The sequence below is a fragment of the Urocitellus parryii genome, chromosome 14 (genome assembly GCF_045843805.1).
Source record: "Urocitellus parryii isolate mUroPar1 chromosome 14, mUroPar1.hap1, whole genome shotgun sequence".
Taxonomy (NCBI): domain Eukaryota; kingdom Metazoa; phylum Chordata; class Mammalia; order Rodentia; family Sciuridae; genus Urocitellus; species Urocitellus parryii.
The window spans coordinates 37,168,741-37,457,098 of NC_135544.1; the positions used below are offsets into that span (position 1 = coordinate 37,168,741).

At 32.7% G+C, this 288,358-nt stretch overlaps 1 protein-coding gene across 2 annotated transcripts; it reads left to right on the forward strand.

Annotated features, from left to right (window-relative positions):
* The first annotated feature begins 19,907 nt into the window (after positions 1-19,907).
* Glra3 (glycine receptor alpha 3) lies at positions 19,908-189,628 on the forward strand. 2 transcript variants are annotated; one of them, XM_026389752.2, is made up of 10 exons: positions 19,908-19,978; positions 61,021-61,148; positions 84,016-84,083; positions 112,069-112,292; positions 127,577-127,659; positions 148,617-148,754; positions 151,642-151,856; positions 174,731-174,874; positions 177,267-177,311; positions 189,350-189,628. In XM_026389752.2, the coding sequence occupies exons 1-10, from the start codon at positions 19,908-19,910 to the stop codon at positions 189,626-189,628; spliced, it is 1,395 nt and encodes a 464-aa protein (XP_026245537.2). The 2 variants fall into 2 exon arrangements, with proteins under 2 accessions (XP_026245537.2, XP_077648751.1); XM_077792625.1 differs by lacking the exon at positions 177,267-177,311.
* Positions 189,629-288,358: the final 98,730 nt, after the last annotated feature.

A 288,358-nucleotide genomic window follows, 5' to 3' on the forward strand; every position in this document is an offset into this window, starting at 1 on the left:
TTAACATTAATGCAATTACAGATTCTTGAAAGGTATCTGAACTTTATTAAACCCATCTATGAACTTTGAACTCCAGAGGGCAAAAGAGGAGAAACATGGAAAATGGGTTTAATTTTTAAAATAATGGAATTTGCTTGCTATTTTTCTTTCTTCCATCTTTCCTTCCCTTATCCTTTTTATATTCACTTTTCAAATATTAATTAGCTAGATTCTAAATATACAGAGTAACCTGTAATAAGTGAAACAGTCATTAAGTGAATAATAAAACAGTCAAATATATATCTTTAAATTGTTCTAAATAATAGAAAAGAAAATATGAGCCCCAATGGAAATTTAAAAGGATAGAATCACTTTACAGTCGGTTTCGTGGCACTCTCGCCATCATGTGAGGACACAAAAGGAAGGTGGCCATTTGGCCATTTGCAAGCCAGGAAGAGAATCCTTACCAATACCTTACCATGCTGGCACCTTGATCTTGGACTTTGAGGCTTTAGAACCATGAGAAATTAATTTGTTTCTTTTCTTTTCCTCCCTCCCTCCCTCCCTCCTTCTCTTCCTTCCTTCCCTTCTTTCTTTCCTTCTCTTTCTCCCCCACCCCCCACATCTCTCTGTCTCCCCCTCTCGCTCCCTCTCTCAGCCTCCCCTTGCCTTTTTTTCTCCTTTTGTACCAGGGAATAATCCCAAGGGACCTTTACCAATGAGCCACATCCCCAACCCTATTTTATTTTGAAACAGGGTCTCAGTAAGTTTCTTAGGGCCTTACTACATTGCTGAGACTGGTATCAAACTTGCAATCCTCCTGCCTTAGCCTCCTAAACCACTGGGATTATGGGCTTGTGCCACCATACCCAGTGGGAAATATATTTCAGTTGTTATGCCATCTGATCTATGATGTTTTATTAGAGCAACATGTATTAGTCCATTTTCTGTTGCTAATAACAAAATTCCACAGACTGGGTATGTTATAAAGATAAGAGGTTTATTTTGGCCAGGCATGGTGGTGTACACCTGTAATCTCAGTTACTTGACAGGCTGAAACAGGAGTATTGAGAGTAATTGAGTGAGACCTGTCTCAAAACAAAAAATTAAAAATGCTGGGGATATGGTTCAGTGGTACAGTTGAGCTACAAGGCTGTGGATTCAATCCCCAGGGCTTGAACACAAAAGGGAGGTTTATTTTGAATCACAGTTCTGGTCCATCACCAGATCTCCCAAGGCAGCACATGACAAGAACCAAGAAATCTGTGTCTGTCTGGTCTCTCTCCCTCTTCTTAAAAATCCACTGGAATTCAATCATAGGGACTTCATCTTAATGACATAATACAGGTTGTATCTCTAAACACCATAGTTAGATTAAGTTCCCACCCTATTAATACCTCACAATAGGGATTAGCTTTCAACATATGAAACATTTGGGGATACACCTGAGTCATATCCAAATCACAACACACTATGAGCGAAGAGAATCACTTATTTCCAGGGACTATATTCAACAATGAAGAAACAAGAGTAAATAGAATTGATGAATGTCTCTCTTTGTGGAGTTAAAAATCCAGCATCAAACAAGAAGGAGTCTGAGTACAGCCCCCATGCTCCCACCTGTAGACCCAATGTTAAGATTTCCTCATGTATTCCTTCATTCATCAAGAATTTATTGGGCATTTACTTAAATTACACATGCACTAAAGGTCTGAAGCTAAATAGCACTTGGTTTCTGATCTCAATGAGTTCATTGTCTATTTGAAAAACGAACAAGCAGGCACACAGTGATGATGCAAAATTATAAACTAGTGGATAGAGTACGAGATATAAAAAAGCAAACCTCAACTTGGATGAGGAATTAACAATAAGTTCCCAGTGGAAGCCACACCTAACCTGTGATTTGAAAGATGAGGAGGCATTTTTCAGGTGTTCAAGGAAAAGAAGCAGGTAGAGTGAGGAAGGAAATTCCAAGAAAAGAGGACAACATCAAAGCACAAAAGTTGTAGAAATTATGATGAATACCAAAAAAAAAAAAAACCCAAAACCCTCTAGCATGCTAAAACATAAAGTTTAAGAAATATGTCCAAAAAATTATTCTAGAAAAGTAACTGAGGCCAATTGATCACAAAGAACATTAGTGCCTAGTGAAGTAGTTTAAATTTTATACCAAGCCCTACAGGGAGTCATGAAAGAATTCAGAGTAGTAGATTAATCTCAGTAATTAATCTAAATAGTCTCAGATTGACATTTTAGAACTGTTATGGGCTGATTTGAAAGTAAAGTCGGGCTGACTCCATTCTGCTCAGACATTCAGCCTGTGCAGCATTGGTCCCCTCTCTTTCCTCATGAGCCCACTCCCATAGAAGCTGACACCCTCAGCCACTTGCACCCTGACCACAATGTCTTTAAACTATAAAGCTATTCTGAGTAGATACAAGAAGTGTGAATGCTAAGAATGTTCTGTTAATTGGTACTTTCCACTTTTAAAATGACTTATGATTATACTTGCCTCACCTGCCTCCTTCTTTGTGGTTTTTCTCTTTAAATGGCCCCTCACCTGCATTCAGTGTCTTGGGCTACAGAACTGTCTGGTTTCTGCTCCCTTGGCCCTGGCCAAAATAAATCCATTGTCTTTTCTTCAAAAAGACCCAGAATTTATTTGAAATTTTAGAATCGTGCCTTAACAGAACAAGCATCTTGGGTGACAGAGCAAAGCAGGGTTAGAGAGGGGCAAGACCAGAAGTAAAGTCAATAAACTAATGGCAACAATAATAACAAGAATCAGGCTTCTTAAAGGAAGTAACATTAAGAACATGCTAAGAAATATTATAAAAATTTAGAGGAAACAACAGTGTAAACATTGAAATTAGGAGTTTCCACGGAAAACAAAGGAAACACATTTAAGAAGGACTTATGGTTACAAAGAGCTTGTCATATTGGAAGAATAGAAAGAAGGCAAAAATGATGAGTGAGCAATAATAGGTGACAAAGTTTGGGAAAGAGAGGTGAGCAAGAGACATATCACACATCTTAGTATCCATTAGGGAATGTGTTCTCAACTGGAGCAATAGCTCCCCCAAGGGGGGGAAATGGTTTGGGGTTGGGGCCAGGGAATCTTTGTCTTTGTAAAATACAGGCACACTCCTTATGGGGTTTGATTTCATACCACCACAATGAAGTGCATATTGCAATAAAGTAAATCACATGAATTTTTCCTAATGCATATAAAAAAGTCATGTTCACATTATCCTGTAGTCTATTAAGTGTGTAACTATGTTTATATATAATTGAAATACCTTAATAAAAATACTTTATTGCTAAAAATGATACTGATCTTCTGACACTTCATCAAGTCATAACCTTTTTTGCTATTGGGGGATCTTGCCTGGATATTGATGGCTGCTGATCCTCCAGGGAGATGATAGCTGAAGGTTTTGGTGGCTATAGCAATTTCTTAAAATAAAACAGTAAAGTTTGCCATCAATTGACTCTTTTAAAAATATTACTTTATTGGTTCTTCTTAGTTATACATAACAGTAGAATCCATTTTGATATTATAGAAGCATAGGATATATCATTCTAATTAGGACCCCATTTTTGTGGGTGGGCACACCTCGTACTAGAAATTGACTTTTGGTGAAGGATTTCTTGGTAGAATGCAAAGCTGTCTGACAGAGGTATACTTACAAAACTGTTTTTTTCCAAACTGGGAATCAATCCTCTTAAACCCTGCTGCTGCTTTATCAACTAAGATTATGTAATATTCTGAACTCTTCATTGTCATTTCAACAATATGCAAAGGCATCTTCACTAGGAGTAGTTTCTATCTCACAATCTCTTATTCATGCATGAGAAGCAACTACTCATCAATTAAAATTTTATCAGAAGCTTTCAGTAATTCCATCACATGTTAGTGTCCAAGCCAAAACCTAGTTCTCTATGTCCAGCACATCTGCAGTTACTTCCTACTCTGGATTCTTCAAACTCTTCAAATCATCCAGGAAGGTTAGAATCAACTTCTCCTGAACTCAGTGGAGTAGACAAGGGGGAATGAAAGAAAAGAAGGAGGGATGGGATAGAGAAAGACATTGGAATGAATCTTATCCAACATTCCTATGTACATATATGAATATACTACAGTGAACCTCACTATCATATACTTCCAAAAGACACTAATTTAAAAAAACTGTAAGAGCATAAAAATCAGTATAGTAGAGGGAACAGGGGGTGGGGAGGATGAGAGAGGAAGTACTAGGGACTTAATAAAAACAAATTATATTCCATGATTTTATAATTATGCACAAATAAATTTTATTGTAATGTATAATTAAAAAGAACCAATAATAAGTAAATAGGTGGGAATATATAAATTTTTAAATTCTCTCACAACAATAAGCTCTAAATGTTAAAAAATATTATTTTTTTCTGGATTTGGTTTTCCTCTCCTTTATTATTAACATGCAATTAAAGTATTACATTATAAATTGGTACTATAAAACATAAGATGTGAAATGTTAAAAATGAATCAACTTCTTCTAAATTCCTGTTAATGTTGATATTTTAACCTACTCCTATGAATCATAAATGTTTTTAACATCATGAAGAATGGTGAATCCTTCCCCAGATCCATCAAAGAAATCAGCAGCTATTGCCTTATTTAATGTATTTCTTCAATCTTAGAACTTGAAATTTTAAGTTGTTCCTTGATCCACAGCATGCAGAATGGATATATTAGCAGGCATAAAAACCTTATTCTCATTACACATATTTATCAGGGCTCTTATGTGACAAGATACACAGTAAATGAGTAGTAACAGTTCAAAATAAATCTTTTTTTTTTTTCTGAGAGGTAGTACTCAACAGTGGGCTTAAAATATTCAGTAAACCATGTTGTAAACAGATGTGCTGTCATCCAGATTCTGTTGATCTGAGTTGCCATTCCCATATGGAGCACCAAGAGTGCCAGATGATACCTGCACATTCAGTGGGGCCAGATGACATCTGCACATTCAGTGAGTTGTGTTCCACAGGAGAGAAGCTCTGAGCTTAGGATATGTGAATAATTAGTAAAGAACAGAAAACACGCCTGCTTTTTGCTCTGAGGGAGGCATTATCTGGGCAGTAAGCATGTAAACTCTTATCTCCAGATGAAAGCACTTTCTCTGTGCAAACATGCCTGAAAAGTGGTCCAAAACAATTATCAATCCATGTTTCTATTTATTATAAGATGGAAACATGAGAGATCCATAAAGGACTGTTACCCAAAATATCTATACCTCTCATCAACATCATCTTAGTTTCTGGTAAGCTTTTCCATTACAGAATGCCTTAATTAGTTATTCTGAATATTCTGACCATGAGGTTACTATCAATAGTATTTCAAACAGGTAGATGTGGTCAACCTGCAATATTAACCTCAACTATGTCCCTCAAGTGACCAGAAAAACAAATCCTATAAATCAATAAAGCCTACCTTAGAAGGCTAGGTGGATTTCACATTTCTGCACTGAAATTGGCCTATGGCATTAATTCACCAGGATATATTTCAGTTTTATAGACCTTTGGCCTATTTATGATAAAGTCTATGGCAAGTCTGACAGGTAAGTTGTATTTTATCTGAATGCCTTCCAAGTTCCATATGAACTCACTGATGACTTCAGCTAAACTTCAACACATGTTTTCTACCACCCTTTTTAATTGTATTACTCCCATGATAGGAAATGTGCCTGTAAAGTATACCTAAAGCAACTGCCCACAGAGTGTGTCATTTCCAGAAAGTCTCCCAAGGGGATACACACTTGAGAGAGATCTTTGTAGCTGCCTTATAGGTTATACAATTCACCAATAACTATGAAAAAAATACTATACCAAAATAATTAACATTAAAGTGCTAGTAAACATATGTTTGAGTGGGAGGTAAATTAATTGTTAATTTTCAGACAAGAAGTAGAGTCACAAGGCACAAATGGTGGTCCTAAAATGAATGATTTAAAACTGTTGGATGCCTTGTCCCAGGTGGAGCCTGTATCTTCCATGGGCCATGTCTTGACAACATGGCCCATGAATGATGGACTCCATTTGCTAATCAGTCTTAAGATTTCCTATTCATTTTGATTAATTAACTCTAATCACTATTTTTCCATGTTATTAATGATATGCAATTTTCTGTGTCATGGAATGACTGTGTTACAACAGGGCAATGGAAGTTGAAAAGATTTTTGGAGCTGATAGTAGGTATCTTGAATGAAATATGTAGGAGTTAGAGACACTCCTGCTGTTTCAATAGAACTATCCATAACATTAATGATCAAATTGTGTTTGCAACAATCTGGTTAGAAATTATAGACGACCAGTCAATAAACTCTAAGATATTGCCAACAGTTTGTGAAAGCATAGGAGGACATTTTTCTTCATGAGGAAACTGCTTGGGTAATCTGAAAGATGCCCCCACCTCCACAAATAAACCCTTTTGTCCTCTACCTTCTGTATTCTGACATGTTCCTTCCCATATGCTAAGGCTGTTCTCCTTCCACCACTTCCACATTAGGTTTCTGTGTCATGTAACACATTAGTAAGAACTTGGAAGTTTATGATAATGTCATTTATAGTTTCACCATTACTATGTCAGCAATCTGGGCATGGCTTAACTGGTTCCTTCTCTCATAAGTGTGAGACAATGGATTACAGACTTATATAAACCCTAGCAGTGTTTATCTAAAAGAGAAGACTGCAAGGACAATGCCAACATCTCACCCAACAGCCAAGGACAAATTTACATTGTTATAAATTTCACTTTATTCTGGGAAAAAATAAAATAAAACACACTAAAGTGGTTGCATGTGCTTTTTACTGGAGACCCAAAAAAAAAAAAAAAACAAAAACAAAACAAAACAAAAAAAACCCTTGCAGCATAATTAGACTGTTTTGAAAAGTGGGATAATGATATTTTCTATTATTTTTCCCAAGAATTAAGCCCCAGAGAACTTGGCTTTGAACTCAAGGAACTTGGGAAAAGAATTTAACTATCCTAAACATCTATATTCTTTTATATTCTTGGCTAAAGGAAAGAAACAATGGCTTGTGTTAGATTTTTGAAATTTCTTGTGTACAGAAAATATTTAGAGACCATTTTGTTTTTGATTAGTCTCATGATTTCATTCCCAAAAAAGCAAATAAACAAGGCCATTTGTAGAAAGAAGCACTTGTTTCTTAGGCCTCAAGAGCCTGGCAATAAGAGAAGATTAAAAACAATCCACAATGTAAAACTTTTCAGGGCACTGCATGTTCCTATTTACTCTTCTAGCTTCTCTCAATTTCTTAATAGATAATTTTGAGAGGTCCCTGGAACTGTCATACCTAATGACCCAAGAAGTTAGCTGTCTCCATGGCTACTGCATAATTTTTAGCACTTTCTCTTTCTTCATTTGCTTACTGAATATCCCAGTTATTGCTTCCTCAAAATGTCACCTATGCTAGGAACACCCACTAGAGACACAATTGCAACTGCAGCTGCAAGAGAATCAAATATATGTCCATGAGGCTGACCTTGGTGCTAATGTCTTAACCAACTATTTTTGACTACCAATGTTGAGGGCCCCACAGATGAGGCCAGAAATGCTGCCAAATTACAAGCCTTTTCTCCATCAGTTGGTATAAATGTTATACCTTGTCTGTGTTATCAATTTTTCAATATCCCACATTATAGAAAAACATCTTCCATCTCTCTTTCACTGTCACTTTCTATCTTAAATCCTAAGATACAGGAAATGAAAGTTAGTAAGAGAAGATAAGAATGTTCTAAATTATAAATACTACATTGCATCACAAAACTTTCCTCATCTCTGAAGCTCATTTGTAGTTTCTTTCAATGTTTGAATTCAAGTATTATTTGAGTGAATATCCCGTGCTAGGTAATATTCTAGGCGATGGAGATATATCAACAACAACAAAAAAGCAAAGGGTTGCTTATCTCATGAAGGGATACTTATTTCATGAAACTTAGGGAAAGGACAGAGATAATTCATTAAATAAACAGATTACAATTACCTGTGAGGTAAATGAACTGGATGATATTATAAAAAGTAACAGACACAGCTTCCATTTTACATAAAATGGCATTCTTGGAAGAACATTCAGAAGAAATAAGTGAAGGCAAAATAAAAACATATTTTTCTTATTATTAATTGATCTGATAGGTAACAAATTGTTTAAGAAATAACAATAATGTATCCCATTGTATGTGCTTATGCATATACATAGACTAATATATGTTTATGTATGAGTGAAATAAATGACAGAAATTATATTAGGAATAAGAGAAAGGAATTATGATTTTATTTTATTATTACATAATCATACCACCTATGAAAAGGTGGGAACAGCTATATTAAATTCAGACCTAGCAGACTTCAGACTAAGAAAATTCATCAGGGATAACAAATGATATTAAACAATGATAAAGAGGTTGGTTTTTCCAAAAATATATGTATGTATGTATGTATGAATATAATAAAAAGCATAAAAATACTTGAAATGAAAACTACTAGAAATGCAAGTAGAAATAAATTAACATTCTATTTATTATAGTTGGTGACTTTGACCCTCCTCTATCAGAAATGGAAAGATCTAGCCAGTAGAAAAATCAATAAGGACATAACTGAACTCAGCACCACCACTAATTAACTAGATACAATTGACATCTACATACTGCTTCACCCATTATCTGCACAATACACATTTTTTGAAAACTCATATGAGACTTTACAAATATAAACCATATTTGTGGGCAAAAAATATACCACCATAACAAAATTTAAGAGAAAATTCTGCTACCAGATCACAATGGAACTGAACAAGAAACAAACAACAGAAAGATAGCTGGAAAATACAGAAATACTTGATGATTAAACAACACATTTTGAAATAACACATGTATCAGATAAGGAATTTCAGGAGAAATTTTAAAAATATTTTGAAGTGAATGAAAATAAAAATATAATTTATTAAAATTTGTTAAATCTAAAAAAAAGTTGTCAGAGGGAAATTTATACCATTGAATGCACATATTATAAAAAGGAAAGATAAAAATACATAATCTCATGTCAATTTGCATGAAACTAGAATAAAGACAAATAAATCCAAAGTGAGCAAAAAATAAATAATAAAATTTAGAACAGAAATCAATGGGAAACAGAAAATAAATCAATAAAACTAAAGCCTGGTTCTTTGAAAAAAATCAATAAAATCCATAAGCATATAGACAAGCTATCTAAGAAAAGAAGAGAAATGACACAAAATACTAATACTAAAAATGAAACAGGAGTGCCACTGCAGATTCTATGGTCATTAAAATAATAATAAAAAATATTATTAACCATTATATGTCCATAAATTTGATGACCTAGATGTAATGAACCAATTTGTTAAAAGACACAATCTTCTAAAGTTTACAAAAGAAGAAACAGATAAATTGAATGAATTCTTAAATTGAACCAAATTATTAAAGAAATTGAATCAATAATGAACTGTCTAAAAGAGTAAGCACCAGACCCGGATAGGTAAGCTCTACCAAACAATTACAGGAGTAATTATACAAACTCCTCCAGAAAATAGAAGCAGAGGGTGTATTGCTTGATACACTGATAAAGTTAGCATTATCCTAATAACAATTCAGATAAAGAAGTGAGAAAATGAAACTACAAACTGGACCTGGTGGCACACCCCTGTCAATCTCACCTATCTGAGAGGCTAACCCAGGAGGACTGTGAATTCAAGGCCAGTTTGGGTAACATAGTGAGACCTGTGAAAAGTCAGAGAGAAAAAGGAAAGGAGACGGAAAGGGAGAAAGGAGAAAATGAAAGAAAAGCAAAGGAAGGAAGGAAGGAAGGAAGGAAGGAAGGAAGGAAGGAAGGGAGGGAGGGAGGGAGGGAGGGAGGGAGGGAGGGAGGAAGGAAGGAAGGAAGGAATATCCTAATATCTCTCATAAACCTAGATTCAAAAACCCTCAAGTATTAGCTAACTGAATAAAACACTATGAAAAGACTTATACACTACAACCCAGATAGATTTAACCCTTGCTATGCAAAGCTGATTCAACACTCAAAAACCAGTTAATATAATCCTCCACACCAACAAGTTAAAGACAAAATATCATGTGATCATATCAAAAGTTGCAGGAAAAGCACTGAGAAAATCTAGCATACACTCACAATAATAACTCAATGAACTAGCCTAATGTAGTGGCACATGCCTAAAATCCCAGAGTTGCCAGAGGATGAGGCGGGTGGATCACAAGTTCAAAGCCAATCTCAGAAAAAAAAAAAAAAAAAAAAAAGAGGTGTTAAGCAATTCAGTGAGTCCCTGTCTCTAAATAAAATACAAAATGGGGCTTAGGATATGGCCCAGTGGTTGAGTGCCCCTGAGATCAATCCCTGGTTCCAAAAACAAAACAAAACAAAACAAAACAAAACAAAACAAAACAAAAAAAAAAAAAAACCACTCAGAGGGGAAGGGAATTTCCTTTGCTAAAGAATCTCTATAAATAATCTACAGCTAACAACATAATTATCAATTTAAGAAACAAGCTTTCCCAGTAAAATTAGGAACAAGTCAAGGATGTCCCCTCTGATCACCATTTTTTTAAACATTATACTGAATATCCTAGCTGAATAATAGTTGAGAAGGAAGAAATAAAGCTGTCCTTGGATGTGAATGTCTATGTAGAAGATCTAAAAGAATTCACCAAAGAAGTTTTAGAACAAACAATTTAGCAAAATTTCAGGATATAAATATACAAAAGTCAATCATTTTCTTATATGCCAACAATGAAAAAGAAGAAAATAAAACTAAAAAGACAATATCATTTACTTTTCTACCACTCCAAAATTAAATACTTAGGAATAAATTTAACAAAATATGCATAAGGTCTATGTGAGGATAATCACAAAACTCTGATAAAGAAATGAAGAAACAAAATAAATGGAGAAATAGTCCAAGTTCATAAAAAAGAAGAATGAGTATTAGTATGATGTCAACTTGTCTCAACTGGATATGAAGATTCAGCATAATACCAATCAAAATCTCAGAAAGTTATTTTGAGTATATTTGTAAAATGATTCTAAAGTTTATATGGAAAAATATAAACCCAGAAAAGCTAATCCAAAATTGAAAGAGAAGAACAGAGTAAAAGTTCTGAAGCTACCCAAATTCAAACACTGCTATAAAGCTATAATAATCAATATAGTGTGGTACTGAAAAAATAATATATAAAGAAACAAAGAGAGAGCCCAGAAATAGGTCCACATTGCAATAAATCTTTGAAAAATGAGCAAAGACAATACAGTGGAGAAAATTTAGTCTTCAATGAATAATGCTTATGCTGATTAATTTTGGAGGACATCTTAACTGGAATAAATAATACCAAGATAATTGTTAAAACATTATTTTGGGATGTCTATGAGGATGGTTCAAAAGAAGACTAACGTGAGTCAATAGACGGGTAGATAAGATCCATCCTCAGTGTGGGCAGGCACCATTCAATTAGCTGGGTGCACAGATTGAGCAAACAATGTGATTTATTCTCTCTCAATCTGGGAGCCAGAATACATTCTTCTCCTGTCCTTGGACATGAGATCTCGATACTCTTCGGCCTTAAAAACAGTTGTTTTTCTCCTCTCTCATAGCCCTCATAGGTTCCCCCACCCACCTTTTAAAATTTGTATGTTCTTTAAAAATATATATGTTCTTTTAAAATATATATGACAGTACAGTATATTTTGACATATTATTCATACATGAAGTTTAAGTTATTCTATAGAAATTAACTGTATTACACAAGGGAATGAAGGGAAAGGGGGAGGAATGGGAATAGGAAAGACAGTAGAATGAATCACACATAACTTTCCTATATTCATATATTATAATACACCACCAGTGAAACTCCACATTATGGACAACCACAAGAATGGAAAGCTATATTCCAAGTAAGTATAATATGTCAAAATACACTCTACTATCATGTATATCAAAAAAGAACAAATTATAAAAATATAGCTCACATAAACTATAGAGTATACATATTTTCAATTAACATTTTAAATATAGATAGCATATTTTTTAATATTTATTTTTTAGCTTTTTAGGTGGACACAATATCTTTATTTTATTTTTATGTGGTGCTGAGAATCAAACCCAGTGCCTCACGCATGCCAGGCAAGTGCACTACCACTTGAGCTACATCCCCAGCCCCAAGATAGCATATTTTAAATAAAATAATCTCTTGGGCTGGGGATGTGGCTCAAGCGGTAGCGCGCTCGCCTGGCATGCCTGCGGCCCGGGTTCGATCCTTAGCACCACATACCAACAAAGATGTTGTGTCTGCCAAAAAAAACTAAAAAATAAATACTAAAAAATTCTCTCTCTCTCTCTCTCCTCTCTCTCTCTCTCTCTCTCTCTCTCTCTCTCTCTCTCTCTCTCTCTCTCTTAAAAAAATAATCTCTTAGTTATATACATTGTGTAGCTTATTCTACTGGTGAGAATGTTCCCGTATCAGTGAGTGGTCAACCCTTATCAGTAAGAGATATATTCCAAGACCCCCACTGGAAGACTGAAACTATGGGTAGTAAGTACTGTACCCACTATGTATTATACATTTTCCTAAAAATAAATATCTATGATGAAATTCAATGTATAAGTCAGATACAGTAACAGATTAACAATAACTGCAATAAAATAGGGGAATTATAACACTAAAAAGTAACTTATTCTAATTAGGATGCCATCCTTGTGATTGTACATGATGTGGAATTTCACTGTGGTATATTCATTTGTGAACATAGGAAAGTTATTTCCAAATAGTTCCACTGTTTTTCCTCACAGTTCTCAAGGCTTTGACCTCAGATTCAGAGTTAACAACATTGGCTTCTCTGGTTTTAAGGACTTCACGCTAGAACTTAGAACTAAGTCACACTATGGAATTCTCAGGGTCTGTTTTAGGACATTTTAGCCTGCATAACTGTATGAACCAAACCCCCTAACGAATCCCCCTCCTATCTATCCATCCATCTATCTATATATCCATCCAGCCAGCCATCTTGTATTTTTCGAAAACCTTGGCAAATACACTGGACACTACATGCAAAAAAAAAAAAAAAAAAATGAAACTAGACACAGACCTTACAAACTTCACAAAAATTAATTAAAAAAATAGATCATAAAAAGATCACAGACCTGGGATGGGGTTGTGGCTCAGTGGTAGAGCACTCACCTAGCACATACAAGGCACTGGGTTTAATCCTTAGCACCACATAAAAATAGATAAATAAAATAAAGGTATTTGAAAAAAAAGTAAAACAAAAGGTCATAGACCTAAGTGTAAAATGCAAAACTATAAAACTCCTAAAAAAAATAATACAGAAGAAAATCTAAATGATCTTAGTTCTGGTGGCAACTTTAGATAAAACAATAAATGCAAAACATGAAAGTATTAATAAGCTAACTTCATGAAAATAAAACAATTCTGCAATTGTTATATATCCAGACAATATAATATTATTTAGTTCTAAAAAGAAATTAGCTATCAATCTATGAAAACATGTGAAGATGTATAAAGTACTTAAATGCATATTAGTAAGTGAAAAAAGCCAATCTGACAAAAGGCTAAATATTGCATGATTCCAACTATATTCCAACATTCTTGTAAGGCAATACTATGGAGGCTGTGAAAAGATCAGTGGTTATCAGAAAAGCAAAATATGAAAAGGCAGAGCACAGAGGATTTTAGGGCAGTGAAACTACTCTGCATGATACTAAAATAGTAGATTCATACCACTATACATTTGTCTGCACCCAGAAATGTATAAAACCAAGAATAAATCCTAATGTAACCTATGGACTTTGGATGTTAATGTTTTAACATAGGTTCCTCTCTTGTAACAAATGTACTACTGTGTTAGGGGGTATTGATTGTGAGGAAGACTCTGAATTTTTGAGGATGGGAGCACTTGGAAAATCTCCATTCATTTTGCTGTGAACCTAAAACTGTTCTGAAAAACAGAAAGTTAAATTTTAAAAATAGAACCCGAGGAGTTATATTTAATAGGTATCAATTTTAAGAAATCAAGGTATTAAAGCAAATTTTAAAAACATTAAGTCACATGAAAGAAACCTGTAACAAAAGCCCACATTATTATGTGATTCTATTTATAGGAAATGTCTAGAGTTTGTAAATTAATGGAGACAAAAATTAGTTTAGTGCTTGCCAGGGGGAAGTTAGAAGTGATGTGTTAATGGGTGTAGAGATTATTTTTGGAGTGGTTAAATGTTGGTAAATCAGATAGTAGTAATGGTTGCAAAATTACAAGAATATATTTTAAAACTACTGAATTATATAATTTTAAAAGATAAATTTTATGGTACAAATGTAAATTATATCTCAATAAAACTATTAAAAGTTACATTAATAATAAAACATAAATATTACTTTAAGCCATTAAATTGTTGGGAGTGTTAGTGGATAAAGTCAAATGGTGATATAGTTTCAAACATTTCAGTATATTTACAACTGAAATGTGAAAAGTAATTGTTAAGAATTATACTTTTATGAAAGAATTGAAGAGCAAAGAAAGACATATCAAACATGAGTATCAAAAATGTATAGAAAAGTAAGCAAAGGTTAGAACAACAACTCTGTATGAGGTAAAAGGGTCCAATGCCGGAAGTTGAATACAGGCCAGTTAGAGCTGATGTTAAAAATCTTATTGTTCTTAAACTTTTCTTAAATATTCTGATGTCTCAGCAAATATCTTTCTCATACTATATCATATTTATAGGCTACAAATAGTCTACAAGGTGTTCAAAATATCTTCTCATAGTAAAAGATTTATGATTCTAATATTTTCTTTCAAGAGCAAAAGAAAATGCATATTAAATATCCTAGATAATTAAAACTTCAAACTCATCCAGAGAATACTTAATAAAAACAGCTTGAAAACAAATAAAATACTAACCTTCATGACCACAAAACTGAAACTGCCATTATGAATTACCAGTATTTTAATATCAGAGTTCTAATACATTCATTTTGGGCACCTAATTCAGAAACATCTATCTCAGTAGTATCTGTTTAATAAGAAAAATATCATTAGCTATGGAAACAGGCTGAATTCTTATATGGATCATTTATTAGTTCTGTCATTATTACATGAAGACAAATCAATCATTTTGGATACAAGTTACAATTTAGAAAAGCAATATCCATTATATATTTTTTCACTTGATTCATTTATCCTATATTCTTTATGAAGCACTCCAGTAAATTTTAAGATTGTGATATAGACCAAAACTAGATTTTTAAAAAATGAATTTCTAAAATATTTTTAAAATGTAATTCCAGGCTGGGTTTGTAGCACATGCCTGTAATCCCAGTGATTTGGGAATTTGAGGCGAAAGGATTGAAAGTTCTAAGCCAGCCACAGCAACTTAGTTGAGGTCCTCAGAAAATTAGTAAGACCCTGTTCTCAAAATAAAAAATAAAAACTGGACTTGGTATGTAGTCAGAGGTAAAGTACCCTTGGATTCAATTCTCAGTACAAAAAAAAAAGAAAAAAACAGGGCAAGGGATATAACCCAGTTGATCCTGAGTTCAATCCCCAGCATTACAAAAAACTACAAAAAAAAAAAAAAAGAAAGAAAGAAAAACACCTATTTCCAGTCTAGTTGAACAAACTCAGAATGTAACTTGAAATTTACAGTATTTCTGATAAATTCTGTAATTGGTATGATTGAAAAACAATGTTTCAATAACAAATTATATAGAAAAGGGCTACATATAACTGTTTGGTAAGTAGATGGGTAGGAGTGTTGAAATAAAGTTTCTCAATTTTAAGAAATTGTCCTAGTCTGCTTTCCATCAGTATTACAAAATACCTGAGAAAAACAACTAAAAGGAGGAAAGAGTTATTAGTTTGGCTCAGTTTCAAAGGTTTCAGTCCATGATCCATCCTCTGACCCTATTGTTTCTGGGTCTATCATGAGGTAGTACATCATGGTTTGAGGAAAGCTGCCAATTTTAAAGAAGCTAGGAAGCTGAAAGGGAGAGCAAAAAAGGGGCTGTGAATAAAATATACCATTCTAGGACAAGCCCTCCGTGACTCACTTTCTCCTACTAGGCCCTAACTCCTAAAGTTTTCACTACAATAAACTTACTATAGAAAATATTTTGCATTGAAAATGTATTAAGTATTTTATCTAAAAGCAAAAACATTAAAAATATGCAATCCCAAAGCAATTCATAGGAATTATATATCATAATTTTAAGATAAATTTTTAAAGCATCTTCAAATAATATTACCTGTACATTTACAATTATTAGTATAAGGGTAAAAAAGAACCATATCTTGAAGATAATTCTAATGTGGAAAGAGTATAAATTCTGTAGTATATTTTTCAACTTAAGGAATGCAAAAAAATACATTGAAGGAATTAGTAAGTTTTTTATTTGGGTTTGTTTTTTGGTACTGGAGATTGAACCCAGGGGCACTTAACCACTAAGCCACATCCCCAGCCCTTAACTTAACTATTCACAATCTGTTAGGTCATGATTTAATTTGTATTCTTTATTTGCAAATAATGTTGACCATTTTTAATTATACAAATAAATTATTTCATTTTGATTCATGTTCACAAAATGTTTCCATATTTGTCTTTTACCAGGTTCTCAGACTTTTTCTTCTTGATCTTTAAGGACATATCCTGATTACCTATAATTTGACAATAGTATTATTACTCATACTTCAGTACTAAATAGTCTTTATTTGTTGCTCTTCTTTTCTTGTTCATTTTTATGAGAAATTTATTAAATTTAAAATTTATTCAAAAGAACACTTACTGTAATAATGTTTATTTTATCTTTGTTTTCCTCCTTATTAATTATTTAAGCTATTTTGTTTATCTTCTTCCTCCTATATTTATGAGATTTATTCAGATGTTCATTCTAACATCTTAAGTTGTATATTGGTGTCATTAATCTTCAGCCTTTATTGTATGACCATTTAGGAATACTTTATTCTAATTAATCACAGTTGAAGCTGCATTTAGTTTGTACTCTTCTCATTATCCTTAAATTATAAATATTTTGTGATTTGCAATATAGAATTTCTTCATTTAACTTTATTCAATTTCAGTTACAAATGCATTCTCAAGATAGTACTTTTTAAAATTAGTTGAAACTTGTTTACAATCCTATAATGGGTTCAATTTTTACAGATGTCCAATGTGGTTTGTAACAAACCTTAGGCAATGTTTTATAGCTATTCACTCAAATTTGTTAATTATATATTTTTTGTCAAAATTTGTTTCCCAATTTTTTTGGAAATTGTATATGAAATTGTTTTGGAATTGTATATCAGTTTTGGAATTGTATATGAAAATGTCCCGCTATAGCACTGGATTTAATTTTTGTTTGTTTACATTTTTAATGTTATATTATTGAAGCCTGCAAATTTGGGAATTTCGTATCTTTTTCGTGAAATTTTATTCATTATATAAATACGTTTTTGTGTGTAAATTCATCATTACTATTATTTTTCCTAATATTAGTATGGCTATACTAAATTTTGTTGTTCTTATTAGCATTTAGCTGATATACTTTCTTTTCCTTTTTTCTTTCCAGATATTCATTAGTTTATGTATGTTATACACTGTTACTCTTTTTCTTTTAAAATAATGTCTCCGTTCATATCAGCATTTTACACCTTCTGTTTTTCCTTTATGCTGCAGTCTCAATGAGTGTTGAATAGAGTCTTTTTTACTGTCTTCAATAGGCAACTTGAATATTTCCTCCTTAACAGAAGTTAAAGTAAAAATCACACCATAGTAGATGATATTATTTTGTGCAAAAACTCAAAATGAACTTTTGTTAACTATTTATGACTCATTTTTTATTATGAGTTTAAAATAATTATTACTGCTATCCAAAGAATAACCAACTAAACATCACTGGGCCTACTAAGCGTTCAAAGGATTCACTGAAAAACTACGTTAGTTAAAATGGTATGAACCCTCTGAAGGTGTAAATATTTCTGGGTAGAATCAATGGTATTTCTGATGATACTTCTGGAAGTTTATGATTTAAGTCAGAAAACCAAATGTGAAAAGAATCAGATATATGAAGAACATAAATAAATCCAAAAAACTCTTTATATTCACTGACTATAAATAAGCTTATCTACCAAAGAGTAGAGAGAAAGAGTTTTTTTTTTTTTTTTTTTTCATTCTGACCTCTTATTTGAGAGGGTTCAAAGGTTGTGATTGATATTCTTACAGTTAAATACAGAATTTCAGGAATACTTAATATGTCAATCAGCCTTCAAATTTAAGAAAAAACGTTGTGGGAAAGATTAAGAAAATATTCTTGACATTTAACCTAATCACTGGAAAAGTTAAGAGATAAAAGCAGCACTTTCAGAATAAAATCTGAAGGAGTTTTTGGGAAAAGCTAAAGTTCAAGGAGTGATAATTTTCCTGGCCTACAGTAAATAAAAACCACTAGAAATACTTAAGAGCATATGGTTCAAATTCTTTAATTATATTACTTTGAAATATATGAAGTTCTCTCTCCTTTTCCGTCTTCCAGTACAGGAACTAGTGTAGATGGTCATTGGAGGGAGAGAGAGAGAGGAGAAAAGGGAGAGGAAAAGGGATAGAGACTACCCATCATCTGAAACGATAAAAGATGTAGCAATGATACCATATGACCTAGTTATCCTCCTCCCTTAAATTTATTAAGACAAGTAAAACGGGCAAAGAAAGCCAAATACTAAGTAGCTTTGTATCTCTAGCAGTTATCTCTTGAGATTTCGCACCTTCATCTTTGGGAAACCATCATTATTACTGAAAGAAACTAAACTTACACCAGTCAACAATGTTTACCATCCAGAAGCTGGCCAGGCTTGAGAGGATTCTAGAAGCAGCTGATTCTTCCGTTCTGCCTGCGCTCCTGCAGTTAGCTATTCCCTAGTTAGCTATTCCTTTTCCAGGGCCTGTCTTTACTATTGACTTGTATATTCTGGTGTAAGGTCTCAATGACAGTGACAACCAAAAAGACCTGTCTTTACTAAACTGTGCATTTTCCTGCAAAGAATATTAAGGATCCCTCCCGCGTGTTTATTCTACCCAACCCAGAAAAAAGCTGACTTCCACCCAGTTCGCAGCACTGAGGATTCTTCCTCCAACTCCCTCCATTCACTGCCTTTGGGTTTCGCACCAGTTCCTAGCATTTTTTTTTTTTTTTTTATCTTCTTTCCCTTTTTTTTTTTTTTTTTTAGGATTAAATGCCAGGCACCTCCTACTGTTTTAAGTAGCCTGTCACTCTGATCCGCTGTGCAGTTGTGATTGGCTGAAGAGAGGGCGTATAGCTCCGCCCCCACTTCCCTTTGCCGCGCTTGCTGGGGTTTTTCCCAAAGGTGGAGAACGTGATTCCGGAGGGCTGCAATAGGAGCAGGTGGAGAAGCATCCTTGTTTTGGCAGTTGCTGCAGTTCTTCCTCTTATCGTGGGTCTGATCCAAGAAAGGACAAGCTTTCTTCCGTTGCTGTTTGAGCTTCAGTGAACTGTTGCTCAGAATCTAGGCACTTCGGACACTTCGTCTCACTCCTTTCTCTGGTTTCACTGTATAAATCACTTATACATTTGTAACCCTGTGACTCTACTTTCTGCTCATTGCCCAGAGGAAGGGGTCAAACAGGAATTGCAAGTGTTTTGACGAGAGGGTCTGAGTACTGCAAGGAGCTGTCTAAGGTGCTGAAGCTTCCCTAGCGTTTGTCTCCACCAGCGCCACAAGGGCTTAGATTGCACGTTTTCAGTTCTCTTTCTGGTTCCCTATGCCTTGGATAAGTCTGTTATCAGGATCGTGAATATATCTCTCCGTATCATGGCACACGTGAGACACTTTCGGACATTAGTTTCTGGATTTTATTTCTGGGAAGCAGCACTATTACTCAGGTAAGTCTACTTGTATTTACACTCAGAGGAATCATTAAGTCTGTGCATTACCTTGCAACCACTTGTTATTGCTGAAGTTAAAAGAAATTTGCATTCTATAGTGACTTATTGCAATCATCCCTTAACTCGTATTGTTTTCTATGTAAAACTGCCTAGCAGTCATCTATTGGGACCTGTGAAAACAGGTGATGTTCCTTATTTTCACTGATTTGTGTATTTGTAAATAGCACCTTAAGTTATTTGCAGCTGAGATTACTTTAGAAAAAAAATTATTCCAAAAGCCTAGATTTTCCTTCTCACATATTGTTTTACAATTTCCTTTTTAAAGTGACATATATGTGAGTTTTTTCTTTTTAAAAGTTATGAAACATCTTGTAATTAGAAATGGGACATTACTAACTTTTTAAAAGGCAGAAATATAGAACACATGTATTTGCAGATCAAAGAAACTCTGAACATTGCTGATATATTCTAAGATTAAGTCAAATGAATGAAAACTAAGGATCTTGCAGGTACTATTTTCTAATGACCTAGTTCAGTTACTACATGAAGGCAAAATCATAAATAATTCATTAGATATGTTTGATATCAAGAATTATTTTGAAGAAAGTATTTAACCAACCTATTAAATTATAAAATTGTTCTATGACATATAATTTTTAAATTATGTTCCAATAATATTCAATAGGCTTTTTAAAAAATTAATTTAAAGAGGATATCAGAGTCTAGCCAAAAGATCAGCTAATTTAATCCCTATTCTTAATCAAATAATACATAAAGGCAAGATACTGCTCATACAGATTTCTGAACCATCAATACAAAATGTTATTTTACCATTACCATATAATTATCATAAGATTTCCATTTTTTATTGGTGGCAAGCTCTTCAAGAGGGTTGGAGTTAAATAATTTGAGTAAGTTATGCATATGCTGATTTCTATTTGAAGTATGGAAGTATTCTTTTCTGTGTTAGTATGTCAATTTTTTTTCAATCTTTGGGCTGCCTTAAAAAAATATCAAATGTATCTCATAAACTACCTTACAGAAATTCAGATTATTTTAATATCTATAAAATAGGAACTGTTTGAGAATGTTATTATATTTCCCAAGTTATTGATTTTTTTAAATTAAGGTTTTGAACTATTGTGAATTAATGTATTTTAAGTAAAAAAGTTTTGATATGCTAAATTCTGATAACTTTACAATTGCCAGAAATTTTATATGTATTGAGTAAAACAAAATGTGTGGAGCTTTTTAAATTTATGAAAATTTCATGTAAAAGAGTACTAAGTTCATGTTTTGAAAGAAATTATTCACTTTACTATAATTTCTTTTTAATGTTTAATAATGTGCTTTTTCCCAATGAAATCAGATTATTTTATTATGATAGATACTTAAGATCAGTAAGATATTTTGGTTAATGAGGTCAGATATGTACAGTGGCAATTCACCGTGACATTTGCTATCATTTGCTATTTTCTAAATACATAATACTCATCACTAGATCCTTTGATTTAATACTAGTTTAGTTGAAATTTACAAAAATATATTTCAAATTGATAATAATAATTTGTCTTTATTTATATTGAGTAATTTTAGTTAAAGTGCTTTTTATGAATAATCAAAAAATGTAATCTATGAAAAAAGATAATACAGAATTTTATGTAATAATTATATTCTTCATTAAATTTACTTTCTTCTCTAATAATTCGAATAAGGTTAAGGTTTATCTGTATACTGGGCTATTCTTAGGTGAGAGTAACTCATAATTCTATTAAGAATAATCATGTGTGAAAATTAAATGTTTTCACATTCATTGATGGTTCCTGAAAGAGGATTTCCTATAGTAAAGAAAGGGAAGCTCCCTCTACTGGAAATTATTTGTAAATTAATGTCTTTATGGAAACTAGTCTTTGTTGATTAAATCTGTTTGTGATGTATTAAGCAATAGGAAACAAAGGGTAAATTAAGATAAAGAAGTATTTCATATTAAATGCCCCTACTTATTTGTCTTTTATTTTATTTTTAAAGTTTTATTTAGCTCTTGGCATGCAAGAAGTATTCTTATTTATGGGGTACAGTGTGATATTTGAGAAAATGTATACACCGTGTAATGATCAAGTCATATTTAGAATAAGCATCACCTCAAACATTTATCATTTCCTTGTGTTTAGAATATTCAGAATCCTGTCTTCAAGTTACTTTTAAATATATTATATTGTTAACTGTGAGCACCCTACTGTGCTAAATAACATTAGGACTTACTCCTCCTAAGTATAATTTAAAAAAATTCTAGGTCAATTTGGAGGATTGAAAACCAATCAAAGCCATGAACATTTATAAGTAAATGATTTGCTGGTACAAAGTTTTTTCATAGGTTTTAAATTTTTTAATTTTTTAGGTGAGATATACATATAAAAAGCACACAAATAAAGTTTCCATCTAGAAAAAGTTTCACAGAGGAGACATGCCCAGGTAGAGAGATTTTGGATCAAAAAGTAGAAGTCTCGTTATCACCCCAACCTTTCTCACCATCATATCCTTTACCAGGAATTATCTTATCCAAAAGTAATCACTCTTTGGACTTACACAGTAAACTTATTTACTTCTTTTTAACTTTATATAAAATGTCATTTGAGTCTGCTTTATTTTTCTGAGCATTATGTTTATATAATGTATCCATGTTGTCACATGTAGCAGGAAGTTATTACTGCATGCTATTCCATTGTATGACTATACCACAATTAATTTCTCCATTACCCTGTTGAACATTTGGGTTTCTCAAATGTTTGAGGTTTTATATATACATACACACACACACACACACACACACACACACACACACACAATTTTGGTAATGTGTATGTTGCATCCAAGACTTTCTCTATGAGAGGGATTGCTGAGTCATAGAAGGAGCATGAATGTGTTTAGCTTTAGTAGATACTACCAGTTTTCCAAAGTAGTTGTACCTATTTGAATTCTTATCAGTAATGTTTGAGAGTTCTTTTTGATTAGTAGAATAAAACTTGATTAATGCAATGTTATTATATAACATTCTAGCATTTTCTTTGACTACTGTAGAAAGTCACAGATGATATATTTACCTCTCTTAGCTCTTTTAGCAAATGAGCTTTATAAAGGCAAAATCAGCAGAGCAATAATATTTATTATTAAAATACAAATGGAAGCATTCATTACCAGAATATGTCAGGAATGGGACATTTTTAGAGGAAAATTTTTATGAAGATAATTCTTTAAATTAAAAAAGTGAGAAAGCTGCATACACATAAGATATATGAATTTCAAAGTAGTAAAATTTTTAAATCATTCACATTTTTCTCAGACTTTGCTGTTTTATTAAGCAGTTCTGTGGTTTTTTGGTTTTAGTTCTCATATTAATAAAATAAGGAACAAAACATCAGTGTTCAGCTTTCTTTGAAATGGAGATAAGTGATGATTATGAAGAACATGCAGAATAAATTATAAAAGCAGAAAAACTGCCAGAAATATTTCACTTAAATTATCTTCATACTATAACATTTAATTTTTCTTCTTTACAATTTGATATAAAAATAGGCTTTCTCTTTGAATAAATTATGGCACATCATGTCAAAAACTGAATGTAAATTTCAGAAGTTATGATAATCAAAAATAAGAGACTTGATTTACTTCAAAGCCTATGAAACACTTTGGCACTGAATTTCTGGGTTTTGCTTTTGTTATTTTTTGAAGGATGAGAGAAATTCTTTTTAATGTTTATTGGTTCTGTTTTCTTATGTAACATGTTGAAGAAAAATGCACTTCAAGGAATAAATTTTTACTACTATAATGGTTTATGCATACAGGAATAAAAGCAAGAATCTATATAGGTTTTTTCAAATTATGCTACAAATAGCATATGATTCTGTTCTTTTTGTCTGAAAAATATCATAAATTGTCCCTTATATAGAAGAATCATAGCCCAGCTCCTTAGTCAATGCCTCAGGCAGTTTACCCTGAAGATTCAGAAAACAGCTGGTGAAATATCTTCTGTTCTATAATGTTCCTCTCCCTTAACCACATAACTGTGTATGAAAGTAAGTCAATCAACAATTATGTGTTTCATGTATAATGTTAAGCAATTCAAGAAGATTCATTGACCAAATTCTGTGCACAAATATTTCTGCTAAGCACATTTAGCTATGGATGACTGGGAAACTACCACATTTTCCCATCACAGAAATTAAGTCCAGAGGAAAAATAAAAAATATCACCAATTAAGAAAAACACTAATAACAATGTTTTAAGGAATGTGAAGTAGAAAAGCTGTCAAGAAGGCTTGATACACCGGGCCTTGTAAAGTACTTGTTCAATCATCAGAAATGAGATGTATGTAAAGTAAATCACACAATTATATAGTATGTGTATGGGAAGTGGTGATGGACTAAGTTAGTTGAAGAAATTTATTTTCAATTTAAAACTATATACTAATAACAACAACTACTGATCTAGCTGCAATAATAAACCTACAGCAATATGAAGGAGTTGTAGCATCTTTTTACCATGAAATATGGATAACAAATAATTTACAACTGGAGAGTCTTTATTATTGGAATAGTCTTGTAACTTGCTTAAAATACCTCTACAAATCCCTCTCCTTTAGAGATCATTTACTTCAAATTACAGTTAATAGCCTAGTGGTGTGTACTGGGCCTATAGTCCTAGCTACCCCAGTGGCTAAGGCAAGAGAATTGCTTTTGCCCTGGAGTTCATAAGATTGATAATAGTAACAGTAAGAACTATATTCAGAAGCAATGGCAAAACTACTAGGAAAAATGTTTATAATCTGTCTGTCTTTTTACTTTGAAGACTACTTTGGCATTTTCTTCAAAAGGTAGTCTCTTAAAAGAAATACTGGAATCAAATCCATTTTCCAATTGAATTGTTGAAAGAAAAGTAATTAGCCAAATCCAAAAAAAAAAAAAAAAACCCAACAAAGGCTGAATGTTTTCTGATAAACATATAGAAGCTAATTCATAATGGGGGGCAGGGTAGGAAAGAATGAAGGAATTTGCGATTGTGCAGAGGGGAGTGAGGGGAGGAGAGGGGTGTGGGAATGGGAAGGACAGTGGAATGAGACAGACATTATTACCCTATAAACATGTATGATTACACTACTGGTGTGATTCTGCACCCTATTCAGCCAGAGGAAAGAGAAGTTGTGCTCTATTTGTATATAATGTGTCAAAATTCATTCTACTGTCATGTAGAACTAATTAGAACTAATTTAAAAATTTAAATAAAAGAAAAGAGGACTTTGAACTTGGTTTAGGGTGTTTGAGATGCTAGTTTTGCATCCTGTCATCAGTTAGGAATGTAGATATATATATATATATACACACACACACACCACACATACAGATTTAATGTTAAGAACTGTAGATTTAATAAAGGGTTATAAGAAGAGAGAATACAAAGAAAAAAGAATGGAAAATACATTTACATGTAATAAGATTAGAATACTTAAAGTGGGGCATAGAGAAGAAATAGCTCTGAGCCAAGGGTGGAGGTAAAACTTGTCAAGTTATACGAAGTGACAAAATTACAGATTTGTCAGAATTTTATCTACCCATCCAAATGACCTTATTAAGTAACATATATCTTTCCATCAATTTTCTATAGTGTTTGTCATTACATGAACTTTAACTAAAGTAATAAACTAGTCCACAATGACAGAGGATGATACATTTTACTCAAGTTTTCTCAGAAAATTTTTAGGGAATTATTTTGAAGAAGATAGATCTTTTACTTTCCTCTATGTCATAAAATATACAGTGGATCATTCTTTGATTCTATCACCAAACCTGTCTCCTATACTTTTCCATATGATTATCTTTATACTTAATTACCAGTACTTATTGAAAATAAATTCATATATAGTTACATGTCTATTTGGAAATGTAGTTTTTATTTTCATTTTTTGTTTTTATTTGTTGTTGTTTCCCATTAGGACAACAGTATAGCTTGCAGTTTTGTCTTATAGGGTTAGTAGGCAGGAAAAGAGACATGAGAATCACCTCCAGATAACTAATTCTGGAGTGAAGGCAGGAATTCTAAGAAAGAACCAACTGACTACAAATTCAAACTTGTGTTTCAGATTTTCAGCAACAAATGGAAAGTATTTGAATAAAAAATTAGCTGTTAAGTCACAGAAAATGAATCTGTTCTACAACTGCATGGCGACAATAACACATTTTTAGAAAATAGAGTTTTAAGTCCTTCGATGTTGTCAGAAGAAAATACAGTGGTAAAAAGATGTATCTTCATGACAGTGCATTTCTGAAATTGTGTTAAACTCTCTGTATTAAGAGATTTTTTTCTAGGAGAAGATATTTCCATTACATCACAGGCAATTTCAGGTACAGAAACAGTAACTTTTGTGGTACAATTAGGAATGGCAAAAAATCTAAAAGTTATTAACAGTCTATAGAAATAGTTTAGGGGATGGAATATTCAAATGCAAGTGATGAGTAATTCTCTATGAGGGGACACAAACATTTGTATAAACACTAAAGATGTTTCTCATACTATTATAAAACCTTCGCAACACTGATTCATTGCATTTAAATTGGAGATAATTGGTCCAGCCAAGATCCTAATTAAATTTGAGAATCTCTGAAAAACATCTCCAACAGGTGGTTAACCTAAATTTTAAAATTCCAGCAATAAAACTTCTTTACTCAGAAAAAAATATTTATCAAATAATTTTAAGAATATAAACTAAAATGTTACTCTATTTTCTCATGGCCAAAATGAACTTATTTATCCTATACATGCCTCTGTAAGTATATGTCTCTGATTTGTTTGTTTGTTGGGTTTATTTTTATTTGTTTCTTTTTCCTCTGCTTAAGACAACCATCCTGCTCAGGGAAACTTTACCTATATTTGAGGCATGGTTTGAATTAGTAACATTTTCCATGCAGGAAGCTTGGATGTTCTAACTTTCTACCTAAATTTCTCTATGACTTCTAGAAAAAATGTATAAAGCAATGACTACATTTAATGGAGCATGCAAAATATTAGGCAAACAAAACCCTCACTTTTAATAACATACTGCCATAGAGATGAAAATTCAAACTTGTGTTTCAGATTTTCATTCAAATTTTCTCTTTCCTTCCAATTATAAGTCCCATGGAGATAGGATCATTTCTGATTTTTGTCTTACATGCACAGTATTAATTCACTATCATGCACAAAGCAGATACTCAACTATGAATCAACCTGACATGACATGTGCCCCTCTCACATATATATGACTTTAGATTTGAATTCCATTTAAATCTGTGTTATTACCTGGAGTAAAAAGAGAGTCTTATATTCAAGATCTCATAAAAGATATAGGATCAAACAAATCTAAGAAGATATTGCTTATTCTGAGAAAAGGCTGTGAAATAGAAATGGAAGCATCTAGTGGAATAATGAAAGATTTGTTTCTCCTTTGCCCCATAATTAATTAAAAATTTGTGTTGTGTATTGCAATATAAATTATTGTGTAATTATATAATAATTATGCAATTATTTCTCAGCATTTTTTAATTTTGAGTCTTAAGGAACTGTTTTAGACTTTTTTTTCAAACTACCTTCTATGAAACTATAATACCACAGATATACTCTATATTTGCTTATGTATTTTGTATGTCTGTGCTTTGTATATCCAAAGAATAATACTTTTCATCCCTGCCCCCCCAAAAAACACTTAGGCTCATCCCCTGTTGGGTAATAATACCCCATGGTTTAATGGTTACTACTCTATCATACTGCTTGTTAGACTAAAATTGTAGTTTTTACCACTAGGATGAAATAAAGCAAGTATTTATTTATTTCATATTTTACTAGGACTTTGAAGCTCTGGAAAATAAACAAATAGTTGTGATTATTAACCTAATGACATTCTTTAAGATAAGTTAGTCCTGAAAACCCTAGACAATATTATCTTTTTTTTCAAAATGCATATGGTTCCCAGAAACTACTAGGCTTTGTAAGAATATATTTCAAGCCACTATTGCCATACCATTGTCATTGCTGGATGCCTTTCATAATTTTTACCCTATCTTAAAATCCTAGAGATACTACAATTTACAGTAATTTTTCTATGATTTAGATTCTGTTGCCTTTCATTTTTTGTGTTAGACAAATATAAAAGCTTATATTTCTTTTGAAAGTTAAATTTATCATGTAACAAAGAGGGATCTCAACAGTTGGTGAGGATGTTAGCTTTGGATATTCTTAGATTCAAGAATTAAGAGATATGTGTAAAAAGCTGAGAGGTAGTGTTACTACAAAAAGAAAAAATAAACCCACAACTTACTAACAACAAGCAAAATGCTAGAAAAGTAGAAGTAATTATTAATGATCAGCAAGGGCAAAATTTTACCTTGTTATTGTTCATATTTGCCACACAGCACTTTAAATAAGAACCTGGGAGAAGAGAAATGATTTAATCTTCAATGAAATGACCACTCGAATGTCTTCCATCGGGTGACTGGGAAGAAAAATGTAAATTCCATCTCTTTGCCTGGCTAATCCCTACTCAATTCACTTATTCATTTACCTTCTCTAAGAAAACTTCTCTGATCTCCCTTCCAAGTGTATGTGAGGATGCCTCTTATGTGCCAGTGCCACACAGCTCAAGGGTGTGGTAATCCAGTGCTCCATATAGTTCAAATTGTGAAGTCCTTGAGGCATGGACAGTAATAACAGTTTTATCCTCAGGGTTTAACAGAATATCTTGAGCAATGATAGAACTATTGATTTTGGAGTGAAGCAACATTTTTTTCATTCAAAAGCAAATTAACAATTTCAAATAAATAATTATCTCCAGGCATAACCAAAATCACTGCTATCTTTCTCTGCTTCTTCCATTCAGGAGAACTGCTTGAGAAATTTGGTGCAGGTTTTTTTTTTTTATTCCTAATTTTATTTGTTTGTGGTAATATTTTCTACGACTTGCCTCTTATCTCTCTTTTGTAAGAAAAAGTGCCCTAATTTATCCACTTACTGACTGTTCACCTATACCACACTTGTTCATATATGGAATTCATCCCCATCCCTAATATATGAAGTAGAATTATGCTTTCATGTTGTGATGGTATCTTTTAAAGACTGACAAAACATAAATAACATTTCATATGAAAATGGTTGTAGCAACTGTTTCATACATAAAATGTTTCATATATAAAATGTATCTTTAAATCATCAAATGATTTTTATTATTTACTTTTATAATATATCTGGACTGGGAAGAGAAAGCATAAGTAAATGATCATCCTAAATATTAATCAAATAAATATGAATCAAATATTAATGTGCATTCTCAAGGTATAATATTTAAATTTGTATTATTACACCCATCACAGTTCTGAGATTATAATCAATGACAAGTTTTCGATTCCCTAGAAAGGTTGATAACCACTGATGTTAGAGAACATTTATGTCTTTTAATCCATTTATGTTCATTTAATGATTTAGTTCCAAGAGACTCTTTTGCTGAAACTTCCGAAAGTATAGTCTTTAATGAGAACCAAACACAGTAACAATTATAGATATTGAGGGAAAAAATCCCTTTTGGAATGGGAAGGAGCACAAACTCCTTATAACAAAGAAGACAATTTAAATAAAGTTTGAGTAGCCTGAAAAGATGGAAAGAGTATTTTAGGCACAAAAGGCATTGTTAGCAATGAAGAGTCTCCATAGGAAATGGAGGATATGGCTAATTTCATAGTGACATTGCTATCAGGGGGAGCCTCAAATTTTCTTTTCTAGTAAATCCATACCTTATGTTATTTCAGGATTAGCTTCCTAGGGAAAATTTATAGGATTATTCTAAGGTGTTAAAAAGTATCAACAAATGTTTAGTCAAAATAATACTTCTCTTTATCATAAGATTTCATTGTCATCACTTGATTGTAAAAGAACATTTTAGTAAGCTGATTTTATATTTACATTTTTGTTAATGTCCATCCCTTAAAGTATATTTTCCCTATGTATTAGAAGTCTAAGGACAAAAAAATTAATTATAGATAAATTAAACAAAACAAAAATCCAAGGAAATATGTATGGCTTTTCATAATCTTATTTTAAAAATTCTTATATTCCTGACAAAAGATAATAAAGGAATATATAATGAAATCCTTAACCCATTAATATAAAAACAATCTATCTCTATAAAATGCTTCCTTTTAAATAATAAATCACTCTAATGTACGTTTTAAAATATCACTCTAAATGACATTTCTACTAGTTATTAAATCATTCCCTTTTAAGAAGAGACTCATCTTTAACTTAATAAAATACTGAGAAACTTATCTTTGTATAATATATTCTCCTGTCTAGTACAAATAAATGGATGTCCTTGTGTCTTTAATTTGCCTCCTATTTTATTTATTGGGAAGAAAAGAAGCAGCAGAGGATTATACAGAATAAACTATTAAGAAATCTCCCTTCTGCTTCACGTTATTTCATTGTAAAGCCCATAAAATACTTGAAAAGGTAAAAGAATTATTTTCCTACCTTAAATCTCTGGAATTCAGGATATCTCTTTTTTCTGCAAAACTTAAAATGGAGTGAGATCATCAAAGATATTGCCTGCTGCAGATCTCTGTTGGTGTTTTCTGAGATGTTAGTAAGAGAATTATATCTTATGTGTAGCTTAAATATTTCCCCTAAGTAACAACATGTGACCTTAAAATGTTTGCTGTACTTGAAAAGGCCAAAGTACATATCATTCTCTGTATATTGGCAGTTATATAATATGTCAACTTAGAGCAGAGATTACACTGAAGAAGTTTGATATGAAAATTTTCAAATTTCTGAAGCAAACTAAAATTCATGCTCATGAACATAGTAGTATAAAGATGGAATATATGCATTTACAAGTTTATTTTGGATATTTTGTAACTTAACCAGTATTGCATTCTATCTTTTCTCCTCTTGCATTTGAATACATATTTGAACACCAGATTTAGAGATAAGAATCAGGGTCAAGTCTTGGTTCTTGCCTTGGAGGACTGAGTGACCTTTCTACAGACTGAGTGATTGTATTGAATATGCTATTTTTAATTATAACATGTAGAGCTGTATGCACCTAGAGAGTAAAATTTAAAAAAAATAGCATGGTCAAAATGTGATCATCTCTCTTTAGCAAAAAATATGTACTTAGTATCACTGTTATAATTTCTTACTTCACTTAGTATCAGTAGCCTTTATTCCAAAAATCTATGTAATTTATAAAATTTATTATTATGATAGACATGAGAGGTATTTAATTGTAGGAAAATACATAAGGGATAGACAGACCAGTGTTTCATTGTTGTGTTAGTTCAGAGTAGGTTCCCTTGTGAGTGACAGGAAGAGCACAATAATACAGGTTTTAGAAAAATTATTTTCCTTCTGAAAAGAAAAAAATAGCTAAGGAAATGAGAAGACTAAGAGTGAAATGGGGGTTAACAATTCTTCCCTCTTCTTGTTTTGCCACCCTGGGATTTCTTCTTTTAAGATCCAAATAGATGCTTTGATTCCAGTCATCAGAGCTGCTTTCCAGTCATCAGAAGGGAGGAGGAAGCCTTTCTTTAAAGGCACTTTCAAGACATTAAAGAGTTCTGAGCTTCCCTTTTGCATGTCCATGGGGCCAAGTTTTGGTGTAAATAGAAATGGCAAGTTTAAATTCTTGGAATTCCCTTAGAGGGAGGGCCAAAGGCTCCCATCTTGTTTTGCAATCTGCCCTGTAGAACTCAGTCGTTAATGAAGAAAAAGGGACTTGTTTCTTTTTATTTAATGAAGGAAAGACAATAGGAAAGTAGCAAATCAGATTTTGTTTCAAATATACAATTCAAGAAGTAATTTGAGAAGAAAATATGTGGATCATGAGGAGTAGAAAAATTAATGTCTGAGAAGGTAGAACAGAATCAATGGCAATAGGACATTCCAAAAATGAAAAGGGGCATACGTAAGAAATAACAAGAAAAAAAAAAAAACAGAAAAATGCTTGTCCACTAATTGGATGTAGGGAGAAAGTATGAAAGTATGATAGGATTATTATCATATTTGCACTTTTAGTAACTGGTTAAATTATAGAAACATACATATCCACATGCATATAAGCATGTAAAACATTATTTATAAATATGTACATGTATTTATATGTATATATGTGTCAATATATCACACATACATATATATATACAGATGTATATAGATGGAACCATATATATGGATGTTCATATGTATATGGACTGTGTATGTACCACATATATGGTTTTACATATTTATGTATAGTGCATGTGTGTACATGTACATGTGTGTTTATATGTGTAATACATAAAATACGTATGTATATATAATGTGATATGTATGTATATATAATATGCATGTGCATATATTATGTTTATATGTGTAATGCAATATATATGTGTGTGTATGTGTGTGTGTGTGTGTGTGTGTAATGCGATGCCCTATGAGATACTCAGTTAATGTAAAACTTCACCTAGAGATGAGAGTATAGATCTGGAAATAGGCAAGATCAGATGTCTAGAATTCTGGGGCAGATCTTTTCAAAATTTTTTCATACTTGAGTAGCATATAATGTTCCACTCAATTGCAATAAATAAGCAAAATTCCTGGCCTGTAGGCTCCAACTTCCCCCAAACCCCACACCACATACTAGAAGCTGAGCTATGAATAACATGGCACACCTGTAAATTCACTGGGGAATGAATATGAGCAAAAATTCTTTTCTGGCCAGAACACTGCTATTCAAATTATGGCCCTTTAACCAGTAGAAAAATCAATAATCTGTACTTCTTATAACTACAAATTTTGAATTCCATGATAATTTCCTAAATCAGAATTTACATTTTATCATGCTCCTCAAGTGATTCAAAAGGACATTGAGGTTTAAAAAGTCCTCTTCTAAAAACATCAACTTCTAAGGCATGAAAAGAAGAGAAAATATAGGGGGGGGGAGAAAAACAGAGTAGTTAAGAGAAAAATGAGAATTACAAGACAGTATATCACAAAAACTGAAGGAAGTATTTTAGAAATTTTAAAAATTATCAATATAATGTCATGAAGTAGAAAAACGAAAAGAATATAGAATATAGAAAAAAATATGGAGGCAGGACACACACGGGAAATCTCTATTCTTCTGTGAACCTAAAACTATTCTAAAAAATGAAGTCTATGAAAATTTTAAAATCAAGGATTTGAGCTTGTGTACAATCAAGAGAAAAGAAGTCAATGAATTGAGAAACACTTAGAATACAGAAAAGATAGGGTAAAATAGAGGATAAAAGATGAAAAAGAAGAATTAAAAGGGTAATATTTAAAGGGCAGATTTTGAAATAGATTAGAGTTAAGCCTGAAACTAAATGGAAGAATGTTAGGATAGATACAGAACATATGCTGTATATTTTGGTGCTCTGATTTCATAATTCAGTAGCTAACTGCTTGGTTTTCTCTATGAAGTAGGAGGCAAGGTCATCACCTGAGATAAAGATGAACAATGAAGCAGACTAGTGAAGGTGACTAGTTACAAAGCAGGGCTATACAGTAGCTCTCCAAGAGCATTCAGGCCAGCCTCATTGCAGAAGATGCACCTATCACACTGAAGGAGATGAAGCCTTCAAGCATAATCTTTATGAATCTTTGTGGAGGCTGCACTAATTCTGGTGGCAAAACAATAAGTAGAGCACATATCACCTAATTCAAATCAACTGCATATTTTTCCTAATGAGCACTGTACAAGGCTATTCTACAAAATAAAAAAAAAGGAAAAACCCTCATCATTTTTCAAAAGGTGAAATGTGATTCACTCAATTAGAATCACAATTGATTAATCTTTTCACTGAAAAATATAAGAATAAGACCCGATTTCAATTTTTTTTTTTTTACTCTGTTTCCATTATTCTATACTTAGGCACCATGGTTGGCAATGTTTTTTGGCATAGATTTTTCACTCATGTTTCTGAAGTACTTTCTTTTTCATTTTGAAGTGGTTGGCCTTTTCCTACAAAGCATTGTCTCCAGGGATTCTGTTATATTTTATTAAAGGATAACATAGTTTTTTACTGTCACAGAAAATAACTTCTATACTATATAGATTGTCGAACTTCTTTTGCTTCACTGGTAATTAAATTTTTACCAAAAATAGTTTAGGCCTATAGGTGGAAGGTAAAAAAAAAAAGATGAGGATGGGTTGGGTAATAAGGGTGAGAGAGGAGGAACTGGGGATAAGAGGGAAGAAGGATGAGCAAGAAACTAACCCGGAATATTAGTGTTAAGGGTAAGCTGAATATTAGTGTTAAGAATGATGTGACAGAGAGTCATGGGGGAAAGGGTGGGTGATGGGAGTGGAAAAGACAGCAGAATGAATCAGACGTAACTTTCTTATGTTCATATATGAATACACAACCAGTGTAGCTCCACATCATGTGCAACCACAAGAATGGGAAATCATGTTCAATGTATGAATGATATGTCAAAATATATTCTACTGTCATATATAACTAAAAAGAACAAATTTAAAAAAAAATAATGACGTGAATCACTGATTGTATCTTTCTTATCTCTCCTTGTACTTTTTATAAAGAAGATAGTGCAATATCTGAAAAAAATCTCAAGGTATAGTATAATTTTCACTAGGCAAGAACTGAGTGACATCTTACCCATTGTTATATTCACCTTTCTTTACCACTTCAAGTTATAACCTCTATTTTTGCTTCTCTGTTCCATCTCTCTCTCCTTAAAAGAATACAATGGCCAGGCAAAGATGTGGCTTCTACAATGAGCCACATTCAATTGAAAGATGACATTAACATAAGCATTTGTAGTCACAAAAAAGGGGATATCTACCATAATCTGAATGTGAATGCTCTGCTGATGCAATACATTTTATGAAGAAAAAAGAAACTTAGTGTGACTCTACATTAATATTCAATGTACATCTCTTTTCTGGTCCAAAGACTCTAGAGATTGCAGCTGCAAAATATCATGCTTTTAATACCTGAATCTTATTGATTTTGGAGTTTATTAAAATGCATTTCATTAATAGGCATTGGTATAAGAAAAATTAGTTGAAAATATAGAGTTCAAGATAAAGTGGTACTACTTCTGCTGTATTGTTTCCTTTGTAGATAATTCATAATAATTAAAACCTCAAGTAAAAAGATAATGTCAGCTTATATTGCTCATCTCTAGCTGGTGATATGAAAGTGTTTTGTCCTTATTTTTACTGTATTTTTCTGAAGATTTTTTTTTGTACACTGCACATACAACATCAAACTAAAATAAAATCTATAGTATTTTTTTTAATCAAGCTTTGTGTAAATTTTACAAGTTAGGGAAGTATTTTGCCACATAAGATTCAGAAGACAAACGTAATTCATCATCAGCTTTCCCCACACTGGTTTAATATAATTATTTAAAAATTATTACTGAAAACCATTTCAGAAACAATCTTCAATGATCTTTTGATAAGTTTAACTGGTCAAGGTATATTTAGAATATAATGAACAAAATACTCTCGAGTAGAACTTCAAATGATCACCCTTATTAAACTGAATTCTAGAAGGGCTCTAGAACTACAGCAAAGTAGCATATTAGTGTTATTTGTTTATGTACTTCCCCATGAACTAAGTTTTATGATATAGTTTCTGCCCTCAACCCCAAAGTTTTTGGTCTAGTAGAAGAAATTATGGTTGAGAAGTTATCACAGATCAACAATTAAAATCAGTAATTGACAAAATCATATACTTGATAAACGGTGGCCTACAAAAATTCAGAAGAAGGGATCATTTCAGGTTCAGCTAAGCACAGAAAAGCAATGTGGATGGTGTGGCTTTCAAGCAGAAGGATAAAATTCCTTAAGAAAAAAATACACAATTCACGGTGATCAGGCCCTGTTCTGGATCCTGAATAATTGGTATTTCAACTCCGGTAGTGTGGGGCTCCATTTTTTGGCTGAAAAAAAGTGACATATTCTATTCCAAAAACATTTTACCTTCCAAATTTTGATTTGGTTGTTAAACTATTGTTTTTATTAAGCTTATCATCCAAGAGCATACCACATTCCAGTCTAATAATATTTTAATTGAAAAAAGCGGAAGTGGTGAAGGACTTTGTGCATGGTGTTCATACGAGTGTTTGCACGTGCCTGTGCTGTATAATGAATGAACAGAAGTAGTATCGGAGGGATTCAAATAACAACCTATAGAGATGAATCATCTAGAATCTGGTTAAGGGAAGAAGTCTTTTTTAAATCTGTAAGAAATAAAAAGAAAAATATACCTTTCCAAACGAAGAGAGGCACAACAATATTTAAGATGAATCACATGTTATAAAATGTTCCTCATAAGAAATCAACTGCTATTTCACTGATTTGAGAAATTAAAGGTAATATTGACCACATATTTCCCTGAAATGCTGCTCTCCTGAGGATTCAGAATGTAACTGGTCCTTTTTTAAAGCTTTGTGCGCAGTATAACAAACAGAAATATGCATTTATAACTTTGAATGTAGTCATATAGATCTTAAAATCTATTTTAAAGTATTATGTAAATTTAATTTTACTTATTTATAATTACTTAGGTAATACATGATTAGTTTTTCAATATAGAAATCCAAATGCTTCACATATATCAAAACTAATTTACTTACCAATACAGTTTTAGTTTTCTCATTTAATGTGTTTTTTCCATATGATAATTCATAATTAGATAAATATATACCTGCATAAAGAAATAAAGGTCTTTTATGTATTAAAGAAAAATATTTTCATTAGGGAAGTAACTCTACTTACCCATTCTGTGGGCTTGCTTTCAATGGATGAAAGTTCCAAAATGAGAATCTGTTCTAGCATCTCTCCCCATCCCCTAACCCTCTATCAGAAAAGAGATAAGTGGAGAATTTTGGAAGGTATAGCCCAGATTCTTTTACTTTTTCTTTTACTTTCCCTTTCTTTTCACTTTACACTTTGAGTAAAATTGGGTATGTGTGCATCGTTATCAGTATAGGATTATGAATTCAATGTACTTGAAGATGTGAGCTTTATCAGTTGTAAGGTCATCTTATACCAAATCACATCATCTTATGATTCCAAATTCTTTTACCTTTTGAAAACTTTTCTCCAGTTGTTCCCTATTTTGTGAGTGAGTGGGAGAAGATGTTAATTTGAAATCCCTTGTATCCTAAGAATACATTAAAAATTCTGTTTTTGCACATTTTACTTTCAATGGTATGACTTTAAGTACTTTCTATTTCAGGAAATATGAAATAACCTTATTTTGTTTACTGATGTTTAAATCAAAAGTAAGAGTATAATATAGATTTTAAAAATCATATTAATAATTATTTAGGTAATTTTTAATTTTTAATACAGCCAATGTTACATTGAAGAATTCTGAGTCATAAGGAAGATATACAAATAATTTAAATATCAACCATGAAATTCCCCCTTAAATAGCTATATTTTAATATAATACACTAATAAATTATAATATAATGTAATGTATTACATTATATTATAATTACTGTGCATTTCAGTATATAAATTTCATATAAAGGTGAATTTTATTCTCATACTCATCAGTTCTTGGTATTCCTAAACTTTTGAAAATTTTGCCAATTTTAGTGGTAGCTACTCTCAGTTTAAATGGGAATTAAATGGTTAGTGCTGACTTTTGGGGGCATCCTGTTTTATACTAAATATGCATTTCTATTCCTTTTTCTATAAATTGCTTATTCATATCTTTTACCCATTCTTCTTCTGGATTATCTTTTATTAAATGATTTTATGTCCTTTTTATAATACATATATTATTGCTAAACTGTCATAAACAATTTTTTATTGGTTCATTTTAGTTACACATGAAAGTAGAATCCATTTTGATATACAAGCAGGGAATATATCATATTCTAATTAGGACCCCATTCTTGTGGATGTACACAATAGTGAAATTCACTGTGGTGTATTCATATATGTGCATAGGAAAATTATGGCAGATACATTCTTCTATATTTCCTTTTACCATCCCCCCGACCTTCCTTCATTCCCCTTAATTTAATTTATTTAACTTCTATTCTTACCTCCACCCCACTTTATTATGGGTTAGCTTCTACATATCATAGAAAACAGTCAACCTTTGTTTTTGATGGATTAGCTTATTTCACTTACCATGACAGTGTCCAGATCTATCCATTTTCTGGCAAATGTCATAAATCCATTCTTCTTAATGGCTAATACTTCATTGTGTTTATATACCACAATTTCTTCATCCATTCTTCTGTTTAAGGGCACCTAGGTTGTCTCCATAGTTTAGATATTATGAATTGTGCTTCTATAAACACTGATGTAGCAGCATCATGGTAGTATGCTGATTTTTTGGGTATATACTGAGGAGTGGGATAGCTGAGTCAAATGGTGATTCCATTCCTAATTTCTGAGGCATCTCCATATTGCTTTCCAGGGTAGTTGCACCAATTTGCAATCCCAGCAACAGTGTATCATGAATACATTTTTAATATTAATGAATTACTTCAGTGATCTTCGTATTTGAGCCATACTCACTGCCACATTTTCTAATTTCTCTTTGAACCATTCCAATTTGACTTTTGCTGCCACCAATTTCCTAACACTATATTTGTCCAGTCACTATTGTAATATACCTTGAAAAATAAAATGATTAATTTTCAGTCCTCATTCTCAGCTTTAAATGACAGATAACTCTGTTTTCTTTAATATATTTATTCTAACTGCCTTCTTGGACACAGCACTCTACTTGTTTTCTTCTTACCTTACTTGTACCCATTTTCTCCTCTGTTCTATTTTCTACTTGCACTTAATCTTTTTGTGACCTGACTCATCTCAAGTTTTACAAATTTATGCCTTAATACTACAAAGATGCCCTTCCTCAGATTCTAGACCTATATAAGTTAGTGTATGCTCAGCTCACTATCAGGGAGGCAGCTCAAATTACATATGCTAAAAATTGAACTCTAGATCCTGGTCCCAAACCTACTCCATTATCAGTGTTTTGTATTTCAATTATAAGGAAATATGTCCTTACAGTTACATAGACTAATACACATGAACTTGTTCTTGACCATTACCTATTTTATTCTACTCTATCAGAAATATCATCTTGTCACAGCCTTCAAAATACATCTATATCTACTTCCTTCTTATTACCTGCAGCGCAACAGATTGGCCAACATCATCTGGACTACTACAATAGCCTCCTAACTGGTCTCTGCTAACGTTCCTAGTAGAGTCACATGACACATGATGATGTTTTGATCAATACAGTCTGTACACTATGGTGGCCCTATAATATTATAATGGAGCTAAAACATTTCTATCACCTGGCAATGTCATAGATATTGTAATGTCACAGTGCAATGCATTACACATTTTTGGTGATTCTGGTGTTAACAAACTTTCCACATTGCTAATCACATAAAAGTATAGCATATACATTTGTTTAATACATAACATTTTGTAGTGATAATAAATTACTGTTACTAGTTTATGTATTTACTGTACTATATTTTATCATTATTTGAGTGTATACTCCTATTAAAAAAATTGAAACTACATTGCCTCAGGCAGTTCCTTCAGGAGGTATTCCAGAAGAAGGCATTGTTATCATAGTAAATGACAGTTCCATGTGTTATTGAAGCCCTACCAGTGGGACATGATGAAGAGGTAGAAAATAGTAAAATTGGTGATCCTGATCCTGTGGAGCCCTAGACATGTGTTTGTGTGTGTGTGTGTGTGTGTGTGTGTGTTTAATAAAAAGGTTAAAAACTTTAAAAATTAAAAACAAAAGCTTATAGAAAGAAAATTTTTTTAACAATTTTTTCCACAAATAATGTTTTTGTTTGTTTGCTTTTTGTGATGCTGGGAATTGAACCCAGGGCCTTGTGCATGCGAGGCAAGCACTCTACCAATGGAGCTATATACTCAGAAGAAGAAAATAATTTATACTGCCTTGAATTGTGTTTTAAGCTAAGCATTATCACAAAAGTCAAAAAATTAAAAGCTTATAAAATTAAATATTCCAATAAGTTAATTATTGAAGAAATCTTTTTAAAAATTTAGGATAGCCTAAATATACAGTGTTTATAATGTTTATTGTTGTGTGTGGAATGTCCTAAGACTTCAAAATCATGCACCACTCAGTCACTGACTCACCCAGAGCAACTTCTAGTCCTGCAAATTCTATTCATGGTAAGTGAGCTATATGGTATCCCCATTTTTTATCTTTTATACCATATTTAAATTATCTTTTCCATGCTTACATATGTTTAGATACACAAATACTTACCAGTGCATTACAACTGCCTACAATATTCAGAACAATAACTACCATACAGCTTTGTAGCGTAAGAGCAATAGAATATATTACACAGCCCAGCAATGTAATAGGCTTTACCATTTATGTTTGTGTAAGTACACGCTGATGTTCATACAATGATGAAATTGCATAATGACATATTTTCTGACTATCTCCCTGTTGTTAAACAATAACTAACTGTACATATTTAATAGAGCAGCCAAGGTGATCTTTTGTAGATAAATGATACACTATGCCTCGTGTCTTCTCAATATCTTAAAATCTTCCATTTCGCTCAGAGTAAAATAGCAATTTGTTATGAAGTCTTTTATGCTGCTACATGATTAGGCACTGCGTTTAATCCTTGATCTACTTTCTTGCTACCTTCATATTTTCTAACGCTATCGGATTCCCCATCAGCTCTCTTTCTGTTCTGGGACTACATCAGACATGTTCCTTATTTACGACCTTTGCACTATTTCCAAAACCTGGAATAAGTATTCTCTCTCTAAGATATTCATGTGTTCAACTCCTCAACCTCCTTCAATGCCTTGATAAAACATCATGTTCCTTTTGAGGTTTACCCTAACCATTCTATTTTAAAACTTAAGTAGATCACCCATACATGTCACTCTTGATTGTCCTTTCCTGTTTTTCTCTAATTTTCCCTTCTTGCAACATAGTGTGCATATAATTCATTAATTTGTCATGTTCTGGTTCATTATGTTCCATTCTACTACAATATAAATTCTACGAGTTCATGGATTTAGGCCCATTTTTTTCCATGTCCTTTTTTATTTGTTCTAATTAATTATACATGATAGAATACATTTTTTTGCATCATACATAATTGGAGTATAATTTCTCATTCTTTTGATGAATATAATGCAGAATCACACTAGTCGTGTAATCCTACATGTACATAGGGTAACAATGTAAGATTCATTCAACTGTCCCCATACCACTCCCCTCCCATCACTCCCCTCTGTCAAAGTAACTCTATTCTTCCTTAGCCCCTCCCCATTATTGTAAATTAGCATCAGCATATCAGAAAACATTTGGCCTTTCGTTTTTTAGGACTGGTTTTGTTTTGCTTAGCATAATGTTCTCCAGCTCTATCCATTTACCAGCAAATGCCATAATTTCATTTTTCTTTAAGGCTTAGTAATATTCCATTGTGTATATACACATCTTTCTTTATCCATTCATCTGTTGAAGGACATCTAGGTGGGTTCCATAGCTATGTGAATTGAGCTGCTATAAACATTGATGTGGCTGTGTCACTGTAGTATGATGATTTTAAGTCCTCTGGGTATAAACTGAGGAGTAGGATAGCTGGGTCAAATAGTAGTTCCATTCCATGTTTTCTGAGGAATCTCCATTCCACTATCGATAATGGTTGCACCAATTTGTAATCCCACCATCAATGTATGAGTGTACCTTTTTCTCCACATCCTGGCCAACATATATTGTACCTTGTATTCTTGGTGATTGCCACTCTGACTGGAATAAGATAAAATTTTAGTGTAGTTTTGATTTGCATTTCTCTAATTGCTAGAAATTGTAAATGTTTTTTCATATATTTGTATTTTTTCTTCTGTGAATTGTCTGTTCAGTTCCTTAGCCCATTTACTCATTGGATCATTTGGGTTTTTGGTGTTAAGTTTTTGAGTTCTTTATATATCCTGAAGATTAATGCTCTCTCTGAGGAGTGTGTGGTAAAGATTTTCTCCCATTCTGTAGGCTCTCTCTTCACATTATTGATTGATTCCTTTGTGAAAAGAAGCCTTTTAGTTTTAATCCATTCCATTTATTGATTCTTGATTTTACTTCTTGCACTTTAGAAATTAAAGTGATATGAATAGAAAAAGAAGAACTCAAAGTATCACTATTTGCTGATGTCATATTTCTGTATCTAGAAGATCAAAAAAATCTACCATAAAACTTCTAAAACTAATGAATTCAGCAAATAGCAGAATATAAAATCGACACCCATAAATCAAACACAATCCTACACATCAGCCATGAATCCACTGGAAGAGAAATTAGGAAAACTACCCCATTCACAATGACCTCAAAAAAAAAAAAGATAAAACTTGGAATTCATTCTAACAAAGAGGTAAAAAACTCCAATGAAATCAACAGAATACTACAGAAAGAAATTGAAGAAGACTTTAGAAGATGGAAAGACCTCCCATGTTCCTGGATAGGAAGAATTAATATTGTCAAAATGGCCATACTACCAAAACTGTTATACAGATTTAATGCAATTCCTATGGAAATCTCAATAACATCCTTCACAGGACTAAAAAAAGCAATTGTGAAATTCAATTGAACAAATAAGAGACCCAGAATAGTCAAAGCAATTCTTAGCAAGAAAAGTGAAGCAGGAGGCAACACAATACCAGACCTTAAAAACTATACTACAGAGCTATAGTAACAATAACAGCCTGCATTGGCACCAAAATAGACATATAGCCCAGTGGTACAGAATAGAAGATACAGAAACAACCCCATTCAAATACAGTTATCTCATACTAGACAAGTTGCCAAAAACATTCACTGGAGAAAATAGCCTATTCAACAAATGGTGCTAGGAAAACTGGAAATCCATATGCAGCAAAATGAAATTAAACCCCCATTTCTTCCCTGCATGAAATTCAACTAAAAGTGGATCAAAGACTTAGGCACTAGAACAGAGACCCTGTGCCTAACAGAAGAAAAACTATGCTCCAATCTTCAACAAATTGGCCTAGGATCTGACTTCCCTAACAAGATTCCTAAAGTGCAAGAGTCCTAAAGTACAAGAAGTAAAATCAAGAATCCAAAAATGGTCCTATTTTTACTGCAGAATCCAGACCCTAGCAATATTTGACATATTGAACGTTTTCAAAAAATCATCAAAAAAATGAGTAAGTGTAGGTTTTAAATAAGGTAGCCTTTCCTATAAGACTTCATTAGTTTTGTTTATAAAGGTCTCTTGTACAACGAGTCTTTACAAATTCTTCTATATTTCTAACCTTTACTTTAAAGTTCTTTTCAAAGCAAAGCTTACATATATTTTAAAAACTGAAGAAATTTTTAGTGCTGTTTATAGCACTCTTTTGTCCTACCTCCCTTATATTTAGTTATGCTTCTTCAAATAAAACCATTTTTAAGTGCTTGTTTCTTACCCTGATGATTTTTTCCAGACATCTAAATATAATACCGTTTATATTATTATTAGTTAACATTTTGCTTTCCTTTAATTTTATAATTTTTTTTCTTCTGCATTATGTTGTTTCTTCAACTTTTATTTTTTATAATACTCTCAATTCTATGATTATGTCTTTATAATATATTCCAAACTTCACTGCACTACATAGCTATATGTCTTTCCTAGGATTTTCTAAGGCTTTTTATGTAGATTTCATCTGAGGAAATCACATTGTTACTTTTCTAAGTTGCATCAGCTCTTTCCCTGATTCTTTTTCTTTATTTATTTCCTCATTTCGCTGTTCCCATTCATGTTCCCAATAAATTTCCAAAGAAAGCATTTGTACAAGTTAACCATTCAATTACCTTATTTTATAACTGCTTAATTACTTCTCACTTGATTTACAACTTGGTTGGAAAACTGGGTGGAAAACACTAAGTGCCAGGAATAGAGATAAAGGGAGAATACTGGGGAATGATAATAACCATTTGTATCATTGATATCATATGTGTATTAATATGTAACAACAAATTCCACTATTATGTATAATTATGATGTAATAAAAAATATGGAGGAAAAGACTAAAAGGTACTAGTACCAAAGACCCAAAATTTTAAGGTTTTTATTATATTGCAGTATTCACAAAAGGATGCTAATTAAAAAGTTTAAAGTTATTTTGGTCTCACTTTTTTTCTTCAAAATCTTTCTCTTCATTGTTAATGTTTTGCATTTAAAAAAGACATGGTTCTGTATTTAAACTTCTCTATTCAAATGTCTTTGAATTTAATTCATTTTACTTTGAAATCATATTTTTATCATTTTCTTAAAATGAGAAACAGTTACTAAAGACTATGGATGCAATATAGGAAAAGACCAATAAAGTATCTGTGCCCAAGAAATGTACATTATGATAGAAACAAATAATAAACAAATGTAAAATTAATTGTATGTTCACATTATGGATGAATACATATATACAAACATACATAGAGATTATTTACTTCTTCTATCACCAGAAAATTGTAGGAATGTCTTAATTATTATATCCTTCCTGTTGTCTTCTAATTAGTTTATATGTTTTTAGTCCTTTATTATCATTTTTTGGGGGGTACTGGTGTTGAACTCCAGGGCACTGGACTTCCAAGCCATCTCCCCATCCCTATTTTGTATTTTTCATTTAGAGACAGGGTCCTACTGAGTTGCTTAGCACCTCGCTTTTCCTGAGGCTGGCTTTGAACTCGTGATCCACTTGCCTCAGCCTCCAGATTTTAATAGATATTGCAAGAGAGATAAAATAAACATGCTTACACCTGAACTACTGTAAAATATTTAATTATTTACATACTCATATCTAGAGCTTTAAATATTTAGAGTTTATTAATATCTATGTTGTGCAATAAGAGAAAGTTTATGCTAGCATTTTCCAATAGATTACTGACTGTTTACAACACTATTAGTTTGAAGTAGCTGTTGCCTTTACCTGGAATATTGTTCCCTGTAATCCATATTCAGCTAACATTTTAATTCCTTAAAAAGTGTTTACTGACTATCCTATCCAATGCTGATTAAAAAGTTTAAAGTTATTTTGGTCTCACATTTTATTTTTTAACCATACTATTTTCTTATGATAAACAGAACAATCTTTTAATTCAATTAGTTGTATGTTTGTTTATTATCTGTTTTTTCTATCATAATGTAAATTTCTTGGCCACAGAGATTTTTATTGGTCATTTGCTATACTGCATCCAGGATCTTTAGTAACCATTTTTATTTTACCACATATATACAACTAAATGGATACAGTAATATGTATTTTTAATATATACAGATACACATATACATATGTTCAAACACATACATCGATTATTTATAAAAATGTAAAATCTTGGGAAAAAATACCTTTCTTTCTCATATCTTGGTAATCTATACATTTTACTCTTCATAAGATTTTTGAATTTTTTTATTTAGTCTAAGATTTTAAAAACTTGTTTTTTTTGTTTTGGGGAATTGAACAGTTTTTCTGGATGGATCATGCATGCAGCTATTAGTATAATGATATATGTGTATAAAGTGATGGATGTAAGTTTATAATTTTATTTTTATTTTTTCATTCTAGGGATTGAACCCAGAGTCTGTCACATACTAAGAATGTGCTCTACCACTGAATGACACCCCAGTCCTTAAATTTATAATTACTATTAATGCCTAATTAAAAACCGTGAACTTTCCAGATTAAGGGGAAAGATGACTTACCAAATATATTTAAATGAAATAGGAACAGGAATTATAAGCTTCAGAAATTTTGGCATGATTTTATGCCTGATATATTTAAGAAACACATCTTTTCTCTAGAAGGACACAACATCCAAAGATTCTCTGTCCTGTTATACAGTGATGTTCAAAAGCAAATCAAGGACGATTTTATTACTTTCTGAAATGACACTAAAATTTGAAAACTTGGTGGATCACTTATGTAGTCAAAAAGCATCATCAGGGTAACATATTCTCACTTGAAAAGTTACTGTCTTGAAAACCTAACTTCTATGACAATATTAATAGTTAATAATAAATTATTTGATTAATTAAAATTATTGAGTTCTATATCAACCTATTTTATTATTGAACAGAAACATCTTAATAAAAATTGCAATTTTTCACTACCCTGAAACACATGTGACTTGAAACGATAATAAATGCTTATTAGCCACAGTCATAATTTCTAGTTCAAGATCTCTCAAAATCTTACTGTCAAGATATTAGCCATCACTGCAGTCACATGAAGTCTTGACTATGCTAGAGACTGATTCCAAGAGGTCTCAGTCAAATGGCCAGCCAAGTCCATTGGTATAAATGCTCAGATTTGCACTCTTGAGTGTCTTTATAACACTATGACTAGCTTTTGTGAGTGATCCAAAAAAGTAAGACGGAAGTAACAATACATTTTTATGACATATTTTACACACCATCATTAAGGCAGTTAGTTGAGCCAATGTTCAGAAGAAGGGAAATTTGACCCCACTCTTTGAAAAGAGAAGAATCAAAGAAATTAAAGATTTTAAAAACTACCACAGTCATCTTTGAGAATTTCCTTCACACCCAGACCAAACTATCACTAAACTCTGTAGATTTTATCACCTCAGATTATTCTCCTCTTCTTTATTCCCACTATTTAAAAATTATCCATACTACTATCTACAGTTCTTGTTATACTTTAGATATGAGGTGTCCCCCAAAAGCTTGTGTGGGAGACAATGCAAGAAAGTTTAAAAGTGAAATGATTGTGTTATGAGAACCTTAACCTAATCAGTGCATTGTTCTCTGACAGGGATTAACTGAGTGGTAAATCTAAGCATGTAGGATATGGCTAGATGAGGTGGGTCCCAGGAGTCTACCTTTAGGTTATATATTTTGTCCTACTTTAGCTGAGTTCCCTCTCTCTGCTTCCTAGTACCACATTCCCAGCTGCTTTCCCTTGCCACACCCTTCTGCCATGATGTTCTGCCTCCCCTTGGTCCCTGAGGAATGGAGTCAGCCATATATGGACTGAGTCCTCTGAAACTGTGAACCCCAAAATAAACATTTCTCCTCTAAACTTGTTTTTGTGAGGTCTTTTGGTCTTAGCAAAAGCTGTTTTAGCTGACTAAAACAGCTCTCATTTTGACAACTGAAATTGTCTCCAAATGGGGCTATGAAGACCAAAGTTTATGATATATAAAACACCTTGTAATCTGGTAGTAATTTCACTGACCAGCCTCATCTGTCATTTGTGTTGATGCTCTCTCTATTCCAACCACACTGATATTCTTTTAGTCTCTGGTATTTCTCATGCTATTCCCATCACAGGCTCTCGTTATCTGTTCATTCATTAGTTCCTGTCTGAAATTCTGGACTACTGTTTCAGCAGTTTCCTTTCCTACAAATTCTCACTGAGTTCAACACAAACATTACTTCTTTTTAGTTAAATTCTTACTAGAATACCAACACTATTAAAATCAAATTACAGAATAAAAGACAATTTATACCTAAAATTTCCATAAATATCCATTCAATACTTGATTTAAGAAACACCAAATGTCATTAATGAGAAGTTATTTAAGGAGGAGTAAACAAGCTTATAAGTTAAGGCCCCTACCAGTATATATTTGCAATGTGACTCTAAACCTCATTTGATAAAGCAGTTTCAATCAGGAGTTGAATTAATGTACTGGGATAAATAAAAAAAATGTTTATGTTGCTGTCTTTTCCAAGGGTTCTTTGTATTTTCTACACATGAATTTCAAGAGGTAATTATAACCATCTAGGGTCCTTTTACATGAATTAGGTTGGATGAATTTTTCTTTATTTTGATTAAAAATATGCCTGACCCAAAAGAGTCATGATATCAAATGCAAAAGGAAACTTAGGCATAACATTTTGGCATTTTTCTAAACATATGTATATATTGTGACATGTATTTTATTACTAAATTCATCTATGAAAAATGTGTGTCACTTTTAATTCTCTGTTTTAATACTGGTAAAAGAATGTCTGGCTTGCCCAAGGCCAAACAACTAGTTAGTGACAGAAAAGGAACATAACATAAGCCTCCTGGCTGTCCATCTGGAGCCTCAACCATTGTACCACGTTGCATTCTGTTTAATTACTGTGTGCACTCAATGCATAATAGGAACTATTAAGTCTATTCTAAGTAATTTCAATGTATTCTGAAACATTTAATTAGTTTTCTTTAAAATAAATAAATCATTAAGAAGCTACAAATCAGTGAGTTAATTAGCTGTGTTATGGCCTTTTAGTTCTTTCAGCTGAAATAAGCTGATGCCCAAACTACAAAGAAGTAAACTATTACCCATGAGGACAGTTTCTATGAAGCTATAACAATTACCATGAATTAAAATTTAGTAAAATTGAGTGATTTTATAACAAAAATTAGTTTTGTATCTAAAATAAATTGTATAAAGGTTAGAATGAAAAATCTTAAATGATTATTCTTATCCCTTAACACACATCTTACTGTTCATTGGAAACCTCCTTCCCTACCCCACATCCACCTATAACCATATATTAACCCTTCACATATACACAACCAATATGCAATTTATCACTGGCAACTAGCAAGCACTGAATATAGATAACCATAATTAGTATTAATTTATGTAAGCATCGAATGTAGACAACATTATAGTATCAAGCCTAGTTAAAATGGCAGCTGTAGCACTCCAATTTATCTCTCTCCATTTCCACCATTAAATGACAATTTCAAGCATGTAACTTGTATGATTTAAAAATCCCTCTTCCAGATTTCTCTATCTTGATTTTTCTCTATTTCTATTTATTCTTTGTTCCTTGCTGATTATTCATTAGCAGCACTCCTAACTTGGGCAGAAGGAGAGAAAGGTTGTACCTTCTCTAGGGTTAAACACATACTCACAATATAATTACTGGGTTGTACACTGATTTTTGACCTCTCACTCTTTTAGATAATTATCTTTTAGATAATTCATTTCAAAACTATTTACTTACCATGGATACTCTGAATTGCTTCTGGACTCAGAAATAAATGGAACAATCATGATTTTTGCTTAAATATTAAACCCTTTTATACAGGAGACAGAAATTTATTAGTACTATAAAAATGACAATTATAGCTGGGCACAGTGGTGCATACCTGAAATCCCAGCATCTTGGGGAGCTGAGGCAGGAGGATCGCAAGTTCAAAGCCTCAGCAACAGCAAGGCACTAAGCTATTCATTGAGACCCTATGTCTAAATAAAATAAGGCTGAGTGCCCCTGAGTTCAATCCCCATACTCTCCCAACCAAAAATAAATAAATACATAAGTAAATGACAACAAGTGCTATTAATGAAAGACACAAATTTGAAATATATTTTAGCAGGATTTTTGCAAAATAAGAGATTAATATATCTAAGGCTTCCTGAAGAAATGATTCTTAAGCCTAGATCATAAGGACAAATAAGACTTAACAAATAGAGGACCAATAGGCATTCCATACAAAGTTCATGGCAAGTGTAAGATTGGATGAGACTAGTGAGAGAGAATAGTGATGTATGGTTGGATCATAGATAAAATTAGAAAGAAGACACAACAGGATAATTTAATATGTGAAATAAAAAGCTTCATCAAGAGTTATCAAAGGTTTTCATCCTGAAAACTGAAGAATGGAGTTACCATTCATCAAATTTTAAAAGAATGGGAAAAGAGCAGGTTCGTGTAGAAAGAGGAGGAGTTTAATTTGAATATGTTCAGTTGTGTATATTCAAATGGAGCATGTCAAGTAGATACACCTAATAGTCTATACTGCAGGGAGAATTCATGACTTGGATAAAATTTAAGTGCTCAATCTACTCTGTATTATATTCAGTCACGAGACTGAATGGCTTGCCACAAAAGAAGGTATAATTAAAGAAAATAGTCAATAATTAAGAAAAATCATTTCAAATTTCAGAGGTCAAGATAATAAAGAAGCAGCAGCAATTAAAAACAAAGAAGTAATATATAGTAGGAGAAACACTGAGAAAAACTGGCAACAATAAAATTGCAAAAGGGAGAGGTCATCAAATGCTTTTTATGCTACTCATGAGTAATGTGAATTGACCACTAAATTTAGTGGAGGATATTAGGAGCTTGACAAAAGCATTTTATTAATGGAAATATTCTCTCCATATATTTTGGAGAGCAAAATATAAAGAAATGAATTAGGATAATGAGTGTAGGTAATTCAGTTTTGCTTTTAAGTGAAAGAGTAAGCAGCTGAAATGAGAAGTGAACTCAAGGAAGTTTTTGTTCCATTATGTTTTAAAAAGAGAAATAACAAGTTTGTATTGCACTTTAGAAATGATTCTGTAGAGGTATTGATGGAAGAGACAGAACTATATATATTTGAGTAGGTAAGAATAAAGAAATCTTGTGTATATTAGGAAAGTATGGCTTATGCTAGTGGGAGACAGTCCACACATACCAGTAGGAGCAAAGGGAGGATTACCATGGCTGCAAATACTGATATTGGAGGAGAAAAAAATATAAAATACATGAAAATACTTTAATATCAATTATATTCTTCTTCTTGTTTATTTTTGGCACATTTACTATAATGTATGAAGATCGTTTTTTAAAATTTTCTTCAAATTTTTAGTATATATGGATTCTGCAGCTAAATATTAGTTTGGGAACATACTCAGAAATTAAGTCATCATTTATTGCTTTTATATTGATTTCTATATCTTCATAGTCCGAACTTCCAGTATTATAGATATTAGACATTTTCACCTCTTTTTTCCACTATCTAGTGTTTTTTCATTTTCTTTCCATACTGCCTTCTCTACATTTTTTATCTTGCAAATGACTCATACTTTTATTAGCTATGCCTAATTTACTAAGACAATTGAGTTCTTAATTTTATTTTATGTTTAAATTAAAGAATTTTCATTTGATTTGTAATTAGACTTCATTGCTGGAGTTCTTATTTTTATCAAAATATATAAAGTATAATTATGTAAATTCGGTTTGACAAATTTGTCATCTGAATCTTTGATGTATATATTCCATTCCACATTTATCCTGACTTTTAGGTCTTAGGTGCCTCTCTTTTTTGCTTACATTTTTATTGTATTTAAGATACTATATATAGAAAATTAGATATAACTTGAGGTTTAGAGTGATATTTCATTCTTTCTCAGAAGAGGATTTATTTTTTCTTTTACTTAGAAAGGTAGGTAGTTAACAATCTGAAATTATTTTATTCTGGTTTCACAAACTGAGATTATTCCAAGTAATAATTAGCTTCCTACTAAGCTTTCTATACTTCTGGTTTATGCTTAGTCAAAAGTTGTAATTCTCTCAGATCTTTAACTCATGAATTCAGCCCACTGGTGAGTCCTTGAATACAATTTCTGTCACCTTGAACCCACAAAACTTTCAAAGCTTGTTCCCCAGTTATTAACCTCTTAACTACTTTGCCTGAAGTTTTCTGCTACCCTCTTACAGTTTAGATGTGATGTGAGGTAAAAATGACTAGATTCTGAGAGCTTTAATCTACTTGGTAGATTAACCCACTAACTTGGATTAATTGGATGATAACTGTAGACAGGTGGAGGTGACTGAGGGAAATAGGTCACTGGGGTAGTGTATTTGGAGTTCATATTTTGTCCCTGGTGAGGAGCTCTTTCTGCTTCTTGGTTGCCATGTTCTGAGCTGCTTCACTCCAACATGTCCTTCCAACATGATATTCTGCCTCACTATGGAGTTGGCCAACCATGAACTGAACCTCTGAATCTGTGAGCCAAAATAAACTTTTCCCCCACTGCATTGTTCTTGTCAGGTATTTTGGTCACAGTAACAAGAAGTTAAATAAAATATGTCCCTGGAGGAAATGCAGCTCCAAATACTGTGCTTACCTCTACAAGTTTCTTTTTTCTTAAGTCTTGGATATATCATTTTTCTCTGTGTTTATTAGCTCTCCAAATAGATTTTTTAAACCTTTTCTACTTGCTTTAGGTGAAATATTTGTTTTGATTTAAAATTAGACTTGGTCCTTATAAATCTGCATGACTTTCAAAAAATTACAAATTTCTCTAAATACCTATTCTCTTCATTTGTATTCTATAGATAATAATACCCAACTACCAAGGTAAATAGCATTATGAATGTAAATCCTGTGCATAAGAGATCAAGAAGCAGTGATCATTTCTGTTTTTACATAAATTGAAATTTCTCAAGCTTCATTAAAGTGAGATCTCTTATAATAAACATATTTCACTGGTGTATTACCTAGTAACTAGAAACAAGATCCCAGTAGACCATCATTTTTTTTAATCTCCAAAGGTGTTTAGAAAAGTCCTTTTATATTCTCCCACTTTGGTCTCCTTTTTAATAATTAATGTCAAGCAATCAACTTAAGATCTGCTTCACTGCTAATGTCTCCACTGCAATGATTCCTTTTCTAAGACAGTATACTTTAGTTTGAAATACTTAAAATGACACATATTCCCAGATGGCCCCATTTCCCCTTAGTTCTCCTTACAATGAAGCATAAAGAAATGGATAGAATGGTCATATTTTCTATTCTGCATCTTATTTTTCAAATGAGGGCTTATTATAATTCAGAAAGTCCAAAGTACTAATAACTGTATTTTTTTTACAAGGAATTATAAATCCACAGGAGTGTGGTTCATAGAGCCATAGATTTTGCAGTAAACTCTCTCATTCTAAACATTCTCTGCTTCAGGAATCTGGACAGTGGTTTGTTCCTCACCAGTGACCCTCCCTCTGTGCAAATCAATTCATGAAAATGGATGCACACAGGTTTGTGACCACATGTGCATGATCTATCTCAAACCTACATTGTTCTCAGCTACAGCCTCCATATTTTTAAGGTTGAGATAGAAAAGAAGAATGGGTATTGATGGTTATATTAAAAGTCTTTTTAAAAGCATCTATATTTAGTGGTTATTTCTATCTATCTATCTATCTATCTATCTATCTATATCTTATTGAATATTCTTGATAAATTTGGATATTCTATTCCCACACTTAAGTGAATAGATTTTGCCCGTGTTTAAGAATTTAAAGTCTCTGAACTTTCAAACAACACATCTTTAAATAAACAATATGTAAAATACTTATGTGAAAAAAAATCATTGACTGGAATGTGTTCAAGCCCACACAAATTTCTACGAAAAGTTAATAGTTACTGAAATTTTTGTTAAAGCATAGAAAAGTAGAGCCAAGTGTGGGAGGGAAGCTAATTAACACAGATTTTGAGAAGATTTAAAAATAAAAGACTGTTCTAAAAGACTCAAAGCTGTTTCTTTCAAAAGTCGTGATCATGGGTAATTTGCCAACATCATAGTAACTTTCTATAAATATGCTAGTTTTGTTTAAACTCAGTGATTTAGCAAAAAAGAAAAAAGAGGTCTTGATGATAGTTTTTCATTCAGAATCCATTATAAATTAGTCTTAAACTTCTTCCCACTGCCTCCCCCTACCCTGAGTTAAAAAACTGAAAAAAAACCCTATATGCATGTAAGATATTGTTGTCTATTTAAAAGTTTGTATAAGAGTCAAGATTGGTTATAAGAAGCCTTATACCATGTATTTATGACAAGGAAGAAATTCTCTTAAATGACTTCTATTCTCTTAGGGCCGTCTACTAATATTCACATGGTGCAAGGCATTTTTCTCTGTGTTTATTAGCTCTCCAAATAGATTTTTTAAACCTTTTCTACTTGCTTTAGGTGAAAGATTTGTTTTGATTTAAAATTAGACTTGGTCCTTATAAATCTGCATGACTTTCAAAAAATTACAAAAATTTTAAAAAATTTTTAAAAATTAAGAGGAAGTAAAGTTTTAAGAAAAATTTATCAGAACAAAAATTATTGTTGTCAGGAAATCTTACTATATATTCAAAACCTCTACCCCTTTCAGAAAAGGAAGGGATAGACTATGTACAAATGCTTTCTATACAATGGTTCAATGTAATTTTGCTGACAAAAATTCCTTCTGAGTTGAAATTGAGAATATTTAAAAATAAAATCAATCACCTATAAGTAACTGGATGGCTTCATGTAATTAGTAACTTTAGGCAGCAACAAAAAAATATCAAAAGTGTGTGGCTTAAAAATTACAGATTTTTTTTTTCTCACAGTTCTGAAAACTGAGAAATCCAACACCAAAGCAAAAAAAAATTAGGTGTGGTAAAGTCTTGCTTTCTGGTTCACTGACTACTGTCTTTTCACTGTTACCTTATACAGTGGGAGGGACCAGACAGATTGCCTGGATCTCTTTTATAAGGACACTTATCCCATTCATGAGTACTATGCCCTGTGACCTAATCACCTCCCACAGGCCCACTTATTGCCAATACCTTGAAGGCTAGTAGCATATGAAATTTAGGGAGACACATTAAGACCATAATAACTAATAAAGAAAACTGGAATATTTCTCTGCTCAGAAGTTTCTCATATTTTATGTGTATCAATATGCAGGTCCTGGTTTGAATTGTTATTATAAAACATGAGGATTTTGTTCACATTATAGGAAAAAACAATAACCTGATAATTTTTTCGACTGTCATCTATTTTTTCAGTGCCTGCTAATTTCCCAAAGAGACCAACTGGAGCAGTCTACTGAACTGTGAACACTTTAAAGCTTTACATTTAAGTTATTTACACTTTACTGAGAAGTACAGTGATATATATTTAATAAATTTTACAAAAATGGAAATTTTATTGTTTCAATATTTACCAAATATTTCAAGTGCATTATGGCATAATGTACTTTATATAAAGCACATAAGTATGCTTTTATGAATACAGAACTTTTCTCCATTTATAAAAGGCTTAGAAAAGCTCATGTGTTGTATTTTAAATTGATCATAATTTCTTCTAATATCCTAGCCCAAAGTGTATTTCATATACTCATCTTAAATCATTAATTATATTAGATTAGTAATTTTATTAATTTATTTTCCATGTCAGAAGAACCATAACTTGTTGTTTAACTTACACGTATAACAAAAATATTTTTAAAATATTCACTTCACATAAAAATAAGATGATTTTGACTATAAAATATATAACAACTCTTAGAAAGAGTAGATCATCTTAATAGGTTTCCTGGTTTGCAATAATATAGCTTCCCCTCTAAGATTATTTACCAAAGATATATCTTCCATACTAGCCCATAGTAGACTGAGACAATGATTTCTCATTTCTTAAAGTTACTTTAATTAATAATTGCATAACCAATAAGAATTTATATTACAGTGGAAACTATTTCAACAGTGTATTAGTCATTAAAAAGGTTAAACACTGAGAATATGTGTGTATGTGTATCTTTTACGCTTATTTATTCATAATTTCTTTCTCTTTGAAACTCTTCCAAGCACGATGAAGACTCTTTTGCAGACATTGGTAATGGTTGCCAAATAAATAAATGAGCTTCTACTATGTGCTCTATCAAATAGATTTTCATATATTCCCATTATTGATGAATCAATGTCATAAATAAAAATCCAAATAATGTATTTGGATGTTAATGAATTTTGGAGATAAGAATATATTTCAAGTGAAATTTTAACAGGACTATATTAGTTCAAATTTCAGGAAAGCACAGTTATTTAACTAGCCCAATTATTATTTTTGAAAATATCAACAGAAATGAAATATTATTAAAATATTAATACAAATATTAAATTGTGGATATATTATTTTTTTTCATATTTGAACAACAATATTTATCATTTAATCACTCAAATAGAATACCTGTGTTGAGAGTAGATAATGTTTGATAATAGTCTTCAAAATATTCTACCAGGAGTTTGGGACAAGTTTAGTATGCTTGTGAACTTTGTGTTGAAAGCTTACTAATGATCTAGAGTAGTGATTTATCTTGTTTCCATTCAAATCTTTGGCATGCACAAAAAAAAAAAACCAGCAGTATAACACAACACATAATTGGTACTTCCTAAAATCATAAAGTCAAAAAATATCCATAAGTAGAACAATATCACATTACCCACATTACATCTTTTCATACCTTGACTGTTTGACTCTTTTATCTTAGTGTGGATATCCAGAATTCCAGGGTTTTTTAAGCAACATGATCATTCACTGCAAAAAGTAAAAGCATCACATGTCATTAGCTCCCTATCATTACTTGAGTTGGGAGCAATAATTACAGAAAAAAATTAAAAAAATAATTATAGGTAGTTAGGATAAAATATCCTTTTACTTATGAAAAGGATATTTTTAAGTTCTACAGAAAAAATATACTCTGATATAATCTCTATAGGCACTATTGAAATTTTTCAATACATTACTCATATGGATTAAAATATCAAATTATTAAAATATCTCTTTGTAAAATATGTATAATTTCTTAGTATGAGAATGAAAGAAGTGATTTAGGTTGGCTTACATTATCCATTTTAAGATTGATGTTAGAATGCAATATTCGAAAAATTATTATAGAAGTGATTCAATAAAAACTATTAGTAAAAGACAAGACTTTTTGGAAGGTAAGCACTGTATGAGTGCATGGGATTTTATTGAAAATTAAAATTTAGCATTTATTTACCTAAAGAAATAAAATTTCATTTTGTCAGCATTGTTGGAGATACCGTGAATCTTAATTCCATTTACTTCTTCATCATTTGTTTCTTTATCATGCTTTACACTATTTAATATATCTTTAAAAAAAAGTGAAGCTAAATTTAGCAACACTTGCTGTATTGATATAAATATTCTCTATTTATCCTTCTCACTTTCTCTTTCTCAAAATAAATAGCTGGAATTATTGCTTTATTACTGCCAGCAGAGTAACAATCGCACAAAATATTTACTGATATTCATTCTAATTTTTGAATATTCATTATTGTGAAACCCGCAAAGAAATCTCTGTATCCTTGCTTTTAAAATCAAATCTTAACATTACTTATGAAAAAGGATATTTTTAAGTTCTACAAAACAGTATTATTGGAAGTAGTTGATACTATAGGAATAAATAGTATTATCCAGACAGGAAAGGAACTCCATGGCTGAGCAGTGAGGCGCATAATTCTTTAACACAAAATATAATAAATCAAATATGAAAAGAATTCTAGGATGATGTTTGGGGGTTGATACCAGTAAAAAAAAAAAAAAAAAAACAGTGAAGTAAGGACATTTGTAAATTCTCTCCTTCATAAATGCAGTGAGAAAACTGATAAAAATCAACTTTTTCAGAACTCTAGCAATTAACTATCGGGATGAAATAATCCATGAAGAAGTTTAATCGTAAAAACATCTAACTCTTGGTAAGAACCATGGGATTTGTAGCCTTATAACTTGCTCAATTCTTATTCTCCACCCTCTGCAGCTGCATGATTACAATGTAAACCAACAGCACTCAATCACAAAACATAACAGCAACTTGGAAGCCACAACAAGTGGCAGAGAAGAGCTAAGAAGTTTGAAATTTCTCTCTTTCTCTCACCCCCACAACCGCATGCCCCAGCACCCCCACCCCACACTCCCCCCCCACACACACCCTCTGCACTATAATTGTCATTATTAGTCCTTTCTGGAGGTTTTCTAGAAAAACTCACTTGCAAGGCTATTTTTATTCAACTTAATTTAGAACTCAACAACTGCAAAAGGACTTTTTTTCAGGATCCATTTATCAAAAACATTTAAAGACAATGTTTTAATTTCACAGGTGCCTAAGTCAATTGTGTAAAAAGAAGGACAAACAACAAACTAACCAAAATCTTAAAAGGAAAAACAATGGAATAATATATAAGCTCCATATATTTCTTGGCATCTAGAAGGCCACATATATGTATAGGGTTTTGAACATGCCCAGGGTTATTATGCCCCTGAAATTCACATGCAAATGTGACTTTATTTGGAAATTGGGCAGTTAGGATAAAATGAGATCATGTTGGTGGTCCCTAATGCAATGCGACTATTATTCTTACAAGAAGAGGAAATGAGGATAGACACACAGAGGAAGTCTATTTGAAGAAACAAACAATGTGGCTTTCTATAAACCAAGGACGGAGACCCTTAAAAGAAACAGATCATACGGACACCTCCATCTTGGACTTCTAGTCTCCAGAATCATGAGTTTAAGCCACTTTGTGGGTGATACTTTGTTATGGCTTCCCTAACAAACTGATATACAAGAATTAAATGCATGCTGAGGAAAGAGCAAGAACACCCTTTCAACTCTGGTTGTTTGTTAGGCCCTGTGCAAGTGGAAGTAAAGGTTAAAGCAAATTAGTCAACTGCTCATGAACACAGAAGCCCAGCAATATTGGAAGACAGTGGTCTAAGAATTTAAGAAAATCCCTTTCTAATTATTAGCTGATCTTTTTAAAAAAATTTAATTTGTTTTAATTAGTTACAAATGATAGTACAATAATCTTGTTAAGCTAAGCAAGAAGATATCCCTACAATTGCATATAATAAAAACCTATTTTAAAAAAAGCAACAACAACAATCTCAGGAAGAAGGGGAGTATGATCTCCAGAATTTCCACAAAATGGCCTGTTTTCAATAAAGAGTTATAAGATATGTAAAGAAACAATACTCAGGAAGAAAAGCAACCGATACTTACCGGAGGCAGCAAAGGCACTGGAATTACTATACAAACACTTAAATTAGCTATTTATAATGCATTTAAAGAATTAAAAGAAACCATGTCCAAAGAACTAAAAAGAAAATACAGTAAAATCTCAGTAAATATTTATATACCATATTTTCTTTATCCATAATTCATCTGTTGCTGGACATCTAAAAAAAATCTCACCAAATAAAAAAGATTAATTAAGAGACAGGACTTATAGAAAAAAAATAAAAATAATAATTCTGGGGTGGTGGAAAGTAGAGTAACTGAAATGAAAAATTTACTAGAAGGCTGGTATTTGCCTCTTATGAATGCTACAACAAATTATCAACATAAATTTATCCTTTCATTCTTTCAAAAATCTGAATTCAGTTTACTGGGCTCAAAAACAAGGTAAGTAGGCCCTCCCTCTCTCTGGAGGCTCTAAGGAGAATCCATTCCTCATCTCTTCTAGTTTCTGAGGGTTGCTGGCATTCCTTGGCTGTAGTACGTCACTACAATTTCTGCCTCCGTTGTCACATTATCTTTCCTTTTCTACCTCATGTCAAGCATATCTCTGCTTCCCCCTTATGGAAGATTGAACTGCATAACTCATCTCTCCAGGACACAATGTGAGGGATTTCAGCTTAACATACATAGTCATCTATTATTTTGAATGGGAGAGGCACAGCATTATTGACTCTGATTCAGGAAAACAGGGTATTTTCAATGATTGGAGAATGTAGAAGTTAATCATCTGGTTACTGAAAGGAGGAATTCTAAAAGAAAATAGAGGATACCATTTAGATGCAGCAATATGTAGCTATAAGAGCTCTAACAATGCTTTTCTACAGTATATTCTTGAGCCATTGAATATGAACAATTATTATGTTTAATAGGCTAGGAAGAAGTTACTTAAAACCAGAGAGTACAGAAAAGTTCTAGAGTCAGTGAGAAGGTAATAGGCTTTTTCTTTTATTTTTATGATTTTTTTTTTTTTTTTTTGCGTTAGAAAAAGAGCTTACAAGTGAGCACAATGACAAGGAATTGGACAATCGGTAATATGGAACCAACACAAAAAGAAGTGAAGCTTCTGTATGGGAAGAAAGCTAGGATGACAGAATGAGAATCACTGAGGAGAGGACTGATTTAGAGTGCCCAGAACTAGGTATAACCACCAGATAATGCAATAGCTAATAAATACTGTTTTTATAATACTGTTTTCACTGAAAATGAATTTTAGAGTTCCCTATAAATAACTGCATATACCTGTGAAATGAAAAATTTACTAGAAGGCTGGTATTTGAAGTAGACGATTAATGGAGATGCTCTAAAGCCCATTTTCCTACTCACTAAAATTCTTGCAGGAGAAATATAAGAAATTTAATAATTAGTGCTATGACAATATGTGAACAAAGTGGTACAATGCTCTGAGTTGAGTAACCGCAGATGGTTGTGATGATTGATGATCTCTAGGAAGCAACATCAACTTGAATACATGATTTCCAAACTCCATTCTTGGATTCAGAAAGTCAGGTTTACTTTTCTGAGCAAAGTCTGTGGATAAAACAATCATTTGATCTTAGTCAGTAGGCCCAGGCCTTCTTTGGACCACCCTATATGTATGAGGAGCTGGACAGTGGTGCAATTACACTAAGGGTTTCTAAGAAGAACAAATGCATACAAAGGAAAATGTCTAAATTTTTAAAAATAGAGGAAAACTAGGAGTTTAAAAACTCCTAGTCAAAGTTTCTAATCTTATAATATCCAAGGGCTCAAATCACATTTAATGCAATTTTCCAATCTTAACACAACACTAATTCTAAATCTGAAGAAAATGTACTACAGATTAATGGCACACAGTGAAAGTAGAATGAATTTAATTGGGTGTACTACTAACATAGGAAGCATTTAATTGAAGAAAAGAATATTACTGTTTCATATGTTGTACAAAAGTTTTACTACTGCCGGGAAAAATTCACCAAACCTAAAATGTGATTTTTTTACCCTCAATAAAGCAAGAATTATTATTCATAGCTGAATTTTTATATTTTCTTTCACCTGAAATACTAACTCAAGTTTGAGAAAGTACAGATTTTGAAAGATTAACAATTTATTATTGAAAGTTGACTTTGTTTTCATATTTAACACAAAACAGTGCCACTTCTGATGGTTTAACTGAATATATATGAAACTTTCTAAGCACTGATTGTAAATCCAAATATAAATGTTTCATTATAGTAATATCCACTATATGGTATTTAAAGTTCTTTTTTATTGTCAAAGTATTTTTTGCTTAACATTTTAAAAAATTTATAGGTTGCAGCTGTTAGAAAGACTTCATTTTGTAAAGTCTATCATTTTGTTCTCACTTGCAGTTTGGTTGCTACAAAGGAAACAAATAGTGCAAGATCTCGAAGTACTCCAATGTCACCATCTGACTTTCTGGATAAATTAATGGGGAGGACATCAGGGTATGATGCAAGAATCAGACCTAATTTTAAAGGTAAATATTCTGTTTACTACTTCAGTTATATTTTTCTAAAATATGTTTAAATAAATTTGAAAATTTATTTCACCAGAAATTTAATGCTTATTTCCAATAATCATTCAAATACAGGTGTCCTGAAAGAAGAAATCTAATTTCATGTACAAAGCTATCATCATGTGCTTTCTATGAACCACCAGTGTTGTTTTCCCCCTAATAGTTATAATATTTATTGTGTTGACCATTTATTTTAGGAGCATATATGTATGTGCATATTTGTTATTTATCTATTTTATCAGTAACTGGCATAAAAGTATCTTTTAAGACCCAGTAATAAACTTCCCTCCCACCCTCTTTTTTTTCTGTGTTGGTGTTCCAATGCAGGGCCTCACACATGCTCAGACAGGGCCCTATCTCCCGTCACTTCTCACCTTTTTAATTCCCCATAATACAGAACTCTATATTGTAGAGAATCAGTTGTTTTTTGTTTTTGTTTTTTTAATTTACTTACTGGAGAAGGGACTAGATAATTAAAAGCCCCAGATATTATTTAAAACATAAGGCTACCTACTAAATATTTCACCTGAATTTCTAGGAAGAAAAGTAAAAGTCAACTTAAGGAATACCACTTTTTATTTATTTTTTTCTTTAATATAATGATGAACATATTTATACTAGTTGTATGTGACCTATCTAGATCTATAATATATCCTAGAATTTAATTTTAGGATAAAGATAAGAAAACTGCCTCCATGCCACAATTAATCTATTTTCAATGTTACTCTAATAAACAGAGAAAATAAGTTATACAAATACATACATGGAATTCAGGTAAGATTTTTCATTCCTGAAGGTTAAAAAAAATGTTGTCTACAATTACTATACTTTGTCCTTATAAAAGAAAAATATAAATATAAAAGAATTTCTTAGTAGTGTTATAAGATTAATTAGCAAGGAATAATAAATATTAAGAATGGGTAGCAAAAGAAAAGAGGAGCAAAATTTGTTAATTTATGAGTCAACAATGCGATGGATTGCTTTGAATTTCAAAATAAGTTTCACATTTAAATTGTAGATTGTATCTTTTGGTTTTTAAGCTTTCACCCATAAATCATGGAAGGAAAACACTGAACCTGTGAGAAAATAGTATAACTTATGGGGATATAACATACAAATGAAAACAAAAAAATTCAGAATTACAATGTTTTTCAAATTGAGAGAAATTTGAAATTTTAGTCATTAGGTTCTGAATTTTGAACAGATCTTGAGAACACAGATAGCTGTCATATGAGTAAACCACAAGAAACATAATTAGTAATTAGTGGATTCATTATGGTGACTCTACATTAAATGATTCAGAAATACTGCTTTCTTTTTCCTGAACATTAAAGAGGAAAATTCGTTGTTTTTAAATTTCTGTGAATATTTAAAAATCTTATAAATACCCACAACAGATACTTGAACAAAAATGAAGATAAGTTATTAAACACACAATAGTGGCCCTGTGACTTTGCCTTTCTCTTATGAAATTTAGTTCTATTTTATTATTTCAATAACTTAATACGTAAAAGAAAATTTGAGTCATTTTAAAATGTGATTCATTATTACTATTTATTCATGAGACTAGTAATGGAATATATACAAAGATTTGATCTTTCCTTAAATAAGTATTAATTCCTTTTTTAGTAAAAGTATATTCCTGGGGCTGAGGATGTGGCTCAAGCAGTAGTGTGCTTGCCTGGCATGCGTGCGGCCCAGGTTCGATCCTCAGCACCACATACAAACAAAGATGCTGTGTCTGCCGAAAACTAAAAAAAAAAAAAAAATGAGTAAATATTAAAAAATTCTGTCTCTCTCTCTCTCTCCCTCTCTCTTAAAAAAAAGTATATTCCTAAAAACAAGCTGATGGCTATGCCAGTTCAAAAGTGGTTTTTTCTTATTATTAAGTTTCTATTCTTTAGGATCCTTAAAAAAAGAAGATGTTTTCTTTACTAATAGACAGCCTCTTCAATAAATGATGCTAGGAAAAAAATGTTTTCTGTCACATTTTTAAGGTACTCTTGATATTAAGAAAACAAATATATGTTACCTTTGATTAACAAAATATTAACATCAAATATAGAAATAATTTAGTGCATTAGTTTATGTTTATATTGCCTTTTAATCTTTTGCCAAGAATCGGATATTACTGACTTTAAAACACTCATAACTCCACTTCCAAATTAAGTATACTCAACACTTTTATTGAAAAAATCATATTCTTTTGACCATAATTTCACTGTTCACTATTAAAATATAAATGAAATATTCTGTATATATTTTCTCCTTATGCCTAATAAAAATATTTAAATATTAACAAACTATATCAAATACTGCACCCAAGATGATTAGATGAAAAAAGGCAAGAAAGATCAGTTTTTCTTGTGATGCATCTTATCTCACTGAACAAAAAGATCATCAAACATACAAACATGAACTGTAAAACCCATTCTCCTGATAATATTTAAACCATTATCTGTGTTCCCAAGACTAAAACTATAATGTCCTGTGTCATATGGATTGACTTTCCCTATATCAACTTTTTGAAGGAACTTAGCTAATTAAATTAATTGAAAATGAGTATTATACATTATTTCCCTTCCAATTAGTTAATACAGTGAATTAAAATTATGAGACTAGGAGTATGTAAACCACCATATGATCCAACTATCCTATCCTATTCCTTGGTTTTTATCCAAAAGAACTAAAATCAGCATATTTTGGTGATACAGACACATCATTTTTATAATAGCACATTTCACAATAGCCAATTTATGGAACCAGGCCAGATACCAATTTAGCCATAAATTAGAATGAAATTACAGCATTTACTGGTAAATGGATGGAACTGGAGAGCAACACGCTAAGTGAAATAAACCAGACTCAGAAAGTCAATGGTTGATTGTTTTCTCTTATTTGCATAGGCTACAACAATAGAAGGGGTTAAAAATGGTGAGTTCCATGAAAATGGAAGGGAGATCCCTGGAGTACAGGAAGAGGATACAGGGGAAGGGAGGAAGAATGAGAAAAGGGAGAAACTGCAGAATGAAACTCATTAAACCATGATAAGTACATATATGAAAATACCACAGTTAATTTCACTTTTTTATATATCTACAAAACACCAGCTTTAAAAAACAATAAAGAGAAGGAAGACCAGTAGAGTAGAGGAAGGGAAATACAATCCCTTAAATATGTTTATATAAGTTTAAATATATGTAGGATTATGTCAAAGTGAAGACCACTGTTATGTATAACTATAACGAGCTAATAAAAACATTTAAAAATAGTTTAATGGCATGTATGTCATTACACTATTATATTGTACTATGATATTATATTAGTGTGAACGTTTTTTTAAGTGTCTCCATTCCACTTAAAGTGACAGTCTCTTCAATAAATGATGCTAGGAAAAATGGATATCCACATGTAGAAAAATTAAACTAGATCCCTTTCTCTCACCATAAACAAAAATCAATTAAAATGGATTAAAGACTTCATGCAAGCCAGAGATTATGAAACTACTAGTAGAAAATAGGAGAAATATATTAGGACACAGAAATTGGCAAGAATAATTCAGATAAGATCCTAAAAATACAGGGGTAGAGGGAGCAAGCAGACACAAGGTAACAAACTAAACATCTTTTTAGCAAAGGAAACAATCAACTAAGGTAAAGAAGCAACCTACACAATGTGAGAAAATATATGCAAACTAAACATCTAATATGGGATTCATATATATAACATATAAGGAATTCAACAATGGGAGAATAAAAACAATTGAAAATTAGTAATAGGCCTAAATGGTCATTTCTTCAAAGAATATACACAAATGGCCAACATTTATATGAAAAAGTACTCAACATCACTAATTATTAGGAAAATGCATATCAAAATCATAAGGTATTACCACTCTAATTAAAATGCTGTTATCAAAAATACAAATGGTAACAAATTGTAAAAAAGATGTAAACATACTCTATATTCTGTTGGTGGAATGTGAAGTTAATATAGCCATTACAGAAAACAGTATGGAGTTTCCTCAAAAAATTAAAAACAGAACCACCTTATAATACAGTAAGCTCACTACACAGTATATATCAATCCAAAGAAAATGAATGCAGTATGTTGAAGAGACACTTGTATTCCCATTTTTACTGCAGCACTGTTCACAGCAGCACTATTCGTAAGGAATGGAATCAACCAAAGTGTCCATCAGCTGATAAATGGATATAGAAAATGTAGTACATACACACCATGGAATACATCCAGTCATGAAATGCAAATGAACTAAAGAATGTTATGTTAGCTAAATAAGTCAGATACAGAAAGACAAATAATGCATTATCTCACTTCTATGTGTAAATGTAAAAAGTTGATTTCATAAATGTTGATGGTAGAATAGTGATGACCAGCGGCTAGTAAGGGTAGGGGTAGAGTGGGGAAAGACTGGTCAGTGAGTACTAAGTTAGATAGAAAAATAAATTCTGGTGACTATAGATGATAACATACTGTATATTTAAAATAAACTAGAAAAATAATTTTGAATGTTTTTACTACAAATCAATGATAAATGTTTGAGGAGATAGATATACCTACTGGGATTGACCATTACACAATGTATAAATAGTTGAAATATCATATGATAGCCATAAATATGTACAGTTTTGTGTCAATTAAAAAACAAATAATAAATAAATGGGTAATGTTAGCTAAATAATTTTTAAAAGAATAATAGGGAATAGTGCATAGAATATATATATGTATATATTAAAATAAATTAAATGATTTGGTCCTCACTTCTTCATGGAGTAAAGATGTTGATGACAAAAAAAGAGAAACCTAGCAAATAATTTACCTAGATAATTAATTAGTCCATAGGAAAGTGCTTATCAAATATAAAAGCACTGGAGGGAAAACTGCATGTTGGACCTCCCTGAAATTTATGAATTTTGTAGAAGACAAACATAAAATCTTAGTATTGACATTATCAGACAGTTAATGAAAATAAAAAGGAATTTACAACCTTATTAGCAGTTAGTAAACTGCAAATTATAACAATAATGATATAACATTTTTGCCTTTCAAATTATCAGCATTGAAATATAATAATTATTCTACCTTGTATACATTATGATGAGGTTTATTTCTGGAATACTAGTTACAAATGTGTGACTGTTTTCATAAATATCTTTATATTGAAAGGGAATTTATCTTATAGGCCTTTTATTTAAAACATAATATGATGCTATTCAAATGTAACTTTGATTTTATTCTTTTCTTAAGTTTTGAATGTAGCCTTTTTTCTTTTTTTTCTATTTTTTTAATTTTTTTTTTTTAACTTTTGGTACCAGGGGTGCTTACCCAGTGACCCACATCTCCAGCCCTTTTTTATATTTTATTTTGAGACAGGGTATTGCTAAGTTACTAAGGTTGGCCTTGTGGTTGCAATCCTCCTTCCTCAGCCTCCCAAGCCACTGGGATTACAGATAGGTACCACCACATCCATTAGACATTTCTTTTCTTTAACCAGAATTATATTTGTGTTGCTTTGTGTCAATTCTCTAAGAAATGTATACCTTTTAAAAATCTTACCTCTGCTTAAGATTAAATTTTTTTAATATTATTAAAATGTTCCATAAAATGTAGGAATAAACATTTCTTAAAGTATCTTAAATTGGTACTTAGCACAAATAGAATGGCCTCTTCTATGAAAAAACATTAGTTTATTAAATAATTAAATATAAATATGAGCTTTTTTTAGAAAAAATTACTAAAGGAAATCAAAATAATAGGGTGGCTAACTCACTAACACCATCTTTCTTTTCCATTGGTTAATCTGTTCTCTTCCATTTTAGAATAGTCTCAATTCATCTTAAAAATTTCTGAAAGTCTGTTTTCTCCAATAAAGATACAGTGCTTTAAAGATAATCTGACAAGAATACAAAAAGCACTTCCAGCTTCTGTTATATCTTAAGTCCTATCAAGCATAATGATTTTTAAAACTATTATAACAAAGGTGTTTAATAATGATAAATTGTTTTAGAAATGATCTGGGAATTAATAAAAAGAATTATCAAGGTTCCATATTCCATTAAACTAGCTAATCAGTCAAGAGAAATTAAAGTTTTACAAAAAAATATTATTTCAACAATTGAGGCTTGAGGAGAAATGGTATACATAAAAACAGTCATTTCTTTTTTAAAATATGAAAATAATAGCTAAATGTCACCATTTCTTTCTTGTAATTGAAAAAATCTTTTTGAAACTCTTGTTTAGGAAAGAACAAAAATGGAAGAGGCACAGTGAGAGATGAGAAGGCACCACATCATTAGGCAGAAACCACAGTCTGTACAGCCCATGGGTCAGCACAATCCAATGGTGCCAGTGGTGTTACCAACTTGGAGAGCCAGAGGAGTTAAAGGGTAGACACACACACACACACACACACACACACACACACACACACACAGACACACACACACACACACAGCCTATATTAAAGTGTTTATGTTTTATTTCTACCTGGTCTCCCCCACATTATCATCAACAATGACAATAAGAAAAACCAATGAAATAAAATACTTTTTTATTTTCAGGACAGGAGAATGATTTATATATTTTCTGAGCTTTGGTTTGATAATCTTTTTGTTTAATAGACACTTAGAGTAGCTTTAATTTTACAGAATAAATGATTACAAAGTGCACATATCACTACCCCCAAAGTTTGCCCTATTATCTTCTGTTAATGTGATTCATTAATTAAAATTGATGAACAAATATTGGTTCATTATTATTAACTAGAGTCCCTGATTTACATTAGGACACATACTTTGTATTGTACAGTTTTACAAGTTTTGACAAAAGAAGAACAACATGTGTCCACCATATTTATATCATACAATATAGTTTCTTTCACTGCCCTAAAAATCTGAGCTTGAGCTTTAAATATTGCTCTCTTCCTCCTTGCTTCATTTGCCCCAACCTCTAGCAACCACTGATCTTTTTATCACCTATAGAATTTTGCCTTTTCCAGAATGTCAAATAATTAGAATCATACAATGTGTAGGCTTTTCAAATTGGTTTGTTTCACTTAGCAATGTTTTTAAGAGTCCTCCAAGTTTTTTTCATGGCTTAATAGTTCATTCCTTTCTATCACTGAATAATATTCCAGGATAACTTCTTTTTAAATGCATTTGACATTGAAGACATTTTACACAATTATCAAGTTATACAATTCTAGCTCAGAGGTTTGCAGATATTGTTCCTCTGCCTACTGATATTTAGCACTGTAAATCAAATTCCATTTTGATTTCTGCTCTTTTATATACATCCATTTTTTTCTAAATTTAGACAGTTTTCTTTAGGAAATTATTGCTTATCCTGGCATTCTTTTTGTGTTATTTCTCCAAAGTAACTCTTCATTTGTTGAAAATAAACTTGATCTCTTCGTCTATCATTGTTTCTAACACATTCCCCTTAAACCTTTCAACTCTTTGTCCTTTCCCTCTGCAGTTAAGCAGATGTATCCTCTACATCCTGACTTGCTAATACATATTGTAATTTCTAGACTTTTGGAATGCCTGCAGACATTCTAACTCTGCAATTGCATTTTGGTCTCTTCACAATCCTCTTTATACAAAACCATTTCATGAAATGTGTAGTCATGGTGGTTGTGTTACAGGTGTCTACACAGGTGCTATTTTATGTTTTGTAAAAACTAAAATTGTCCAAAAATGTCAATGATGAAAAGCAGTAGCTCCTTGTTTTAACACTCCTTTATGCACTGTTCCATTTCTTTGAGTCAAATATCAAAAATGAAATTGGTTGCTCCTGATAGTACTTATTCTAATCTGTTTGATGGTTCTTAGCCTTTCACAACACATGTATCATGATATTCTTTGCTGAAACTGGACTGCTAGTTCAATACTTCTCTTTCATTTCATCCTAACACTTCTGTTTTTCTTCTCTACAATTTTTTCTTTCTTTTTGCAGGAACAACTATATTTATTTATATTCTTCACTTTCCTTAAACCACTGTTTTTCTTATATGTAACAGAGAGCTCTGAAGTTCAGAAAGGTTTAGGTTGTTTTGTATGGGTGCTAATAGAGATTTTGTTTGTTCTCTGTATGTGTGTATATGTGTGCAAGGGAAAGTGTGTGTGTATGTGTGGTTGGGTGTGCATGGAGCAGGGCAATTTTTCTGTTCTTTCTCTTGAAAGAGAAAAACTAACTAAAACCGTATTGCCCTGACCAGAGCTTTAATTGAGTGTTGAGTTTTGACTAGGTTTGTCAAATTAGAGAAGACTTTAGCTTTGATTTTAAACAATCTCACACAAACATGATTTTTGTTACTGACAAATATCATTTTGTCCTAATCATCAATGAAATTATTTCCTTTCCTTAAAAAATTTTTTTAAAAATCCCATAGAAAGCCAGAAATAGTGGCACATACCTGCACTCCTAGCTATTCAAGAGGCTGATGTAAAAGGATCACTTGAGTTCACAAGTTTGAAATCTGCCTGAAAAACATAGACTTATTCTCAAAACAAACAAACAAACAAACAAAAAATCCTAGTGCTAAAATAGCAGGCCACCCTTGGTCAATAGGAATACAGATGAAAATTAAAAACAGGAGGGAAATTCTGAGACAGATGGCCATTTCCTTTTCGTGGGCCCCTTCTTACTCTTTACTTCTTTCCTTCTCCCTGTAGTCTTTGACTGCATCTATATTATGTTTTGCTCCATTTCATCTGTCAACCATGTTTATCTGCCTTCTAAATTTTATATCTTTAAACTAATTATGAGTGTCTTCCCATTCTCCTTGATATGATACTTTATTCTTATTTTTATTCAATAATGTCATTTTCATATCTCCAGGGAGAAAGAAAACTGTTCAAGTCCATCTTAGAAATAAAAGTTTCTAGGTGTCATTGAAAATGGAAGCAGTTTTAACAAACCAAAACCAAGTAAGATAATAAAATATTGTTTTACTAGAATACCAGTCATTCCTGTATTTTACTTCTTTTCTTTGACCTTAATCTTTGGCCTTTAAGTTATTCTTTGATGTTCAACTTGGACTCTAACTTGACTTTTAGCAGTCACCTGATTATCGATTCCTCTCACACCATGTTTATTGAAATTTTAAATTAAATTTTCTTATTATGTCTCTTTTTATCTAGAATTAATTTTTGTTTGTCCTCACAATGTTATTTGTCTTTCCACCTGTAATGTTTCTCTTTATTAATCCCTTTCTCCCTACATAACAAATCTAGTCTGTCCAGTAGTCTCTTTTACTATAGCCCATTCTATACACAAGATGGCATATATACTTAAAGTCATTTCCTACCCATATTTTTTTCAGGGCAAACAAAAGCATTTTAAAATTATCCTTTTAACTGTTCTTATATATCAAGACACTATTACTCTTTAATAAAATAATTCACAATTTTTTTACTGTATGTTTTTATTTGAATGTTTATATAACACCAGGTCATTTTGACAAGAAGCAGCTCTTGAAAAATAAACACTTCTAAAACAATAAATGTTCACTTCATATGTTGAAAGTCAGATTCTGAACTATATATTTTTAGTTTTTGTATGATTATTTCTAAATCATTCCTTCTGTACTAATTTTTTTAAAAAAATAACCTACACAAACAGAAGAATTACAGGAAGAATATAAAAAATTATATTTTTCCCCTGAGCTACTCTGGGTTGTTGATATGAGGTCCTAACACTGAAATATTTATTAGTATAAATGAGTATGTTCTCCTAAAAAACCTTTAAAACAAGCAAATTAGCATGGATCCTATTTCAGCTTTCATAACAAAAGAATCATTGTCTCTCTGAATTGAACCATCACTTCATGTTTTTCTGTGACTTACATGATTTTGGCATTTTAAAAATATTACCTAGCTATTTATCAGAATGCATTTGTCTAATGTTTTCTCATGATTTGATCTAGAAACTACATGAAATCACATCTTGGCAAAAATATCACAGATTGCATCTCGTCATATGGTGGAGTATGTTGATTTTTACCATTACTGGTTAGATTCACTTTGATTACTTACCTTGGTTTCTTCCAGGATATATCTATAGATAGCATACATATATAAGCATATATTCACACACAAAAGCACACAGATACACACACACACACATATACATATATGTACACAAACAAATTTACATCTATATTTACTTTTCTATTACCTATGAGAACCATGAATCCACACCAATATCTTCAATACCATAGATGTATTCTAGTTTCTAATTTCCACATTTTAATTCCCTAATCTGACAGAAGGAACCTGTCTCCCATCTACTTCAATATAATTACTTATTTGATCAATATGTAATGGATCTCCCTTGTCTACTGTTATTCCCTCTCCTGCACAAATGCCCTTTTTGCTCTAGTGGGACTTTGAAACCCTGCTCAGTTTTATCTCTCTATATAGAGACTTATTGAGATTCTGACTCTTTATGCCAGGATGTTCCAACAGGAACGTACCCATAACCTTATGGCTGCCCCATTATGGGAACATACTCCTCACTCACTCTGTCTCCAACACTCTTGTACTTTATAACTCTTCTCTAGAGATGCGCTTCCCCTGTTCTAGGTTACTGAGCTCACCTCCTTGCTGTTAACAGTACAGAAAACTATCTTAAATTAGCTACCTGGATGGCTTAAGGACTGCATGTCTAGGAAGAATAGAGAAAGGAAGGAAAAGAGAAAGGGAAAAATATAAACTGAATTCTACTCTTATGCCACTGTTTATAAACCTTTAAAGATATCTAACAAATCATTCTAAATCTAGAATATATATATATATATATATATATATATATATATATATACACACACACACACACACGCGCGCATATATATTTGCCAATTAAAAAAATATACACCAATTAAAATATATATATATATGCCAATTAAAAACAAAATGCTATCTCTCCTTATAATATGCATGCACATTTTTCTAAAACCAAATCTCTAGATTGAATTTTTTAATTTAATCTTCAATTGTATTCTCTGATTTTTAAATGGTGAGGTTTTAATATAACTTTATGTTTAAAATTCCTTAGAACTATTCTTACTGAACATTTGAGTTGTTTGTTAGCTTGCTTGCTTTATATCTTCCTGAGAAACAATTTCCCCCAGTGTTAATAACAATTACATCATTGCCAAGGCTTTGTGTAGTACTTTGATATTTTACATTCTCTTCATGTCTAAACTTAAAAGTCATGTTCTATTTTTTAAGGAACATTTAAAAGAAAACCTGCTGTTGAAAACATCTGAAATTACTGTCATTTGTTTTTCAGGCCAACATTGGCTAATGTAATGAACAATTTAAAAGCACAATTTGCCATATGGATGCTATAGCAGTTATTTGCTCTGTTGCTAAACATAGTAGTGTATTGAATGGATATAACAGCTTTCACATTGGCACCAACAAGTAACAGATTGGCAAAGAACTGCTGAACAGGTGGTCTCTGTAATGGCAATACAAGATTTATAATCTTCTCTAAGTTTTATCTCTACAAATGTACTCCTGAATATACATATCAGTAGCTGGGATAAAAAGACTGTTCCAAAATTGCTGTCCTGATCTGACATAGACCAGAAATCAAAGGGTAGAGCAGATTATCTTTTTTTTTTTTTTTTTTTTTTTTTTTTTGGTACAGGGGATTGAACTCAGAGGCATTCAATCACTGAGCCACATACCCTGCCATTTTTTGTATTATATTTACAGACAGTCTCACTGAGTTGCTTAGCACCTTGCTTTTGCTGAGGCTGGCTTTGAACTCTTGATCCTCCTGCCTCAGCCTCCCAAGCCGCTGGGATTATAGGCATATGTGCCACCTCGCCTAGCAAAACACAGCTCTTTTTAAGCATATGGTGATTATCTATTTCATTCTTTTTATATATCTCCACCCACAGTGCTTGGCTACATTCATTCTATCTCCTGCTTGTACTATTACAATAAATTTCTATTTTTCTGTCTTCAAGCTATTGTCTGTCAATGAAGTAATGTTAGTTCCTACATTCCCATAATAAAGAATCTGTAAGGATTCCAATCGGTTTATAAAGGAAATTTCAAATATCTTGGTATCACTTGAAGAGACTCAATGATCTAAAACAACAATGACTCTTATTTCCAAATTGCTTTATACTTCAATATTTTTAAAAACATTTAAATGATTCTTTTTACACGTGCATATTTTTTAAGTAAGTTTCTTAAAAATTCAGAATTATGATTTTGTGCATGAATTCATTCACCCTTCCTATTTCTGATGGAGAGAATACACAAATCAAACAATAATCAAATGGCACTTTTCTGTGTTTTAATATGTGGGCAAGAAATATATTTAATAAACAGAGAATAAAGTTTAGACCTGAGACTACTGTAAGCTATTTTACTTCGATATGAAATTTATATTCTGAATCTGTACTGTTTACTCTTTAATTTTTTTGGTGCATATTATTACACGGGATGATGAGTTTAAAAGGGGCATATTTGTGCATACATGAAAATATAAATTGATCAGTTTAACTACCCCAATATGGCCCAATCAAAAAACAAACTTTTTCTTCTTTCTTCTTCTTCATCCCCTGCCTTTACCCTAGTGGTATCCCTTTAATTTCATGGATTTCCTTTTATTCTCTTCTAGCTTCCACATATGAGAGATACATTCTGAGTCTGAATTTGCTCAAAATTATGTTCTCTGGTTCTCTAATTTTCCTGAAAATGCAAAATTTGGTTTTCCTTTGTGTATGAATAAACCCACACACACACACACACATTTTTTCTTGGTCCATATTTGTTGATGAACACCTAGACTGATATTATAACTTGGCTATTGTGAATCAAGCTGCAGTAAATAAGGATATGCATGTACCTTTAAAATATTCTGACATCAGATCTTTTGGATAAATACTAAGGAGTCGTGTAACTGGATCATATGGTTGGTCTATTTATTTATTGAGAATCCTCCATACTGGTTTCCATATTGAACATTTTTTCCATATAATTGTTGGCCATTTGTACTTCTTTTAAGAAATGTCTTGATTCAGTTCATTTGAACATTTATTGATTGGGTTATCTGATATTTAATGTTGAGTTATTTGAGTTCTTTATGTATTCAGAATACTAGTCCTCTGTCAGAAGAGTAGCTAGCAAAGATTTTCTCACAATCTGTAAGTTGTCTCTCCACTGTGTTAATGGTTTCCCTTGCTTTGTAGAAGCTTTTTAATTTGATGCCATCCCATGTACTAATTACTTTTATTTTTTCTGTACCAGGGATTGAACCCAGGGGCACTTAACCACTGAGCAACATCCTCAGCCTTTCTTTTTTTATTTCGTGACAGGGTCTTGCTATGTTGCTTAGGGCCTCACTAAATTGCTGAGGCTGGCTTTGAACTTGCAATCCTCCTAACTTAGCTTCCCAAGATCTTGGGATTATAGCTGTGTGCCCTTGTGCCCAACCCATGTACTAATTCTTATTTCCTGAACTACACAGGTCTTATTCAGGAAGTCTTTACCTGAGCCTATTGAAGTTTCTCTTAATTTTCCTTCACCAGTTGCAAAGTTTCTGGTTTCATACTTAGGTCTTTGATCCATTTTGAGTTGACTTTTGTGTAGCATGAAAGAAACCAATTGTCATTCTTTTATTTATGGACATCCAGTTTCCAAATATATGTTCTTGGCACCTTTGTTAAAAATCAGATGACTAAGTATATAGGTTTGTGTTTGTGTCTCCTATTATGCTCCTTTGGTCTAAGGGTCTATTTTTATGCCAGTCCCATGGTGTTTTAGTTATTATAACTCTGTAGTATAATTTTAAAATCCTGTAATAAAATACGTCCAGGATTGGTCCTTTGACTATTCTGGGTCTTTTTTGCTTCTACATGAACTTTAAAATTGTTTTTTCTAGTTATGTGAAGAATGTTATTGGTATTTTGATGGGGAGTGTATAATTTTAACAAATAAATTCTGTTGATCCATGAACATTGGAAATCTTATTTTTAAGGTCTATTTCAACTTCTTCTTCAGAGTTTTATAACTTTCTTTTTTATATTTATTTATTTATTTATTTTTATTTATAAATAACAGTGGAATGCATTACAATTCTTATTACATATATAGAGCTCAGTTTTTCATGTCTCTAGTTGTATACATAGTATATACTCACACCATTTGTGTCTTCCTACATGTACTTTGAATTATAATTATCATCACATTCAACCATCATTAATTACCCCATGCCCCTCCCTTCCCCTCTCACCCCTCTGCCCTATCCAGAATTCATCTAGTCCTTCCATGCTCCCTCTCCCTATCCCACTATGAATCACCTTCCTTATATCAAAGAAAACTTTCAGCATTTGGTTTCTTGGGTTGGCTGAATTCACTTAGCATTATCTTCTCAAACTCCATCCATTTACCTGCAAATGCCATGATTTTATTATCTTTTATTGCTGAGTAATATACTATTGTGTATATGTGCCATTTTTATCCATTCATCTATTGAAGGGCATCTAGGTTGTTTCCACAATTTAGCTATTATGAATTGTGCTACTACAAAGATTGATGTAGCTGTGTCCCTGTAGTATGCTGTTTTTAAGTCCTTTGGGTATAGACCAAAGAGAGGAATAGCTGGGTCAAATGGCAGTTCCATTCCCAATTTTCCAATAAATCTCCATACTGCTTTCCATATTTGGCTGCACCAATTTGCAGTCCCACCAGCAATGTATGAGTGTACCTTTTTCCCCACATCCTTGTCAACACTTATTATTGTCTTTATGTAGCTGCCATTCTGACTGCAGTGAGATGAAATCTTAGAGTGGTTTTGATTTGCATTTCTCTAATGGCTAGTGATGATGAACTTTTTTTTATGCATTTGTTGATTGATTATATGTCATCTTCTGAGAAGTGTCTCTTCAGGTCCTTGGCCCATTTATTGGTTGGGTTATCTGTTTCTTTGGTGTCTAGCTTTTTGAGTTCTTTATATACCCTAGTGATTAGTAGTGCCCTATCAGATGTGTGAGAGGTAAAGATTTACTCCCAAGATGTAGGATCTCTATTCACCTCACAAATTGTTTCTTTTGCTGAGAAGAAAATTTTTAGTTTGAATCCATCCCATTTATTGATTCTTGGTTTTAATTCTTGTGCCATAGGAGTCTTATTAACGAAGTTGGGGCCTAATCCCACATGATGGAAATTAGGGCCTACTTTTTCTTCTATTAGAAGCAGGGTCTCTGGTTTTATTCCTAAGTCCTTGATTCATTTTGAGTTGAGTTTTGTGAATGGTGAGAGATAGGGGTTTAATTTCATTTTGTTGCATATGGATTTCCAGTTTTCCCAGCACCATTTGTTGAAGAGGCTGTCTTTTCTCTAATACATGTTCTAAGCACCTTGTCTAATATAATTGTTGTTTTATGGGTTAGTCTCTGTGTCCTCTATTCTGTACCATTGGTCTACCAGTCTGTTTTGGTTGCCAATACCAGGCTGTTTTTGTTACTATTGCTCAGTAGTATATTTTAAGTTCTGGTATAGCAATGCCATCTGCTTTACTCTTCCTGCTAAGGATTGCTTTAGCTATTCTGGATCTCTTATTTTTCCAGATAAATTTCATGACTGCTTTTTCTATTTCTACAAGGAATTTCATTTGATTTTTTTTATCAGAATTGCATTAAATCTGTATATTGCTTTTGAAAGTATGGTCATTTTGATAATATTAATTCTGCCTATCCAAGAGCAAGGTAGATCTTTCCATCTTCTAAGGTCTTCTTTGACTTCTTTCTTTGGAATTCTATAATTTTCATTATATAGATCTTTCACCTATTTCATTGATTCCCAAGTAATTTATTTAATTTTTTGAGGTTATTGAGAATAGGGTAATTTTCCTCATTTCCCTTTCTGAGGATCTGTCACTGATATACAGAAATGCCTTTGATTTATGGTTGATTTTATATCCTGCTACTTTGTTGAATTCATTTACTAGTTCTAGAAGTTCTCTGGTGGAACATTTAGGGTCTTTCAGGTATAGAATCATATAATCAGCAAATAGTGCCAATTTGAGTTCTTCTTTTCCTATATGTATCCCTTTAATTTCTTTCGTCTAATTGCTCTGGCCAGTGTTTCAAGAACTATGTTAAAAAGAAGTGTTGAAAGAGGGCATCCCTGTCTTGGTCCAGTTATTAGAGGGAATGCTTCCATTTTTCTCCATTTAGATTGATGTTAGCCTGGGGCTTAGCATAGATAGCCTTTATGATGTTGAAATATGTTCCTGTTATCCCTAGTTTTTCTAGTGTTTTGAACATAAAGGATGCTGTATTTTGTCAAATGCTTTTTCTGCGTCTATTGAGATGATCATATGATTCTTATCTTTAAGTCTACTGATGTGACGAATTACATTTATTGATATCTGTATGTTGAACCAACCTTGCATCCCTGGGATGAAACCTCCTTGATCATGGTGCATAATCTTTTTGATATGTTTTGTATTCGATTTGCCATAATTTTATTAAGATTTTTGCATCTATGTCCATTAGAGATATTGGTCTGAAGTTTTATTTTTCATTTTCTCTTGAAATTGACCTATTTAAATTGTGTATATCATCTTGCTGAGAGTTGCTTTGTGAAATAGTATATGGTCTTCTCCCTCCTTCCTTCCTTCCTTCCTTCCTTCCTTCCTTCCTTCCTTCCTTCCTTTTCTTCCTTCCTCCCTTCCCTTCCTTCCTTCCTTCCTTCCTTCCTTTCTTTCTTTCTTTCTTGTGTCTTTTCCTGGTTTTGGAATCAGAATGATATTGGCCTCATAAAATGAGTTTAGAAGTGCTTCCTCTTTTTTATTTCCTGAAATAAACTGGAGAGTATTGGTATTAGTTCTTCTTTAAAGGTCTTGTAGAACTCGACTGTGTATCCATCCAGTCCTGGGCTTTTCTTGGTTGGTAAACTTTTGATGGCTAAATTTTTCTCTCTTGAAATTGACCTGTTTAAATTGTGTTTATCATCCTGATTCAATTTGGGCAAATTATATGACTCTAGAAATTTGTTGATGCCTTCAATATTTTCTATTTTATTGGAATACAGGTTTTCAAAATAATTTCTAACTATCTTCTGTATTTCTATAGTGTCTGTTGTGATATTTTCTTTTTCATCACATATGTTAGTGATTTGAGTTTTCTCTCTCCTTCTCTTCTTCAGCATGGCTAAGTATCTGTCAATTTTGTTTATTTTTTCAACAAACCAACTTCTGTAAATTTTTTAAATTGTTTCTTTCATTTCAATTTCATTGATTTTTCAGCTCTGATTTTAATTATTTCCTGTCTTCTCCTGCTTTTGGTGTTGATTTGTTCTTTTTCTAGGACTTTGAGATGTAGTGTTGAATCATTTATTTGTTGATTTTTTCTTCTTTTAGGGAAGGGACTCCATGCAATGAACTTTCCTCTTAGAACTGCTTTCATAGATACTGTCCCAGATTTCAGTATGTTGTATCTGTGTTCTCATTCACCTCTAAAGACTGTTAAAATCTCCTCCTTGTCTTCTGTAACCCACTGTACATTCAGTAGCATATTTTTTAGTCTCTAGGTATTGGAGTAGATTTTATTTCTTTTTTTTATCATTGATTTCTAATTTCATTTCATTATGGTCTGATAGAATGCAGGGTATAATCTCTACTTTTCTTATATTTGCTAAGAGTTGCTTTGTGAAATAGTATATGGTCTATTTTAGAGAAGGATCCATGTACTGCTGAGAAGTATATTCTCTCATTGAAGACTGGAATATTCTATATATGTCAGTTAAGTCTAACTTGATTGTATTATTTGAGTTCTATAGTTTCTTTGTTCAGCTTTTGTTTGGAATGTCTATCTAGTAATGAAAGAGGTGCGTTAAAGTCACCCAAAATGTTGTGTTGTGGTCTATTTGACTCTTTTTTTTTTTTTAATTTTAAGCAATTTTTTTTTTGTTTTAAAGAGAGAGTGAGAGAGGAGAGAGAGAGAGAGAGAATTTTTATTATTTATTTTTTAGTTCTCGGCGGACACAACATCTTTGTTGGTATGTGGTGCTGAGGATCGAACCCGGGCCGCACGCATGCCAGGCGAGCGCGCTACCGCTTGAGCCACATCCCCAGCCCCCTATTTGACTCTTGAACTTGAGAAGGGTTTGTTTGATGAACGTAGCTGCTCCATTGTTTAGGGCATATATATTTATAATTGTTAAGTCTTGTTAGTGTATGGTTCCCTTGAGCAGTATGTAGTATCCTTCTTTATCCTTTTTGATAGACTTTAGTTTGAAGTCTACTTTATTTAATATGAGGATAGAAACCCCTGCTTGCTTCTGCAGTCTGTGTGAGTTGTATGATTTTTCCAAACCCTTCAACTTCAGTCTGTGTATGTCTTTTTCTATGAGTTTCTTAGAGGCAGCATATTGTTGGGTCTTTTTTTAATCCAACCTTCTAGTCTGTGTCTTTTGATTGGTGAGTTTAGGCCATTAACATTCAGGGTTATTATTGAGACATGATTTGTATTCCCAGCCATTTTTGTTTATTTTTGGTATTTAACATGACTTGGATTTCTGTTCTAATTAGATTAGATATTCCTTTAGTGTAATCATTCCCTGTGATTTTCATCATTGTTTTTCATTTCTTCTTCTTGGAATACTTTGCTGAGGATGTTCTGTAGTGCAGGCTTTCTAGTTGTAAATTCTTTAAACTTTTCTTTATCATGGAAGGTTTTTGTTTCATCATCAAATCTAAAACTTAGTTTTGCTGGATAGAAGATTCTTGTTTGGCATCTATTTTCTTCAGAGCTTAGTATATGTTGTTCTATGATCTCAGTGGCTTTGAGGGTCTGGGTTAGAAAATCTGCTGAGATAAGAATTGGTCTCTCCTTATATGTGATCTGAATCCTCTCTCTTGCAGCTTTTAAGATTCTGTCCTTATTCTGTATGCTAGGCATTTTCATTATAATGTGTCTTGGTACAGATCTGTTGTAATTTTGTACATTTGGTGTTCTGTAAGCCTCTTGTATTTGGTTTTCCAATCCGTTCTTCATGCTTGGGAAATTTTCTGATATTATCTCATTGAAGAGGTTGTGCATTCCTTTGGTATGAAACTCTGTGCCTTCCTCTATCCCAATAACTCTTAGATTTGGTCTTTTGATGCTGTCTCATAATTCTTGGATGTTCTGTTCATGGTTTTTAACTTTATTCACTGTGTGGTCAACTTTATATTCCAGATTGTAAACTTTGTCTTCATTATCTAACATTCTTTCTTCCAAGTGATCTAGTCTGTTGGTTATGCTTTCTATTGGGTTTTTAATTTGATTTATTGCATCCTTCATTTCAATAATTTATATTTTTTTCTGGGTCTCTCTCTCTCTCTCTCTCTCTCTCTCTTGAATCTTTTGTTACCTGTATTTGCTCTCTTATCTCATGTTGGAGTGATCATTTTTTGCTTGTTTTTGCTCATTTAGGTCATTCTTTAATTCACAGATAATTTTATTTTTGTTTTTATTTATTTATTTATTTATTTTATTATAGGGTCCTGGTTTGTTTGGGGCATTTTCCTCCCTTATTTTTTCATGTTGTCTATGTGTCTTCCTTTCTTGCAGTGTGGACCTGAGATATTACAGTTTCTTCTCTATATTCTTGTAGTATTCGTACAGATTTTCTGTACCTCACCTTGATGTTGGGCTTCCAGACTCTGCTGGTGTCCCTCAGTGGATGCTACTACATCCTGGATCTGGGACCTGCTGTAAGTTGCAGAGGGTAGTTAGGGGACATTGGGCTTGACCTTCCACAGTAGTCTGCTGGTCAAAAGGGGCAGTTCTGCATCAAAAGCTAGGCTCTGGCAGTGTCTGCCCCACTGGGGAAGGGATGAACCTTGCCTACTGAGATCCTGGATTCCGAGTGGGCTGATGTGGGCTGGCTGGGCTGGATCTCGGCTCCTGCTCCATGGTAGTCTGCTGGTCAGAGGAGGCAGCACTGCACCAGAGGCTAGACTCTGGTGGTCTCTGCCCCATGGGGGAAGAGTGGACCAGGCATGCTGTGTACCTGGGCCACCGGGCTTGACCTCCCATGGTAGTCTGCTGGTCAGAATGGGCCGTCTTGCAGCAAAGGCTAGGTTCTGGCAGTCTCTGCCCTGCCAGGGGAGGGATGGACCAGGCATGCTGTGTGTGCCTGGGCCTTACAGAGGTGGGTCAGAGTTCTATAACTTTCCTTACAGTGATCTTTAACTTCTTCAGTTAGGTTTATTTCTAGGTATTTTTTTAAGGTACTGTGAATGGAATTGTTTTCCTGATTTCTCTCTCAGATTCATTACTGGGGTAAAGGAAAGTTATTGATATTTATTTTGTACCCTGCAACATTTTTTAATATGCTGAGCTGGTATCCTGCTATTTTGTTGAATTGCTTATCATCTGTAAAGTCTTCTGGCAGAACTTTTAAGGTTTTTCTAAGTATACGATCATATCCCACAGTGGAAATATTGTGAATTCTTCCTTTCTTATTTGTATCCCTGTTCTCTTTTCTAATTACTCTGTCTCAACTTTCAAAAACTATATTGAATAAAAGTGTTGAGAATGGACACCCTTGTCTTTGCCTAATATTAGTTTAAATGCTTTCAGTTTTTCCCCATTTACTATGATGTTGGCTTTGAGCTTGTCATATATAGTCTTTATTATGTTGAAGGAAGTTCCTAATATATGCAATTTTTCAGTGCTTTTATTATAAATGCATAATGAATTTTGTCAAAGGCTTCTGCTGCATGCATTGAGATAACCATATGATTTTTGTCCTTCATTCTATTTATATGGTGAATTACATGTATTGTTTGCATATATTGGACAATCCTTGCATGCATGAGATGAAACCAACTTGATCACAGTGTATAATACTTTGAATGTATATCCGATGTTGATTTGCTAATATTTTATTGAGAGTTTTGCACCTATGTTCATAAATGGTATTGCTCTGTGTTTTCTTTCTTGAAAGTGTCTTCACCCAATTTTGGTATCAGAGTGATACAACTTCACAAAGTTTAAAAGTGTTCAACTTCATGGAATAATTTTAGGAGAATTGTCATCAGTTCTTCTTTAAAGATCTTGTAAAATTCAGTTGTAAATCCATCAGTTCCTGGACTTTTCTTTATTAGAAAGCTTTATATTAATGCTTAAATCTCATTGCTTGTAATTTGTCTATTCAGGTTTTCTACCTCCTCATCATTCTGATTTGCTAGGTTGTATGTGTCTAGAAATTTGTCCATTTCTTCTAGATTTTCCAATTTACTGAAATATAAGTCTGCAAAATATTCTCTAATGATCTTCTAAATTTCAACTATGTCTATTTTAATATCCCCATTTGCATCCCTAATATTATTACTTTGGGTCTTTTCACTTTTTTATTAGTTTGGCTAGAGATTTATTTTATGATTATTTTATTTAAAGAAACAATTTTTTATTTCATTGACCCTTTGTATTTTTCTTAGTTTCCATTTCATTAACTTGAGCTCTGGTCTTTATTACTTCTTTCCTTCTACTAACAATCAGATATAGTTACTGTCATATCAGACAAAGCAGACATGCAATTATTATTAGAAAAGACAAAGAAGGATATTATATATCCATAAAGGGAACAATCCAACAAGAACATGGAGTTATAAATATTTGTGCTACAAATGTGAGGGCAGCACCCATTTTGACAAAATAAACATTACTAGACATATAGTGACTGATGGACTCCAATACAATAATAGGGAGATTTCAATACACTTCTCTCACTAATAGGTCATCCAGAGAGAAAATCAACAAGGATACATCCTATTTAAACCTTATTATTGATCAATTAAACATAACAGATATCTATTGAATATTTTATTCAGCAATACTAAATACACTTTCTCATCAGCCACGCACAGGAACTTTCTCCAAAGCTGATCATTTAGTAGGCCATAGAGCCAATCTTATCAAATACAAAAACAGTGAAATAATCTTGCATTTTTTCAGCTCATAATGAAATGAAATTAGAAATCAATAAGAAAAATTACAGAAACTACACAAATATGTGTAGCTTGAATGAGATGCTTTTGAATGATGAATGGATCACTGAAGAAATTAAGGGGAAAATTTTTAAATACCTATAATCAAAGAAAGATAGAAGTATATCATACCAGAATCTCAGATACAGTAAAAGCGACGCTTAATAGGGAAGTTTATAGATACAATTGTCTATGTTAAATAAAACAGATCTCAAATTACATAGTGATGCACCTTGAGGTCTTAAAAAAACAAGAACAAGTCAATCCTAAAACAGTTTACTTTCACAAAGAAGTTACTGCTATCTTATTGGAGGCATGATGTGGAGGTAGGAGCTGGGGTGTATTTCCTATAAAATGAGGCATCCTGATCCCAACTATTAGTAAAATTCTGAATGTATCATTTTTCTACTGAACATTGCTCTTCCATAGAAATACATTGTTTTCCTTATATTCTTCATTAACCTTTCCACTCAAACCTCTGGCCAACCAGAAATGCCAGTTCCATACTTTAGGAAGAATACAAAATATTAGAGATTTCTCTCATAACATTTTATCTCCTAATATTTAGGGAAATTGAAATCAAAAGCCTTATATAATGGTCAGCATCACTATTCAAAAATCTTGAAGCTTGGGATTCTCAATCCAGATTGCTTCATGGAATGGTTACCTTCAATTATGAGCATCTGTTTGTAGACAAACAAATGATTTTCTCTCCCACTAATAACAAGAAACAAGGAATATTTGAAAATATTTTTAGATGGGTATCTTAACAGCTCTTATATTTCAATCTCTTTTTCAGGCCCTCCAGTTAATGTCACATGCAACATATTCATAAACAGCTTTGGCTCTATTGCAGAGACAACTATGGTAAGCACATTTTCTTTGTAACCAAATTTCACACTGGATTAATTTATCACATTAAGAGAAACATTTATGCTGTTATGTAAATTAAAACTTAATGTAATAAGATTTTAAAAGAGAAAATTAGAATAACTATAATCAACTACACATATAATGTTTCATTTACAAATGGTAATATTAGAGAATAAATGTAAATAATGTTTAATTTTCTCCATTCAACAATAAAATGTTAAACATTAAAGTAAAACTAAAATTTTACCATGTAAATTATTTCTTTTAAATGATCTTTAATAGTCAGACATAAACATGATACTAAATACTCTGGTTCTTATTATGAACACTTACAAATTTCTTTATGCTATTATATTAAGTATTCTATTGGATTACTTTTTCAAATAAATATAGTATCTGGGGGCTGGGGTTGTGGGTCAGCAGTAGAGCACTTGCGTAGTACATGTGAGGTGCTGGATTTAATTCTCAGCACCACATGAAAATAAATAAATAAGATACAGGTATTGTGTCCAACTACAACTAAAAAAAAATTTAAACATAGTATCTGCCTAAACATCATAAAGACATAAAAAATCTACTTGTAAATTTATAAAAATTGTATTTATTTCTTCATTTAACATTGCTATGTAATTGAGCACACTGTATATAATCATATTACTAAAGTAAAAAAAATTACTGGCCAAATTTATTTTGTTGTAATTTTTTTAACATTGATTTAGACTAGCCAGGTTTCTTTTTCTTTTTTAGTTGCCAATGGACCTTTATTTTATTTATTGATACATGGTGCTGAGAATCGAACCCAGTGCCTCACACATGCTAGGCAAGCACTCTGCCACTGAGCCACAACCCCAGCCCTATTTTGTTGTAATTTTATAGATTATAGATTCTATAATTTACTCTAAACATTCATATTATTTATCCTTTTCCCTGCAGCTTTTATTGTGCAATTTAACTAAAATAAAAGGCTGAAATAGATACATGAACCACTGAATATCTGTAAAATTATCTAGCTGCTAACTTTTTTTGAAATTATGCATGATGGCTCTTAAAATACTTACAATTATACTCTATTCATAAATTTATCAAGAATAATTTACATTAATTCTTAAAGTTGATTTTAACCAAAATATGATATGTAATTCTTACAGGTTTATTAGTTTCCAAAACCATTACTGGAGAATTATGACTCCTTTATGTATTTCAGAATAAATTGATAATGAGTTTTCTGAAGAAAAATAATCTAATGTAAAAACTATTGTATTTTGAGGATGAGTACATTTGCGTATGGAGGGGAAGTTTATCCATCTCAACAGGAAGAGACTTTTTACGTACCATTTTCCCCCAAATGCTTTTTTTCTTTATTTATGCAGTATTTTCTTATTTAGCAGCATCTCTGTTTTATTTAAATTTTGTAATAAAAGTATTAGAGGAGAAGAACCAAACTTACATTTCTGGGCACTTAATAAAATTAAATTAGATACAGTAGATAAGTCAACATAAACATATGTGTATTAGTATAAACACGGGAAATACAAATAATTCACTTTTATACACACATTGTGGTTCTGTTACAATTCTATCATTAAAGTTGCATAATCCTCTTTCAGTCTTTGATGTATTCTGAAGGCTAGTTGAATATCTGGTTTATGTCCTGCATTTATACATATTTAGTCTAAAGTATCCAACGATGAAGGAACCACTTCTACCTAAATTCTACTTAGATTCACAAATTGAATTTCTATCTCTGTCAACTTTCTCATTTTAACTGCTTTTATACATGCTGTATAATACTAAACACTTGCAAATATGCTTCTCTATATTTCTCTTTTTCAACATTGCTTCTACAAAATACTTTCAGCAGCAATAGTTTGAAAGTTTTATAGCCTTGCACATCTTTAAAAAGTAAAGGGAAGGGATTTGGGAGGAAAAAAAGAGGACTCATGATAGGTTACTGAACGTTTCTGCATTTTATGAGATAATTCATCAGTCGACAACTAAAATGTTTATAACACTCCATAATACAACTGCACCGGCTAAAATTCTTAACTTTAATAATTTTATAAGACTTCCTTTATAGTATAATATTCTGGAGAAAGCTTGCAGAATTTTGTAAACATAAGCCACGGTAACTCTTGGGTGGTTTTATTTCCCTTCTCCAACATAGTAACCCTTTACATTCCCACATATTCCATCATCATGTGTGATCTCTGAAATTGCTTATCATACATCAATCTCCTCTTCACAATCCTCAGAATCAATGAATATTGACAAAGTACTCCAGAGGTTAAGTACACTAAATTAAGTATGCCCTCCTTGGTTCTTTTTTATTCTTCCATATTCCTAAATATGTGATTAATACTATTTCCGCCAAAGTTTATAAATCTTTCACGTTATCAGCTAGAATAACTACAATATGGTATTCATCTACATTGGAATGTGAGAAAACTAGAACTTGTTAATATATTTCTATCAAAAGAATGGTATGGTATTTTTCTCCCATTTGGTTGATTTGATGTATTTTCTTCATAAAATCTGCCATCACAACACTACAACTGAATTGTATCCCACTGTTTCATTGCTATATTTGTTTAAGTTCATTTTTAAAGTTATTCAATGTTTTTATTTAAGAGAGAGAGAATTTTTTAATATTTTTAGTCTTTTAGTTTACGGTGGACACAACATCTTTTATTTTATTTTAATGTGGTGCTGAGGATCGAACCCAGCACCCAGCGCATGCCAGGCGAGCATGCTACCGTTTGACCCACATCCCCAGCCCCAATGTTATTTTATTTGTTCTAATTAGTTACACATGACAGTAGAATGCATTTTTGACACACAGTACACAAATGGAGCATACCTTCTCATTACTCTGGCTGTACATAGGGCTGAGTCACACCAGTAGTATACTTATATATTACCTTATATACATATATGTATATAAGGTAATAATGTCACATTGATTCTACTGTCCTTCCCATCCTCACAGCCCCACCCCTCCCCTCACTCTCCTCTGCACAATACAAAGTTCCTTCATTCTTCCTTACCTGTATGCCCCCACAATGGATCAGCATCTACTATCAGAGAAAACATTAGGCCTTTGTTTTTGGAGGACTGCCTTATTTCACTTGGCATGTTGTTCTCTAGTTCTATCCATTTACCCGCAAATGTTATAATTTCTTTTTTCTTTAAGGCTAATATTCCATTGTGTATATATACCACATTTTCTGTATTTATTCATCTGTTGAAGGGTATCTAGGTTGGATCCATAGTTTAGCTACTGTAAATTGAGCTGCTATAAACATTGATGTGGCTGCATCACTGTAGCATGATGATATAAGTCCTCTGGGTACAGACCAAGGAGTGGAATAGCTGAGTCAAGTGGTGGTTCCATTCCAAGTTATCTGAGGAAACTCCATACTGTTTTCCATGGGGGTTGCACCAATTTTTAATCCCACCAGCAATGTATGAGTGTATCATTTTATCCACATCCTCACCAACACTTATCATTGTTAGCTGCCATTCTGACTGGAGTGAGATGAAATCTTAGAGTACTGATTTGCATTTCTCTAATTGCTAGAGATGATGAACATTTTTCCTTATGTGTCTTGAATACGACATTTTTTTTATCCATTCATCTATTGAAGGGCATCTAGGTTGGTTCCACAGTCTAGCTATTGTGAATTGTGCTGCTATGAACATCGATGTGGCAGTATCCCTATAGTATGCTCTTTTAAGGTCTTCAGGGAATAGTCCGAGAAGGGCAATAGCTGGATCAAATGGTAGTTCCATTCCCAGCTTTCCCAGGAATCTCCATACTGATTTCCAAATTGGCCGCACCAATTTGCAGTCCCACCAGCAATGTACAAGTGTACCCTTTTCCCCACATCCTCGCCAGCACTTGTTGTTTGACTTCATAATGGCTCTAATCTTACTGGAGTGAGATGGTATCTTAGGGTGGTTTTGATTTGCATTTCTCTGACTGCTAGAGATGGTGAGCTATATTTCTTCTTCTGTGAAGTGTCTGCTCAGTTCATTAACCCATTTATTGATGTGTTATTTGAAGTTCATTTTTAGGTTAATATGTGGTAATAATATGTTTTTAAATGTGTGCACATTTCTCATGCTGAATATAGTTTATTTTTCTTCTTAGAATTCAAATACCCTAACTCAACTAGGGCAGTCCATTCAAATTGAGAGGATAGAATCTCAAATTGTCTATAACTTTATTCATGAATATCTTTGTGTCTAAGAATTCATATTTAAAATAAAACTAAATAATTATCCTAAAGTATGTCTTTGCTTAACAACACTATTAATCGCCTTCAAGGTCTTTTCTCATCAAATATTTTGAGTTTCTTCTGCTGACCTCTCTCCCAGTTTTTAAGTACAATTCTTATCTCATTTGAAATTATGATTTTAATATTTCTCTTCTGATTTTGTATTTCTTAAGCCATTTTTTAAAATTAATTAAATATTAACATATTTTGCATACTCTTATTGGACAATTTTTAAATTTTTGCATGCATATTTATTGTATAAGTTCAACTTTCTTTTTGTTAAACAATTCTGTCCTAATTTATATGTTAATTATTTAATGTGTAAAACATTCCAAAGTTAGATTTATAATTCTTAAATTATTTTTATCAAAAATTTTACTACAAATATTATGGGAATTTTAAATCTCTGTTTTCCTCATATTTGAGACTTATGTCATTAGATAGAAACTCTCCAAATTGATTCCTGCAAATCTAGGTTGTGTTGTAGATAAAGATTTTATGTCAGGATGAAAATATTTATAAATTGGATTCTTTTATATTTTAACATATATATGCATGCAGTAATCTCACTGTGTATAGGTTGCAGTATTTCAAAATGGATATATTGGTCTAACTATTTTCAGAAAAAAAACTGACTCCATCTCATGACACATTAGAAAGAGAACTACTCCTTTATGTGATTTAATCAATATTTACCTATTGGGCAGTTACTTTTCACCAGAGTCCAGAGAATAACTCAATAATTACAAAAAAAAAAACCAGACACAATAAAATAAGTAAAATTTAAAATTCCAGATGTTTTGGTGTAATAGTTTTTCAGGTGGTTGTACACACAAATCCAAGGTAGAATTTAAGGACAGTATCTGAGGGTCCATTGTGATGTCAAAGTGTTGCTGATTTGTACAAGTTTTCAATTTTACACACAGATGATAGGTTCACATTGTAGTTGCTACAATGGACATGCACAAGTATATGCTACTTTGAATCAGTGAGTCATTAGATTCTCCAAAGATATCTAAGCCAACATGGCATAAAAATTTGACAATGTATGTATACTTATGTTAATGGATATTTCAAACTACTCAAGATTCTCTTAAAATGTATTTTTTATCAAACAAGTTTTAGGCATACAAAGATGTATACATACTAATATAAATAACACGAAAGCATCTATCACAATCATAAAAGCTTAAATATTACAAATAAACTGAAACTGTTGATTTCAGTCCAAAGTGTGATTTCCTGACTTTCTCAAAAGAAGATTTTGAAAACAAGACATAAATTTCATTCTAAATGTATTAAAATATAAATTAAATAGCCATGCTGAATTATCCACATGTAATCTAGTTGTTTCTTTGGGGGAGGTGTTAAAATATGTTTTTTGAGATAACTCATGCTTATATACATAGACTAATTCATTTTCATTTCAGTTAAATATTCTGTAATATAATTATACATTTTATTTTGGCTGCACACTTAGTTGTTTCCAATGTTTTTGTTACCACAAGAAAACTCTACATTGAAAATCACTACATGTAATAATACACACACACACACAAACACACACACACACACACACACACACACACACACACACACGGATTACTCGGTTATTACTAAGTTTCTCTCCAAAGTGGTCATTGTATTTTAAACATCTATTAGTAATTTTAGAGGTTTCCCTGTTCTTCAACATTTAGAACTTATCCAACTTTAAATATTAACTTAATATAATTGTTATAAAATTTGGCTTTAATTCCTGATTATCATGTATTTCTTGCATATATTTTACATTTTTTCATCTTCTTATATACATTTAAATAAAATTGCAACATATTAGCTATATTTTCTTCAATACTGATAAAAAAGAACATGATCATTTTCACATTGCTTTAATATGCTCTCATTTTATGCCTAAGGCTTTTCCTTCATTTAGTAATACCACTGAGCAAAAATAACACGTTAAGTTCTACCTTTCAGTATTTATATGCCTTATGTCTTTTTCTTATCTTGCTGTTTTAACCAAAACAATGTTAAATGAAATTTGTTTCTGGCTGTACAAAGTTTTTTTTTTAATATTTCCAAAACAAATAAGACGTTGGCTTGAGTTTGGAGTATAAATTCTTTATCTAGTTAAAAGTCTTCACTAACAAACCATCTTTCATCACATAACCATTAGAGATTTTATATTAATTTTTTTCAAAAATGTGGGCACAAACCTTATGTAAATATTTTTTTAAAAATGTGCCACTATTACTTAAAAATCACTTATTACTAAACTGTGATTTTTGCAAGATTAGAATTCATGGAATACTCATGAATATACATTAATGCCATAGCAAAAATTATGTGGTGAAATACAAGACACTTTCTGAATAATATTGAAAACATTTAACACAAAAGAAACAAAAGGCATTGTGTTTTTATCCATGAACATAGTATATCAATTTATTCTGTTATGTTCATCTATATTTTTAAAGGTTGCCATGTATTGTGTTAAGTTTATTCCTTTTTTTCTTTTTTATTGATTTTATTTTGTAAATACACTACAGCAGAATTCATTACAATTCATATTACACATACAGAGCACAATTTTTCATATCTCTGTAAATAAAGTATGTTCACACCAATTCATGTCTTCATACATGTACTTTGGATAGTGATGTCTATCACATTCCACCATCCTTGCTAATCCCCTGCCCCCTCCCTTCCCCTCCCACCCCTCTGCCCTATCTAGAGTTCATCTATTCCTCCCATGCTCCCCTTCCCTACCCCATTATGGATCAGTCACCTTAGATCACAGGAAACAATTGGCGTTTGGTTTTTGGGTATTGGCTAACTTCACTTAGCATTATCTTCTCCAACTCCATCCATTTACCTGCAAATGCCATGATTTTACTCTCTTTTATTGCTGAGTAATATTCTATTGTGATATATGCCACATTTTTTAAATCTATTCATCTACTGAGGGTCATCTAGGTTGGTAAGTTTATTCCTATTTATGAATGTTTGTAAAGCTTGTTTTAAAATCTTTACAATATATTTTCCTTTTTAGGACAGTTTAGATCTACAGAACATTTGCAAAGGTACTACAGAAAATCACACATCACCCCATACTCTGTTCTATACATTAGTACAATACATTTGTTAACACTAATGAAAAAATATTGATATATTATAATTAATTGAAAGTCCATATATATTTAGGATCTCCTTTGTTTTACTTATGTCATTTTTCATCCCAGGAGCCTATTCAGGTTAAGTTGTCATATCTCCTTAGGATTCTTTAGTTAGTAAAAGATTTTTACATAATCCGGTTTTTTGGTTTTATTTTTGTTTTTGATGACTTTGTTTTGGCCAATGACCAAATATTTTCTATACTGTCTCTCAGTCAGGTTTATCTGATGTTTTTTCTAGGACTAGAATGAGATTATGAAATTTTGAAAGAAAGATCATACAAGTAAAGTGCTACTTCATTATTTCACATTAAGAATTATGATTGCTATATGTATATAGGTGACTCTATGACCAGTGTGATTCTGCAATCTGTACAATCAGAAAAATGAGAAATTATACCCCAATTGTTTCAAATGTATGAATTGCCAAGATCATTGTATTGTTATGTGTAGCTAATAAAAATAAAATAAAATAAAATATTTTTTTTAAAAAGAAGAAATCATAACTTAATTGCTCCATGGACGGGACCATTCTCCACAAAATATCCTGGTGGGAGACTAGAACCATCCAGAGTAAACAGAGAAAGAAAATTATGATCATCTTAACATACTAAGTAAAAAAAAGCCTCATGTACAACTTTATCATGTATAACATCAATATGAGCTTAAATTTGCAAAACAACAAAATTCTCCCCTGTCCCATAAGCAAACCCAACTAAAGGAGGGCTTTCAACAACATAGAACTGTGACAGGAAGAAGAAATTGCAGGACCAGAGAGTAGCTTGATTCAGAACCATCACACTTCCCACATAGCTCATCCTTTAAGAATGACACCTCTTGCTTTTGGATTTTGTAAACCCTTGGGATTTCATTTTTCTTAAAATTTAAATATATATTCAAAGAATGGGGAAGGAATTCCAACAAAAAGACACACATAAGCAAAAGTAAAAAAAACTAGAAATGCTATTGTATCTGTAAGAAGAAGCAATAAAGGGCTGCATTTTCTTTCAATGTGTATATTTACAGTTTGTCTCTGCTGTAAGTTTAAAAATTGTGTATTACTCTTCACATCAGAGTGTATCTAAAAAAGAGGCATAAACTGCATTTCCCCACTGGATTTGTCAACACCAAAATCATTTTTTTCCTTCCTTCCTTTGTTTTATTCAAGATGTTTGATCCTCGCACTTGAATCCCAAATGGTAGAAAATAATAATCAACAATTGATTTATTTGTGTGGACAAAATGATTTGATGGTGCTTCTTGTCATTGACAGAATGATCTGAGTGGAATTGCATTCCACTGATAAAAACTGTTATGAAATGTTATTTGTTGGATGAATAAAGTTAGAAGTCAAGAGAAAAAAAAGATTATGTCCTATTAACATAACTTATTGAAAATGATAAGCATGATCACATGACTGAGGTAGTGTATGTCAGATTTCTTCACCATGGAGTAACTCTTTCTCAATATCTATATACTGTACTATTTGGAAAGAATTCAATCTACAAAGTTCACACTTAAGTGAAGAGTGATGTGATGATCCTTGTCTTTGAGAGGACTGTACCTAGCTACTGATGTGGATTCTTCTATTAAAGAGACTTATTTATTCTTTCCCATTTGCTTATTATTATTTCCTAAATACTTATGAGTGTCTTGGATACTTAATATATACTTTGGACTATTATTCATAACTACATTATTTTTGTTGCTCAAGTCTGGCCACTGGGAGGTTGTTTAGTTGGCTCCTGATTCTTTGACATACTCCCATCACTTTGTATTTTGAGCATTTTTTGTGTTCTGGAACTATAAGATCTTTCAGACTCATCTTGCATATTCTCTATGTCAGCACTAGATAAGGGTTTTCTTCAAGACTCCCCAATTTACTACTACTGAGATATCATTGCTTCTAAGCCGTCCTAGCAGTCAGACTTTGGGGGAGGTGATGGGGGTGTGCACACGTTTGTGTGCTGTATTTTAAATTTTATTTTACAATACTTTCTTATTAATATATGAACAAACATATAAATTTCAATGGAATCCTATTTTGTCTATTTTAAATTCTGATTTTTTTCATTTCTAATATTTTGTTTAAAGTTATAAGTATTAATTTAAAATTTAGTGATTACATGCTCCATAAGGTACTATTCTCTGGTATGTTCATTACTGTGTGATTCACAATTTGCATAATGTCCATCAGGGAGTAACTCTTAACTATATGTTGTTGAATATCTTTATATATTCCAGCTAACAAAAATTTTTTTCCAAAAATAAAATAGCTTTATTATTATGTTCTTAGCACAAATGAGTGGCAGGTTTATTAATTTTTACTGCATTTAATTTGATCTGTTTCTGCTGTTCTTGACTCCTCAAGTGTCTCTTAAATCAATTCTAAAATTTCTAAAATATTGGTTAAGTAGTTATTTGTAAAATCAAGTTAATATTGGCAAATATTATCCAAAGAATTTGGGTTTTTATTCAAATATTTCCATGTAATCTTATAATATTCATTCAAAAAGGGTTTGCTTTTCTACCTGGGTTGGTAGGTAATTTCAAAAACAAAGCTAAAATTTTCCATGGAGCATTTGCTATAATAAATTAGAGCTCCTATTTAGATAGTATTTATGGTGATCCAAGAATAATTTTTAAAAATATAAAATATTAAGGTGCGATGATTTCAGGAATTAGCTAGTTTTTACAGTAATTTTTATAACAATTGGAAGGAAATATGTATAATTCAAAGGAAAGTCTATTTTTTTCTGTCATTTTCTAATTGTTCCTAAAATTGAGTCCTTAGCACTTTGTATCTATTGCTAATGAGTCAAGTTCTTATAAAGGTACATTTACTTTTCATGAATGCCCTAATAGTATTCAGTGACTCTGCCTCTGTCATTCATATTTATAGATTTAAATTTATTCTGCTTCTTTTTGGAATAACTTGAAGGCATCCTGATAGCCTTTTAATATTAACATTATATTTGTTAACATCTCATCCTGTCTTATTTTTCTTTTAAAAATAGATAAAGCCAAACCAACTATAGCAATAGCTTTGGTCTGGAAGATTTTTTAATTCCATGCATGAGTAACCAGTGACTGACATCAGGAATGTGCTCTGAACCATCATTTAAAAGCATCAATCAGAAATGGGATTATTTCTGTGGGTAGTTGCAGGAAAATAGGTATGCATGAATGTTACACACCTCAGTGACCCCATCAGAATGTGAATAAATCTCTGCTTTCTGTATTCATCCACAAGACCATTCTTATAACCACCTTGTTTCAAAAAGGGAATATCTGAAGATCCTATTCTCAAAGGAAAAATTTCTTGTAAAGACTATAACAGAGAAAACAATTGTTTAGTTATGCTACAATAGTGTTAAACAAACACAATATTAAAAGGCATATTCCCAATTCTATGGGGGAATATGGGGGAAATGCCAAAGAGAAACACATGCAAATGACAACAGAACAAAAATGTATGCATAGGATGGAGTTTTTAGACATATATCTCTGTGGAGCCTCTTATTGAACCACATATCCTTGTAGTTTCCTTTAGATAAGTAGATTAAAAGTTAACTGCATTGTGTTTATGCATTTGAAATATTTGGCCTGAAGTAACAATGATTAAGATTTTAGAATTAAATGTGATGGCAAAGATACATGTCACTTTATTTAATTCTTCTCTCTGTTCTTAATTTATAAAGGAAAGTTAGTGTTATCCAGATGTGGACTCTAGAGGAAGACTATGTGTATGTTTTGTTATAAGATCAATTAAGCATCTTGTGTTGACCACCTAATATAACGGAATTGATCATATTCTTTTTTTTAATTTTCCAAAATATTTTTTCTTTTTTATTGGTATATAGTAGTTATATAAAATAAAGGTTTCATTGTAGCATATTCATATATGCACACAACACACTTTGATCAATTTCACTAATCAGAACCTCCCCCAAATGATCAGATTTTGTTTTTGAACAGTTCATAGCAGTGATGCTTACCTTCATGGTTATTTATCATCATGCACCTTTTTCTAAGTATTTGATTTCCTTGAAGAATATACTGCAAAATGTCAATTTGACCTCTAAAGATAAAATAGGCAGGAAGATTGAGAATTGTATTCTCTAAAATGACTGGCAGTGGTCATAATTTGTTACTTTGTCATGGATTTAGCATGTCAATTAATGTTAAGTACTTGGCAAGTAATTTAAATTGCAAATTGCTCTTCAGCTACTATGCTGAATCTATGACAGATGAATATATTAAAGTTAATACTGAAGCTCTCTAGCCCAGTTTGATGGCACTTTTCAGTTGCTATGATGAAACTACCTGTCCACTATCTACAAACCAACAATCCAACTAACTTTGCTTCAGAAGGGCTCAAATAAGGCTAAATGACAAAGGTCTGGGAACATGAAAATTGTGCCCTATCAAAGAGAACAAATGTAGGCAAAAGAGTTAAACAGTCCTTGTTACTTAGGAAGCCAATATAAAATAAAAAATTTCTACTGGACAATTACACATGCATGCACACATACCCCTCTCAAAAATGAATATAGTACTTGGAAATGTGGTTTCAAAACAAATGGAAATTCATTTTTTTTCTCAATTCTATCAAGGGAGCTTAGAAACATAAACTATTTTTTCTATGGAGAACATGAAGAAACATTAATTTACTAGCACCAGTGTATTAATATAATCTTCACCATTTTCTAAGTAGTTTCCTGGAATATTGCCAACAATCCAGAAACTAGCTAAAGTATAAGACAAATAACCCTGCTACAAAGTTTTATTAAGAAGTTTAGTTAACAAAAGCAGGCTTATACTGTAGCTCAACAATAAACAGATAAACTACAAATATTCACAGTTAAGTACTGACAAACCTTCATCTGCAAAACCCATACACTTTATCTGTAAAGGTTAATAAATTATTATTTTTCCTCTTAAATTAAGGAAGATATTTAAAAAGGTTTGTTTCTCCATTAAGTTTTCCAGGCCTTTAGGACATTCTTTCTTTCTCCCCTCCACCGCCCCCTCTCAACACACACACACACACACACACACACACACACACACACACACACACACATCAATTCCCTCTCTCTTTCTCTCTCTCACACACACACCAATTCCCACCCCCACTCTAGCCTGATAGTAAAGTGTCTACCAGAGGTAATTAATAGACAGACAGCTTCCTCTCTGGACTGATTATGTGTATTGAACCCCTTTTTGGCATAATTAATTTTGTTTGCTTTGCTTTAGATTGTGCTTTCTCTTTTCTCTCTTGTATCTGATTATTTCTTATACATATCAGGTCCTCTTGTTTCTGTTCACAGATTCTTGCAATGATCTAATATATCTTTCGTATATGCTTTAAATTCATGTCCTAAGAAGCATCTACTAAAAAAAGGCCAAAAGATTAATTCTAAATACATTTTACACCCTATCATACTGAAGCCAGCTCTAAAGATAATTGCTAGTTATCATCAATGCACTTTAAGATTAAGATGACCAATCAAAAGTTGACACCAAGCATAAAAAGAAATGAATATGCTCTTACATCCCTTTCTCTCTAAGTTTCCCCTAAGGCAGTGTTTCTCAACCACTTTTTGTTTTCATTATACCTCCCTAAGGAGGCTTTTTATACATCTTTTTCCTTAATTGCCCTCTCAATGAAATCTTAACACTTCAGATAAACTGTTTATTCACATACTTTATATATTTTTGAATTATACATAAAAGAGCAAGATTGTTTTCATCCTCAAAAAATCTATTTTTTGCTCCCTTGGGAACAATACTGTCCTCCTTGAGGTTGCTTGCTCTCAAGTATGTGTTTCAGGGTTACTCATGAGTACACTTGCCCAAAGCTAATATTTCTGTGCTCACTGCTAGGTTGCATATGATGTAGTAATACTGTTACATAATGGAGCAGAAGCACCAAGTATTCTGAGTAAAGGAAAACACTTTTATGCCTCTGGCTATTTGCAAAATTATTAATACAGATGGGCTTAAGCACAAACTATATTCTTGTACTACTGCATGAATTTATTCTTTCAGACATTATTTTTCAAGCATTTTATGTGTGCCTTCATACACACCTATATTCAGATTTGTTTCAGATTTATTTTTTATTCTGACACAAGGTGTAGATTTGTTTCTTTTCTATTTCTGTGATGATGTTTGTTTTTATTGTATTCATAACCATTACTGAAACCTATCTTTCACTATTTAGTAAAACTGTTCTCAAAATATTTCTCATTGAATTCAGTCTTCAAGTCTGCTCCAGTAGCAACAAATCTTTGTGAAATATACATCATGCGTATAACATTACTATCATGGCTGAGCCACAGGAATGTTATATAAAGGTAAATTTACGAAAAGAAAGAAAGAGGGATAATGAAGTTCTCTTTTTTTCTGGGAAAACTAGTAGAAGGTAAATGTTGCTAAGAAACTGTGTCCTACATGAATTGCTGGGGGCGGAGATTTTTCATGGGACACTGTTCTATCTGAAAACATTCCCAAGATTAGAGTATCAATCTAACTACTGATAAAAATCCCAGCCCAGAGATGCCCATGGGTCTTTTATTTGCCAGCCCTAGTTTTAATAGATTACTGAGAACAGATAGGATCTTTCTTAATGTGCTGCCCATATATTTCAAGTCTATTAAATCCATGATCAACCATCGTCCATTAAAGATCACCATGATCCACATGTTTTGAATATCATTTCAATTCAGTTCTAATTATGATAACTATGACTATTTTTCCTTATGCTTAAGTGCTGCTAAATTTTATCATTACCTGGCAACTATGACTGCCATTGAAATTTGGGAGCTAGTTTCAGTGGTATTATCTCCAGCTTACACTGTGATAAAAATCAAGTGTTTTTTAAAAAGACACAACAACTAGAGATATGAAAAATTGTGCCCTATATGTGTATTAAAATTAAAATGCATTCTGCTGTCATATATAAATTTTAAAAAGTTAATTTAAAAAAAAAAAAAGACACAACACTATCTCACCCATAAAGATGTAGGAGGCAAGAACAGTTGCAGGAGAGTCATGCAAAATCTCTAGTTTTCTGAAAATGCTTAATTTAAAAACTCAAATTTCTGCTCAGATTTTTTTTCTTTAAGTTCACTAGTACAATCAGAAGAAAGAAGCCTGTCAGTCTTTGAATCACTCATGCCTATGACATTATTATTTGCTAGGGCTTTCAGCTCTGGTTTGCAAAATCGTACACTTTATTTCAGATAACCATGGGTAAAAATTCAATTAATTCTATCTCTAATTTCTGTGCATTACCAATATCCTATCTTTCATGGATTTAGATATTCATGACCTTCAAACAGGCCAACAGAATAGTCCTAAATTCCTATTCCCCCAACTACGTCCAGTGACATATAGTGCTTCAATTAGTGCTCAGTGATTATAAAAAGAAACCATCTCATGGAAAGGGATTTGCTTCTAGGAATGAATTGTTTATAAAACTAATGGAAAGCTAGAAGAGGATTATATGAACCATTTGACTTGTAAGCAAAACTGAAAACTCCTGCCTGTTTCAGGAACATGAAAAATCAGGAAGCTGCTACTGGAATAGTTGGCTTTAGGAACATACTATCTGTCGAAATCCAGGAATTAGGAGATTATCACAGCAACTGAGCCACAAATCCAACTAAGTAATCTAGTTATTCATTCCACAAGCAAGAATATAATAACTGGTAATGGAAACTCCATTTAACACTACTACAGAAAAACACAATGCTACCATAACCTTCTGACTCCACTTAAAATAAAAAACTCAGAATTAGCATATATGGGCTTTGCCACAAGCCCTCAGAAGTGCATCTGACTAGTAAAACAGAAAAATATCAAGACCCCTAATTTTATTATTTTTCTTTCTTTCTAGTCTCTCCAGTACAAGTAGACACAAGATAGATCATATGAAGCTTGAGTGCCAATTTTTATTGAAGACCACAACTATCATAAAACTTCCAAACATTTCCTCTTATTTTTCTGTCTTTAAAGAAAAAATAGATACCAGCATACAGGAACACCTCTAGCTGCCCATCACCAAACATCTAACTAACCTGTATCTACAACATTTCTGCAAATATATTAAGGTATTCCTCCCTCCTTTTATATACAATTAGTTCCCATTTTTTTCTAGATCAACCCTTGAAGTCCTTTATACTCTAGGACCACTTCAATATATTCTCAAGTCTCCTTTTTTTTGTGTATCCTTTCCCTTAAACATTTCACCTTTCTAATTGTCATCCTAAAACTAAAGCTTTCCCTAAACAACAAGGCCACTTCTAGTTGTCCTCATATTTCTCTACTACCTTTCATAACCAAAATACTTCAAATGGTTGTGCATTATCCTGTTCTCCAGTTCCTTATGTAATACTCTTTTCAACTGGCTTCTTAGTGATTACTTCACTAAAGCTGCTATTCCCAAAGTATGCAATAACCACAATGAACTGCTTAGTCATTAACTTTATTGAACTCTTTGAAGCATTTGTCACTATTGCTTTTCTTGAAAATTCTCTTGCTTTGGCTTCTCTGGTCCAACTCTTTCCTTCTTTTCTAACTCTATGACCACAATTTCCTAAATGTATTTGTAATCTTCTATTTCTTGAATGCTGGTAATTTTTGGTTCAATCAGAGGCACCATCTCAGTATTTGCTTTCTGAGTAAGTTTATTTTCTCTATTGGTTTTAAGGCATCTGTATACACTAGTAATCTTTTAGTCAATAATTCTGGTGCCTCCAAATGAAAAGAATGGGGAAGTAAAGAACAAACATAAATAATCTTGGATAAAAGTATTTATGATGGCATATGTGCATGCTATGATGTTGAAAATAACTGTACCCTGACACCATATTACATTTAATAAGTTTGTTTTTTTAAATATTTGAACTGCTAATCTTCTTCAATTACACAAATTCCTAAAGCTTACTATATTGAAATCCACTTATGTAGCCATTTTCTATCTCACTGAGTCATCCAGAAAACTAAAGACCTTTTTCTTCCTGTCCCATAACTAATATGTAACGAATCACAAAACTGCTCCAAATTCCCAATACTTCTCATATCTGTGACTTTTTAACTACTCTGCAAACCACCTCTCACTGTAATCTAACTCAGCTACTGGTCCACTGAATCCACAAGGATCTAATAGTAAAATAAGAGTGCATAATTTTTGGCTCTCTTATCAGTTCTCAATTATTTACTCTTGAAGCAAAATTCATATTCCTGTGGCTTACAAGAGCCTACCATAATTCATCTCAGTTTAAGAGTGAAGACTGGGGGCTGGAGTTGTAGTTCAGTGGTAAAGTGCTTGCCTTGCATGTATGAGGTACTGGGTTCAATCTTCAGCACCACATAAACAAAAATAAACAAAATAAAGGTATTATGTTTTATTAAAAAAAAACAGTAAATATTGTTTTTTTTTTCTCCCATCTCATCTCCTAACCCATTCAGCATTCTAGACATACCCTATGAACTTTTACTTTTTCAAGAATGTCATGTTTAATCTTGCTTCTGTTCCTTTTCTACCTTGCTCCTTGGGAAAAGATTCCATTTATCAAGAACTAGGGTACACTATACACATATATAAATATACCACAGTGAATCTCAACATCATGTACATCCACAAGACTGGGATCCTAATAAGAATAAGATATATTTCATGCTTGTATAAATATATCAAAATAGATTCTGCTGTCATGTGTAATAAAAAGAACAAATGAAAATGAAGATAAAAAAGTATAAAATATACACACACACACACACACACACACACACACACACAACCAGGGTTATCTCAAGAAAAGCTAGGCATAGTGGAACACACCTGTAATCCCAGCAGCTCAGGAAGCTGAGGCAGGAGGATCACAAGTTCAAAGCCAGCCTCAGCAACTTAGTGAGGCTCCGAGCACTTCAGGAAGACACTGTCTCTAAATAAAATGTAAAAAAGGACTAGGGAAGTACATCAGTGGTTAAGTGCTCTGGGTTCAATCCCCAGTACCAAAAAATAAAAAAAGAGAGAGATATATTCACAGCAATTTATTTATTTTGAGTAATACATGTCTTTCTTGGAAAGGAGATGAAACGCCATGAGACATGCTTCAAGAGCTGTAATTAATTTGCTGGAATTATGATACTTTAAAACTTACAAATGATTCACATTGCAAGTATGAATTTCCATCTGCCTTCCTTTTACTCTCAATACAAAAAGAAAAAAGCAAACATCTGAAACAAAGGAGATATATATATTTTTCTTTCTTAAGTTTCTTCATGAATTTAGATGTGTCTGGACCTATAAAAGTCTAGTTGCTATTTGATTCAAATTGCAATATGCTTTTGTAATCTTCTTTCCTTTCCAGAGCTTCTGTTTCTTATTACTTATTAGAGCTAAATTGTTTGCCCTTGACAATCTTTAGTACTTCTCTTACTGTGGAATGTTATAAAACTTAATTCATTTTGAAAAATTCAATACTTAAAACCAGCTTTAATGTTTTTACCCTTCAAATCAGATTTCCTGAAATAGCTTATTAAAACAGTGAACAATCATTCTTTTAGCATCAAATGAATTAGGTAAGCACCTAGTCAATATGCATGAATATAATAAACCATTTATTCAAGTTTAGCTTGTCAGCTTCCCAAAAAAAAAATCTTAAAATTTTTAAATACTATTTTCTTTCAATTTTTTCTTTAAAGAACAAAATTGTTGAGATATATTATATTTTATCATACTTTGTTTGAAGCGATTCATTATTGTTTGTTTTCTTGCATTGCTCTATCAAAAACTATTCTAGGGAATTTCCAGCTGATGCCAATCATTCTGTATATATCTAAGAAGAAGAAACTTATGTTTTTAGATTCAAAGTTGAACAAAATGCAGATATGAACAAATAATCTTTTACTTCATGCAGTTTTAGATCCATTCATCTTAGAACCCATAAGAACACCATAATAAAATATAATTCTAAACTCTTCAATAACTATTGTTGGAATAGTTTTTCATACATACAAAAGAAATTATAAATAAATAAATCTTAATACATACATTCATGTTAGGTATCTAACATCTTACATGACAATCAGCTTGTTTCAAAGTGTTTCAAACAAAAGTGAGCTCATAATGAACCACAAACCTAAATATGAAACCTAAAATTTTGAAGACATTAGAGGACAACAAAAATATAGAAGAAAAATATTTGAGCTTGTGTTAAGCAAAGAATTTTCAACACCAAAAACATGATATAAAAAATAAATAGAGAATAAAGTAAACTGTCATAATTAAAAATGTTTATTCTGTGAAAGACAAGATATATGGGTGAAAAAAAATTTAACAACCTCATATCTGGCAAAAGATATGTTTCCAGAATGTATTCAGAACTCTGAGCATATAACAGTTTAAAACAAATCTGTTTTTAATGAGTGAATGAGTCAAACATTTCATTAAGAAGATATCCAAGTCACAAATAAACACAAAAGCTGTTCAACATCATTCACCATTAGCAAATTACTAACCAAAACCACTACACACATATTAATAAAGCTTAAATTTAAATTTTAAAAAGGCTGACAATACCAAATATTGGTAAGAAAATAGGGAAATTTTTCTTTTCTATATTGTGGGTGGGAGTGCAAATTATTTAGTCATTCTAGTTAACAGCCTCACATTTTCTTCTAAATGTAAATATAAATTTAATATGACCTGTTCATCCCAGTCCTAGGTATTACTTAAGAAAAATAAAAGCTTATGTTCACATAAATATTTGAACACAAATATGTACAGTGGCATAATCTATAATCACAAAATACTAGACAAATGCCAGAAGTTCACCAATGGGTTAATAAACACTGTGGCATGCCTATACACTGCAATACTACTTAGCAATTAAGAGGAATAAGCTGATATACATAATAATTTAAAGCTAAGTAAGAAAAGTCAAAGTCAAAAAATTAACTACTATGATTCTATTTATACAACATTAGCAAATTATTAACCAAAACCACAATGAGTTTGAATAAAGACATTTGAGATGGACATGAAGAATAGATCACTGGCTTTGAGGGGATAAGTGTAAAGATGATTTCATTACAAAGGAAAACACAGGGGATATTTGTGGGTGAGAACTCTGTATGTATAATTTGCATGGAAGCGGTTGTATACCCTATGTATTTGGTATAACTGTATATATGAATGCTAACTGAATTTGAAAACAAATCCAAATACATTAGTATAATGGCTTTAAAGAACTATCATTTTTTAGGTCTGATATGTACATGGATCAGGAACTCAGAAATTGGTTAGGGGACTTTTTTGCTCTACTAGTTATTGACATAAATTATCCAGTTTTATTCAGCTGAAGAATTTGCTTGTCCAAAATGTTCAAAGTCGTTTCACTCAAATATGTGGTACTGTGAGGAGGATGACTGGAAATGAACCCAGAAGAGACTCTTTCCTAGAGCTCTTATACATGACTCTTCCAGTATAACTACTAATAGAGGTATCTAACATCTTAAATAACAATCAGCTTGTCTCCAAGTATTTCAAGAAACAGAATGAAACTTTTCAAAATTCTTATGATCCAGAGGCCCATCATGTCCAACATGACAATTTATTCAGAGCTAACCAACTCTGTCGATGAGGGGATGAAGAAAAATCAGACAAACACACATAGAATAAAATCTGGAACTGGGTGAGTAATTAAGCCCTGATGAGGTTTGACTAACCCAGAGCTAGCACAGCAAGTTTATTATAAGGTTTTATCATCATAAGTTTATTTGTGAGAAAGTGTTAGCAAAGCAGGAAGTCTGAAGGATGCAACCAAACTTCTGAGACATGAAGTCATCTTGTTATGCCTAGAATTTTCTACTCCCCCCAATCCCTCCTTTTAAAGCTGAGGTCTAAATCCAAGGTTCTGACTACTAGAGCCAGGGGCCTTCTCATGTAGCCACTCATCAACATCATTACCATGGCAACTAGAGTATCATGACCTGCACTTTGTACAGGCAGCTCCCAGAGTAAAGACAACTATAATGGAATCAGAGACCAGGATTCCAGCCACTGCACTCCACAGAGGCCATCTTTAATCTTGACATAATCTTCCCTCTAAGTGAAATATTATTTATATTCTTCCAACATGCAAAATATACTCACCTTTTCATGGATACTACAATTTTCTTGTCTAATTATGGAGTTGTCTCAAAGTCTAGACATATCTTATCAACTAAATCAGGTCCAAGTACAAACGACATCCCCAAGGGACAGATCTTGACTATGCTTCCTCTTGGTCAAAGACCTTGTATCCAATAGCAAACTTTCTATCCCAGTCACACACAATCAATATTCAAATGTACAACAGAATAGTAATCACTGCAATGGATGTTCCCATTGAAAATAGGGGAATAATTTGAAAGACATTTTTATACATTTTTTTAAAAAGAACTTATTTGAGAAATATAAAAAAATAAAATATTTTATAGGTAACTTTATACAATAAAAAGGCAGTATGTAATGAATGTATTTTTGCATGCATATACACTTAGGTACACTAACAATCACATAGACACAACAGTTATGAGCAGATGAACTGTACTCATAAAGAAATAGATCAAAGTCAGGCACAGTGATGTACACCTGTAATCTCAAGGATTTGGAAGTCTGAGGCAGGAGGACTTCAAATTCTAGGCCAGCCTCAGGAACTTACTGAGACTCTTAGCAACTCAGCAAGATCCTGTCTCAAAAGAAAAAAATTAAAAGGACAGGGAATGTAACTTGGTGGTAGAGTGTCCCTGGGAGAAAAAAAAAAGAGAAAGAGAGAGAGAGAGAGAGGTGGGGGGGGGGAGAGATAGAGAAAATTAGGTAGGTCCAAATCAAAAAGTGAATGTATAAATGCACATCACTACAATTGGCAATTTTGCATCCATCTTTATAACAGCACCCACCTGAGATAATGTGACAAACAACCTAAGTTTGATGGTCACTACTGCATATGTAGTTACTCAAGGATCCAATATCTTAATAAATTTTCTCTGACATGTAGATGTTAAAAAAAGAATGTCTCAATTTACTGACAATATATCAACATTTTCAACAGAGTCAATATCATGTTGATGCACTTTTGCAGAGTTGAATTTTTTTAAATGCATAAAATGAATTTGAACTCTCTAAAATCTGTACATAATTTATATCTCCATTATGGGAAATGATACACAGATGAAATACATGGCACAGTCGAATTATAAAAAATAATGCTGAGAATTTATAATAGTGGAAAAATTTTTAAAAAATAAAATTCAACATATATATTTCATTACAGGAAAAAACTATGGTCAATCACACTAAGATACTTCAAAAGAGCTACCTGATCTTTAAGATCATTAATTATTATTCTGAAGTCTTACACTGAAATGAAGAACTGTTGTTTTTTTTTTCTTTTAGAGCATGATTCCCCTTAGAGAATACATTCATTTTCATTTTCATTTTCTTTTTTTTTTTATCTTTTGGTGCTGGAGATGAAACCCTGAGCATGCTAAGTATATGCCCTACCACTGAGCTTTACTCTAAACCCCCATATTCATTGTCTACATGCTTTGCTCTTTCCCTTCATAGTCTACTAGGCTTTATACAGTGATCTCTGGAAACACCCTCAGAGACCCTCCCAAATAATACTTTATCAGGTTTCATAGTATTTGTTCCACCTAACATGATGCAATTATTATACCTACAAACTAAAATGACTTCCCTGCAGAAGTCAGTTTTCCTCCTTTCTTATAAAGCCATTTCCCTTGCCAATGAGAATTCCAGCTTGTAGTATTTCAATACATGGGATTTTAATCTTTCAAGGTTGTGATTTCCACATTTTAGAATTCAGGTATTTTTAGAGTTCCCAGATTTTGACATTGCTTATAGCAATACAATTCACAACAGGCAAGCTATGGAGACAAAAGTTGGTGCCTGTCAACAGATAAATGGATAAATAAAATATGGTACATATACACAATGGAATTTACTCAGTCATAAAGAAGAATGAACTTATGGCATTTGCCAACAAATGGATATAACTGGAGAACATCATGCTAAGTGAAATAAGCCAGACCCAAAGGGCCAAGGGTTAAATGTTTTCCTTAATATGCAGAAGTTAGCCCAAAATAAGGGAGGACAGAAAGACAGTAGAACGAAAGGAGAGAAGGAAGGGAGATAAGTGGCATAGAGGAAAGGGATTAAGTGAGAGGGAGGTAGGATGAGAAAAGTAAGAAACTGTGGAAAGAATCTGATCAAACTTTCCTATGTACATAAATGAATATATCAGTGAATTTCACCTTTATGTACATACATAATGAACTAATTAAAAAAACATTTTAAAAGATTCTTAGAAATATTTAAATGTAGTTGAGAACATTAATGATGCATCTTTTTGATCTTTCTGAAATATAAACAAGGGAGTCAGAGCCGTACCCTTGAGATTATAACATAGAACCTATAAAAAATTGAAGTGGAGTTTTCAAGATTTTACCTGGAAATCTCCTTACTCAAATGCAGCAATTATTAGTGTCATCTTTCCATTCTCCACATTACTAAAATGACAGCATTGGCAATGTGTTTGCTCTCACAACACAAGAGTGAAATATTTTCCCATCTAATGAGAATTTTCTCCTTTATCCCTTTAGCCTTCGTAACAATTTCCTCAAAGCTTTGCAAGCTGCTACCTCGTGCCTGGTTCCAAGGTCAATGGCACATTTTTCTTATAGAAGTGCCAAATGCCAAGTGCCAATGTCTCGGCTTGGCACAGAATCACGAGCCACCACACAGCTTTGTAGGTTCAACCAGCAATTCTTTATTCCGGATCTCACACCAGCCTCCACACACGTTCAGGGGCAGTCTCGTTCTGCCCTCACAATTCACCTACTCCACAAGGCTTTATCCAAATCCCGTTTTAATCTCACGAGAACTCAACGGGAACAAGCAGCAGGAACACCCTAATCCCAGCAGCAATAATCTTCAACCTCAATTTCCCTAAAACCCATATTCTTAAACCGGGAAACGCCTTAAACCGGGAACACCCTAAACCCAAGGACCGGGATACTTCCTCAAACCTGTAGGATACTTCCTCAAACCTGGATCCACCCTCGATCACCTTGAGCAGGGTCATCTTACTAAAGCATACATGCAATGTCCCATCGAATGTCCTCTAAGCAGCATGGGGTACGCTGGCAAGGAGATTTTGATGGTCATACCTACTTGGTAATGGCCCTCAGCATAGAAGCACCCATCTCCAGTTACCTAATTCTATTTCAGTTACTGCTACATAACCAACCATCCCCAAACTCTAATGACTAAAAATACATTATATTAAATTTCATATGTTCTATGTTAATATATTTTGGCAGGGTTCTATTAGGCTCTTTCTACATGATGTCAAAGAAGTAACTCAGTGGTATTTAGCTGGGGGAAAGCTGGAAGAAAATAATCTGCCACCATAAAAGAAATCTTGCTTTTGTGATGATAATAGCACTTGCAGTAAGCAGTAAATTTTGTACATCATGCTGAGTTACTTTGAGAGCTCTGGTCCTGAATGAAAATTAGGGTGATCTCAGTTTTTATTTTTCTTGCCCTTGTATGACAGCATTGAGAAAACCACTTAATTTACTCTCTGTGTTCTCATAAGTTAAAAAAAAAATTTCCTGTCATGGAAGTATTCAAGCACAAATAGCAAGCTAATTTTACAAAGAAAAAACTATATCAGATTCAGAAATAGGCCAAAACAAAACTATAATGTAGAAATATAATGATTATAAGTATTTCTGAAAGTTTTAGCATAAACATTGTGCTAAATGTGCTCTAGAATTTACATTCAATAAAATATTAAAATCTTCAAGTTTTACAGACTCAAAGAGAAGATAAAACTTTCAGGTTTCCAAGTATTTGGATGAAAATAAAAATGAAAATTTAAAAATTTATATATTACCTATGATGGTACCATACATTTAAATGCCTTTAAATACCTATGCACAATCTCATGTAAATATATTACCATTAAAATAAATAGTACTATATGTCCAAGAAGTTAGAAACTTATTACATTTTCCTTTTAATTACAGTTTTAGTAGACTATTTCAGGGTAATTAACAGTGAACTGGGTTTTTTAAAGTGGTCACTATAATTTGTTCAGAAGCAGCACACCTTTTATCTGTTATTCTCAAGCATGTTCCTAAATGAGGTTGAAACATTCAATAATAATTTCCAAAAAAAAGTTAGTTCCTCTACAGCTTTACATTGCAGCCTCCATACAGCTTCCTGGCTAATCTCCAAAATCAATAAACAGCTAGTTAAAAAATTATCTGAATTGCTCAAGAAGAAAAAACATCATTCCCAAATCAATTTTGTCATGGACAAAACTTTTCCAAAATGAAATATTTTTCTTTTTAATTTTCAACTTTTAAAATTTCTTAATAAATGATATATGTATCACATAAACACTCATGAATTAAAATTTCCAAAGGAAAATGGTGATTCAAATTTCTGAAAATTTCAATACTAGTTAATATTAAAAATCAATAGCAAGCTGCAGTGTTGAGAACAACATGGAAATACTCAAAATAAATATTAGAATAATTTTATTTCCATATTAAATTTTACTACTGAGGACAAATAGAAAAACAAACCAATAAAAATCCCTTGCCAACAGATCTATTCCTTTGTTCATATTCACTAAACCTTTTCTTTACACCTAATAAAAAGCTGATGCATCAACAGAACACTAAAGGTGTAGAGAGAAATGTGAACATTACACCAATATTTTAATAATATGCATGTATATAGCTAGAAATCTAGGTATCTTTAGATTGAAAACACTTGAAAAACAAGAAACTTGGTTTGCATAATGTGTTTGTATTGGCAAAAATCTGATGTTAAAAATCTTATGTTACATATATTCAAAATAAATTCTTTTTAGTTAGTGCTATTATCCATCCTTTAAAGTTCTGGAAAATATGCCCATGGACTACATTTACACTTTTACAAGTTCTTAACACTGGAATGTAAGGATTGGGCTATGTTCTTCACTCTTTACTACTTTTATTTTTCAATTTTAAATTTATGCAGAGGTTACTGAATGAAAATGTAAAGAGTATTATTTCATTGATTCAACATGCTTTATGCTCTAACCAATACTTTCTACTTTTATGTTTCCGGGATTTTTATATAATTAGATTTTTTATTTTTATTTTATTTAATTTTAAAAATCATTCTGCCCTTTCAAAAGAGAATAAACATATAAATAATGAAGAAATCAGAGGGAAATCTAGAATAACCTTTATGTGCCTACAAATAGTTCTTATAAAATAACATTCTTCCCTGTTGACTTAGAAACTGAGAATTGAAAGGCATTTTCCCAATGGGCCATTATTTCAAAATCAGTGGCCCCAGACGACCACCCTCCCTGTGGCAGTTATCTAGAGCAGATGGTACAGCAACATGGGGGATATTATAGAGATAATGTTTGAAGCAATTATCTCACCATTGAGTATTACTGTTCTGTTCTTTGTGATACAGAGGGGCCCATGTTGTGCAGTGCTACAGAATTGGAAAATCTTATAAAACTAAAGCAGTAAGATATTAGGGAGTCAGAACTTTGTTCTTATTTCTTTGGCAAAGATAAGTTATTTTCTTATCATTTTTGAATTAGCAAGAATCTTTGATTAGGACTCCTTAAAAGAGGAAGAAATCGGAGTTATTTTTCCAGTTGACTATGAATTGTGATTTTTTTCTTAAATGTTCTACCCTCTCCAATTACTCTTTTAAAAATCTACTGTTAGAAACATATTCAAAAATTGACAATGATAATATATCCAAATCAACTCAAAAAGACATGTCTTAGTTTCCTATTGATGCTGCTACAAATTGCCAAAAATTTAGTGGTGTTTATATTCCTTCTTGAAATGGTCAATCAGGCAGAGCCACAAGACAAGACAAAACTCTGCTCCATAATTACTTTGGAAAATACATCGGGCACTTAGTAAGCACAGGAAAATCTTTTCAAGTATGTAGACTTAGTGGCAGTTATTGTATAGTGGTCTCAGTGCACAAACAGTGATCAAGGGAATATAGAGACTTGCAACATTTAGTATAGACTGAATTTGAGTAAACTATAAGATAATCAATCTGCTTGGTCTGATATTGTGGAAGAATCCTTTGTGATTGTTTGGTTACTATGGTTTTGATAACCTATAATTTGGTGTTTAAGAAATAAGAAAATAAATAAAAATAATTGTTTTTCAGGTTTCTTTATATATATCCAGCCTCAGTATTTTTCAAGAAAACAAAGCTTTCTTAAATATTTGCTTTAATCACAATTATAATGAAGTCTCTTATTTACTTGCTTATTTCAAAAATCTAAGGACAAAATTACATTTATAAAACTATATTGATATTTATTTTCATATACTGCATATGCACAAATACTACATATATGCCCAGCTGTCACTTTCTCATTTTATACATTAGTCCAGAAGTTATAACCAGGAATTTGACTGAAATCATTGACTCTTTTCCTTTAAAAGTTTTCTGTGTGGGCTGGGGATGTGGCTCAAGCGGTAGCACGCTCGCCTTGCATGCGTGTGGCCCTGGTTCGATCCTCAGCACCACATACAAAGATGTTGTATCCGCCGAAAGCTTAAAAAAATAAATAAAAAATTCTCTCTCTCTCTCTCTCTCTCTCTCTTTTTAAAAAAAAAGTTTTCTGTGAAAGGTATAATTGGAAAATCTCATTAGCCAAATTATCTTAAAGGATCATTGGCAATTAACCTTTGTTATTCTTTTATTATTCAAAAGTGTCTTCATTGTAAAGAAGTATGTATGGTCATTTTTGTAAACCAGATAGCTTTCAAGCAAATATCATTAAATGTACCATATTCTGGATGCTGTTGGATACCTACTAAAAGAAATGACTCAAAAAAATAAATGCATTTGTGAAAATATTTTATCCAAGTGTCTAAGAGCAATCCAATATTTCATTCTTATAAACCAGGAGAGTAAAATATGAATGGAACAGCAAAAGATAAACATGATGAACTATAGTGTTCTGTCATCCTTCCTTACAGGTACACAGGTCACCAAAGAAATGGGCAAAAGGTCAGAAGCAGGATTACTCTTTTAGTTGTAAAAAATGAGTACTGTAGCACATGGAAAGCCCCAAAGAATGTCAGTGGCTTCTGTTATAATTTAGAGAAACCCAAAGAACAGCACATACAATTCAATTCTAAACTTTAAAAAAAAAAAAAAAGACTTTATTTTTTAGAGAAGTTTTAGGTTCCAGTAAAAATCAGAGAAAAATACAGACATTTCCATAAACTCTCTGACTCCACAAATGCACAGCCTCTTCCAATATCTACATGCTCCACCTGAGTGGTAAATTTGTTAGCACTGATGAACCCACACTGATGCAATGGATTTTTCTAAACTTTTTAAAGAAGGGTGTCTTTCTCTTTCTCTCTCCCCCACCACACATCCCTCAGGATTACAGAGTGAATATCTTTCTTCGTCAAAAATGGAATGATCCTCGTCTTGCATACAGTGAATATCCTGATGATTCTTTAGACCTTGACCCATCCATGTTGGACTCCATTTGGAAGCCTGATTTGTTCTTTGCCAATGAAAAGGGTGCCAATTTTCATGAAGTCACAACAGACAACAAATTGCTAAGAATTTTCAAAAATGGAAATGTTCTTTACTCGATAAGGTGAGTCATAGACTTAAATTCCTACTTTCAGTAAAATGGAGTACTGTGAGGTTTTTCTTAATTTCTAGTGACAATATTTAAAGTTTTGAGTAGCTCACCACTGTTCCACTTGAGTTCTTCTAATATAACTTTTTTCCAAAGTGTTTGATGAACAACAACAAATCCATGTCAAAGATCCAGTAATTATATGAGTACTTCTTGGAAATTCATTTTTTTAAGAACTGACATTTGTAATTCTTAACATCAATGAGTTTTCCAGGATTCTTACAGGTGAACTGAAAGGTAGCTGAGTCATACAATGTGATTAAATATATTCCACCTCCATTAAATATTTACACGCAAAGAAATGTTTAGGCTGGATTCTCTGGGATTTTTTTTTTTTAGGTGTGTGCATTTTTCGATACCCTGGAATTTCTCTGGTCATTCTTTTGCATATTAACCCTCATTGTCCAATTTTCATCCTAACATGTTGCAAAGTGGTAATCTGTTGACAAAATTTAAAGAAATCAGGAAAGAAAAAAATTACTATAGTACGTAAAAATGAATAATGAACAAAATGTTTATCATCATCCCTAGAAAAAATCTTATTTATATTTTAGGTATTAGTTATACATTGCTAGAGAGCCATATAACAGTTAGAAAGCCATACCAAAATATAATGATAATTAGTCATAAAATTTCTTGAAAGTTGGATTCTAGAACTCATTCAACTTTGGCAGTTCATAGAATACCAAATAGGTACGAATTCAGTAAATAACTAAAATAGCTGCTTATAGTACTTGATGATTTGCACTATATTTAAAATATTTTCTAAAAATCATTATTGTGGAAATCTACAGCTATTTGTTTACTTAATTCAATTATAAAACGCAAGCCAGGAACAGAGTTGATGTCATCTTTCTTAAGAGAGAGAATATGATCTATTTTAGCAATAGGCAACTGTTTCAATATTTATGCCACCAATAACATTTTTTAAAAGTTATCAAGATAGGTTTAATATTTAGAATCTAGGCTTAAAATTAACTCCTTATATTTTACCTCTCTTATTTACACTTTTGTTAGATTAGCTTTTCATCAGGAATGGGAATATGTGATTAGGACTTTATTTACCCAATATCAAGGATGTTCCTATTTTTGCCAAGTAAAAGTATAAGATAAAGTAATAAGAATGCAAATTTAATCTTAGTGGCTTAGTGATTGTGAAAGCCTTTCTTGACGCAAGGTGGTGTTATTGATAATGTTTTATTCTCTCTGCTTTTCATCTCTTCATCTCATTATGGCTACTTTTCCAATTTTCCTATTTCATATGAACATATTTCCTTTTAATACATATATTGTTTCGAAAGAGTGACAGGGTGACATCACTCTACAGCAAACTGACACTTTTCATCAGACTGATGAAAACCAACCAATATGTGTTAATATAATTTTGGATGATAATTGCTACACATGACACAAAGAGATTCAGGTACCATCACTAATTAAGACACATACTCACATATGAATGAATAACTTAATAGTGAATACCATATCTAGGCAAGAGAATCATGAATCTTTTTGGAAAACTACCAAAAAATGTAAATGTTAAAAGATAGCAAGACTTTGGTTTCTGGGAAAGTGGAACAGATATACTTTTTCATATTTTACCTATGTTCAACTAAAATCTTGGGCACAGTACATACAACAAACTTAAGAAATTTCTCAATGGTGGGCCAAGAACTGGCAGACATTGGAACCTGAGGAACCATGCAGAGGTGAATTCCTTCAATTTTCTTTTTACCTCATAAAGATGAAGAATCTGATGATCTGGAAACATTAGCAGGTACAGACAAAATAAGTTCCAGCAATAGCTAAGTTATGGAACCAACCTAGGTGCCCTTCAATAGATGAATGGATAAAGAAAATGTGGTACATATACACTATGGAATATTACTCAGCCATAAATAAGAATGGAATGATGGCATTTGCTGGTAAATGGATGGAATTGGAGACTAAGTGAAATAAGCCAATTTCAAATAAACCAAAGGCCAAATGTTTTCTCTGATATGCAGATGCTGACTCACAATAGGCAGCAGGGGAGGGAGGAGTGGAGGTTCATCAGATTGGACAAGGGGGGAATGGGGAAAAGGAATGGAATGGGAAAGACAGTAGAATGAATCAGATATAACTTCCCTATGTTCATATATGAATACAACCAGTGTAATTCCATATCATGTACAACCACAAGAATGGAAATCATACTCCATGTATGTATGATATGACAAAATACATTTTACTGTCATGTATAACTAAAAAGAACAAATCTAAAAATAGGGGGAAAAATAGGTCCCAGCAAGAACCTAATTTCTCTAGTCAATCTAACACTAGATGCTACGAAAGGGGGATCCTAGCCTACCTTTACAAAACTGTTCTACTCTAGCCAGATATAGCAGAAAAACATGTGAGCTTGTCTCAAACTCACACCTAAGCCAGCAAAGTTTATTTCAGTCTTTCTAGGATGTAAAGAGGTACCCCAATGTCTGCGCTGAGGTGGTATCAGGGAAGGGCAAATAGCTGGACTTTCATGCCCCATCAACCTGTACTGACCCTCCACTCTGTGTCAGTAGAGACCACATTGAGAACTACTGTCTCCCTACAGAAATAAGACCCCCTCTACCTCCATTCCTGCCTGGGAAGTTTCAGAGAAATCTAATAGAAAGTCAGGACTTTCAAACCACACAGCAGTAATACTGCCACTCCCACTACAGTGTCAATGAAGGTCATGTGGGCAACTGGTACATCCAGAAGTGATCCAGGATCTTCTCCACTCACATGACAATACAGAAGCTGATTAGAAAACCTTGACCTCTGTTTCTCCCTGGAAATATTAGCGTAGCAGTACCTCCCCTTGCCCTGATCCAGAAGTGTCAGAGAAAGCCAGTTCAAAGAGAAAATTTAAATAAGATCCAGAGTTTAACAAAGTAGCACAAAAATGTCTAGGCTGCAATAAAAAAAATAATCATACAAAGAAACAAAAACGTCTCAAGCTAAATGAAAAAAAAAACATAAATTGATGCCAACATCAAAATGACAGTGATGTCAAATATCTGAAAAAGACTTCAAAGTAGTCCTGATAAAAATATTTTAATGAGCAATTATAAATATGCTTGATACAAATGAAAAAAATAGAAAGCCTTAGCAAAAAAAACATAAGCTATAAATTAGAACCAAATGAAAATCTGGAACCTAAAAATAATTTATCAAAATAAACTCAGTATATGTGCTCAATAGAAAAACAGATAAGAGAGAGGGAAGAATCAGTGAACCAAAAGATAAATAAAAAATATTCAATTTGAACAACAGAAATAATAGACCAGACAAGGGGGCAGAGAGTAACAAAAGATCTAACATTAATATCATCAAAATCTCAGGTTGACAGGGCAAACGACATGGAACTAAAAAAAAATTAGGGGAAATAATGACTGAATTTTTTATAAATAATGCAAATTGCATAAAACCTACAGATTGAAGAATCTGAGTCCCCAAAGAGGATAAACCCAAAGATATCCATACAAAGATACATAGTATACAATTTCTGAAAACATTCAGAGCATAATGATGCCTTACCCATACAGGAAAAACAGAATGATAGCAGATTTTTCATCAAAAATCCTGGGGACAAAAAGAAATGATACATATTTTTCAGGTGCTGAGAGAAAGGAATTCTTATTCCATAATCTTGTGCTCAATGAAAATATCCTTCAGGAATGAAGGTGAAATCAAGACCTTGTTGGAAAAAAAAAAAGCAAGAGAATTTATCATAAGTAAAGCTACTCTAAGAGTAATGTATGGCTAAGAAAGTTTTCTTTTTTTTTTTTTCTTTTTTTTTTTTTTAGTGTTTGGGTATATATTTTCTTTTTTTTTTTTTTATTGTTGGTCGTTCAAAACATTACATAGTTCCTCATACATCATATTTCACAGTTTGATTCAAATGAGTTATGAACTCCCAATTTTATCCCGTATACAGATTGCTGTATCACATCAGTTACCCTTCCATTGATTGACATATTGCCTTTCTAGTGTCTGATGTATTCTGCTGTCTGTATTATTCTCTACTATCCCCCCTCCCCTCCCCTCCCCTCCCCTTTTCTCTCTCTACCCCTTCTACTGTAAATCACTTCTTCCATTTGAATTATCTTGTCTTACCCCTCCTTTCCTCTTATATGTCATTTTGTATAACCCTGAGGATCGCCTTCCATTTCCATGCGATTCCCCTTCTCGTTTCCTTTCCCTCCCACCTCTCAACCCTGTTAATGAAAATCTTCGTCTCAAGCTCTTCGTCCCTACCCTGTCCTTGTTTCCTCCCCTTATATCAGAGGAGTCATTTGGTATTTGTTTTTTAAAGATTGACTAGCTTCACTTAGCATAATCTGCTCTAATGCCATCCATTTCCCTCCAAATTCTATGATTTTGTCATTTTTAAATGCAGAGTAATACTCCATTGTGTATAAATGCCACATTTTTTTTATCCATTCATCTATTGAAGGGCATCTAGGCTGGTTCCACAGTCTTGCTATCGTGAATTGTGCTGCTATGAACATCGATTTAGCAGTGTCCCTGTAGCATGCTCTTATTAGGTCTTTAGGGAATAGACCGAGAAGGGGAATAGCTGGGTCAAATGGTGGTTCCATTCCCAGCTTTCCAAGAAATCTCCATACTGCTTTCCAAATTGGCTGCACCAATTTGCAGTCCCACCAGCAATGAACAAGAGTGCCCTTTTCCCCACATCCTCTCCAGCACTTATTGTTGTTTGACTTCCTAATGGCTGCCAATCTTACTGGAGTGAGATGGTATCTTAGGGTAGTTTTGATTTGCATTTCTCTGACTGCTAGCGATGGTGAGCATTTTTTCATGTACTTATTGATTGATTGTATGTCCTCCTCTGAGAAGTGTCTGTTCAGGTCCTTTGCCCATTTATTGATTGGGTTACTTGTTGTCTTATTGTCTAATTTTTTGAGTTCTTTATATATTCTGGTTATTAGGGCTCTATCTGAAGTGTGTGGAGTAAAGATTTGTTCCCAGGATGTAGGCTCCCTGTTTATCTCTCTTCACAAAACTACAACTATCTTATATTTGATAAAGGGGCTAAAAGCATGCAATGGAGGAAGGATAGCATCTTCAACAAATGGTGCTGGGAAAACTGGAAATCCATTTGCATCAAAATGAATCTGAATCCCTATCTCTCGCCTTGCACAAAAGTTAACTCAAAATGGATCAAGGAGCTTGATATTAAATCAGAGACACGGCATCTGATAGAAGAAAAAGTTGGTTATGATCTACATACTGTGGGAGCAGGCTCCAAATTCCTCAATAGGACACCCATAGCGCAAGAGTTAACAACTAGAATCAACAAATGGGACTTACTCAAACTAAAAAGTTTTTTCTCAGCGAAAGTTTTCTTAATAGAAAAAAAATGAATGAAAGAACATAGCAATACCAAGAAGGAAGAAAAAATACTGTAAACAAAATGTGGGTAAACACAATAAATTTTCTTCTCATATTGATTTTTCTAAATTATGTTTGACAGTTGAAACAAAAATTGTAACACTAATATAGGGGAGAAATCAAAGTAAAAATGAGAAAATATTTATATAAAAATATTGGTAGAAATTAATTCTGGTTATATTTGTCTTCTATACTTTCTGTGGGCATATGACTTGATATTAACTGGGAAATGATGTATTTATATAGAAATCAAATTCATCTATCTTTTGACAATTCTATTTCTAGTAATCCAAATTGGATGTTCATTCCTATAAGATACACTTACAAAGATGCCCACTGAAGCACTAAAACAGCAACAACAAACGAAGAGCCTATTTAGTCATTAATAAGAACATGGCTGGCCAGGTGCAGTGGCGCAAGACTTTAATCCTAGCTGCTCAGGAGTCTGAGGCAGGAAGAGTTCAAGAGTTCAAGAGTTCAAAGCCAGCCTCAGCAAAAACAAGGTGCTAAGCATCTCAGTGAGACCCTATCTCTAAATAAAATATAAAATAGGGCTCGCAGTTGGGACTGGGGCTCAGTGGTAGAGCACTTGTCTTGCACATATGAGGCCCGGGGTTCCATCCTCAGCACCACATAAGAATAAGTAAACAAAATAAAGATATTGTGTCCATGTATAACTAAAAATATTTAAAAATAGTGGTCAAGTTCCTCTGAGTTCAATTCCCAGTATCCAAAAAATAAATAAATAAAAATATGGCTGAACACAATGATAGACCTAGATCAAGAAATACTCTACATGAGACTGCTATACAAATATTCCTAAGAAATTGCCTAAAGTGTAAATAAATAGAAAGGTCCATAGAGCAGAGGAAAGGGTATAGGAGGAGGAGGGGGATTAGGGGACTTAATTGAAGCAAATTTTATACCATGCATTTATAATTATGTCAAAATGAATCCTATTAGTATGTATAACTGTTATAAACCAATAAAAATGAATAAAATAGAAATTGCTTACAAGACATACATACACACACACGTATGTTTCAAAGAAATGTTTTATGCTCATTTTTATCTATATTCTCTATTTATAAAAATATACCTATGTATGTAAAATTACACTGTATAATGACTTTGGTCAATTACAGGCCACATATATGATCCCATAATATAATGAAGCTGAAAATGTTTATTGCCTAGTAACATCATAGCCATTATTAAGTCATTAATGCAGAACATTACTCATGTGTTTGTGGTGATGTTCATGTAAACAAATTTATCACACTGACTACTGTATAAAATTATAACACATGTAATTATGAACACTAGTTACACAGTAGGCTACACTATCTAGGTTTATGTGAGTAAACCACACAACAACAAACGCACTTAATGCAGCATTTCCTAGTTTTATCCCGTTGTTAAGCAACACATGATTGTATGTGTGGATCTGTATAAAATGTTTAGATGGATGCCCTCCATTTTATTGAGAATACCCAACTATGGAAAAGAGTAGTGAGATTTGGGCAGTAATGAAAGGGAACTATAAATTTTACTATACTTAAGTTATATTGTTTGAATGTTTGAGTGAGCTATATATTACTTATGAATTGTAGGTGATAATCTCTTAACATGAGGCCATGGTCTTTGACATCTCTGTACTGTGGATTCATGATGGTTTTCAAGGGATCCATGACAGAATGTATGTAAAATAAGCTAAATTTCTTCCTTATTAATTTCAAAATTACCTTGTGAAAGGTAACATTTTATTTTTAATTATTTTATAAAGTAATGATTTACTTCAGATAGGTTTGTGGGAGTACAGGTTACAAAAATATTCACCAGGTAGTATGGAATAATCATTTTGCAAAGTAAGACGGTCTAGACTAGATTGTGTGTGTGTGAGCACAGCGTGTGCACACGTGCTCCTGTGTGTATAGATACAGATCCAATTATGGATACAGTCATACTGAACTTGGAAAATGTCAACATAAAAAATGTACCATTAAGCAGGCTGCAGTTGTGGCTCAGTGATAGAGTGCTTGCCTAGCACGTGCAAAGCACTGGGTTTGATCCTCAGCATCATATAAAAATAAATAAATAAATAAATAAATAAATAAATAAATGTATTGTGTTCAACTACTTCTAAGAAAAAAAATTTTTTAAATATACCATTAGGCTTTTATACTCTGTTATATTCACCTTATCAGTGAATATAATAGAGTATAAAAGCTAGAGGACTCTTTCATGTGGGGAGATTTTGTTAGCAAAACTTCAAAACTTAAAGCTATTAACTCGGTCCATCCTTAAAATTTTTCAAATAAAATGGATCTTTTTATTAAGAAGTTTGTGTAATTTCAAGACTAAAATGGTACTAAAACACTTAATTGCTCCAATTCAAATGCATTATATTAAAGAATACTAAAGGTTATGATATTTAAAAGTTAAATAATTTCACAATTGGTGTATTTTGTTACTATGTCCTTGGAAATTTTGCGTCATGAAGTAGAGAAATAAAATTGAATTTATGTATTTTATAAGTGGTGTCATCAATTATGAATAGTTCATATTTCTTCTAATATCTGGAGGAAAGCTATGGAATAATTCAGAAATGAATCTTTTGTCTTTCGGTATGAATTCAGATGAAACAGATGGTCTCTCTGTTCCTAATCTTTGTTTGCTAAATCCTTACTCACATGATCAAAGAAAAATTTCATTTGTTGTGTGTTGTTTCTGGAAATCTCACAGTCCTTTGAAATCTTCTAATTCTTCACATCTTCAGTTCTTCAGTTTCATCGCTAACAAAAATTGCACTAGGAAAAAAATCTTATTCAATTTACAAATGGAGCATCTGTGGTATTTCATGCTAGATCTGACTTTCCTGCTTGTTTAAAGAAAGCAGCAGATTGGCCTGGAGAGTGCAATTGGTTGAATTCTAGCATTTATCTGTATTTCCTCCTTAAAACCCACTACAATAATGAAGTAAAGTTAAAAAGGGATAAAAATGGCATTCATACACAGGAGAATGAAAACAATGGAGAAATCCACCACAGACAAGTGATGACAACCTAATTTACAGAGCTTGAAAATGAATATATGTGACTTAACAGACAGATATAGCAGAAGCAGAAGCCAAAATGTGGGAACCCAAAAGGGAAAAGAGTAATATCTTCAAACTTGCAGAACTTTTTGGCAGCTATGTCTTCAGAAAGTGGGGGCCAGAAAAGAGCTTAATTTTTTTTTTTTTTATTTAAACTTCATAGGAACAACAGTGCTGTTCCCGATTCCCTCACCCATGCCTTTCAGACCAAGGACTTCTTTTTTTCCCTTTTGACCTGAGCTGAAAACAGGAAAACAGAAAATGTGAGATGTCCTTTTCAAAGCTTCAGAAGCAGGGCCTCTAGGCACAACTGGTGCTTTTCATAAAGTATCACACCAAGAAAATAAGGATGATTATAATGATAATCTGATGTCTATACTTGACATAGTGATACACCTTGCTAACCCTAAAATGGTGAAATCCATACCTAAACCTCCACTGAGAGGCAGACAGAAAAAGAATCTATCACTATGTAAACTAACTTGCCCAAGAGAAAAAGACCTACAGATGCTCACAACTAAGGAAGCTTTGAGCAGTGCATTACCATCTCATCCTTTATTTAAGATGGTTACTCAGTAAGAATCTACTACTAACTGACACAAAATGATTTTTGGTGTTTACTTCTTAAAAATAGATACTTATCGAATTTATTATATATATATATATATATATATATATATATATATATATATTTATATACACACACACACACATACACACACACACATATATATATATATTTTTTTTTTTTTTTTTTTAAGCAGAGACCAGGGAGGGGAACAAAAAGATAATAAATGACTCAAAAGAAAATACAAGAAGCAGAAAATACTATAAGAAAATTTTCTGGACAAATAAGACAACTGTATGCATAAAATGGGTACTTCTAGGAAAGAAAAATTGGGACATTCACTGCATATTAAAAGCAAATGGGGTAAGGGGAAATCAGCAGCATGTTTGGAAGGTGAAGTGAAGAAATCTCCAAGAAAGTAGAATCAAAATACAGAGAAATAGACAATAGAGAAAGGATATAAAACCCAAACTTTAATACAGAAGTCTGGTATATGACTGGAAAGAAATAAAAAGAAACAGAGATTTCCACAAAAAAAAAAAAAAAAAGACTAATTCTCTCCAGTTTTTAACCACTGGAAAGGATTTGCAGTTTTGGTGGGGAGTCACATTTGAAGAAGTCAGAATAGAGAAACTGATGTGATTCTTAAAATGAGACACATTAATACTAAGGAAAACAAAATCTTGTACAAGAGCTATAATTATAGCAAACTACCAGGCTTAAACATTAACAAAAATTACATATTCATAACAAGTAAACACTCAATATTTATTTAACAATAAATGTTTATATAACTAAATTTGGAGGATTGGTGCAAAACTAAGCAAACTTGGAATATGGCATAAGGGAAATAAATTCTTACATCTCCCCTGTAGGAAATTAACAGATGGTTTCAGATATTTTTAAAGCCAAGCATACTATTACAGAAACTTACATATATGAAAGTGAATGGTAGAAAAATAGCTAAAGAAAGGCTACCTCTGAGGAACTAGAACTGAGGGTAGGGATGGGTAGACCAAAAGTACAACACTTTTATACATCCTACTCTGAAATTTTAAATAATTTACACTGATAATTTTATAATTTTTAAATAAAAATTATTTTCAAGTTAGATCTTTGTAGCCAGACACATGACTCCAGATTGTCCAGTTTGGGATTTTAAAGTCAGCTTATGACTATTAAATGGATACTGACTGAAGAAACGAGGCTACCAAGTCAGAGACAAAGGAATTTATTATTCACTGTGAGCTAGGAGTATGGATATCAAAATATTTGCCTCATTTTCCTTTGTCTTCAAGTGTCTCTGGAACAATACAATAGGTTTTAATGGATATAACACATACAATGGGTTTATGTCAAAATGATGGACATAGTTGTGAATTTGGAGAACCCACTACTTTTAGAACAAGCTGCAAATAAGCCTTCTCTTGGTCCAAGTGAACAATGTTATCTCATCTCTGGAATTAAGCATCTGAATAAGCAAACCTGAGACTTCTCAGGTAAAAATGTAAAAAAAATAAAATAAAAAAATAAAATAAATGAAATGGTTAAGACCTTGAAGTCTTAGCATGCCTAGCAATATATAGGCATACAAGAAGTCTTAGGAAGACTTTAACTCCCAGTCCACATGCAGGCTCTATGAGATATTAGCTGTGATTTGGGGCAAATCAAAATTACTTTTGAAAGCTTCATATTTTTCTTATATGTATTACAGTGATTATACTAATTACTTTGAATCTGAAAGAATAAATGGTAAAACACTAGCATGGTGCCAGACACATAATAGATGCTAAAGTTAATAAATTTTATCTTTCTAAAAAATAAAAGGAAACAAAAAATAAATTCTGATTTTTCTGGGGAGCAAAAAATCAGCACTGAATTGTCTCTACCTCAGTTTTATCACTTACAAAATGAGGATGGCAGCATGCTTATCACAAGATAAATGGAAGCACACCATAGGCATCATATATACTGCTTGTTAACTTTACTAATATAACCAACAGTTACAACTTCATTACTTATACTACAGAAGCACTAGTGCTTTGAAAATGAAATAAGAAGACAGTTTATGTCAAAGATGCTATGTAGAGCAACTTATCAAAATAATTTTGACCTTTATTTAACAATATTTAAACTAAGTATTTGATTATGGTAACCATTTCTTTGAAATTTGTGCAAAGAATTAAAGTCTACTTGTATAAAGTATATTTATTTTTTGAACACTGATAGACACTGATTTTTAAATGGAAAAGCAAACTTATTTCAACAGATGTTTTTAAAAATGCTGTTTATTTAAGGAAAATGAACTCATAATGTAACAAAGTAGATATAAGGAAAATTTGGCATGTATGTAATTATCTATTTTTCTGAAGAGTTCCATAACTTGCTTACATCAGCCTCCTGAAGGGACCATCATCAATGCTGAGATTACTTTGGTAATGGGTTGAAAAGATTTATGCTTGTCTTTAAGATCAGATGACAACAAAACTCCAGAACTGTTCATAGAAACTAATTCTAATATCCTTTTTTAGTGTTCCAACTATCTAATCTCTTCTAAGAGTTATTTATAAAATAACTAAGAGATATTTATAAAAGCATTCATAATCAAATACTATATCATTCAAATATATAAAATCCCTGGAGAAATGCCTTATATTTTCTATGGTCTATTACATTTGTCTAAATGTATGTTGGAAAAATTATTTGTGTACACCTTACTTCAAATTTAATAACTAATAGTGTATACATTATATCATTTTGTGTTATAAAAGTATATAAAATTTAAAACATCATGTTAATTTCAGAATCTATTTTTATGTAAAACATTCCATTGCTTTTGATAGGCAGTATACTTAACAGTTAAGAGCATGGAATCTAGAACTAAACCGACAGAGCTGCAAATTCTACTTTGCCAATTTCTGCTGTGTAATGAAGTGAGTTACTTAACCTCTAAGATTCCTCATCTACAAAAAAAAAGTTATATCATTTACCTATCTTGTAAGTTTGTAGGATAGAATAAATGAGTGATCATATATAAAGTATTTGAACAGTGTCTATCACAAAGTAAGCCCTACAAATTTATCAATTTACTATAACACTACAGATAATTCTTCAAAAGTTATTTAATTGCTAGTTAAGAGGCCATTGTATTTCTGATACCAAATTCAGAAATACCAGAAAACTATTTGTTATGGTGTAGATGTGGTATCCCCCCAAATGTTCACAAGTGAGACAATGGAAGAAAATTTGGAGGATAAATGAATGAGTTACATTAATCAGTAATCTAATCAGTGAATTAATCCCTGATAGTAGGGTATGGCTTGAAAAGGTCGGGCATCATGGCTTTGCAGGTATATATTTCCTATCTTGAGAGTGGAGTCTTTCTCTTTGCTTCCTTATCATGATATGAAGCGCTTCCCTCTGCTACACTCTTCAGCCATAATGTTCTGCCTTACCTGGAGCCCTTAGGAATGGAGCTGGCCTTCAATGACTAAGGCCTCTAAAAGCATGGGCCCCCAAATAAACTTTTCTTCCTAAAATTGTTCTGGTTAGATCTTTCAGTCACAGCATAAAAAAAAAAAAAAAAGCGAACTAAAACACTATTAAAATATTTATTTTTATTAAAAGTTTATAAAGAAATCAAAAACATTTTTAAAATTCAACTAGTGGTTTAGATAGACAACATACTATAGGCATGCTTTTTCAAAAATAGAGAATAATCAAATTTTAATGACGTCAGTTGTTTGTCACAGATGACAGTCATCTTTCTTAATATTACTACTTCTCGCAGCCAAGACTTTTTAAGGGGAAATAAGAAACACTATATCCTGTTTATCTGTCTTGTCTCAGAAAGAGAACTTGGTGTCCTCCTTACACAAGAAGGCATTCATTTCCAAAACAGTAGAATATGAATAATTGCCTCTTTACTCAGTTTTCTTTTGATGTGGTCAGAACATATCTTTATTTACATGTAATGTTTTGATAAAGAAATTAAGTATTACACCCACCAAGTGGACACATTTCATCATTAGAGAAGCAACTGTATTATACCTTAAACAAAAAGAAAAGTCAATAAATAGATTTTTTTTCAGGATATGATTTATGATAGGAGTTCTACAAACTGTTTTGCTTTGCCAAGCAATTCTTTTCAAGTGTTATTTTTTTATTTAGAATTACATAACGTCTCTCATTTTATGCCAAAAAAATAGCCAGGATATGAATTTGACATCACATGCATGATGAGAGAATGGAAAGGGTTCTGAGAAGGCCATTTATTTCCATAAAAAAGGTCAGAGAATTCTGCAAGTTGATGTTTGAAATTGGCTGGCCAAGAGCCTTGAATATTTGGGAAATTAATCTGTGCACATTTCAAAATGTTCATGTGCATATTCCTCTAATAAACTCTTTCACTAGGCAGAGAACACTGTGTCCACTTCAGATTACAATATTCTCTTTTAACCAAAAATTTTGTAAAAATACTCAGTTACTTACAAATTCCCTTAACCAAGCTGCAGCAGGAGAAACACTGATTTTGAATATAGAACTCTGTGAATTATTTTACTGTGTTAGGAACTGTGACTCAAATTACCAAATGATCCTCCTGGGACTCTTAAAAATTCACCAACTCCATATGTCTGTCCATTTGTGTCACCCAAATTATGCTAATTGGGCCTAACTCACCAAGATATTCATTATACAAAATACATCATTATTACTTTATGCCTGTGATCTCCATAAAAATGCCATTTTAGAGAGTTAAGTTATATATAGTAGATTTACTAGTTATTTTTATTTAAAGCCTAAAAAGTACTTACATGTAATTTAATTTATTTATCTTTGTGCCCACAATTTAGAATTTGCAGGAGGAGCAACTGGAGGTGTCTAGGAGTAATGGAATATACTAATAACTGTTAATAACAGATATTTTACTAAATATCTTCTATATGTCAAGCACTTACCTAAGCACATTTCAAGTATCAATGCAGGTATTGCTCACAGTAACTCGCAGGTATTGCTCACAGTAACTCTTTGTAGTAGGTACCATTATTATTATTTTCATTTTAGAGACGAAAAAACTGCAATGTGAAGAAGTTGAATAACTATGTCTGTGAGCACAAAGTTTAAGTAAATTAAACCACCTAGGGTGCTCACTAATACCTGAATTTCAGTGAGAATATTTTTCAAAAAAGAGACTTCTTAGAGAGTTCTCAGAAAAGAACTTCATTTGTAGAATGCTGAGTTTGAATCTTGAACTCTCCCCACCCTCTCTCTCAAATCCAGGAAATATAAATTCTTAGTAAACCCAGAATATATTTCAGTAATACACTTTCCTAACCAAATGTATTCAAAATTCATTAATTACCTGGAATACCAACATACTAGTACTCTCTAAAAGGGCCAAGAGCTTTTATATTGGCAGAATGCTTACATATTTTAGGTTATCCTTTGTGTAAAGTACAATCAAAAGTTTGTTTGGTGAACTTAGAATAATATAACAGACACTAGCGGGCTATTTCCTAACCCTGTTAAAATCTAGTGAAATGCTCTAGTGCCATAGCAGAGAACCTGATCTACTAACTAAATTTTCAAGTTCTCCAGATTCACTCTACTAAATACTTTTGGATATTCTCTGACAACTTCCATGATGTGTTTATAAAGATGACTGACAACTACCATATAGGGTTGCTTCTCTGAGTACCCCTTTTCCACACTTACAACTCCAATTCTCCTATTTCCCTCTTAAATATTCTGTTAATGTGATTTTGGGGGAAAGGTACCTTTCAGCATTGGGTATTAATTTTACAGTGCCCATCCTCAAATTATTCCTTTTGGGGATCTCTCTGGAAGTCTAGACCTCTTCTATACATCTACACTCATTTCTAAACAAATTTAAAAATGAATAAATGTGATAGAGTTTTATAGCTACAACTATCATCCACTTCACTTGACCCCATCAAAAATCCAGATTTATGTACAGTGACATATTTTTTATAGCAAATAATATACCTAAACTGGAGAAAATTTCATCTGAATAGATGTTAGTAACTACCAAAGCAATATGTGTTTTCTGAATAACAGAATCTTAATATAAAGTCATAAATTTTCTTTAAAAATAATTACTCTGAATTCTTTCAGATTAACATTAACACTTTCCTGTCCAATGGATCTCAAAAATTTTCCAATGGATGTACAAACGTGTATAATGCAACTGGAGAGTTGTAAGTATGAAATATTCACTTATTCTGAATTTTTTTAAACAGATATAAGCTTTTAGTGGATTATACAAATGATTATTTTATAATTTTCTGATCACACATTTACTAAATAGGTATGTAATTTTCCACTAGGTATTGAAATTAATGATAAACATCAATGCTTGCACTCTTTACTACAAAAGAAACAAATTGAGATTCTACAAATAACATTTTCAACATTAAAAGAAAATGTGTCTCTATACACATCATCAAAAGTAAAACTAACAACAATCATTAAATACAAACTACCATTTATTTATTAAATGCCTACTATAGGCCAAACATTCTGTATATACACTCCTTATATTCATAACAAAGATGTTGTTATCACCATGTTTTCAAATGTGAAAATGGACATTTTGAGTGAATATGTATTGTGCTTCAAGTCACAGTGTTGCTAACAGTAAACCATCTGGCTCAGAAGCTATGCTTCTTCCATCAACTAGTACTTACTATTGTTAGGATGCTGAATACATTTAGTGTGTTATCTCAAGAAAAAAACATTTCTAACACTTTATGTGAAATTTACCCAAGTTTTCAGGCACTTCTTTAAATTTCTTCTTTGAAAATGGATTCATATGCATCACTGATTAATGTTAATACAAGTGAAAATTGCAGGTGCATCCATTTCTCTAAACATATCTATATAATCAACCATGAATTAATTAATTTACAGTGTTTAATCCCACACACACAAAAATAAGTATGCAATATTTTTGTTAAGGCACTATCTTATTGGGGGGTAGGTCTGTTATGACATCATTTTTTGGTTGTTGTTCTAATTAGTTATTCATGACAGTAGAATGTGCTTTGACACATCATACACAAATGGAGTATAACTTCTACTTCTTCTGATTGTACATGATGTAGAATCACACCAGTAGTATAGTCATATATGCACAGAGAGTAATAATGTCTGATTCATTCTACTATCCTTCCTACTCGAATATGACATCTTTCTTGAGGACAATGTGAAGATTAATATAGACTTCAGATCTGAGGCAAGTCTTGTAGTGTGGTGGAGTTGTCACTAGATGGCGTCACCACCTTGTGGGGTGAACATGACCTCAACTTCTCTCACCCCAATGTTTTTTGTTTGTTTAGGTTTTTTGTTTGTTTGTTTGTTTGTTTAGGAAGCAGAAATACCTATTTCTTTAATAATAACTACTACTTTGAAATTTAAATAGCTTATTTGTGTAAGCACCTCTTAAATACTAAGCATTGATGGATAAAATACTAAATGAGTTAAATAAAATTATCTAAAATTGGGAGAGCTACTCGGTAATATAAAGAAGAAGAGCAATGAACAATTCCTAATAGTGCAGACTTTGAACTGAACCATAGGGAATGGCAATATGAGGGATGGCTGTTTGTGTAGCTTGGTTGCAACTGTAGGGTATAGAAGAAGAACACAAAACAAAACATGTACTGGCTCCCTGATACTAAACCAAGGATGTTGGGTGCTAGTCAATAGGCAGTGAGGAACTATTCAAGAGTTAAGGAGCAACAAAATTAATTGGTTAATGCTATACCTCTTAAAGACTATTTTGCCAAAAACAAGAAGATTATTTAGAAAGTTTTTATATTATTCCAGCAAAAATAATAAAAGGAGAGACAGAAGGGAATGATATGGGAAGTTAAAACCAATTAATAGAGGTTGATACAAAGCACATGTAAAGATGCTGGTGCCTAAGTCAAAACTAAAGAGGTTAAACAAGTGGGATCAAATTAGAAACATTAACAAAGAACAGGAATATAGGATGAAAAGTAAATGTTCATGAAAATATTAACAAATTTAATCTTAATGTATTCAAAGTTTGGGAAGTTTAGGTCTACCAAAAGCAGGAGGAGTTAGAACTGAATAGAAACTATTAAAAGCCATATAAATAGTGTTTCAAAGAATCAGATAAAATTTATGAAGAAGGAAATGTAGTGTGGAAAGTAAAAACAGAAATGACTAGACCCTTAAAAGAAAAAGGATGTTTGGAAGAAATTCCAGAAGATGTCATAGATGATAAATTAAACACAATATTACTCAATCTTAAGAGAGGAAAAAAATGTGGAGATCAATTAAGAGTATCAAATGCTGCAAAAACTTATTGTTAAGAGTATCAAATGCTGCAAAAAGAACCAGTGTTCCTGTTGAGAAAGACAAATGTGATAAGAATAATGAGGGTCAAAGTCAGATTCTAAATGGTTTTAAAAAAAGTGGGTTATGAGAAGTGAGCAGTGATTAAAATCTGTTATTCTATGAATGTTAATTATTAAAGAAAGATGAAAAGAGTACAATGCCTGAGGGCTAGGTAGGTCACTGTGCTTCTTTTTTAAAATAAGGAAAGCTTATTGGGGTTATTCTGCAGGACACAGTGCTGACATAAGAAGATCTTTCCTACATCTACCTTTCTTCGAACACTTCCAAGCAATATAAAGCTCAATATGAGAAAATTGAGCCTCCTTCCTACTTATTTCTTGTTTCTTGATTCTTGATCAAAAATGAGTGGATATTCTCAAGTGGCTCTTTAATATTTCAGTCATTAAACACTTCCTGCCCTCTTAGTAGAAATTAATTTAGCTCACAACAGAGACATCACTTTTAAACTCCTTTAGTAGATGCCAAGAAAATGCTGTACGTCAAAGTAGAAGCCACTGAAGTCAAATTTTTCAAGGTTTTTTTTTTTTAATCCTTTAGGGTGATTACAGAGGTCTTTTTCTTTTTTAACAGAGACTTAAAACAACAAGTTAAAAGATTTTAAACAAGTTTTACATAGCAGAAAGTAGGTAAATGAGCTCAAACTACTGGAAAACAAGATTTGTAAGAAACTCAGTGCCCACTTTTCAGTGAAGTATGACTGCAAAAGAAAAGAAAAAAAAAACATATGAATGCATGAAAAATAAGGAAAAAAGAAATACAATATAAAGGCAAAGGCCTGAATGGCCTACAATCATCCAACTTCCTTAAAGTCAATAAATGTATGTTAATGGTCAGGACTGTTCTAAGTGGCCTAGGTAATGTTCCTTCATTTAAGCCTCAATTAAAATATATTTATTGAATATATAGTATATTCCCCATATATATATTGGGTAGAGTTAACAGGAGAAAAAAGTATTGCATTAGAAATTGATGAAAAAACAAAAACAAGTATAAGTTAAGAATACCATGAAAATTTTTGAGCCAGAACTAAATATATTAATTTATCAAAAGGAATGTGGGAAAGAAGAAAAACAAAACAAATAAAAACATAACATTTATAACATTTATAAACATTACAAAAACAAAAGTATCCCTCAACATTACAAAAACTACAATAAGTATAAAAGTGTTAAAATTCATCTAGAAAAAAACCAGATTCTTAAAATTCATGTTAATAAATATGAAGAGCAAACAATATGTTGTCAAATAAACAATTTTTTAAACTAACATGCAAAAATTTTGAAAAGCATGAATAAAAATGCATATATGATAAATGCATTTAAAAGAAATTCAGATAAGAATTTTAATATCAGAAAAAAATAAATTATAGGAAAAAAATGAGACAAATATTTGGGTAACATGCTGGAGAAGAAATAAATCAAAAGCTATAATAATTCTACAAATATGTGTATTTAACCACATTACTTCAAAATACAAAAAACTAAAGTAGTCAGAATTAAACTAAAAAAGATACATCAACAAAATACTTGAATGCATAAGTACAGAATATTTAAACCAAACAATTAAAATACTATACAAATATAGAAAGGAAGAACTCATTGTTTTGTTTTTAGCACACTGGAACAAAAAATGATTATTTTGAAGTCTGAAAAAACATTTCAAGAAATACCTATAAATTGATGAAGTCTTTTTATCACTAAATATTTTAAATTTGAACCTTGTTTTTATGTGTGTGTGTACAATCATTGCTTGTGATAAGTGAAACTGAGAAAAACCTTAGAGAAGACATATTAGTTATTACTGGATCACTAACTTCCCTTTTTAAGATTAGGATGGATTAGTTTACTGAAATTCAGATTCTACTGCATGATCCTTTCTGGGTTTTTTGTTTATTTGTTTTTTAACTTTATGAGTTAGAATATAAGGCTATCTTTTCAAAATAACATATTTTCACTGATATCACAATTTTACTAATGAATACATTTTATTTATAAATGCATTTATAAGTTATTTTATGTTGACACAAAAGAAAGGACTAATCTATGAGTGAAGGAAACACAGCTTTATTGTGATTCCCACACGTGTCCCTAAGGAATTTACAGTGAAAATTGATATAAACAATAGGGCTAAGGAAAAAACTGAAGCTCAGCTTTATATTTATATCATAAGGAAAATCTCTAAGTGGGAAATTTTTTCTTAGTTGAATAAAATAAAAAGGACTTTTTTTTTTCTTTTTAGTTACCAGGAATTGAATCCAGGCATACTTAACCACTGAGCAACATCCCCTCAGTCCCTTTTTTGTGTGTGCTTCTTTGTTTTATTATGAGACAGGGACTTACTAAGTTGCTTAGGGCCTCACTAAGTTGCTGAAGCTAGCTTTGAACATTCCATCTTCCTGCTTCAGCCTCCCAAACTGCTGGGATTGTAGGCATGTGCCACCATGCCCAGCTAGGATTTTTTAATCATGGAATAATTGTATGTAATATAGTTATGCTGTTAATTGAATCATTGAAGACAAAGGATACAAACTGTCATCATATACACAAAGGATCTAATTCCATAGTTCATTTCAAAAGAGGAATAGAGATAGCTTATGAGGAAAATATCACCAATGTATAAAAAAGTTAAAATTTTTTTAATTACTTGGGTTGGGAAAGAAAAAAAAATTAAGAAGCATAATTCAGTACAAAAATACCACTTTCTACTAACGGCTTAAATTCCTGAAATTGCCAAAAAAAAAAAAAAAAGATTTTTAAAGGTCACCTTAAAAAATAGAAAACTTCTGAAATGTACTTTAATGGGGTTTGGATAGAAACATCTAAAGATAGATATGTTCTTGTGGCATTTTTGGATAGAAATTTCTAGAGATGGATGGTTTTTACTATTTCTTTTTTTTTTTCAGATTTATTTCAAAACCAGGCCTGTTATCACACAGATTGTTTACTCTGGAATTTGTATTAAGCTTAGGTAAGGCAAAAGATAGGGTTGGTGTCAATTTTGCACAAATATTTCCTAATAATACTGCTATTATCCAAACTCATTTTCATAACTCAAAAGTTAGGACATTTTTCAAAATAATATGGTGCTTTTTGTTTGCTAGTCAAAAGATACAGATGGTACTTGTCTTCTGAGTATTTGTTACTCAAGCCTAAGTAGATATAATATTGTTTAGAAAGCAAAAGCCCTCTCAAAATAAAAATATTCACTGATGAACTAACTAGCTACTTATAAAATAAATTCCCATTTAAACATTAAATATTCTATCCTACTTTATATTAATTACCATTATATCTTAATATGTCAACATTTTGGAGGTTAATTTTTTTATTATCAGATATTCTAAACATGACAAATTTAAAATTAAAAATTATGTGTTACCAGTCTTATAATGATGTCATAGTAGTTTTATATCCATTACATATATATTTGATTTATCCCAAATGCAACTTAATAGGTTTTAATTGCATTTCAAAGATTCACAAATAAGGTTTAGAGAGGTTAAGTTACTTTCCCAAGTCCTACAACTATGAAATGAACAGGGCAAACTCTTTGATTTAAAAGTTCATAATATACAACCATAAGTCATCTTTAAGTGTATCTGATAAATTCCAAATATTTATAAATTTTAACCATGATATTCTTATCTCTGCAAGTTAAACATATCTAGTACTTTCACTTGTTTTCCACATATGAAAAGACCAGAGTTTCCTCCTTTGCCTCCTTCCTTTCCTCTGGTTGTCAAATGTATTAAAACTGTCCTAAATCAAGACCTGCAAAGTAGGGGTCTTCCTCATGATGGCAGTCACAATCCTACTGTGACTATGCAGTCATACATTATAGGTTGCCACAAAACACTTGACTCAGATTACATGAACAGTCTGCCAAGTACTACAGCTAAACACTATGTCCTCCACTCCATGTTTGTTCAATTATTTCACTTAAATAAATGCCAAGAATTTTACCTTTCCCCTGGTTAAATATCATCGTGTTAGGTTTAGTCCATAATTCAACTTTGATGACCCCTGTTTGGGGTCAGAGAATTGGACAACATAACATTACACAGTCCCAACTGGGGAAGCCTTAGAAAACTGCAAAAATGCCCTAGAGGTATTCTTCTTATTTTATTACAACTAAAAAAATAATAATAATTCCTATTTCATTCAGCATCAAATCACTTTAGCAGTCATCAATGACTGTTGATCATCAGGTAATTTTGAAATCCTTGTTCATACATGTAGTATCAAAACTCACCAAATGTTTTACTGAAAACACCTCATATAGCAGCATACTTGGTAATAAAATCATGACATAATATTAACATCGCATGGCTTTTTCTTTATGACCTTAATGGTGGTTCCTACTGATCACAACTTTACTTGCTCACAGATGAAATTTATTCTAGAATTGTGTGCATTTGGTGTTAAGCTCTTCTAATTCCAGTTTAATAGAATCTAGCTATGAATTATGCTTTAATATATTCTGTTTGAATTTCTTAAGAGCTTTGCAATGCTTTATCACCCAACTGAGAGTCTATATTTCTTCAATAATCTAATTTACAAAATATCTCTATGTCCTGGAAATTTATTTTTCTTCAGAGAATATAGAGACAAACAGTTATTTTTTCTTTTGTCCTCTCCAAATGGTATTCTATCCCTTTGTTATTCTTGTAGAACTGAATTATCGCTTTTTTTGTTGTTTGTATTTTCAATTTCAAAGTGGAAAAAAATAAATGTATGTCCTCAATGCATTAAGAGAATAATCTTTTGTTCTTGATATTCTGTTTATCCTGTTTAATATCAAATGATATTTGTTTATTTCAACAATGTGATTTATTGCTACTAATGAAGCTCATATAATCCTAAAATGAGATAAAATTGTGCTCTTCCTTCTGCCTAAAATGTGTTTCCTGCAGATTTAACATACCTTGACCCTTAGCATCCTTCCACTAGGCCATTTCTGGCTGTCTTTTTACAATTAGCTCTCTGCACCCCTGCCCCTACATCACTTCCTGTCTCATTATCCTTCATATCACTATATGAAACCATTTTTTAAATTTTTCTGTTCACATTTTATTGCCTTCCCACTCCCATCCACTACATGCAAAGCAGTGAAACTGGCTTTCTTGATTATCACTACACATCCTGAAGAAAACTAAGGTAACAATCTATCTTAACTACAATCAATAATATGGGTTTTTATTATATAGGGAAGTTAATTTGGTCTGATTGTGATCATATTTAACCAAAGATTCATTAAAGGGAACATCAAGTTGGCTGCCTAGAATAGTTCCCTCTTCACTCACAGGAACTGGGAAGAATCCTTGAGGCAAATTCAACATATTTTCCCAGTCTCTACTTTCAACTCATGTCATGATTTCACAATCTTCTGAACACTGTGGCTTGCTCATTTATCTCCTCCTTCAGAATTTTAGAATTTTTCTTTTTATTAATTTTATTATGAATTGTGGTAAATACATGTCAATCTATTCTGTGTTGCTACAAGAGAATAACACAGACTGGGTAATTTCAAATGAACTAAAATGTATTGGCTCACAGTCCAAGGTCAAAGTGCTAGTATCTGTTAAGGGCCTTCTGGCTACAGCAACCCATGGCACAGGCCAGATGGGCAGACACACAAAACAGGTCTGAAATCACCCTTTCTAATGGCAGTAATATGACCTATGAGGGTGGAGTTCCCATGGCCTGACCACCTCTTAAAATTTCCACCTCTGTAACACTATTACATGACAACTAAATTCAGCATGAGTTTTAGAAGGGACACCATTCAAACTAAAGTAATACATAAAATTATCATTTTTACTACTTTAAAGTGTACAGCTCAGCAGTGTCAATTATATTCACAATATTGATTGCAACCAGTCTCCCAAGATTTTTCCTCTTGCAAAACTGAAACTATATACCCAATATATATATTTCCCCATTTCTCTCTTCCTCCAGCCCCTACAACCACCCTTATACTTTTTGTTTCTATGAACTTAACTATTCTAGATTCATAAAAGTAGAATCATACAATATTTGTCCTTTTTGACACACATGATGTCCTCAAAGTCTTTTTATGACTGAGCATGCTGTCTTCAAAGTTTATCCATGTTGTAGTATGTGTCTGAATTTTCTTTCTTTAATATTCCATTGTATGTACGTATTATGATTTGTTTCTCCATTCATCATCCACAGACCCCTGGGTTGCTTCCACACTTTGGCTATTGTGAATAATACTGCTATAAACATGTACATAAAACACCTTTTCAAAACCATGTTCTCAATCCTTTTTAACATATAAAAATGCCTGTATAATAATTTGTTCTTTGTTATTTTTTGAGGAATTCCTATATTCTTTTTCATAGCATGAAGATACATGGAATAAGAGGGGGATACTTATCACACAACCAATAAGAACTTTATAATACATGAAAATACCAATTTATCTACAGGTTTGTCAAAGTTACTTAAACTATGGTTTGGGAATAGGAGAAAGTTATTTTTTTCCCCTCACAGCCCCTCACCTTAAAAAGCACTTCTTTATGAGTAAGGGATAAAGGTTTAGGGCAGTCCCTTCCTATTTGCAAATTTCAAGATTGAGTATATTGTGAGATTTAATATAAGTAAAAGAAAAGGGAAAACGTGAAAAGTTTCTTTTTGTTTTGTCTCAGAAATTGATCATGTTATTTTTTTCTCTGCAAAACTTTTAAATTTTATGTAGTTTCATGTATCTTTCCCTTTTGACTAATTATACAGATGGCAACCATCTTAATGTGTGTGAGGTTCAGTAGACATATTATAAGATTCAAAATCATCTGTAATTTAAACTATTACAATAATTTTTCCTATGATTCATCCATTTGCCTTTTTTTCTTATTTTTCTTTCTTTTTTCCTTTTTTTTTTTTTTTTGGTACTGAGGATTGAACTTTGGGGTGCTTTACCACTGAGCCACATCCTCTGTTTTCATTTTGAGACAGGGTCTCACAAAATTGCTTAGGTCCTCCAAAAATTGCTGAGCCTGGTCTCAAACTGGCAATCCTACTGCCTCAGCCTCCTGGGTCACTGGGATTACAAGCATGCACCACTGCACCCAGCTCCATTTGCTATTCTCTACTGCTTGGAACTGTTACCATTTTCTTTCTTCCTTAATAATGCTCAAAATAACCCCGGTTCTCTCAGTCCTCATACTTTCTACCTACACCAAACAGCCTTTCCAGAGCATGTTTTCAAAATTTGAATAGTACTATCCCTAGAAATGACCCCAGTATATAATCACAATTATCTCTTAAACTATGAAGTGTACTGACAGTTATTATACAAGAGAAAGCATTCGGGAAAATGTCTTAAGCCCTTAAATCTTTCATTAAGAAACTATATAAACTATGTAAATCCATTAATTTTCCAGAGACCTGGTTGTCTCTAAGACAACTGAACTGCATTGAATAACAGCAAAAGTTTAGGATTTCATAAAATATTTAAATATACAAGAAAATCTGATATGTGAAATTAAGAACATAGCATCAAGAGGCCATGGAATATCATAAAAAGGATCAAGAGGGGAAAAAAACTCCAACCAGTAAAGAAAAACAATATGAATTATCTGCAGTTATAATCAAGAGAGAAACAAGCCTAGCTAGAAAATGAGAAAATAAAAATCTGGGGGGAAAAAGGAATAAAAATTTAGAGATAGTAATCTATTTTTTAACCACAAAGTATGGTTAATAGTTACATTAATAAATTAGTGAAATGAAACTTGGAAGTGTTTTAACACCATACTGAGGTCAAAATGCAGAAATTTTAAATTGTGATAGCACTAACTTTGGCTGCTTACTTTATGCCTGACCTGCTCTGGTGCAGCCATGTTCATAGATCCCTACCAATGGATTCTTATTGGTTGTGTGATAAGTATCCCCTTCATATTCCAGGGAATTTGTAAGTATCTATAGTGTTTAGTAAATGTTTCACCAAATTTATGAGCTCTCAAGACTTCCAAGTGGCCTGTTTCTTCACCACATACCCTACCTGTAGTCAAATTTGTTGATTTTTCTGAGGTCTGGGTGAGGGTAGAAAGAAAAATCCAGAAGAAGATGTGGATGAAGAAAGGGAGGATGGGAGGCAGGGAAAGAGACAGAAAAAGAGAGAAAGGGAGGGAATACAAGAGAAAGGAACAGGAGGGAAGGAAAGAGGAGGGAAGGAGAAGGGAGAGGAGGGAAAAAGGTTAAAGGAAGGAAGAAAGGAAGGAAGGGAGGAAGGAAAAATGCAGGCAGGCTGGCTGGCTTGCTTTACAAATTGTTAACACTTGGCAAGAACAAAGGAGATTCATACTATTTATAGTCGCCATGTCTGCTACAAAACTGTAGATTTAAAATAACAATTAAAATGTATGAGTCCATAAATATGAGGGTTTTCTGGAATAGGTCTTTATATATAAATATGATACAAATACACTATCAGTAGAAATTAGAGTATTTTCTAGAAATGTTGATTTTTTTCCTCCTCTGTCAAACAATAATCCCACAAAATTTCCCAGCATAGCTACTTTGAAACTGATTGAATACATCTGTATGCAATCCTTGTTATATAGAGAGCATGGGCCTTCTGTGAAACTGAGGCAGCACAGAGGCCCCCTTCAAACCTTAATTCTTGCAATCATGCTAGAAACATTTGAGACATATCACTCAGAGTAAAAGGCATGAGTTTATTAGAGGGATAGGAAAGGAAAAAAGGAACAATCAAGGGAGAGAGTGAGTCCTCTCAGAGAGGACAATATAGCACTCCTCTCCTATTCTCTAGGGTTTTGTTTTTTTGTTTTTTTTTTTTGTTGTTGTTGTTGTTGTTTGTTCCTTTGTTTGTTTGTTGGGTGGGTGGGAGGTGTTTCTATGGAAGTTTTGAAAGAGTCTCACCAAGGTACACCTCTTGACTTGTAGCAGCAGGATGACATCAGACTTTCAAGTCCCCACTGTCCATCTCCAGGTCACTATGGCACATGCTCCAGTTCTTATTGGAATCTGTTCTTACAGATTTCTGGTTAGGGTGAATTATCCTTATCTTCCTGTATTCTTCTTGTCTGAAAAAGGGTCACAAAATTTCCCCCCTTCAGGGTAACTTGTGTTTTCTTGTTGGCATTTCAGGCCTGCACATCTCCTGAGATAACAGGTAGTTTGCTGAGGAACATAACATATCCTGTCAACTTAACCCAGGCAGGGCTGCAGGTATTTTGTTTTTTTATTTTTTAAAAAGAGAAAGCATGTGAGAGAAAGTAGTGGGCCCATTTTATAGAATTATTCCTTTAACCTCACATTCCCATCACTAAATCTGTTCCCTGTCAGGACAGAGAAAATGTTAAAATCTCCCCTGCTTGTCATCAACTTGCTTTTTTGTGATTAAATCTCCCCCTCAATCTAATTACAATCACTGCTTCTATCATCTCATAAGAAATGAGCCATATGTTATACTGTGGTTGCAAAAAGTCTCCATGCCCATAATTAGGTTGTCATGTTTACTTGAAATCAGCATATAATTATAACTTTATGAATTAGAACACCCAGGCAAAATTATCCTAAGAATGTAGGTTATAATATAATTGAATCATTTAACAAGTAATCTGTTAACTATTTAACAAATTTATTCTTTAATGTCAGCATAATTTGAGTACAGTTTTGAACTTCAGGTTAACTTGTGATGAGCAATTTAAGATTGGCATACTTCAAATAGTAAGGCTTTTGAATATATTTCCAAAAGGAGATAACATTTAAAAACAAACTGACAGGAAGCATTTTGTTTTAAAGTAATTCTCACAATAATATATTAAGGTTCTTACAAACTTCTTTCTTCAGAGTCATCACAGATTTTGCTGTGTAACTTTTTTTTTTTGTACCAGGATTGAACCCAGCACTAACCACTGAGCCACATCTCCAGCCCTTTTTTATTTTTTGAGACAGAGTCTCACTAAATTGCTGAGAGTGGCTCTCAACTTGCAATACTCATGCCTCAGCAGCATCCAGGGCCACTGGGATTACGGATGTGCACCACTGTGCCCAGCTGTAACTTGATAATTTGAGGTGAAACCGAATTATATAGAGCTGCTTACTTCTAATTATTCAGATATTTTTGTGTACAAATACATTTTTCATTTTAGTTATCAATGATATTACAGGATTTTGTTGCAAGTAAATCACCAGTTATCTTTTGCCTTGTTGGAAATATTATTTTTAAAGTTTGTTATGATAAATTTATAAAAAAATAAACACAGCTATTACATCTGAGAGAAGCAATATGATTTTTTTATACAGCAAATTATAATGATAATTCCTTTTTTTAAAGAGGAAGAGAAGAGAGAGAGAGAATTTTTAATATTTATTTTCCAGTTTTCAGTGGACACAACATCTTTATTTTATTTTATGTGGTGCTGAGGATCGAACCCAGCACCGTGCATGCCAGGCAAGGGCGTTACCACTTGAGCCACATCCCCAGCCCCGATATAATAATAATTCTTAATACCATATAAATTTCTACCAAGGTTAAACAGTATCAGCTTTTATTACACTGTGTAGTAAATGTGAAAATCAATATTTGAAATATTAAATATAAATATTTGAAATCTGTCCATTACCATACTGATTTCCTTCTCTTGAACCACTAATGAACTTACTTCATTGATAAAAATTTTGTGATGTTTCACCTTAAAAAGTAATTGTACTAAATTTTTATAATTTCATTATCTGATTTTTAAGTAAGTCAATCATATTAAAATTTGAATTCCACAGCATAATTGGGGTAAAAGTTTAAGGATATCAAGATGGTGGAGGCAGGTTACAAAAAAAAAAAAAAAAAACAATGCCAGCTGAAATACAAGACAGAGAGTTGAGTCACCACAGCCCTGTTTGGGATGAATGATATTACCATGAGCACTCCTATCACTGCCACTGGGATTATTGCCATGGCACCCCCATCATAGGTTTTGTATTCTAATCAGGCAAAAACCAAGTAACTAATGTAAAATCTATTCTAATTAGGTGAAAATAAAGTAACCAGTGGGAACAAACGGTCAAGGTATTTAATTAGATCTGTGAAAAGAGGACAGAGGCACAACTCAGGGTACAAAAGACAAAACTCACTCAGACATGGGGTTTGCTCAGCTTACTCCACTCTACAGTGTTACTTTTGTTTTCAGTAATCTATTACTCTGTATGTCTTGTTCAATTCTTTGTGAGGCCAACCGGGACCCCCCAACTGGATACTCCACTGTTATCATTATGAATACTATTTCATGACATTGTCAAATGCACTCAGAAATGACAATCTGAAGTGGATCTTCTTGCTAGTACTATGTAGGACTTCCTTCTCTATGATTATTCTGGTTCTGCATTCTTACTAATGAGTAGTGATACTGAAACATAAGACATTAAAACCCCAAGAGAATTACAGTGACTTTTTATTCTCTACTCACAACATTATAAACTTATAGATATTGATGAACTGCCTTGGCTAACCGAATCTCTTTGTTATGATTTGGGACCTATGAAATGGATTATTTCATAAACTGGAGTAGATCTAAACCTTCAAACTTCTGGGAGGCAGACATGAAATGATTTCTCACAATCTGAATTAACTCCAAAGAGGTGTTCCGGCAGAGTCCTCTCATAGTCTTTCCTACTGTGGATATGCAAAAAACCATAACATCTTTTCCACATTAAAATGAGATCATAGTCAGGTCCTTTGATAATTTTAATTGAGATTTCTCACAGAAAATTAAATATTGTATTTTCTATTTGTATCAATCTTCGGAGAAATGTGCAAAGTTATTGGTATGATTGTCACTTAAAGAGAGTATTAAGGAGTCACGAGTTATATTATCACCATTATCCCAAGGGAAGGCTTAAATCTGATATATACTCAAGTATCTGCAGTCTTTAAAGGGAAATTTAATGCAAGTACTTGTAAGATAACAGTTATAGGTTAGTTATACCAGCATGTTTTAAAGAAAGTGTAATTACTAAAAAGATACTTAAATTAGCAGACCTATAATTTAAATGAAACCACATGTAACAGCCTGAGTTATGGTAAAAAAGCAAATTAAATGCATAAATTATAAATAAAAAGGTTTTAATTAAATACATTCTGACATAACAGTTGTTCCTTGTCAGGTCAATAAGAGTTACTTGAGCAATATTTCTCCTAGCAATACTCAGCATGTCAGCAATACTCAGCCAAGAGTGAGCATTTCTTTCCTTTTGTTTTTTAAATTCCAGCTGTTGATTAAGAACATAAGCATCTGCAAACTGGGTCAAACTAGAAATGAATCTTGCCCTCTCTCAACTCTCCTTCTCTTATTCCTAATAATATTTAAGACAGCAGGCCAAAAATTATTCCTATCTACTTTAGTCTAAATATGAACTTATAATTGATTTTAAATCTCTAAGTTCATTCTGAACTTGAAATTGCCAAACCATTTTCCAAAATGAGTATGTCATTTTTGCATTCCCACCAGCAATGAATGAGAGTTCTGTTTTTCTACATCCTCACTTGCATTTGTTGTCAATGTTTTGAATTTTGATTCTAACAGGTATATAGTAGCATCTCATTGTTGTCTTAATTTTTAGTTAGTTAACATCAGATGGTAAGATTTTTTTTAATGATCATACACTTAGATCTCCTGAGTTCTACAGATGAATCCCACTACTAATATCTTATGTTTAATTAAAGAATGGATGTGGTAGCGCATGACTATAATCTCAGCTACTCAGGAGGCAGTCTGAAGCAGTAGGATTGCAAATTAGAGGTTAGCCCCGTCAATATACAGAGATTTGTCTTAAAAAAAAAAAAAAAGTACTGGGGAGGTAGTTCAGTGGTAAGTGCACTTCCCTGGCATGCACAAGGCCCTGGGTACAATCCTTAGTCCTGAAACAAACAAACTCAAAAAAAATTTTTTTAAAGAAACTATTTTGTTATCTAATGACATGGAGGAGGGTAAAAAATTGGAAATTTGCATCCTCTTTCTACAGGGTTGTAAAGAACCCCTCCCTTGCAAACTTATACTTCATTCTTAACTATTATAAACTTCTATTGCATATTAATTGCTTATTTTTAAAAATTGTGCTTCAAATTTGAGTAATTACTTAAATATATATCATGACTATATGTTTCTAAAATAACTACATGAAAAAAAATTGTACATAATTCTAAAAATTAAAATTAAAACCACTTTCACTGCCCCAGTCATTAAGCCTGTTGCGTATAACATAGATTGTGTGGTGTCTTTAACCAAAGACTATCAGGCTGTAGTTGCTAGATTTTTCTTTTTTCCTATATTCATATCATGCCACTAGCAGAACCTGAACACTGGCTCATTCTTCCACTTCCCTGTCTAGATTAGCAACAGAGGCATCCTGCAAGAAGAAAAGGGTCCAAAGTCCTTTTCTTTATCTCTCAAGATTATATTTACATCTTTTATTCCAGCCTCACAAATCAAACTGCTAAGTTCCATCTGATCTTCTACCACCTGTACTGTGCAATATGCAATTAACACTATTATTAAATGTTTACCCCTATATACATCTCTAAGTTTTATCTTTGATTTCTTTGACCAGTTTTTCTGTTTATATAACAGTACTGAATGTTTCTTGTTTTGTTTTATAGTACATTTTAATTAGATTTATAAGGCTATCTTTAATTATATCATAATTTGAATTCATTTATTTTAATTAACCCAATGATTGAGTGTCTCTTTTGCTATTTCTTGCAAATGATCTCCCAGATCCTGCTTGAGAGGATATGATTCTCAAACCTATATCTCCAATCCTGACCTCACTTTCAGTATACAGGCTCATGGTTTCAATTATTTTCAACATATAGTCAATGTTAAATTTGTTAGCATCAATACCCACATCTCCTGCTAGCATTTTAAATTTAGTATAACCCAAAATCATCTCTCTCTCTCTCTCTCTCTCTCTCTCTCTCTCTCTCTCTCTCTCTCTCTCACACACACACACACACACACACACACACATACACACACACACACACACTTGCTCTTGCAACATCATTACATCATTAGAGGCTGCCAGGTAAGCTCAAGGGTCAATTTACTTACTCCTTCTCTTTCTCCCCTTCTGTATTCTAATTCAAATATTAAAGTACCTGCTACATGCCATGTATTACTTTAGGTATGGGAAAACATACCAAGGATTAAAACTGAATAAGAGAATATATTTCTTTTGCAAAGTTTAAATTCTAGGAGGAAAGGTAGAAAAACAGTATAAAAACCTGGTGAATATATACATTGTCAGTGAAGGATAAAGTACAATAGAAAAAATAAAGAAGCAAAGGGTATTGTAGACTAATGGAAGAAAAGGTATTTTATTAGAGGATCAGAGAAAGATACCCTAAAGGTATAAGAAATGAGATATAAGCAGAGTGTGCCACAGTTATTGTAGGTAGTGTAGATTAAAAATTGAAATTTTCTTTTTCTTCTCTGTAAATATGTATCTAATTAAATGACAAATTAATAAAATGATCTACTAAAATTTTAGCTCTGATTTATATTCCTGGTGGACTACCACAGAAGAATGAGAGGATTTTTGGTTTGTTGTACCTTCTTAATAGGTAATTAAAACTTTAGTCTCCAAAGGTTGTAGTTTCTTAAAGGTTAGCAGCAATGTGACATTGGAAACCATATCAATGAACTCTTTGTATTCTTTTAAATTAAAATCCATTTATCTGTTTTGCACTAAGAACAGATCTTTTTATCTATGCATGACTTTTTAACATAATGTTTTAACTATTTGGAAACTATTAGTTTAATATATTACTCTAATCTTCCAAACAATTGACACATTTTACTGCACAATTTCAAAAGATCACATCCATGAATGTCACTATAGAGCTTACCAAAACATCTCTTAAGTACTGAGAAGCTATTAAACTTATACTGTGAAAACAATTTAACCAAAATTCTAATTTGGCTTGAAAAGCTAAAAATCTAATATTAACAGCAAATACAGCCAGTTTTTGTTCCCTTTAAAATGGTAGGCTTAGTTTCTTCACATTCAAGAAATTTTCTGCCAACTACCTAGGCATAATAAACACAGTGTTCCAGTTTTTCAAATGAAAATGTTGTTTTATTAAAAAACAAACAAAAGTAGTTCACCTTGTAACAATCACAATTCACATTTTTACATAAAGATCAAACTTAATAAAACTTGTTATTACTTAATCATGTTAGAAATAATGAGGTGCCTCAAGAAATTAAATATATGGGTTGGCAAGGCAAAATTGTGCTTTTGCCAAAGGGTATGCTCCCAAACAGTACCTGGTGAGCAAGCACAACTGGGAAGGCAATTTGCCAATATTTATCCTTAACAAGATAGAGCCCCTTGCTCCTGATAGGAAGAACTCAGAGGTAAAATCTATGCAATGAGCTAATTTTAAATTGGGGATGGGCATGGACAGCTACAGTTGTGATTGGATACTTGTCAGAAAATTAAAAATGGCACCACTTTGGTCATATGATTCCTAAATTTAAAATGACTCCATTCCAATTACATGATTACCTAGTTTTAAGATGGCTCCATTTTGACCACATAATTCACTAGCATAAGATGGCTCCATTATACTCATGAAACTTAAATTATAGTAATCATGCCTATGTTGCATTACAGGATTAACTTTGATAGAAAATGTAAATCTTACACAATAATAAAGGACATTCTGAGAGAAAAGTAACATGATTTTACTATAAGATATTCACTGCTTCTTCAAGGATCAAGGGCATTCTTAAATGAAAGTGGCATTGTTTTACCTGAAGATAGGCCAGTAAAGAATAACTGCCAGCATAGTCTGAGGCCACTGCCTTTATTTGTGATAAGCACTAGAACTTTTACCCACCATTGTTTTTCAATGTCAGGATAAATATCAAAGCAATAAAAGGCAAATAATATCATACTATAACTATGATAGTGCTTTTGATCCTGTGGATTCCATGGAAGGATTATGCTAGAGTAATATTTCTAAAGCATAGTTTTTGTGATGTCCCCCTTACTCAGAAGATCCCACTTTCCCATTACTGTCCACAGGGAATTTTAAAAATCAAATTTTCCAATCCAGATTTTAAATTTCACAACCCTACATTTATTTATTTCTTCATTTAATATGCTCTTGTGTGCAAACTGGTTCTAGATGAATGAAGCTAATACTATTTTCTTTTGTTAACCTTGGGAATTTTTCAATTTCTTTCAAATCAATTTTCTTTTTCTTTTGCTTGAAGTGTTCCACATTCTCACTTTCTTTATATACAGATATTGCCTTGTTTTCAAGGTACAACTCAAATGAAGCATGCCTTACATAACAGTAGGTACTCAATAAATGCTTTTTGGAGAAACAAGTAGAGTCATTCGTTTATATGTTTCATCACAGCTAAAATATGAAATTGTTGGGTCAAGTTATAGAGTTAATGTCTTTTTTCACTAATAAATTGTTTTTCATTTTGAATTTTAGTATAGTACAAGGCAATTCAATTCATGACCCCAACTCATGATCTCATTAGCCAATCTCCTCCTCTTAAGATTCTTAGACTTTCATAAAGATCTGCCAAAGAAAAGTATAAGGACACTAAAACACTTTGAAATTCATAGAAAAAAATTATTATTTAAAGTTTTGTTTCAAGGTTTATTGAGACAATAATGCCATTTATTTAGTTTGCCTTTAACACCCAGTAAGCAAACTCAGAATAAGAACTTCCCATAAACTTGGCAAACTCATTATTTTTTCTTCTGGTTTCAAAGTTAAATATTTTATGGATTATAATAAAGTATAACAGTATGATTATAAAATTCATATTCCTAAATTGTTTAGTGTGGTTGATGATTGAAGATAAAAGAAAGTTATATATGCTATCTAAAAACTGTATTATAGACTACTTAGAGCTTCTTCTTTGAGGGAAATTCAGAGAGCTAGTTTCTTTTACAGAAGACCTTGATACAAATTTAGAATGTCAAAACAAAATGAAGTTTCAGCTCTCTTTTTTTAATCCATCTGTATAAAATTGTCACAAAATCTCACATATTTTGTCTGTAGTGGCTAAATGTGTGACAGAATACCATGCAAGTCTTAATCTGGCAGCAGAGAAGAACTGATGCCTATTTATCTCTAGATCATAGAGAAGTGTGCATCTCTATTTTCTTTCTAGGTCAAATGGTATCTATAATGAACATATTAATTAAAGAACTTATGAATAAAAGCAAAAGCCTTCTTTTTTATACCAAAGCAGTAACTGCAGGGTTCAATAATTTTTTTTTTTTTTGGTGTGTGTGTGTGTGTGTGTAAGCAAGTCAGGTAATAAGTTCTTGTTGTGCTAAGTACAACAATCAAGGAAATAGTTCTGCTCTGGAACAAAAATTCATACATGTCCCCTGTAGTCTGGATGACTTTACAAACTGTACCAAGTAGTGCTTGTTCCATAATAAGCCATCACACTGATAGTACTATTACTCAAAAAAAAAAAAAAAAAAAAACCTTCAGTAGCAGAATCCCAGACATTCTGAAGGGATGCTCTTGCAACATCATTAGAGGCTGCCAGGTAAGCTCAAGGGTCAAGTGGGAATGGCAGAATTATTACCACCACAGATAGAACAGATTCAGCTGTCTGAAACGCTTCTGCCCAGGTATTGGGGAGAATGGAGAGTGATCACTTCTCTTCCCTGCTCATTACTCTTTTCTGCCTAACCTACTCCACACCAGTTGTTTCTAATTACTCGCACAGCCTCTTTCCTATAATACAAGGTTCCTTCCAATAAAATTTTGTTTGGCATAAGTTCCTCTGTATGTAGCTTCTTAGAGCTAGAGGTTTCACTTCCTTTGTCTGACCACCTCATTTAGTTCAGAGACCACACATGCTTCCTCTCTCTCCTCCATGGCGGTTATGCTTCAAGGAACTCACTTACTAGATTAAACAATCCTACCTCACAGATCACAGTCACTTTTGGGTCCTTATTCCAGTAACCTTCAAGCATAAATTTCCATAATTTCACACTCATGGGGAAGAAAAAAAATGAAATTCTGCTTTTCTTAGATGCTCTCATTTAGAGATATGAATTTTTAGTTTACTAAAAGTTGTTGACTTATTACAAAATCCATTACTTAATTCTATCCTGAACTGACAGCATGTACAAGAAATTCCTCCTCCACAAACTACTCCATGTGAAATTTTTAGTACTATTATCTTCCCCTAAACAGAAGACATCTCTATTTAAATTAATATTTTGTCCATGTTATGACTTGGAATATAGAAACAGATACTGTATGCTAAAATAGCTAATGATTAAATTAAGAGAGCCATCAGGAAGTAGTACTTTCCCCACAGATGTTTCAGTTGGTCACATTCTAGCCAGTGACAATTTCAGTTTTTGTTGAAAAAAATAGGGTTTTTTTCAACAAAAACTGAAATAATGTGAAAGAAGTTAAGTGGAAAACTAATGAAATTGAACCAAATGAAAATTATTCAATTTAGCAGCTGCCCATCTCAAGGAAAGCATCTGTCCCTTAAATATTCTACCTGTTATGTACTATTTTTTATTAGTCTACTTCATTTTTTTACATTATTTGGTTGAGTGTTTCATAAGAATACTCTTGTTAAATGGAACCAGGTAGTACATAGTTCAATTGATAAGATGAAAGTGATCTTTCATCCTATGTGACTACACAAGTAGTTATTAATTTCTCTTCTTTGAAAATCCTTTTTTGGCTCTTAATATTTTTATTATGTTTTGACTAGTTGGGTATACAATGAATGATCTTATTTTTGAATGGCAAGATGAAGCACCTGTACAAGTGGCCGAAGGACTAACTTTGCCCCAGTTTCTGTTGAAAGAAGAAAAAGATTTACGATACTGCACTAAACATTACAATACAGGTAGGGATTGAGTGCTCTTTATATTTATTATTTGTGATTTTATTATATTCAGATGTTTCTTAATTTTAATGCTAGTTTATTTCCTGTTTATAGCTCAATGTTTTAATAGTCATAAGCAGAATATAGAACATTTGAAATTTATTGATGCTTTGACTCATTACATATGGTTATATAATTGGTTTATATGCGTCCAAAAACCTGCTTGGTATCTAATTATATTTAAATATTTATTTATGAAAAGTTCATACTTACATAGTAATATTCTTAAAATATTCCCTGAATTTCTGTGTGAAGAAAAAAAACTGTTTTTTTTTAAACTCTTTTGGGGTAGTAAACACTGTCTCTGCTAACAAAATAAAAGCACTTTCTTTCTTTAAAAAGTTTATTTGTCTACACTTCCCCACTGGTCACATTTTAATGCATTTCAAGTCATTTTTATCTATGTACCTACTACTCACACTGACAGGAATCTTCTGCCTCTGAGGGTAGACAGAAAATATAGATACCAACAGCAAGGACAAAGAGCCTCATTGTGTAATATGTAATTTTATGAAATCTGTTCACTTAACTAGTATGGGCTATCCATGAAATACCTATTCTAACCGTATAACCTCCATCTAAAAATGTATCTAATGGCTGACAACTGAAGAATCTCTCCAATGTGGTGCATGCATGGCCTCCCACTAGCATCAGCTGCTGCTCTTAACATTTCATTACAGTGAAATATGATTCATCTTGGCATCAGCATTTCCCAAAACCATTATCTGATCTTTTACTATACAAAGTCCCTAGTCTCTCTTATCTCAACAAATTCATAGTATCTGATCAAAGTCACTGCTGTTTTTTTTTTTTTTAACTCAGATATCTAAATTTTTAGGGAGCTCCAAGATAACAACCCAACACAAAGATAAAAGGTAAGAAAGTCAATAGCAATGTCCTTACTCAGCTTTCTAGGGACAGTTGTAAACTTCTTTAGGAAAATGCCAAGAAATCTGTAAAGTAGAGGTAGGGTGCTGTTTGGGTTTCTTAGGAGGGCCCAAATAAGCTGTTACAAATATGGGAGCTTACCATAACAGAAATATATTCTCTCATAGTTTTGGAGGCCTGAAGTCTAAAATCAAGATATCAGCAGGGTCATGCTTTCTCTGGGAGCTCTAGGGAAGAATCCTTTCCTCCCCTCTCCTAGATTCTTATTCCTGACAATCCTGGGTAATCCTTGGATTGTTGATGAATCACTTTAATCTCTACCTCCATAGTCACATGGCATTATCCATGTATCTTTGTGTCCCAAATTCCCTCTTTTTATAAGGATATCAGAAATTTTGCATTAGAAATTAGAGATCAACCTAATCCAGATAAACCTCCTTTTTCTTTTGGTCATCAGGTATTAAACCCAGGGACACTGAACCACTGAGAAACATCCCTAGCCCATTTATTTATTTATTTATTTATTTATTTATTTATTTATTTATTTATTTATTTTTAAGTTTTGAGACAGGGTCTTGCTTAAGTGCTGAGGCTGGCTTTGAATTTGAGATTCTCCTGTCTCAGCCTCCTGAGACACTGGGATTAGAGCTGTTTACTACCATGTCCAGCCAGGAAAAAAAAATTTTAAACTTGATTATATCTGCAAATACTTTATTTCCAAATAAAGCCACTGTCACAGGTTCCAGGTAGACATGAATTTTCGGAAGATAAATTCAACCCAGAACAAGAAATTAAGTTGTAAACAAACTCAGGATGATTTTTAATGATACAGGGTCTCAAGACCCTTTCTTAGCAAAAAGTAAATTTACATACTTTATACAGTTACTTACCAAGCTAATAGAGATTAGAAGAAAAAACTTATATTTATGAATATCTACTATAAGCGCATAATTGGATAGGTGTTTCCTCAAATGATATAGAAGTCTCACAGTTTTATATTCAGGAGATTAAAGCACAATAACCTGTTCAAAATGATATAGAAAATTAAAGCATCTGGTAGTGTCCTCAATTAAGTGTGTGATTAATTTGCCTTAGATGCTAACTAAACTCTATATTATTCCTACAATGAACAGGATTCATCTATTAATTATTTTCAAAGAGTAGGCTCAGATACCACATATTTCCTTTATATTCCTTAAGTAAATGCCAAAGAAAGACAGACACTAGGTTGTATAAGAGCCATATTTATAAATACCCTATCTTCTAAAAACTGAAACACTGAATTTAAAAATTATTTCACATACAAATGAATTGCACAAACCCTGAAGTTTTGCTCAGTTTTGTTTTCATTATCCAAAAGTTTATATTTGTATAAATTTATACATATACACATATTTATAAACAATGGTCAATATATTTATTTTTCTTCCCAGCAATGCTGATAAAATGCTTTTTTAATAAAAGCATATTAAGGTTTTTTTCCTTGACTATCATATGACATTTAGAGAAACTCTACAAAGTATCAAAATGGTAATCATTAATTATTCCATGAGATTACTTAGTGGATTATGTAACAGTGATATCATGAAACAAACAGTGAGAAAATATCTTTATATGGTAAATGTACATTTCTCTGTCTACTTAAAAATAAATTACTAGAATCAGGTCAAAAAATAGATATTTGACTACTCTGGCAAGTATGAAGTGCTATTCAAATGTGAAGCAATAAGTTTACATACACTTTCTTGAAAGACTATATGTACACTCTTGTTACACTGCTTCTAGATGCTAACAGAAAATTTTCAGAAACCAATTTAAATATGTGATATCAGGTCTCTCTTCACTGTAGCAGAAAAATTTAGGACAAAATATAAAGAAAATAAAATAGTGATATTTGATGATATAACAAAGACCTATTTTTTTTTTTACTAATTGCTGCATTTATTTTATAACCAATTAGGAAAGTTTACATGTATAGAAGTACGATTCCATCTGGAACGACAAATGGGATACTATCTCATTCAGATGTACATTCCCAGTCTCCTGATTGTTATTCTATCCTGGGTTTCATTCTGGATCAATATGGATGCAGCTCCAGCCAGGGTAGCTCTGGGAATAACAACTGTACTTACTATGACTACGCAGAGTTCTGGATCACGAGCTTCCTTACCAAAGGTAAGTGCACTGAAGGTACATTCACATATTCCACATATGGTTATAAGGATATCATTGTCATATTTGTGAGATATTTTTCAAAGGCCATTTATCATTCATTACTGATTTCTCAAGTAATATTACCAAAGCATAAAACTTGTAAGACACAGAAATAGATAAAAGAAAATATTCTATAAACTAGTGATTTCTGCTACTTACAATTTGTATTATGATCGCTATTTAAACATCAACAGTAATATTACAAACTATGAAATTCTTTGTGTAGATTTTTAAATACTTAGAAATACATAAACATTTATTTAAGTTGAATAATACTGTAATTTTAAAAGGTGACATAGTACTCCATTGTATAGATGTATCATCATTTACTTACTCCTAGGACTAACACAATGATTATTATTCATATAATAAATATTATATACATGACTATACATATATATGTATGTGTGTATAAACAGACACAACACATGGATACATAGCTTTAAGTGTACTTCATGTTACTTTTTAAATACATAATTAGAATGGGAATTGTTGCACTTATAGCTGAATGCAATAATTTGTGTTGCCAAATTTAGCTTCAGAGAAGCATTATAGCAGTTATACTTCTATAAACATTATATCAGAGTGCCCATAGTGGGGCCAAGTATGGTATTATTTTTGTGGCTCGTAGGTAGCCATTGGTAAACAAACAGGAGATCTTATCCATTCCATGATTTTAGTCCATGCTAAAGAGTCACAATTAAAATGAAGCTATTTCCTCAGTGAGGTACACAAAAGACTCAATACTTCTCTTGTTAAAATGTACTAAAACACAGTATAGGAAACTGTTTACAACCATTTATCTTCATAGAAATATAAATATTTTCCTCTAAAAACACATCAAAGAAATATCTATTATCTAAATTAAGGAATCTCACAAAGCTTCTAAGAAGCTTCATTATTTATTTTCATTAAAATACTGTACTTCAATATAAGAAAATAATATTCACTTTTCTTATGCAGTTGATGCTATCTGCTTGCTACACCAAGTAAATTATAAATGTACTGTCATGTTCCCTTAGTCTTTACTATGAATTGTATTCCATGATTAGATTTATTATAGTAAGACACCTAAATAAATAATGTTGGCCACAAGCTACTTTATTATTAAAAATGTTAGAAAACTTGATATTTGACAAGGCTTACATAACCTATGACTTAATGATTGTCTTTCAAAATAGCATCTACTTTTATTAATACTTAATTGTATTTTTAAAATGGCCATGTCAACTTGTTTAAAATATTTTCCAGGTGAAAATTATAAATCTGTTCCTAGGAATAAATTAAAACTCAATGTTTATTTACATATGTAACTGTTAAAATTGCATACTCTATTTTTAAAGGAAATTTACTCATTGATCTTCATGAGCCAAACAGAAATGTAAACTCATTTGTTTTGTAAGTTGTCAACTAAAAGAAGAGAGGAAAATGCTCCATTTCAGGAATCTACAGCTGTTAGCACAGCATAAAGGCATTCACACAAAGAGTAAGGTAGGACTAGACACATATAGCTCTGAGTAGCAAAAGCAAAAGGAAGAAAGCAGCAAATAAAAAAGGCACAACAGGCACACAAGTTTTAGAAAAAAAAGGAAATGAAATGTCTGAGACAACTTCACACTTTTCTCAAGAAAGAGAATTTTTAAAAAGGCATTAATTTTATCAAGATCTCAGGGAAGGAATCAATTTTCAACCATGAATTCAATTAAATACACACACATACATAAATAACCTTTTCACCTTTTGGAGCATAGAGATAATGACCACTACAAATGTGATGACAGACTTAACTCTCACCTACAAAAAGAACTGATTGGAAAGTGCTATTTTAACAAAAGGTGACCGCACTATCTTCAACTTTGTGACAGTTAAGACATGACTGGTTGAGCATATTTAATTACGCACATTAGAATTCAGGAAGACAAATTCTGAAGACCCGGGATAAACAAAATGTATGAATGTATTGGTTGAGACTGTTCAAAAGAGCAGAAAAATCTCTTTAAAAAATCCACTCCTGATTCTTTGATCTATCTTTCTCTCTCTCTCTCTCTCTCTCTCTCTCTCTCTCTCTCTCTCTCTCTCTCTCTCTCTCTCTTCTTTTCAGGGCTCAACTCTTTAGGTACAAAAGTATCTAAAATAATGTACCTTAACATCAACTGCTCTCGATATCACAAAAGAACATGCAAACATCTGAAACTCTTGTTACAGAAACATTCATCATTTGCTTACTGACGAATTCTAGCAAGTAGGTAAACAAAATTAAGTTTAGGAAAAAGAACATTTTCAAACATAGGATGAAAAAATAAATAAAGCTTTAGTTTATGATAACTGCTTAATGTTTCTTCTCATCCAACAGAAGATCTACAGACCTGTACATCTCCTTTAGAATAGGAGAAGCGTAGAAATCAGCCAAATAAGACTCAGGAGAAAATCTCTAAGAATACTTTAACCAGCTCAAGAACTACAGAGCTGAGATTCTCTCTGATATATTCTATTGCATTGATCTCTAAAGTGTCATGATAAATCAAGCATGTATGTCACAGTACAAAGCAAGAAGAGTACTGTGATAACATTCATTTTTAGAACTTACAGTTATTTTGCATTTCTGCAGTTCCTGCATCAAGTGTTCAGAAGAGGGTAACATGCATCCTATTGCTAGTTAGGAGCACTTTCTTATACTATGTGCTTGAATCAAGTCAGAAAAAGTGGCAGTAGTTATAGAACCATATTACAGAAAGCTTTATTCCTTGATAATGACTGTTTATTTTGGGTGCAGTGGTAGGCTACTGAAGTATTTTAAAAGAAGCAATCGCTCTGACTTCTGTATGAAAAATCAGATAGAAGAGGCAGAATTAATGATAATTCCTGTTTGAGACCTACCCTCATCCCTTGTCTCCATCCCATTTCAGGACCAGCTTTGGTACATGTTTGCTGTTTTGCATCACTTGCAGAAGTACATAAGTATCTCCAAGTACTCACAAATTTAGTCTTTTGAAAATAAATTTCATATCTATTATAACAACAAAGACACACATTTGATAGATGTGTATGCATATACATACATATATATACATTGTATACATCACACACATTCACATACCCAGATATGAACTGGGCAGAGGTGGAAAATCTCTGAATTCAATGTTTATCCAAATCCTAGCCTTTCACACAGTATATCAAAAGATTCTTGACATTGGAGGCTGTTTCAGCTCAGTTTCAATGCAATTATTCAGCATAAAAAAATAGTCCCCAATAGTCCTCAATGACTTAAATTATTCTTGCTCAAAGGCCTATGAGTTGCCTGTGTCTTTTCTGAGTTGCCTCATGCAGGATGAATTAAGAGTGCGTGTGGATCTAGAGTGGGGAGTGATTCAGGTCTGTGGAGTTTCTCCTATTTGGAACCTATAGGTATTAGTAATATGTTCTTTCCTTGGAGGAGCGCTGACCCCTTTTATTGAGGAGAAGCTATTCAAATGAAGCAAAGGGTCAGGTTTCAGGGGGCTGAGTCTATCTTCATGATGTCCACTGTCAGCAGGTTGACTGACACCTGGGTAGGACACACCCAAGGGCACAGTAAGAGAAGGGGGCACACACAAGGCACTTCCATGGAAGATTCTATCCTTAACAGGGCAAGGGGTTATATTACAAAGGAACAGATGAGCGTAACTCCACCCATGGGGCTGTAGCAAGACACACCCAAGCAGGAGACACTGACCCTGGAACCCAAGAATGGTGGGGAAAGCTCTGCCACTTGTCTGCAACTGAGCACCTCAGCACCCAGCCGGGGAGTGTGACTCAGTCACATGTAAGGTTGGTCTCCCAAAGAGGAGTGCAGGAAAGCAAGAAAGAAATGTAAACAAATAATCTTATCTTCTATTATAAGGCAATGATTTGTTAAACCTTTCTGTCTCCTTTCTTAGGCCACTCTCTGGCTTATTAGTAAGAACTCAAGAAAACAAGAGGGATGAAAGTATGAAGATGAAAAGAGGGAGAAACCCCCGGGGAGATTGTATTTGGATTTTTCTCACTCTGCCTCTAACACTATGCCCATCTTCTTCAGAATATAACTTTAACCACTGAACAATCAGGAGAACTTGAAATTTCAAACAAGACTAATTAATTAGTTCACAGACTGTTAGAAACCTGAAGCCTATGCAAATTGCAAATTCTGCACTTAAAGATGTTTATCCTCAACAATAAACAGAACCTTATATCACAATTTCTCTCAATTTTCCCCATTCAATTTACCTGTGAAACCCACCAGAGTAGCTTTCTGAGGGGGGAAAACTGCTCTTTACATATTTCTTTCTTCAGAGCCCAACTCAGTACATAATATGTGCCTACTCAGTGAGCATTATGGTGACATATAAAGACAATGTGAGCTTTTAAAATATTTACTTAGTGCTTAGCCTTAACTTGAAAAGCAAGCAACTGAATTATTCTTTAATTGTGCTAAACCATATTTTTTGCTAGAGTACCACCAAATTAATGAACAAAGAATTTAAAGTTTGCATTTATCTACCTTACAGTACAATAAAAACAATGGATCTTAGAAAATATAATAAAGATAGCTCTCATCACCAATTAAGGAAGTGATTACAACTACCAAAAAGTGAAAAGTAAAAAGTTAATATGTTTTCATATCATGATTATGTTGGTACAAAGATCTATAATTGGGATTATATGGAAAAGATAGGGGATGGGAAGAAAATTGAAGCACATTGCACTACTGTGCTTTATCTAATTAATAAATATAACATTCTCTTTTTCTCAAAAAATATACCCTGTAGTTTTAAAAAGAGGAAGTTGCATAGGTTTGAAATTATGCAACTAAATAGGGTTAGAAGAACTGCATAGTAATTGGGCTTTCCCAATAATATGGCAATGAATTGCCATTACTGTCAGTAATACCTTTGTGCTCACCATTTAAATACAACTTCTAATATCTACTCCAAATATGTTTTTTTTTTAATTGGTCGTTCATAACATTACATAGTTCTTAATACATCATATTACACGGTTTGGTTCAAGTGGGTTATGAACTCCCAATTTTACCCCGTATACAGATTGCTGAATCACATCAGTTACCCTTCCATTGATTGACATATTGCCTTTCTAGTGTCTGATGTATTCTGCTGTCTGTCCTATTCTCTACTATCCCCCCTCCCCTCCCCTCCCCTCCCCTCCCCTTTTCTCTCTCTACCCCTTCTACTGTAAATCATTTCTTCCATTTGTATTATCTTGTCTTACCCCTCCTTTCCTCTTATATGTCATTTTGTATAACCCTGAGGATCGCCTTCCATTTCCATGCGATTCCCCTTCTCACTCCCTTTCCCTCCCACCTCTCATCCCTGTTTAATGTAAATCTTCTTCTCAAGCTCTCCGTCCCTACCCTGACCTTGTTGACTCCCCTTATATCAAAGGAGTCATTTGGTATTTGCTTTTTAAAGATTGACTAGCTTCACTTAGCATAATCTGCTCTAATGCCATCCATTTCCCTCCAAATTCTATGATTTTGTCATTTTTTAATGCAGAGTAATACTCCATAGTGTATAAATGCCACATTTTTTTTATCCATTCATCTATTGAAGGGCATCTAGGCTGGTTCCACAGTCTTGTTATCGTGAATTGAGCTGCTATGAACATCGATGTAGCAGTGTCCCTGTAGCATGCTCTTATTAGGTCTTTAGGGAATAGACCGAGAAGGGGAATAGCTGGGTCAAATGGTGGTTCCATTCCCAGCTTTCCAAGAAATCTCCATACTGCTTTCCAAATTGGCTGCAACCAGTTTGCAGTCCCACCAGCAATGAACAAGAGTGCCCTTTTCCCCGCATCCTCTCCAGCATTTATTGTTGTTTGACTTCCTAATGGCTGCCAATCTTACCGGAGTGAGATGGTATCTTAGGGTGGTTTTGATTTGCATTTCTCTGACTGCTAGCGATGGTGAGCATTTTTTCATGTATTTATTGATAGATTGTATGTCCTCCTCTGAGAAGTGTCTGTTCAGGTCCTTTTTTCATGTATTTTTTTCATGTATTTATTGATAGATTGTATGTCCTCCTCTGAGAAGTGTCTGTTCAGGTCCTTGGCCCATTTATTGATTGGGTTATTTGTTATCTTATTGTCTAATTTTTTGAGTTCTTTGTATATTCTGGTTATTAGGGCTCTATCTGAAGTGTGTGGAGTAAGATTTGTTCCCAGGATGTAGGCTCCCTGTTTATCTCTCTTATTGTATCTTTTGCTGAGAAAAAACTTTTTAGTTTGAGTAAGTCCCATTTGTTGATTCTAGTTGTTAACTCTTGCGCTATGGGTGTCCTATTGAGGAATTTGGAGCCCGATCCCACAGCATGTAGATCATAACCAACTTTTTCTTCTATCAGATACCGTGTCTCTGATTTAATATCAAGCTCCTTGATCCATTTTGAGTTAACTTTTGTGCATGGCGAGAGGTAGGGATTCAGATTCATTTTGATGCAAATGGATTTCCAGTTTTCCCAGCACCATTTGTTGAAGATGCTATCCTTCCTCCATTGCATGCTTTTAGCCCCTTTATCAAATATAAGATAGTTGTAGTTTTGTGGATTGGTTACTGTGTCCTCTATTCTGTACCATTGGTCCCCCCGCCTGTTTTGGTACCAGTACCATGCTGTTTTTGTTACTATTGCTCTGTAGTATAGTTTGAAGTCTGGTATTGCTATACCGCCTGATTCACACTTTCTGCTTAGCATTGTTTTTGCTATTCTGGGTCTTTTATTATTCCATATGAATTTCATGATTCTTTTATCAATTTCTACAAGATATGCTGTTGGGATTTTGATTGGCATTGCATTGAACTTATAGAGAACTTTTGGTAATATCGCCATTTTGATGATGTTAGTTCTGCCTATCCATGAACAGGGTATATTTTTCCATCTTCTCAGGTCTTCTTCTATATCTTTCTTTAGGGTTCTGTAATTTTCATTGTATAAATCTTTCACCTCTTTTGTTAGGTTGATTCCCAAGTATTTTATTTTTGGGGGGGATATTGTGAATGGAGTAGTTGTCCTCATTTCCTTTTCAGAGGATTTGTCGCTGATATACAGGAATGCCTTTGATTTATGCGTGTTGATCTTATATCCTGCCACTTTGCTGAATTCATTTATTAGCTCTAATAGCTTCTTTGTAGACCCTTTTGGGTCTGCTAGGTATAGAATCATATCATCTGCAAATAGTGATAATTTAAGTTCTTCTTTTCCTATTTTTATGCCTTTAATTTCTTTCGTTTGTCTAATTGCTCTGGCCAGTGTTTCGAGGACTATGTTGAACAGAAGTGGTGAGAGAGGGCATCCCTGTCTTGTACCAGATCTTAGAGGGAATGCCTTCAATTTTTCTCCATTTAGAATGATGCTGGCCTGTGGCTTATCATAGATTGCTTTTACAATGTTGAGGTATGATCCAGTTATCCCTAATTTTTCTAGAGTTTTGAACATAAAGGGATGCTGTACTTTGTTGAATGCTTTTTCTGCATCAATCGAGATGATCATATGGTTCTTATTTTTAAGTCTATTGATGTGGTGAATAACATTTATTGATTTCCGTATATTGAACCAGCCTTGCATCCCAGGGATGAATCCTACTTGATCATGGTGTATAATTTTTTTGATATGTATTTGAATCCGATTCGCCAGAATTTTATTGAGGATTTTTGCGTCAAGGTTCATTAGAGATATTGGTCTGTAGTTTTCTTTCTTTGAAGTGTCTTTGTCTGGTTTCGGAATCAGGGTGATGTTGGCCTCGTAGAATGAATTTGGAAGTTCTCCTTCTTTTTCTATTTCCTGAAATAGCTTGAAAAGTATTGGTGTTAGTTCCTCTTTAAAGGTTTTGTAAAACTCTGCTGTATACCCATCCGGTCCTGGGCTTTTCTTAGTTGGTAATCTTTTGATGGTTTCTTCTATTTCCTCTATTGTTATTGGTCTGTTTAGATTGTCTATATCCTCCTGCCTCAATCTGGGCAGATTATATGACTTAAGAAAATTATCTATGCCTTCACTATCTTCTATTTTATTGGAGTATAATGATTCAAAATAATTTCTGATTATCTTCTGTATTTCTGAAGTGTCTGTTGTGATATTGCCTTTTTCATCCCGTATGCTAGTAATTTGGGTTCTCTCTCTTCTTCTCTTTGTTAGCATGGCTAAGGGTCTGTCAATTTTATTTATTTTTTCAAAGAACCAACTTTTAGTTTTGTCAATTTTTTCAATTGTTTCTTTTGTTTCAATTTCATTAATTTCAGCTCTGATTTTAATTATTTCTTGCCTTCTACTTCTTTTGCTGTTGTCTTGCTCTTCTTTTTCTAGGATTTTGAGATGAAGTATGAGATCATTTATTTGTTGGTTTTTTCTTTTTTTGAGGAATGAACTCCAAGCAATGAATTTTCCTCTTAGAACTGCTTTCAATGTGTCCCATAGATTCCGATATGTTGTGTCTGTGTTTTCATTTAACTCTAGGAAGTTTTTAATTTCCTCCTTGATGTCTTCTAAAACCCATTGATCATTCAGCAACCTATTGTTCATTCTCCAAGTGATGCTTGATTTTTCCTTCCTTCCTTTATCATTGATTTTCAGTTTCATTCCATTGTGGTCAGATAAGATGCATGGTATTATCTCTACCCCTTTATATTGTCTAAGAGTTGCCCTGTGACATAATATATGGTCTATTTTTGAGAAGGTTCCATGAGCTGCTGAGAAAAAAGTGTAACTACTTGATGTTGGGTGGTATAGTCTATATATGTCAATTAGGTCTAGGTTGTTAATTGTGTTATTGAGTTCTATAGTTTCCTTATTTAACTTTTGTTTGGAAGATCTGTCCAGTGGTGAGAGAGGTGTGTTGAAGTCTCCCATGATTATTGTATGGTGGTCTATTAGACTCTTGAACTTGAGAAGAGTTTGCTTGATGAACAAAGCTGCACCATTATTTGGGGCATAAATATTTATGATTGTTATGTCTTGTTGGTGTATGGTTCCCTTGAGCAGTATGAAGTGTCCTTCTTTATCCCTTTTGATTAACTTTGTCTTGAAATCTATTTTATTAGATATGAGTATGGCCACTCCTGCTTGTTTCTGCAGTCCATGAGTGGTATGATTTTTCCCAACCTTTCACCTTCAGTCTATGAATATCTTTTCCTATCAGATGCGTCTCCTGTAGGCAGCATATTGTTGGGTCTTGTTTTGTGATCCATTCTACTAGCCTGTGTCTCTTGATTGGTGAATTTAAGCCATTAACATTTAGGGTAATTATTGAGATCTGGTTTGTTCTTCTAGCCATATTTGTTTATTGATGTTACTAAACCTGATTTATTATCCACTTTGACTACTTTCCCCCCTTTACTGTCCTACCTCCCATTGTTGGTTTTCAATGTTATTTTCCATTTCCTCTTCCTGTAATGTTTTGCCAAGGATTTTTTGAAGAGATGGTTTTCTAGCTGTGAATTCTTTTAACTTTTGTTTATCGTGGAAGGTTTTAATTTCATCTTCTATCCTGAAGCTTAATTTCGCCGGATACACGATTCTTGGTTGGAACCCATTTTCTTTCAGAGTTTGAAATATGTTATTCCAGGATCTTCTAGCTTTCAGAGTCTGTGTTGAGAGATCAGCTGTTATCCTGATTGGTTTACCCCTAAATGTAATCTGCTTTCTTTCTCTTGCAGCTTTTAAAATTCTCTCCTTATTCTGTATGTTGGACATCTTCATTATAATGTGTCTAGGTGTGGATCTCTTATGATTTTGCACATTTGGCGTCCTGTAGGCTTCTAGGATTTGGGATTCTGTCTCATTCTTCAAGTCTGGGAAGTTTTCTCGTATTATTTCACTGAATAGACTGTTTATTCCTTTGGTATGGAGTTCTGTGCCTTCCTGTATCCCAATGACTCTTAAATTTGGTCTTTTGATATTGTCCCATAATTCTTGGATGTTCTGCTCATGGTTTCTTAGCATTCTTGCTGAGCTGTCTATGTTCTTTTCCAGTTGAAATAGTTTGTCTTCATTGTCTGATGTTCTCTCTTCTAAGTGATCTACTCTGCTGGTAGTATTCTCAACTGAGTTTTTAAGTTGGTTTACTGTTTCCTGCATTTCTAGGATTTCTATTTGTTTGTTTTTTATTACCTCTATCTCCCTGTGAAATTGATCTTTTACTTCCTGGATTTGTTTGTCGATGTGATCTTTCATTGTCTGATTTTGCTGTCTCATGTCTTCCTTGAGACTCCAGATCATCTGAAGCATATATATCCTCAACTCTTTATCTGACATTCCATCTGTTGCAGCTATTACCTCTTCTAATGTTGAGTTGACCTGCATTGCTTGTGGTCCTTTCTTTCCTTGTCTTTTCATACTGCTCGCGTTTCTTTCTGCTTGGTGCAACTGTTGTGTTTTTGATTTTTACCCCCTATTTATTTATATTGCTCTTGTATAGTTGGGAAGTCTCCCTTGCAGGGCGGGTAGTGGCTCTGCTCCTCCTCTAATTAGGGTGATCTCTCTACCCCGCTAATCGGTCGCAGGTCCGCCCCCCTGCGGGCACGGGTGGCGACTCTGCTCTGCCCCCACTTCAATTGTGGTGACGTAACTACCACGCCCTGGGGTCGTTGGTCCTGGTCTGGATGTGGGTGGCGGTTCTGCTGGGTCCCCACTCCAATTGGTGTGACGTGTCTACCGCGCTGGCAGGCCTCTAGGCCGGTAGGTCGCAGTTCTGCACAGCCCCCACTCCCAATGGGGGTACCTGACTACCTCTCCAATGGGTCGCTGAGCCCCCTCCGGACCCGGGCGGCGACCCTGCTCCACCCCCACTCCAACCAGTGTGACGCGACTGCCTCGGTGTTGCGTGTCCACCACGATGGCAAGCTACCTGGCCTGTCTTTCCAGTGGGCCGCACGTCTGCCTGCCCTGCTTGCTCCGATGGCAGCTCTGCACAGCCCCTACTCCAAATGAGGTTGTGCCTCCCAGGGGAGCCCTGATGGCGGAGGCTGACTACCGGTTCGGGTGGGGCGGGCCGAACCCCTAGGGTGTCAGCTGCTTGCAAAAGTGGCCGCTGGCCTCAGGACTGGACTTCTGCACCCTCCGTGGGGCCACCTGTGGAGCCAGGTAGCTGTGGCCACGTGGTTAGGACCCGGGCAGGTGAAGTGGCTGCTCCCAGAGCGAGCTCTATGCCTCCTAGGGGAGCCCTGATGGCGGAGGTTGACTGCCGGTTCGGGCGGGGCGGGCTAAACCGCTTGGGTGTCAGCCGCTTGCAAAAGAGGCCGCTGGTTTCAGGACTCGAATTCTGCACCCGCCGCGGGGCCACCCGTGGAGCCAGGTGGCTGTGGTCGCGTGATTAGGAACGGGCCGCGTGGTTAGGGACCGGGCGTGTGAGGCTGCTGCTCCCAGAGCGAGCTCTATGCCTCCCAGGGGAGCCCTGATGGCGGCGGCGGCTGACTGCCGTTTCTGGCGGGGCGGGCCAAACCCCTCGGGTGTCAGCCGTTTGCAAAAGTGACCGCTGGCCTCCGGGCTCGACTACCGCACCCGCCGCTGGGCCACCTGTGGAGCCGGTTAACTGTGGCCGCGTGATTAGGAACCGGGCAGGTGAAGTGGCTGTTCCCAGAGCGAGCTCTAGGCCTCCCGGGGGAGCTGCTTGCAGAGCGGCTGATGGCTGGGGGACTATACCTCTGTGCCCGAGAGGCTGTCCAAGATCCACTTCTCTGGGACGAACTGTCACTTCCAATAAACCTACCAGTTCACAGCTGCTCTCCTCTTAAGGGAATTATGCTAGAAGTTCCTCCATAGGTAGGCTGCATCTGTTCAGGTGGGTCTTTCTTATCCCGTTAAAGTGGAGACGTTGGAATCGCTGCTTCCTTGCCGGCCGCCATGTTGGATCCTCCCCAAATATGTTTAACTGAGATCCCTTCAATCAAGATCAGTACAGATATAATGGTTTCATTTCTACTTTATTATTGTGACAATATATTTAATAAGTAAATTCATCATTATGACTATTGGATTATATTTGAATGTAAGTAATATACTTTATTAAATTTTTTAAATTTTATGGATCATAAAAATAGTGTCATTTTATATACTTATTTAGGAAAAAGGCACAGAAAATAAAAGGATTCTTTATTCATAATTTTTACTAAAACCACAATATACAATGCATATAAAACCATCTAATTTTATGATTAATACAAAATCTAATTATTATGTAAGCAGATAATTCTTAAACATGTGTCAGCCCTATGCTAAGAAGAATAGAAATGATGAATATCTCTGGTTCCACATTTCATCTTCCTACATTTACTAGGCTTACTAACTGTCATTAAGCTGAAAAATTAACAATTATCAAGTATCTTCTTTGTACTTGACATAAGACACACAGCTGGTACATAAATTCTTAAAGTTTAAAGAAAAATCACAAGGTTTAAAATTGTAAAAGACAGCATTATACAACAGCTTTGGCATCAAACTGAACTTAAAAGCAAAAGCTGTATGCAATTTTGAGACTATTTTATCTAAACAATGTCTTTAACTCCCTTTACTGCTATTTAACTCCATTTACTGTATCCTATAATCATACTATGAACTCCCTAAAAGATTTTTTTTAAAGATGTAAAACTATCCCTTTGGGCTAGAGCTGTGGCTCAGTGGTAGAGAGCTGATCTTGCATGTGTGACACACTGGGTTTAATACTCAACACGACATAAAAATAAATAAAATAAAGATATTGTATTCATCTACAACTAAAAAACAATATTAAAAAACTATCTCTTTGCCAGTGGAAGATAAAGACTTGGTCCCAATAAGAGTGTTTTAAAAAAACCTCACAGGCTTTATCTATCTTCATGATTCCAGTTGGGAATTTATTTATAAATAAAGCTCTTAGGCTCATATACCTCTCCCTATAAAGAAATAGGGAGATATTTTGATTAAAATAAAGATGATATTACAGAAATACAAAATCTCCATTTTGAAAATGCAAAGGAGAAGTCACAAATACAATTTAAGTAGTTCAAAAAAGATAATGTATTAAGAAATGCCAGTTAAGTTTAACAAAATGAACCTAAGAAGCATTTCTAGTGACATCTAGATTTATTTTACAGTTTCACATGTTAAACATAAGAATCATATCCTATAGAAGAGATAATAGTAAAACTCCAATAACTGAAATGGGAGTCAGAGATTATTGTGTGACAAAATCCTTCAAAATTCTTTAGCTGTTTGGTTGTATTTTTCCTGTCTAGTGAATGGAAGGATTAATCAACCTCATCTTGTTAGAAATAATGGAGCTGTTATGTGATATGATTCTCTGTTGCATTTTCTCTTAATGTAAGATTCTTTGTGTGGAAAATATTGTGGTAGACGCATCATTCATTAACTATAGCTTATGAGTATCACAATCAGTATGAATGTGACACCAAGGGGACTGTTGTGAGTCACCCTCCAGGGTGATAAATGTCAGAATGTCAAAGCTCACAATATTCCATGATGTGTGATTCATTACTTAATGCCTGGTTTTTCCTCCTTTTGCCTTTTCAATATCATTATACTCTAATGTCTGTTTTTTTTTAAGCATTGTTTATTTTTTTCCTTTGTTCTAATTTCTTTCTCTCTGGGTTTATGTCAAATAATATTCATGCTCCTTTTGAGATGAATATTTTTCTCTATAAACATTATAGAATGTAAACTTCTTACATATGAATTTGCACCAGAGAAAAATGTAGGATGATACTCCGATTTGGATGTAAGTAATAAAAAATTAAATAAAAAAGGCATAGAGATAAGAAAAAAACTCAGAAAATAAGTCATGACACAAGCATAGAGATTTCATTTAGTTCAGAGGAAAAACATTTATCTGTATGCTTGAATCATCTGCCATTCCGCAGACAAAATTATTCACCATTTACTTGACATTTCTGAGGAACTGGGGGAATTCACCACAACTGATTACCCAAAGGAAGAACAAATTATTCTATTCAAAGGGTTATTTTAGCTAATCAAAAGCACATACTGGGCTGGGATTGTGGATCAGTAGTAGACCACTCACCTAGCTATGTGAGGCACTGGGTTTGATTTTCAGCACCACATAAAAAAATAAACAAACAAACAAAATAAAGGTATTATGTCCATCTACAACTAAAAAAATTAAATTAAAAAAAGCATATACTGTGATGTTCTTAATACATCTTTTTCAAATAAAAAGCAAATTTGGATTGAGAAAAAAAAATGACAAAATAATTACTCTTAAAAAGTGCTTGTAATAATGAATCCCACTATTACTTATAATTATAATACACCAACAAAGAATTTGAGGGCAGGGAATCCCTTGAAATTTACCTTATAAAGTTTCTACACATAAGTTTATATGAGGTTTTACTGATTCAAACACCCAAGTTCCAGTTTAATCAATTTCTTAAGTTTAAGCTGCACTCTTTATAAATACATTTAAGTATCTATTTCTAGAAACCTCTGATTAATGTAGCATGGATTATAATTTAGTAAGCTACATCTAATACACTGTTATCCATGAGCTGTAGCATAGGAATTTACTTTCCTGAAACAATCATTTTAACTACCTATTGTGTGAGCCAAGGTAAAGGCGTGCATCTTGGCAGGCTTCTCAACCACAATTTAGAGTGCCATACCTAAGATATAGCTCACCCAATTTTATTGCTGAGGAATATAATTTAAAATTGTTGCTATAAAATAATCATATTGAAATATTTCTGGGGGGGGGGTGGGCAGAGGTTGAACCCAGGGGCACTCAACCACTAAATCACATCCCCAGCCCTTTTTATTTTTTGTGACAGTATCTCACTAAGTTGCTTAGAGCCTTTGAACTTTTGAACCTCAGTCTCCTGAGCTTCTGGGACTACCTGCATGGGCCACTGAACCTGGCTCATACTGAAATCTTACATAAGTATAAATTTATTTATGAAGGACACATGAGATATAAGCAACCTAGCAATTCCTCTGGATCAGAAAGCACAAAAACCAAATAACTTCAGGAGATTGATGCAAAAATAAATGAACAAAGTAGTTTGATGTGATCAATGAAAGAGTCATAGGATTGGAGCCTTCTGGGAAACTGAGGCAACACAAAGCACCCCCCAGCCTTACTCTTTCAAATCCCAATTCTTATGATCAAGTGAGAAAGACATCAGATATGTCGCTCAGAGTAACAGGCAATGAATTTATTACAAAGGATGGGAAATAGTAAAAGGAAACACTCTCAAGAAACAGTGTAGGTCCTCTCGGAGAGGAGAGAGATAGTACTCCTTTCCTTTCCTCCATTTTTGGGGGTGGCAGGGGAGGTTCCCTGGAAAGTTTTCAAAGAGTCCCAACCAGATCCATTTCTTGACTTCTGACTAACAACAAAATGACATAAGACTATCAAGTCCCTGTTGTGTATGACAACTCTAGGAATCCAACTGGATTCTTAACCATAAATTCCTACAGATTTTTCCTCATTTCCTTGAGTTTCCTGATCTGGTCTGTGAAAAAGGTCATGAAAGTCCATCCCTTCAGGGTAACTTGGGTTCCTCTTTTGGACATTATTTTAGGTTTGCATTTTTCATGCAGATAACAGGTAGTTTGCCAAAGAATGTGACATATCCTGTCCACTTAAGCTAGATAGGGCTGCATGCAAATCAATTCTTGGAAAGAAATCATGTTCAGGTCAGCACAGTGAGCCCATTATATAGAATTATTCCCTTCACCTCATCACCACTGGCATCTGTGTCTGTCGCCTATCAAAAGGAGAGATAGGCAGTGTAGCTAACTAGTTACATGCATTCCATGCTCTTTTCATTCTTTTTAATTTTCTTTTCTTTTTTCTTTTTACTATGTGGTTTAAACAAACTCATTTCTATGCCTAAATCTGGCTTGCAGCCTGCCTACCTTTACTTTCTGTACCTAGATAATTCATTGTCTTAGATTAAGTTAGTGCTTCACAGGCCTACCTGGATTTTAGTTTTTGTAATCCCTTACAAGTGAATTTACAAAATCTGGTACTGTCACTACATTTTTAGGACATTCTGGGCTGAAGATAAGAGCTGTTTCATTTTCTTTTTTCCACTATAATTGACAACTTCTTAACACAAAGCAGTGTATTTGGTCTTTAATGAAGATACTGTTATTTTCTATTTAAGGTATCATGAATAGTAATCAAATCATAACTCATTTTTCCTCAGTCCTAAACTTAAGGGGGTCCTTGAGATGGTTCCAAAATAGAAATAGAAATCTCACTTCCCAATTCCCTCTGGAGTCCTCATAGTGCTGTGCAGCACTGTCTGGTTTTGTTTCCTATTCCAAGCACCTGCTAAGGTTACATCCCTTAGAGTCAGGTTCAGGGTAGACTATTAGTTTTGGCTGATGAATCTTGAGCAGACCTGTGCCACTTCTAGTCTAGAAAAATTTATTGCCAAACATGAGACCCACCAGTTCCCTGCTTTCCTCTGCTGTTGTGTCATGAATGAGCACTACAATGACAACACAACTCCATAGTCACGATGTGACCCAAAGCTGACTAGGAACATGAGAGAAAAATAACCCTATGTTGTTTCAAGATAGGAAGATGTTGGTGTTGTTCGTTGAATGTATCGTATCATAGCTTGAATTCTCCTAAGATCACCAGATTGTGTCATTTGGTGGGGGGTAGATGAAGGTTTTACCTCCAGATTCTTGTATTGAAGGAGAATACTAAGGTGAGACTATTCCCTAAATTAGAATTAGTATCCCAACCACAGAGTGGATAATGGGACTGTTGACAAGAGGATCCAGAAAGATGCACAAATTGGATTAATACTGTCTCAAAGGAAACTGGGCAATAAGGAGTAAGAAAAGTTAGAAATCATGAATCACAGGAGGACTACACTGTGTAGTTAAGAGTAAGAAATTCTGTCTTTATTTTAAAGTTACCTGCCCTAAGGTACCAAACATAGAAGCTGCCAGGTTCTATGTTTACTTGGAAGGGCAGCTAGGACAGTAAAGAAAAGTGAAATTTAGGGAAGAGGCTCAAATGATGAGAAAAGCAAGACTTTAAAACTCAAGAGCTGTCCACAATTAAAATTCTGGAAGACACAAGTGTTTTCATGTGTTGTATTGCCACTAAAAAGAGTCACTGAATGAATTTGGAAATTATTTATCTCATTTATTCTCTGGTACATGTCATTATCAATTTAGGTTGTTAAAGAACATGCACATACTTTATGAGTTATATTCTTCCAGGAATGGCAGTGTCTTTAAAGGCTGCATTACATCTTCTTATAAAGCATATATTTGGAGGCTGCTGGAAATTTCCAGCAAAATTGCAAAATTTATGAGATCTAAATCTACACTTTGCAAACAGATGAACACAACACAACATTGGAATAAAACAGGGATTCACTGCTCAGTAGAGACCACTATGAACAACAGAAGTGACACTTCTGAAACAGCAGGAAATGCTTCTTATGTAAGTTGACACCATTGTCAAAAAAATGAACTCTTTGTAAAAAAGAAAAAATTAATCCAAACCAAAGTATTAACAAAATTGCTCCAAAAACTAAATTTCCTTATGACTCATTTCTGAATCACTCTTCCCCCTACATTTTAAAATTTGATACCTTCATTCATGCCCACTTACTCAGCAAATATATATACACATGTGAAACACTGCTGTATTGGTGAACAAAACAAAATGCCATCTGTCATCAAGGAAAACAAGAAATAAGGAGTAACCATGCAATGTGTTAAGGTAACACATTAATTAAGTGAAAGTATATGGAATTCTAAATCAGATGTGGGCAAAGTCTATCCTGAGACCTGAAGGGCCAGCTGGGAAAAGGGGGAAAGTTTTTCCCTAATTTATTTATTACTCCCTAAACCATAACTTTCTCCCAAATGTTCACCTATTTATCCTTTAACAACACTACCTAAATTTGACTCTCATTAAAAAAATAACTACATTAAATATTAAAGATAAATAGGAATAAAAAACACATCATACAAACAGCATAAAAACAGGGAAGTTTCCAAAAAGCAGGGTTCAGATCCTTAAGACAACTAGATGCTTGGTCCAAGAAAGTAGAATATCTTTCCTAGCCTCATGTTTTGTTCATGTAGATATAAATGTTCTTGGGAAAGAAATATTATTCTTATTATAGTGAAGCAGGTTTCTGGGTTAAAAGAAAACAAAACAAAAAATAACTCCATACAAATACATATATGTGTGTGTGTATTTTTTTAATATAATGTTTTTTCTTCCTATTTATCTTTAATATTTAATTTATATATGTGTGTGTATACACACATATATAAATTAAATTAATTTATTTATATTATTTCAAATTCTTGAAAAATGACAGAAGTTTCTACATCTACTGGCTATATTAAAGTATTCAACAAAATGAATTATCTCATGCTTACTCACTTGCTCAACAATGTAATGTTTTTGGTGACACTGCTTGCACAGTATAGCATCTTAATTTTGGAATGTACACACACACACATTCATACACAAGATAAAAGAGAAAACTAATATTCAAAGAAAAATTTCAACCTTGAACCAATAGCATATTCAGAGATATTTGTTCAAACTAAAATCTCAAATCACTCTTCCATTAACCTCAGAAGAGTATTAAAATAGTTTCATGAAACTTACTGAATTCCCCCTTCCAAAGGATTTAGATATATGTAAATATGTAGAAATTATGAGCTTCTTATTTTTACTCTTCTCCTTTCTTCCTACCTTTTCCCTGTGTGTTTCAGAAATTAAGAAAAATAAATAGATAAATACAGATCAATCGATCGATCTGGTATTGTGATACCTCCTGCTTCACTTTTCTTGCTAAGGACTGCCTTGGCTATTCCAGATCTCTTATTTTTCCAAATAAATTTCATAATTGCTTTTTCTAGTTCTATAAAGAATGTCACTGGGATTTTAATAGAAATTGCATTAAATCTACATCACAATACTAGACCTTAAGTTATACTACAGAGCTACAGTAACAATAAACAGCATGGCATTGGCACCAAAGTAGACGAGTAGACAATATTATAGAATAGAAGACACAGAGACAAATACACATAAATACAGTTATCTCATACTAGACAAAGGTGCCAAAACATTCACTGGAGAAAAGATAGCCTCTTCAACAATAGTACTGGGAAAACTGGAAATCTATATGCAGCAAAATGAAATCAAAACCATATCTCTCACCATGCACAAAACTCAACTCAAAGTGGTTAAGGACCTAGGAATTAGACCAGAAACCCTGCACCTAATAGAAGAAAAGGTAGTTCCAAATCTTCATCATGTCCTATAGGTTCCAACTTCCTTAACAAGACTCCTAAAGTGCAAGAAGTAAAATTAAGAATCAATAAATGGGACGATTTCAAACTAAAAAGCTTCTTCTCAGAAAAGGAAACAATCAATAATATGAAGAGAGAGTCTACAGAGTGGGAGAAAATCTTTACCACATGCACATCAGATAGAACACTAATCTCTAGGATATATAAAGATCTCAAAAAACTTAACACCAAAAAAAAATAACTAAATCAATAAATGAGCTAAGGAACTAAACAGACACTTCTCAGATGATATAAAATTGATCAACCAATATATGAAAAACATTTCAATGACTCTAGTAATTAGAAAAATGCAAATCAACACTACTCTAAGATTTCATCTCATGCTAGTCAGAATGGCAATTATCAAGAACACAAACAATAAGTGTTCGAGAGGATGTGGGGGAAAATGTACACTCATACATTACTGTTGGAACTGCAAATTGGTACAACCACTCTGAAAAGTGGTATGAAGATTCCTCAGAAAACTTGGAATGAAAACACCATTTGACCCAGCTATTCCACTCCTCTGTCTATACCCAAAGGACTTAAAATCAGCATATTATAGTGATGCAATCACATCAATGTTTATAGCGCCTCAATTCACAATAGCTAAACTGTGGAACCAACCTAGATGCCCTTCAATAGATGAATGGATAAAGAAACTGTGGTATATATTTACAGTGGAATATTACTCAGCATTAAAAGAGAATAAAATTATGGCATTTGCAGGAAAATGGATAGAGATGGAGGATATCTTGCTAAGTGAAATAAGCCAATTCCAAAAAACGAAAAGCCACATGTTTTCTCTAATGTGTGGATGCTAATCCAATATTAGGGGTGGGCAGGGGAAGAATGGAAGAAATTTGCATTGGGCAGAGGGGAGTGAGAAGAGGGGTAAGGGCATGGGGGTAAGAAAGATGGTGGAATGAGAAGGTCATCATTATGCTAAGTACATGTATGATTGCACAAATGGTGTGACTCTACATCATGTATAACCACAAAAATGAAAAGTTATACTCCGTTTGTGTACAATGAATCAAAATGCATTCTGCTGTCATGTATAACTAATTGGAACAAGTTTTAAAGAAAAAAAAAAAGCAGGGTAAAAGGTACAGCCGAACTGCCAGGAATGATGCACAGGGTAAAGCAGTAATTAGGAAAAAGACAAGGAAACTTTAGGGATGGAACTTAGATGAAAGAAGCAACTCTGGTCAAGATGGAGCAGGCTGAGATTATGGTCAGAAAAACTGAGATATTACACACAGTATGAACGAACAAGTATATAATGAGGGTAACAAATGCCAAGTTTCTCTTTTTAAAGTGTTACATAAGAAAAGGTAAAGGATAAAAGAACCTGGTGGAATTGACTTAGAATAAGACACTAGTATGAGTTCATGTTTGATGACAAATGGATAATACATAGGTAGATAGATAGGAAGCGAGATAGATATAGATATGCTATGGTGTGTGTGTGTTGTGTGTGTGTGTAAGGGAGAGAGAGAGATTGGTATAGATGCTATGGTGTGTGTGTGTATGTGTGTCTGTCTCATACTTCTGTTCACTAAGAGAAGCAATGTCATCCAAGAAACAATGAACAAACCCACACATAGTTCTTAAATTGATTTCCAGTAAAGAAGGGTTCCTCAAAAAAAGGGTTGATTCAAAGACTGAGATTAAAAAACAACTAATATCTTTTGTGGGAAAGCAAGAAAATGCTAAAATAATGAAGGAAATTTGTCAAATAGATATGTCTTAACATTTAGGGATTCCAATCTGGGATGTGAGCATCAAAATAAATAATGATGAATAAAATGGGTATCCAAACGTTTATACTAATGTAAATAAATAAAATAGTAAATGGATACATGTAAGAGACAGTAACTTTTCTTACAGTATAAATAAATGTAGATGAATGATGAAATTAGAAAACCACCATTTGGTATCAATGTAATAATTCAAACAAAAATCATCAATGAATGTGAAATCTGGTATGAGAAAGTTAATAATGGCTTCTCTTTTCTTTTTGGTGCTGGGGACTGAATCAAGGGCTGCCCAGATGCTAAGTATGTACTTTACAACTGAGCTCTACCCATGGCCCAAAATTTGCATAATTTCAAAGCAATCCTTACACATGGGAAAATTAGTAATTTTATTATACAGAAACCTGGCAGATATCACCTTAACCAACTGATCAATATTTTGTGCCTCCTGATATGATACACAATGAAGAATAGGGCATCACTAGTGAGAGAGTCCGACTTTAAAAAAAAAAAAAAGGCAAACCTAAAATAAAAACACTACAATTTGGCTTCACCCTAACTGGCCTTTATTCATCAAAAATTCCAATGTTACAAAAAGCAAGGAAAGACTGAGCAAATAAATATTCCATATTGAAGGCTAAAATAAACTTTTTAAAATAAAAAATAGCATTATTAAGGCAACTGGTAAAATGAGGATGGGATGTTAGGATGAGATAGTCATATTCTATCAATACTAACCAGTTAGTTTGTTTAGTGTGTGGTACCATGTCTGCAAAATATAGTTAAATAATTCAGCCTGGGGAAAACATTATATATACTACATAGCATTTATATGTATAGGCACCACGTATCATGAAAAAAAGTAGTCAGATGTTAACAACTAAGAAACTTGGAATTCTTTTTGCTATTCAAATAATATGTCTATAAAAATATTTCAAAATTGGTACCAAATAGCCACTATTAACCACTTATAAATGCAATAAAAGAAATTTAACAGAATTTATAAATAAGATTATAAAATAGAAAATTTTCTATTAAAAATGAAAGTACAAAGTCACACATTGTTATCCATGTTTCAATGTTACTTCTACTCCAAGCATTATACTGCTCTAAGGGAAAAATTTTATCTCTTCTTTCCTTTTATCTTATGTTTAGACAAATGCCTAATTTAAATACACAGACACAGACACACACACACACACACACACACACACACACACAGGTCTTTTGTTTTTGTTATTTTTTTTTTTCTTGAGGTACTGGGCATTGAATCCAGGAACACTCTAACACTGAGCTACATCCCCAGCCCTTTTTATTTTGTATTTTGAGACAAGGTCTCACTAAGTTGTTTAGTGTTTCAATGAGTTGCCAAGGTTAGCCTCCAGCTTGCCATCCTCCTGCCTCAGTACAAGTTTTTTTTTTTTAATATTTTTTAGATGTTGATAAACATTTTTTTTATTCATTTCTTTATATGCAGTGCTGAGAATCTAACCCAGTGTCTCACATATGCTAGGCAAGTGCTCTACCACTGAGCCACAACTCCAGCCCCAGTACAAGTTTTAAAACTATGATTAACATTTAAAATTTGCAAAAATTAATACCTGATCAATTATTAAGAAAAAACTGTTGAAATTTCTTTTTTTCCAAACTGATACATAAATAATGTTTAAAATCATTAAAAATCATTTTGTTCTCAAAAGAAATAAAAATATAAATCAATATGCTCACTTTCGCTTTTTCTCTTGGCTAGGTTTCATATGTCAAAGCTATTGACATTTGGATGGCAGTATGCCTCCTTTTTGTGTTTTCAGCACTTCTGGAGTATGCAGCTGTAAATTTTGTATCAAGACAGCACAAAGAACTGCTGCGATTTCGACGAAAGAGAAAGAATAAGGTAAGTAATTGAATATATTGGGTTTGGTTGTATATCAGTTTTATTGGAAAGTAAATTTGTTATATTTAATGGAAATGTACAGGAAGAAAATTGGGACTGGGGACTAAATGATATGATATTCTTTGTTTTGTCCACTTGAAACTAAAAATGTCAAAATTCACTTCAGGAAGAAAATGATGACACCTAGCTATACTTTAAACAGAATATCTGGTAACACGAGAGCTTTATCAACTTCCCAATGTACTTTCAGGAATAACACTGTTTTTTGTTTGTTTTCTTGCTTCAATTTGTGAAATACATAATCTCTTACTTGAAATATTCAATTGTTTTATTTGTTTTACTTGATGCAAGTCATCAAATCAAATAAAGTTGCTGCTTTTTTCTGAGCTAATTCCTTGTTTCCATAAAATATTACTTATTTAATAACACCATGATGTTAAATTCACACAAAACTATGTAGTCTATTTTTCATTTATATTTTATGTTCTTAAGATATTTCTTCTGAAACTCTATGGGAAACACAATAAAGTGCAATCTTTATCTTACTATCATATGATTAGAGATGATTCCAGGAAAAAAATTATTTATAACACCTTTAGGAGGCCATAGAAATTGTAGAAATAACCTAAATGGATTTGTATGTACAGAGCAGCGTTGCTCCCCTCTATTAAGACCTGTTGTGGCATCTCCCTTTAAAAGTACATGGTTTTTATCAACCTTTCTCTGTAAGAGAGAGTTTCTCTTGACAGCAAATGGATGAGTTTACTTCTTCTATTTAAAATGTACCAACAGACATTTTAAAAGCAAATGGACTTTTAAAGCAATAAAATACTGTTGAAGTGATGTATAATTATAGCCAGGATCCAATACACTGGAATATTTCAGTCAAAAGATAAAACCTAAGGATAACCATCTGGTTCATATGGCATGAATTTTTAAGATTTGATGGTTTCTGAATTACTGATTATATACTAAACTTTTTTTAAAGCACTAAGCTTTAACCTCTCAGCACTAAAAATATACTCAACCAATACTTGATCATTTCTAATTGGCCCTCCAAAAATTATCACTGTTCCAATAAATACCCAATAAACTCCCATGCTGCATAGTAAAGAACAGCAGCATCAGGAGATTATTACATTGGACAGACAACAAAACTAGAGCATACATTTGTTTCAATTTATATGAAAATAAAAGCATCTGATTTGTATATTGAATATATTATGATAGGGAGATTAACTTTTCTTTATCTTCTTTCTCCACGTTCCCTGATTTACTTATATTTTCTCCTTGTTCTTTACTTTTCCTTTATCTTACTTTCCCCTCCTCCTTCTCTAATGATTCTTGGCACTTGCTGAAACACCTTAACAGGACAAATGCTGTATCAACAATATCAATGGGTGAAACTCTTTCCTATCAGTGAATGACAGACATTTTCCCTACTACTATCATTTATCACAATTAAGTCAATATACATTTTTCATATCATTAATGATTTGATTCTCCATTTTTATTGTTTCAATATATTCTTCCTCCTCCTTATTCACTTTACAATGTTTCAGCCATGTGATCCAAACACCAGAAATGAGAAATATTAGACATACTGTGTTTAAATAGGGAAAATCTGAGAGCTCATTCATATTCTACATCCAACAATCAACAGTATCCACTAGATAATGTAATAGACCACAAGTTTAGAAACTCAATTTTGGCTCTTCCTTTTAAAAATTATTCTTGTTAAAGTGTCTTCTTACTCAGTTTTGCCACATGTAAGAGGTGCCTGCCTATAATCCCAGCAGCTCAGGAGGCTGAGACAGAAGGATCACAAGTTCAAAGCCAGCCTCAGTAATGTATTGAGGCACATAGCAACTCAGCCAGACCCGGTAATCTAAATAAAACATTTTTAAAAGGGTGGGAATGTGACTCAGTGGTTAAGCACCCCTGGATTCAATCCTCAGTATATGTATGTATGTGTATATGTATATGTATGTGTGTATAAACGGTATACATCAAATATATGCACTATATATATGATGCTTCTTCCTCTTTAGCTCACAGAAAGATACGGAGATTAATTTTTCCAGTGATTAGTATTCTGGGAAAATGTTGAAATGCAAAAAATACTCTTACCTTATTATTTTCTAAACACTATCAGAAATATTCAAGGATCAAATGTAATTAAATGTAATTAAGATTTAATGTAAAAATAGTTATTTTAAGTGCAACTCATTCTTTGGGGTAAATACTTTACATATGTGGAAATTCACTAATTCATACATATTATTGTTAAAATGGTATATATGATTAAAACCAATGTGTAATTATATTTAATTATATATGACTTGACTCTCTGGTTTCTCAATCCTTCTTGGTCCACCTTACCTTCCCACAGACAGAAGCTTTTGCATTGGAGAAGTTTTACCGTTTCTCAGACACGGTAAATTGACTTTCTTAACTCTAAAATAGAGGAATGTGATCATCAGTAAAAAGCAGACAGCATATTCTGCACCAAGGCAGTGTTTGGTGGGGAAACACAGCCCCTTAAAGCCAAGCAAACACCCTCTCCCATCAGCTAAAAAAGTATATTCTCTTTTTCTAAGAACTTTACACTTGTCTTTCCTCACTCGGTAAAAGGATATTTTTTAATTATCCTTCATTTTATTAACAGAGCTATTTGGTCAAAATGATTTTAAATGTATATTAAAGAGAAATGTCATATATATTGCAATAATCATATATTGTACAAAATTCATTTCAAAGTAAGTGAGAAACATATTTATAGAAATGATGTCTAAAAGTAGCTGCTTAAGTGACCTCAAAATAAAACCAAAGAATGCTCTATCCAGTCTGTATAACTTTAGAATCCATTTTTAATATTGAAATTACTTAAGGCAAATGAACAATTTGGTTTTAATAGTAGCATCCTTTGAAGTTTTTTAATAAAAAGACATCACAAAGAACTTGTCCAAGTATAATGGCCAAATATTTAGAAGGGTAATGGAGAAGAGAGAATATTGGCCCATATGTGATTTTAGAGCACCCAAAATACAGCTTACAGTAATTACATATAAATCTACCAGAGTCAGGATTTTATTCTGGGATTCATATACAAATAGTTTAGTTTACTAAACTAAAATTTCTGGGGTAAGGTGTACCTAAAAGTAGCTCCCCAGATGAGTCTAACATACACCCCAGTTAAGAAACCCTGTGAAAGACAAAATGTTAAATGAATATAACAGTAATCTCAATTTCACTGCAGATTATCTAGACTAGTATTACTATACTTAATAAATCTCTTATAATATATGATCACCTAACTTTATTCCTTTGCTTTGAAAATTACGTTATTTCCTAGAATCCCAGACTCCCACTTTACCTTTTGGTTTTTGTCTCTGAGGAATAATTTCAAATTATCTTTCTTGATTTTATTAACTGTAAAATTTTAATTGTATGGAATTTGCATAACAGATATAGTTTTTGCAACACTTATTCATACATACATATAAATGTATTAGAATATATATTAGAAACTATTTTTATATATGTATGTATATATCTACATATCTGTACCTATCTGAATGCTTTGTCTCTTTGGGAGACCAACATAATTATGTCTCTAGTTACTAAACAGTTAATGTCTAAAGAAACTTCATAATGAAAGATATAAATTATATTAATTATGACTTTACAAAGAACTCTGATGAAGAGTTAGGCTTACTTCATGGACACTGAATAGCTTTCTAAAAAGAAGCAATAAGGTAATTGAAATACACTCATTCGAAAACATATGACCTGTTTATTTTTAAAATAGTCTTAGCATTGGGCAAACCTGAAAATGGTTATTTTGACTTTTTGAATACTATTTTCAAATTAACAACCCTTTCAGCTGACTGAATTTATCATTTGTTCAAGCAACATAATTTGCTTAGAAACAATCTGAGCAATCTAAACTTTTGCAGTAAAAACGAGTATAAATATTAAGAGTATACTCTTTATTTCTCTTTATTTCCATGACTATTGGTTTACCTGAATTTACCTCAGTACTCTAATTTGTTAGAATATGAAAAGTAAATTAAATTGCCTCATTATAGAAATTTTGTCACAGAGGTAACCTTACATTAATGCAAACAGTAGTCCTAGGAAATTTTAACTTGGTTCAACCTTTGCTTAGGCATTGCATACAATTTAATACTCCACTTTTTTATTAAGGTATCATGGAATCCTTTGTCCAATGTGAAAGAATAAAAGTTTTCTCTTGTATCCAAATTTCCCCACCCCACACTGTCAGAGCCTGCTGTGTGCTGTTCACCCACTACTCCATGACCCCATGGATGCTATCTCCAGTGCTGTGTATGTGTGGGTGTATGCGTGATAAGAAAATATTTTGGCTAGAAGTTACTATTCTCATGTATGATATCATTACTTAAGTCTGGAGTTGTATAAAGACACCAAAGCAGTTGTGAACATGTTATTTGTTGAAAGATATGGATGAAATGGGATTGCTTTAATGCATTTCATGCAGCTTCATCCACATTACCAGGTAATGGTGCAATGGTTTGCCGAGAAAACACATTTGCACAACATTCTAGTACTTCTGTCTTCCTACCTATTATCATTTATCAATTATTATTTATATATGAAAATGATATATAAATGGACCATTAGTTCTAGATTTAGGAAGTGATGACCAAGTTTATGTTTTACTAGGCAAATAGGTATCTTTTTAAATAAAGATATTGAATGTAACTTAACAATCTGTATTCAAACATAATTATTTACTTGTGTGTTTATACTGTTTTACTTTAAAACAAATCATGATGAATTCTAAGGATAACGCATAATTTTTCTATCCTACAGATTTCATCAGTTCTATAGTCTCATGACCAATACAAATATACATATATACTTTGTTGGCTGAAAGGATGAGGCTTTATGGTTGAAAACAACATGCATCTATTATACTAAATTATTTAATATTTCCATTATACATCAATTTATGATTTATTCTTGAGTTAAGATTTTCTTTCAAAAGATAAAATTATATCCTGTAAATTTCTTTGATACATATCAAAGGAAAAGTAATTTCTCAATAATTTGCATTAAAATATGATTCTAGATGAATAATCATCAGGGGTTGAAATTGTATCCTCTCAAATACAACAAAAATTGTAAGATTTTAATATGTCCTGAAAAAAAACTATTTAGAGTTTATGTTAAAAACAGCCACTTCTTAGCACTATATACCTTCTGAAATCCTGCTCAGAAAAATATATGATAAAATAATATAATCTCTATTTAATCTAAGTTTGAATGCATTATGGTGACTTCCTTTTCAAAGTTAATTAAAATATAGATTATTTTGAATCTGCCATTAGGTGTAAAATCTTATATAACTCTATAATAATGAGTTGGCACTGACAGAACATATAATATATTATGCTATAAGTAGATATGTAAATTTAAAAAAATATTTCATTCTCATATATCCTTTAAAATATTTGTATTACATTTTCGTATGACCTGAAACATTCAGCTTTAAAAACTTATACCTTCCATTTATTAACCTCCAAACCATTTCTAAATCTAATTTTAACATGACATGCATAAACTTATCTAATTCTTTGATAATTTATATGTCATCTATAATAAATGCAAAATTCTCATGGAGCTAGATTTCAAAGAATTGTATATTAACAATGACTTTTAATTATAAAAATTTTAATCTCATCTATAATTGTATTTTTAAGCACTAGGTTTTTAGATGATACAGAAATTTCAATAGATGTATGAAACTGAATGTTTTAGAAAAGAAATTTTAATTCACATTTTTCAGCTGATCTCAGACTCTTCTACATGATCATCCTTCCCCAAAAAATATGCCACTATGATATTTACCATCAATTTTTTTAGATCCACACACTTTGAAATCATGTAAGTGGAAATTAATATCTTAGTTTATTCCCCTGTTACTTTCCCATTTCCATTCTCTTTAAAGCTATAAAAAATCACAATAAAATCTTTGGAGTAATCTACTTAGCATCTTAAATGTATAAATGTTCCAAAGGTTCGTTCTAAGGGAAAAACATTAGAATAAAAATTATGTATTTAATGCTGTTATATCTTACAGCAATTCACATAATCAACACTTCATGGTGTATTAAATGCTTAGTGTTTTACCACTCAATGGCAATTTTCAGGTCTTCTCCACTTTCATACATAAGTAAATTTTTTTTTTGTTCTTGGCTTTTTGTTTGATTTTTTAAGACTAAGAACAGGATAGGAAATTAGTTCTTACCTCCTGTATATTCATATATTATTTTAATGATAGAGATGAAGCAATTCTACCAAATGACTATATCTACCTTTGATCTTCTAACATTTCTAAATTATCATATGTATTTATATGAATCATCTTTGGCATAATTCTCTAAAGTGAATGAAAATGCCCTTAGAAAGTTTCACAATGTAGTACTGATGCATAATTACTGTCATGTTTTTCTCAGTTTCAAATGTAAAAAGTTGAAGAAGGTCTTCCTGTTAAAAGACTTGTACAGTAACTAAATGGCTTTTTATATTTTTCATTGCCTACTACTCTAACTTGCTTAGAGCATAGTAAGAGAGTTTACCTCTGGGTTTATAGGATGTATCTTTAATTTTACTATTTTTGTCAGTCCATTTTAGTTAATTATATTGAACCTTTTTATTACCTATATTTTGAATTATAAAGTGCCTTAATTTTATAACCATTAAATTTTCCCTAACATACAGAGTATTCTTGAATCAAAAATATAGGTAAATATTTTTAGCTTCTTGCTTTTTTCACATGCTGTTCATCAGATTTTAAGCTGAAGATATTTTTAGAAAATCAAATTACCCCAAAGAAATATTTGAGTACTAATCAGAATAAAGAATATCTAAGCATACATAATACAAGATAATTTTATGACTGAACCCAATATGAATTTTATGACTGAATTAAAAACAGAATTAGGTTAGTAATAAAATAATTCCAGGTATCTTTTAATTTAACAATCTAATAATAATATTATTATAATATTAATAAGTTGCTAGAAAAACTTCCTCCATTCTTTATGATTTAGGAGCAATTTTTAAACCTATCCCAAGAAGCCAGTCATTAAAAACAAAACAAAACACTTGAAACCTTTGTGGTCCAGGGACCCATGTTCTCTTTCATCCCTGACAGCCTAGGAGAACAGATTGAGCCCTGTCAGAGTGTGGTTTACTGCCATCCCACAGAGATGAGAACCTGTTTCTGAAAGAGCCCTAACACGACTCCACATACTCATCTCATTTATATACTTTAAATATTTATGTTATTTCATAAAACATATTTAAAACACTAAAGGCACCTTGGTTTTATAATTAAATTTACAAAAAATTCTAGCAGTCATATGACAAAACACATTTATTGTAATAATAAGACAGTACGGCTAGAAGGGTGAAGTGATCTTCTTATGTTTGTGCTATTGGTTCACCTTTCAGTGTGACAATGAGCAATTGCAGCGCCCTCTGGAAACAGACAATTGAATGGTCCTATTTTACATAATATTTTAGTATAGTTTGATTCTTATCAGTTTAAAACATTTAATAGTAAAATAATTCAAGTTGTTATTGGCATTTTCTTTTAATGCTTCATGCAATTTCCATAATAATATGATTATAACCAAAAATATTAATAACAACAATTTGAGTGCTTTGTAAGGATCTTTATGTATTTTCTCTCACCTTAAAGAACCTGCTAGATACTATAATATTTTCCTGGAATAAGAAACTAAAAGTCAGTGCCAGGTGCAGTACTACATGCCTATAATCCCGGTGGCTCAGGATGATGAGGCAGGAGGATTGAGAGTTCAAAGCCAGCCTCAGCAAAAGTGAGGTGCTAAGCAACTCAATGAGACCTTGTCTCTAAATAAAATAATACAAAATAGGCTGGGGATGTGGCTCAGTGGTCAAGTTCCCCTGAGTTCAATCTCCAGTAACCCCACACCCACACCAAAAAAGAAAGAAAGAAAGAAAGAAAGAAAGAAAGAAAGAAAGAAAGAAAGAAACCAGAAATCAGAGAGTTAAGTTAAATTAAGATAATCAAGCTTCTCGTGGTAAGTGATGAAACTATAAAATTGTTTAACCATAATAAAATATTTATACTTTACATTTCAATCTTGTGTCAGATTTTCCATTTGAATCATCTATTTGTGGTCATGTAAAATAGCTAAAATTTATTTGGAATGTATTTATTTGTTAGAAAATTATTTCCTATAGCACACATATTTTATTGAAAGTTTTCTTCAAATTTAAATTCAATAAGAAAACTACTGATAATATGTTAGTAATATCAGAGTTCATACATTTTTAAAAACAATAATGCTCTAACCCAAACTATAAACTTATAATTGTCCAAGGTCTATTTTCTGATATATGACTAGGTCCTTTAGTAGATTTTTAAAAGGATAAAGGTACAGATCATATAAATAGCCTTACATAGATACTTACTTATAGCTGTGGAAACATTACTTGGAAACATAAATTACTTCCAAAATAAAATAATATCTTAATACAAAAGTCATTTCAGGATATTTTCTTCACAAACTGTTACATAAAAATATAAATTCACAAGTACTAAAGGAATTCAAAAAATTCTCTATCACTACTAATTCAAGTTGATTGAGTTGGTAGTACTGGACCTCTTACAAACATTTGTTTCTAAAACTTCATCGTGTATTGTAATCAACAGAGAGCTGACTGGAAATGCAGATTCCTATGAGAACCTAAATGGTAATAAATAAGAAGCTCTGAAGTTGAGATCCAGTCAACTAGATTTTATCAACCCCTTCCAATGATTTTGGGGATTGAACACACTTTGAGAAACATGACTGACCTAGACTATGTTATTGCATACACACAGAACAACTATTATCTCATACTTCTTGACATTACCTATGACCTGGTCGATATCTTAGGACTAAGTACAAATTGATGCCCTTCAGATTATTTCAGTCTTGGGGGCTATTTCTACCAGAATTCAAGAAAATTCCAGTGGTTGTCATTCAAATAGATTATACCTGTTCACAACATCCAAGAGGTTTATACTCTAGCAACCTAGTAGTCACCTTAAAATGACACTATTGAGTCTTGTCCAGAAACTCCAGTATACATGTTTTAGTAATATTTAACTCTATAAATGAACTGTAAGGCATACAGGAACAGTTTGGGCTACTATGTACCTCACATCTCTCACAGTTTTCCCTTATTTACTTTTCAAATTCAATCTGTCATCTAGTCATTTTACACAGTGGGAATAATACAAATCCAAAACAAATGCACCGTATTTCAATTATGCTACGTGTTCTTTTTCTCACTGAGGGGTCCAGAAGAAATATCAATTGATCCTTTAATGTTTGTGAATTCTTTAGTAGCCTCAGATTAGTTTATTCCTGGATTAATTGGCCATCCTTGCATAGTCACATGTGCCACTAAAATTTTCCAAACTCCCTTTCTTCTCAGTGAGTTTAAAAACAATCATTTATCCTTAGTTAGTTTACTTCTGACAAGTGATCTGAACCAGTTTCTTATTAAGTTGTGAAAATATGCTGGATAATTCATGCCTCCTTAGGGAAGGAAGGAAAATTATGATTTTGTCTTCCCCACATGAAGGGATGCTACATTTAGCATATGTTTTAGATTGGGATTAAAAGACAGCACAAGATGCTTCAAATCTATAAAATCACACCTGCCTTCTTTGCCCTGATAAACTCTTGAATAGTTTCCCCACATTCAGCATGGTAGAGATACTGTTGAAATATTATATTGGGCAGAAACAGCAGTCAGCCTGCAATATCCATCTACTTTTATCATAGGCTAGATATGCTATTCTACAGACCACTGATGAGGACCAGCATTCCTGTCTCCACTAGTTCCTTAGTCAGAAATGAGTGTTCCCATTATCTTTCTGGAATATCAAAGTATTTAATATTTACTCAAATGAAGATTTAGGCAATTTGAAAGACTCCCATTTTAATATATCCTATTAAAACTAGACTAAGGAATGATTTACCAAAGAGAAGGCTCAAGCAAGATCCTTCATTTAGTGTCACATTCTTTCCAATTATACATTTCACCAAAGGCAATATCATTTACTGGATATATATTACTCTTTTTTTTCCCCTATCTACGATTTTTAATATGACCATACCCACGACCACAGCTAGTTGCTTTGCCTCCATACCTGCCCCATCAGCTTCTCTTTTTCTCCTCAGGTTACAGTTTTTTTCCCCAGTAGAATCACCATATGTTTTATGATGTAACCAGTAATTCCAATACGCTGTATTTAGTACTACTTGCCATTGAACTTTAACCACGGTATAACTTTGGAGTCCATTCAGATTGGGCAAGGTGATCTTGGCCTTTCAGTTTTCTTTCTTTCAGCTGCCTTAACTCCATGGAGTAAATTTAGCAACCAGTGTCAGTGCCTTTTTTTTTTTTTCTTTTTTTCCCCCATTCCCCACTGGCATCACTATACTCATCTCCTGAGATGAAAGGAACAGATCTAACAGGGATCCTTAGTGGACGCAGCTGCTGAAACTGGAATAGATTTCCAACTTCTCAGCTGGTGATAAAAATGCCAGGAAATCATTCAGAGCAATCCTGTCCATTTTTGTTGTATTCTTCTTGTGTCTTAATCACCTAAAAAGAACTAATAGATTAGCCTCTGGCCATGATTTTTCTTCTGAATGGTACAGATTTCTTCCCATAGGTGAAACCCAGCATGGCTAGTACAAGAGTTAATATGCCTATGAATCTATATGTCCTCTTTCTATCCTAAAGAACAACCACATACCAAAGGAACTCTGTTACCATAGTTTGTCTACCAGAATTTAGGTGAGAGGCTATGATATGGGTAGGCTCATTTCTAGTTATTATATGGCCAGCCCAGATTTGCTACTAAACTTAACTATCTACTCTTCTACAGAGATGTCACAGTATTGAGAGAACCAGTTTCCCTTTTTAGCTCAGATCCATATCACCACAGGTTTCACCCACTCAAAAGGGATCTTTGATATTATATCCAACAGTGATTCTTAAATTAGAACAGTGAAGCAAGTTGGGGGTACCATTTATGCTAAACATTGCCTTTCATGCTACAGTATACATAAATATATTATTAGTTTTTGGGTCAATCAATCAATCTAAAGATTCAGGAATCATGGATTGCACAGAGATCTTCTGGCACTTCTCAGCAAGGTAACCCAGCTGCTTTGTGCTATAATTGCTTTGTCCAATTTGTTAACTATTAAGCACCAAAAATGTAGTATCTTAATCAAAATATGCTGTAATTATAAAATACACACTAGATTTCAAGAACTTAATATGAAATTGTCAATGTAAAACTTCTCAATTTTTATTTTGAACAAATGTTAAAATAATATGTTGGCCATAACAAGTTAAAATTTTAAAATTAAAATTAATTTTATCTGCTTCTTACATTATGTGTTAAATGTAATTAAAGTAAAATTTAAAATTTTACATGCATTTCATTTGTAGCTCACACTATACATTTATGGTACAGAGCTGCACTATAGATACTAGTTTCTAGTGCCACTTGCCTGGGGTTGCAGAAAGACAACATAAAGATTAAATGTAATGTCATTTTGAGTCCCAACTTGGCTTTTGTTTACACCTTGAACACAAGTAATGAATCTGCTTGCTGTGCTTACTGTTTTCTGTGGCCTCGTTTTCACAAGGATGATTAATTAATAGGGAATAAGGAATTAATTGTATCTTGAATAACTTTCTCCTCAATTTTATCTCAGTGGTCATTCATCTGACCCTTCCACAAGGGATAAATCTATGCCATCAATATTCCAGTAGTATGATTTATCTCTAATTACTTTCTATAGAAATGTTGCTACCTCAAAACCAGCATAGATCAGCATCAGATTCTCCTCAGAATCATGCCCCAAACTTTTGGCCATATTAATTTTAAAAGGATCCCAAAGCCTGGCCAGATTTTGTTTCCACTGCTGAGATTTGGGCGTTTCAAATTGTCACTCAGACTCTTCAGACAACAATGGGCTTTAAGTTAATATTACATTTACTAAGCCTCATAGGAGGAAGTGATGCAAGGAACACATCAGGTCTACAGTATCTTTATCACATGGGAGACACAGGTATTTCTCAAGATCACAGCTTCTTTTGTCCCCCTTACCCACAAAGGACCATCGGTATAAAAGTTAGGGGCTATATCAATTATATGTAGCTCCCTCAGGGCAGGTGAGTCTCTCCAACTGAATGAAGCTGTCTTGGGTTCTCCATTGTTTTCAAGGAAAAGATGCCAAAGAAATTAGGGGTCATTCTTAGGAGTCTTGTAACAGCTTAGGCCTGATGTTAACCCATTACACACAGTCAGTTATGTAGAAAGACACAATTGAGAAAAATTTAGTTGTTCATTGAGTACTAATTTTAAATAGATTTTGACTACTTTTGGGGGGGGGGGTGCGGGAGCAGTCTGTAAAGGCTTTAAAGTTCTCCAGAACAGATAGTTAAAAAGGTGGTTAATGGATTCTACTTTGTTAAACACATAAGGTTATGCTAAAATCTTAACATTGTAGTAATGAATTTCCTGTTTCAACTAGTATGCCAATATACATACATAAATGCCTACTGAGAAAGTTATTTTGGTCTAATTTTAAGATGAGTTTTTTTAATACATCAGTTAATGTAGTTTAAAAGGCCATATTAAACTTCAACACTGAGTTAATCTGCACACAAAATAATATAACTTAACCAGGTGACCTATGTTTTCCTTCTGGAATGCAAACATCAGCATAATTTACTAAATTGTAAGGGGGCTATTTAGCACTTACATAAGAACTGTTTTGATAGCTACTATATATACTTTTATTCAAGATATAGAAAATTTCAAAGGAAGTAGGTTTGTCTTAAAATTTGTATGGAAGCCAAAAGAAAAGAAAAACAAATAATAGTCTAAATGAGGATGCTTCCACTAATTTCCAATTTTTATCAAGATTATAACAGTAAACACAGATCGCTTGGATTGGCAGATTTATTTTCAGGTAATATAAACTGTCAGCTTTTATTTCATCCTTGTTTCCTCAAATTTTAATTGCTTATTTAAATTACAACTGAAATGTTTTACAATAATTACTTGCTTTTGTTTTTCAGGTGGAATTCAGTTTCATAATTCCTAAAAACAAATTTATGCATCAATGAATCAACTTTAGTCATTTTCTCATTTTTAGAATCCATAATAATTTCTATTATTCATTTATAAATTTTAAAATATACTCTTCACTGAGCAACTACTTTCACAGACCTGAAGTAATTTTCAAGAGTTTGAGCCTATTTAATTATTTTTATATCTTATATTACCAAGCAAAAGCACTATCATAGCAGACATATAACCTTATAAAACATATTATTACATTTTAAATTTTCAATTTTAGTAGCATAAATGAATTTTCCTTATTAATGAATTTAATTATTAAATACCATATTTCTCTATCAGGAGCACATTTATGATAATATATTTATTAAATTTTTTCATTAAATTTTGAGAATGTTTTTCTTTTCTTTTTTTGTGGTACTGGGGATTGAACCCAGGGCCTTGTGCATGCAGGGCAAGCACTCTACCAACTGAGCTATATCCCTAGCCCAGTGTTTTTCATTTTTATATATGAAAATTCTCTTCAATTTGCCATATTTAAAAATAATTAGACCTTTTAGAAGAACATAATGTTTTAAATTTATAACCAGTTGATTTCTTGAACATGAAATAAACTGTCTAATATCATTCATAATTTGGACCAAACTACTGTACCTGAAAAACAGCTACATATAAAGTAAAATATATGACTATCTTAAATTTGTTCAAAAAAAAGTGAGTGTAAAACATAGAAGTAGCATAAAGGAAGGATAACAGTAAGCAACCAAGTGTTATTATGTGTTTCTTTGTATTTTCCAAGGAAGTAACTCATATTTGTGTGAAACAACCATTAAAAGGTGTCTCCATGAGAAAGAAAAATTCAGTCAGTGATCTTGGTATTTTTACCATCTTATATCACATATTTGTATACTTAGACACATCATATTAAAAAGTCTAGTATATGAGAGTATATATTATACAGTGCTTCAATAGCTTTATTTCTTGATCTCTTGGTTAGATATTCTAGTAATATATAGAAATTATCAGAATTTTAGTTTTTCATTAAAACATCTTTTGAGAGTTTTACATTTATTAAAGGGCAAATCTGGATGGTGTATCAGGATAAATAAAACTTCAAAGGGAGAATAAGTCACTCATTTTTATATGCTTTAGTTATCTTTTTCTTCATATAAGTGCAAAAATCTATGATGATAAAATTTGTCATAATTGTGAAATGCCTACCATACATGCCCTATTCCATTAACAAAAAGTTTTCTTGCATTTTTCTTTGACAGGATGATGAGGTAAGGGAAAGCCGATTCAGCTTCACAGCATATGGAATGGGACCATGTCTGCAAGCAAAAGATGGTGTAACTCCAAAGGGCCCAAACCATCCTGTCCAGGTAATGCCAAAAAATCCTGATGAAATGAGGAAGGTCTTTATTGATCGGGCCAAGAAGATTGACACCATCTCCCGAGCCTGCTTCCCATTAGCTTTCTTGATTTTTAACATTTTCTACTGGGTTATCTATAAAATCCTTAGGCATGAGGATATTCATCAGCAACAAGATTAAGTCCCTGATGGCATACAAACACAAACATTAAATTCAGAAGAAAATTTTCTTGCCATAGCTGTATGTATGTGTGCATATGTACATGTGTGCTGTGTCCAAATGATAGCCATTATATTAAAACAGTAAGAGGAAAAGGTTTATTTTGATTGTTATGTGAAGTCATGAGAGAAGCCAAGGTTCTTTTAATGGATACAAAATATGTATTATGGGGATTCTGTTTCATGTTAATTCAAGAAGAAATGTTTTCTTCATAGTAAATCATATATGTGGAAGCTTTACTGCCAATGTGTTTGTATGTTATATAATATTACATAGTAGTAGATGTAAAAACTACTTTGGAGTATCTTGATTTTTAATTCAGTGATATTAACTGTGACAAAAGCAAGATTTGTACAGTAAATTTTATGAAAGAAAAAAGGAAAATGACAAAGATAAAAAAATCAATAGTTTGAACTGTAAAATTATTTTCTTATATTCACACAAAAGGAAAGTATTCAGTAATTCAGTGGAAAATTCACTCGAATTAGTTAAGTATTATTATACATAGAAACACTATAGAACATATGTAGTGACAAAAAGTTTCAAATTAGGAGGTTAAAAAACTTTCATTGTTTAGAATACCATATACAAATATTTAGAATACCAAGTTTTCCTTTGTGGAGATTTCAAGCAAATGGCTTAGTAGATCACACTGTATTCAAAAACCTACTTTTCATAAAATTTTTATCTCTAGGAATAAGGATGGAATTACTTAAAGACATTTTTGTTTTAAAATAATTGTTATAATTATGTATTTTAAATTATTGCCAAACACTGAAAAATTCAAGCCAGCAACTTCATTTTTGTTATATTTTTAATAGCTGCTTACTTGTTTGTGATTACATTTAATGTTTTGATATATAACTGAACAAAGTTCAGTAACTTTTATATTTTGGTTTAGAATGAGACTTTAAATATCAATGTAATTAAAAGTATTTACATTTTGATAAAAATGAATTCAATAAAAACAAATTCATGAAAAATTTTTTAATAAGCACAGTTTCCCATCAAAATTACATGGGTTCAAACTTTCCAAATATAAAGAGAGTAGGTTTATAATTGATATGTCACTCAATTCTATGAAGATTGTTTTCATATTTCTGAATTAATGAATTCAAAATATAAGCCATTCACAACATGTGAATGATTTTAAATAAAAATTTTACTTAAAATTTATCAATACCCCCATGGGATTATTTCAACTGCAATGGGGTATCAGCTCATTTCATGCAGTGTAATTAGGTAGAAATATGTGATAGTGTTCTTGGTTCTGAACCAGACTCTAATTCTTTTCTCTTGCTATTTTTTTAAATTATTTTTTTACCATCAATGTTGTATTTGAAAATATTTTTGAGTGCTTTTAAGATATTTTAATTATCAGTAGCACTGGATGAAAACTCAGTGTATCAAATTATTTACAGAGAAAAATAAACATTAAGCTGATATAAGATAGAAAAATAAGCCAGTTCTGAAATCATGTGTACTATTTTCTGACCTTTAACCACTCTCAAACTAAAAGCAGGAACTGTCATTTAAAATGGAATCTTTTCAATGTTTATGTACTTTGGTTTAGTTTTTAAAAATTAACTTTAAAAAAGTACTTAGCATTAAAAAAACAAATTCTCTAAGTAATTGAGACCAGGAAAATATGTCATCATGAAAATTCTACAACTGGAAGAATTTGTTATTCTGTACTTTACCTACTTTGAGGACTACCCACCCCAAAATTATACATATGTGTCTTCATTTGCTGTCTATGAACTAAAACCATGAAAGAATATTCTTATATTGAAGATAAGAGCAAAACAGACTGTTTCTTATCACTGAGAACTAGTTGGGGAATTTGACATAATGATAAACTAAACTGTCTCGATGTCTATGAAATACTTGAATACATTTTTCTATATTTTCTATATTTTATTTCAAAGTTTTCTAACACTGCTTACATTAAATTAATTCTGAAAAAAGAAAACAAATATATTAAGATAAGCATACATAGTCCCAAAAGAAATTCATAGACATCACTTGCTTTCATACTTAAGGATATTACAAATGTGTCATTTTTTTAAAGCCTAAAACTATGAATGTTAAGTTTACTAGCAGTGAGAAAACTTGTCAACAAGGGCATCGGTACTTTCAGAAATATATCAAAACTATTAAACTTCCCTTAGGCATAATTTTAATTTCCTATTATTCTTATTATTGCCCTCCTGCATAAGAAAATGCTCTCTCATAGCCTCACTTACACAGTAACAGTGACAAGATAAACACAGCTGAATGCAAAATGTTCAAAGTTAATGTCCCCTCTAATGACTCCTTACACTGTAAAACTATATTGTAATTAGCATCCTGAAATAGTACTTGCTCCAACAAGCCCTGTTTCAGACCAGCATATTTTAAATAAAAAAAAAAAAAACAGAAAACTACTAATGGTGAGAAATTTTTAAAGTGTACATATACACTAAATACCACACATTTTGTTGGATTTCCAGTATGGATATTCTAAAAACGTTCTGAAATAGCCATATTAGAAAGTGCATACAGTTTTTTTAAAAAGTTACTTATCTCATGGGCTGGAAATTTGGCTCAGTTTGTTGAACACTTGCCTGGCATGCATGAGGCCCTGGGTTAGATTCCTAGTGTGTGTATGTCTCTCTCTTTCTCTCTCTCTCTCTCACACACACACACAAACACCTCAACCAATGAAATATTTGGTAACACAGCCTATGAATTTTAAAGAAATCTTGTCAATATACATGTGTTCAACCTTCTCTTTCCTTCCCATTAGAATTAGACTTACACTATGATAGAAACCTAGCACTTTCTTTACTACTTATATTAGGAAACCAGAATCGCCCTAGAAGCAAGAAAGCAAGGGTCTTTAAAACTTTCCCCAACCTTTCCAGAAATTTTTTCATGACACTTATCTGAAAAGTCCATCCAATTCTCAGTGCTATATGAAAGTGATCATTATGGTTGTTCATAGTATTACATAATAAATTTTTACTCTATCAATATATTCTAATAATCTTTATCTTAATTTTGAATTATAAATGTTTATAAATTCTAAATATCTGTAACTAAGATATAAATATATGTTTAACAGAAGAGAACAAGTTGTTAACTCTTCTACATTCTGTGCAACTTACAAACAGTTATATAACATTTGGAGAAAATGAGTATCCTTCATACTACATATCCTTTTCCTGAATACCATTCATCTCATTTTCTTAATATAGTCTTCTATTCCTAACATGATACACCTCAACTTTCTGATTACTTGGGGGAATTGAATAGTATAATGTCAGCTAAATTTTTCCTTTTACCTACAAAGTACACATTCCATGAAATTGGCTCCAGTTAATATCGGACTTGCCAAAATTAAAATAGCTTCTTCTAGTATTAAAAGTAGAAAACTGGAAATACCATATTCAAAGATATCCCTCTCTAACAATGATTTAGAGCACTCTAAGAAACTCTTGAGAATGAAAACGTGTCTAATAATCCTCAGATAGATCATTAACAATCTTTGAGGTGATATCTTCTACTCCAAAATGAATTTCACACACTTTACAATACACTTAAGATCATGATCTCTAAACCACCTGTATTTCTCAGCTAGCAGATGTTGAACTAGCAAAGCAAAGCAAATCATGCTAAGTACACAGTGGAAAAGCAATCAGTATTTGTGATACTGACAAAGCAAGGACTATAAAATAAAGGCCTTGATGAAAATGTTATGAGATGAGTTACTCTATACACAGACCATTTAATTTTAGCAGTCTATCCAAGGAAAATATAATCCATGAAAATATGACTTACAAACATAATAACTATTTTAGTTCACTAAGGAGATTAGTCAGGAATTATCTTGATGACTCACAGTTCTTCCCATCTTTGCATCAGCAAGCTACTCTTGAATTTCACCCAACTGTTAAGCACAGTTTATAAAAACTATATATATGCTGCTTGTTAACTTAAATATTCAATTTTTGAACTAGCTCATTACATTACCTAAATTTGGCTTCAATAATGAGTTATATAACTGGGCGCAGTGGCACAGGCCTGTAATCCCAGTGGCTCAGGAGGCTGAGACAGGAGGATCTTGAATTCAAAGCCAGTCTCAGCAAAAGCCAGGCACTAAGAAACTGAGTGAGACCTTGTCTTTAAATAAAATACAAAATAGGGCTGGGAATGTTGTTCAGTGGTCTATTGCCCTCAAGTTCAATCCCTGGTACACCCCCACCCACCGAAAAAAAAAAAAAAGAATGAGTTATTAGTTATTATAGAGGTACTGAAACATTTAGCACGATCACTATAAATTTAATTTGCTTTTTCAGTAGCTGGCTTCATCTGCACTTCAGAGAAGAATTTACTGTAAAAACTGTACAATTTCTTAAATGTCAAATTTCAAGAAACCCTTAAAATGGGCCCAAAATTGTCTAATCTTCTCATACAAAATTAGAATAGTTTCTGGTGCAGGGTTGTTTTTTTTTCCCCAATAATTTTGACAAGACCACTTTATTTAGCTGAACCTGATAATGAATAGTAGAAAGGCATGACCATGAAAATTACAAGTCTCTAAGAGAGTAACAATTTGACCATAATATTCTAGTCTTGTTCTGCATAATTCCTTCATAATTTTTTACAGCATCCTCTATTTGGGGCCACATGGCCATTCATAGCATAGCAGGAATAATCCTTACCATCTCTATGATCATTTAAAGTATGGAACCTTTTACTGTGCACATAGTCATTCTCTCTCTGTCATGAAAATTTTACATTTACCATTTGAAACTTAAAGGAAAATGTACACAATGTTTCATTGGCTTTTTATTTTATACCTTGAAATTCATCAACTCATCATTCTGATATGTAAAAGGATTCCAAAAATTATTACAGGTTGTAGTTACAAATCAATTTAGTGCTTTTCACTATAATAAGGTAGAAATCATAATACATATGGTGTACATGGACACAAGATTCTTTTCTTAACAGAATGCATTTTTATGCCTTTATAAGACATGTTTTCCTCTAATGATTTTTTTATTCATGTACTACAAATAGTAACATTGCAATGTTGTTTTATTCTATTATAAACTTTTCATTAATAAGCATGCACACTACCAACTGTCTCAATTTAATTAATTTTAAGATTAAACTTACAGCCTCACTCCTATTTAAAAAACATTAAAAATTGAACTACCACAGAGACACAGCTGTTGTTGCTAAATATTTCAAAAGAAAAGTGACATATACTCTTCTATAACAAAGATATTTAGACCTCATGTGTAAAACCCTTAACAATTTAAATATAAGGTAAGAAAAATCTAAAGAAACTTCTCCCAGAAATTGAGCCAGGAGGTACAAAAATCCCAAGCTAGTAGCTACATTACCTGTTTTTCATCTACATTTTTGTAGATGCTGCATTCATATCTCTTGTGTCCCTCTATTATACATACTTAAAAGTTGACTTTTTTGTTAACAAGATGAATTCTTTCAAATTAGAAACATACAGGGAGTCAACTTTTCTAGACAAAGGTCCATAATTCTATGATGTTTTGCAATATATGTGATTCTCTGTGGGAATCATTTGAACTGATCATGTCTTAATTTTCAAACCATAATATTTTGCCTCAAAACCACATCTGGATCAAATCTTTTCTTTCTTATCAATGGAATTCTAAAATACTATTTAGGGTCCAGTTGTGTGGCTCAGTGGTGGTATACTTACCTAGCATGTTTGAGACCCTGGGTTCAAGTGCTAGCACCACAAATACTAACAATGACAATAAAAATGATAATGATAATAATAAAAAACTATTCAAACTGTATTTGAATAACAGCTATTTGTCAACACTTCTTCCAAAATACAACTGTTGGTGTTAAAATTGCATTTTAACATTTTAGCATTAAGTAGTTTTCTCAGTAATTTTTTATTGATCACACATAAGCAAAATAAGAGAATTTTAAAGATTATAGAGTATTACTTAAAAAACAAAATGTGGTTCTCAATTCTTCTGATATACACCAGAATTCAGAGCTACTTTATAAACATACACATATATATTTGATTCCAACATATATCAGATACACACACAATTCCAACATAGATTATAATTCAATCATTGATTAAATAACTACTCATTGAGCACCTTGTGTGTGTTGAGCACTGTGCACTATGCTGAATTCAGTATCTTTGACGTGAGACATGAAATTTCTGCGTTACTGACAAAGTTTAACAAATGAGAGTACTGATGTGAACACACACAAGCCTATTCTTTTAATAAGGCTTGGTTTAATACTGTTAAAAATTCATAATTTTTTTCTTTCTTCAAGCAACCCATTTCAGTTGTCTCCATTTACATTCTTGGAATCAGAAATAAACCTTTGAGCTTTCCCCCCAATGTCAGATCCTTCATCATTACATTATCTACATTTTCCTAACATCCATACAGCAACAGTAACTCATTACTCTGAGGGCAGCCTGGTCCTTTTCTGTATGACAGAAAAGTTCATCCTCATCAATAAATTGGTTTACTGTCTAAGAAACAAATAAGTCTATTCTATTCCCATCAGACAACCCATAATATATTTTCTAATGTCTCCTGCCTATGTTTAAGCTCAATATTATTTTCAATCAGGTATCACTAGCTTTATTCTTATTTAAGTAATTCATTACAACACTTCAAGCATTAAACACTGATGAGGTATTTTCAGGTTTATAAAACATTGAAACATAAAATTAATCATCTACATAAATATAAATTGGTTTTAAAAGTCTATATAAATTATTTGCAGTAATTTTAAATATTTTCCTGCAACCTAGCAATAATTTTTAAAATAAATATTGAAAAATGTAATTCAGATATGAAGATACAATATAAAACCCTACAAAATAGAATAAAATTTTGAAAACTATCATCTCCACACAATACATATTTTTACAACAAAGCTATAGTAAAAAATAATGAATTGTTACTTTAATAGTGGATTTTTCTATGGGGTGGTTTTAGCAAAGATGCCTTCAGGGAACTCCACTTATTTTCTAGCCTGGCTTGTACGTGAGAGGTAAGGAGTTGCAGCTTAAAGCCAAGGAAGGATATTCAAACATAAAGCTGCACTTGAATATGCTTAAATAATTTTGCACTCTTTCACTTTTATCTCTATGAATTATGCAAAAGCTTTTCCTTAAGTTTCCATTTTAATGTATGATAGATGATAGCACTGGGGGAAAAGCAGAATGAATGTTCTCTGGATACAATGTGCTGTGAAAAACAAAACAAAAAGAAAATGCACCACATATTTTCCAGGGAGTATCTCAACACAATACACAGTAACTTCATTACTGGTGAGACAATATGTTTAAAAGACTACCCCTGAAAAAATACTGCTATTTTATGATGTTAGCTATTTTTCTGTAGATCTAAAACTTGTCTTCCTGAGTCTGATATCTGTTTTCCTGTCCAGACTGGTGTCATATTTTTTCAGAAAATTATACTAAAAATATATTTTAAAATTTATGCACGATTTTATCAACTTAATTTTCATTATATTATCTTTAGTTCAATTCTGCAACTAACCAGCTCTATAATGAGTTATTAACCCATGAACATTATATGATATTTATCATGTAACTGCAGATAATCTGATCAAAATCAATAAAAGTTAACACTTTCCAAGAATATGAATATCTTTTGTGCAATTTTTTAAAGAACAAATTTCATCAGAGTATTATGTTGTTGTTCTAACAAAAATCATGCTATATTTCTGTTTGGATGAGAATTATTTAATCTAGGATCACAAAAGTCAGTGACATATCATTCAGAGAAGCCTTAATAGATGGTATCCCATTATAGGAAAACTACCACAAGGAAGATGGTGAATGGAACTTTTCAACTAATAATAGAATGAAAGAAGATGTGTTACCAACTAGAAAAATTACTTGATATTATTGTATTACTACTTTTATTTTTGTTTGAAAGCCTTTTCCTTACAATTTGTTTGTTGAATAAATCATTTATTTAACCTACCCCCAGAGATTCTTTCAAAGTGAATTGCTAATCTTTCTTCATTTTAAATCTGAGATTTCATTTTGGTCTTTGCCTCCATATAGTTAGGTTGGTATAGTTTAGGGAAGGACAATAATAAAGAAATAAGAGAAAATTCAATGTATGAAAAATTTTAAAAAATTTTACAGCATATGATAACTGGTCTTTCATTTTTGGAGTACTTAATAATAGCCTTTTACACAATTTTATGTTTAATGGCACAGGATTAAAAAAAAACACACATGACAAATTCCTTCCTAAATTGGCATTATGATTTTCTTTGATGAACTAGCCTTCACCAACTGAATGGTCAAATCATAACAGAAGCAGAAACTCAACTGAAATACTGCCATAAAACCAGGCAAAGTCATCTGTAAGTGCGAGTGCTCGAAGTATCTTTAGGCAATCAATGTTTAAACAAAGCATATTTGAATAAATGTAATGTGACTGGCTACACTAACAACTGGGAAAAAATCACATCAAACAATTTTTAAAAATCAATTTGTTCTACTATGGTTTAAAAATATTCATTATTCTCATTATATTCAACATTTCAATAGCACTAAATTGGTGATATTGTTCTACATACTTTATATCAATTTACTGTTGTTGACAGTTGCTTTCTTCCTTGATGAACTGATTTTCTAAGTATATTCCTTCTTTCTAATTTTGCATAATTTACACAGTTCATTACCCATTCAAGAGAAGCTTAAAACAGAATGATGACATACTTACTGAACTATGGTATGCTATAAATATTTAGATATTTAGCTATTAATGTTGCCTTGTGTTTGACCCCATATGTTGTCTTACCAAATTATCTCAGTGAATGTTCTAACAGTATCTGAAAATTCACAAAAGACAAATTATTTACTGGAAGCTAGGTTGTGAAAGGAGGATAGCACTGTCAAAGAAAATCAATTAAAGCAGTGAAGGCAAATTTTATCCAGGAAAAATCACGGTAAGAAGAAAGAAACTTCACTATAAAACTGTGCTCCGTTCTGAATACACAGATAAGTGGGAAGTAATGGACAAGTGAGGATCAGTGGATGAAAAATTCTAAGAGGAATCCAGTGTAAGGGGGATTCTAGTCAAATTGATTCAGCAAGATTCTTGTTCTTGATAAGATATAAAGCCAGGAAGATTCTGACCCAGAAGAATTCTGACCCAGCAGAATTCTTGCTAAAACTAAACTAAATGGGCCAAAGGCAAACTCAACTTCAAGCCTAATTAGAAAAGGAGCTCAAAGGAATGTAACCAAAGTTTGGTTAACCAAAAAGTCCTGTCATCATCCACAGTCTACTACATAACATGAGAAATGAGTTGTCTAAAAACTTGTTATCCAAACAATAGCAGTTTAAAAATCAAATGGCATTTACTTACCATCGTGTGGCCTAAGTAATCTTGGTCTTTCAAAGGGGATCTTGTTTGAAGTCATCCATAAAAAAATCATGTTTTGATGCCAAACTTCTATTCCTCCTGGAATCAACTTTTAACAAAAAGATACTCTTCTAAATTATCTGATCCAAAAATAATTATCTTTATAGGTTCTTATTGAAATATTTATTCTCTTCCCCCCCAAAATCACTTCCTACCTAGTGATCTTGCTTGAAATTGTTATTCTCTGGAAGATCATGCTTACAGTTATAACACTATACTTCCTTTATCATTGATAAAATAAAGTTGAAATAAAATAGAAATAGAAACAAACTGAATTTATTCAAATTCTACAATTATTTGACACATAATTGAAAAATTCAAAAACACACATTTATTTAACTGCCAGAAAGTTTCTGAAAAAATATTGACAGTGGATTATTAAATCCCTTGAAGAAATATATCTTTAATCTATCACATTATATATAATAAATACCAGAAAGAACTGAAGCTAGAAGCATATCTATCATCTCTAGGTGATTCTTTTGTTGTCCTTTTCATCATGGTCGAAAAAATTTAAGTCTCTACCGTAATAGACCACAAAACCTCAAAAAGTACCAAACAGGAAAGCTTCCTCTACTTTCAGGAGCAAAGCAAGGAAGGAAACAAAATCAGCAAGAACCAAATGTCACAGACTAGATGCTTATTTTTACTTAATGTAAGTGCTTCTCCTGTGTAATCAATAATCTCTAAACAAGACTAAAGTCTTTCTAAAATGATGCAATTAAATTGATACTTCACATATAGTAAATTAAAATATCTTTCCAATTCAAGTGATTTGTGATTTTTTCCTTCCTGGATAAAAAAGAGAAATGGTAAAAAATAAATGGAAATGGTACAGTCTTTATAATTTAACTGAAATCAAATCAGTATCCATTTACTATAAATGGGTTATGTTTGAAATCATTTTTCTATATTGTCTGTGAAATTAAGTAATAAAACCACTGGGATAAATAAAAATACATTATTTAAAATCATAAAGAAAAATGCATAAGGAAAACATTTATGTGAATTATTTATAAAATGGGTAATATAATTTTAAAATAAAATTTTAAAAGTTGTACTATAATAACTTCATATTGTTGGCTTATTTTTACTAACTGCTTCCCTTTTATTATTTATATTTAACATGTTTACCCTTTAATATGATTTACGTTTTCTTAAACAATTACATATGGTGGGCTTACATACCATAGTTAGCATGCTTAAATCCTTAAGTGATCAAAATAATGGAGTCTTATGACTCAAATATAAATATTAAACATAAGAGGCAGTGTGCAGTTGTCTACTTAATATCATTATTCTGTCCTCTAAGTTATTTCCTATAAGAGGTAGACCCTTTGGTATCTTCACTAAGCATTGAAACTGCTAAGTCAGTACATAGTAAAAGGTTCTCACTAAATATTACAGATAGCAACCTGGTATGTACTGAATACCCTGAGATTCAAACAAGTCCCTAAATTTTCTAAAGAACAATTACTCAGATACAGAATTGGAATTTCTAATTACCTGTAAATTAAAAATTATATTGCATTCATGAGGTATCTAACATTTTTATATTTTAAAAGATTGCATGTTCCTTTATCGCATAAATGTAGATAGAACATAAGCCACTCTGTACCTAAACCACAAGATGGCTCCCTCTCATTGGTTTGGGGATTATAAAGAGCATTACAAAAACAGTTGTGGCTAATTTTACTAATGATTGAAAGCAATCTTTTGTCACAAAAGACATATTAAAGTGAAAAAAGGATACAACAAGTCAGTATATTCCTACTTTAATAGCTTCATTAAATAGACCTTTAAGAGATAACCTACTAATTTAACCTACTAAAACCCTTATTTTTCAAGTATTGAAGTAGATCCTAAAGATATAAGGCAATTTTATCCAACACTACTGATCCTAATAACTACTGAAGCCAGAATTATATTCTTAATCTTCAAACTACAGTAAGATGGATTAAAAATTAGAAGATAAATATCAACATTTTCTTACAGTAACATTTTATTATAACTTAGAAAAAGGTACATCATAAAATATATAAGACTTTAGTGAATAAAAAATACAAACAAACAGAAAAGGAATTCAGTGTTACAGTGGAAAATCTTCCACAGGTACCCATTTTGTCTGCCAATCCTATTCCAATTTCAATGAAGTTTCTTGGTGGAAATGTTTAACCATTACTGTGAACCCTGATGCTCTCTTGACCAATTTTAATAAGCAGAAATACAGTGTAGATACTGCTAAGTATATATGTGTATTAATTTTAAATTAAGAAAACATGTAAAAAGTTCTTATCACCATTTATATGCTAACACTATGTTCTACTTCTCCATGCTTCATTTTATGTTAACTTAGTTCTTCACAAATGACTGAATGCCAAAATCTAGACATGCTAGATGTAGATATCTGTACATGAACAGAAAACAAGACAAAGGTAATTCTTACTTAGTCTCTCCATCATTCCAACATATGATATACCACCAAAATATGACAAAACTGCCTTAATTTCTTTGACTAAGTTAACTAGCCACTAGTACTGTAGAAGATTCAGCCCTATTAAGTCAAATGTTTAAGAGAAATAATCACGATTAAATATTAAAATATGTTGTCAAAATGATCAAGTTTTAGTTCCAGCTATTACATACCATGTTATTTTATTTCACTGTATGATTTAAAAATCTATACCTTCAAAGTAAAAGACATATTTACTATGCTGCTTGAACTACAAACAGAAAATTAGTTGACTTAGAATTACCTTTGATGATTTCTTTCTGGTTTCCAACATACGGCTAAATTTCATTCCATAGTTCAGTTCTATATAATAATTAAAAGAAATATTTTAACATTAAAAATTTTCATCCTTGTAGGAATCTCTAAGTTTGAAAAACATTTGTTTAAAATTACTTCATTCATTGCAGTGCTATTCAAAAAGAATAAAATATTTTGTAAGTAAACATTTATTATAATTAATAAAATTTATTATATTAATAATTTAGGAAGAAAAAATATAATTTGGCACTCCAACTTCAAAATAATTGAAAAACTGGAATTGACATGATCCCTGAAAAACCATGCTGAGCCTTTTAAAACTGCAATACAGAAAAGCAAGTATTGGAGAAATAAAGGGAATGTTAAATTATTTTAATTTGAAAAGTATCTTAAGAATTAATTTGAGGACCTGTAGTTGTTCATCATTAATTTTTATGTCCTTCTTTAAACATGTATTTATCATTAAATAAACTGATGATTTTTATTGCTTATTTCAAGCTAAAAATAAAAATTGAAACTAGAATTTACTTTCAATTTCTGTGTATTTATTGTAATAAAATGTCCTTAATGTTGTTAAAGTTTATAAACTGCTTAGCAGTCATTTTCAAAATCGTACGTGCTCAAAACGAACCCACAAGTCAAATAATAGTGATGGTTAAAATAAATCACCAGGGTTTTCAATGAATAAGTTTATGTGACTCTGACAAGTTAGAAACTGTTAATAAAGTGAATAGTCCAAGGTTTTAATGGTGATGTTTTAAGACAAATATATTGTCTTCCTTTGACTCTTTTAAAAAAAAATTTACTCCTGCTCTTGTCATCCTCAGGTTTAGAATTTAAGAGATTACTTAGGTTCAGGGTTCCTGCTCAGCATGTTTAGAAGAGCCAGAGAAATACATGCTATAGGAAGAAAAATATCACATTGAATGATATAACTGGTCCGAATAAAAGCAATCTGAATTCTGGGGTGGCCTAATACTATAGTTACATGTAAGCCAAGTTTTTTCTCTAGTCATTCTTAGTGAAAAAAAATTAGGAGTGAAAAATATTGCTCAAGGCCAAAAAAGTGTATGCCTTCTTCTTCATTATAATGCTGAGTCATAACCTTCCATCTAAATGTAGATTTCTTCAGTCACCAAGATATTTACCTAATCTAGTGAATGTGACTCTGCATGAAACCATGATTAAGCTGTTCCTTATATACAACAAGTCTAAAAATTTTTAGTCTTTCCATTAATGGAGTGAGATAAAACTTTAGCAATAAAGATCAACAGAAAATTCACAGGTACTCTTTAATTCATATTTTTAATACCACATGACAGTAATTCCCCCGTTTACTTGTCACCCACTTCATTTCCTAAAATAAGGACTATTCACATTTATTTTTGAAATCTCAATATCAACTACTAATACAGTAAGTGATTAATAAATGTTTGTTTTATAAATAAATCAGTGAAATACAGCAAATTGCCAAATGTTGGCTATTATGGAAATCAAAACATACAATGGATTGCAGAATGAGTACAGCCTACCTTCTTCAATTATTTCCTTGAAAAGTTACATATAAATATTCTGGACAGATATAAACATCAATCTAGTTTATGGTATATTAATTTCCCTTGGTCCCATCATGCTAGAGGGAGTTATATTAACTTTCTAAAATATACATAATGTGTTTCGCACTTCTCACATTCAGAATTTATGGCCCCACCATTGCCTTAAAGTTGAAAAGTTGAAAGTAAAAAAAAGATTGCTAAAAATATTAAATGGCCTTCTATTTGTCCCTTAAAATGATATTATTGAAAAGCAAATTTTAACTTTTGACTTCTAATATATTAATCACATTGCTACAAAATTTATCAACATTCTAGATAAACTTTCAATTATCTAGACCTTTTTATCATGGTAGCCTAACTATATTAACACTATCACAATTGCTGATGTTTAGTGTTCTCAAAATTCTGTCCTACTGTATCACCCCAGATTATTTAAATTGGTGAAACTTTTTGTAATCAAAGTGATACTCTGATTTATTGCTTTCTCAATAAAAAGAAAAACAGAAGAATTTTCTCTAAGCAATTCTTCCTAGTCCAATATGAAATTATAAGGCATTTATAAACAAAACAGGAATGGAGGCTCCCAGCAGTACTCTGCATGATGGGCTGGGCTCAGTGCACACTGAAGACATGTAGAAATTAAGTAAGTAAGAGATTTACTAACAGTTGCAATATATTTCCTTGGTAATTCAGGGAATAAGTGTGAAAGTCACCTTTAGCATTTTGAACATTTTAATTTTTTTATGCTAGTGAATTTTAATTGGACATATGCAACTTTAAATTTTAAAAAACTCAGTCCACTGGATAAATATTGAAAACATCCATGGTATATTATTAGATCTTGGTGAATTACATCAAAATTCAATATGTTAAAACAAAGTAAGAGGATAGATCATATTCAAAATATATCTGTAACCAATTTAGTATGAAAATAATTCAGTGTCTCCCACTGTTATAAGGAGGGGAAATTAGATAAATTGACTGGTATATATAGGTCTTAAGTATCTACAGATTTTTAAGCATACATTCCACATTATAAAACAACCTAAAATGGGGGGAAAAGTATATCTGAACCAACAGAGATATAGTACAGAAAAGGCAAAAATAACATGGAAAACTTTCTCGCTCTCAGCACTCAATGATATTACATAACAATATAAGTATTCTTTCAAAAGAATTACTCTAGCACCTGGAGGCTAGTTGTGTTATTTAGTTCACCCTGTGACTCAGATTTCACCTCATGTAAGATATGCTAATACGTATATCCATCCCTCTGAAAATCACTGTGATTCACACTGTTACCGTACATGATACTATGTGTTTGTACAAATGACTGATGGTTCTGGGAACATTTCCAAGAATACTTATTAGCTTCTAATACAGCCAGGAATCAAGGTAACTAGTAGCTCATCACTCTTTTTTGTTTGTTTGTTTGTTTTATTGATTTAAAAAAATAAATGACGACAGCATTACAATTCTTATTACATGTATACAGCACGATTTTTCATATCTCTGGTTGTATATAAAGTATGCTGACACCATTTCATATCTTCATACATGTACTTTAGATGATAATGTCTATCACATTCCACCATCCTTGCTACTCTTCATCCCATATTATACATAGTCCCTTTCTGGAGATAATTGCAATGATGCTAATTAAAGGCTTGAATGCATATCCCCAATAAAAATAAAATTAATTTGATACAAGATGCATAGTAGATTATAAAACTATATCCATATAAATATAATGACTGAGGACACAGGGAATTCTACCACAACTGTTTTAAAAGGCAGCAGAGAAAAACTTAAAAACATGAGCACTGGATCTATACTATCTAAATTATAACGTGGACACCTTTAATAGTAACAGACTGTACTGTCAGTCAAACTTTTTATCTCCTTTTGCCTTCATTTCCTCTTAAAAACTTTTAAATAGTTGCAAAATTTTAATGAATTATTATTTGTTTTTTTTTTTAAATGTAATGCCTAATTAAAATGAATAAAAAGCATTTTTATTAGTCTCAGACAGAAAGTATTACTTTATTAAAGGCACATTTGGTTAGTTCTGGTGATAAATGTTTGCTATTAAAATAGAGATAAAATTATGAAAAGAATCTCATACAATGGAACAGAAACTTCAAGAAGGTGATAATTCTACTGCTTATTATTATCCTCCACTTAGAATATGCATTTGGCCATTAGGCACTTGATAAATATTTGTGAAATGAATAGGAAATGAAGCATTGAAAATCTGTTATTCCCAGACATTGTGAAGTCATTCAAAATATATATCAAAATACTAGCAACAAATAACTATCAAATCACTCTCTCAACACTCTATGCAACTCACTATTTCATTGCTTAAAGACTCAACATGTTGTCTTTTATTCATCTGCTCCTGTGAATAATGAAAAATGTCCACTTACCCCTTTGTTTACCAGTGATGTCACCCAATGAAAATAGCAACAAATGCCAGTATTCCTAACATTTTCTCTGTGTATAATGGCTTCTCCTGACATATAATATCTCTACACGATTCCAACTTCTGCTTCCAGTATCAACTACTATCCTCTTCAAAATGTCCTTGAGTTAAATCCCCCAAAGCAACAAACTAATTGGTTCAGCCAGTCATATTCCAATGTAGTCTGCCTATTTTGGGCAGAGTTTTGCATCTAGGCTACCTCTTAATCTGTTAGCCATTTTATAAATTGGTTCAGTTTGGTTTAAATAACCACTCCTAGTTTCAGTAACTATGACCAAGAGTCATCTTGTGTACAGACTGTGAAAGGAGACTGTGCAATTTGTATAGGAAAATCTTAAGAAGACTGTAAGAACGTCATTAATTTGGAGACATATTTAATTTCAGAACATCCCTTACCCTAAAAAGAAAACTCATACAATTACCACTCACCCTCTATTACCTATTATCCATCTCCTACCTACCCACTGGCAACCATGGGTCTACCTATTTTTGAACACTTTAAATTTACATTTGCCTGTATATAAAAATTCCTTATTGTAGGGCATGATGTAACATGTGGGGCATGTTGCATCAGAAAAGAGGAACCCTAACTTGCTGGCTGCTACCCGCTTCCTGGTCTTGGGGCCGTACATGTGGCTAAGATGGTGCCAGGCCATCAGCCAGAAGGCGTTGTGACAAAAAATCGGACCACCTCTAGGATAGGCTCGGAACTCTTCCGCCCTGGTGGACAGCTCCTGTCACCCATTATGGCCTGTAGGATGGGTATAAACGTGAACTCTCCCCACCCTGCTGACCTTTATCCTGATTGGCTCCTATACATTATATTAGCTGTGTGTGTTTTCTCAATAAACAAGCTCCTGCTTTGACTGGTCTCCCTGACTCCTCTGATTGTCCCCCCGCGAGTGAGGACTTGGTGGTGAGGGAGGACTGAGTGCCGGTGGTCATTTGGCCCTCTCCTTTCTTGGCTCCTCCTGGTAAGGGCATGCTCTCCCCATCTCTCCCGCAGGTTGGGAGGGAATGAGGGCTAAAAACCGTGACACCTTATAAATGAAATGATAGAATATATAGTATTTTGTATATGGTACCTTTCACTTAGCATAATATTTCCAAGGTTCATCCATACTGGAGCATGTACCAGTATTTTATTTTTTATGATATAATAATGTTTTACTATATGAATACAAATGTTCTTGTTAATTTTTATTATAGAATTAGAAATACAATGAACAGGGCTGGGGATGTGGCTCAAGCGGTAGCGCGCTCGCCTGGCATGCGTGCGGCCCGGGTTCGATACTCAGCACCACATACAAACGAAGATGTTGTGTCCGCCGAGAACTAAAAAATAAATATTAAAAAATTCTCTCTCTCTCTCTCTCTCTCTCTCTCTCTCTCTCTCTCTCTCTCTCTCTCTCCTCTCTCACTCTCTCTCTTTAAAAAAAAAAAAAAAGAAAGAAATACAATGAACAGAATAGTAGAAAACAACCTGTGCAGAGTATTCCTCTATAGGTAGATAAAAATGCCATCTATAAGCAACCGTGATTAAATTGTTTGGGCTAAAATGGTAGATTAATTCAGTTAATAAAACTAAAATTAGAGAACCAAAAATCGACTTCATTAAACACTCATCTCAAAAAATATTCAATATATATAGAAAGTGTTTAAAAGATATAATTCCCTATTAGAACTTATGTTTAGTCTCCTGTTTGAGAATTATTTTCTATCTTTTCAATATTATTTAGATTACACCCTTTTAGTTGATAAGACCACACTCTGAGATATTACAGGTCTCCTATTTTCAGTACAATAAAATGTAAATCCAATTATCACATTCTTCAGATTCTTTAGGACTGAGTCATATCTGTATCACTTATCAAATTACAAAACTGTAATATATTCAACTACTATAAAACATGTTTTTTGAATTCTGAGGATATACTAGACATGGCTACTTGGTATGGCCATTCTAAAGCAGTAACTTAAATTATCATTCATGTACTTAAGTTATTATGTAACTTACTATGTAAATACTCTATAAATACAAAATAGTTAAAATTAATTCTATATAGTTAGAAAATGAGTGATATTGTTTACTTTTTTAAACCAAATATTAATGAAAGATCTTCTGAGTTCTGCTATTGAAAATTTTTCAAAAACTTGGTCCTTTTATTTTCTTAAGTACAATCCAGTAAGAAAGTAAAATTATATTGTTTGAGTGGATGAGAACTAAGATGCCAAAAGAAAATCTGAACAGAACTTTTACTATCTTTACAAACATCTGGAAGTCTACAAGTAGTCAAAAAAATGTTTAATTTCTACATTTCAAGGAACTCACAGTAAATTTGGGGAATTAGTCTAGAAAACCAACTACAAAGCAAAAGCTACAGAGAACTAGCATAAAATTTAATATCATTGTCATGTAAATTATGCAATTTACTCATTTATTAAATGAATTTTGGATCCCCTTAAAAAAAAAGACCTAGAATTATTTTCATGAATCAATACATTATTATCTACATCATAGGCTATAACTTCCCTCATTCTAACTAAATTTACATCCTAAAAGCAACTTTATAATTGCCAAACTAAATGGATGCTTTCATGCTTTGATTTTCATAGCTCTCTTCTCATCTCCTACTACTTGTTTTTCTCAGACAATTCTAAAAAGCTTCAATATCATCCATGTTATAACAATTTTCCAATCAATATCATAAACCCAGATCACTGTCCTGAATTCCAAATCCCTCATAGACTACCTCAAAAATACATTCAGCTCCTTTCTAATGATAGACTTCCTCTAACCAAAAACATAAAGCTCCTTATTCTCTAGCACTCAAAAACAATCAAAAGATTATGCCATATTTTATCTGAAACTTCTTTCTTGCATGATCCACCTCTCAATTTAATTGATCACTGAGTGCTCTGATTATCTTGTATCTGTTCCTATCCTTCAGATCTGAATTTTTTCTTATATGGATTCCAAGCTAGTTTTAATATCTCAAATTTCACCAATCAATTAATCAATCAATCCAGAGGCCTATTTCTACAAAGGTCTCATGCTACACTACTGCTTAAAATTCTCTAGTGGAATTTCACTGCTGACAGAATAACTAGAAAGCCTTTTGTCATCTGGAAATATTACCACTCCAGCTCTTAACTCTCACCTGGAACTACAAACGTCTTTTGTTCCAGATATATTAAAACTATTAAAAATGTCTAACATGGCCACATTTCAAGGGGCCCTTTATGCAAGGCATCCTCTTAGTTTAGTATATATGGAGAACAATGTGTTACAACCTTATAATACTTAGTTCCCTTAAGAAAATATTGTCAAATATATTATAGAAGCATATTAAATGTCTTTCTTCTCATCTATTCCTTTGTTTTCAAAACACTATTTATATATCCCTATAATAACCGCAATTATCTTATGCTATCATCCTTTTTTGACTGTCTCCAAAATTTACTGAGTTCCTTTAAATCATATTTTATTAATTTTTAATTTTTTGTATAGCTATGAATAACAACAATAATTAGTAAATATTCAATAAATATTTTAATTAGTAAAATCATGAATACATTAAAGAGAAGTAAAGTAGGCCCTCAGAAATGTCAAAAGTATAATATAAAATACCAAACTCAACCTTCTGATCAGTAAAATTCACTAAAACAGGGAAATTCAATAAAAAGCAAAGAATAAACTTTTCCATGTTTAAAGCAATGTGGTTCCTTCTTTAATTTGATTAAACACATGAACGCTTTTAAAAAGCTATAAATGTAAATTTTTGTTTACCTTTCTAGCAGAATGAAAACGAAACTGAAAAAGGAATAGCAGCAGAATGAATTACAAAAACAAAGAGTGATATTATTATGTCCACCAAACCCAACCTCTATCAGTAGACATTTGTTTTTACTTTCAGTAGGCATTGTGTTGCATTAACACACTGTAAGCCTCCAAAGTTCATTACCTTAAACACACAGGTTATGATGAAACTGTGATCCTGGTTGAAATTTAAATTAGAAATGTTCCATAATGGACAAGAAACTTCAAAGAATAATTCTGATGTATATCTTAATAGAACTTAGGACATATTTTCTATATTTAAAATTAAATATGCATGCTCAGTACCATAACATTCCATGTTACTTTTTGAGCTTTTTGACTTTCAAGTGAGACACATTTTCTTTCATAAAAGTCATAATACATTAAATAAATGTTAGGCCATTTGAGTTTTAATATATATAATATTCTCCCCTTGTACCTGAAGAATAGGTTCCAGTACCCAGCAGATGATGCCTGAAACAACAAACAGTATCAACTCTTGTATATACAATCATTTTTCCTTATTAAGTTCTTTCACCTTTTTCAATTAAAGGAAGCACTTCACAGCTTTTCTTTGACATACCCAAATTATCTATATCACTACTCTTACACTTCAGAGCCATTATTAAATAAAATAAGGGGTGCTTGAACACAAGTACTGTGATACTTAATCAATGTAACAGCAGATATATATGAAGTAACAGGTGGAAAGAAAAATCATGGACAGGGGACTATTGTACTTCTTGACAACTTGGGCTCCCACTGCAAGGTTTGAAAAATCTACTCATTCCTGTTCTGCAATCTAGGAGGTGAGTCAGCATTCAGGCAATCTCTACAGGCTGAAATTCACATGAAAGATGAGGATATACATGAAAGTAGCATCAAGATAAACATAAAAAAAAGAAGGAAAATCAACTAAGGGAAAAAAACACACCATGGTATGACTGTGAAAAGGACCTGAAAAAAAATGCAAAATGAAACTGATCCCTAAAATTTATGTCAAAAACTCAGCTATAAAGTATGCAAAAAGAGAGAAATAAAAGGAAAAATAAATAGGAAAAAAAAATCCACAAAATTAGGAAAAGCATACAAGAAGCACATAATACTACACAGAGACCTTAATGACTGAAGATAACTTTCTATCTGCTTCAGTCTTACTTACAAGTATCTACTTGATGCTTATTGAGATAGGGGGTCTATCTCACCTAAGGTTATTTTAATGCTGGATACCCATAGTCAAACTCACCCACATATTCACAAACCCACACCCAGTAGGGCTTACACATAAAAGGAAGTAATAAAAAACTAAACCTGTTCCAAGAAATAGACTGTAACACTTTAACTTGTTTTTCTTATTGTTTCCTTTGTCCTGCAATTCTTGGCTGTGAGTCTGGGCTTTTAATAAATACCTGACTCTCTCTGGATCTTTGATTGCAGTCTTTGCACCATACTGGACTTTGACACTTTATAAAGTTCTCCCTGCAAAAACGAGATGCCACATTTCTCTACTAGCTGACATCCACCTTCCACCCCACTTCTATCTTCACTTTTAAATGAGGAAAAAAACAAAATAGAATCCCTGGCAGAGAAAATGGTATATGATTATTTCCTGAAGTAGAATACAATTTTATATGTTCTAGGAACCGATAGTTGCATCACATTGAGAAAAGGCAACAATGAACATTACCAATAACAAACATTTTGCCAAAAAAAATGTGAAAAGGTAAATAAATAATATGTAGCATGGTAAAAAATAAACACAACCATTATTTGTAAATAACTGTCTACATTAAAAAGTTTTTAAAAATAAACAACCTGTTAAAAGAAATTAGTGAGTTCAACAGAAATTTGGGGAAAAGATTCACATGAAGTTAACTCTTTAGCAGCCTGCTCAAAAAGTAGTCCGTGACTAAAAGATTCAGAATGTCAAAAGGGCTCATCAGTAATGCAGACCTACTGTATCAGAATCTACACATTTGCTGAATCTCCAAGCAGTCATTAAGTAGATATCACTATCCCTTCTCTGCATAGAATAAACCTTTTTAGCTGTTGATTGTAAATTGGGACACAGGTTTCAGGCTCAAAATTCTAAGATTTATATGATCTATTTTGTTTTAATTCTATGTGATTTGTTTCGTATAGTAAAAAATCTAACCTAGACTTTATATACATGTTTTCCTTTTATAAAAAGCATAACAAATATCATCCCAAATCAGCAATTTATACCTTGCATCTTACCAAATTTAATTAAGGACACCAAGGCTGGGGCTGGGGCTGGGACTGGGGCTTTAAGGTAGAGTGCTAGCCTGGCACATGCGAGGCACTGGATTAAATCCTAAGCACCACATAAAAATAAATAAATGAAGATATATGTCCAACTACAACCAAAAAATAAAATATTTAATTAAGGAACATCATTTTATCTAATCTCTCCTATAAATCACTTCTCAGATGAAATATAGAGAACCAAATGAGCAATGTTATAGATTATATACGCAAATAAAGTATTCAGGTTAGCCATGGGTGTTTTCTAATACTTGTGTTGTAAAATCCAATTGCTTTCTTTGCTTGCTCTATTTAGTGTTTCCTTTTAGTGGTCAATTTCCTTACTGTACTTTATGGTAACAACACCCAAGCCCTTCATGGTTTTGAAGCTTCCTCTGTTAAAGTTCCACCCTGTGGTTCCCTGTAACTTCCATCTCTATTATCACAAGATTAAGATCCTGAAGTATTGTTTTCTTCCTTCCATCATTATAACATTGATCAACCCAGCACAGTAATATTCAAAGAACAGTATGACCATCCTTTTTCTCTTTAGGATTTTCCTTTACCAACTTCCTCCCTATTCTACCAAAGGCATTCTTTTGCCTCAAGGTGGCTCAGAATTACTAATATAAATGTAAAAAGAGTCAATATTCAGGTTTTAAAGTATACAATAATATTTTATACTACATTAAGATTATAGGCTTAAATACAAAGCTTTGCTGAAAGGATTTTCTAAATGCTTTAAGCTCCCAAAAATATAACAAGGCCTCACAGAATGTGCTCCCCACAACTCAAAGTATGCCACTTAAGTACAAGGATTATTTTGAGCAAAAAGGCACATTAAAAGCAGCAAATGCAAGAAGGGCATTTTAATCTTCACTTTTCTTCCTGAAAACAGGAGATAAAACTTCCCATGTGAAAGATGCTCTTCTTATACTAGAGTGTAATAAATATTCTTCTACAGGGACTCATACACATGTGAATTCTACAAAAACAGATCTTATTAAAATTATTCTCATCTACCTTTGTTCTCCCCACAAAATTCAGTTATTTTTTTCACTATTGCTTCTCTTTTTCTCACAATTGTTCAATCTAATATTAAAAAACATTAGGTTCTGACACTTTTTATATGGGTTCCCATATCAAAAAAACTTAAGATTAAATTTGTATGCTTTACTCATGTTAATTTACCTTATCTAATTTTAATTTTCTAGTCCAGTTGGTATTTTAAAGAGGTAGACTGCACCTGCACCAACATATTACATAAAAAAATCCTTGCAATAATGTAAAAACCCACCCCATTGTCCCTCAGAAATCTGTGGAATTTCAGAAAGGCACAGAGACTTGAATAGGCACATATGAGAAATACATGTCCCATCTGAGGTTAATTCTGATAAAGTATGTGTAGGTTTAGGGGAAAACTGAGAGCAGAGGACTTTTGGTGTCCCACTCCTCACATTAAACTCCACATAGTCTACTGCTGTCTGTTACGTGTGGTGGACAACCCATGCATAGGGCTTCTGTGGCAGGGAAAAACTGAAGACTGGCAGGAAGACACTGAAAAAGAAGGAAAAAAGGGAAGTTTGCACTCCGTGTGGTCCTCTATTTCCACATATTATTAAAAGAATCCAAACTATTTAAGGGAGAAAACAGAAAAAATGAGAGCTAGGAGACACTAGGGGAATGAGAGCAATCACACTGGTGAGTAGTGAAATGACTCTGCAAAACGGCATATAAGGTCTATATGCCACATTATGGAATGGGGATAATATCATGAGCCTGATGGGATGCCACTAAACGTTTTAAGCAGAATTACATAATTATATTTTCATCTGATTTTCCAAATTCTGAGCTCTAGTTTGCTATTCCACCATCCACATCATATATCTAGATATTCTTACCATTTTCAAATCTGTCATACTCTTCATGTCACCTTACATTTATATGTCTTCAATTTCATGAAAGTTTGTTCCCTTTCTCAACTGGCCAATGCTCAGATGCCACATTCTGCAAGATATCTGCATTAACATACTCCTAGCCACTGCATCTTCTACCTGGAGATTTCTCTCATCTGGGTTTCCCAAATTCCTGCAATTGTTCTGATTATTCTCTTCTAGTACTTACAGTAATGTATCTTAATTGCGTGTTTTCTTCTCTGTCTGCACTGATCTCCCTAAAGGCAGAAGTTCTCTTTTATATCTATACCATTAATATGTGCCTCTATTATCTGTTATCCACCCATTAGCATTAAATTTCTGTACCATAATCTCTACAGAGTTGCATCTAACATAATGTCTGGCACACACTGAAGAAAGTTTCCTGAAGGAAGAATATCAGAAGGCATAAAGGAAGGCAAGCAGGCCCACCTGATTATTACTGCCTGGAAAATCACCAGAGTTTTCCTTGAATGAAAAAAAAAAATTCTTAATATTCTTAACTTCTGATCTAGTCTTAAATTTTAGAACCCGTCCCCCTCCTCTTCTCCCTCCCACTTTCCCTCCTCCTCCCCCTCCTGCTCCCTTGATCACTGAGCCACATCCCCTATTTTGTATTTACTTTAGAGACAGGGTCTCACTGAGTTGCTTAGTGCCTTACTTTTTGCTGAGGCTGGCTTTGAACCTGCAATCCTCCTTTCTTAGTCTCTTGAGCTGCTGGGATTATAGGCATACACCACTGTGCCTAGCAGCATTTTTAAAAATCAGGAACTGGGTTTCCTACCTTTGAAGTCTTCTAGGTTAGTGCTAGTTAGGGGTTAATTAAATTAAATTTAGAAACTATTAAATATAATTCTGGACATTTATGAAATTTGTCAATTCAGTTTCCTTTCCTAGTGATAATTTCATTAAATCTAACTTTTGTCTTTCAATATTTAATCCACATAATGCTCTTAGTAGTCTCCAACTTTTAAAAAAATGAATCCTCTATTATTAATTTATCATTTTTTAAAACAAATTTGGACACAAGTGTTTTTTAAATCTTAAAACCTAACAGTTTGTTAAGAAATAATTTCTTTGAATCTAGAAAACTCAAAGTTGCTGTATCTTGTATAATGGCAAAGCAGTGGAATAATGGAGGTTAATGATGGGCCCTTGGAGTCTGTCACTTTTCTTTGAGTTTAAACTCAGATTAAGGAAAATAAACAATATTTGCACTGGGCTTTAAAAGAAGACTAATATTTCATTAAATCTTAGTAGGCAAATACTTTTCCAGGTGTGGAAAAAAATGAAAAAAAAAGGTAAGCAAATTTTTATAGAATATTTTGGCAGGGTATCAAGTTTTCTGGTATGATTGATTTTTTTCAGTGAGTTTAAAAATGGAGTAAAGGGAAGCATAACTTAATACTAGTCATAGAGTCCTGAAAACACATTCAGAAGTTATGACATTATTCTGTTATCTCCAGAGAATTATCAGATATCTAGAATACGCAGAATAAGATCAGATATGTGCTTTTAAAGTTAGATTTGAAGTGGAGGGAGAACTTCAGCTCTATCTTCTTGGAGTTAGGCCTGAAAATTAAATTGGTGTAAAGTACATCAACAGAGAAAAGCATATAGATTTTTATATGTATCTAAGAGTCCCATTGAATGAAGACTCAAAAGAAGCAATTTGACTTGAATACTCATATACTAAGTTGAACAAAGTGAGGCAGTTGTAGAAAAGTAATTAAAATATACAGGGAGGCTAAAGAAAGATAAGAATTATTAAAACACTATTGCAAAATTCTCTCAGCCTTGATTCCCTTCCATGTCTCTGGTGATAAGATTTTATTTTTCCTGCTGATATATGGAGAGAATCTTTTACATGAAAGTTTAATATCCTACTTTTAGGAAGAAAGGTTAGAGTGCCCTTCTACTATTTTCTGTTTTTTAGTAGCTTTGTTTCAAAGTAATTCTTATACCAAAGTGACATAGTTTAGAGTGGCATGTTCTGCCACCCTTCATAATAAAGTGGAACCATTCTCTAATTTCGAATAAAAGAAGAAAAATGTATTTCCACATTTTCTTAACAGGTTGTAACACACACAAGACTTGTGTTTTTAAAAATCTTACTCTAAAGTGGTGTAGATATTCCAGTTCTACTTATTTATAGGTAAGTTCAAATCTGAAAGATATTTTGATATTAGAACTATACTTTTAAAATAAGTACAAGAAAACTCTCCAAGATAGAATGTTAGGAATTTTTAATGATTACATGTATACAACTTTTGACACTGTCAATTATTCTGAGTCTGTATTTAAAGACTGTGTTTAAAGGCTTTTTATACTAAGTATCAGACAATATTTGAAGACTTTTTGTACTAAAAAGCTGTTTAAATACTTAGGGGGAAAAGTCCGTAAGTCCTGTTAATAAACTTCTCACAATTTTTACAAATCTTTGTGTGTGTGTGTGTGTGTGTGTGTGTGTGTGTGTGTGTTGTATATGTCTGCTTTTCATCAGATCCTGAAAAAAACTTTGGAACTGTGTCTCATGAGAAGCTGCAAAAGTGGCAAAGATTAAGTAATGTTCAAAGGTAATATTTAATATTTGTGGTAAGGAGACTGAGATGGTTAATTTAGAAAATTTTCATTACAAGGAAGATAAAGGTAGACCAAATATTTTGGATACTCAGTTATGATTTTTAAAATATCTTTTATTATGCTTGAAGAGAAGAAGAAAAAAACCACAAAATTATAGAAAAGAGAAGCCATATGAGTAGAGAAATCTCTAAAACTCATGTGAAAGAATCCTTCTAATCAAGGAAATTTTTGTTATATGCAATCATAGAAGAAAGGTATGAGCAGTATTTGCAACATTGGAAGTGAATTAAATTTTAGAACTCAGGAGGAGGAGGTGGGGGAGGAGGAGGAGGAGCTACTGCTTATTTAATAGTCTTGTAAACTATACAGTAAACTCTGATAAATATATAATTAATTTATATTAACAGGAGCCCTTTGAATGGAGACAACTTACTTTATCTAATGGGCAAAAAAATTTGACTAAGTGTGGATTTTTCATGATTTTCCAAATATGTGAGTACAAAATAACTACAGACAGTTGAAAGTCACACAGAAGCAAAAATAAGAAAGAAAAAGAAAGAATAAAAAGTTAGAACATTGCTTTTACATTAGCAGCAAATCTGACAGAAGGATAAATTTAAAAAAATACAAATCACAACAGATGTACAATTTAACAAGTTAAATATTTAACCTCCATATATGGAGGATATTTTTCACTGTATTATATGTTCTTGCCAATCTCTTTATGTACAGCTTTGTGTAATATTAATGTTCCTCCCAAGAAAATGGGAATGTGTAACATATTATAGAATGTACATTTTTAAAGGATGTGTTCATTCTACGTGTCCCAGACAGTCAAGATCTCATCTTTTTCCACAATCTCATGGAAGTATACATTTGGAGTAAACAAAGCCATTCTAGAATCTAGTTAAGTTTATTTTCTAAGTTATTTTTGTTGTATCTGTTAGGTAGGAGCATATAAACTCTCATTTCTTTGTCTCTTAAGTGAAGATTTCCCTTTACATTTTCATAACATTATTGAGTATATCACAAACTTAAGAGAACAGGTCAGCAAAGAAATTTTCTTTCCCCAACTATTGATTCTCATGAGTTCAGAAGGAGCATGGAGTAGTAAAAAAAAAAAAAAAAAAAAAAAAAAAAACATAATTTAGGAAAAACAGATTTGGGCTTTAAGTTCCATCTCTCTTAGCCCTATGAAAGTCTAATTTCCTTCATTTGTGACGCTGGAAAAGTACTGCACACCTTGCAATTCTATTTTTTTTTAATTATTTGTTCTGTTTAGTTATACATGAGAGTAGAACATATTTTTACATACCATACATACATTAATATAACTTCCCATTCTTATGGTTGTACACAATGTGGAGTTACACTGGTTATGTATTCATAAATAAACATAGGAAAGTTATGTCCCATTCATTTTTGCAGTTCTATTTTAAGGAGTGAATAGAATGTAAAGTTTATGACACAGACTAAGTTAACAGTAAATAGTATCCCTTGTTACCTAAATCCTAGCACTTAAAAAGCTCTATTTTGCTCCCCTACTCATCAAACAAAACAACACTCAAACATACATAGCCCAAAAAAATGATTTTTATTCTGCTTGAGGTCATGTTATAAAAATTACAAAATGCATGTGTTTATATTGGCAAGGAAAATATAAATCTATTACTTTTAGATATTACTGTAGTAGATTTTCAGGTTAAATAGTCATCCTAAATACTCTGTATCAACAACAAATGTTCTGCATATTATGAACATTAAAACAACTGGTGAAAAATAATAAATGTTCACAGACTTTAAAATACGCAAAGACCATGTTGTGAAATAACATAGGAGGCGGTTCTTGTGATTATTAAATATGGGACACAACATTTTTACAAATAATATTTCAGAGTTCTGTAAATCCATAAGTAGAAAATAGACTAATAAAGTCTAAACAAAGACAGATCTAAAACTATGGTAATCATAGACACCTAGTATTTCCAAAAATGCAGATTATCTCACAATGGATTTTGCAGCTTCCCTTAAAGAGTAGTGAAGCAAATTGTTTTCCACAAGTAACAACTGTCAAAGATAAACAAATCTAAAATTCATTAAAGGTAGTAAAGACAAATTTAGTGATAACTACTGCAGTAGGGAAAAGAGACTAGTGCAAACTGAGCTTGACTTCAACTTGCACAGAGGTGACTAGGCATTTTAAAGGCAGAAAGAGCAGGTAGGATGAGTGAGTGAAGGCTTAGAGCAGAGTCAAGGAAATGAAAAATTACAGAAAGCCACACTGGTTACTGTGGATGCTATTTTTATCTGTGAATGCCACTTACTGAAGTTTTAAAAGAAAAAACTGAGATGAGTTAAATTTAACAGTTTATTTGAACAAGACAAAAGTTTCGGAACCAGAAACCAGCATTCCAGAACAAAGATCGTTCAGAGTGTCCCACACCACCACATGTGTAGGTTATATGTGTGGCTGGAGGAAAGAGAGTGACACAGAACAGCCTGACTGACTGCAGTAGACATTCTTCTTTTTCTCAGTACTAGGGATTGAACCCTGGGGGTTCCTCCCCTCAGCTGCATCCCTAGCCCTAAATTGCCCAGGCTAGCTTTGAGCTTATGATCCTCTTGCCTCAGTCTCCCAAACAGTTTGGATTATAGGCATGCCCCACTATGAATTAGCACTTGCTCTTGAAGGAGTTAAAGATGTGCCATCTGAAAATATGACAAATGGGCATATGGATTATTTCAAGCTGAAATTACTTGAGGAGCTGTAACTCTAGAACAGGTCATTTAGTCTACATTTTTCTACATGTAGCAAGCCATAAAGATTCTTTTGAGAGGGATGTCCTTTCCTTACCAAGGCTGGAAAATAGCCTTGGTCACCAGGGACTGTTAACTGGAGATGCAATGAACCTGAGTAAACAAACTCTTTGAAGTAACCCTAATCTTCCATCATCTTCTACTCAACCTCATATATCTCCAGTAACATCCCTAGAATTTACACCCTGGACCAGATACCCATTTGTCTTATTGTTTCTTCATAAATGTATTGTCCTTTGTTTAAAATACATACAGACACACACACACTCATATATATATACACACACATATGTATATTAATTATGCTTAGGTCAGTGTTTCAGACTTCACTCACCTGAGAAGATTCTCATGTTAATCACTTTTCTTTTATTAATCAGCTCCTGTACTAACAAAATTCCTAGGTCCAACCAAGGAGCCCTTGTAAGAACTAAGAGGGAAGTAGAAGGGATTTCTGTCTCCTATATATTTTATATTGGCATGATCTGATCAGTTGGCAGCCTGTGACTAGGTGAAGCTTGACTACAGCCATAGGCTGAGACTTTGTTGCTTGCTTACAATAGTACATATACTCTTAGGTTACAAATTTTTCTTTATTTATTGAGTTAGTTCATTATGTGTGGAAACTGCTTTGAGATAGACTTTAACACTCAAGTACACAAACTTAAGTTAGATTCCTACCATCCCACAGAATTTGCAAGACAAGAGCTTGACCCATCCTGGTGATTACATTTCAATGGAATGGCTTTCAGGTCCTAGGGGAAAATACTCCTGGGGGTGTAGGCAAAGCATGTATCTCAAAGGAACAGAGGAAGGACTTAAAATTTTAAGTTCAAAACAAAGTAACAAGTGCTCTACAACATGGAAGTAAGTCAGGGGTCTGTGGTCAGGTGTTAGAACAAATTTTAATTTTTTGGCAGCCTCAAGTTTCTCCAGACAGGACCTCAAGAGGAACTGAGTCATCTTACCACATTAGAGTTTGGTCAAGGACTGGATATTTGTCACAGTTTTCCTAACCACATCATAACAGCACTGTCTGTTGGAGAACAGAGTCAATGAGATCAAGCTTTAGTTTTGGATCATATGTTGTACAGTGGTTCATCAATCATTTAGTAAGCTGTTCAAAAAATCTAGACCATAATTTATAGAAAGAAATATGGAAGGAAAAAATAGCCATAATCATAATAATAAAAAAGCAAACCTTCTATTGATATCCATAAGAAGGAAATAACCATTCAATCATTTGTGGTTTATTTTTACTTTCTGTAAATTTTTCTGCTCCTGTGGAGCATCTATGGTTACAGCATAGCTTCTGCATTCAAAAGCCTAATATCCAAGAATGAGGTGGAGCTTAGCTTAAGCTTTGAAGGAATGATCAAATTCAACATTGGATAACTATGGTCATCGAAGTAAAAGGAATAACTGCAAAAAATATCACCAAAATTCATAGGTTAGAATGTAGAGATGTTCTTTTAATAAGTTGAATGTCTTATAATTTACTATTATTAAACATGCCTTCATACTCAACTACATTTGTCAATGAAATGCAGTCAGATATTGATACAAATTTTTAAATAGTTTAGGAATGCTACAATGTTAAGTTAGAATCATAGCAATTATCATCTCCAATATCTCACTTTTAGGTCAATTAAATAGAGAAACAATAGGCATATGCTAGGGTACAATGACAATGGCAGGCAAAGCCTATAAATGAAATCAGGGTCTCCTCCCTTCCACAGTACCACATTCCTCTTTATTATCCTATTTTACTCTAGATCCAGTGAAGGGTAATTCAGATAGAAATATTGTACAGAAACTGAGAACAACTACCTTAGGAAAACTATATGAATTGACAGTGATATACTAAGCCCTGTAAAGTAAATTAAAAGAGGATATTTGATTTCACATGTGCACACTTGATGTGTTTTCCTGAAGAATATAAGTGAATATGCCTATTTCAATTTAGGTTAGATTCCTACCATCCCACAGACTTAGGATCTGGTGACTGAGAGAAGTTAAAATTACAAACGGAAGAAAAATCAGCTTGAAGATGGTATATGAAGCCACAAGAGTGGAAGAGATTTCTCAAAATCCACATCTTTTTTTTTTTTTTTTTTTTTTGCCATTAAAATCACATTGCAGGGGCTGGGGTTGTGTGGCTCAGTGGCAGAGCTCTCTCCTAGCATGTGCAAGTCGGAGGGTTTGATCCTCAGCACCACATAAAAATAAATAAATAAAGATATTGTGTTCAACTGCAACTAAAAAAAAATTTAATTCACATTGCAGATAAGATTTTAAATTAATAATGTTATAAGCCAGCTCCAAAGAAAACCAAAGGCGAAACGTTTTCTCTGATATATGGCTGTTAACCCACAACATGGGAGGGGAAGATTAGAAGTTCATTGTACTAGACAAAGAGAAATGAAGGGAAGGGAAGGCGGGAGGAAAATGCAGAGAAGGGAAGGAGGATGGAAATAGGGAAAACAGTAGAAGGAATCAGATATATCTTTTCTATCTGCATATATGAATACACAACCAATGTAACTCCACATCATGTACATACAACCACAAAAATAGGATCCTACTTGGAACAAGTTATACTTACTCTATGTATGCATAATATTTCAAATTATACTGTGCTGTTATGTAAAAATATTAAATAAATACAAAACAATAATAATAATAATTTTATCAGATATTCAACGTGGGTTGGAAAATATCATCAAAATAATTTCTGCAATTCCATTAAGCAATAATTGATTAACAAAGGCCAAACTCAGTAACTGTTAAAAAACATCAATAAGGCCGGGTGCTGTGATGTATGCCTATAATCCCAGTGACATGGAAGGCTGAGGCAGGAGCATTGCAGGTTCAAAGCCTGCATCAGCAACTTAGTGAGGCTCTAAGCAACTTAGTGAGACCATATCTCAAAATAAAAAAAATGGAAAAAAGGACAGGAATGTGACTAGTGATTAAGTGCCCCTGGGTTCAATTCTCACTATTAAAAAAAATAAAAAGCATCAATATGGATATAAAAGCAATATTCAGAACAAAGTCATAGCTGAGGGGCCCCACAAATGTCTTCCTTGATCAAAAACCTCTAACATAATATATCTCTTTCAATTTTACAGTTTCTAGACTATTGTTTCAAGGAAAGCAGGTTACTGAGTTCAAGTTAATAAGCATTTATTGAACTCCTACTATTTACCAAGTAATGAAGGTACAAAGATGACAAATACAGCATCTAAATATAAGCCTTCTTTGTTTTATCAACTAATTTTATTGAGGGACTAATTTCCAGACACTGTAAAGTAAATTAAAGAAGGTACTAATATCACAGTGATAAAGAAGAAAAACCCAATCTTCAAGAGCTTACATTCTTTTTTTTTTTTTTTAGAGAGAGAGAGAGAGAGAGAGAGAGAGAGAGAGAGAGAGAGAATTTTTAATATTTTATTTTTTAGTTCTCGGCGGACACAACATCTTTGTTGGTATGTGGTGCTGAGGATCGAACCCGGGCCGCACGCATGCCAGGCGAGCGCGCTACCGCTTGAGCCACATCCCCAGCCCAAGAGCTTACATTCTAACAGGTTCTCAATTTTGATTATTTCATGTAAGCTGAATTAGCAGAGAAAAAGGATGTTCTTGCATAATTACTGATCAAACAATATGATTGACTTCTGAGTTAAACAGTCTGTTTTCCTCAAAAAGCACATTTCTTAGAGATTTGAACATTCATGTCCTCCAAATATAAGGAAGCTGTCAATCAGCATTTTATAACGCTGATAAGTTCTTAGTAAACAATCATATATTCTCAAATCATATTTTTAAAAACCCTTCTTTAGTTTATTTTTGGAAATAACATGCTTCAATTTCTAATATTACATATATAGCTATTTACTATTTTCAGTCTGTATTTGTATTTTTCCCTTTAATTATGAATAACTTTTAAATTTAACGTGGTATAATTTTCAAAGTTCTTACATGGAAATCTGCCCAGTCTGTTTTATGTAAAATTAGATTATCATTATTATATTATCTTCTGGTTCTTGAATTCTGATTCCAGTATCAGAATCTTTTCTAGCCATTCATATATAATCTTCTGATCATATTTTCAGTGGAAAAAGTTAACATCACTATTAACTCCATATGAATTTTTTTCTCTCTCTTTTTCTGTTTATGTTTGTAGTAATGAACAAAATTTCTGCTTAAATGATACTACTTTATTGAGTACTACAAAGTCTAGATTCTTCAGTGGGTTATTTTTGTGGTGGGGAAGAAACTGTTTCCTCATTTTGTCTTTTGTCTTACAGTACTGCAGAATTTCTTCCTTTCTTCCTTGACCACTGTGATAGTTAATTTTAGATGTCACCTTAACTGGATTAAGGAATGACTAGAAACCTAGTAAAGCTTCATTTTGGGTATGCCTGTGAGAGTGCTTTCATAGTAATTAGTCTAACTGCAAGGTAGGGAAGATCCACCTCAAATGTGAGCAGTTACCATCCAATGGGTGAACAAATTCAGAAGGTAAATTGGGTGAACAAATATACAGGTGAACTGGAATAGACAGCTGTCTAAGTATTAGAACTGCAAATTCCCCAGCCTTTGGACTCCAGGACTTAACACCAATTACTACTCTCCCTACCCTAAACCCTGCACTCATTTTCAAGCTTACAGTCTCCTACCAAAAATTAGACCACCAGTTTCCCTAGCTCTGAGATCTGTGGCCTTGGACTGAACCATGCTACAACCATCACAGCATCTCCAGTTGCTAAATGAAACGTCATGGGATTTCTCAGCCACCATAATTATGTGAGCCATTTTCTCCAATAAATCTCCTTTCATGCATCTATATATGTATATTATGATCCATTCCATTTGTTTATATTATAACAAATACAACTATCTAAATACCAAGTGCCACTTATTCCTTTTGGTTTTAATTTTTTCTCCTGTAAAAGCTATAATTTCAAACCAAACCATGCTATGGATTTCACATTATACATTCTCTTAAACCTTTCCCAGTAGACCAGTGACAGTGTCTAAAGACACTGTACTATTTTCCCCCTGACTCAAGATGAGCTAATTTTTGACAGCAGATAATGTCAATCTTAGAAACATCATTTTAGCCCCTCTTTTCCCACAGTTTTTCATGACCTGGTTGTTCTGCCTCAAGGCTTATAGAGATCATTCACCACAATTTTAGTTTCATTTTAAAATTTCAAATTTCTTTAAGATATAGCATTCTTTCTCTATATGTTATACTGAGCATTATTTGGGGGTAGTTTTTGTTTGTTTATATTATTTTGAAAGGAAAGATTGGGAGACAAGGATTTAGGCAACGATCATTATCTATAATTATCCTGAATTCCAAGAAAATTCTTAAAAAAACAATAGCATTGATGCAACAAGATATACTCTAGGAAAAAAACAAACTTCAAATTCTACTTTATACCATGCATAAAAATTACTTCAGGATACAGCACAGACCCAAATATAAATACTAAATTCCTAAGTCCTCTGGAATAAATTAAGGATAATATTTTCCTAATCTGGAGTAGATGAAGTTTTCTCCAGTAATATATAAAAATGGAATAATGATAAAAAAATATTAACAGGCTTCATCAAAATTAAAAACTTATGTTCATCAAAAGAGTCTATTAACAGGGCTGGGGATATAGCTCAGTTGGTAGACTGCTTGACTCACAAGCACAAGGCCATGGGTTCAATCCCCAGTATCAACAACAACAACAAAAAAATTTCCAGACAAAAAGTCATGGAAAGCATAAAACTATTCATGAAAACACAAAGATGAAATAAAAGACCTGTACTCAGACTATATAAAGAACTATAAATTCCATTATTTCAAATGGGCTAGCAGTTTGAATACATACTTGTTGAATATTCCTTACCCAAAATTTTGGGGACCAGAAATGTGTAAACTTTCATTTTTTTTTCAGATTCTGAAATATCTGTATTTATATGAGATAACTTAGGGATAAGACTCAAATATAAATATAAAATTCAATTATAATTTATATAAACCTTATACACAAACCTTGAAGGTAAATAACATTTTTACCAGGCATATATTTTAACTGTGTATCCATAACATGAAGTTAAGTGTGTATGGAAATTTCCACTATGGTGTCATGTCAACATTCAAATATTTAGGATTTTAGAATATTTGAGATTTCAGGTTTTCAGGGCAGGGATGTTTAATCTGTATTTCAAAATGGATTTATGCATGGCTGAAAAGCACTTTACACAGTTTCATTAGTTAACAGAGATATGTAAACGGAAACCCCAAAGGAATATTACAACACATGGGTGAAAATTGCTATTATTAAATACTTGATAATATTTTATGCTAAGAAGCAACCAGAACTCTCATACATTATTGGTAGGAAGGTAAATTGGTACAACCAGTTTGGGAAAAGGTTTGGTAGTGTTTTTTAAAAGAGTAAGTATACACTTACACTATGTCTTGGCAACAGCATCCCTATTTATTTACAAAGAAAGAATTAAAACATATGTCTACAATTCCTTGAACAGGAATGTTGATAGGAGCTTTGTTTATAATAGCCAAAACTATACACAACTCAAATGCCCATGGACAGAACCCACAAATTCTGGCATATTCATTCAATGGAAAGTTAGTTAAAAATAAACAAAAATGAACTACTGTTACACTCAACATCATGAAGAATCTCCCTGACATTATGCCAATTAAAAGCCAAAGAGTATACACAATGTGAATCCACTGTTGTGCAGTTCTACAACAGGGAAGTCTGTGGTTTTAAAAAAAAAAAATCATATTAGTTGCCTACAGCTGGGAGAAGGAGTGGTAATTATCTGAGAAGAGTAAATGGGAAAATTGTCCAAGTGATGGTGACGTCCTTTTCTTGAGAGGTGTGATTTCATGGGTGTATGCATTTGTTGAAATTTAAGAACCTGCAATATTTTTGTTTAGAGAATTTCTTCCCCTGAATAAATAGGTGGGAACTGACAAATGTTATAGTATATAATTTGTGTATAAAGCAATTTGTATAGTGATTATAAAACACCAAAAATAATTAAAATTCTAAGGAAAAGAAATTTCCATAGAATGAAAATACCTTCATTATGCACTTAGCCTAGACCCAAGCATGTTTTATAAGCAGCAAGCTCTTGTGCTAGCATGTATTCTATCAAAGGATTACAATAAAACTGGTTGGAATAGTGAATGGAATGTCGACAGAGACCACCAGTCCTATTATATCATTGTTTCCAAAGTTGCAATTTGTTTTAGAAGGTAATAAAGTTCATGTACATGTACACTATCTCTGACAAACTGACTACTTTTGTTTTCTTGTATGAAAACAAAACCAAAATTACTGTACCAAAAAGTGTCTTCCCTAAAACCAAGTCTCATGCTTTCAAGATGAATACTAAAAGTAATCAATGGGAGTTCAAAAGTTACTGAAAAAAATTGATTCATATTACTTATGCATCTCTCATAAATAAGGAAAGAATGGGAGTTGCTGGGATGAGGCCAGAATTCCATTATCCATTTTTGTATGGTTGGCACTTGTTTGCTACCAAATGCTTTAAACTTGTTCATGGTGAACAATGGTGTGTAATACAAAACCAAACCATAATTGGCAAGAAAGCCCAAGTAAAAGGGCCCATGGCAGTTAATCTTAGATTTGTTGCCTGAATGATGGAAAGAAATGACGCTAGTATCCTAGTTTGAACAGTCCTATCATATCATCATTTCATGAGAATTTGGTGTTATATTATGAATAAGCCAACATCTATAGTTATAACTTGTTTTAGTAGGTAATAATGTTCATGTACTTTTTTAAAGATACATGTGCACTATCTCCTATAAACTGAGTACTTTTTGTTTTCTTATACAAAAGAATTTAATCTCATATTGCCCATAGACTTACTCTAATGCAAGCAAAGAACATAACAATAAGCAGCTCTTGAACACAATATCAAGCAGACAAATGAGTGTGTTGGTGTGTTGGCCAGAAGCAGATGCTAATATGAGGAACTACTTTCAGCTGATTCATTAAGGAAATAATCCTAGGGGAGATGGGTAAAGAATACATTAAGCAGGTCAGAATAAAGGGAAGAAGTCAAGCAAAGATATGACCACAAGCAAGAGTCCCACAACAAGCAGTCTTCTGCTTGATCGAATCAATAAGCTGGAATGTAAGTTATATCTTAAAGTTATTCCAACCACAGGTAAAGAAACCAAGCTTTCAAACTCTCAGGCCCAATAATCTTCCTTACCAGCAGTTTGGGACAAGGGCATGGGTAGTAAATTTCCAAGTACTTCCACCCTCTGCATCTGCTGGCAAGTTAGCTCTACTGGCTCCAGGACAGTTCTCAGAAAAGGAACCTCAGAGAAGCTACTGAAAGTGCATCATAAGGCTTATTCTCAGTCCTCACAGAAAATTATAAAAGGTTATGCAAGGAATCTGTGTGGAACAGCAATATTGTCCACTAAATCCATGATTAATATTATAAAGATTGTCCAGGAAAAGTGATGATTAGGTGACTAAAATGATAAATGTTCATCAATTAGCAACTTCACTTTTATTCCAACACTCACCCTACCCAAAAAAGAATATATTCTATATCCTCCGTGTGTGTGTTTCTATCTATATATCAACACATAGATCTATTTTTTCCTTTTTGATTGGAAAGTATTCCATTTGTGTATTCATTGAATTTATACATTCATTCATCTATTGATGAATATTTCTACTTATCATTTTCATCATTCTCTAACAAACTATGTTTAACAATAACTTTTACATTCCTCTTATTATATCATATGTTTCTACAACAGAATATCCTAGACTGGATAATTCATAATTAACAGAAATTTATTTCTCACAGTTCTGGAGTCTGGAAAGTTCCAGATCAAGAGGCTAACACCTTCAAAGGACCTATTTGCCACACTAAACATGACAGAGGGTGGGAAAGGTAGAGAGACAAAGAGAAAGGAGGAAGAACCAAACTCATTCTTTTACAATGAACATGATAGCATAATAATCCATTCATAAAGGCAGTGCTAGCATGTCTGATCACTTAAAGTTTCTACCTTTTAATACATTACAACAGAGATTAAATTTCAACATGAATTTGGGAGACAACAAATATTCAAACTATAGCATATAAGGGGAATCACTAATGATGGGCTTATTAGATTAAAGGTAATATACTTATTTGTTTTTGTAGCTACTGTCATAGAAATATCATACCATGTTAGCCTCCCATCACCAAATTATAGGAGTATCTGTTGACCACATCTTCACCAGCTAAATGGATCATCAACCTATGTAACATTTGCCATCTGAAAGTAAATCTATGCTAACTAAATCTATCAACTTTCAGCTGATTCATTAAGGAAAAAATCCTAGGAGAGATGGGTAAAGAATACATTAAGCAGGTCAGAAAAAAGGAAAGAAGTCAAGCAAAGATATGACCATCAATGGAGTGACTAAATATTTTCCTGTTTACTAGTCATTTGTACTTTTTCTTTGAAAAGTTTCATCATTTTCTTTGAGCACTTTCTATAAACTTTCTTTCTTTCCCCTTCTTCCCTCCCTCCCTCTCCTCTGCTCCTCCTTTCCTTCCTTCCTCTCAGGAGGTGTGCTTAACCACTGAGCCACATCCCCAGTCCTTCTTATTTTTTGAGACAAGGTCTCGCTAAACTGCTTAGAGCATCATCAAGTTGCTGAGGTTGGCTTCAAACTTGCAATCTCCCTGCCTCAGCATCCCAAGCAGCCTTGCCTCCTTGCTTTCTATAAATTTTCTACCATTCATTGATCTGGTACCTATCTCTGTGCTCTTTATTTTGCTAAACTACCCTGTATTCTCTAGAAATGAATGATTTTAAACTCTGTCACTTTGTAATATGTCTTAATTTCTCACAGGGTTAATACCTACACATTACTTTTCTGCTTCAAAATTTTCTGGATATTTTAACATGTTTATACTTCCAGAGGAAAATGTGGTATCCATTTGAAAACTTGACTGTAAAATTCTGTTCACATTTTTAATTAATAGGTTAATGTATAATTGTCATCTTTAACATTTACTTTTCCAATTGAATATCACTATCTTTCTATTTATTGTTTTTTCAATTTATAATTCTTAGTGGAATTTTAAAGCTTCATTCAGTCATGCTCATTTCTTATTAAATATATACCATGTATCGTCATTTGATTTGCCTTTCCAAATAAGAAATTTTCTTCCATAAATTATCTGATATTCATCTGTACTAAGAGGAGTTCATGATTTTGACATTGAGCAATCCCACTTCCTCGCTGAATTCTCAGTTTCAAATATTTTTGGTTATACTATTATTGCCAAATGCCAATGTCTCTGCTTGGCACAGAATCACCAGCCACCACACACAGCTTTGTAGGTTCAAACAGCAATTCTTTATTCCAGATCTCACACCAGCCTCCACACACGTTCAGGGGCAATTCCCCATTCCCCGCACAATTCACGTCCTAAATACTTTCTCTCCATGAGAACTCAGCGGGAACTCAGGCAGCAGGCACGCCCTACTCCCAGCAGGAATAATCTTCAACCTCCAACTTCCCTAAAACTCCTATTGTCACGCCCTAAACCCAAGGACGGGGATACTTCCTGCAGGAATACACCCTAATCCTGGATCCACCCTGGTGATTGAGCAGGGTCACCTTTCTCAAACACACAAGCAAGGTCGCAGCAAATTTCCAAGGCAAGTCCGTTTAACATGGGGTACGCTGGCAAGGATTACGATGCGTCATTCCTACTTGGTAATGGCTCTCAGCAATTATTAGTTATATTTCTGAAGTTATTACTTACAAATATAATTCTCCTCCTCCTCTGTGAACATTTCATGCTCAGCATGACAGCTGGGAGTATTTTTTGTTTTGGCTTTTAAGTTTGTTTTCTTTTCATTATTAATTTATGAGGGTTAAGTGATATCATTTCTTCTTACTTTGGTAATTCCTACAAACTTCATTAGCCATGCCAGCTAAAAAAATAAATAATATCACAAAGCCTTTAATCTAACATAACTACCTTAGTAATACCAAAAAGGGGGGAGGGGCAAAATTGCCACCCTGCCAATCCCATTATTCTGTTAGCACTGCATTATAAATCAGTTACAATCAAACATCTTAATCATAACTGGAGGTAGTAACAGGCATTCATGTATTTATTAAAAGATAAAGGGTATGTCTGCCAATTACTATTAATTTATTTCCTTTGGTTTTCTGTTATTAAAACTGCATATAGTCCAAGACTGTATGAATCCCAACTTCATTTTAATCAAAGTGCCATATTGTGGAGAATCATAAAGCAAGTAATAAATGATTGTGACAACATACAGTTAATAAAAAATTTGTTACAATTTTCTGCAAAGCTGGACACAGTGGTGCATACCTGTGATCTCAGTGACTTGGAAGGCTGAGGCAAGAAGATTAAGTTTGGGGCCAGTCTTGGCAATTAAGTCAGACCCTCAGCAACTTAGCAAGACCCTGTCTCAAAATTTTAAAAAAATAAATAAATAAAAAGAACTAGGTATGTCACTCAGTGCTAAAGTTCTCCTGAATTTAATCCCTAGTAAAACAAAAAAAAAAAAGAAAGAAAATTTTAAAAAAGTTCTGCAAGAAAATTAGAAGACATGATTCAAAGACAGGAGCTATCAATAATGTATAGATTGATCTCTTCTTGTCAACATTCCTCTGCTCCTTCAATTGTGAAAATGACCATCTTTTATCAAAACCCTTACTTCTTTAATTTATTTCTGTCATTTATTCCTTTAAATAATTTGTATCAAGAACACAGTATCAGCAGTGTACTTGGATTAGTGTAATAACTTCTAATATTCTATAGCACAGAATAACTATGACAACTACTTGATATTTCAAAATAGCTAGTAGCAAGGATATTAAATATTCTCAATGTAAAGAAATAATAAATGTCTGAGGTGATACACAGGCCAGTTGTTAGCCTGACCTAAGCATTACACATTGTATAAATGAACTGAAATATCACACTGTACTGCATTAATATGCATGATTTCTAAGTATCAATAAAAATATATTTTTTAATTTTTAACTTGGAGAAATGTCTAATACTTTTAGGAGTCTTCTTTCCCATACTTTCTACATTTTTTATTGGCGCATGATAATTGCATATAAGGATGGAAGCCTTTGTTATATATTCTTACATGCACACAATATAATAATATAATTTGGCCAATATAACTCCCCAGCACTTCCCTGCTCCTTCCCCACCTCCCACTCCTTGGCCCCTTTCCTCTACTGATTTTCATGAGATCCACTCACACCTTTCTTTTCCTTTTTCCTCTCTAGCTTCTGTATATGAGAGATAACATATCTCCCTTGAACTTCTGAGTTTGACTTATTTCACTTAACATACGGTCTCTAGTTCCATCCATTTTCCTGAAAATGACAGAATTTCATGTATCTTTATGGTTGAATAAGTCTCCATTGTGTATATATACCATGTTTTCTTTATGCATTCATCCACTGATAGATACCATCGCTGGTTTCACAGTTTGGCTATTGTGAACTGTGCAGCTGTAAATATGGAGATGCATATTTCATTGCAGTATAATGCCTTTAATTCTTTAGGATAAATACCAAGGAGTAGTATGACCAGGTCATCTGGTTGTTTCATGCCTAGTCTTTTGAAGAACCTCAATACTAATTTCCAAAGTGGTTGCACTAATTTATAATCCCACTAACAGTACAAAAGCATTCCTTTTTTTCCACATACTCTCTAACATTGTTTGCATTCTTGATGACTGCCGTTCTAACTGGTATGAGATGAAATCTCATGGTAGTTTTGATTTCCATTTCCCCAACTGCTAATGATAACATTTTTTTTTCATATATTTGGTGGCCATTTGTATTTCTTCTTTTGAGAAGTGTCTAATTTATTTGCCCATGTATTAATTGAGTAGAGTTTTTGATGTACAGTTTTTGAGGGTTTTTTAATTTTTTTAGTTATAGATGCATACAATATATTTATTTATTTATTTTTATGTGTGCTGAGGATCAAACACAGTGCCTCACATGTGTGAGGCAGGCACTCTATCACTGAGCTACAGCCCCAGCCTCTTGAGTTTTTATATATTCTAGATATTAATCCTCTAGCAGAAGAGAAGCTAGCAAAGATTTTCTCCCTTTATGAACCTTCTGTATTCTCAATCTTAATTGTTTCCTTTTCTGTGCAGAATCTTTTTAATTTGATGCCATCCCATTTATTAACTCTTGACATTATTTCCAGAGCGTTAGGGGTCCAATCCAGAAAGTCGTTGCCTGTTCCTATATGTTGAAGCACTGACCCTGTTTGCTTCTAGGAGTTGAATACATTTTAGTCTAAAAAACCTACACATATATGCACTGTTGGTTCCTAGAATCACAAAGACAAGTATTTTCATTACTCAAGTTTACTGTTTCAAGAGGGAACGAGACAGAAAACAAAATATTAAAATACAGTGTGGTATAATAAACACTATATATAACGTTATGACAACAATTAACCCATAGGAAAGAAAAATTAGAAAACCTAATCAGGGGCTGGGATTCTGGCTCAGTGGCAGAGCTCTTGCCTAGCATGTGTGAGGAACTGGGTTCGATTCTCAGCACTGTGTATCAATAAATAAAGGTCCATTGACAATTAAAAAAAAAGAAGGCAACACATGCTTCTAATAAAAAAGAAAGAAAGAAAACCTATTCAGAAGAGAGTATGCTTGAGAATGCTATCCAAGCAAGGAAAACAAAGAAAACTGGCATCTTCATAGGCAGAAGCAGCAATATGTGCAAAAATCCAGGAAATAAGGGACAACAGAGAATCAATCACAATTAACTAAACATATGCACAAGGTTGAAAATGTCAATATATGAAATTGGACTAAAACATCATCAAATATTGATATAAAGATCACACTTACCAATTAAAAACAAAACATGAATAACAATCAGCTATCCAATATAGACACACAACCCCCAAAATCTACTAAGAAGATAATGGATTCAGATTCTATATTTTGGTTTTCTGTCTTGACTTTATAGGAGGAGACTTATATTGGGATGGTTGCCGCTTTTCTGACAAAATGTACACAATGGTTTTACTCCTCCCTCTTCTGGACTATACAGATACTCCATAAAATATATACGAACCCACGGATACTTAGAAATGAGAGAAATGTTATGTAAAATTGTCCACCCTAACATGAATATAGGTCCTTAGTGTGATTCCACTTTTTCCTGTCATCAGGATGGTGTTATGTAATTATGATATGTAATGATATAAAGATAAGTACAGCTCATATTTAATGTACAAGTACTAGGCACTTACTTGTTCCTTATTCTTTGAATACCCACAGCCAAATCATCTGAGGCAAAACCATCTGATGTAAAATTGTTGCCATCTTTCAGATTCCGATTGCAAGCTTTTTGATATGTGCTGTTTTCTCTATAAGGAATACCCAGAATCTAATATGACTCACTGGGAATAGCTCAAGCTCATCTAACATGACAACCATAACACTTGACACAAGTGAAAATGACAGCAGAAAATGTCACAGACTGGTATTTTCATACTTCTGTTTAATATACTTTAAGTGTTAGGTAAGTTCTACAGCTGACTTAAAGAGGATATGAAAACTTGACCTTGTAGCTTTCTCTGGGTGACTGTTATCTATAGCTGCTTATATTTCTGTTACTCTAGTTTTTGGTACCTTTCTCAGGAAATAATGCTTAGATGTGAGATATCACCAAAAATTCTGGTCATCAGGTTCCTGGAGTATAAATGCTGCTGGTTCAGAGCATTAGAAACAGATGACTGTAAACAGTATCAGCTTTCTTAAAATGTTGAAGTGATTTATTTAAGTAACTGAGGTCATAATGGCCAAGAAGCTCTGCTTTGAAGATAAGTTCCAGAATATGTTCATAGAAAATTTGAACACAGCAGAATGCTAATTTGAATTAACAAATGGCAAAATATCCATTCTCTCTAGCAACTGAGAGAATGCAAATTAGAACCAATTTCATTTTCTATGTTGGCCCTACTAAACATATACTTGTTTTTCCTCCACAAGGCCTACAAGACTATCTGGCCTAAATATTCAATGAATGACAACACAAATGGCAATACTCAAATATTATCCATCATGTGATGATGTCAGAACATTGAGACACTACTTATAGTAACAGGAACAATTCTTTTAGAAATTTTATCCAAAGAAATTATCTTCAATATGATACAGTAGGCCTTTTCCAGAAAATTTATTTAAAAAAACGAAAGAACTTTATACATGAAATATAATCCTAGCAGTACCAATAGCAAAATACCATTAAAAGCTTATACATATGATTACCCAGAAGTATTCTAATAATTTATAGCTTATCAGTTAAACTGTTACACAAAAAAATTATTATAAACTCTATAGAATAAGAAAATTTGCACTCTTTGACTTCAATTTCATGCAATAATTATGCATAAAATGAATGTGGAAAATGAAAATTTTAGTTAACAATATGCTCATCAATGGATATGATTTTTATTCTTTAAATAAATTTATTTGTTTTACATTGTGCTCTAAGTATATGAATTGTATATCCACTTAAACTGATACTCCCTCTGAATTCAATTCTTATGTACAGTGTTCAAATTCTTCAATCTCCTTCCTTGAGCAACTGGGAAGGGGAAGGAGCAAGGAACAACAAATTCTTCTAGAAGGAATCTTTATTATGTCATAACCATGAAAGAACCATATGCGTGCAAGCAGCAGGTCACTACAAATGGTAAAAAGGCTGAAAATACAGAAAGAATAATTGAATCCTTTCATCTGCCAAATATGAGTCACAAAAAGTGCCTGAGTTCTTATTAGATGCAGCAATATTCCTGGTAATCTCTGCAATCCCCTTCCTTGCCACTACACAAAGTGGAGGAGGGAAGTCCTCCTATCTGCCTAAATGAAAACAGTAAAGGCAATCTTAAAACCTTTTCCTATTAGGACAGCGTACACACAGCTTGTTGTCTTTGCCTCTCATTTGCTGCCAATCAATTTAAACAAATATAAAGTTGTTTAAAAGAGCCCAGAACAAAATCTGAACTTTTCATATTGTACAACATTTTCAACAAAGATTATAAAGATGCAGGTCTGAGATTTATGACTTCGTGTAATCTAGTTTGATAGTATGTGTATCTCTGGCTTTTCAGGTGATAGCATTTCGAGAAAAATATTTTCAGAGTGTTAAGAAATCTTTCCTGACCAAAAGAAATTATTTGAAAACAATGTGAAATAAGGAAAACCAGAAACTGAATATTTCTGCAATCTTAAGCAATGACATAAAAGTCATGATCAGAAATAAGAATTACAATGTCTATCATATTTGGAGAATAATACACAATTTTAACAATATTTTAAATGAAAATACAAGTGAATTCCAAGGTTCAAAGTATGTATGTGGAAAATATCTTGAACATAATGGATGACTTAGTAATCAATCTGGAAGATATTTTTAATTAATATTGATATGATGATTCATTATGATATATGGCCAAACATGAAAAGGTCTTAAATGACATTAAAAAGTTTCAGAATCTTCTGTTTTAGAGGTACTGAAGTATGGGAAAGCGTTTTAAATAACATAATTTTCCTTTAAGTAATCCTAATAACTTGACATATAATGACTTAACCAGTACCAAAAAATAAAAAGTATGTATGAAAGGTTTATCGTGTTACATAAATGAATAAATTATAACACTGGAAATCCTCACATCTCATAAGAATAGTTTGCTTTGTATTTATCTGCAAACTCTGACATTCTGAATAAATGTTAATTGACTAGTATATAATAAAACAACAAAAGAGGAACCTATTATAATCATATGGTATTCTGCTAATAGTAACAGATGAGAGATTAAATAAATCATCCAATTTCTTGTTCTATGTCCTATTAAAGACAAAAAAAAAAGGAGTGAGGAAAAGAATCCTTCAAATACCATTAACTGAAAGTTAAGCAATATATTTTATATCATTAGTTGTATTCCACTTGTTGAATATTCACATTTATATCTCATAATAAATGACTCAAATAAATATGACTCAAATATATAAGTGACTCAAATGAATCTCATAATAAATGACTCAAATAAATAAATGACTCAAATATAAATGACTCAAATCTCAATAGGCTCTGAAATGTTTGCTTTTTAATGAGAATATTCTAATTTGGGAGATACTAATGAGGCCCTACGTCCCTCCACTCTCTCCAATAGACTTCCCACAGCCACTAAAAATTAAAATAAGTAAAAGTAATGTCCTATATAAAGTCTGAAAATGTGGAAAGTTATTAGTCAGGTATTATCAAAGACAAAAACCTTAAACAAGAAAGCTGAGAACTTGGTCCAGATAAAGAGAATATCATGGTCCAGACAATGTTAAGGGTAGAAACACAGCAGTAATCAGGGACACTTAATTAGGAAATTTCTGTGGCAAGACTGGGAGTCACTACCAACTGGTCAGGAGTATTCACAATTTTCTCATCCAGAAAGCGAAAATAATAAGATGAAAAGACTCTATGAGCTATAACCTATATCTTTATTTCTTTCTCCAATGATACAAGTTTTACCTCCCTCAGGATTTTGTTTTGCTTAGAGAGTCATAAATCTAAGCTCAACAAAACTCTAATTCATATTATAAAAGGGTATCTAACAATTCAATGTCCACAAACATATAAATACAAATGAGGCATAATAACATAAATACTGAAATTTGATTAAGTATTTACTGCCATTTGCTATAGATTTCAGGCCACGCCCTTCCCAAATTTGATGAGGGTAATTTCATATATGTTGTCCTTCTTTTAACACACCAGTATCAGCTACTACAAAATCACGTAAGGATGGTGACCTAACTTGCCAACATAACCAACCAACTTAATCAGCCATCATGCTTGTGGATAATATCACTTTCCAAAGACTGTGACACCCAGAACTTTAAAGCAGCAGGGTTAATAAGGGCCAAAATACACTACAAAGCATTCTTTCTTGAGCCAAATCTACAGATCTACTAGAAAAGTTCAATAATATTAAAAGCAGAAGCTCCAGGCTTAAACAGATTTGAATGCTAATTCCTCCCTTGCTGCTTATTAATTGTGTATGAGTTAGCAATCTGCATAATCCTTTAAGCATCTGCTATCTCACTATAAAACAGAAATGATATTGATTAAGTGATTATCAAAGTGCTCAGCACTGTACCTAGAAATTAGCAAATACTGATAAACATTACCAATCTACTAAGAAAGGGTGAGGGGAGGAAGAATGTTCCTGTCACTACAGGGCTGGACTGTAGATCACACATGTCTCTTCATTATCTCTTTTCAAATACAACTTCTTAAGGTATCTCATATATAAAAATCTCTTGAAAAGGATACAGCTTTTCAGGTGTCCTTGGATATATCATTGTTTAAGAGATTAAGTTAACCATTATAAGTCTAAAATTTTGGATTGTGGAAAACAACAGATAGAAGAACCCAGATTATTTTAAAGTCCCTGTCCCTAAGGGACAAGCTCTACCAAAGCGTAGTGAACACAAAGCATGTTAGGTTAGAGCTTCATTAGCTAGGTTTGCATCTCAACTTGCTATTAACTGTGTGACCTTGAAAAAGTTATTCAAAAATTCTTTGAGCTGAACTTCAATCACTCATCTATAAAATGGAACAATGTTCCCTACCTAGATTCAGATGATGTACTTAACTGATATTACTTGAAATACAATAAATGACAGATATTAAATGATGTAACTATTAAAGAGTTGTAATTACTACTGTTATCTAAATCCAATAGGTATAGGTTAAATGATTATTTGTGATAACATTACCTAAAACTGTCAATGAGACTGTCACTCAACTGTATCTGAGAGAAGGTACAAAAAATATAAAAGAAACATCCTATTAATGCCAACTGCCTTTAAAAAATACACTTCTGCTCATAATTTTATTCCATCATCCAAGAGTAAAAAAGCAAAAGTAAAAACTATATAATCTCAATGAATGGATCTATTCTGCCTTTTGACTTGCCTTCAAGGGAGAAGCACAAAGGACAGGTATGTGAATCAAACCAGTTCACTCCTGTGAGAATCCTGAATGCCAGGGCATGGACTCAGGAAAAGGAAATTTCCTATGATGTAATGACAATCTTCAACCTGCAACTGCTTAAAAGATATAGGGAAAAATTAATGCCAACTCAAAGTACATGCTGTATCAATACAGAACTTTTTTTAAACTTTTTTAAAATTCATTTTTTAGGTGTAGATGGACACAACACAATGCCTTTATTTTTATGTGGTGCTGAGGATTGAACATGGGTCCCAGCTGTGCTAGGTGAGCACTTTACCTCTGAGCCACAATCCCAGCCTAATACAGGACTTTTGATGTGTGAAATTTAGAATTTGGAGAAGTCCACTGAGTTGACTGAAAATGCCTTGTCTATATCAATTAATGAAAAATGATTCTGTATGGTTTTTCCCAGTAGAAAAATATTCTGATCAAACTCCATTTAAGTAAGAAAGTGACATTATTATTATATGAGAAAATTCTAAATCAGCATAAGAAATTTTTAAAAACTAATGTAAAAACTGTCAGTTTGAGAGCCAAACATCCTATGAGAACATAAGTTTTATCTGATTTTGATGCTAAAGATAACACAAACTCTGGAATGCCCCATTCAAAATCAGTTTTCCATGGAAGCCATTTTATTGAATATTTTATTTGTGTTGATAATGTAATTTAGTTTTGGAACACATGGAAAACACCACAGTACAAGAGGTCAAACTGAGTTTCAATTTCTGTTTTAAAAAGAGTCAAAGATCTGGAAGAAAATCTCAATTATGTCTTATTTTTGAGAGCACAATTAAGTTTATTTTCAAAAATCCATGGAAACCCTTCTTGGAAAAATCCAGTTAACATGTTCAAATTATCTTAAAAATATATTCAATTCCTGAAAGATCCTTTAAAAAAAAATCCGTTGAGCTAAATGTATACTATAAATAAAGAACAAACTGAGGTTAAATGAATTTATGTTTATATTTAACTTGAGTTGAGACTAATCAATAAAAATCATTTTAAAAAATTTGACAGCTTGATTCAAGTTGAGCTAATGATAAACTTCGAAAAAATAGATTTTACTGATCCTAGGTCACTGGGTAATAGCCAAAAGTTTGTTTTAAATAGTTCCTACTAAACTAAAATTAGTTTTCCTTAGGAAAAATATATTCTTTTCCACACCTTCAATAGTTCAGTGGAAGTTGGAAATGTTAAAATGCAACCAACAACATATTCTTTCCTTTCTTTTTCTTTCTTTGATACTATTCTGGTCATGAAATCTAAGCATCTTAAGAAAATATTCATAAAATTTGTTTTTCTTTCCTCAGGCCCTCTCTTACCTTCCCTGAAATATCTTGGTTTTGTTTATTTACATTTTCCTTTCTCCCTTACAATGAATTCCTACACTGAATCAACTAATGCCCTGCCCAAAAACATCCAATGATTTCAGAATCCACCTTTGCCATGTTTTCATTTCCATAGTGGTCAATTACCATATTTACCTAGGGTCCTCCACCAGGCATAAAAGAAACTATCCAGACATAGAAATAGGAGTTGGGAAATGTAAACATCCTTCAATGCCTCTTGCTCTCTCTCCATTATTCTCTGAAATACTTTAAAAGAAAAGAAAGAAAAAAAAGCTCAGCTGGGGAATATATTAGCAAACTGGCTAATTTGTATTGCCTAATCACATTACTAGATTACTGCACGAAGTTCTAAGTTACAAACTTCATTTCCACATAGTCCTTCAATTTTTCCATCTTTGGTAACATTAAAACCTATCAGCTCAAATGGTATATAAACAAAAGTATTCATAGACACGCTGTGTCTAATAGAAAAATAAAAACTTTGTTTTCTAACAAGAAATAGTTATAGGAGCTGGAGTTGTGGCTCAGTGGTAGAGCACTAGCCTAGCATGTTTGAGGCACTGGGTTCAATCTTCTGCACTACATAAAAAAATAAAATAAAAAAGGTATGTGTCCATCTAAAAACTAAAAAAAATATATATTAAAAAAGAGCTATAGGATATTATTACTATACAATACATACTGCATGTACTTTATGCAATATATAATATGGAGGATATATTTTGTCATTTAAATAAACTATTCAATAATAATTTTGAAAATATTAATATTAAAAAATTTTATTTTCATGAAGATTATAATTATGTTATATATGAAAGTTACCTGAAGGGAATAAAGATAATAACAATAGGTTACTTTCTAGGACTGTAGGTGATTTTTACTCATTTATAAGTATTTTGCGTTGTTTCATTATAAACACGTAAACAAAGAAATGGAAAACATGCTGACTTTTGTATTTTAGATCAGACATAAGTGGATGGTCCATAATCTCATTTAAGAGGACTAATAAACAATGTAAGTTTTCAGTAAGTTAAAATGTATTTGTTTATGTGCTTCAGAACTAATGAAGCAAGTGGTCAAGCTTGACATTTAAATACTTATATTTATTGATTGATTGATCCACATAACACTGCCCTCCTACTTCAGGCTACCATAACCCAAAGATTTTCTAAAACTTTGATAATTTCCAGCTGGAGACTAACTTTTCTGAATTATATACTTCAGCAACCAAAAAATGAAATGCAGAGGGAAGGCTCAAGCCTTTCTTACTCATCTTCTCTTGGCTCTAAAATTTGATCCTTTCTTCCATCTGTGTTTTAAATATAGTTTGGATAAACTTTCCAGTCACGGGAGGTCCTGAAATGGTTTTTCATGTTTCTCTTCCCAGCCAGATTGTTTAAGTCCCATTCCCACCTTGTCAGGTAGGAAATTAACAGTTTGGGGGCACAGTATCTTAGAAGTGCTTCTTTCTGAGCTGGGGATGTGGCTCAAGCGGTAGCGCGCTCGCCTGGCATGCGTGCGGCCCGGGGTTCGATCCTCAGCACCACATACCAACAAAGATGTTGTGTCCGCCGAGAACTAAAAAAAATAAATATTAAAAATTCTCTCTCTCTCTCTCTCTCTCTGAAGAAGAAGAAGAAGAAGAAGAAGAAGAAGAAGAAGAAGAAGAAGAAGAAGAGCTTCTTTCTATGCTGTTGTTTCCTTAATGGGTAAGTGGCTTCTGTCAACTCTTTGGATCAACAATGACTTTGAAAAACCTAACAGAAAGTCAAAAACATCAGTTTTACAGTCCTTTGTAGTAAACATTATACTTTTAAATATGTCCATTGTTAGACCAGGACGCAAGAAAAGACCACTGACTCCAATTAAAAATCAAATTAAAGCAAGCTTTTTATTTCGACCGGCCGGGCTGCCTTTCCCTCCCAAAACAGCGGGAACAAGACAGCCCCGAGGCTTCTTTGTGGCCCAGTTTTATAGCCCAAAAAGTTACACAAAGGGGGGGTTACAGATAACAACACTCTGAGGAGCATAACACAAGTTTACATTTTTGCTGGCCCCGGCATCAGAATTTATGGAGATCTTAGAGATTCAGAGAGGGTCATTGTCCGGCCAGGGAAGGCCAGAATTTATGAGGCGTCACTAAGGTTTAGGAAAGGGTTGTTATCTGGTCAGGGAAAACCAGACCTGGGTGAGTTCAGGGCACGGGCAGGCATTCCAATCAGCTTTACAACATCAACTAATGGCCAGGCCATACAGACATCCTGATATTTTTACAGAAAACAGAAATGAATCCTTCATAACTTGTGACAAGCTGGCTTCTGATCTAATGAGATAACTAGGCTAGGTATATCATCCATATCTTACGCCATTCTCTTTTTCTAGTTGTATTATGGTTCAGTAAAGAGAGAAAACTCATCCATTATTAAAACAAAAAATAATATTCAGATTTGTTAACTAGGTAAACAGTTTTTAACTAGGTCACAAAAGAATGAAAAGAAAATTTGAAAGCACCATGGCAAGAAGTAATTATAGGATATAGCTAATATCCCTACAATTAGGAAAAAGAGGAGAAGCAGCTGAGATTATTAAACCTAGAAGCGGAGCACAGGAGAGGAGTCCTGGGATGTCTCTTCTCCTGAGGCAGAAGAGCTTGCTGCTCCATTGATGGCAGTGAACATAAGTTTCTAGAAGAAACTTGCAGAGAGCTCCCTGGGCCTGACACTCCAACTGCTGCAGAGCAGCTGTCTGCTGGTTGGTGCAAAAATCTATGAGATGGCATGTGATAAAGTTGGTCCTGCAAGTGCTGGGAAGCTGCAAACTGAATTCAGCTGCAACGATGAGAAAAAAACTGGTTCATTGAGTGGACATAATCACTGGATGACACTCACAGGAAAAGTAAGCTCTGATTTCACATGGAACTGACTTAAGATAGTTGATAGGCAGGCCAGAACTGTATTTACAAGTATTTAGTTTCTCTTACACACAAATTAAATGAAAGGGTCTGGCCAAAAAGTTCTAGAACATAATTACATTTGATATGTTTTGGGCCCAGATTTCTAGACAAAGAGTTACTAATCTATCATCAAGGTTAAAAAATAATAATAATATTAACTACTACAAAAAATTAAATATCTGATTTTGAGTTTTGAATAAGGTAGCCTCAGAGCACATACTCTAATTGACTCACACACTTTCATGTGCTGAAAATGAAGGCCATTTACAAGGCATGATCATCAGAAAAATAAAAGTGCAAATAATATAGTATCTTCATGCTGAAATTAATAAAATTTTTAAAAAGCAACAATCTATTAGGGTATGGTAATACCCTCATACATTACTAATGGAATCTAGAAAATAATTTGTAAATATCTTTCAGGAAGCTCAAAATGTTCATAGCCTTTGAACTTTGATTCATTCAGTATAGGCTTACATCCTATATGTAATAATAATAATGAGTTGTATATATTGATTTGTGTATAAAGAGATTTATACAGGTATTTGCCAGACATGGTGGCACAACAACTGAGGTGGCTAAGGCAAGAGAACTGAAATCCAGAGGCCAGCAAGACCCCATCTCAAAATAGAAAACATAAAAAGGCCTGGGGATGTATCTCAGAGGTAGCACACCCCTGGATTCAATCCCTAGAACTACAAAAACAGAAAGAGAAAGAAAGAAAAAAGAAAGGGAATAAAAGACTGAGGCATTAATAATATAGTGGGAACTATATATTTTTTTCAATAATAGACACATGATAAAATTATATGATGCTATAACTCTGACAGGTTTTTCTTCCATCATTAAAATGTATTTACTATGTTCCCAATTACTATGAATTAATGCTAAAGTATAAAGTACAATTTAAATTAAAAGAAGGATAAACTAAAAATACACAATATGGTCCCATTAATAGAAATAAAATCTTCATCATGAAAGTAAAATCTAGACAAAAAATACATCAAAATTTCAAAAAAACTGTCCTTATTTTCTGAATTCTTGGTTATTTCAATTTCCTCATCTTATTTTTTATATTTTCTACAAAAAAATCACTATTTTTATAATCAAATCTATTTTAAGAGTTATTAAAAATAACCTTTGAATTGATATGATTATACTATCCAACAATGAGTGTTCTGATCTTTTTGATAATTATAGCTCCCAAAGAAGCCTTATTAGCTTTACACTTTTTTACCCCCTTAACAAAGAAAATTGCTGACAATCACATAAATAAGGTAACATTAATAGAAAAAGAAGACCTTCAGCATTAAAACTGAAGGAAAAAACAGTATAGCACATTTAAAATTGATATACTATTGATATCTTTATATTAGTATCTGAAACAACACATGCAGATCCCTACAATATGTTTAATGTTCCTTTATAAGATTTCAAATAAACTATCATTAACGAGCCAATTATTAAAAATTAATTATAAGATCTTTCTGCAATAGATGGCATACAATTATACACACATACATACACACACACACTTTGTTGTCTTGCACTCAGTTGAGCCTCCAGAATAAAAAATTTCAAGAATTCATATATTCTTTTTTTAAATTTTTATTTTTTTATTGGTTGTTCACAACATTACAAAGCTCTTGACATATCATATTTCATACATTAGATTCAAGTGGTTTATGAACTCCAAATTTACAGTAGATGGGGTAGAGAGAGAAGATGTGAGGGAAGGTATCAGAATACAACAGTTACTAATAGGGCATTATATAAAATTGTGGATGTGTAACCGACGTGATTCTGAAATCTGAATTCATATATTCTAAAGACAAATTCCAACATCTATGTGGAACGTGGTAATGGGATGACAAAAGTAAGTCCCTTTATTCTTATTATCTTGATTATATATGTAAAGGGCTTAAAACCTAAGAGACAGAAGAGCATGGATTTCTTTAAAGAGCTGCAGGGGGGGCACCTTGGAGATGTTTCTTTTCCCACCCCCAAACCCCAATGTCATGGATAAAACCAGATACTAGAATTAAATGGGTTAAGGACAGATTGTAATCAGCAATAACTATATGAACTCCCAAGTTTTAGAGGTGAATGGGTATTTTAAAGGGAGGATGAGACAGAAAGGAAGAAAACAAGCAGGGACTTAAAGCTAAAGAAGTAGAAAAACTATGAAGAGTGAGTTGGTATTTATGTGACTAGGCTAGCCATATCTGCCAGTTTGCAGTTATCAAATTTCAGAGTCTATCATTCCACAGATAAGGAGAGAAACAGTCCAATCCTCAGGTGCTGATTGGAACAAAGTAAAAAATTCTGGCAGAGGTTTTAGTCATTTTTTCACTACTATAACAAAATACCCGAGGCAGTTTAATTTTATAAAGAAAGAAAATGTATTCAGCTCACAATTTTGGAGGCTTAAGGGCATTGTCCTGTACTGATTCAGTTCTGGTGATGGCCTTCTTGCTGACCAAGTCCTGAAGTAGCAGAGGGCATCATACAGCAGGAGATAGAGAATACACGTCTGTCTGATCTCTCTCTTATAAAGCCATCAGGATTTAATCAGGCTGGTCTAACCTAGTGGCCTTATTTAAACCTAATCATTTTCCAAATTATCTTTAAAAAAGAAAAATACATTGATTCAGTTTTCACCTTAATACCATTAACATATGACTTTAGGAATTAAATTCTGCATAAAATCAGGGATATATCACATTTAATACATACCAGTACCTGAAATTTTCTCAGGTAGGCACATTAAGGGAGGAGAAGGTCATACTGAGATGTGGCTTCCTTGAGCTATCAGAAATTATGTAGTGTTTGTTCAAGTCTTTTTAGATCAAGATTGAGAGCTAGTCAAGAAAAGGACTCAGAAGAGCCTAACTGTTGTTTGTCACCAAACTGCCCTGCTAAAGGTAAAGCATGAATGGGGACTGGTATGGTGACCTCTGTTCTTCTATAGCTGCCAGTCATGTTCTATGTCACCTAGATAAAGACTAAATTTTAAAAAAAAATGGAGCTTATGCCACCTTGAAAAGGAGTTAGTTACTCAAGAGCACTAGAATTAAGTGACCCAATAGTCATTGTTAGGTGACTACCAGCAGAGTCCAAAACAGCCACTTAAAATACATATTATCTACCTCACAGACCTGCCAATGGGGTTTCCCAATAGGGAAACATCAAAGAACTCACAATAGAAGTGCTCAGCACTTGGAATCTGCCAGACCAAGGGTTTCAGTATGAGAAAATAAATGCCCTAGTCAATAAGAAATATTATATCCCTAAACAGTCTTGTTACCCAATCCCCACTCACACCCAAACATTACTGCATGGTGAATGGAGAGGAAGATATAGAAGACAGGAAAATTTGGTGCAAAAACCAACAGTACCTTCCTTTCTGCATCAGGCTTTCCTACATAATTGAGGCGGGGAAAGGAGATTTAAATCTGATGAGAAATGACAGTTCTATATTGGGAGTACTTTCTACCTTCTGAAAAATTACATTCTTCATTAATTCCTGAGAATGGCTAGTAAATATGTAGCATCTTCATCCTATGACAGAAAAGAATAATTTGATAGATCAAGTTGAAAAGAACATTTAGGGAAAAGGAAAAAATTGCCTTACTGTTTTACCTATTAGAATCTAGCTGATGCAAAAAACTGGTTACGTAAACATTATAAATAACAATAAAACATTTCAAATTATGAAAATAATAAAAACAGAGAAAGGAGGTTTATTCATGAAAAAATTAGGCAGAATTTATTCCAGAGCATTTTTTGTCAAATACAAGATAAAATTTCATCAAAGAAGATATATATTTTGATAAAATGTACTCTGATTTAAGAAACATGTGTTTATAATATCATAGTTTTTATTTGAACTTACATCAATATAAATGTGATAGAAGATGAGGCTTAGTCATAAAAATAAAAGCTAAATTTCAGAAACAAACTATAATTTATTCACATGAAAAAAAACCACATTTACATCTGTTTTAAATCCTGGGGGAATTTTACATTTGATGACTGAACAGACCTGCCACTGCTTATTATTTTCACTTGTAATTTGATGGGTAAATAGGTTATTTAAGTGTGTAAAAATTCATTCAGTCAGTGGTGAGACTGCTGAAATAAAAGAGCAAAAGGTTTTTCCAGTTCTCCAAAAGAAAAGACTGAGGTGATTATGCAGCTCCTGAAAGTGTGGAAAGAAGACTCTCATACTGGAAAAGGGCAGCAAACCAGAACTCTAGAAAGCAATGAGGCAAGGGAGCATGCATCATGAAGAGCAGAGTTCCTTTCCTTTCTGGAATTCAAGCTAGGAGTCTCTGATTCCCTTAATTTAGAGAAGTGTGTGAGGTATGTGAGACATGTGATGATACTGAGACATGAATATACATGCTGGATGAGACACCAGAGCTAATGGTGATAGTAGCAGTAATAAGCATCATTGAGCAACGTGCTAAAAACCTTAGAAACATCATCCCATGAGAGACAGATAGCCTCTCCATTAGAAGAACTGAAATCAAATTTTCCAGTATCATATGGCTGCTAAGTGGAAGATCATGAATTTAGATCTAATCTGCCCTGGACCAAAACTCATCCTTTTTATGTTGCACAGGTCATTATTAATTCATTTAACTCATTTAACAACAAATAAAATTTATTATCTATAATTATTATGTTTATCTCTATTATACAGAATAGGGAGCAAAAGGAGAACATTTGGGAAAAATATAACTATAGTTATAAGTTTAGATCATACTACATTAGAAAGATTCATAAGAAGAACTGGAAAGGAATTTATTGGTTTATGCTTTTGATGCTACCCTCCCTACAGTTTAGCTGGCTCTCATGTCTACTATCTCCCTCCCCACTCATTCCTCTTTATCTGCCACGGAATCTATCTTTCTGTAATCATCTTATTCTGCAGCAGTTTTCTCATGTTTATCATGGGATTCAAAGAAGATATTTGGAGATTATCATTCAAAGATATTCCTGTAGGAAATGAATGTTCAAGCAGATAGGCATATGTTGATGTTGTAATGATCACATAAATTGATGCACTTTCAGGCCTTTGATCAACTAATTTAGGAATGACCTAATCATCAGAGAGAGTAATGGTAGAAATGGAAGAGAAAGGATTAATGACAGGAAATAGAAATTTTTGAAAGTCACTTATAACTCTAAGCAAAGTGACAAGTACTTTCATCAAATCAAACCATAACTTTATGCTCTAGAGCATCAATAGTACCTTTGACATCAGAATTAATGGAGGTTCAGAGAGCAGCTTGCTTAAGTTCATATACCTGGTAAATGAAGGAGACTGGGTACAAAGCCAAAGCATTCTTTCCACTACTTGAAAGAACATGTATTCCAAGGTATTTGTAGTCAAGTCTATAGTTCATGAAAGAGTCATGGAGAAGATACAAAGTTAAAGGTCTGCTCCTATATTTTAAAATAATAATAAAGTCTAGGGAGTTTTAGGAAGAGTCAACAGGAGACCAGATATTTGTCCATATACTAGAAACAATGACACAATGCATTATTATTATATATATTATATTATATATAATGCTGTTATTATGGATAATGATAATGATAAATATAGCTGAGTCTTAATGGTAATCTCTTGCTTCCTTGTTCTGAGATAAAGGGGCTCTATAGTTGAATATCTAAGTAGGTTCTAATATCACTTTACTATATTAAAATGTTTTTTTTTCAATTACATGTGGATCCTAAAACAAACAAACAAAACAAAACAAAAAAATAGAATCCCAGGGCAGAAGATCCAGACAGTCTGATATTGGTTCAGAAATTTTTTTTTTTTTTTTTTTTTTTTTGGTTAATACTAGGGATAGAACCCAGAGGCACAATACCAATGAACTTCATCCCAAACGTTTTTTTTTTTGGTAATAGGGATTGAACTCAAGGGCCTTTAATCACTGAGCCATATCCCCAACCCTTTTTTGTATTTTATTTACTGACAGAGCTTTGCTGAGTTGATTAGGGCCTCGCTAAGTTGTTGAATCTGGCTTTGAACAAACAACCCTCCTGCTTCATTCAGCCTCCCAAGCTGCTGGGACCAAGTCCTTTCTTAATTTATCTTTTATTCTGAGACAGCATCTCACTGAGTTACACAGGTTAGCCCCAAACTTGCTATCTTCCTACCTCAGTCTATTGAGTAGCTGGGATTACAGGAATGTACGGCAATATTTTTTTATTTCTTTCAGTACTAGTGATTGAATTCAGGGACTCTCGCATGCTAAAGAAGAGTTCTACCACTGAATTATACCTCCAGCCACTCAGTTCAGAAAATTCTGTTAACAATCATTAAGCATAAATATGATGGCATACAAAAAGGAAACATTTAATCTTCAAAACAAAGTCAACTCCCAGCCACCTGGTAGAAAAATTAACAGATTAATAAACAACATGAATTGGAAATAGCCTACCAGAAAGAAAATGATTGAAATAGAGTGAAAAAGACAAGTAAAATGCTCTGAGTGTGTTGAACAATTAGTCTCAATGACACAAACATCTGAGAACTTCTGCCCAGAACTTACTTTTGTTTTTCCTCACCCAACTGTATACACAAGAATATTCAGACGGACTGCTATTGAGCATAGGCATAGATAACCACTTACAGCAGTTCACCTCCAATGTGTCTTCATGATTCACCAGTCAAAATCAGTTTTCACATCTATCATAATTTTCCATAACTAGAAACAAATAACTTATTTGTAATGTTCTTCTGTAAACAAAGTTTTATTGATGTATAATATGCAAAAAATACACAAATTCAAAAGCTATACACCATGTTGATTTTCCAACATGAATCTATTGATGCCACCAATATCCAGGTAAAGAAATGGACCATTATCAAAATTCTGTGCCTTCCTCCAGTTACAGTCCTCCTCATGGTAATTACTACCTTGATTTCTAACACTGAAGATTAACTGCTTGTCTTTCATCTTTATACCAATGGATGTATATAAAATACTATTTTTTGTCTGACTTCTGCCATTCAACATTAAATTTCAGAATGCTATTAATGTGTTGAGCATACTAAGTTTGTTCTTTCTTATTGCTATTTGATCTTCCATCCTATGATTAGACAATTATTCATTCATTATTATTAGCCATCTGCTTTTAACAGTTTTTATTACAAAGACTGCTACAGTATCCATTCTTATACATATCCTTTGATGTATTCTTTTCTTTTTAAAAAATATTTATTTTTTAGTTGTAGTTGGACACAATATTTTATTCGTTTATTTTATGTGGTGCTGAGGATTGAACCCAGGGCGTCGCACATGCTAGGCAAGCACTCTACCACTGAGCCACAACCCTAGCCATCCTTTGGTGTATTCTTTTTTTTTTTTTTAAGAGAGAGAGAGAGAGAGAATTTTTTAATATTTATTTATTTATCTTTTAGTTTTCAGTGGACACAACATCTTTATTTTATTTGTATGTGGTGCTGAGGACCGAACTCAGCACCCCGCGCATGCCAGGCGAGTGCGCTACTGCTTGAGCCATATCCCCAGCCCCTTTGGTATTCTTTAGAGAGGAATTGCTGAGTTCTAAGATTTCTTGTGTTCAACTTTAGCTTTCCAAAGTGGTTCTGTACAAACTGTCACTACTCCTGGAAGTGAAAGTTCCAGTTGGTCCACATTGTCGCCAATGGTTGATACTACCAATCGTTTCAATTTTAGCTTTTCGGGTTAGTGTTATCAGATAAGCTACAATACATCTATTTACATTTGAAATATCTGGGATATAATTACATTAAAAATTATTCACTCATCTGAAATTCAAATACAGTATATATAGGAGTCCTATATTTATTTGCTGATTTTGGCAAGACTATTCTGGTATATGTGTATAGGTATCTCACTAGTCTTAATCTGCATTTCCCTAATGATTAATAGGTTGAACATCTTTTTGTAAGTGTATCATTCATTTAGATAATCTCTTTGTGATGTTTCGGTTCAAGTCTTTTGTCTACTTTTCTGAGATCCAGCTTTTTTTTTTTTTTTACCAATTTCTAGGAATTCTTTTCACATTCTCTATTTATATTCTTTGCAAGGCAAATTGGAAATCTTTTCTACCACTCTGTCTCATTAGTCCAATCTCATAACAGTTGATACTTTTTTCTAAACAGAATTTTTTATGGTCTAATATATTAACATTTTCCTTTCCATATAGTGGTTGTAAGTCCTATTTAAGAAATATTTTCCTCTCCTAAAAGCAAACCATTCTGACTTGAACTGGCAACAGAAGTTGTGAAAGGAAAAACTCTAGGGGAAGAAATGCAACTAAAGACAATTTTATGTTTAAACGTTTATTAGACTGTGTTAGTTTTTTGTTATTGTGATGAAAAGACCTGACAAGAACCACTTAGAAAAGTAAGAGATCATTTTGGCTCATGGTTTCAGATGTTTATTCATGGTCAGCCAACTCTACAGCTCTGGCGTGAGGTAAGGCAGAACATCATGGCAGAAATGCATGCTGGAGGAAAGCTGCTCAGTTTCTGACAGCCAGGAAGCAGAAAGAGCTGGAGTGCAAGGCGTTAGGGGTAATAAGAGTACAAGGAGTTAGGGATAATAAGATGTGGCCCACATCTACACATTTCTCCAGCCATATCCTACCTGCCTACAGTTAGCACCTATTAATTCATTCAAATTAGTAAATCCATCAAATTAATTAATCCCTTGATTAGGTTATAGGTTTTATAATCTAGTCATTTCACCTCTGAAGAGTCTTACATTGTCTCACACATGAGTTTTTGGGAATACCTCATTTACAAACCATAACAGATATATCAGGTCATTTGGGATTGGTACATTGACAACTAAGCACCAGATGAAGTAAGTTACTAATTTCAGGGCATATAAAATGTCCTATGAGAAAGAAAAACTAACATAAAGAGCTGTATCACAAGTCTAAATAACTAACATCATAAAAGGAAGTCTTCCTCTTCCCACCCCACCTCCCTATATGTGTGCACACACACACTCACACACACTAAATCAAATAATAGTCGCATTTTAACATGTATGAATACAAAAAGAAAGCTTTAAAAATAGCTAAAAGATTTGACAGTATATTATTCCGAGGAATATATGTGATTGCAAATAATACTGGGACAAGAGACCATACACAAGTATCACTTTAACTAAATCAAATCAACATTTTAAAAAGAAAACCCTAGGGAATCTCTAATAAATTTTAGATCATTTCTTAAAAATATTACCTTTTTTGTAATTTGTTTAGATTATAGGGAATCTTGTTTACCCTGATTTAAAATTTTTTTTCTCTAGATTTTACATTAAATCTGTTTTTAAATTAAATATGCTCCAATATTTTTATAAAAAGAAATCCCTAATATTTGCTAGCTCTTCAAAAATGTATATCATAATAGACTAGAGGTGAGCAGAATATAGAGAATTCCTGAAATTATCCTGATGTCAACTGTTTTCAACTATCCCTCATTAACTTGTTTTAAATGCTGCTAACATCTGAATTGGCCCCCAAAGTTTATGTATTAGAAACCTAATATCTCATCCAACAGTGTTGGGAGATGAAGCCTAATGGGAAGTGTTAATATTCTTACCATGGTAGTTGGTTCATTATTGCAGTAGTGGATTTGTTTTATAAAATTCAGTTTAGCCCTTTCTTGATCTCTCTTGACTTTTGCCATCTTGGCCTTCTCCATTCCATCATGAGACAATGCAGTAAGAAGGCTTAGTCATCTTTCCATCATTATAACATACCTGAGATAATCAACATAGAAAGGTTGATTTTTGGCTCATGGTTTTAGAGGTTCCAGTCCATGATCAATACCTATTCCAGAACAGATATTATATTACAGGAGTACAAACAGACTAAGACAAATGCATATATAGACTGAAAAGTAACATATAGATCAAAATTAATATATCTTTCTTAAATTGAAAAGTAATAGTATCTCAAAATTTCAGGGAGAAGGGAACAATATGATGAAGTAATTAAATCTTTTTAATCTAAATACTAAGAGGAAACATATATAGTATACTGATTGAGATAAAGGATAAAACGTAGTCAAAGGCAAAAAAAAGTTTATACCCTTTTCTTGAATAATTTGGCCAGCACCTTTTTCAACACATCCCTAGCTATTTCAAAGACATTGTTAATTAGGCTGGTGATGTAGCTCCATAGTAGAGCAAATGACTAGTATGTTGAGGCCATGGATTCAATCTATAATACCACAAGGGGGAAAGAAGGTTGTTAATTGTACTGTTCTTCAAAGTATATACTTTTTAAAAAGTCAAATAAAGGAATTTTGATCCTGTATAAATAAAGGCAATATAAACCAAATTATTGCTATTCAATGCCAAGTAGTACTCGATGGCCTAAGGAATTATTTTCTCTTATCATTGGCTCACACTCAGTTGGTTGACTTGGATTAGTCTCTAGAATTCCTTGGATTTTTATGTGAAGGCACCACAAATCTATTTCCACTAATTGAGCTCTGCAGCAAAATGTTATCTGTGGTCAGTTCGGTTAGCTAGAATTCAGTAAGACTAACGCTAGCAAAATCTCCACCAGAAAACATTAAAATGGGATCAAATTTATAACAGATCTCCAAAAGTACAATATCCTAGTTCCAACCAACAAGGAATCTGCATAAAGAACACATTGTTGCTTACTAACTGCCTAGAACATTTCCTATCTAACATAAGTCAACACCGGATCTGTCCTTCCTTTGACCCGGAATACCTCCAACATTCTTTATTTCAGGAATGCTGAGTGTGCAGATTTCTGAACAGAAGTTGGCATTTCTTATTAGAGAAGTACTTTACCATCTCTACTTCACTTTGACCTATTTTTTGTTGTGAATGCCCCTCTTCTTTCTCCTGATCATATCCTATTGTTCCATTTGTACCGCACACACGATCAATAGTTTAGAGTCCAAAGTGTCTGAGGATTCACATTTGCTTCAGGCACTGTCTGTAGATGAATAGTAGTATGTCTACACATTTATGTGTATTTCTACTTTTAAAATATAAGAATACTGTTATAACTCATAGAATAGTGATTCATTTAAAAAATGGTTGAGTTCATAGAAGAAAACATTCATGACTTTTTTTAATTAAGTGATTCTAAAGCATTGTGCACACTTCAAAAGATTCTAAAACTCATATTAATATGTTTGGTCTGTGTCACCATGAGAATAGCTTATTTGTTTAAATGTAATAGGGAGACATTTAAAGTAATATTTGGGATTATGTAGCCCAGAGATAAAGGCTAAGTTTCTTACTTATAAATGATTATATTAGTTTGAGCTAGAACTGTATTTTTATTATACATTTTAGTCTGTCATACTTAGGTGAAAGTTTTAAACAAGTATCATATTGCTCTGGGTATGAACCTACACTAAATGAAGCAACTAAGTTTGACATTTATTCAGAATGCTGAAAGAGGTAAAAAGCATTTAACTACTTATTATATATATACACCTCCCCATATTTCTCAATCTCATGACAAGTGTTCATAATACAAGCAGAACAATTCTTTGGATGCAAACAGTTTTAGACATCATATGAGAAAATTATTAATAAAAGACTATATTTTTTCAAATAGAGAAATATTTTAGAACAACATCTTAAATACAGATAGGTATGCAAGTTAATAAAATGTAATTACAATCTGCAATAATCATGATTCAGTGCAATGATACTTCAGTAAGTTCTATAAGTAAATCCAAATTTCTATATTTGAAAGATTTAAAATTAAAGGGGATGCTTGATTAAGGAAATGGGAGTGAACTATTCTGAGTATGAAGACACAGCAAATCAAAATTCTTGAGTAAAGAAATATGGGGATATGTACAAATGTAATAAGTAATTCAAGAGGGGAAGTAAGATATTTGTAAGGAAGATGCAGTCTGGCAAATTTAACCCCAATACTATCCCAAGCACATATGTTCTACCCATAGTGACTTTACAAAGAATTATATTTCAAAGTACCTGAGTAAACAGAAGAATTATTTCAGATCAAAATACCCTTTAATCTTCTTCAAAGGATAAAAACAATGCTGAAGAAATCTGATTGTTCAAGGTCAGTGTGGAACCAGTCAGCTAAGAAAAATAAGTGCTCAGAGTTAGACAGGGAAAGGTAATCAACAACCAAAACATATAGGAAGTTTGAAGATTAAATATTTAATTAGAACAGTTTCTTTAAAACAGTAGAAATCAACCTTGAAACAGAAAAGGGAGGCAAGAAATATAGCTGGAAATTTACAAGGCCAATTTTAACTATCTCTCAATCCTCATTCAATTGTTATCTAACTTTTCAGTAATCTCTATACAATTCTCATTATATGTGGTAAAACAGACTCATCTACATGGTAAGTGTTTAACAAAACGTATGTTGATAGCACAGTAATTTTTTTAAAGAACAATATAAGTTCAAGAAACCATTAAGAACCCCACCCTCCCACACTCATTTAGGTTATGGTAAAGATAGAAAGTTAAACAAAGTATAAGCTGCCCCCTAGAACAGAAGGCCTAAGAAGGAAAAACAACTCCAATGAGTTCTGTAAAGAGTTAATCAGAAGAGATAATAATAGACATTTATCATAACTGTTTAACTAAAAAACATGGTATTATAAAAATGACAATCTGGGTGTCAGTGTTGAGTATGGACAAGCATTAGCAATAATATATGCATAAAAACTAATTTAAATTACTATATATATAAGTAAGTTTATAACCAAGCACAATAAAACACTAAAAACAACAAAGGAAAAACATCTTTTTGTATAGTAAAATGAAGGTGAGAGAGTATGCTGAAAAAAACTGAAAGCGTGAAAAATATGGATAATAGAAAATCAAATATAGTATAAGGGTTAAATTTGCTCAGAATCCAATTTGATAAAGGCTAAAATACAAATAGCTCTAAAAACATTTAAATAAATCATTCAACTTTCAAAGTGACCTTTTAGATTTATGTTATTCCTTGCTTCAAATCTTCCAAGCCCCACTGTTCATAGGACAAATTAACCATCCTCAAGCAGCATATAAAACAAGGATCTAGCAACACATGTCCCTTCTCCTACTGCCACATGCACCAATGATTTCAAATATGTCAAACTATAACTACTTGGAGACCTTTAAATGTTTAATCCTAATTTACACTCCATTGTTTTTGAACTTCTTTTTTCCTCCTAGTTCACATCTTCACCTGAGGATCACCTATTTACTTCAAGAGTCAGAAGGAGGATTACATTCTTTTCAAAAATTTCTGATAAGGCAGGCAGAACCTGGCAGCCTTTCCTTTACTAAGGACTCCTAGTACTATTATAATTACTTATTTACAGTTATATAATATTCATGTAAATTAAAGAAACTTAAAGTTCTGAGTAAGTAGTATAAAATCTAGTTAACTTCAAGACATGGAAACTTAAAACAGAGAACTAGAAGCTACTTTTGTTAAAATCACTATCTGCTGGGCCTGCAGATGCCCAATGAATAAATAAAAGCAGGGAAAAAGTTGGAAATTTTATCTTCATCCTGAATCTATCTCTTTTATTACTTTTAGTCTTGGTTAAGTGTCATGCTAACTCTGTACACAGGAATGTTAATCACTTAAAGAGTTTATTACTATTACATTTATGGAAACTGAACTTTGACTAAAGATACAAAGCACTAAACAGTTAATTAGCACTAAATTTATCTAACCTATCTTATCTCCCTTTAAGACTGAAGATACAAAAGTAAGAGATTTTTAAGACTTTCTCGGGAATTCAACTTCCAGATCCCCTGAGGGACACCTGGAAGTCTCCAGTTATTACTCTAAACCTGCAGTCACCATAGAATTCAGATACAGCAGAGCCTCACAGGCGGACCCCACAACACACTTAAGATATTTTTTTTTTTTTTAAAGAGAGAGTGAGAGGAGAGAGAGAGAGAGAGAGAGAGAGAGAGTTTTTTTTTTTTTTAAAGAGAGAGTGAGACAGGAGAGAGAGAGAGAGAGAGAGAGAGAGAGAGAGAGAGAGAGAGAGAGAGAGAGAGAGAGAATTTTTAATATTTATTTTTTAGTTCTCGGCGGACACAACATCTTTGTTGGTATGTGGTGCTGAGGATCGAACCCGGGCCGCACGCATGCCAGGCGAGCGCGCTACCGCTTGAGCCACATCCCCAGCCCCCCCCCACAACACACTTAAATGAAAGCAATTACCTCATGACATGAACTGAGGTTATCCCCCTAAACAGAAGATAATCTCATGAGAATAAGGTTGCACCCCCAAAGGATAATGACTTCTCCAGAATGACCTCCTAGAAACAGTCCTGAGATAATGATCAACCAGACCATGGAATGAACATAAAGACTTCTGTCAGTCATGCAAATTCTTCAGTCATGCAAGGCCTTGACCCTTGCCTTCGTTCCCCTTTTCTGTAAAACCTCAAAGTTTCTGTCAGTCCCCTGACATCAAATCTTGATCCTTTCTTACCCTTCACCACCACTCCTGTTTCTCTTCTCCTCTTTCTTGTGCGCACAAGAACATTCTTTGTTTTTATAACTGGTTCTTTTTAGTTATATATAACACTAGGATTCATTTTTACATAATTATAAAAGCATGGAATATAATTTGTTCTAATTCAGCCCCTAGTGCTTCTCCTTCCTCTCCCATCCTCCCACCCACTGTTCCCTTTCATTTACTCTACTGATCTTTCTGCTATTTATATTTATTTTTGTTTTAATTAGTGTGTTGTGGATGTACATGATGGTGAGAATCATTGTGGTATATTCATATATGAACACAGGAATGATAGGTCAGTTCATTCTATTGTCTTTTCCCTATTCCATTCTTTGTTCCTTCCCTTCATTCCCCTTTGTCAACTCCACTGACTTTTCTTCTGTCTCTTTGATTGACTTAATGTAACAAGGGGTTGAACCTGGTCTTTTGGGACCACTGAGGGACTTCTGCCCAAGGGCTCCAGTAACACAATAACTAAAACACTACACTGTGGAATTACATATAGAGAAATATGTCAATGGCATAAGTGAGTTCAGAAATAAACTAATACATTTATGGAAACTGAACTTTGAATAAAGATACAAAGCATTTCAGTGGACAATGGAAAACCTTTTCAAACGATGGTACTGGGATAAATGCATAGCCATACTTAAAAAAAAGAGAGAAATCTTTTAAAAATACTACATTCTGTATCTTATACCATATATAAAAATGTACCTCAAAATTGATCATAGGTCTAAATATAAAACTTAAAAATTATGAAACTTCAAAAGAAAAACACTGTAAAAAATCATAACAACTGGGTTAACCAAAATTTCCTAGTCAAAAATGCAATCCAGTAAAGAATACATTGATAATTTTGTCAAAACTATACTTTTGCTCTTTAAGTCACTGTGAAGCCAGGCATGGGAGATCACGCCTGTAATCCCATCAGCTCAGAAAGATGAGACAAGGGGATCTCAAGTTCAAAGGCAGCCTCAGCAACACAGCAATATATTAAACAGCTCAGTAAGACCCTGTCTCTAAATAAAATACAGAACAAAGCCCGGGATGTGGGTCAGTGGTTAAGTGCCCAGAAGTTCAATCCCCAGAATCCCCATCTCACACACACACACACACACACACACACACACACACACAAACCCTCAATAATAAGAAAGCAAACTTCTGAATTAAAAAATAAACACTGGGCAAACAAAACTAAGCAGGCACTTCACAAAACATATATGAATGGTACAGAGAAGAAAAAATTTCCTCCCCTCTTAGTTCAGTTACTGGGACCTGGGAACTAAGCTGACAAAAGATGACTAACAGGAGAAAAAGGTATAGCACTTTACTGACACTTTTAATTTTATGCCCACAGGGGCTTCACAGAAAAGGAATCAGAACCCAAAGAGGTGGTCAGATTCAGGGATTTATATGCCATCTTAACCAAGGGTGACATATTATAAAGAAGTGATCAAGTGGGCTAGGATCATGGCTCAGTGGTAGAGCATTTGCCTCACATGTGTGACACTGGGTTCTATTCTCAGTACCACATATAAATAAATAAATAAAATAAGGGTCCAGCAACAACCCCCCAAAAAAATAATTAAAAAAAAAAAGTGACTAGGCAAAGAAAAAAGGTTTAAGCTACTGGGGGCAGTTAATTGTAGGAAGGTAACTAGGCAATGTACAGTAGATAAGAGTTATTTAGTTAAGATTTACTACACAGGTAAGAATCTTAAGTGTCTTTCTCCTCTTCCTGGTACTACAGAGAAACACCTTCAAAACTGGAAATATCTGTCACCTTTATAGAGGAAAAATTTTCCCCATTTTTGTTCAGAAGGAGAGAAGGAAGAGAGTTCATCCTGAATTTGCTGCTTCTGGGTTCCTTCAGCTCAAAATAATCATGCAAAGCAGTATACTTTAGAGTGCCATACTGTGATCCTCTTAAAAGGCAGGTAATAATAAGAAAGCATGTTCAATATCATAATTAGGGAAATACAAATTAAAACCACAGAGAGATACCACTACACACTATTATTAGAGTGGCTAAACATTTTTTTTAAATTAAACTAATCAAATGTTGGGAGAGGGTACCATATACTACTCAGTGGGCATTTAAAATGATGCAGCCAACCAGATAAAGAGTTTGGCAGGTCATTAAAAAGTTAAACAGGGAGCCTGGGGACATAGTTCAGTGGTAGTGTTTACCTAGAACACTTGAGGCCAGCACCACAAAGCAAAAAGAAATTTTTAAGGGGACAATAGCAAAGAAAATGTTTAATAATGTTTAATGTATATCTACCATATAATTCAGCCATTTCACTCCTGGGTATTTATCCAAAAGAATTTTAAAAAGTATAAATCTATACAAACCCTAGTTATCATGTGTTTATAGCAGTTTTATTTGTAATATCCCAAAGATAAACCTAGAAAAAAAGCCATTAGTAAGTTAAACATTAACAAACAGGTACATACTAAGAAGTGAATTCTATACAGTAATAGAAGGAAAGATTTATGGTTACCTATAACAATATGAAAGAATTTCAAAATAACTATGCTAAATGAAAAGGCAAGCATAAAAGAGTACATACTGAATAAGTCAATTTATATACCATTGTAGAAAGTGAAACTGATCTATAGTGGCAGAAAATAGATCAGTGTGTGCCTGTGGAGGACAGCAACACTGGTAAGAAGGAACTATGAACTGATTAGAGAAATTTTGTGGGTGAAGAAAAGTTCATTTTTCTGTTGTGGTAATGGTTTTGCAGATGTAAATACACATAAAAACATGAAATTGTACATTTTAAATATGTGCAATGTATTGTATGTCATTTAAGCTTCGGTTGCTGTAAGAAATAGGTCCCTGGCTGGAATTGTGGCCTAGTAGGAGAGAACTTGACTAGCATGTGTGAGGCACTGAGTTATAGATTCTCAGCACCACAAATGAATAAATGAATAAAATAAAGGTCTGTCAACAATTTTAAAGTATTTTTTAAAAAATCAGAAATAGGAATCAAAGAAAGCTATCCAGGTTATTTTAAGAAGTACTCATAATGAATAATACTATTTATATATTCCTGTGAGTTGTGTAAGAAGAAATACAGATTAAACATAAGAGGCTTAATGCTTCTTGTGAAAAGAATGCCCCTCTCTTTTTATTTCAAAATTTCTTTCTCTGTGTTTTCAAATGTATGTAAATCTTCATAATGATTAATAGGTCTCTACAAGCTTCACAACTCAGGAATATTTTCTCAAGGACTTGAGAGCCATCTTTTTAAAACACAAACATCAAGGGAGAGAGTGCTCTTATTTTCCAATTATGATGTTTATAATAATGTTTATAATAATATATAATATAATATATATTATAATAATAATGTTATAATAACTCTTTGGGCATCTTGTTCCAATTTGCCATGTCAAGCTGAGTACATTTCTTTATCAGTTGATGCTCCTGATAAAGTCAACACAAGGAGTCTCCTCAGTTACCATGATAAAATCAGGAGGAACTACATGTGACAAAAGTTGTTGTAAAGCTTCTTATCTGAAAACTAAAGACTGTCTATAGTGTCAGGCACTATGGCACATGTCTGTAACACCAGTGACTTAAGAGGCTAAGGAGAGAAGATCACAAGTTCCAGGCCAGCCTCAGCAAATTAGTGAGACTGTCTCAAAAATAAAAAGTAAAAAAGACTCAGGTGTTAAAATGTTCCTGGGTTCAATCCCCAGCACCAAAACAAACAAACAAGATTATCTATCTTGAGAACACATATGTAATAGATTGTATCTGTTTGGAGATACAAGGCATGAAATTCCTTTCTGCCTTTTAATGGGATATGCACCACATTCTTGTTCAAAATGTATTCAATAATAAAACTGGTTTATTTCTCTGTTAACTTTGCAGAGGTATCCTGGATTAAAGGAAGGTTTTTAATATTTTTCTAACAATGGTGTATTCACTCTTTAAAGTTTGAATTCTTATTAACTTTTAAATTAGTCTAAAGGCAAATTAAGTCATTCATTTGGAGCTTTGTCTTGCAACGTTAAAATTACAAGATGAAATACTGTTGCGTTACTTTCCCATAGTCCACAACTGCCAAGGAAGTGTCAAGTCTATTTAAAAGGGTGTGCTAATAGCATTGAAGTTGTATAAACACATTCCTTTTATCAGATAGATGAATCCTTTTCCAATTATTAGATTCAAAGAACAATTACCAAGCAGTGTCCCTACCATTGTTTCTTCTTGATATATAAATATTTTGTAAAACTACAATTGAGAAGTTGGGCCTATTTTATTACACACACACACATTGGGAACTGAACCACTGAACCCAGGGGTTCTTTATCACTAAGCTACATTCCTAGCTCCTTTTTTATTTTTTATTTTAAGATAGGGTCTCACTAAGTTGCTTAGGGCCTTGCTAAGTTACTGAGGCATCCAGTTAGTTCATTAATATAATCAAAGTTAATAAATTGTACTTTGTGAAGTTTCTTGATTTCATGCAAATGCTTTAAATGTCTGATGGATGTAATTTGAATCCCAAAGGAATTCTTCCATAAAGTGAAGATAATGGGAAATAAATACAGGTAATTGAAGTTTGAAACTAACTTTGAACACAAACAAAACCCATAGTAAATATATCTGATTTATTTTTAAAAGTGAAAAAAAATAATTTTGTTTATATATTTTTAGTTTATATATAATTTCACACCACCAAAATCAATCATCTATCCAGTTTTCTTGTGACTTGTATCAAGTTACTGATTAAATTTTCTGACAACATCAGAGCAGGGTTGAAAATATAGTCCATGACTTAGAATCAACCTAGTTACAATTAAATATTAGCAAATATCTATGCTAGAAGAGCCAACTTAAAAAAACACATTTAGTCAAAGATATACCATATTCCTCATTTTTTTAAGACATTTTAAGTTCCTTTAAACTTTAAGGAGTTTGTGATTCTGGGGTTTTTATTTGTTTATTTGTTTTGTTTTGGCAGTACTGACCAATAAACACAGGGGCACTCTATCACTGAGCATAAATATGAGTATTTTTTATTTCGAGACAGGGTCTCACAAAGTTGCCCAAGCTGGCCTCAGATTTACAGTCCTCCTGTCTCAGCCTCCTGAGTCACCGGGATTACAGCAGTACACCATGTGCTCAGTTAGTGATTCATATTGTTAAAGAATATAGGATATAAAGCATAGAAAAACAGATAAAATCATTTCCTATTGTGACAGATTTCACCATACAGTTATGTTTATTTAACCATTAACTTCCAAAGATTTTGATGAATCTCTCACTCACATTTTACTAAAATTTTAAAAAGAAAATATTTTTCAAAACCTATCCAAGTAAAAATGGTTTAAATTTAAGAGAACATATCACACTTAAACCTTTCTCTTATTTTGGGGCAACATAAATTTCTATTAAGTATATAGTTAGCTCTTACCTACAGTCTACAAAGGTTGGTCAAAAACTAACTACATGCTTAATAGTTCATTTTGCCCAGTGAATTAAGATCAAAATTACTATTCCATTTTTCATTATATATTTATACTATTTAACTTCTATACTAAGAGATTTGTCAGATTTCATATGCACCTGACCACACTCCAAAGAAGAAGTGAGAAATGGTCAAATAATAAATATAATTTCTATTCAAAAAGAATATTTACACTTCTATTCAGGCTGAAATAAAAATACTGCTTTAAACAATTCCTTAAAATTTTCTTAGTAAAAAGAGTGGTATCAGGGGCTGGGATCGTGGCTCATTGATAGAGCATTTGCCTGGCACATGTGAAGCCCTGGGTTTGATCCTCAGTACCACATAAAAATAAATAAACAAAATAAAGGTGAGTGTCCATCTACAACATATGTATGTATATGTATATAAAAATTAAAAAATAACAATAAATTTTAAAATTTAAAAAAAATTTAATATTTTTTAATTTTTTAAGTAAAAAAAATTTAAAAAGTGGTATTATTCACCAAACAATGAAAAGATGTCGAAAAACACTAAAGGCATATTATTAATTGAAAATAGTCAATTTGAAAAGGCTATATGCTATATGATAGGACAAGGAAAAACTATAGAAGCAGTGAGAAGAGGAAGAAGAAGAAGGAAAAAACAGAGTACAGAGGATTTTGAGGACTGTGAAACCACTCTGTATGGGACTATAGTGATAAATATATGTTGTTAAATATATGTCAAAACACAGAATGTACAACACAAAGAATGAACACTTTGTATAGACTTCCGGTAATAATGATATGCCAGTGTTGCTCACAGATTGGAATAAAAATACCACACTGGTACAGGATGTTGACGAGAGCAGAGGCAGAAGGGTATGGGTAGGAGAAGACATATGGGGACTCACTATACTTTTTGCTCTATTATGCTGTGAACCTATTAATACTCTAAAAAAATTAGATCTGTTCATTAAAACACAGAACAGTAATGCCACTCCATCCTGTCAAATTTCCCTCACCAATTTGAAAGGAACTTATTTATTCACTTTACATTTACTACTTATATAACTTTGAGTGAGTTGCTTAACTTTCAAGAGTCTCAGGCTCCTCATCTATAAAATAGAAAGCAAATGATCATGACTTCATACGAAAGATTAAATAAATACACTGAAAGCACTTTTACTAGTGGTCAGGTGTTGGCTGATACTGCATTTTTTGTCTATCCAGCCCAACCATCTGTAGACAAGTTGTGTATGTGTGAATGTGAGCATACATGTGCACACACTTGTGTGTGTATATCTGGAATGATGTTCATAAATAGTATCAATGGGTAGTAAGTTTATTGTCTTCTTTGTACTTTTCTGAATTGCTATGAACTGCCAAAATATTTATATATCACTAATTTTTTAAAAAAATTTAAATGCATGAAGGCTATGTGTTCAAATGAGTTGAAATGGAGTTGAATGGAAGGGAAGTATTTTAAAAAGGAAAAGAAACAAGAGTAAAAAAGAGGAAAATAAGAGAAGAGGTATAAGGAGGAAAAGTGGAAGCTGAATGTCACATTATAGTGAAAAGAAAATAGAAACAATAGAAGCAAGAAAAAGAGCAACAGTCTACACAGATAGGCATGGACTAGAATTTAGGGGAATAAGGAAGTTGTAGGTCAAAAATCAATTTAGCTAGCCGGGCACGTTGGCACATGCCTGTAATCCCAGCAGCTCGGGAGGCTGAAGCAAGTTGCTAAGCAACTCAGTGAGACCCTGTCTCTAAATAAAATACAAAATAAGGCTGGGGCTGGAGCTCAGTGGTTCAGTGCCCCTGAGTTTAATCCCCAGTACCAAAAAAAAAAAAAAAAGAATTCATTAAGCTATTCAACCAACATTTATTTATAATTTTTTTGTAGTTGTAGATGGACAGAATGCTTTTATTTTATTTGTTCATTTATATGTCGCACTAAGGATGGAACCCAGTGCCTCATACATGTTAGGCAAGCACTCTGCCACTTAGCTACAGTCCCAGCCCAGCACTTTTTTTCCAGTACTAAGTTTTTCATTAAATCACAAATATTTATAAGACCTTAACTACACAGAAAAGAGAAAACAAATATTAAAATAACCAATAGCCAAAAGAAAAAATACAATAACCCAAATAAGAATTATGAATAAAAAGATATGAGAGTTCAGAAGGAGAATTACAGTGAGGTTGCAACATTACCCAGTTAACCAACATCTAAACTTTAGAACCTGACCAGCATCTCACCTCTATGCAAAGATGTGACCTCACCGACTCCTGTAATCTTCATAACATTACGACATGAATAAGGCTTACACTGAAAAGAGAAAAGGATAAAATGTACCAGGAAGCAGGATCTTTTTAGAGTCATCCATTCATCTCTAATACACTACTAGGAATTTGATGCCTATCTTAAGAAAAGACTGGCTCATCCACATTATAAATCTTCTTCAAGTTTTCTTTAGTAGTTTCCTTATTTTGGTGTATGTATACATTTACCATTTGACATTTTTATACTTAGAAACATATATAGTATATTTTCTGGGCTATCTTAAAACATTCTCAATAAATATCAGTGTGTGTGAATTTTGCCTTATAAGCTAAATGCAAAGCATATACACCATCTATTTTAAGTGGGAATCACTGTATTTATTGACTGGAAATAATGACCAAGTCCATGAGGAATTTATTGTGATCTAAACTCACAGGCTATATCTTAGAGCTATTAAATATCACTTAAGATACACTGGAGTTGAAATACATTCTGCTTTCCGTATAACTAATAAGAACAAATTTAAAAAAATTTTTTTAAAAAGATCCATTGGGAGCAGGTAATGTAATCAACATTCCTTCACCAAACTTCGGAACAAAATAAAGTAGACCTGAAATTCACATTTTTGTGAACTAACCTGTATAATCAATAATTATGCCACTCAATAATTAGTCATACTCTTAATTATTAATACAGTAAGTTAATTCTGTTAAATAGATGGTTTTAAATTGTTTACTGACAAAAGTATCCTGTGACTCAAATGTCAGATTTGAAAATTAAAGAAGAGACTATCTTCTTTATATTCTGACAGTAGATAAGCTCAGTATTGTACCACTCATCCCTAGGAATTAATGAAGGATTGGAACCAGGGCCTACCTTTAGATACCAAATCTGAGGATGATCAAGTCTCTCATATAAAACACTGTATGCATATAATTAACATCTACCTCCATACACTTTATATAATATCTAGATAATGTATGCCAAATACAATGTAAATGCTTCATAAATAGTCATTATATTACATTGCTTAGGGAATAATGACAAGGAAAAATGTCCATACATGCTCAGTAAACATGCAATCATCACAGATCTAAATTTTTAATCAGATATAGGTTGAAGTCATAGACACTCAGCTCAGGAGGCTGAGGCAGGAGGACTGTGAGTTCAAAGCCAGCCTCAGCAAAAGCGAGGTGCTAAGCAACACAGTAAAAAATAAAATACAAAATAGGACTGGGGATGTGGCTCAGTGATCAGGTGCCTTTGAGTTCAATTCCCAGTACCACACATTTCTTACATTTATTTTTCTGGCATTGTATCTCATAAAATATAAAAAAGGAAGTTATAAAATTATTAGGATAATAGGCAGAAATGAGTCAAAGGTATCATAAGAGCTACAAAGAGAAATTACACTGAGAAAATATTAACTAGGAAACAAAGCTAGTCAATCACATCAGTGATAATTTCCCTTCATTTTTTAAAGCAGTGGAGAACTCTGAAATGGCACAAAATGAAACCTTCAACAGTGATAAAATATTTGACTAAAAATAAACAAAAAATATTTTGACATGCTTATGCAATTATAATTCTTCACCTAGAGAATAAAGAGAAAATTATATTAATAAATATAAATATAAATAGTAATAGTAATTTATTATATATAAAATTATATATATACATATATAAAAAAACATCTGGCATACATACAGAAGTAGACTAATGGAATCCAATCCTGAGGAAGCAATATTATGTCTTTTATTATCACAGTGTTTATTGATGTTTCCATAAATAAATCAGTACTGAAAACAGTTTATTTGTGGACCAAAGAGCTCTAATTTCAACCACCCTAGAGAATACCCATCATTTTCATCCAATTCCTTGACTTCATAGGAGGTCTTCCTTCCTTCTCAATGAGACAAATGAGCCATTTTCCATTATCTAAGCTCACAGTCGCTGCTGCAGAAGTCCTTTGTGCAGCAAGAGAGAACAATTCATTGGGTACAACAATACTACAATTAAGTACCAGGTGGAGAAATTAAGGACATAGATAAAGACCCTCCCACTGAAGAACATCATTTTTACATGCAAATAGTCAACAGTCCTTTTGTTTGTTTTACATAATAATTTTTATCAACATAATTATAAAAGCATGGAATGTCTCTTGCTCTAATTCAATCTCCAGTACCTCTCCTTCTCCTTCCCTCTACCCACTGCTCCCTTCCCTCTATCTTGTCTTAATTTACAGGAACAAAGGAAAACAACTGAAAAGGAAGTATAAATGACCTAATGATATAGATGAACAAAATGGAAGCAGTTGTTGAGAAAGTGTATAAAATCCTTTCCTCTGATTTCTTTTGCCCATTTATACTTTCTCTCATTTCAATTTGTTTCAGATACAATTTTCCTAAAAGAAAAAAAAAGAAGCCTCCAGAGCTATGATTCTTTTATGATAGTTTTCACACATTAATATAGTTTAATATGCTTTCAATGTATGTTTTAGATGAACAAAAGGAAAACTAAACTGGGCACAGTGGTGCATGCCTGTAATCTTAATGGCTAGGGAGGCTGAGGCAGGAGGATTGTGAGTTCAAAGCCAGCCTCAGCAAAAGGGAGGTGCTAAGCAACTCAGTAAGATCCTGTCTCTAAATAAAATACAAAATAGGACTGGGGATGTGGCTCAGTGGTCAGGTGCCTTTGAGTTCAATTCCCAGTACCAAAAAAAAAAAAAAAAAGAAAAGAAAAGAAGTCTATTCAATATTTATTGAAGGTCTATTTGCTTTTCGCTTTACTTTTATCCTAACATTTGACATAAAGTAACTTCCTTTTTACTTTTCTGAGTTTTAAGATTGTTGAGGCATTTCAAACTATGACTCTTCTGAAAATAATGTTCCAGATTTTAACTAAAAAGACTAAGAGTAATTAAGGTACTTCATTGCAGAACAAAATCAGTGCAATTCCAAACAAGAAAATCATGTACTATGCATGACAAATCTAAAGGTCATGTGTCAACTGCAAGAAGCTATGTTAGGACTTGACAACAACTTACTATTATTTAGAGAAAACATGGTATTTCTTTCGCAATAGCACTGAGTCAATGATATTTCTCTCTCTGCTATTTCAATGTGATTTGAACATGTTCCTTTTCTCCTTAAACAAGGTCATCTGTATTTATAAATGTCATGCTTTAAATAAAAATGATATATCTGCCTTCTTTTCCTTAAGTAATTATGTCAGGCTAGTACAAATATTTTTGAGGGGTATATGTCCCTATTTTTATACTAATTTAATATAGTATAAAAGTGTTTATTCTAAGAAAAAATATCTGTTATCTATAAGTATTCACTCTATAATATGAAAACTCTAATGTAATTCATATTTTTTACCTCAACAGATCAATGACTCCCAGAAACACAACTAGAAATTTTGTACAAAAGAAAACATTCCCTTAAGAATTCCAATGCTCAGTATAATCATTCAATCCAAAATAGAAAACTAAATTACATTCATTTCTTCTGTAATACAAATGTAAAAATTAAGTTTCTTTCAGATAATAAAACTATAGCTACATGACATTTATATTATTACTACAAATTGAGATTCTAGATTAATAAATATATTACTAAGTAACTTATAAACTTATATAATTTTGTAGGGATTAATTATATCTACTTCTGATTCAGTCTCCATTTGTACACTTTCTATAGAATAGTGCCTCAAAGTTATTGTATGTTAGTTATTGTAAATTTACTTAGTAATTAACTTTCTGAATTTCACATAATGGCTTAACCTGTATCCCTTTTATGATTCTCAAGAATCATAAAAGGGATACAGGTTAAGAACTAATTCTTAGTCCTTATCATTAGTGCCTGTAGAAGACTTTGCAATACAGGAAAAAAAAACATAATATCAATTATTACCACTGATCTCATTTAACAATTTCTGGCTCATTATTATTTTTACTTTAGCTTTTCTCTTCTTATGAACAGCAACAGTAACATATTGTAATATAATTTACTTAAGATTTGTATTATTACTAAATAATTTCTACTAAAATCATATAATAACTTTTTAAGAGGAACCAAGGAAGTCCTTTCAAAACAATCCTTCAAAATATTGTCTTTTCAGGTATGGTGGCACCCATTTATAATCCCAATGACTCAGGAGGCCAAGGCAAGAGGATAAAAAGCTGAAGGCCAACCTCAGCAACTTAGACCCTATCTCAAAATAGAAAAACAAATAAATTAAAGAGGGCTGAAGATATAGTTTAGTGGTAAAAATGCCTCTGGGTTCAATTCCCAATACCAATTAATTAAATAATGTCTCCCCAGTTTTTCAGAGCTGAGTCTTTGCCATTTTCTACACTTATTACTTTATAAAATAACCACAGAATAGTAAAAAACCTGGTCTTAGTGGTACGGATCACTCAGCAAATCCTGTACTCTGAAATAACAAAATCATTTCAATATTATACTAGGCTAAATATAATTTTAAAGATAAACTGAATAAAAACTAACAAACTGGAAAGTCAGGGTAATACTTCTATGAAATGTTTGCTATTTTAATCCAATAAGGCATGTAATGCCCTACCTACTCCATTTACTATCTTCATTGCTATGAATGTTATTATTTAACATCTTTCCACATCTTTTCCCATGTAAAAAATGTTACAGATAAAAGTAGGGCTTGCATCATAGAGGCAAAAGCCTCAAAGAGATTAATATACAAAGACTATAACATGGATCTTCAAATACATCACCTGCAAAATAGTATTATATCATTATATTTTATTATATTAAATACTATCTATATATTAGAAATATTATGGATCATTATTAAAAGTCATTATAAACTATGATTATATATTATTTACTATGCGCTACTATATATGATACATATGTGTATAGTACATAGAATATGGATTTTTTATTAGGTAAAATGTATATTAAAAGCTTATTATTCTGAATATTAACATTATAAATATTATTTTTATGTTATTTTAATCACTGTTTCTCTGCTGTCTATAATACCAAATGCCCATCCTCATTATATTTGAGAAATAATTCTATTTGCAACAATGTAAATATTTTAAGGATCACTCATATTGTTCTCTGAGGTCAATGTTTATTTTAAAATTCAAATCACAAGATGATGGCAAAAGGAATAGAAAGGAAATTGTTTCTGAATGAAATATTCTTATGTGATGGTACTTTGTAAATAATTTTCTACAGCTTTTCTACAAGGTGAGCTAATTATATGAAGAAGAATGTGAGTATAAAACAAGAAATAAAACTGTAAAACTGAACAGAGAACAATACTTCAACAGACTAATTTTTGGTAATCTCCATCCAAATTCAAGAATTATTAAAGTACTATGTTTATAATTCTTATTATTGGGTTTATAATGATAAACCAGTTTTGAGTATGTAGATATGGGATAATCCTACATTTATAATACATATGAAGAGAAATTAGAAATTATCATTTCATTTTACCTTCCTTATTACCAATGTCTTTAATAAATTTGGCACAGTTATAAAACTGTAATTCAAGCTGTCATTACATAGTGATTAAAGGTGCATTCAAAGATCTCCCTGAACAGGAAGGCTAAAATGGAATAAATGAGGAAATCCTCCGTTTTAAGAATGTTTATATAACTCCAAACAAATAGAGTAGACCTCTCTTCTATCTTTTTAATTAAATAAACAACCTGCCTGGGAAAGCCACAAATCTTTGAGATTGCAGATACAGCACCTTCTCTCTATGGAGTTCTGAAGGCAACAGGAAATGAAAACAAATGAGAAGCAAGCAGTAACTCCAGGCAGGAAAATTTTGCATCCGGATTTAAAACTGCATGAAGGACAAAGATCTAAAGAAGATAATCACAGAGAGCCATTTTAACTGAAAACAATGTATTATTTTACATTGTAAATAATTTTACATTGTACTATTTTATATTTTCACTAATATACACAATTAGGTCACAACATTCCAAAAATAGAGACATTTTCCTCAAAGGAGATAAACTTTTTTTAAAACCATCAAGTAGATGTACTCCTGAAGGCTGAATAACATTTAACTTTTGTTAACTATTATATCAACAATAGATAAATTGGTTAATTGAAAGAATTTTTCTGAATCTTTCCTTAATGAGTATATCATAGACATTGTGGCATTTATAAGTTTATTTTCTCTATCATCTTAGAGGAGGGTATATGTGAGTATCCTTCTGATGTTTTACATGAAATCAATCCCTCAACATCTGTACATAAACCTACAACAAATCTTTACCTGTGTGAGAGGTATCATTCAAATACTGCTATGATTTGAAGGGCCCATCCAAAACTCATGTTAGAATACAACAGACACTAGTATGGCAGTATGTATAAATGTGGATGTGTAACCCATGTGATTCTGCAATCTGTATACGGGGTAAAAATGGGAGTTCATGACCCACTTGAATCAAATGTATGAAATATGATATGTCAAGAGCATTGTAATGTTTTGAACAACTAATAAAAAAAAGAATTTAACTGTCACTGTAATAGCATTGGGAGTGGAGCCTTTATGTGGTGAAGAGGCCATTATGTCTCTGCTCTCATGAATGGGTTAATTACTTTATGGAGGGAGTGGGTTCTTTATCCCAGGAATAGGTTTCTGATAAAAGAATGAATTTAGCCTGACCTCTTCCTGTCTTGCATATGCTTGCTTGCCCTCCCTCTATGCTACAACTCAGTATGACCATCTTAATCAGATGATAGTAGGCTTGGACTTTCCAGCCCCCAGAACTATAAGCCACATAAATTTCTGTTCTTTATAAATTACCAAGTTACAGATATTGTTATAGCAACACCAAACAGACTAAAGACAAATATAAAGAAAAAAAGAATTCCTACAAACTGGTTAAGACGCAGAAGTTTCCAAATGAAAAAATTGAGACCTAGAAAGTATGCTTGGGTTGTTACACTGTAGCAACTGATACATTTCACAGGGTAGGAATAAATTCAAAAACTTGAGTAAAAAGAAATTCTACAAAAGTCTAATACACAGAGAATAATTATGTTTCTGAAAAAATACTAAAACTTCTATTTAACTATAAGTACCACAGTGATGTACAATCTCTTGGCACTACTCATTACCAAACACAGCTCAAATTAGATTTTGTCGGGGACATTTTTAATACAAAATATGTCCAAAGAAAAATGACAAGGACTATAAAGAGACTTGAAAGTATGTGATGTAAAGACTGTAAATATCTGTGCTAAAAACAAGAATATTCAGACAAAATGTCTTTCTTAGAAACAAATGCTTGCTTCCAATTATTTTAACGAAAAACTTGAGGAAAAGGGGACTTTAATTTTTCTGTTATCTCAAGGGAATAGAATTAAAACAACAGGTCTTTTTCTATTTAGGAAATACTTTACTGTTCAACATAACAAGCGATTTCATTACAGTCAGAGCTATGAAATAAAAGAACAAAGTGTCCGATATAGGTGATGAGATCTACAATTACTGCAGGTGTCAAGTAATCTCACCAACAATTACAAGGGATGTTGCCCAAGGATCCAAACATTGGATGAAAAATCTTACAAAATGACTGCATTAGGATTATGACAGTTTATTACACTAATATTTCTTATATCACTAAGTTTATTTGGTGAAGAGCTTCTCTGTAGCTAAATTTTGGTTCATTTAATCATAGAGAGGTAAGCTGGGAACAGGTTTGACACCAAAGCAGCAATTCAATTGGCCTGGAGGAACATGTCTCTAAATGAAGGCCTCTTGTGATATACAAGCTGCTTCTGAGAAACCAGCAAGGCCTGTTAGTTCTTTTCTTTGCAATCCTGTTTAGCCTGTAACTACACCCATGAAACCATTTTCTGAGCATCTTGCAGAGCCTGTTCAGGCTATTGCTAAACAAGAAATAAGGACACCATAATGAACTAGCAAACACAGGAGGTTCATTACAATTTTCCTTACTGAGAAATAGGTTCTTATACAGAAACATACTTAAAAACTCCTCACTGGGTCCAAAAGAAAAAAATATCACATTATTTTAGATTTGGTTTGAGGTTTTAAGGCAACTTAGATAATACAGTCTGCTTTCAGTTCTTAAGAGTAAACTTTTGGTGGTATATTGGAAGTTTTTAACTATTCATTTGATTCCTTTTATTATAGACAGCAAATACTAGTAAGATTTTGTGTTGCTCGCAGCATCATTAGGCCTTACCTCAATTAGCCTGAATACAGAGCAAAGCCTTTAGTGAATCTTTAAAAAGAAAGGGACAAATCTCTTCTTAACAACTTTATGAAGAGTTTGAATGACCTATCATGGTCCCTGCTATGGTTTAAATGTTCCCCAAAGGGCTATGTCACAAGGTTCGTTCTACTTGAGAAGCAATGCAATCTTTAGGCACAGGGGATAGTGGGAAGTCCTTGGGTCACTGATGGCATGTCCTTGAAGAAAACTGTGAGATACCAGTCCTCCTCTTTGCCTTTGCTTCCTGGTAAAAACTGTGAGATACCAGTCCTCCTCTTTGCCTTTGCTTCCTAGTTCATGAGGTGAGCACTTTGCTCCACTACATATTTCCCACCACAAAGTGCTACCTCACAAGAGGCCTAAAGGATAGAGCCACTCGGTTATAGGCTGGAACCTACAAAACTGTGAGCCAAAATAAACCTTTCCATTTTATAAGTTAATTCTCTTAGATATTTTGTTATAGTAACATGAAGCTGACTAATGCAGTCCCTAAAAAAACAAATTCAATTAAGAAAATCTATAAATAACCTGTATCCTTCCTTACTGCCTATAAGCAGATATCTTACAATAAAAAAATGATGACTCTTTAATAAACTTAAGAGCTAAGCACATAAATAAATCAATATTCCCTCTCCCAAAAAGAAGGAAAAACTACTACATGGCTGGTAAATACAGGGCTTGAACTCTCCTCTCCACACACCTAATTCCACAGAACACTTCATTTGTGGCCTTCTATTTCACTTCCTGACCTATTAATGGTTATTTTATATCTTTAAAAGCATACTCCAAACTAAGCAGGATTCAAGATTTATACGTGAGATGCCACAGAATTTCCAACTATTAAAAATAAAAAAGCCCAAAACTGTTGCTTTTCCATAGAAATTACTTTTTAAACTATGTACATTTTAGGAGCTAGGATTGTGGCTCAGCAGTAGAGCACTCACCTCACACGGGCAGGACCCAGGTTCAATACTCAGCACCACATAAAAATAAAGGCATTGTGTTGTGTCCATATACACTTAAAAATAAATAAATATTTTTTAAAAATATATATGTACATTTTTAAATACCAAGAGCTAATGTTTCCTTGATTTTATGTTGATGTCGAATATTTAAGTGACATTATTTCCAAAGTACTGCAACTAATTAGGCTTGGAATACATTACATCTTTTAAAGGTTTGAAAAACATAAAAGCTAGTTTTCCTCCTTGCTTTCCATGCATTCAGGATACAAAATATTTTTGTAAAATCTGTTTGTAATGCTAGACCAAATAACTGATATTCTATAACAGTCAGATGGCAATATAAAAAGTAATTATTGGCATTTACAAAATAGAACTAAATGGGATAGCAAAATTAAAATTGTTATAAATTTGTATGCAAAGATATAAAGCCCTTCTATTTTGTCATTTTTATGCATGGATAGTGTTTATTGATTACATAAGGATGAAATCAGGTATAATACAGGTACAAACTAATTGACAAAACTAAGGAACTAAAAATGTTGATTGACAAAACAATAAAATCTTCATTTATAAAATATTTGAAAAACAAATTACTTGGAATTAATAAAGAAAAAATAATAATTTCATGTTTAGTCTCTATTAACAATTTAATAATTTACATCTGCTAAGGTACTACATTTACACATTTTAGGCCATAATTACAGCACAGAGCCAGCTTCATAGAGTAATTTACTTTTTAAATTTTCAGTTTAAAAACTTTTACTTCTGATCTAACTTGTTTATAATGTGAGGTAATTTAAATTTGGTTTAAGATATGATCTACAAGGGTTTCCTGGGAGACTCTATCAGGGAACAGGGTATAGGAAGGTTGGAGAAGAATCAGAACAGATATCTGAAAATAACTAATGAACTAAACTGTCATCTGGCCAGTGCCTAACATAATGGAGACTGAATGAATATTTTTTAAGTGAATAAAAATTTTCTGCTAGAACACATACATACACATATTCATATTCTTTCTCTCTCTCCCTCCCCCCCACCTCTCTCTGTTCTACTACTGGTTATAAAGCAGGATTTTCATCAGTGAGTGAACTCCAGAATAACTATGCTTTTTACCTAGAGAGCACATAATAATACCTGAATGTTATCAAATAAAAGGCCCAGAATTGTCTTTACATCCATTTAGATCCTTTCCAGTTTTCAAGGACATCTGCATTAATATATATTTTTTAAAATGCACACAACTACAAATATGGTTTCTTATAGTTATTTCTTACAGAATAGCTGTTTGTTCTATAGTCAGTTTATCTGTGCATAATGAAGCTCATTTTTCCCACTTGAGATACCAAGAAATGCCCAGATCTGGGAACAAATTTAATAAGAACTGTTATTCTAGACACATCAGTGGGAGTTGCCGTCATCACAGTCTTCTTCAATGACATAGTTTAGAAAATTTATTTTTTATTTTATTGGGCTCTTTACACAGAAAAAAGAAAGAAATTTTACTTTTATGGATATTCGATTCATATGTTTTAGATTTAACTAAACAGAAAGTAGGCCACAAAAATAGTTTTACAATATAATTTATCCTTAAAGGTTACTGTGAGTTTTATCATACTGATTCAAGAATTAAAACAACAACAATAACAAAAATAATAAACACAGCCTCTGATGGTTAGCATGTACACTGTGGAATAGCAGTTACTACATGTACCCTGAGGACAAATGAGGCTGCCAAAATTGAACACATCACTTTTAATAATCTTGGAACTCACTTTTGCCAAATGTTCTAAGTACAGGAAATGACTTGAGCTACTCTCTATCTTTTTATTACTATTAAAGCATGAGTAAAGCTATGCCCAGCATCTACAAATTTCTCTGAAAAATTATTATATACAATAACCCAAAAAGTTATTACTTCAATTATCTAAAGAAAGAGGTTGACAATAAGACATCCTTATGTTTCCTAATCTATTTAAAGCAATACATTTGTTGGTCTAAATCAGGATATTAACAAGGAATTAGAGAAATAAAGAGATGAAATATTGAAATGACTTCTTAAAAAATATTTCAATGTGACATAGAGTTTTATGTTTTTCATTCTCTGGATTAAAAGACTACATTCATGCTTTCATCCTACAAATATTTTTAAATGTTTTTATTCAACTTACATTCATATTACAGATATCCAAAATATACTTGGGAACACAGAAATTTTTTTTTAGTAGTATCAGGGATTGAACCCAGAAGGCGCTTATCCACTGAGCCAATACCCAACCCTTTGTATTCTGTTTAGAGATAGGGTCTTACTAAGTTTCCTAGGGCCTCACTAAGTTGCTGAGGCTAGCTTTGAACTGGCAATCCTCCTGCCTCAGCCTCCCAAACCACTGGGATTACAGGCTTGCACCACAGAACCCGGCCAGAAATATTTTTTTAAATGCCTTCATGTTATCTATAATCATTTTACAGAATTAAACAGAAATTAACTTAAAGGAAAAGCCAGTAATACTTTTTAAAATATACTGTGTGTTTATGTACAAATATTATGTTTGAATAAATAATCTAAAACCATTTTGGCAATTTATTCTTGCATAGAACTTCAGGTCATATAGTTTCTCTCACTGTGTGACAGACGACTTTCTTTTACAGACTCTGATAAAACCCTTAATTCCAGTTATATTGGTCACAAACTGATCATCACTGAAAGAAAAATATGTCAAGAGTACAAGCAACTTGGCCAATAACAGTATTATTTGCATATACAGAGCAAGTCTCTTAAATTGTGTTCACTTTTCTATTTGTCATGTGCCCAGTGACAATATAGATAGGAGGGATAGAGGGAAGGAAGGAATAGAGGGAAGGAAGGAGGGAGGGGAAGAAAAGGAAGGAAGGAGAGAGAAAGAGGAAGGAAATGGTTTTCAAATGGCTGTATGTAGTGTAATGGCTCCTGGGACTGTCAAAATATAGAAACTTGAGATGGATGTCTCCTTTGTTCTGGCAAAATCTTAGAACATAGACAGAAATGATTTTTCTCTAGGAAGCGTAACCAAACAAACCTCCATTTACCTCCACATTAGATAATTCTCTTTTTTCTATTGTGCTACATACACACACACACACACACACACACACACACACACACACACATTTAATAAGACTTTTGTACTTATCTCCATCCAGTATAATTTATTCACTTATTTACATTTCTATAAATCCTACTAGATTATGAGCTTATTATGGGGATGAATACATATTGCCTAAGCTTCTAACTAGATGTTTTGTACATGTAAGCATTCATTAAAAGTGCTGATACATATTCCTAAAGTAAAGAAGACAATCTGAAAAAGCTATATGCAAAATGAAATGTTGGAAAAGGCAAAACTAGAAATAGTAAAAAAAATGGTTTTCAGGGGTTTGGGGAAAGGGATGGATGGATAAATAGGTGAAGCACAAGATATCTTTACCACAGGGGAGTATTCTGTATGATATTATAATAGTGAATATATGATATTATGCCTTTATCCAAAATTATAGAACTATGTGACATAATTAGTGAACTCTAATGTAAACTATAACCTTTAGTTAATAATTATGCTTCCATACTGGATTATCAACTGTAACAAAGGTACCACACCAATGCAAGATAATAATAAGAGAAAGGGAATAGAAGAGGAGGTGGAAAAGGGGAAGGAATCTGAGAGCTCTCTTTTTTCTCCCCAAATTTTCTATAAACCTAAAACTGCTATTTAAAAAAAGTAAACTTATTATTTCTTTGTAAACAGTATGTTGATAAAAAATGTTTACAGGCCATTATTTGCTGTCCAGTAACTGAGTACTGTGAAGTTCTTTCTCAAACTTTTTAACGGTCATTAGAGTATTAAAAAAAAATAGAATAGCAGCATATTAAGATTAATTTGGCCAAGCTGTAGTTTGAATTTCTTAGATTCTTTACATTTCTGACACACTGCCAATAATTTTACTTGGCAAGGCAAGTTCTTCAGAAGATCTTCCCTACTTTTAAACATCCATTCAGATCATCAGCAGCCATACCCCTTTTCTCTACTAATGTTTAAAGTATATGTGCATACAAAGAAAGGGTTTCATATTTATTAGTTTATTTATTATATTTATTTTATGGTTGTATAGAGAGTTTTTAATCACATAAATTTCTTTACTAATACACTGTACTCAAATCATGTATTTTTGACTCAATTCTATAATATCTCATCTATTTTCTATCTAAACAAAGCTTTAAAATATTGTACCAATATATACTTTTAGCTATTGTGTACTCAATAATATTTAACTCAAAGAAACTGAAATAGTTAAATCACTTAAATGTATAATTTATCTTAATATCCTTCCCTGTAACAAATGTTTCATTTATACACTAACTGCCAAGACCTATGCTAGGAGCTTGGAACATAACACACAATATAACATATTTCCTACTGTTCACACTTTCTTGAACACAATAATATAATATAGTTATTGCCATAAAAATGAGAAAGTTTAAGGTTTTTTGTGAGTAGAAATTGTCCAAAAATCTACTGCTTTTATTGTTGGTCTAAAGATACCACAGTTAGAATAGACCAAATCTTTAAGAAGAAAAATAAGAAAAGATAAAGGAAAACTATGAATAATAAGAGTTGCAAAAGTGAGTAAAGAGTGTCACAATTCACAGAGGTAAGAAATACAAAATAAGGACATGATTCCATGGGCAGCTAGAAATAAAAAGTAAATTTGGATATATTATCAGGAACAAGAATAGGGCTTTAGCTACAAATTTGGAATAAAAGTCATACAATGGGAATGAACATGCAGACTGACAATTCCCCACAATGTAGAAAGACAGGAGCGCCTGGGTCATATCTCCAAAATGTATCAACATTTAGAAAATGACGCCAACAAGTTAACAAAAGAGAAATTTGTTAAGAACACTGAATGATTTGAAAAACTGAAGGCAAAGAACAGAGGGTAGGATCATAAAATTGAAGACAAGAAAATATGTTAAGAAATAAGAGATAAAGAGGATCAGATGAAAAAGACCACAACGTGTTTGTATACACTTGGATACTGTTGCATGGATAATATTGTTATTTTAAAAGAAAAGTGGTATTTTTTTCCTCTACTCTCCTTCAGAGGCTAGCAATTATCATCCAATGACCTCCACCATTTATTCATTTATTCATTTTTTCAAAAAAATCTAAAGAATTTTTTTATATTCCAAGAAATATAGTTCTTTAGAAAAACAATGAGGACTCTTTCAGATGCTTGGGATATATCAAAAATAAAAGACACAAAACCCCTGCCCTTGTGAAGTACCTGTTATGAAAGAGAGTAAGAGAAAACAATAAAAAATAAGTAAAGGGAAATTTTAATATTTTATTGAATGAATGAGATATAATTAATTTGAGATAATGAAATGATTTAATATGAGATCATCATAGCTTAGCAACAGAATACACTATAAACTATCACTTACTTGCCATCATGATTAAGTGGTTGACTAAGAGGGCTTACTGTTGCTGATGCACAGCATCAAGAGAAAGTTTCATAATTCATCAGGCAGCTTAGGAAGCAATCAAAATTCTAAATCTGAAGTACAGAAGCCACAGAACGTGTATTTCTTTCACACCCATAGTATAGTGGATTATGATAAATCTAACCAATGAAAGTCAGGAACAGCATCCAATGCCACTGAACTCTTTTTAAGAACTGCTTAAAAGGTCTTTTTGTACATCCCACAAATATTAAGTTGTATTTTCATTTTAATTTAGATCAAAAATATAATAAATTAATAATTTTTAAATTTCTCAATATTTCCTCTTTGACTTATGTGCCAGAGGGTATTGATTAATGTACAGGCATTTGGATATTCTCAGTTATCTTATTTCATGATTTCTGTTCTTTTAAATTTGGGAGTGTTTTATGGCCCAGAATGTGGTCTATCTTGGTCAGTGTTCCATGAGAATCTGCATAACATGTTTATTATACTATTGCTAGGTAAAATACACTGTATTATTTCAAGTACATGGAGTTGATTGATGCTGTTGAGTTCAACTATGTCTTTATTGATTTTCTGCCTTTTAGATCTGTCCATTTTGGATAGTATTGAAGTTTTCAATTATAATAGTAAATTCATCTGTTTTTCCTTGTGTGTCTGTCAGTTTTTCCCACAAGTACTTTGATGCTGTGTTGTCAAATGCAAACACATTAACGACTATAAAATGGTCCTGGTAAAAAGGCCCTTTTATCATTATGTAATACCCTCGTTATCCTTCAACATGACATGGTCTTGAGGGGAAAAAAAAAAAAGATCCTTTTATCATTATGCAATATCATATTTAACCCCTTCATAACCTTCCTTGCTATGCAGTCTGTTCTGAGTCAACTAATACAACTAATGACTTCTTTTGATTACTGTCAACACAGTAAAATTTTCTCCATTCATTTACTTTTCCTTTATCCGTGCTCTTATGTTTAAATTATATTGCTCGCAGATATCATTGGGTCGCCTTCTTTGGTCCATTCTGATAATCACTTATCTTTTAATGGGTTTATTAAGATCATTGACATTTGAAGTGATTTTTGATATTATCTGAATTATATCTTACAAATTTATTACTGTTTTGTTATTGTTTTGTTGCTCTTTCCTATTTTTGTCTCCTACTTTTTTGCATTTTGTTAGTTTAATTGAGCATTTGTGTAATTCCATTTTTCTCTTCTTTCTTAGCATATCTGAAACTTCTTTTGTTACTTTTTAAAAATGGCCACTTAGAGTTGTTTCATAATTCCAATATTTCTACTATATTTGAAACTGGTTCCAATGCTTAATTGCTTTCTTCAAACCATGTTTATTTACTTTAGAATATGCCTTGTAATTGGTCGTTTTTTTTTTTTTTTTTTTTTTTTTTTTTTTTTTTTTTTTTTTTTTAGTGGAGGAGGATTGCACCCAGGACCTTGTGCATGTGAGACAAGCATTCTACCAACTGACCCATGTCCCCAGCTCCTGTAATTGTTTCTTGATAGCTGGATATGCTGTACTAAGTAAAGGAAATTGCTGTAAATAGGCCTTTACTAATACAGTCATAAGGCATAGAGAGAGGGAAAGTATTTTATAGTTAAGTCTCAATCTTCTAAGGACTTTGGACTGTGAATTTCACAAATGCTTCTTGGTTTAAATTTTTTTTTCACCCCTCTAGGTGGTACAGAATGGTGAGAGTGGGCTAGAGTTGGGCATTTCCCCTCCCCTAGGCCAGTTATGCTCTAAGAAAAACCCCAGCAGGTTAAATAGCTTCTCCAGAGTACTTGCCTTGTTAAGAACAGAATGTTTTGGTATATTTCAAAATGGCTACTTTCCCCTCCCCCTACTGGAAGCATGAGGGAATTTTCTTCTTTTTATGTTCACTGTGAGAATCTGGTAGAGCTCATGGAGCTGAATCTCATGAAAGTGTGCGGATCTCTTCTATGATTGGGTCCCCCTGGACTTTTTTGTTTCTCAGTCTCATTCATTAGCATTTAGACATTCATAACTTACTATTAAGGTTTTCCCACCCTGGCACTGGTTCCAATGGAGATTTCTACTCGTGTACTTATGTTCCTGTAAATTGTGATTCTCTGAATTCACCTGTCTCTCCAATTTGGGGAGCGGGCATTATTTTCCCCTGTGATTTCTCTTTCCTTTTGGTCTATGAAGAGTTACACTGATTTTTCAGCTTATTCAGCTTTTTGTTTGTTAGAACAGAGTAGTGACTTCCAGTTCCTTACATGTTAGACCAGAAACCTTTTAGTTCACTTCTTATAGTTCTTTGGTTATCTTCCAAGTAGTCCCTCACAGTCCTAAGAGCCTTAACCACACCATCCGAGCTAACATTCATAGAGCAATAGGCGCCAGGCACAATATGCCGTGCTAGGACTTAGATCAGTACTTCCCAGTTTCGTTTTATTAACAGGATCAGAAATATCTGAAGATCTTTTGATAGGTATAGACATCCAAGGACTACCACATACATATGTGTAGGGTAGTGTGCAGGCATGTATGTATTTCCCATTGTTAATAACCTGGGATTTGTTCACAATATCTCTATCTGATCACAAGCCTCACTGCCATCAATTTCATACATTTTTTTAATTTTATGTTAATTGTTGTTGGAGCTTTATTTTATTCATTCATTCATTCATATGCAGTGCTGAGAATTGAACCCAATGCCTCACACATTCTAGGCAAGTGCTCTACCAATAGGCCACAACCCCAGCCCTCATACATACTTTTAAAACTACTTTTAAGTGCTCTATATAACTGGAAATACTGCTCACACATATGTACTTCTTTCCATCATCAATGCTATTACCATTAAGTACATTTTTTGCTAAGATGATAACCTTTTAATTGGTGTCTTTGTCTTTATCATCTTTGTAATTTATCATCTTGTTTAAAGATAAGCATAATAGGTATGTAAAGAAGCTATCTGAAATATGTTGCTCTTATAGACAGGCGGGGTGGAACACACCTGTAATCCCAGTTTACTCTGGGGGCTGAGGCAGGAGGATTGCAAGTTTGAGGTCAGACTCCACACTCAGTAAGATCCTGCCTCAAAATAAAATAAAATAAAATGGGGTTGGGGATATAGGTCAATGGTAGAGAGAGGACCTTGGGAGGGAGGGAAGGAGGAAGGATGGGAAAAATGTTGCTCTTTCATTTTATTACCTTCAACAAGACTTGCAGTTTCTGCTAGGATTCCTCTAAATTTCTAACTGGGAAAATAACTTCAAATATGTGGACAAACTGTACACACTTTACATTCTTCAGGATGACCTCAAATGGAGTATGAAATTTAAAAACTGGAATAGATTTCAGGAGGAATTTCATTGTAACATATCTGACTTTTTACTAACAATAATGCAAGCAATTAATATTTATTACATGCTCAAACATCATGCCAAATGTTCTACATGCATTCCTTCATTTATTAATTCCACGGCCGCATGGGTTCACATTACTTTTCTCTTCCTTTTATACACAGGAAAATTGATTCTCAAATAGTAGCCTGCATCTACTTAAGTAGCAATGTGATTCTGAACCAAGCTGATTAACTTCAAAGAACACAGATTTATCCACTACATTCTTCCAGATCATAAAACAACGCTATTTAGAAAATGGCAAAAGTTATTCATACTCACAGGACACTGAGTCTGGCTCATGGTGAGAAGCAAAGAAGGCGAGCATTGAGGCGACACTCCTACTGCATAGAAGATGGTCTGGGGGTTGGTCCCATCTTGCAGCATTGCGGCTTTGGGTGCTGCAAGAGGCAGGTTCAGGACCTGCGACAACGTCCCTTCTGAGGCAGCAGTGCAAGGTGGTTCCGGTTCCGGTTTCAATGGCAAATGGTTCCGGTTCCGGTCTCAATGGCAAGTAGTTCCGGTTCCGGTTCTGGTGTCTCTTTCCCCGGTCACCTGAAATTCCCGCCCCCTCTGCCAGCAAAAGATTTCTGGGTGTGATCTTTAATGTAGCTAACCATAAGTGACTTCTCCTGGGAGGAATGAGCTTCCGGGTGATGCTCAAATAGTCCTCACCTATGCAATGCCCGAGGACGTGGCTCCCATAACCTCTCTGTTATTGATGTGGAACAAAGGATAATTTCACACCTGTGCCATGTTTTAGTAGAAAGTGTCACAGCCAGGCCCATTGATCCAGAAAGCTCATCCCTTTGTATCCTAATCAAAAAAAAACTTTTTGTACCTGGCAGACCACCAAGGAACACTGAGCAGAAATGGTACAATCTGAAGGCATGTGGGAAACAATTCTGATTCAGTTGCAATCCTGCATAGGCACCAGAAGGAGGACAATGGCAAAAAGATGTGGAAAGTGTGTCTTCTTTGTGAAGGGTTACTGATTCCAGGCATCAGGAAGGCCCTTCATCATGTGAGGGCTCCATTCTTAATAATCATCAGAGAGTTCATAATGAAACAAGCCCTAAAAGTGTGGTAAATATGGAAAATCTTCTTTACAAATCCTTGGCCTTATTCAATGCTGGTGAGTTCACACTACAGAAATACATTTTTGTTAGGTAAAACAACTGTAGGACACCTTGTGAGGAAACTGTCAACCTGAATTGAACCCCAAGCATATGAACATCCACAGTGGAGACAGGCATTCTCACTAAGTTATAGTTGCGTGGGAAACCTTAAGGAGCTGCACTGTACTTTCTAACCTGTGCAATACAGAGCCTTTGCCAGATTTAGGTCAGTGCCAGTTTCTGTGGCATAAACCATTTCACCTCTGCCACTTGACAAGTTCCTACAGTGTAATTTTATTAATTAATAATCACCCCAGTGTAATAAAAGAAAGCAGATATTGTCTCTTTCTCTCCCATCTGTGAAGAAAATCTAAGCCTTTAGGGAGCTGTCCTTTCTTCCTCTCTGATTAGTTGAAGCATGGTCCTGACTCAATTTCAGCCAAGAAGACCCAATCTGTAATGTAACTAGCAACTTGCAAAGAAATTTATCATTTTTCCAGTTTTTTTCTCTAATTTTCTTTGCTGTCAACAGCTACTTGGAAAAGAGTAGTCCTAATTTTGAATTTTGTAGTCCTAATTTGTAACTTGGATGCCTAGATTACTTTGTGGTCCCAAGGATCACCCCAACGAAGGAGAAACAATTGTGACAACATACAGTACTTTGAGGAAACTCATAGAGTGATTCCCTTTTTCTTACAGAATGTCCCATAATGTCCAGCACTATTCAGGCACTGCACAGGAAAATGTACCCTGATGTCCAGAACTGTTTGCTTGTGTCATTGTGGTAAGACTACAGGATCCAGGCTGAAACCATAATTAGTATAAAAAATACTTTATGTGATTAACAGTATTTGGAGGAGACAGCATCAAAACAGGTATTCCACTGAGTATGGCTATGTGAGACAGTAGATATAGTCTATTTCTGGAGTGAACTTCTTTGTCAGAACAAATTAGGTTTTGTTTACTCTTATAATGACCTCAAGGATATTGTTCCACAGTAAAGAAAATAAAAATAGAGAAACAGGAAGTGTAATAAAGTGGGGAATCTGACTTTTGTCACCCAGGTAACATTTCTGTTGGCTCCAATAGAAATTATCTTTATTGTTTGCAAATATTGCATGCCACTAAAGGAGAGTTGCCCTTCACCATACATAGGTAAGTGAACATAGGTCACCATTCTGGTTTCCTATAAAAGTAGATCTGGACTTTGACTTAAACTATTTTTAAAGTTTTATTGAAGTATAATTGATATACTATAAACTACTTAAAATGTGTAATTGGATTACTTTTCACATAAAATACATGAAACCATCACAATCATGCTAATGAACATATTTATTATCATTCATCTTATGCCCTTTTATAATCTTTTCCTGCCCTCATCAGTTCTTCACACAAATATTAATTTACTTATTTTCTAAATAAATTAATTTATATTTCCTGGAATATATTTGGAATCAAAAATAGACTTCTTTTTTATTATTCTGATTTCCTTTATATTACATATTTAAGATTCATAAGTGTGCTTAAGTAAATAGTTCTATTACTGACTAGTACTCTGTCATATGGATATATCACTGTTTATCTATTCTTCTGTTAAAGGACACATGAGCTTTTGTTGGATTTGGGCTATTATAAAAAACAAATTTCATAAAGTATACACTATGATATTTTGATATATGCATACATGCTTGAAAACAAAAGGTTGTTCTTGCCAATTATAATACATAAAATTATTAATATAAGATGTTATGGTTTGGATTTGAGGTGTCTCCCAAAAGCTCCTGTGTTAACACAGGAATACTGAGAAGTTAAATAATCGGATTCAGGAGCTGTAACCTGAATTGGTCCATCCCAGTTTGAATGTACAACTATAGGGAGGTGGGCATGACTGAAGGAGGTAGGTCACTGGTGGCTTGCCTTTAGGATTCATAGCTCCCTGATGCTTTACTTGTTCACAGATAAACAGTAAATATTTTGTAAGGAATATTCTCATAGGAATACACAAATGGAGAGGCATATATTTGAAGCCCTAGGAATTCTTCCTCAACCTTTTTTCATTATTTGTCAATGCACGGCTATTCTTGTTGCATCTGGCCCCACATTACTAGGTTACTTTACTTACAATTCTAGACATCATGTCATTTAATACATAAGGTTCTCTTAATGCATTTCTAAAATGCATGTGCTCTTTCATACTCATGCTATCAAGCAAAAATAATTTTTAGATTTTAAAATAGGTAATGTTAGTGAGCTGACAATTTGCTGATTTTAAAAAAGCAAAAAATTAACCATCAGTGTATGACAAATATTTACCCTTGCTAGCAATAAAATACACAAATTCATATAAAATAGCTCTTCAATTTTTTACTCACATTTGGCAGAATTCAAAAATGACAGTACTAGAAGGGAAATAGTGATATTTTTAGAGAGAGAGAGAGAGAGAGAGAGAGAGGAGAGAGAGAATTTTAATATTTATTTTTTTAGTTTTCGGCGGACACAACATCTTTGTTTGTATGTGGTGCGGAGGATCAAACCCAGGCCGCACGCATGCCAGGCGAGCGTGCTACCGCTTGAGCCACATCCCCAGCCCCCAAAATAGTCATTCTTAAAGTAGTTGGTAAGAGTGTATATTAAAATCACATTTTTAAAAAGTAATCTGGCATATCTTTTTAATGTAGAATTTTTTTAAGAGCTTAGCCTAAAGAAATAAATAGAAAAGTAAAAGAAGAATGTTAAAGATACAAATACTGTAAATGTCAAAAAACAGGATGTTAGTACATTTCAATTCATATGCCAATTTTGAAAAAAAATTAATAATTTCATTTACCATGAACATAAAAGATAAAATTCATATGTTTTATTATGAATCACATTAATTATTACATCAATACAATTAAGATACAGTCATCCATATATTCAAATGTGAACATTTTACTTCATGTTATTAGCAAAATCTTGTCTATTTTGGTCAGATTTTGTCAATTGCACTATAATTCAATCAGTACCAGTCATGTTATCATTTTAGACTGAATGAATTTAATAGAACAAAAAAATTTGAAATATTATGCATTTATTAAGATATAATCACAAAAAGAAATTATAAATTTTGTGTACCTAAACTCTGTCATATGGATATATCACTATTTATCCATTCTTCTAAACATCTAAAACATTAGTTTCTATACTTATAATAATGTTGATAATAGAGTACTTATTACCTGGAGTAACAAGAAAATACATTTTCTAGTATTATTGTGCGTCTACTTCATTACACCTTAACTGTTAAATTTGAATTACAATGGTCATACTGTGCTAAATAGGAAAATGCCCTTTTTTGTGGGCCCAAAATATTCTGGGATGGTGGGGCATCAGATCAACAATTTACTCTCAAATACTTAGAAAGAAAAAAGGTCTATATAATATTTTTTTAAATTCTCTAAGTTTGAGCTTATTTCAAAATTAATTTTAAAAGTTTAATCAAGTAAACTCACAAATCACATCTGTAACATTATAGCCCATTAGCACAATTAGATCATAACTCTATACACAATTTTATTTTTAATAGCCTGCCATATATTTTTAATCTACATCTTGTGAGTATTTTTCTACCTTCAAATAACTAGTGAATTCAGTGTTTCATAGAATCACATAGCCTTAACGATGTAAATATTGCCATGTATTCCTTATGAATTGATTTATCCAATTTTACATCTTCAAAGTCAAATATGAAATTTGTTAGATATTAAAAAACAAAAATGATATTCAGTGTACTAAAAACATTTTAAGTTTGCTATTTACTTTGAGCACTTAGAATTAAGTTTCTAAAAATAAAGAGAAAGAGAAAGCTATGAATGAAGAAATTCTACAGTATGTGACTTATGGCAAATATGTTTGCCATTTCTAATGTGGTTATTTGTGTTTTCAAAAATGAATGAACTTTGGAAAATATTAACTTTACTAAGCAAGTTATTAAACCACAACTTTTCTTCATAGGC

Excerpts from the sequence above, each read along its gene's own strand:
- Glra3 (XM_026389752.2), top strand. The coding sequence starts at position 19,908 with ATGGCACACGTGAGACACTTTCGGACATTAGTTTCTGGATTTTATTTC. Across the intron at positions 127,660-148,616 it reads TATAATGCAACTGGAGAGTT|TTGGGTATACAATGAATGAT; the intron begins GTAAGTATGAAA and ends TGTTTTGACTAG. Across the intron at positions 177,312-189,349 it reads TTTACCGTTTCTCAGACACG|GATGATGAGGTAAGGGAAAG; the intron begins GTAAATTGACTT and ends TTTCTTTGACAG.